Here is a 278,025-nt window from a genome sequence, read left to right as displayed (position 1 = left end):
GGAATTACCTCTCCTTCAACAGAATATTAACTTAAATGTCTCTCTTCTATCCAGCTGCTGTTTGCTCATGAAAATTGCAGGAATCCTGGGTCTGTGAGACCTCTCCTTTTCCATCAGGTTGGGTTGAATCAGGTCAGCTGGTTCAGGAGTTACTGCAGCAGGGGAAAGCAGGGGACCAGCTGCACACAGAAGAACACAAGGAGGCTCATTGCTGCATAAACCTGGCTCTAAAATGAGGCAGTTTTGGGGTACCTGTGGGTCCCTGAGCTCAGGTGAGTGGTGGCTGTACCAGAAATCAGCCTTTGGAGAGGCTGCCAGGCTCCAGGACTGTCTCTAGTGCACTCACCACTTTTTGCTGTGCAAAGCCTGTAACCTGGAAATGGGGCTCCACTGTACAGAGAGTGTTCTGGAGCCCAGACAGCCCATAACCTGAGTTATTTACACCTGGATGGACAGGCTGAAAGGGAAAAATCATTATTCCACATATAGGAAAACAAAAGCCAAGAGCAGCAACTTACTGCAGAATCCTGAGGAGGAGTCAGGAGGAGGCTCAGATGTCCCATGTCCCATCTGGGGCCCCAAGCAAAGCCCACCTCAGCTCCATTGCCCAGAAATTCCTTTTTCCCGGGCATTTCACCGATTCACTGCTCTCAGGAGCTGAGTCAGTCTCACCACACTCCTCCTCCGTTGGCAGCTGGGTCCACATGGCACGCTGATGAGGAAACACTGTTTGTTGTTTTGTTTGGGTTAATTATTCATGGGCACCATGCTGGAAACACTTGGAGCTGCTTTCTGAACGGTCCTTGAGCTGGCTTGCAGGAGGGACTTACCAACACTGGTGGCCAGGCTGCCTTTCCACGGGCCAGCTCTCTTCCATCTGCTTCCTTCAGCCCTTGTCACACTCCCTCATGGCTTGGGCTCTGCTCTTTGGCATTATCTGAGTAAAGAAAGAGGCAAATACTTGGAGATGCAATCAAAAATGGCATTTCACCAAGCAGGCACTGACCCTGACGTGTGGAGGATGTAAAGCTCATCCTCTGGCTGGTTTTGCTCTTCAATCACACTAAATAACTCAGAATAAGCCACTTGCAGGGTTTCCAACCTGTTTATCCTTCCACAGAAGATGCCTTCACCCTCCTTCAGATAATCCACAACTGTCTGGAAGCCTTTTTCTCACAAGCAAGGCTCTCCCTCTTTAGTGCCTGCCCCTGGAAATCCATTTTTCATCTTAGAACAAGGGTGGTCTGTAGCTTTAGGAGCACTTTGAGAATGTTTGCAGCAAGACAGAGCTTGAACTGCTCTCAACACATTCACCCTCAGGCATTAGCACTGAAGGCAGCTTTCAGGGGCTGTGGGTCTATCAACATCTTCTGACAGGGGTCCAGACCCTCCACAGAAGGCCTAAACTTAGCAAAGTAGAATTATTTTCTGTTATTCTTCTGAAAACCCTTAGAAATCACCCAGTGCTATCCCCTGGGGTCTCCAGAACAGAACCTAAAGCTCTTCCAAGTTTGTTGGGGCTGGGATTTGCTTGGAGAGCTCATTATCTCACCTTGGACTGCAACTAAGAGCAGGGCTGAGTCTTTTGACTCCTGTGAATTGCTGTTTGCAATTATGTTTTCATTTTATGACCAGAAACTGAGCCGGTGCTGCAAATATTTCATCAGATCTTAGAGAATTTCAAAGTCTGTGGGGTGGGAGTTTTTGGCTGTGTTCTAGCAAAGGATCAGTCTAGTGAGGCTGAGATCAATCTCTGGTTGGGTTTTCTGTAAAACACAGAGCAGGATTCATATTTCAGCACTTTCTTTTTCACTTGAAATTTCAGGGGGTTTTGACAGCCAAGGGTTTGCTGTGAGCCCACCCTGTAGCATATCAGTCCCATAAAACACCATGACAGAGGAGGGGGGATTTATCCTAACTGGGCAAAACCCTCACCTGAAATAAATCAGCACAACCACAGAGCAGTCCAGTGAGCTGGGCCATATCACACCAGAAAGAAACCCACGTCAGGATGTGCTTCCCATTCATTAACTCTTTGCCTAGAACCCCCTGGGGATGTGTTAGCTCAGCTTCATCTGCTGCAACCCCATGCAACCGCACAGGGAGGAATCCAAACCCTGTGCACCACGTTCTCTATCACTGCAACCCTGTGTTTTTGTCAAATGAGCTTCTTGGGCTGAACAACGAGTAAATGAGCTAAACACAGGTGTGACTGTCTGACCTGGGTGCTGTGAGGTGTCAGCAGAGGTAACTGCACTAATGCTGTCAGAACTTAAAAATCACTTAACTGAGGAACACCAGGAGAGAGCTTGGCCCGTGAATAACACACATAAATACTAGAGATGCAGCCAGCCCCCCACCTGGCTGTTGCCTCAGTAACACATCTCTGGGAGGATATTTTTAAGCCAGTATTATTTATCTGGTAGGTGGAAGCAGGCCTGTTAAGGCCACACCAGGTCAGCATATGTCTAAGCATGTACTGAAGAACTTAATTAGTTCTCCCTGAGTAGAGAGACTCCCAGCGCTATTTAGAGGATCGTTATCCCACCGTGAGGTGCCTCAGAGCCTGCTGCCAGGCCTCAGCTTAACAGGGCAAGGCTGGAAGAGCTGGATGGGGGTGAAAAGTCTCCCCCTCCATGCTGAGGAGTAATTGCTGAGCAGCCACGGGAGCGGGAGGGTCAGTGCAAAGAGCAGGCATCACAAAAGCACTCTGAAACTCGGAGTAAAAAACTTACTTCAGGGTCAAATTGTGTAGATCCCATTACTTTTTTTGCTGTTTCTAGAGGTCCAACGTCACTTGCTGTGCTTGGTGACTGTGTCCCAGGCAATTCCAGTGACAGGACAGTGATGTAGGTGTGCAGTGAGCCACTGCTGAGTGCTGTCATTATGTCCTTATGTCACCACAGAGCCAAACATAGGCAGGAGTTCAGCATCAGCTAAACTGGACCCCGTGCAAGTGGCTCAGTCACAGTTTTCATTTACAGTTCCAAAAAATCAGATAGTCTAAACAATGCCAAGAAGGGAATGCAATGGGCTCCCTGAGGATGGATGGGTTTGTTATTCTGGCAGGAGGTAAAATATCCATCCTGGAGTGAATGGACCTTTGGAAAACCACACTGAGCAGCCTCTGAAGGATAAAACAGCTTCCCAAGCATGTCAAAGCCTCTGTAAGGACTGGCACTCACAGGGGACACTGAGGCTGGATTGCAGGAGAAGGAGGAACCTGGACATGCTTATTTTGACCTGAGAGTGGCTGCAATACACAACGTGGGACCTTGGTGTGCTCTTGGAGCTGTCAGGAGTTTTTCCTGGATGAGTTGTTATGGTAACTGAGCTAATGCCCTGAGATAGATGCTTTCAGGTGGCTCCAGGCCAGAAAATCAACACCAATAGATTCCAGATAATAGACTTCTGCTGCACTCAGTGCTGGCGTCTACTTTATTTAACCTGTTCACCAACAACTTCCTGAACTCCATTCTCCAGGCAGGCCATGGATGATGAGAAAAGCTGCCTGGCCTCAATGAACCCCAGCTTCCAAAAGGCTGAGGGGACCCATGTCCTGCATGGCTGAGTCTGTGCCAGTAAATCAAATGTGCCTGGGACGTTCTCCTGCATTTAGAGCACAGCTGGCACAGAATGGCCAAGGATTTCCTATTAAATTCTCACTCTCCAAATCTGAGTGGACACATCCAGGCATCCCATAAGGAGCAGTCCCTGGCCCATGCTGGCTACTGAAATGCACCTGGACTGAGCCAAAAATTGCATTGTAACAGAGAGAAGTCCAGGCACTGCTTAATTTATCAGCACAGACCTTGCCTGCGTGACTGCAGGAGAAGAGCCTGGAACCAAGAGCAAAGGCTCTGTCAATGTGCTTGTGCTTACACCACACACAGACCCAGCTGGAACTGCACATCCCCAGGAACAGGCAGTGAGAGGCACAGTGGGCATGTCTGGGGATTGCTCTGGATCAGCCACTGACATCCTCTGCTTGAAACAGCTCATGGGTTACACAGAGGATTCACCAGTTCAAGGGAGTATTCCTCCACCTCCCACTGAACACCCAAACACAGCCAAGAAACAATCAGCAAGGAGCAGCTGATTCCCTGTGCCCACTACCCAGCCCAGGTCAGGCTGTGCCACTAATCACACACTCTGGGCCAGAAGGCTGAGAGGCCAAAAGCCTCAACTTTACTGAAACTGCTTCTTTTGTACCCTGATCCCATACAGGTGGACCTGACTGGTCACTTAATCAATACATTTCACATGACTGGCGACAAGACACGTGACAATTAACAAGACACCATTTGTAAACAGCCTTATGGGCAAAACAGCTTATTACAAAGCACCAGATTTTCTAGAATTCTTTCTCTCCAGCTCCCTGAAGTCTCCCAGGTTGATTCATGGGAAAACTTATCTGGCTTTGACTCTCTCTCTGACCAGACTATTGCATCCACCTCCAGAGGTGCCCTGTTCAGTGGTGCTCCAACACCAGCAAGGAGCCAGCAAGGAGCCAGAAAGGAGTTCCAAGGAGTTCCAAGGAGCTCCAAGGAGTTCCAAGGAGCTTGCTGCACCTGACAAAATTGAGGAAGAGTCATGCCAGCCTCAGAACTCCCACGTCACCACCAGACCAGCTGAGCAGCTCCTGGCCCTGACTCCAGAGCCAGCCAAACGGGTTCTGCCGTGGTGTGGCCCACAGTGCCAGCACTGAGCACGCCTTGGGCGTTAGGGACAGCCCATTGCATGCCCAGGGATGCTTTTGTACCATGCTGGGTGGTTCTGCTCATGCCAAGACACACTGCTGGTCTCCTGTTGGGCACTGATGGCTTCAACACCACATGCTGGCCCATGGCCACTGAGCTGGGGCATTTCTCTGCTTGTTCATTCCCATTTCAACTGTTGCTTTGCTTGTTTCACCCACTGGCAAACCATGTTATTGTAATGTGTCACTCTGTAGGGCAGAAACTGGTTTTGAGTGAGTTCTTTTCTCAGGCTCCACTGCAACAGGATTGCAATTTCAGTCAGCACAGCAGTAATGTGATTAACAGGCTCTGCACAAAGGGGAATTGCATCCTAGGTGGATGTGGTATTTGCAGCTCTGGCCAGCCCATGTGTTTTCCCAGGGCGAGAGGTCATGTTGACTGATCTCCAAAACGGCTTGCTCCAACTTTTAAACATTAAGGTCTAAATAAATTTTCAGCATTAGCTGGTATGCTGATCCCTTTCCTGCCAAGCTGCCGCCTTAAGTGAATTTTTATGACTAAGTTACAAACCCCAGAAAGTAGGAGCAAGAAGTGGAATTGCTGACTTGGCCTTTGCTAAATGCCAATTATCTACAAAGGCATTAGGCAGGGAGGGGAGGATGAAAAACAGGGTCATTTTCATGTTTTCTCTGGTTCAAAGCAAACTGTCCCGTGAGCCCACTGCAGGAACACACAGCATGCAGAGTGACCATTAATATTTATAGGCACGACACTGAGCTGCAGACCTTGGCAATCACAGCAGCTCCACTTCTGGAATGAATAGTGCTCTGTTGGGCTGGTACCTCGGTGCACAAGAGCAAGGAGGAGACATCAAGATTTTCAGGGAGAACTGAAGAAGTAGCTGGGCAGGGATCCATACTTCACTGAGTTGGTGAAACACTACAAACAACTCTTAAATCCTCAGGAGTGCTGGCCAAATGCAGCACCATGTTTTCACTATCCTCTCTGCTCCTAGACAATCCCAACAGAACAGAGCTACTCTTGTAATAGTCCCCATGGTTATTCACTGGTTATTGCCCAGCTGATACAGACCACTGTATTTCCAAAGCCACTATTGGTGCAACATGGATTTATAATACCTAAAGATCTGCCTGAGTGATCTTGAGACTCAAACTGGTACTGTAATCTCAGTTACAATGCAGCCTTCTCCCACTCCATATTTCCTAAGTCCCAGTGGCAGCGAGAGACAGGCATCTAAAATCCTCTAAACCTCTCTGTGCTGAGCACCTGGCAAGGTGCTGAGTCACAGCCTGTCCTCAGCCACACATCTCAGAAAAATCTCAGGGAATTATCCTCCCATAGCTCAGCCACCCCATGAAAAATCTCAGGGAACTATCCTCCCATAGCTCAGCCACCCCATGAACCTTTAGAGAAACTTGTCCCCAGTATCTGGGCATTTACAAAAATGCCTTTGGGAGTGGGCGAGGTTGGCACAACCCAATAATCCTTTATGTCAAAAAAAAAAATCAAGGGGATATAACTTCAGGTAGACACTGGGCACTCCCCACATTGCAGCCAGGCCTGGAAAAAGCAATAGGAGATTTGCCAAGGGTGCCAGTTTAGGAACCAGGTAAGTTAGCAGGAAATCCATGGAGAAAAATATTAGAAATACCACTTTGTTTTTAATGTACTCACAAAAATTGAGCTGGAACTTGGAGCAACAGGCTCTAGATTTTCAAAAATGGCCAGTGACTGCAGCTGGGCCCTCTGGACTTGGCACACCAGGGCAGGATCTCCTGGTGAGTTTTGCATTGCTGCAGCATGTGGGAAGGTGCACAGCACCTTATGGAAAGGTTTCCTTTTTATGGAAACCAGGCATCTACCAAACAAGCATGACTATGTGCACTCCATCAACTCAGACCCTCCAAATCCTTTTTTACTTTCAAAAGTTCAGACTGTAAAAAGTAGGAAAATAAATACTGGAAACAACAACAAATAGAAGTGCTTCTGCCATTAAAAACCAGGTGAAAAGGAGGAGCTGAGCCAAGTTAATCAGAGAACTGAAATGAGATGTTGGAGAAAAGGGCCGTGGGTGACTTGGGGCTTGCAGTTAGCTGAGTGATGTGAAATCTCCTGTGTCTGGCTGAGCTCTGAAAGGAAATGCTTTATTAAATCTTCTTTGTGTGAGATTTCAAGCTGCCTCTAGACTGGAAAATAGGACCATTGCAGTGTGTGGGATATAATCAGGACCTCAAGTCTTTAGTGCAGAGTTTTCTGCAGAGGAAACTCTGATCAGCATAGACACATAACTCAGAGGGCTCAGGATTTAGAAAGATGAATTAGACACCACATGCCCACAACATACCTCTTCAGCCCAGTATCCCCAAAATGCTCCACAGAATTAATCATGCTGGCAGCAACAACCCAGCATTAGGAAAGACAGTGCAGGTGGGCATAAATTCACCACACTGAATCAAAACTGTCCTGTGGGCCCGTGAGTCCAAGGTCCATTATCTCAGCTTTCATCCCCACTAGAACACAGTGCTTGGTGTGATTGATCTGCCATGCCCTGGCTCTCCTGGGAGTCTCCAGGCTCACTGTACTTTCTGCTGTGATTCAGACACATTTTGGGCAGCTGCAGCCCTTGCCATCCCTGTCCACACTGCTCGTGCTCTGCTGTAAGCTGGCAGCACCTCTCCTGTCGCAAGGACCGTGCCACCCCCAAAAACCTGCAGAAAGCATTTCCTACAGAGAAGCAGGGAGACACAGGCACAACAGGACAAGAAAGAGGTTCCCAGAACACTCTCCCACATCTCACAACCTCCCCTGCTTTTTTCTTGTCATGTTTCTCTCTCTGTGCTTGGCTGCATATCCAGGAAAACGAGACCTGACCAGAGACAGGACAGGCAGCAGCAACCTCCCATGAGCTGCTTATTTCACAGCACATGTCTGGATTTGAAGAGCCTGGGGCCTCAATCCTGCTGGAAATGGCAGGATCTGAGTTCCTGGTCTGCTTTCTACAAACCCTGACAATAAACTGTCCCAAGGGGCTGAGACACGGCGCCGAGCATTCCCCTTCCTCTGCACCACCCCCAGGGCAGACGAGCTCCTTGCCTACCTTTTATTGCTGACAAGGAGCAGGACAGAACCATTCTGGATATTGGCTTCCTTGAGGGTCTCATGCTCCTCGAGCTGCCTGGAGTTGTAATAAAACGTCTTCTTCCAGGAGGTGATGCCCTCCCGGACCAGGAGAGCCCGCAAGTCCATCACGGTGTCCCTGGGCCGCACCGTCAGGGGCATCATCAGGTCCTCATCAGCCAGGTGCACCTTGATGTGGTACCTCTTCCACCGGGACAGGCTCCTGCGCAGCGTGTCCATCCTCCCCAGCTCAGCAGGGCCTCTGTGGCAGAGCAGAGCATCGGAGGACGTGGCTCTGAGGAGGACTGGCTGCTGCAAACAGCTTAAAAACGTCCTGCCAAACCTGTTCCTCCCAGTTGCCACGCTGCATGCTTCACATTCCAGGGAAGAGCTCACCTGGCTCCATGAGCCTGCTGGCTGGGAAACGTCTCCATGAATCATTTCCACACACCCCTAAATCCCAGGATAATTACAGTGTCTTCACCAAGTGCTCTTCATTCCAATGGCTGGCAGAGGACTTCTAAAGGCAGAACCCCACAGACATTAGAAACGTGGGTGCATGTGAGAAATGAATGGGTTTAGCAACCTCGTGTCTCCTGCTCTAAAAAGCTGCCAGCTGGGGAGAAGATCAGTTAGCAAAGCAGGCATTTAGCAACCTCACAGCTATTTAACATGGCCACTTTAATGAAGAGAAGTACAGCTGCATAGTGACAAATTCCTCACAGAGGAGAGCCACAGCAACCTGATGAGCCAGAGCCTGGCTGTGTGCACAACTCTCATGTTGCAGGGCAGAATCCCCCAGGAGATTTGCACTGTTACTGCTCCCCAACAACCTGGGACCCTCCAGAAGGGGCAGGACTCATTCACTCCTCATCATACATCTGATATTGGCTCACATGAGCTCCTCTGATGGTTCATTGTCTTGATTTCCTTTCAGACCGCTGTCTAATTGCAGGGCTGGGTATCCTGTGCAGCAGTGGGGCAGCACATGGGGCTGCAGGCACAACCAGGTGGCACAGAGGCCTCGAAGTGCCAAGAGGAACCAGCCACACTTTGGGAAATCCAATGGCACCTCTGAGAGGAAGGAGTTGATGTCAGCCACAGGCTGTAATTGAGTGATACTGCAAGGCAGACTCTGGCAGTCACAAGATGATACTTCAGAGCAAACACTATGAAGATAAGGAAGCCTTTCTTGCTCTTTTTCTCAAAAAGATCAAGTCACCCTCTTATCTTGTAGGTAACTTTTCTGCAGCCCATATTACAGGCTTTAATTCCCTCATCCATTCTTCTCAACACAGACCAGTATTTTCAGACCAAAGTACTGCAAGACTGTTGAGTTCAGGGTCTGCTCTTCACTAAAAATGAGCTGCTCTTGCCCAGCAGATAACAAAACAGTCTGATTTTCAGATACAGCAGCAGTCAGCTCCCATTGAGAATGAGAGAAGTGCCCACTCTCCCATGGGGGAACAAGGAGGTTTCCACCTTTCCTCCTCACCTCCCTTTTCCCTCCCCAGCACAAGAACAGCAGCAAATATCTTCACTAGCACCACAACCACGGGCAGTGGAGATTTCCCTGTGCAGCTGAGAAGAACTGAAGCTTCCATTGCAGCATTCCTTTTCAGCTTGGGTCATTCCAAAGGTATGATTGCTTTGGTGGGGTCTGGGATTCTTGGGTCCTTGCTCTGCCACTGAGTCGCTGCAAAGGCGTGAGATGAGTCATGTCGTGCCTTGGTGTTTGTGTTTGCTCACCTCATGACTGCAGGATGCTGTAACACATGTTCATTAAGCACCTTGTGAGAAACAGGAACTGCGTTTAGCGCTGTCATGGTTTGGGAGCATTTAAGGATGCCTGGATTTACAAATATGCCAGTAACCTTGAAGACAGAACATCACTACCCCTGTTGGAGATGGAAAAACTGAGGGATAAAGCTGTTAAAGCCAAGAAAAGGCAAAAGGTCAGGCTCTGGTCCCCATATCCAGGTACCTCCGTGAGGGGTCTCATTTTCAGACACCTGCAGAACCCCTCAAGCCCAGGGCTGGATAATTCCTTCCCCATCGGGGTGACATTCACTCAGGGAGCCAAACTCATCCCTGGTGTAAAGCCAGAGTCTCGGGGGTAAAGCAAGGGTCTGATCCAGCTCCCAGAGCCATCCAAGGGCAGCCTCTCATTGACAGCAGCCAGACCTGGCACAGGCCCCAGCCTCGCCGTGCTCTGATGGCTCTGGCCAACAGAATGTGCCCAGCGAGTGCCAAGGGGAGCATAAGGCATTCTCACTTCAGCAGAGCCTGTCTGGTGTCAGCGAGTCCATCAGCTCCATCCTTCAGCATACGTGACAGCCTGACAGTTGCCAAATACCTCCCTCAGACACCTTTCAGACAGATCCTGTTTATTTTTAGGACAGCTCTTTCCCATCAAGGCTCAGATGCAAATCGTTATAGAAAAAGGGGGGATGGTGGCAGGAAGAAAGCAGCTATTATTTTTATTTCTTTGCCTATGATGTGGTTGCAAACTTGCCTCATGTCCCCCCCATCTGCCCACACTGGGACCCTTCATTTTATGAAAAGGGATGATATGCTGGCCTATGAAAGCAGCATAAGGAGAAGCACAGCAGTGAAGTCAGCTTATGAAATATTGAAGCAATGAAATCCTCACGGAACACGTGAATGCCTAATGCCAGTTTCAATTAATTCTGGATTTTTCATTAAACCACTATTAAAAGCAAAAGGACAGCAGAAATAAGGGAAATTGACTTGAGCAGTATATTAAATACCTTAGTTTTGCTTGAGGATGTTTTATTATCTGTCCAAAGCAATTATTTCTCCAGCTCCTGATGGTTTGTAGGCTAAACAGAGGTACAGGATAAAGTTCTAGATGGTCTTTCCTTAAAATTATTTTAATTTCTGTCCCCTACCATGCACCTGGCAGCCTGTCTCTGGTGATGTCTCTGGTATGTCATGTCTGCAGGATAAGACATGGAGTTCTGGGAATCTGTAATAAAGTGTCACTCTGGCATTATTTACAAATCAAATAAAAACTTGTTGACTTAAGCTTTTCCCTATATTGAGGGCAAACAAAAGACATGCAAATATTCCGAGACATTCATTAGGAAAGCCTGAAAAGCAATTTAAAACCCAGGTGGGCTGTGATTTTTTTTATGGACAGAAGAAATAAAGCAACAGCATTTATAAAATGTCACTTCTTCTGTTCTCAGAGCTTCCTTACTCCATTGACTAGAGCAAAAGAGAAACACCTGCCTGAATTAGGTGCTTTGTTAAGATGTCTCAAGATGGTTGAGATGATCCTGGGCCTTATAACTTCTTCTCATCATGACAGAATAGAGACATTCATTCCAAGGCAGGTGGATTTTGGTGGGGTTGGTGGTTTGACAGTGGCTGTTTTACTGCTTGCTGTGCTGCTCTCCTTGAAAAGGGCAATAGAGAAGTGGGATGCTGCTCAATAAGAAAATAAAGGTTTTGATAAGGAAATAAAGGTTTCAATATAGAAATAAAAGTTTCTTTATTTTCTGGTAGCAATCACAGGGAAACTGAAACATCGGGGAGAAATCTGATTGCCCTGGAAGAACCTGTAAGTCTGAGGAAATCAAAGTGCTGTCATTGTGCCAATGCAGACCCTTTGCTGTTCCCTGAAGCCCTGTGATCCCAGGACCTGTGGTCAGCAGTGCTGAACACTCAGGACTCTCCTCTGATGTCTCTTTGGGGATATTTTGTGTTTGGAAGCAGAGAGAGAGCAAGGGATGAAGCACGAGAGGCTGCTCAGGCTGACCAGACTCTACCCACACTTCTATAACACTAAAGAGGTACTAAAGGGGCTTTTTGTCAGATTCCCAAAAGACTCACATTCTCAACCCAAACACTGCTCTCCTGCTCCATCAACCAAAGGTGCAGAGTGAGCACTGTGAGCTCTGACACCCAAACTCTGGGGAGCAGGAGGTTGGGAAAGGTTCATTCATAGAGTGAATGGCTGTGCAGGCTTAACAGTGCTAAAACAAGGTTATAATCCAGTCCAACATGCAGCTGTCACCTGATTATTCAGTGCCTCAGATATCTCAGGTGATGGGGCACTTAAGGCAGTGGTATTTATATTTTTGTAGTACCAGAGGCCCCAGCTAGAGCTGTACCACCACGTGCCAAGATGAGTAAGGCCCTTCCTATCACTCAGTGCTTCTCCCCTCCTGAGATGTGCTTGGTTATGAAATGGCTGGGCTCACTCTACATGTCAAGTTACATCTCCAGCAAATGAACAAAGAGATAATAAATGATTAATAAAAGCTTTGAGAAATGAGTAATTAAATGCAACAGCTTTTTAAAGAGTCCAACGGATAAGGACAAAATATGTAAGCCCAAGTGATAAGGCTTTCTCCTGATCCAACTTATCTGCAGCACACTGCAAGAGGGCTTAGGAACACTGGTAACTTCTTGTGCACCAGGAAAAAAAGAGCCTTTCTGTGATAGAGGAGCACTTCTCCTGGGGATTAAGACAAAATCCTCTTTGTTTAGACATTTTAAATCCAGACAAGCTGGAAGGTGCTTACTTTAACGTGTGGGGTATGACTGTCAAGCAGAGCCCCAACCTCCCATCCTTGCCTGGCATGGAGGAAAGTGTCAACATCTTCCTGCCCTGTTCTAAGCCACGGTCAGGAGCTCTCCATCTGCTCCACCAGTAAAATAGATTATTTTTTTAAAGATGGGACTGTCATTCTTTCTGCTACAAATGAGGATTTCTTCCAGTAACACAACTGAAGTCACCAAGTAAAGCAGATCCTGCTGCAAGTACCCAAATCAGATTCCAAAAGGCCCCACAACTGCTCTGGCCAGCTGCCCAGCAAAAAAAATTGCACTACTGGGAGTTGGTGGACTGTTTGGCATGGAATTGAACTTCAAACAGGCTCCAGGAAAAAAAAAAAAAAGGTATTTTTATTTAGTTTTGAAGGAGAAAACCTGCCTGGGTTTGGAACACAAATGAACCTGCAAGTTTTCTGAGCAAAAGTTGGATGTGAGTTGGTGACATTTTCTGGTGGAAAAGGCAATGTGAAGGGAAAAAAAAAAAAAAAACCCTGGTAATGCACATGTTAAATGAACCAGTCAAGTGCAGACAATGGAAAAGCTGAAAAATTGATATGGAGGAAAACATTTTGTGGTGGTAGCTATTTCTCACTTCTTTATAACTTCCCAGATGGGAGATTCATGACCCTCAGAAGAAGTCTGTATCCTTGGGCTTTGGCCTGAGGCAGCCCATGACTCACTCACCCCAGAGGGTTGGCTATAAGCTGAGAAACAAGCAAGACAACAAAATGGTGGTGGAAACAGCAAAACAAAAGACAAATGAGTTAACTGATGGAAGAGCAAAAAAACCCCGAACGCCTGCACACAAAGGAGGGCCTGGATGGAGAGAGAGAGGTTTGTGCCACTGAGGACTCAGAGGCAGCCAGCTCCTTTTCTTTTAGGCAAAACAAATTCAGGTGCCTCAGTCTCCCAAAGTGAGATGGGCAGAAATAGAAGATCTGAGGCTCTGTGAGCCATTCCAGCTGCAGCACCATCATTTTCCGGAGGCTCAGGGGAGCAGAGGGAGGATCTGTGGATCTGCATTGCCATCTAACGGCAAGGCAGAGCTTGAAGCATTGGCTGGGGCCCAGCAATGGGCTGGAACACTAAAAACAAGGAGGAGATGGCCCTCAGGGATAGTCCCGTGCTCTAAATGCAAATCCTGCCTCTGCAGCTGAAAGGTCTCACCGGTGGACACCAGTCCAGAGAAAAGCAGGGCAGCCAAAATCTTCTGGTAGAGGCTGCTGATTCCTTCTTTTCTAGGATCCTCTCCATTCTGTATTAGCCAGAAATATTAGCATGGGTTCAGGGTGGCATTTGCTTTCTTCTGCTGTACCCTGTTCTCCTAATGCTGGCAGTGAGGCTTCCCAAGCAGGTGTGTATTTCAGGTATCGAGTGTATTCTACCATCCTGTTCAAAACAGTGCAAAATTCATTATCTCAGGTGTTCCAAGATCCTGCTGGGAAATGCAGGTGACTGGGATTATTAAAGAAAAGAGGTAGATTTCGCTTGGATCGAGGCACAGGAAAAGCAGATTTACTATTTTCATCACACTCAGCCCAGTGTTCATCCATGGTCAGTAATGGATATTTAATAGGAACGTATTTCAGGCTGGTACTGGCACACACACCGAGAGGGGTGGAGGGAGAACCCACAGAGGAAAAAGAATTCACTGAGATGTGAGGGTTTACACATTGTGTCATTTAAGAGGAAATGTCAGGAAAAGACAAGTTTGACATTCAGTCTAGTACCACCTTTTCTACTGATGCACCATATTATATAGTTCCTACAACAGAAAATTTACAAGAGTAGATTGTTAGGAGATACTCATGGTAGTAAAATTTGGTAAAGGGTTGACAACAGCTTCTTTCTTCTGCTTTGAATTGCTTCTACCCTTGAAACATGCAGCTCTGTATATGAGGAGTTGGAGCTCAATCAGTGGGAAAGAGAGGAAGATCTTCTATGACCAAAGTTTGGAGCAGAGAAGGAGCTGCAGGAGAAACTGAGGGATATAAAGTGTCTGGTTTTCCCAGCTAGTGAAATGGGCCATGTTATGGGTCTCAGCAAACTGCTGGGCCACAAAAAAGGAGTAGGGATTGACAGCAGAGAAAATGTTGAGACCTGCCAGACTTCAGGCCACTGGTCTGACCACCCCCAGTCTGCTCAGATGCCTGCTGTGACAAGCTTCCCATGCAGCCTGCTGCCAAAGGAATGAGCACACTTTCCAACAATCCAACTTCATTTCCTTCTGGTATCCTCTCATATTTACACATCGACCTTGCCAAGCTTTGCTCAGCCCAAACAATCCCTCAGAAAGAAAAGGAAAAACAAAGGAACTCTTACAGCCTGCAAAGCACCTTCCGGCCTGCCTGAAACAAATAATTAAAAAAAAGAAATGGTTCAGAGTGCTCTTCTTTCTCTCTTGGTTGCTCACTGTTTCCCAAGCTAATGAAAACCAGAGGCTGTGGGACTGACAGGATTATCATCACTGAATTCTCCAGGTGTTTCTCTCCAGTTCGTGAAGCAGGGAAGGGAAGAAGGGCATGTACCTGGTTGAAGGGCTGCAGAGGGTGACATGTTTCTTGATGTTCCTTTCTAAATGTGGCTCTGAGTCATGCAACAGTGTTGATTAGAAAAATTATCTTCCTGCAGTTGAAGTAGAAAGGAAAAAGAATCTTGTTTGGTGTTTGCTTCCCTAGCTCTGAATCCAAGCCTGCCTGAGCCTGTGGCAGGAAGGGGGCTGGTGAGCTGACTGGAAAACCACTTGTGCTTTTCTCAATCATAGAAATTATGAAGAGTCTGAGAGAGCCACCACAGGAACAGTTCAAAATGCACACCTAAGGGTACAAGCAGCTGTTGTCCCAAGGAGCAGCACGCACAGCCTTATATCAGCCTCCATTCCACAAGTTCCTACATGTGCTGGGTCAAACAGGGCTAACACAGTCCTTCCCACTGCATTGCCCTCTCTTGTATCTTCAAACTACACCCCAAAACTTGTTCCTGTGAGTCAGAGATGCTGTGGCACATCCAGCCTCGTGGCTTGCAGGACCATGAGGTGAAACAGCTCTGAAGGCAGGATGGCATGACTGAGGGAAAGGAGCCCTGAAGGAGCCATAAAAACACAAACAGCAGAGTGTGAGCTGGACCATGGGGCTGCAGCCAGCTGAGGAAAGTTATTAAAGGTGTATCTTGTCCCCAAGAAATCTGGTAGGGGTCCCAAAGATGCATCTTTTCCCCAGGAAATCTGGTGGGCGTCCCAAAGATGCATCTTGTCCCAAAGAAATCTGGTAGGGGTCCCAAAGATGCATCTTGTCCCGGAGAAATCTGGTAGGGGTCCCAAAGATGCATCTTGTCCCAGAGAAATCTGGTGGGCGTCCCAAAGATGCATCTTGTCCCCAGGAAATCTAGTGGGGGTCCCAAAGATGCATCTAGTCCCAAAGAAACCTGGTGGGGGTCCCAAAGATGCATTTTGTCCCCAAGAAATCTTGTGGGGGTCCCAAAGAAGTATCTTGTCCTCAGGAAATCTGGTGGGGCTCCTGCACTCCCCCTGTGCCCAGCCTTGCTCAGCTCTCAGGGTTTTCACCCCAGCCCCCTGAGGAGCCTCTGCTGCCCTCCACTAGCAAACTCCCACACAAGAGAGCGAGGAGAAGGGCACATGCCTGTGACTAACATGGTTTATGGGGCTGCCATGTCATTTCTCAAGGTTTGGAAACACTGATAACACAGCGCTTCACCCCTACGCCTTAAACCCGCTCCGGACTGAGGTCCTATGTGATTTCACCTTCCACTGCTCAAATCACAGAATAGCTTAAAAATCAGTAGAATTAAACTTAAAAAAAACATGCCCGGAGACCACCTTGCTGCAGAGGTACCTGGAAAAAACACATTTAATTTTGTGAGGTGTTCAGAGGGATACAGGCACATACCAAGTGCCAGCACTGGTTTCCAAGCAAACACTGAACCTAGAGCTGTTAAAAAATCCGATTTTTATTTTTAATATTCAAACAAAAACAAACAAACAAAGAAGAAGACAAAGAAAGGGTAAAACAAGCACACAAAAGGAGCAGATCCTTCGCTGGCGGTGCCGGGCCGGGAGGGGCAGGCCCATCCCCACAGCCCGCCGGGAGCCGCAGTCCCGGCCGCCGCCATCTTGGCGCCGCCTCAGCACCGCCCCTGAGGGCTCCCGGCAGCCATCTTGGGGCGCGGGGCGGGCTGGGTTTTCGTAAAATTAATTCGTTTTGATTTAAACAACCACAAGTCGTTGTCGTGTTTTAACCCCAGCTGGCTGCCGAGGACCACGTAGCCACTCATTTGCTCGCCCACGAGCGGAATCAGAGAGAATCAGAAGGGTAAAAGCTGGAGAACTCCTGGGTTGAAAGAAAGTTTAATAGGGAAAACAAAGGAGAAAAGGGCCCCATCTCATGGAATGGTGACATGGGAAGACAAATGCCATCACTCCAAAAGTCCCCCATTTGTGCCTCCTTCTCCCCGTTTATGTCCTGAGTGATGTCAGATGGTTTGGAATATCCTGGCTGTGACTCCTCCAATCTCTCAGGCACCCCCAGGCCCCTCCCCAGCCTGGTCCTGTAAGAGGCAGGAAAGGCCTTGGCTCTGTGCAAGCTCAGCAATAACAAAAGCATCACTATATTCTCAACCCTTTGTTCACAACAAATCCAAAACACAGCCCCGTACCAGCCACTGGGAAGGAAATTAACTCTATCACAGCCACAAGCATTGTGCTGGTGTCAGCTTTGTGTCCACTGTAGCATCATATTTAGCTCAATAAAGGGCAGATTTTCCCTTAAAAGTCTCTCCCAAAGGCCTTTCAGTGCTGTGCCAGCTGAGCCCCAGAGGATGGGGAAGCTCTGGGTCTTGTGCCATGTCCTGGTGCCCTCATGGCTGGGATGCTTGGGCAGAGGGGCTGTGAGTGAGCGGCTGCCGAGAGCACAGCACGGCAGAACTGGGCAGGGAAGGGACACCGTGGGGTCAGCGGGACCTGGATGGGGAAAAAACCAGAGTGGACATCAGGAAAAGGTTCTTCTTTCCCCAGAGGGTGGTTGGGCACTGGACATATTCCTCAGGGAACGGGCCCAAGGCTGCCAGAGCTCCAGGAGTGTTTGGGCAACGCTCTCAGGCACAGGGTGGGATTGTTGGGCTATCTGTGCACAGCCAGGAGTTGGAGTCTGTGACCCATCTCAGTATATTCCATGGCTCTGTGCAGGTGCCAGGGCAGCAAAGTCAGAAAGTGCTGCCAGGCTGCCCTGGAAGGTGCCGTACATCAGAAGATCAGAACATAAGAGCAGTCAGGACAAGGCTGTGTGCGTCTCTGAGGCTCAGCAAGAGCTGGTGAAGGGATGGAATGGTTTTGGGGACGTGTTTAATCAAGCTGCAAAAGGAAGCAGAGCTCATTCTGGGACTGTTGGATGCTCTCTCTGTCACTGGAAATACTCCTGCTCACCCCAGAGCCTGCTCTTCCCTTCACACAGCAGAAGGAATAATTTACAGTGCTCATCAGACCACAACTTCAGGTGTTGTTCAGTTCCCCAAGTGAGGGAAATTTCAAGGACAGGCACTCAAACTCACTGAGTTTGCCTTGAGCCTGAACTTGACATCTAAATTTGAGTTCTGTTATGCGTTGTACTATCACACATTATAGCTAGTTCCTTAACACCAGCGCTTATTTTTACAGCAAAAAACTCTGCTGTCTCATATCCTGCATCTTTTTATAACTTAAATTTAGCCACCTCTTAGGCATAGATTTGTTAAAAAATATTTATTTATTTTATGTCTGGATTTATTTTGGAGTAACGTAAAGAGATCCTTCCCTCGATCAGCCTCATGCCTTTTTTCCAGGAAGGCAGGCCATCCCCAAGATCTGCTGGGTTGGTTAATTGCTCTGCACACACAAAGGGGAGCTAATCAGCTTCTCTTCAAGCATGTGTTCATATGTCAACACTTGTGCTTCTGTCAGAAGCTTAAAAATGGAAACAGTTTTCTCTTTAAGAAAACAGGACCCAAATAAGGAGATGGAGTGGTGAAGATTCCTCTAGTGAGTCTGTTCCAGCTCATTCCTTAGAAAGGCTGTGGATGGAGCACCGGAGAAGGGGCCAATAGATCTGGGTTTTGTCCAGGGGGCTCTGGGTTTAAAGCTCTCTAAAACCACTTGTAGCTCATTTTCCCTGTGACTTGCCTGGGTACAACTTCTTTCTCTGTCCAAGCTGTTAAAAATCTAAAATTTTAATCATAAGATTCTTTTAGTTGCGTGACAGATCCAGCCTGTCCTTGAGCAAAAATGGAAGCTATCAAGAAAAAGATGCAGATGTTGAAGTTGGACAAGGAGAATGCCATTGACAGAGCAGAGCAGGCTGAGACGGATAAGAAGGCAGCTGAGGACAAATGCAAGCAGGTAAGAGGAAACAAAATCACTGGCTTCGTGTGTGCTGTGGAAATAAGTGTAACAAAATAGCGTGTGGCAATGTTCTGATTCAGAAAGCAAAATAATTTGAAGTTGGTTTTCTGTTAATCTTCTTTTGAAGTTTTTTGCCTTTTTGTTATGCTTATACAGCCAGGACTAGGATGTAACTTCTCAGCCATCTCAGTCTTTCCAAAATTAACATCATCCACAGATTATTAACAGTACTTTGTCTAAGTTTTCTTGAATCTTACATAATTCTCCTAAATTTCTCATGCTTTGATTCCATGCAAAAGGCCTTTACATATTTAAAATCAAAGCTGTAAACCCTGACACCTGTAGGACTAGTGCTAATAGAGTCGGCTGTGTCTAAACATTAATTAAGCCTCTCCTTGAAATGAATTAATAAAGTTCACTTCAAGTTTTTGGTGCAGAGAGTGCCCCTTAGAGGTACCAGCTGAGACTCAACAGGAGATAGGTTCTCTTATTTTTTGTGTCAAGAATAATGGAAAATATCTTAATTTGAATGCTGTTCTTTTAACTGAATTCTAACAATAACATTTTCATATTCTTTTGCTTTTCAATGTCTTTATTCTGGTGTCTGTCTCCTATTTGAGCTTTAGTATTTTCAGAATGATCTTGAAATGTTAGCTGAGTGCATTCAAGTTTTTACAGCACTTCTTGTAAAAGTACCACATATTTCCCTTTTATGTTCCCTCAATCTGCTGCATCTTCCACGCTGCTCTATGTTATAAGCATTTATCTGGCCTAATATTTCTTCTTCTTTAGAAAAACAAATCTTTGATCTTATTCCTCTTTTCTGAATTGTCTCAAAATTTCCAGCTTCTTTTTTAATGTGGGCACAATACTCAAATAGTTACTTTATTATTCATGCACAGAGTCAGCATCTGCTTCATGCTGCTCAGTGTCCCTCTGTCAGAACACCCGAGCAAGGTTTGCAGCTCTCTCACACTCTCTGGTTATTCTCTGCAACACACCAACATTCCAGAATAGCACACTCCCAAAAATGTCTTTAAAACTATCAGTGGAACTAAAATGAAGGAACTACACCAAAACACAAACTGTTTTCATAGAGTAAACTTCTGTGAAGGTGGAGCTAAATGGATAAATCACTGTCTGAACAGACTGAGCTGATTTGTGTTGCAAATGAAAGGATGGAGCAGATGGGTTTGCAGGCCCACCCTTATCAGCAGCAGGCCTCTGATAACGTGAATTCTTCGGGGAGCATGAGACAGTTTATCACTAACCAGCCTCCCAGCAGGTTATAAATAGCACAATTCTAGTGAACAATATGGATTTATATGGTATGGAGGAGTCTGAGCCTCATATCGTGTCGGGGAATAATTCCTCACAGTTGGGGAATAATCCAGGCTGGAAGGGACCTCCCGAGGTCAGCGAGTCCCACCCCGAGCAGGGCCAGCCCTGGTCCCTCCCACACCCAGAGTGCCTCATCTGGGCTGAAGTGTCCTGAAGCACACACAAAGATCATTAATTCTTTTCAGCTGTACAGAAATGGAATAGTTTCCTGAAAAATCACCAGGTAATAGTGTTACAACGAACACTAAAATGACACAATTTAAAAACATCTATAATCATGCTGCAAAACTGCTGCATGGTGTCAAAAAAAAAAAAAAGTGAGATGAGAAAGGGCTTATAAATTCTGAATTAAACCAGATGCTGTGTGTGTGGTGCAGGCAGTGTTGTTCAAGGATGACAGGTTTTTAATGACTCTTCCCTGGCAATTGCTCCCAGTCATTCTCAGACTACTGTCACCAGCAGAACTTTGATCTGGTCTTTTGTGGCTTTTTGTATGCTATAATGGGTTAAAACTAATAGTAAAGAGTAGTTTTATCATATTAAACTGTAACTGATACTACATCAGTATGCTCACTTTGGGGTTTTTTTCTCTTGAAAGGTAGAGGATGAGCTGGTAGCTCTGCAGAAGAAGCTGAAAGGAACTGAAGATGAACTGGATAAATACTCAGAGGCTCTTAAAGATGCCCAGGAAAAACTGGAGCAGGCTGAGAAGAAGGCCACTGATGTACGTACCCATGCCAGTAACTCTGCTCGCTGTATTTTCTACGCACTTCACTGGTTGTTTGCATTTCTGCCGGGGGATAGAAAGGCGGGATTACAGTTTTAGAGGGTGCAGCGTTTCAGTCTCCTCTCCCCTCTGCTAAAGGGAGCGCGGCTGTTCTGCACCGAGCCTACTTGAGCCTCCAGGGGTACCCGGAGGGGACTCCGGGGTCCTGCTGGCAATTCTTAGGGAAAGGAGAAATCTCCTTTGACAGAACTAAACAAAATGGTGCCTTTTGAGGGGAAACGGGACAGCAGCAGGATTATGCCGTGGCATAAAGATGCCCTTTGCCTTCATCCCGGCACCAGGGCTAAAGGCCAGTCCAGGCTCCGCGCCACACCCGCGCCGTCGTGGCAGCGGCGTGAAAACCTCGCCTTTGGGGGGCCGGGGAGCGCGGCTGCGGGGCGGCATCCCGCGGGCCGAACCGGGCCGGGCCGAGCGGGGCAGCATCCCCCGGGGCCGGGCCGGGCCGAGCGGGGCGGGGCTGCATCCCCCAACCCAGGCCGAACCAGGCCGAGCGGGGCGGGGCGGGGCGGGGCGGCATCCCCCGGAGCGGAACGAGCCGGGCAGAATCCCCCGAGCCCGAACCGGGTCGATCCGAGCGGGGCGGCCCCGGACGCGCCCGTCCCGTCCCGGCCGAGCCCGCGCCGCTCCTCAGGCTACGTCACCACCTCCACCTCCAGGCGCGTGACGTCAGCGGGCCATTGAAAGGCGCGGGCCCGCCACGTGCAGCACCTCCGCGCCCAGCCCGCCGCCCGCGCCCATGGCCGCGCCGAGCTCCCTGGAAGCCGTCAAGAGGAAGATCCAGTGCCTGCAGCAACAGGCGGATGAGGCGGAGGACCGCGCGCAGGTCCTCCAGCGGGAGCTGGACCTGGAACGGGACCTGCGGGAGAAAGTGAGACCGCCCGGGCTGCCCGCTCGCCTCTCTCGGTCGCTCTCTCCCGGGCTGCTCCTTCCTTCCTGTCTCTCTCTCGCTGGGGCGCGCCCGGCTCTTCCCCGCTGCGGGAGGACGGCTTGGCCGCCGGCTGCCTCCATCCCCGGGCTGTCCCCGCTCCGCTCCGCACTCACCGCCCGCGCTGCCGCAGCGCCGCGCCCGCCCCGGCCCGGCCCGAGCCGCGCGGAACCGGGCGCGGCGGCCGCGGCTCCTCGCCCGCCGCTTATCGCGCTTTGGGGCCCATTCCTGCGGAAAAGGCGCTCGAGCACCGCTCGGCACTGGGGAGCGGTTGAGCGTTTAGTAGGAAATGGCTGTTTAATTAGGCAAAAGCGCTGCATGACACGGAGCGGGGAGTTCCCGCCTCTCGGCGCCGCACCGCTGGCTTCAGCACAGCTGGGAAATGTCCGAACTGCTGAAAAATAACTTTCCGTCCTGGTTTTCACAGAGAAATGCGAAAATCTCCGCTAGCGTGCGGCTCTCCCGGGGTTGGACAGCTGGTTTCACTTAGATTTGTGTGCGATCAGCCTTCCCGGCATCTTCCTGCTATTTTATCACATGTCAGCGAGTTAGTTTTACCGTATAAGGACTGCGGGCTGCTGCTGGGAGAGGTGGAGCCAGGCTCACCCCAGATTCCCAGTGGCCCCGGCTCCATAACTTTGGAATCTTGCTGAATTAAAAAGTGACTTAAAAGCGCCCTGTCTAGTGGAAGGAGTTGCTGCCGCAGAACAGATGCCAGTTTTGTACATGATCGATGCCTTGTGTATAAATCGGGAAGTTAAACACTGCACTGGGTAAAAACAGATGAAACGTTGGATAATTTATGACTAGAGGAATCCTGGGTCAGCTTCCATTTGGATCAGCCACTGAACTCCTTTCCAAGATGGCTCAGAAGTGAATGGAAACCACTTCCTCCAGCTTAGGAGTGGTCAGTGACCAAATTTCCTAAGCTGCAGAAAAACGCTTTTTTTTTTTTTTTTCCAAAGTGTTTTAACATAAAGCATAAAACAGTCGCCCCTCCAGGATCTATATTCTGTAAAAGTGAGGGGAAAAAAAGTTAATTTTGTATATGGCAATCCTCCTCAGAATGGGGGACAAAACAGTGCACAATTCTGGCAGTTACTAAGCAGGGTTCCATTTTCCTTCAAAAACAAGCAATTAAAGGAGCTGAATCTTAATAAACACATATTTATGGACAGCAGTTTGTCCATGTTATCTGTATCGAGCATTTCTCCCATCAATCTCTTCCATTTATTAACTAGTCCATTTTTATACACTAACGGTGTTCCAATTACTGTGCAGTTTGTTCAATAATACACAAACAGATCTTATTACTGAGAAATGCATCCTGCCTAATTCCTTCAGTACTGCAGGAAGCAAAATTAACTTATTTTAAGAATCTATCTTAATTTTGTCCCAAAAAAAGCCTGACTGCCATGCTGAGGCCACTGTCTGTGCCCAGCTGAGCCTGTAGATTCTCCAGCATCCAGGATGGATCAGGACCTGGCTCCAGGGTGTCACTGAAACCAAGGGCACAGAAACCCACGGTGAAGGTTTTGGAACTAAGCCATCATGGAAACGGTTCATTTTTAAAATTTGGATAGATGCAGCCCTGTGAAGTGCTCCAAAAATACCCCGATCCAGCAGTCCTGTAGAGTTCCTTTTTGTGTGGCAGGAATGATAAGTGCCATTAAAAAAAAAGCAAGAACAAGCACACACTCCATACCTTGACATTCCTGAGATGCCAGAGTTGAAGCAAACAAAAAGCAGCGGCAGAAGGGCCCCTGAGCTGCCCTGCAGCCCCAGGGAGATGCTGCTGTGGCTTTAGGGACACTGAGTGCTGTGTAACCCTGCTCTGGGCATTGTTCACACAGGCTGAGGGTGAGGTGGCAGCTCTGAACAGACGCATCCAGCTCGTGGAAGAGGAGTTGGACCGTGCCCAGGAGCGACTGGCCACAGCCCTGCAGAAACTGGAGGAGGCTGAGAAAGCAGCAGATGAGAGCGAGAGGTACGCTCCTTTTTTATTTTCTGGTGTTAAACAAAATGAATGTATATCAATAAAATACTCCTGTGTAATTTAGTATCTGCATGTGCTGCTGCAGGTCAGAGACTTGAAACTTTCTTACAAGCCTGATTGGGTAATTCCATTACCCTTGATAACCACTGTGGTCATAAGGGGCCTTTTTTAGGTTACAAATATCAAATTCCACTTTGTGAAGTTGGGATACAAGTGCCAAAATGCTTCTACATTAAACATGCTTTGACTTCTGCAGAGGAATGAAGGTTATTGAGAACAGAGCAATGAAAGATGAAGAGAAAATGGAAATTCAGGAAATGCAGTTGAAGGAGGCCAAGCACATTGCTGAAGAAGCCGACCGCAAGTATGAGGAGGTAAAAGGGAGAAGGAAATGGTGAAATGTACAGGAGAGCCATGAGCAATAACAACACTGCTCTTCCGTTTAGTCCCTCTGTTCAGCTGGCACTGGCTGATGCTTCAGCCTTGGAACATTGCCAGCAAGGAGGAATTTTAATGGTGATCTCAGCATCCTCAGTACCCAATGCTAAAAATACTGCGAAGTCCAACTGGGGAGGGCTGTTACATCTGTGGCTGTATGCTTCAGCCTAATTTCCTCACTCCAGAGCAAGCAGGAGCAGAGTACTTCTGATTGCCTGTTGAAATCTGTAAAGAGTGTCCCAGCCTGTGGCAGGGGATGGAAATGGATGATTTTTGAGGTCCCTCCCAGCCTCCCCAGCCCTGTGCTGTGATTCTGTGAGCTGCACACTGACTGATAACTGGCTGTTATCTTTTTACAGGTTGCCCGTAAACTGGTTATTCTGGAGGGTGAACTGGAAAGAGCTGAGGAGCGTGCAGAGGTGTCTGAAGTGTGAGTAACTGTTCAGAATATAGGAAATATCAACACTACATTGCATTAAAAATAATCTCCTGATAGGCAGGCATGTAGTTAGTACTCATAGAAAAGTTTATTTGCACACTATATACCTGGTTTTCTTCTTTCAGACTTAATTACTTCCTCCCTTCCTCCCTCCTCCAAATCATAACAGGAACACTAATAATTCATACTTCTATTTTCCCTTTCTAGTAAGTGTAGTGACCTTGAAGAGGAGTTAAAGAACGTCACAAACAACCTGAAATCTTTGGAAGCTCAATCTGAAAAGGTTGGTTCTTTCAGTAAACTAAAGGGTATGGGCAAAGCCAAAACTTGTAAATAGAATTCATAGAAATAAACCAGAAATACAAAGCAAATGAGAGGTTTGACCTGCCTGCCTGTGGATACCACTCCATCAGTTCTGCCCAAACAATGCTGAAGCTCTGCAGGAGAGTATGGAAATGGTTTTTGCAGCTGTTTTAAAAGGAAGAGTGCTTGTAAATAGGTCACAGTTTTATAAACATTTATTATTGTTGCTACAACTTCCCTTCAAGAGCGTTTATTGTTTTCACAGTACTCGGAAAAAGAAGATAAATATGAAGAAGAAATCAAGATTCTCTCTGACAAGCTGAAAGAAGTAAGTTTGGCCATCCCCAAGCTGGATGCATCTTTGGGCATAATCTTTCTAGGAGCACCCAGTGATGCTATTTCACCTTTTTTAGGCTGAAACTCGTGCAGAATTTGCAGAGAGAACTGTTGCCAAACTGGAAAAGTCTATCGATGACCTGGAAGGTATGGAATGAGTCAAATTTCTTTAAAAGTGATCAGTTTCAAATCAGATGACAAATTCTATGAGTGGGTGCTGGATTTAGTGGGAAAGAACAGCAGCATATTGGTAGATGGGTGTGATGTGTCTACTGGTGGAAATTCTCCTGAAAAAGGTTTTCTTCCATAAAGTTGGTAACAATTCCCTGATTTTGGCCAACTAACAGATGGAGGGACTCAAGGGCTCACCATACTTAATCTGCTTGCTTGAAAACAGTTATGGGATTACAAAAAGTTCACATAGGTGGAACTTCTGACCAGGCAGCTTTGTGGGTGTTTTTGCTTTCCTTCTGATACTCAACTACTCTGTTTTTCTTCTTTTGTTTTCCTCCCAACTGCTTTGGCTGCTGTTGCCTTTTGCCTCTCCGCTCTCCTCCTGTGGCCTGTCCTCCTCCCTGCATTTCTTGCTGCCCTGGTGCCTGACAGATGAGCTCTACGCTCAGAAGCTCAAGTACAAAGCCATCAGCGAGGAGCTCGACCATGCCCTCAACGACATGACCTCTTTGTGACGTGCCCCGTGTGGGGACACGGGGAACTGCCTCTCACTGTGTTCTCTCAAGCTTTTCTTGCCTGTAATCCCTGCTGTCACTCCTGTGCCGCCTCCACCTCTGTGGGAAATGAGCTCAATAAAACGTGATACCTCTACCTGTCACCTTGCAGGGTTTAATTCTGGATAGATCAGCTCAAAGTCGCTGGTGATGGCACCAGAAACACATTCAGCTCCTCAGGTGGGGTTGGGCCAGACACGGTCAGCATGGGGCTGCACCTGACAATTGAACAATTGAATTTTGGTGTTCCTTTAGTCAGTGAAAAGCTTTGAGTGTACTCAGTGTCTACTGGTTAAAAACCTCCCAGTCCAAGGAGAACCCAGCAGGATGTGGCCCATAAATGACACATTAAAACAAAGCCCTTTCACACTCCATGAGAAGTGTCCAAAAACCTCTCTTAAGCACAGCAATTACAAAAAATTGGCCCAGTTTTGATGATAAAGGTGTCTTAAATATGAAGGTAAGTTACCCCAGGTTTTATTTAAAGAGAAAAGGCTATGAAATAATGTGATTTCAATCTTGTGGTTTTCTTCTTTCTCACCAGAAAAACTCGCTCAAGCCAAAGAGGAGAACCTGGGCTTGCACCAGACACTGGACCAGACACTAAATGAACTGAACTGTATATGAGGGGCTCAGAGCTGCCAGCAGCCACGGGAGCCAGCCCAGGCCCTGCCCCGCTCCTCTCCTTTCTCTCTCTGTATCCTGGAAAAGCCAATTAAGTTATGACCGGCACGGCCACCCCGTGGCTCCGGGGAGCCGGGCCGGGCCGGGCGTGGCCGTGCCCTGGCTGTTCTCACGGTTCCCTGCTCCCGCCCTGTACCCCCGGTAGAAGCTGCACCCGAGCGGCGGCGCCGCCTCCGCTGCCGTTTCTTATTAAAGGATTTCTCACAGTACCGAGGCCTCTTGGGGTTTTTGTGCCGCTCGGGGGTGTGACGTCACGGTGCGGGCAGGTACGGGAGTGACGTCACTATGTCACAGCCCGGCCCCGGAAATTACGAAGAACCGGCGGTGGGGCCGACAGCCAATCGCAGCGCTGTTTGCGCCCGTGTCAGAGCGGCCCACCAATGGCGTGCCGGCTCCGTGCGCTCTCCGCCGGGCTGGACCAATGAGCGTGTGGTGGGCGGGGCCGGTGCCCACCAACATGGCGAAGACCTACGACTATCTGTTCAAGCTGCTGCTGATCGGCGACTCGGGCGTGGGCAAGACCTGCGCGCTCTTCCGCTTCTCCGAGGACGCCTTCAACGCCACCTTCATCTCCACCATCGGTGAGCGCCGCCCGCACCGCGCCGCGCCGCGCTGTGCTGTGCTGTGCTGTGCTGTGTACCGCGGGGGGATCGCCCGCGGCACCGGCACCGGCGCGGGTTCGCTGCCGTGGCGGGCCCGGTTCGCTGCCATGCGGGGTCACTTCACTGCCATGCGGGGTCACTTCACTGCCATGCGGGGTCACTTCACTGCCATGCGGGGCCGGGCTCGCTGCCGTTCCCTGGCGGGATCTCCGCACGGGCTCCGTGCGGGGCCGCTCCGGGCAGCGGCGGGCAGCGAGCGCTGAGGACGGGACACTGAGCAGCCGAACTGAGGGCAAAGCCGCTGGGTCTGGCCTTCGGCGGGAGCTGTGGGTAAAGGAATTGGTTCTCCTTTCAGGAATCGACTTTAAAATCAGAACGATAGAACTCGATGGCAAGAGAATCAAGCTGCAGATCTGGTAAGGCTCCTCTGCCGCTCCGTGCTGGGCGTGTGGATGTGGTCGGTTCTCATCCGCTTGTGCTGCTCGGTGGTTCACGGTATTTAGAACCCAAAAGGCAGTTTTGAAGGCTGGTTTATTTATTTATTTCTGTTTGGCTCGTGGTGGTGCTAGCGGGAGCTGAGGCGGTGTTGTGTGTGTTGCAGGGACACGGCCGGGCAGGAGCGGTTCCGGACCATCACCACCGCCTACTACAGGGGAGCCATGGTAGGGGCACAGCCGGGATCCTGTGCCGGGGCCGGGTAAACGCAGCTGCCTCTGGAGCCCTCCCAGCGTGGGGCTCTGCCAGGCTGCAGCTCACAGCTCTGCTGCTGCTCCGGGGGCTGCTGGAGCTGTGCTGGGATGCTGGGTAACACCCTTTGCTTGGCTTAGAGTTGGGGTAACTGAGAGGTGTTTTAAAAACTTCAGTTTTCAGTCTCATGAGAAGGGCGAGACAATACAGATGTTACAATTCATGCCATCAGAATCAGAAGCCAACTATTTCCTAATTACAATACACTATAAGTGTTTCTTGGTTTATCAACTTTTTACCACACTATGTTGTAGATACCTTACTAAAACTACCCCCATAGGTCCCACTACAATATACCTTTCATAATTCTATTCCTCCAAAGTATCTAGTCTTATTTACAAGACCATCTGTTCAAACTTTTTTCTAGTTCCATTTCTCTCTCCACAATATCTGTTCTATTCTATAGTATTTCTAAGTCAGCATTTCTTGTCTCAGAGTTTACACAGGGATGCACACTGTGTGTGACTCCTGTCAGGTCCTGAGAACTCTCTATAAATCCCTTTCCCACATTGGGACGATCTGGGACTTTGCAAAGGCAGCTTCCCTGTGTTTCACTCTATAAATACATGTCCTGCACACCTTATCTCACTGCCATTAGCTGGGAACCAGTTGTTAAAAATAGCCACTGTTAAACTGCTCCTCTCTGCTATAAACTTTTAACTAATAAACAATTTTTCTTTACCTTTAGGGCATCATGCTAGTGTATGACATCACCAATGAAAAATCTTTTGAAAATATTCGGAACTGGGTGAGGAATATTGAAGAGGTAATTTCTCTTTTTACTCATTACTGACTGTTAAGGTGTAATTTCTTCCTCTGAAAGGAATTAAAGCTGAACTGCTTCAGGAGAGTTACATTTTGTCGTGTGCTGCAGGATACTTGGAAGATAAGTGGGATGGAAGTCAGTAACAGTTCTGGAATGCCTTGGCTGATGGGGATTTGTTGTTTGGCTGTAGCTCCTGTATTTTTGGGGGCACCAAATGTGCTAATTTCCTGCCACAACAATTGATCCAAGAACTGCCATGGTGCAGGTGACATGCTGGGAAAAAGGGTTGGAGGGGGCTGGAAATCTGTGGAAGATGCTCGGGACTGGCATCTCTGTGTTGGGTACTCAGTGGTGCCTCTCCTGCCTGACAATGTGTGTCTGCAAAAGCCAAGCCCAAGTTTCTGCTCTGTGTTTGTCTCAGCACGCCTCTCCTGATGTTGAAAAAATGATCCTGGGGAACAAATGTGATGCAAATGACAAAAGACAGGTGTCTAGAGAGCAAGGGGAGAAGGTGAGTGCTGTGGTCTCCATGTGTTTTGATTTGGGCTTTTCAGAGTGTAAAACCTGCCCTGCTGGGTGTGTGCACGTGGTGCCCCAGGGGTGTCCCTGAGTGACTGAACTGTCCCCAAGCTGCCATGGCAAAGCTTCCCCCACTGGGACCAACAGCACAACCTCTGTTAAGGACTGCTGTCAATTTTCTGACATGCATGGGACTTCTCTAAAAGGATCTAGAGTTGGACATGGAGAAAACATGTTTTGGCTGAAAGCCCCTGGGACAAGGTGGATGGGGTTGTCTTTTCTCATCTCAGATGTTACTGAGTCTAGGCAGAGTTTTTCTCTGCACTGTGGTTGTTATGAGACTGACAAGGTATCTGTACAAGAAACAAATAAAAAAGAGCAAGTTAAAATGTGTGCAGAGTGTAAAAGAGCAGAGCAAAGCCAGTGAGAACAGATGCCAGTGGCAGTGGGATTTAGTTCCTCATTTTTGCAGATTGTTCTGTCTGTAAATGCCCAGCTCCACTGGCTGGTGGCAGCAGGGACAGATGCAGTGCCCAGGGCTGTGTTTTGGAGTTGTTCCTGCAATTGTTCCACTAATGTGCAATCTGCTTTTGTTCAGCTTGCTGCAAGTTTCGGGATTAAATTCATGGAGACCAGTGCAAAAGCAAATATAAACATAGAGAATGTGAGTACTGATGCCTTTCTCCTGTATTTATTTATTCTCTCTGTGCAGAGCAGCAGTGTGGGCAGCTGTCCATGCTGGTGGGGTGCAGAACCCACAGATGGGTTGTTCTGCATTTCCTGCAGCACAGACCCTGCCTGGGAGTGCCACTGTGGCTTTGGGGCTCACAAAGAAGGTTGTGGAGCTAGAGAAGGAGCATTAAAACCTGGAGCAGAGGGAAAAATACTGAAAAGTTAATGTTCTTGTATAGCATGTTAAAACTTGGGAGGGCAGCTTATTGCTATACAAAACTGTTAGAAAGTATTTTATACCCTGTAACACTGAAATGTTTGACTTGTCACAGGCATTTTTCACTCTTGCAAGAGATATCAAAGCAAAAATGGACAAGAAGTTGGTGAGTAACTTTGATTTCATCCATGGTGGATTTAAATAGGAAAAAAAAAGCAAACCAAAAGCCACATTGCAAGAACTGTTTCACACTGTATAAAAAATGTGTCATAGTCTCTTTTGTGAAGGATCCCTGAAAGTTCTAGAAATTTATTTTTAGTTTGTCAAGCTGGGCTTTGATGTTGGCCATCTCTGCATTTCAGGAATTAGCTGTAATGGTTGGGGTTTTCTAAATAAAATTATCTGTTATTTGTTTTATCAAAAGTCCGGGGTAGAGCAGTTTAATGATACTTCTCACTCTTGCAGTCTGAAAATCATATAAATTAGAGATAGAGGAGGCAGACATCATACTTCAGGGTAGAAACTTCAAACTGTTTAAGGATAGGTAAAGAATGAATGGTTTTGGATAATCTTTGCATGAATATCCTGGGTTGTGTTTTTACAACAAATAAATGCACAGTGATGTTGGATTGTTCCTTAAGAAATATGAAATTAAACTAATGAAGGCTCTTCCTCTCTTACTGATATTTCCACCTTCATGTGACCAGACATGAACTGATGCCATGGGATATTTTCGGTCTTGCTGATGATTCCCAAGCCTTCCAACAAGAGCCTGACATGCCCTGTGATTTGTTGGGTTTTAGTCTCAGCTGTCTTTGGGTTAATGGAAGCTGAGGCCTAGGCACAGTGTGAGCTGGTTGAAGCCACAAGCTGCAGATGCAGTTTTCCAGTTTTTTATCATGGCTGGTGTAAGACTGAGATAAATGAGTGAAGCCTCTTACTGATGGTGGGAAAGGTTCTTGTGTATGTCAGGCTTGGTTAAGAGTGACCAGATAAGTGTGGATGGAAGAATCTGTTAAGGATAAATCAGTAACTGGATATTCTTTCCACCTTCAGGAAGGCAATAGCCCTCAAGGCAGCAACCAGGGAGTCAAAATCACACAAGAGCAGCAAAAGAAAAGCAGCTTTTTCCGATGTGTTCTTCTGTGAGGGACGCGGCCTTAATCCGAGCTGGACTGTGCCTGTGCTAAGTGAGGTCTCCTCTTTCTGTGGACTTAGTGCTCCCAACATACCTTGTCACTCTGTGACCATCTGAATAAGAAATGGCTTATTTTGGTAATTGTCTGACTCTTCAGTTATGGAGATGAAACAAGTTTATTTTTGTCAGATTGCCACTGGGCATGTGTATTGTCTAGCAGAGGAAGAGCAGATCACATGTGACCTGGGATGCAGCACCATTGCTTCAGTCTTCATTCCTATCTGTCATATATGCAGTTTAGAAAGATGAGGTTGTGATCAAAATAAGAAACTTAAATGCCACTGTTAACAAAGTACAGGTGTGCATTGATGGTACATGAGCTGCACACTGAGCAGTGGCATGAGACCATCCCAGAAATGCACCCAGGTGAGCAGTGCAGGCTGATGCCTTCCCAGGAGGTACCAGGGAGCTTTCTGCAGCTCCACCTCTTTACTGCTACAGAGAAACTCCTTTATCTGCCTGTCTCTGACTCAGCTGTGTTACTCTAGACAATCCACAAGTACAATTGATGTTTTAAAAAAATTCTCCTCAAAGGAATCTATTTTTTTAAGAAAAGAATGTGTGCTGTACATAGAAAGGGTCCTTACCATTGGTAATTCATCCATGTTAGACTTGACTGTGCTTAATTAAGTACTCCAGACATTCAGACATGTTTAACAGGAGCTGATGGCTACACTGAGTCCTGTCCAGATGATCTGTCATCTGTCCTTGGAGAAGCAGAGTCAGGCAGGGACACTTACACAAAACCTGTCACCTTACAATGGGTGGCTTTACCACTCTGCAGCTGGGAATGACTCCGGACCTATCCTGACAGAGTTGGCAGTTTTAAATCACGACACAGAAACGTGCTGCACTGCTGCCAGTCACGTGTTCCCATGCACACCTGCTCACATATGCAGATCAGTGTTGCACACCAGAACACTTGTGAGTGAGGCTCTCTTGTGCTGGCTGTTGGTCACTGCAGCATCAGGCTGCTCACAGCTTGTGCCAGAGCACACCCAGCCCTCCCAGAACAGGCTGTGTCTGTCCCACAAAGCCAGGCCAGGACATTGCCACGTGTGCAAGGCCAGAGCCAAGCACAGCTCCTGCAGGGGCTGCAGGGCTGGCTCTGGGTTACACCGACAGGAGGAGACAGCAGGAGCATCACTGTCCCAGGGACTGCAGGGATGGTGTGCCTGACCAGAGAACACACCAGCTGTGTCCTGCAGCTCCCTGGAACTGAAACAGCCTTTGTTTACATTGACAACTGCACTTAAGGGTAAAATCCAAGTTGATTTTGAAGTTGTGGAATTTACTCACCAGTTTGGTTTTCTTTGAGTTTGTGGTATTGAACTCTGGGCCTCAGAGTAGTGCTAATAAGTGTTGCTGTGGTTAAATATCTGTTGAATTCACAATTAAAACTATAAATCTGCAGCATGCAATTGGGCCCAACAGGAATACTGCCTGTTCCAAAATGGAAAAAGATTTCACTCTGTAAGTTGCTGGTTTATAGAAATGCATTTTAGATGCATTTAGATGATCTCTGTCCTGATTAAAGCTTTCCTCTAACCGAAACCTTATGATGGTTTGGTTCTTTGTTTACTTGTGGCTTTTTAGCATGAGGACTTGATGAACATGCCCTGTAGGGGATTTATACATAGATGTAATTGTAGGATAAAACCATGTTAAGTTACTGAGGAGGCTTCTAGACAGAGTGTAGTTAACACAGACCTGTAGACTGGACAAGCAGCACCTCTGTCTTGAGCTAAGGATGTTTTTTAAAGATTTTTTGTGTGCTTCAAGTAATGATTGAGGCACAGCTGGGGTGGTGATAAGACAGGCTGAATTTCCTACATAACTCTGTAACAATTTGCTTCTGGCTTAGTCATAACTGTGGATTGTCTTGCATCTGTATTGTGCTTTATACAGCCAGATGCTGAGCCTGATTTATTTTTCAGAGTGACTGGAAAAATTGGTGTTTATCTGACTTGATACCATGGCTCTGCCATGATGCTGGTTCTTGCCTGTGGACTGTATCAATAACTCATCCCAAGATGGGAAAACAAACCATATTCATTTACAAGTGGGTAAAACCTGAAGGATGGTATTGTGATTTTTCACTCATTTTCTAAACCTGAAGTTACTCTTGCATTTGTATGTGAATACCTTCTGTTTAAACTTATGCTGGTTGTTGCATGTGTTTATGCACCTAATTATGACATTATTTCTTCTTAAATGGTTGGGTTTATGAACAACAGCATTATTGCTTGATCTCAGGAAGTCTCATGCAGTTACTGTGACTACAGTCATCACTGTACTTCTCTACACAGACATTAAATCTGTGTAAGCAACAGGAAACCTAAAATGCAAGTGTGAGAGAGGAAAAGGTTAAAGACACTGCACTGCACATGGGCTTAGCTGTGTGTCACTAAACACAGGCATCAAATCTAGAAGTACAGTGTGTTTCCATCACATCATTCAATTACTGTGCTTATTAAGTATGAATGTACTGGAAAATGCAATTGTCAGAGAGGTACTCTGTAAATACATACTTAATCTACTTGTGTCTAAGCTTTCTTTAACTAAGGAGGAAAAAACCAGAAATTTGGTACAAAACCTGTAAAACTGAGGAACTGAAGTAGGTCTGCAAAACTAACTGTGCTTACTACACATTCTTAGTGTCTGAATACCACTAAAATGTCAAGTAATTGCTTAACATTTGTTTTGTAGAGAAACAAACCCATTTTTGAGCATGTCCTCAAATTCCCTTATTTCAGTGAGTATCATGGAATTCTGTGGTTGACCTTATTTTTGAGGCTGGTTGCAGTACATTGCATAGTTGTCAGAGACCTGTCAGTCAGTCTGTCAATTAATGGTGGAGCTGCTTTTAACACTTATTTAACACCTGTGTTATCTTTGTCCTGTGCTGACAGGCACAGCTCATGTTTCCTGCCATCAGAACCTTCTGCCAGCTTCAGACTTCCAGCCTCAGATTTATAAATCCTATGGATTATTGTAAGTCTCTTTACTGCTGCTGAAAATTCTTTGGTTTCTCCTTTCCTGTGAGATGCTGATCATCTCCCTGATGATTGCTGAGGGGTTTTTGTGGTGGTGTGTTTGGCTGATGATCATGCTCAAAACTGCCATGATTTCTTCTTCTCTTGGACTTGCCAGGGGATTGCACAAACAGCTGTGTGAGGATGGGCTCCTTTGTGCTTGGGGAAGAATGATGACTAACATGTGTCTTCATTTCTAGCTTAACTAAAGATCTGTTCAAAGGAATGTGAGTGGTAGCTGCAGTCTGAGTGTACCAGGCTGCCTTATTCCCATCCTTACTGATCCTGAGTTTCTGTGGTTAATAAAGGTAATTAACTGGCTGGTTAACTGGTTAACTCCAGCCTTTCTGCAGGAATCATCTGCTCTACATTGAGTGTGAGTTGGGACTTAAAACTTTGTTTGAAGGGAATTTAACACATCCCAAAATTTGTAAAAATAACTGTAAATTGTATTTTTCCAATGATCACTTTTGGCTGCCACCCTTCCCACATTACAACTGCTTTCTTAAACACTTCTCATTGATTTTCATGTTTGTATTAAAAAAAACTGTTTATTACAGTATGTCTGTTTTTACTCTCTTGTACAGGACCCTAAGCACTGCATAAATAAACTTCTTATGAGAAGAGAATTTTACAAACTCAGGTTTTCAGTCCTGTTCATCATTTGTGCACAGGGACCCTGGTGGGTGTGGAAAAAAGGGGATTTCTGAAAATGGAGAAGAGGGACAGGACCTGGGGTAGACTTTTGTCTAAACTGCTGAGGTTTTCACTGTAAATCCTGAACTATGGGAGAATACTTCAGGAACTGATTTATTGGACCGTTTATTAAGACCATAAATTATCAAGAGTTACTTATGTCTTTGAAACTAAAGGGATTTTTTCACTGGTTAAGGCATTTTTGGGTGAATTTTTAGAGGTTATAGTTTGATACAAGTTTCTTTACTTCCTGGTGGTATCTGAACTTTAAGAAAAATACTTCCCTTCTGACTGTCCAGGCCAGGTTTGCTCTAGCTGAGGGTGGGTAGACATTTTGCTAAATTACTGGGAAATTCTGCTGGAGAGCTTAATGAATTGTTCCTTTTAAAGAGAAAAATTAAAGATAGTGGTTCAGTGAACCTCTGAGTGGTTCAGTTACCAGAAGTTGTCCTCTCTGCCTCTCTCATCTTGTGCTCTCATGGTAATCTCAGGTGAAGTAATGGTTGTTGTAAATCCCAGAAGCTCTCCCATCCCCGAGGTTGATGAGATTCAGATTCGAATATGAAAGGTGCTGTTAAAAAAAGGAAATCATGAGCACTTATGCATCACTGTTTAAAGGGTTTACTACAGTTAATTGTAGGGCTCTGTGATAAACTGGGAACTTTATTTTTTAAAGATGTGGTACATTAAATAAATGCAAGATTTGAGTGCTGGTTTGTGTAAGAAACCACATTAACACTATGTTAAACACTGAGTCAGCAAATCTCATGTATTTATCAATGCAGCCTAAGTGCTAATACTAACTTTTTAAGTTACAAGGACATTCTATCATGCAAAAAGTACTTTGGAAGTTCAAAAGCAAGTCAAGAAGCCTCCAGGCTTTTTCAAGCATCTCTTTTTGCAGTGTTTGCAGTGGGCAGCTCTACTAGAACCTGCCACAGAAGAGTGGTGATCTGCAAACACTGAGGAGATATAAACACACACTTCAGAGGCTTCTGACAAGGAAACAGAGAGAATTTTGTGCTAGAAATTCAAAGCAAATATTACCTGAGGAAATCTGGAGCTCGTACAATCATATGCTGAAAGTCTGCCAAGGACAGTTTGCCATCATTGTCCACATCAGCCTCATAAATCACCTTCTCACACACGAGGCTGACTTCTTCTGGGGTCAGTTCATTTCGGGTTAATTTGTTAACAGTTTTCTCTAGGTCTGATTTGCATATGTAATCATCGTTGTTGAAGTCTGACAAAGGAGGAAAAGTTAATTTAAAGTGACAAAAGTCAGCATTTTACATGGTGGTTTGCCAAGACCCAATAGAAGGGCTTGGTTCCCAGGCTGTGATGGATTTTTATCAGTAGAACTCTCAAATCAGAAATGAAGTTACCTCCATCTATTTGTAAAAGAAATGTGTTACAAAATAAAAATCTCTTAATTTCTCCTTTTCATACATCAGGGTAACAACTGTAAGTAGTTTAATGGCTGAACATAGCCTAGCCATCATTAAATCAATCCAGCAAGATTGTGTTGGTCTGATACATTGTTTGTCTTTAGCTGATCATAAAGTAACTGTAAATACACTTTAAAAAAAATCTTTATATTTGTATTTGGAGGAAAAAAGCCTGCAGTGTGCTTCCCTACCTCCTCCTCCTCCCAAATCCACCCTACAGATTCATGGGGACCCAAATCCCCTGTGCTGTACTTTTCCAAGCAGCCCCTCAGACAGAAATATTTCTTCATGTTTATCAGCTCTTGAAAACTGCAGATAATTTCAAGTTGTAAATTTGATAGTAAATCTTAATACCAAATAAATTAGAGACAAAAGGATAAAGAAAACCAGAAGTTTTTAGAGGAGGGAGAACAAACATTCAAGTGCAGTTAAATGGAACCTAGAAGTCATCATGCTGACAAAGCAAGGATTTTGCACCCCTCCACGAAGCTGCAGGATTTCCCCACTTACTTTTTATGCATGTCTCACTCACCATAAATTTTAAAAGCATAATAAGCTTTCAAGTCTCGGGGAGCCATTTCACTTAGCACAGAAAACATGTCCAGAAAATCATCCAAAGTCATGTTGCCGTCGCCGCGCTCTGAGAACACCTCAGCTATCCGCTGCCGGAACGGGTTGTCCTGGGAAACAGCACAGGAGCAGGGCAAGGTCATCCTTACCAGCATTGATTTCACTGCAGGCAAGGCAAGTGGAGCCAGATTATTTTTGTTGAAACACCTTTTTGGCAATTCCTCCCCTTTCTGCCTCTAAGTTCTTGTCTAATGCTGTGTCAGAAGCAGACACAGCCACACCCGGTTTAACCTTTGTGCTGTGTTTTCTGGGAATTACTAGAAGCTTCCAGAAAGGCTTTTCACTTTGATAGCCCAAATTTATTTCCGTGGCAGCCTCCCAGCAATTAGTCCTGGATGAATTATTCAGAAAGGGTAGATGAAGCTGGAATGAGTCACTCGAGTCGTGTGTGGGTACCTTGAGCTCTGGCATGCTGCTGATGAGCTCGTAGGGGAGTGTCACGGCTGGTTTGTCCGAGTAGTCAAGGGGAACGAGCTGCGGGGCCAGGTCTCGGTACCTGTGAAACAGCCTGAGACAGAGAGAAAGCCTTGTTGGCTCTTGAGACTTCTGAGAACAAGCTGGTTTGCTTTTCCACCTCATTTTTCACACTTTGCGTCCATTACCACATGGAGATCAGACACTAAGTAACTGTATGTTTTTATTGGAACAACCATTATTAAAACAAGCGACGTAGTGAAAAATACAAAGCTTCATTACAGAACTAAAATGCTTACACAGGACATGCAGCCAAACATTTAGGAGAGGAAAACAAATTCATGTTTTCAGTGAGGACTCTCAGTCCCACCTGATCCTGCCTTTATCAGATCCTCTGGCCAGAAATTAAATAGGGAGTTCAATGAGAAAAACGCATCTTGGAGCAGCAGTGTAATCGTTTCCAAGAAAACATGAAGAAAACTCGGCACAATCAGCAAAGTATTCCAGAGGATAACAGTACACTTTGAAGCATCTGTCTGAAAACCCTGTGAGAGAACCGTGGATGTCACTGCCACTAAGACATAACTCATTACATTTATTTCTAATAAATAAAGAGGGACTAGTTCATTAATATAAAATTTAGAATTCTGACTCAGTTTATGAAAACGAAAAAAGCCACAAAAAATGGTCCGATGCCCCCAAAGTATCACTTTAAATTTTAGTAAATCCATTTAAAAATTATTTTAAAAATACATTACCCCATATGTAACCCGCCTTTACAGCAATCTCTGCCCTTTATCCACAACATGCATACAGAAGACTGACCTCAGAATTTCTTTCCTTGTGAAAAATGTGCAGTCCTATGAAATAAGAAAAAGTATAACACAAAATGACAGTTTTTAGCATGCATTGGCCCAAACTTTTCGCATGCAGTGACTTAAATAAAGTTATACTGTAGTTTATGTGTAAGCATTAAAGATTTCTTTTTGGCATACAATTAGGCATATCTTATAACCCTTCCTTTTGCTGTAAAAAAATCAAACTATGTTCCTAAAATCTTTGCTGCAATTCAGTACGTCTGCTTACTAATTTTTAAAAGATGTTGTTTTAAAAACCCAACAATACCTTTGCCATTATTCAATGTCCTGCCCAAACAGCCATTTAGTTTGCTTTATACCTGGTATGCATCCAGTTGCTCTTGAGTGAAAATGGTTTGCTTGTTGCCCATTTTGAGCTGGGAATACTGACTCTTGTCAGTTCTTTCCTCAAAGGCACCTTTAAAGGTCGTCTGGATATTCAGTTATTAAAAGCTGCAACAATGAGGCTCAGGTACAGCAGAGGATCAGGTAACCAACTTCTACAGGCTGCAAAGTATCATAATAGGAGCATTTCATCAAATCTTTAGTCTGGCTGCTTGAGGCTCTTATCCAGCAGCATTCACCCGTCTCCTGTGTGCACCACGAAGACTCGGGTTACAGGATTTAGCCAAATAAGTAATAGCTGCTCATTAGTGCCCTTTAGCTGCAGGTAGACCCAGTGGACACTGCTTTTTCATGCCTTCAGATACGGGGAATTAACTGAAAAGTGTTAGTAGTGTTTTCCTTCTTTAAAATTTAACATCAAATGATGGAAATTTGGTCGCCTCTCCTCCTTTCCTTCTCACGTTTTATAGGGTCAGAATTAGAAAGGTTGGAAAAGCCCTTTTAGATCATTAATGCAGCACTGCCAAAGTCACCACTATACCATGTCCCCAAGTGCCACATCCACATGTTTTTTGAACACTTCCAGAGATGGTGACTTCACCAGTGTCCTAGGCAGCCTGTGCCACTATTTTCCTTTAATGCACACGGTTAAAAACATCCACATTTTGCAAGTCCTGCTTCGGTTCCCCTCACGGAGATAATTTTGGACTGGGCTCACTGCCGGATCCCCTCACGGATGGGCCGGGCGGGGCTCGTTCCCGGTTCCCCTCATGGAGGGGCCGATCCGCTTCACGGAGGTGCAAGGCGGCTTATGGCTGTCTCTGTTCCCCTCATGGAGGTGCAAGGCGGCTCATGCCAGCCCCGGTCCTCCTCACGGAGGGACGGAGGGGCCGGTTTTCCTCACGGAGGTGCAAGGCGGCTCACGGGAGCCCTGGTTCCCCTCACAAAGGTGGCAAGGCGGCTCACGGCAGCCCCGGTTCCCCTCACGGAGGTGCAAGGCGGCTCACGGCAGCCCCGGTTCCCCTCACAGAGGTGGCAAGGCGGCTCACGGCAGCCCCGGTTCCCCTCACGGAGGTGCAAGGCGGCTCACGGCAGCCCCGGTTCCCCTCACAGAGGTGGCAAGGCGGCTCACGGCAGCCCCGGTTCCCCTCACGGAGGTGGCAAGGCGGCTCACGGCAGCCCCGGTTCCCCTCACGGAGGTGGCAAGGCGGCTCACGGCAGCCCCGGTTCCCCTCACGGAGGTGGCAAGGCGGCTCACGGCAGCCCCGGTTCCCCTCACGGCAGCCCCGGTTCCCCTCACGGAGCGGCCGGGCGGGACTCGAGCGCGGCTCCCGGCCCCGGCCGCGCCGTTGCGGCGGTGCCGGCAGGGGGCGCGGGCGCGGCCGTTCCGCCATGGCGGATTACGAGGCGGTGCAGCGCGGCCCGCTGCGGCTGAAGGGCAGCGGCGGGGCTCTGGGGGCCGGCAAACGGTGAGGGGCGACGGAGGGAACCGGGGGAGAACGGGGGGCGGTGAGGAGGGGCCGGGAGAACGGGGGGCGAGGAGGGGACACACGGCCCCGGGGCTGAGCGCTGACCGGGCGCTCCCCGCAGGAAGAAGAAGAAGGCGAAAGACAAGGCCCAGATCCTGGAGCAGATCGTGAGCAGCAAGAAGCAGGAGGAGGAGAAGAAGCGCGGGCTGGACAAGCGGACCCCGGCGCAGGTGGCCTACGAGAAGATGCAGGAGAAGCGGGTAAGGCTTTAAAAACCCCCGTGAGCCCCGGGGTGAGGCCGCTGAGGGGGCTGCGAGTGCCTGGAGTAACCGACCCTTCTGTGTCTCCTACAGCAAATGGAGCGGATCCTGAAGAAAGCATCGAAAACCCACAAGCAGCGAGTGGAGGTGAGCAAAACCATCCCGAGTTCCTCAGGCCAGCGTGTTTATTGTTGGGCTGAAGGAGCTGTTCCTCCTTGTCGAACACAAGCCGGGACGCAGGGTAGGTTGTGGTTCAGTTTGGTAATGTCAGCACCCGTTTTCTGTCTCTTTTCCTCCCGCAGGACTTCAACAGGCACTTGGATACTCTGACTGAGCATTACGACATTCCCAAAGTCAGCTGGACTAAATGACCGGGCTGCTTTTCACGGCTCTGGAGCTGGAGTTGTGTTTTGTTTGTATCAAGCAGGGTTGCCATGTAAACCTGTCTTTTCTCCATATTGTCTAATACATCTTCTGAGCTTTTATGACTTTATACTGTCTTATTTTATAGACTTGTTTTTTAAAACCAAACATGCAGCAGTGTCTCCTCTGGGCTGAGGATCTCTGGTTTATGTTGATGCAGAGGGCTGGTTTTTCTTAGTATTTATAGTGAGATTAGGGCAAAACTAATTACTGTGAGCCAGATGGAAAACATTTCTTTATTTCTTTGGTTCTAACAGTTCTCCCTCTTTGAGGTGAAGAGTCTGACAGGCTCACATTATTTAAGTTTCTCTGTTAAGTTATGTGAATTGTGTAATTACTATCTACCAAGTTCTGTCAGAGGCCCCGTTGCAAAATGTGAACTATGTAAAATTGTTTTACGAAAGCATATTCCTTGATATTTGATCTTTGTATACTTTCAAGCCTAACCAGCAAGAAGGGAGGTTTAATCCATGGAATAGAGAGCAGCCAACAAGCTCTGAGTGATATCCAAGTTTTCATAGCTGATGTGCTGGATTTCTGGGATCCCACTGAGCATCCAGGCTTGTGCAACTCTGAAATAAATAACCAGTGTCTCTCGAGTGTGTAATTACTGGCTTGCTGTGCACTGGGTGCTGAATCTGATTTTTGTGGAAAACAGTGTCATTTCTATTTCGAGTATCAACACTATCATTTCTATCTTGAGTATCAATGGTATCATCTCCATCTTGAGCTCTGAAGGGTCTGCTGCAACTTGTAAATTCTATTTAATTTATTAAAACGCTGCTTTCATCCCTTTTTTTTTGGTGCTGATATACGCATGAAACGGGGAGTGTGGAGTTTGATTTTAACCCCTCTGAGGGATGATATATGTAACGATCGAACCCGTAAGGCGCCGCTTAAATCCGAATGAGGTTCCGAGCAGGGTGTGTCCGGGCCCCAGCTCAGCCTGGGCGGGCCGGGACAGCCCCAGGCCGTGCCAGCGCTACCGGGACAGCCCCGGGGCCGTGTCAGCGCTACCGGGACAGCCCCGGGGCCGTGCCAGCGCTACCGGGACATTCCCGGGGGAAAGCCCGCGGGGACTACATAACGAGGCAGCTCTCTCGCGGTGTCCTTCCGCCGCACGGCGCGGATCGCTGCGCGCAGCCGGGCGCGGCCGTGCCGTCACTTCCCGCGGAAGGGGAAGCGGAAGGCGGGCGGGACGCGGCCCGGCCGGGGCGATGTCGGCCAGCGCCGTCTATGTGCTGGACCTGAAGGGGAAGGTGAGGCCCGGAGCCGGAGGCCCGGAGCCGAGCGGGGGTTCCGCTGCCCCGGGAGGGCTGCGGGGACTGCGGGGGTTCCGCTTCCCCTGGGCGGGCACAGGGCAGTGTGGCCTGTAGCCCTTCGCCGGTGGGGCGAGGTGAGGCGGCATCCCCGGTAATTCATCTCTGCCGCTGTTGTGGCTGCTTTGCCTCAGAGGAGTTTGTTTTCGTATCCTAAAATCGTTGTGAGAGTGCGAACAGGAATAGGGGAAGGATAAGTCTGGAAAACATGACTTTGCACTTAAATGTTGGTATTCGTTCTAATCGGCAGAGCATTTCAGCATTGTGTAAATGCAGAGAGGCTCGAGGGAAGCTGGATGATTTTACAGGGGCCTTTCAAGCATTTGTGTGTCTTGCATGAGAACGTCCTTATGGAAGAGAAAAAGGGATTTGGTTGCTTTCTGTATAGGTTCTGATCTGTCGGAATTACCGTGGAGATGTGGACATGTCAGAGGTGGAACATTTTATGCCAATCCTTATGGAAAAGGAAGAAGAGGGGACGCTTTCTCCTATCCTAGCACATGGGGGAGTTCGTTTCATGTGGATTAAACACAACAACCTGTATCGTATCCTTTGTGCTGCACATGTGCTGACCATGCCAGAGGCTGCTAATTTGGGTTTTTTAATGTCAAAATGCAAGTTGGAGAATGGGTGAAGTGGTACAAAAAGCCTATATTCAGTAAAGTTGGTTATATTGAATAAGGGCTTTTTGTGCTTTACATACAGCAGGAAAAGGTCTGGAAAAGTGTTTTAATTTTACTCTAATTAGTGACTTCCTAAATGTTTATCTTCATATCTCCTTAGATCATATCTACTGTTAAGTAGTTAATGCATAATTCCTCTAGGCAACTCTATTTGCCTAAAATTAGGTTTTTTAAAATGAACTTAGTCAACTTTTTTTGAAATGCACATTCCTGAACATCCTTCATCAGTTGTTGCAACTTCTAAGAAAAATGCTTGTGTATCACTGGTGTTTTCATTTTTATATAAAGTAGTTCAGGTGAGTATATTTCAAAAGTAACCTTTGTGTTCTGTCTAGATAGAAATGCATAGAGCTTTCACATTTTTTAAGAACTTCAATAATAGCATTTTTATTTTATATTTGATTGTTTTGTAGAACTACCTGATAAGGGCACTGATATTTTGTAGCTGTGTAGGCAGAGGATGGGGCAGGTGCTGTAATAGTTACACAAGAGCTGAGCACCTGGAGGAGGTTGTGAATCGGTGCATGATCCAAACACAGGATCTGTATTTGGTTCATCTGTACCTGTTGAGAAAAATATTTTCTCCAGAATAAATACTTTTCATAATAGTTTCTTCTGTTTGGAAAGTATGGGGTTGGGGTTGGAACTTTACAAGATTATTATTTTAGATGCAGGAATTCCTTCTGCATGTGCTGTGCTGCCTCATTTAATGTCCTTCTTCTCCCTCTCCCTCCTCTTGTTGCATTTCAGGTTTTTTCTGAATATTTCAAGGAGTTGGAAGAAGAGAGCATTAGGGATAATTTTGTTATTATTTATGAGTTGTTAGATGAGCTTATGGATTTTGGTTATCCCCAAACCACTGATAGTAAAATTTTACAAGAGTAAGTATCACTCAACAGTAACAAAGGAGTGTTTTGACCCTTTTTTCATAGGCAAACAAATGTTTCAATGTGTTCTAATGATCAAAAATACTAATTTTCTTTTCTTTGTCCATGTCAATTCTCTGGTTGTGAAGGTACATCACTCAGGAAGGCCACAAACTTGAAACTGGAGCCCCACGCCCGCCTGCCACTGTTACAAACGCTGTTTCATGGAGATCAGAAGGGATAAAATACAGGAAAAATGAGGTGTTCCTGGATGTCATAGAGTCAGTTAACCTTTTGGTGGGTACCTTGTAGTTTAACTTTGTGTGAGAATTGTAGTAGGAAGTGTTAAAAATGGCATTTTGTACAAAAACCTGCAATAGAAAGTGTGACTGTGGAGGGTGTGCTGTGACACTCAAAGCAATGGAACTATTAATTTCCCCCAAGGAAATCCAGTACAAATAATGCTTTAATTGTGTGTATTGCTGATTTTTGGATATGTCCTTTGATCTTCTGCCTGTGCTGCTTCATGTCCCTGATTTAATTCACTCTACTGGATTTATTCCTCATAAGAAACACATCCAAGAAATCCCAGGGCATGGGGATGGGGTGGGAGTGTTTCTGGATGTCACAAGGTCCCCCATCAGAGATGTCTTACCTTCTGTTCATCTTTGTTCAGGTCAGTGCCAACGGGAATGTGCTGCGGAGTGAGATAGTTGGATCCATTAAAATGAGAGTTTTCCTGTCAGGAATGCCAGAGCTGCGCCTTGGGCTGAATGACAAAGTTCTCTTTGATAACACAGGCCGTGAGTGTTATCATCACAATCATCACAGATGCTATCTGGAGTCTTGAGGTTTGGGATCACAGAATCATGGAGATTGGAAAAGCCCTCTAAAATCACAAAGTCCAACTGCTGAGCAGCACCACTGTTAGTGTTCAGCACACTAAGCCATGTCCCCAGGTGCCACATCCACAGGGATTTGAGCGCTTCCAGGGCTGGTGACCCCACCAGTGCCCTAGGCAGCCTGTGCCAATGCATGGCCATCGTTTCAGTGAAAAAATTTTCCCAAAATATAACCTAAACCTCCAGTGGCACAGCTTGAGGCCATTTCCTCTTGTGCTGTCCTGAGTTGCCTGGGAGCAGAGCCTGACCCCACCTGGCTCCATCCTCCTGTCAGGGAGTCATGGAGAGTGAGAAGTCTCCCCTTGAACCTGCTTTGCTCCAGGCTGAGTCCCCCACAGCTCCCTCAGCTGCTCCCCAGCTCAGTTTCCTTTTCTGGACACACTCCAGCCTCAATCCTGTCCTGGTTGTGAGGGGTCCAGAACTGATCACAGGGTTTGAGGAACCTCAGCAGTGCCCAGCACAGGGGGACAGTCGCTGCCCTGATATTACAGCGACCTGAGTGGGTCGCTGCTGGTGAGAGAGTGACGGTGAATCTTGTTTCTTGAATCAGAAGGCTTGATTTATTAATATATTATATATAATACATTATTACTATACTAATAGAATATAGAGAGAGATTTTGCAGAGCAGCTAGACTAGCTAGGAAGAGATAGAAAGAATCCACAACAAAGCTGTGGCCAAGGACTCAGTCCCCTGGCTTGCACTGGTGATTGGCCCTTAATTATAAACATAGAAAATGAGCCAATCAAGGTGTTCCTGTTGCATTCCCCAGCAGCTGATAATAATTGTTTACCTTCTCTTCGGGGGCCTCTGGCCTCCCGAAGATGCAGAAATCTGAAAGAAAGGATTTCTGTGGAGAAATGTCTGCGACACCCTGATCCTAGAAATTGGCTAAAAGGAAGGAATGTCAGCAGGCAGCAGCTGTGCTCTGCTGAGATTTGAGCCATGGTTTGTGTGACCTGATGTTTTCTGCTAGGTGGGAAGAGTAAATCAGTAGAACTGGAAGATGTGAAGTTCCACCAGTGCGTTCGTCTCTCTCGCTTTGAGAACGACCGGACAATCTCCTTCATCCCCCCCGACGGAGAGTTTGAGCTCATGTCCTATCGCCTCAACACCCACGTGAGTCTGCATCTCTGCCTTTTGAAATGAGAATGGTTTAGATTGTAGCCACAACAGCTTTCCCTTCTTTTTGTTTTCTCCTAAACCATGGGATTCAGAGTCATCTGTGAATAGCAAAACTTGGTGCTCACTCCTTCTGGAGGAAGAAGGAAGTTTAGATTTCACTTAGCAATAAATCTCTGTATTTTCAACTGCTGTTGAAACTGTTTTTGAGATACTATTGTTTTTAATCTAACTACATAATGGCAGTGTAACAATTAATTGTGCTTGTGAACAACAGTATTTATGTCACTTAATTTTATTGGAGTATGCCAGCCATGGTGATAAAGAAAAGTCAAAAAATTCAGTCTAGAGAAGGTCTATAGCAAAGAAATAGTTCAGTCCCCAGTGTGTAAAACTATAAAATATTTTCTGATGCAATTGTTTGTTATTAGGGATTAATCTGAGACATACATTTTTAAGCCTATAATTCTTGTACATTTGCTCATTGATGTATCAGTGCTTGCTCATGTGTATAATTATTTCCTAAAAAACCACGGTTCTGTCATTTTGAATACCCCAGGCTGCATTTTCTCTGTGGCTCACATACTGAGTGTAGCTTTAAGGGAAAGCAACATTTTGGTGCCTCTGTCAGAGTAAAACTCAGAGCTGTGCTGTGTTTTTCCACCACCAGGTAAAGCCCCTGATCTGGATTGAATCTGTGATTGAGAAACATTCCCACAGCCGCATCGAGTACATGATCAAGGTCAGACATTAAATAATTATGGCTAATTTTAGTCTTCTTTTGTTTGTTGTCAAAGATTGTACATTTTTGTACGAGTATTCAGCATTTCTGTGGGACTTAGACACCTTTGAAGACTTCATTTGTCAGTTATGATCTCGGTTCCAGTTCTGGTTGTCAGCATATGGGTTGGGGTGGAGGGGAGCTGTGTGTCTCACAGCTCTCTGAGCTCACCAGCATCATGGAAATACTTAAACTCTGCTTTTCTGCTTGATTGTTTTAGGCAAAAAGTCAATTTAAGCGTAGATCAACTGCCAACAATGTGGAGATTCACATCCCAGTTCCAAATGATGCAGACTCGCCAAAGTTTAAAACCACTGTTGGAAGTGTCAAATGGGTTCCAGAGAACAGTGAAATTGTCTGGTCCATTAAATCTTTCCCAGTAAGTGTTATTTTTTACTCTTACCACCAAAGAGTGTAATAATTACTTAACACTGATAGTCCATTCACATTTAAACTCTGCTTAAAGCAAATCCTGTTGGTATCAGACAAGTAGCAGTGGACTCTTCCTCTTTTTTCATGGATGAAAGATTGGAATTTGCTAATAGATGTTGTTTATATTTGTTTCACTTGGATATTTTTTCAGAACCCAGGCAGAGAGCAGATTTTTGAGTGATGTCTCTGGGTGGTGTAATCCTTGGCCTGGCTTTAGCAGCAGCTGTTTGAGTTTTGTCAGGCTCTGCTTCTTGGGTGGTTCCATGAGCATGAGCTCTGTCCACTGCTAATGGTGTGATAGTGCAGCTGTGTGTCACTATTTAATCTGAATTTTTGAGTATAAGGCTGGAAGAAAATGAATTATGCCTCAGGCTGGATCTGCTTCTTTTTTTCCAAAAGATTTTAAAAATAAAAATACATGTCACTTTGAAGCCCTGGAGAAGAGCTGGAATGAATAGTGGAGTTCAGCAGTTTGACATTAAGAAAACTACTTCTATCATGGCAAGTTTTTATTATTTTTTCTGTTTCAAGAAAATAAACAATTGTCTCTTTTGGATAGGGTGGAAAAGAATACCTGATGAGAGCTCACTTTGGACTTCCAAGTGTTGAAGCTGAAGACAAGGAAGGAAAACCTCCCATTAGTGTAAAGTTTGAGATTCCCTATTTCACCACTTCAGGAATCCAGGTCAGTGTTTGAAAACAGAAATGCTGATAAATTCACATGCTGGGCTCTAACACACGAGGTGTTTCTCATCTTGATGATTCCTGTTCAGTTTTATCCACAAGACAAATTTTTACCCATAAAATGGTTGGGTTTTTTTGCTTTTCTTTTTTGCTAAATGCTGCTTTGTCAGCATGGGAGGCTTTATATCTTACAGATCTTTTTTTGCAGGTTCGTTACTTAAAGATAATTGAGAAGAGTGGCTACCAGGCTCTGCCCTGGGTGAGGTACATCACCCAGAATGGAGGTGAGAGGAGGGGATATTTTGTTTCTCCAGAATACACCTACTAAATGAAACTCCTGTTTTTGAGTATAGACCTATCTAGTTTAGATACACAGTAAATAAAACCACACTGTTTCTTTTCTAATCCCTTTTACTGTATTAATAAAAGACCTACTGGGGTAGAGTGGTAATGCTGTTCAAGTAGTTTCTAATTGAGCTGGAATTTGGGAAATTTAAAAACAAGCACATCATTAGCAGTGTGCTCACACATCTCATTCTGCCAGCTTTAAAATGCATAAGACACTGTCTAGTACAAAATACTTGATTTTTAGCAAGCAAAAACGGTGGGGTTTGTTTTTGTTGGGGTTTTTATTTTACAGAATTGTTGAATCCCAGACTGGTTTGGGTGGGAAGGGACCTTAAAGCTCATCTTGTTCCAGCCCTGCCATGTCAGGGTCACCTTCCACTGTCCCAGGTGCCCCAGCCCTGCCCAGCCTGGCCTTGGGCATTTCCAGGGATCCAGGGGCAGCCCCAGCTATGAGGCAGAATTGCAGATACGAGGAAGAATTTATTCCTCATATCCCATCTAACCCCTCCCTCTTTCACTTGAAGGGTTTTAGTGTTTTATTGATATTTACATCTTCTTTTATTAATATACATTAAACAAGAAGATATTTTATCACTTTATCCCAGCTTGCTGCTCTGCTTTACTCCCTTGAATGAGACAAATTACTAAAATTGGATTTTTGTTGGTTTTTTTCCCCTTTACAGACTACCAGCTCCGAACACAGTAAAACACCTCACAGGCACCACAGACAAGAAACCTTCAGGCCTAGAATTCATGTGCAGAAACTTCTGTGGTCCTGAGAGCTGTGAATGTTGTTGCCAAGGGTCTCGTTTCTGCAATCTTGGATTGACAGAAGACAGATTGGAAATTTATTGATTTCAATAATGTGTTTGAGCTTTTGAACCATTAGTATTGATTGTGTGAATATTTATTTCATTCTTAGAACATGCTGATCTTGCTGCTAAATGCTAATTACATTAGGAGTAGCAGTTACATTGAGGAGCCAGGAATCCAGAATGAACCTTGGGAATGTCTTGTTGATGCCTTGTCAGTCACAGTTGCAGAATTTCTGGTATTTGTATTTTAGAATCCCTAAAGACATTGGCAGCATTATGCTACAAATTAGGGAGATGATTGTGCAATTAAATGACTGCTGAACACTTCATTGTATTTAGCCCAAGGTATTTATTATTTTTTTTCTGGGCATTTGGGTGCCTTAACTCATTCATAGCTCTGTTAACTTAAAAAAAAAAAATTGCAGAACATGAGTTGAAATTATCTGAAGTCAAAAAACACCGTTAATTTTTTTTTGCATGGTTTCAAAGGAATTAATCTGAGAGAACAGCTTCAAGTGAAAGGTTTGGAAACAAAAATAGGGGTTTGTTAAAGACTAAGTTAACTGAGAACAGGAGTAAATGCCTGTGGGAGCAGGATTGCTGCCTCCAGTCAGCAAAATGCAGGTGAAAGAATTCCAACCTTGTGACACCCCAGGGCCTGCAAACCCTCTGCCAACTGACCAGTATTTGCTTTTTCAAATTCCTGTTCATCAAACAAGTTCCCAATTGTCAGATGTAGGCACAAAGCCTTAGATTAGGTATTAAAATACCAAAACCCTTCTAGAGGTAATGTGATTTGGTAGGAAGATTGGGTGTTTATGATTATTTTTCCAATTAATAGTAATATACTCCAAGCTCTTCCTGGAAGTTACTGTATAAGAAGAGGCCGACAAAAATCCAGTTGCCATCTTTCTTCCAGCTTGCCTTTTGTGTTAATTTAGGGCAAATACTTCCCCTTTTTTGCTATAGTTTGCTAGAATTCTTTAACTTCATTTGCCCTAAGGAGAGATGTTTTCTTTCTCAGTCCTTTCCGTTTGTAAACAGCTATTACTGTATCTTCCTGGCAGAATGAATAACAGTTTGCAATGTTATTCTTCAAGGTATTATTTTTTTTTACATGCCATTTCATTGTTTTTTTCTCAGAAGCTACAATTGGCATGGGTGTACATAGTTATTTTGGGTTTTGGTGAGGTTTTTATTTTCAGGAAAATTGTGACGGTTATCAGTATTTTCTTTACACAACTTTTAGGCTGCTTTAGCTTGAACTTAGTACTCCTGAGAGGTGCTAAACTTACACCATCAAAATCTAAATATCTATGTCTGCAGATGTGATGTGACAATACACTATGTGCAAAATTCTCCACTGCTGGGAGAGTCCAGGAGTGTCCACAAAGAGTGAGAAGGTATTTCAGTCACTGTCCTCACTGAATCCTTGTAGACTGTACATAGCTACACCTGTGTGTAAATCAGCCAAAAATCAGCTCAACTCCCCCCAGGCTGCAGCTGCTGTGACATCACAGAAGATTTGCCTCAGGAAATCTCATGTCTGGTGGTGTTTGGCAACAACCACACCCCCAGTTTTTGGCAACCCTGGGTGTGCACAGGTGTATTCTGACTCTGTTTGTCACCCAAAAAGCTTGATGTTTAAAACAGAATCATCTTGTTTAAGATTTCAGTTCCACTACTCATTTTCATTTGAATAATTAAGCTTATGACCGGACTAAACCTTTTTATATTAAAACTGTAACTGGTTGACAAATCACTTTCTGCTGACTTTATTTTTTCCAAGTGTTTGCTCTGATAATTATGCCTGTAAAATGTGACTCTCCATCTTTGTTTTCCTCTTGGAGTTTGGATCTTGTGGACCAGAACCATGTTTTCTCCTGTTTTGTTGCAGTTTGACTGTTTTGATGATGGGGCATCAGCCATGCTTGTCCAGAAGGTAATAAAGGCAGAAAGTCCTCTTTGAATCAGTTGTATTTTGCCTGATTCTTTTTCAGTTTGATCTACACCAAGTAGTAGCCTCTGATCTCAGAGTATGCTCAGCTCTTACAATGTGAGGCCTGGAAAAGTGGAACAGAACTTTATAAAAGCGGGAAGTGCTGATATTCCTGATTAAAAAAAAAAATCACTTTTCTATTTTCAGCAAAATCCACCCATGCACCATAAAATTGGTACTCAGAAATCAAAATTCCCCTCCTCCTTTTCATTCACTCGTTGTTACAATGTGGGTGCACGGGCACAAAGACAAAACCAAGGGATGTTATTCCAGCCCTTGATCTCCTACAAGGAGGGCAGGTTTGGGTGGGACACTGAGAAGAAACTTCCCTGGAAATTTCTGGAGCAGCCTGGGACAGTGGAAGGTCCCATTGGAGAATGAGCTGTAATATCTCTTCCAACACAAGCTACCCTGTGATCCTATGAGGAATTATTTCTAAGAACAAGTTTTGTTCTTAGACTGCTAAATCTTTATCTCACTGAACTTCGTTCTCTGCTTAATGTGGTGAAATGTAAATATCTCGGTTTGCCACCGTGTTATAGGTAAGTGCCTAATACAAAAGACTTTTAAAAGACAATTTGCATGTTTGAGGTGCCTAATCTGTGTTTTCAGCCTGCTGTGGTTTCATAGCAGTGTTGGCAGCAGGCTGGAGATGAAGCAGAAACCTTCCCTGTCCCTCCCCAGACACAGTCCTGTCACTTTGCACCATTTAATTATCCTTGATTAGATAATTGTCTCTCCAGGTGCGTCAGCGGCGCTCCCTGTCCTGCAGTTTAATTTCCAGTGCTGGTGTGTGTGTGGAGCTGAATGAGCCGAATGCCATCGCTCTTTGTGCCCTGCCCCTGCCAGCAGATGGCATTCCGAGCCCGCTGCTCCCAGTGCAAACCAGTAAGAGCCGTGAGAGAGAGCGCTCTGTACCCAACGAGCCTTGATTTCGGCAGCCACGGCTATTTTAGTGACTCCGAGTGCATTAACAACCACCCAAAACATGTAATTAAATTATTTTTTTAGCCTTATGCAGTGTTTTTTTTTGTTTCTGTTTTTGTTTTTGGTTTTTTTTTTGTTTTGTTTTGTTTTTTTTGGTTTTTTTTTTTTTTTTTGGAGTTGAGCAACTTCGCCATTTAGCTGGATAGTTTTAACATTCTTATTTCTTGCTTTTTTTTCTCATGTGGCTGATACTGGTACTCGTGCAAAGTGCAGGTGCCAGGGAAGGGAGGACCACAGGAGCAGCTACTCGGGGTTGTACCCTGGTGCTGGCATTGCCAGGGCACAAATTAAACCTCAGCTCGTGGTCTGAAAGCTCCCATAGGATGTAATATTAAAAATAAGAGGACCTTTTCACCCCCACACACTTGATTTGCTCTAGAGAAAACTGGTTTTGTCTTGATAAATTAAGACAGAACCTATGTCCCAATCAAGTAAAATCCCTCAGAAAAGTTTCATTCCACCTTGGTCTTCCAGCTGAAGAGTCTTCTGTTATGTGTTTTTAAGATTTTCCTGCTCTTCCTTCTCTCCTGGCAGCTTTTTCTGCTGGAATGCTCTTTGGACTGCTTATATTTGCTTCCCAATTCTAGTCTGAGCTGGTTTTGCCTATAAAACATCCTTACACAAAAAGAGAGATCATGAGACTTTATCTGGAGTGGATTTGCCTCTGGTTAGGAGATTGCACCTGTTTATTTCTGACTTTATTCTGTGAAAATAAAAAGGCTAAACCTTGGCACCTCTGTCTTTATCTTGTGCCAAAGGCAGTGTTGCAATATGTTCAGAGCTTTTTTTTCCCCTCTGTGGTTGACACCCACTGCTGTTTGTAATTTCAGCAGCCCTGGCATGGTGAGGGTTGATGGCCTTGCAGAAAACAGCGTGAGAGAGCAAAATTAAGGGACAATATGAATAATCTTAATTGCCACGGTAATTAACTATACAACTATGCTATTTACCCTACAGGAGAAGTCAAAATGTAAGCAAACAATTGTAAAACTTTTTTTCCATGGCGTTCAATGTGATTTCTAAGTCATGCCCTCCCTACACACAGATAAAACTTGTTTCTCCTGTAGTTACAGCACGTTGTCTTGACTCAGCATTTGTTAAAGCACAGTTACAGCTCACTGCAGGCAGATGCAGGAGATTCCCTTGTGTAGCTACTCCTCATTAGGAAATTAGTGAAAATTTTGGGTCTTTGGGAGCTCCAGCACAGGGAGGACACAGACCTGCTGAAACAAGTCCAGAGGAGGCCATCAAAGATGATCAGAGGGATGAGAAAGGGTGGGAGAATCCCAATTCCAAATCTTTGGGGTGACCTAACTGTGACCTCCCAGTATCTGACAGGAGCCCACAAGAAAGGTGGAAAGAGACTTCACAAGAGCCTGGAGTGACAGGAGAAGGGGGAATGGCATCACACTGACAGAGAGAGGGTTTAGATTGGGTATTAGGAAAAAAAAAGATTGGTTTTGAGGGTGGTGAGGCCCTGGCACAGGTTGCCCAGAGAATCTGTGGCTGCCCCATCCCTGGGAATAGTCAAGACCAGGTTTGATGGGGCTTGGAGAAAGTGGTCTAGTGGAAGGTGTCCCTGCCCATGGCAGGGGACAGAACAAGATGGGTTTGAGGTCCTTTTACATTTCCTGTGTTGTGACTGTGACCTCCCAGGCTTTGGCAGTGTGGGAGCTGTGTGGGGATCAAGGTGAGGATCAGCAGTGCCATCACTGCTCTGGGCAGCCCCACATCTGGCTCTGTTCCTTCACACCAGCTCCCAAAGAGAAAGATGTAGGGATTGTTTTAGAGATAGGAGTTACAGCTAAACTCGGGTCTGTATTTGTTCTCCTGAAAATGAAGCAGTGCTGTTTTGTCAGGATGTGTTCTAGTAAGTTCCCAAGAATTGGTGCAGCCATCTGAAACTGGGACCTTCCACAGCCCTGCAACATCCAAGCAAGACTAAATCCACTTTTCCCACTCCAGCTGTTCTGCTGCTTTGCAATTGTTGACAAACTCATTAAACCAGAGGATTTGGATAATTTTGAGTTTAACACCAGAAATTATGCCCAGCTTAAAACCTTTCTCTTCTTCTCTTCTCTTCTCTTCTCTTCTCTTCTCTTCTCTTCTCTTCTCTTCTCTTCTCTTCTCTTCTCTTCTCTTCTCTTCTCTTCTCTTCTCTTCTCTTCTCTTCTCTTCTCTTCTCTTCTCTTCTCTTCTCTTCTCTTCTCTCCTCATTCCCCCTCCACACTGCATCTCTTCATGTCCATCTGCTCTTAAGTCCTGCCCTGACAGCTGCAGCATTGCATCAATGAAACTCCATTTTGCTGTAGGTGGAATCACTCTGAGCTGCTCCCAACAAACTGTGGGCTAGATCACGGAGACTCCAAGTTTGTTTGTGGGCTGATGGTCAAATAAATAAACAGAAACAGGCCTGAATCAAATGATCAGCAACGTGAGGAACAAGACGCTCCTAGAGTCAGCATGCTGGGCTCCAGCCCGTTCTGGAGAAAGTTTTGTAGGCTTAGTTCAAATCTTGGCCGTGGATTTGTACCTTGGATCAAAGTTTTGTTGCAGGCCCTTCTCCAATATAAAGCAAAGAAACATAAAACAACAAATATCCAGTGAAATCCAAACACAATCTGCTCTATGTTATGCTACAAAAATGAATGAACTCTGCCTCCCACCCACTCCCACTGTGACTTGCTGTGAATAAGCACCACTCAAAGGAAACCACTGCAAGGAGTTCTGCTTCTTTCCAGCAGGAATAACAATGGAGCAGGGAAGAATGCTGACTGTTTTACCTCTGCTATTCCAGTTGGGCAGGTGTAGGTGAAGAGCAGTGGGGTGTTTAAAAGGCCACTGAAAGGACTCACTCCCCACACTGAACTGAAGCCCAAATATTCAATATATGGGGTTTATATTAAATATTTATTTTATTCCTTTTATTTTTATATTTAAATATATTTATATGTTATTATTTATACACAATTTATTATTATACATAATTATAATTTATTATACATATAATAATTTATTATTATATGTAGTTATATATCCTCTATATTTATATATATTATATTTATATTTTTAGTATACTTTATTATATTATGATAAAGCTTTAAATATTTTTTCTATTAAAAGGATTTTTTTTTTCTATTAAGTTAGGAAAAGCCCTTTTCCATCCTTCTCAAGGAATGCCCTACACCTCATCTGAGAATTTCTTAGACCCCCTGAGGCAGCATGGCGGTCGCACCCCAGATTTTGAGGGATAGAAGAATATCTAGGGAAATCAGGCACACAGGATAAATGCATCCATTTGTTATTTATGGATCTTCAAGCCACTGGGTTACAGATCCCTGATGGATTTAGGGAAGGCTTTGCAGAGTGATTCTTCATGGGCACACTGGATTGCACTGATGAGAGCTGGGTGCTGCTCCAAATCAGAAAGAGGGCAAATCATGATCTGGTTTTTTTCATTTTAAGTAGTTAAGGAGGAGCTGCTGGATTCTCCCCAGAAAAGAAGGAAGAATTCAACTATCCCACCAAGCTCAGAAGCAAGCAGGGGCACTGGGTTTCCTGTAGTATCAAGATTTAGGGGGGTTTTACATAAACTGTGGCAAATATCTATTGGATGGCGGGTGTGGGAGATCTCAAATGTGTGTTAGAATCAGCCATTTATTGAGAGATAATACAGCACCCAAATTCAGGTGTGGTTTTATATTTTCTTAAAACTCCTGGAATGGTGCTCCAAGCTGTACCTGTCACTGCTGCTGTCTGGCCAAGGAAATGGGACAAAACTGCACAGACAGGGAGGGTTTGAAGAAATTTCAGTATAAAAGCTGAGGGGAAAAGCTTGAGGGAAAGGATAATGAAGGAGGATTGTTCAGAAATGCTGACATTATAAACAAACGAAATCTGCTTTTTCATCTTCAAACACAAAAAAGCAGCCTATAAAGTTGAAAAGGAGCACGTTTTAAATGGACAAAAAATTATTATTAGTGCAGAATTCCACCTTTGCCTCTGTATTTGTTTAGAAAAGGACTTATCAGTCAAGCACTGCCCTGCATCAGAGGTAGGAACCTGTTGCTCCTTGAGCTGGGCTCTCCTCTGTGTTTCAGCCACCTCTAATTACTCCCTGCCCAATAACGAGCTGCAGGACAAGTGTTTATTTTCTTGCTTGCTTATTTATTCAAACAAAAGCACAAGAAGAGAGGCTTCTGCGTGTGGTGGACTCTACAATTGTTCGAGTTTCCAAGAGGTCACAAGGGTGCCAGATAACATTAGCAGCTAAGTGCTGTGTTGTCCTGTTGTGTTATCAACAGGAAACATCTTTACCAGCACAGGAACTGCAGCTTTGTAATTGGCCTGGTGCAAGAACATGACAGTATTTTCTCATCCTATCAGGACTCGGATATTTTGGGAAGTGGTATATAAAGCTTGCAGCACACAGTGTCTCTTGGACATTAGGAACAGGTTCGTGGCAGAAATCAGTGTGCTTTGCTATTTTAGTAGTTGCTATAGTTGCAGCATGAATTTTCTTGCCCTGCGTGGTTCAGGATGGTATTTCGTTACAGTCCATATGTGTATTTTTATTATTTGAGTGCAGATGGACATGTTTAAAGGAATTAATGTGGTGATATAAGCCTTGTAAAGAAGCCTTTAGCATATAAACAACAAATCCATAAATCATATCAATGCAGGCCGTGTTTAGCTTTCATTAAATACTCATAGACTTCTATGGTGCAAGATTGAGCTCTATCCAAGCAAATTTCAGATTCACTGGATGATAAAATGTTATATTTGGGCTCTGAAATGAGCAGCGTTCTGCATGATCCATGTGTTGAACAGAACAGCCCTTCTGCCTCACACAGTTAATGGCAAAAAAAGTGCAATAACATCTATAACTAGTGTTAGATCAGAGCAAATAGTGCTTCAATGGAGCTGTAAAGAGCTCTTTTGGACGGGGGCCAATACTGCAATTAATATTCTGTATGGAATGACACCACTTGTTGATTATAGCAAGCCTCACTTGGCCCATTTGATAAAGCTGGAGTGGCTTTTTCCACAGCTGTTGTCACTGTTTTCATCAAAAGTAGCTGTAACCACCAAGAAGGAAAAACTACAACACAACACACGGCCTGAGGATTGACCAAATTTTTCCTAAAAAGTGCATAATGAGAAATTCTGATAACTCGAGAGTGATTTTGATCCTTCAGAATAGTCAGTGCCACACAACCTTTAATGCACTGTTGCATGTTGCCCTTTGAGAGCTCCCACATCCAGATTTTCTGACTTCCACTCTTATTAAAATTTTCCTTAAATGTCTCTTGACATCAGAAATCAAAGATATACTTTATATAGAAAAATTTTTGGTAAGTGTGGCCAAAAGGATCATTTTGTTACCACTAAAACTGGCTTCTACAACGACAAAAGTCAGGATTTTCTTTCAGTTTTATTCTATGTAGTACACACTAAAAAAAAAAAAAAAAAACAAAAAAAAAACAAACTGGAAGTGTGAGCACTTAAGTGGTCACAGAAGCTTCATTTGGCCCTCACTGATTCCTGCCCCAAAACATCCTGAAATCTCCCAGAGAACCAGAGCCAGGAGCTGCAGCCCTTGGAGCTCACTGTGGCAGTGCAGAATTATATCCCCAACCTTATCTCCCACATCTTGTGTCAAATACCCAAAATATCAGGGGCTGATGATGGCAGGCGTTATTTTAGGGGGGTGACACAGACAGAGATGGGGAGCTAAGAGCTTTTTTCCTCCCTCTTGCTCACTCTTGAAGCATGCTGGTGGAGGTGGTGGAAGGAGGGAACGTTTTGGTTTTCCTGGCTGAGGTGTTGGGGTGCCCAAACTCTCCGAGGCAGCAGCACTGGAGCAGCTTTCTCTTTTCCAAGCAGGATTTTGTGACAGCAAAGCCAGAGGGGTTCAGATTAATGAAGTGACATTTTTTTTTGTAGCAAATACAAGATGGTTTTTTTTTTTTTTTTATTGGGGTGAGAACGTGAATTCAGCAGAGAAAAGAAACAACAGCTGCAAGTTGCTGGAAGTTAAGGAAAAGTCAAGCTAGAGGAGTTTCCAGGAGAGAATTTGTTTGTGTGCAAGGATTTGCTGATAGAGTTGATGCAGGGGAGAGCTCGGAGTTCTGTGTGAAGACGGGAGGGAACCTTCACCAAAAAAAAAAAACAACTCTTGCAAAAATTGCAGCCCCAAAACTGCTGCCACAGGCCCTGCCCTTGGGCGTGGACGCTGCAGGTGATGCTCTCAAGGGCTGTGGGAGCTCCTCACCTCCAAAACATCAGCGTAATCCTTCCTGGAGGCTTCTCCCCCTGCTGAGCTCATCAAAGCTGCTGCCCTCACAGCAGCACCGCCACCTCCACAGTCAGTGCAGGTTTCCTGCAGGTGCCGTGGGACATCCCCAGCTGTGACTCCCCACACGCTGAGTCAAGAGCAGGGAGGGAGGCTGGGCTGGGTGCAGGATCATTTCTGCTCTCGGGGAACCTCTCACCCACGTTTCCTGCACGAATCCTGGGTGAGAGTGCTGCCTGTGAGGGCAGGGGAAAGCCAGTGTGTGGGAAAGTACAGTGCCACATGGTGTGTCCCATTGTACCTGGCACCAAAATTGTCCTGCTGCAGTGGCACATGCTGTGTCCCATCCTGCTTGGATTTGGATGCCATCCAAATCATCCTGGTATCCTTTTTTGGTACCAGGATGATTTGGAACAGCCTGGCACCAAAAATGTTCTCCTCCCTGCCCTCTGTCCACACCCAGAGCTGTGAATGCTGCCTCATTTTGAGCCCCAGCTATTTTCCCCTTTCCCCTCCAGGCCATTGGTTCCCCTGTCCTTTGCCATGTGGGATGGAAGCTGCTGGCTTGGTGCTTGTGTGAGGGATGTTGGCCTCACATCTCCTGGCTCCTGACCATCTCCTCTCCCCACAGCCACAGAGTGAGAGAGAAATAAATGTTACAGCTGCTCTCCCCTGCATCCACAGTGCAGCTCTCAGCCTGCTCTTTGTGGCCAGCATTTAATGGTGCCCCATGTCCCATCAGCAACAGCTTTTGGTCCAGAGCCATTGAACAGCTCCATCAACAGAGGAAAGGTTTAAATGCCACATTGTGGGTTCAGGACCATCTCAGTGCGCAGGAGCAATTAACAGGTCAGTCATGATGAATCACAATTGTCACTCACAATGAATTTCCTCTAAGATCCTATTCCTGGCAGATATATTCCAGAAGGTTATTTGGACAGCAGGGCACTGCCCTGAGCCCATGTCCTACAGAGCCCATAAAGCAGAGCTGAAAGGACTTGGGATGCACCTGCTGGAGCCTGGGAATGGGCCACAACTGAGCTGTGCCAAGCAAAGGTTTGTGCCTTGGTGGAGCCAGGCAAAAGGGGCTGCTGCTTCCTGGGGGTACCAGTGAGGTATCTGATGCCTCAGGTTTAGCTTTTATATTTTTTACATTCTGTGCTGCTTTAGTGGGTGGATCTGGGCTTCATTTTATGGGATGGTGAGCTCTGTGCACAGAGCAGGGAGACAAAACAATTCCTGCTCCAGCTGGGCACCAAGGACAAATGATCCAAATCTCAGCCCAGGAGCACAAACCCCGTGGGCTGGAGAGAGAAAAACAAGCAGGGTGGGACTGCAGGGGCTAAAGCTGGAATGGGACAATGAATGAACTTCAATATGCAAACGGAGAAGAACTGATTAAAGTGAGAAGACCCCATGAGAGATCGTGCAGTTTGTGACCATTTTGGGTTCATCTTGGGTAGATTTTGTGACCATTTTTGTTCACCTTGGGTTCATTTTGTGACCATTTGGGTTCATCTTGGGTTCATTTTGTGACCATTTTGGTTCACCTTGAGTTCATTTTGTGACCATTTTTGTTCATCTTGGGTTCATTTTGTGGCCATTTTGGGTTCATCTTGGGTTGATTTTGTGACCATTTTGGTTCATCTTGGGTTCATTTTGAGACCATTTTGGTTCATCTTGGGTTCATTTTTGAACCATTTGGGTTCACCTTGGGTTGATTTTGTGACCATTTTGGTTCATCTTGGGTTCATTTTGTGACCATTTTGGTTCATCTTGGGTTCATTTTGTGACCATTTTGGTTGACCTTGGGTAGCCCTGGCTGGGCTCTTGTACTGCCCAAGGTGGATCCATCGAGGAGATAATTTAAATAAATCCCTGCTTTATTCTTTAGCTCTGTCTAACCTCTGTTCTAGCTCAGCCTTCTCAAGGCATCAGTTCAGAGCTGGTGGTGGTGGAGGCGTGAGCACAGCTGCCCTTGGCTGAGGAGGGTGAGCATCCTCCCCAGAGTGAGCAAACCAAGCTTCTGCAGGGCTTGGAGAGGCTGCAGAGCACCGTGTGGGCAGCACCCTCGGGCTGCTGAGGTGCCTGGGGCTGCGATTCTTTGCTTCTCTGGGTTTTTTGGGTGGTTCCACCGCTGCTTTTATCTTGGTCTGCCGCAGGGGAAGGGCAGTTGTAGCTAATTCCCACGGGCCTGAAAGAGCAGCAGTGAAATAAATTGGAAAGCCTGCTCACTCAGAGGAAGGCAGAGAACTGGTGCTACCAGCGTGGCTGAAAGTGAAAGGGCTGAAGGAGCCTTTGGCCCACATAGGGAGGGAACCATCTTCTTGTTTTTTTGATGCTCTTGAAAAGAGAGAAACAGCTGCTTTTCATTTTCTGTGTGAAACAGCACCCGTCAGTGCCAGGGCTGCTGTAACAGCCCCTCCATGCTACATGAAGCTGGGCTGAACCCCTGCCCCAGGGGTGTTGGGGGCACCACTCAGCATAAACAGGCACAGTGGTGGGAAAATGGCCTGAATTTAGATTTTATTTAAAAAAAAAATCCCACCATATATTCAGTTTGTTTGGAGGCTATTGCCTTTTTAGCCATTGTTAGAATGAAAGCAATTGGGCACATAATAATTCCCACACTGGAGCATTGAACCTCTGCCCTAACAAAGAGCCACCACTGGGCATGGTGCAAAGGATAAATTAACATTTTCTATTATTCCCTTGAAAAAAATACACTCTTGCAGCGTTCTGTAAAAAATACCTTCGGGCAAAACAGATTATTTTGACTTTGGACAGCATCATTCACAAACGCTCCACCACAAGTTTGGTCTGAAGGAAACCACACATGATCTGACTCTTTTTATCTCAAATCGGCGGCGGAGAGCTCGGTGCGGTTACAGTTCTCCTCATTTCTCAGAAGAGATGATCATATTTAATCATTGTGTCAGTTGGCACAAACACCATGTTTGTAGTGAAATGCTGAAAAACAGCACATTTATCTTCCCCTCGATCAAGATTGGTGCGATAGAAGCTCTTAACGTTAAAACTCATCAGCAGTGAAATGTTTGAAGGGCTCAGCTACCCAGCTTGTTTACTGTAGCTTATTTTAAAGAATGGTCTGATCTCTCCTGCCTAATATAACAAATGCAGCATCAGTAATCTCCACCCAAGGGCATTCATTCCTTGGCAGGCTTTGCTTTGGCTCTGAGATATTATTTCTGGACTTTTTTGAGGCAATGACAACTACTAACTTGCTTCACTGAGCAGCACATTTCAGAATCCACATTTCAGAATCAGCCTGTAGGGGTTGCCTCACAGCATGTCTCTACCAGCTGCACTGGTGCAGCATCCAAAAGTCATTTGGAGGGAGAGAGAAAATTGGAAGAAGCCTGTGATTCCCCGTCAGAGGGGCCAGAGAGTCTCTCCCTCGTTTCCTGCAGTGAATCCATCAGATTTGCAGCTCTCAGTGACACAGGGCTGCTCGGGGTGCTGTTGCATCACCCCTGCCCTGATTCCTGTCACTTCATTGGCACCAGCTCCTGCTGTGGTATCGAGAGGTCCCAAGCACACAAAAACCTCCCCTGCACCACAGGGTGAGCAAGAAAATCAGTCCTCGCATAAAGAGCTCACTTGTCATTCACGTTTAATCCAGCTGGGTTTGTCTCTCTCCTGTAGGGCCAGGGCTCCACTCCCCACCCTGCCCACCACAGGCTGAGAGCTCAGGGCCACAGGCAATGCCAATGGTGAGGTGCAATGAGTTTGCTTGTGCTCAGGCTGCAGATTCAAAGACAACACTAAGTTTGAAACATTGCTTTTCTGTCAAAAAGGCTGTTTGAGCTCTCAGAACACCAACAGGAGGAGGGGACAACCCCAAGTCTCAGTGCCTGGCACGCAGAGCTGTCCTGTCCTTCTCCAGGAGCATCTTCCCTGGCCAGAGCAGCTCCAAAGGGAAAAAAGAGCATTGCCAACAGTCAGTGTAATTGATACCCTGTGAGCCCCAGCCCAGCTCAGGTGCTGCTCAGCAGCTCAGGGCTGTGGCACCATTGCTTTCGTAGAGTTTGAGTTTCGGTGGTTTCCAACGACCTGTTCGGTTGATGTGAAATTGTGGAGGAGTTGAGCACTCAGCTGTGCCCTAGGCCAAACAGACAAGTGCAAAGCCATGCAGGGCCTGCACCTTGTCCCTCAACAGGCTGTTACACGCCCAGAGCTGCCGGTTTCCCTCCTGCCACCGAAACCCCTGTGCCAGTGGCTCCTGGAAGGTGTGCACTCACGTTCTGCAGGATTATCCATTTGCAGAAGCTCCTGGGATGAAAAATGAAGCTGCTCCTCTGCTGCCACAAGCCCATTTGCTCAGGAGGTGCTGCCACACAGCCAGAGGCAGTGACAAGACGGAAAAAGCGCAGTATTGGCATCACATCCCATCACAACAACCCTTCCCAGAGCACAGCTGAGCCAGGCATCGTTGGAGGGGGATGCTGTAAGCAAAAACCAGTCAAGCACACCCACCCAGATGAGCTTTATGAGATTTATGTCCATGGGGTAGCTACATGAACCTGGCACTTTTTTCTTCCACATTTTGGGCAGGTTGTTTGGGGAGCTTTAACTGGAGTTGGTCATACACATACCTTGAATTTTTTGTGCAGGTAAAAAAGTTTTCTTTCTGTTTCGGAGCTACTCGTGTCCCTCACTAGAGCTGTCCACGGCCCCTTGAGGTTTTCAGATCAATTCTGGGGCTGCTGGAGATGAGAGCAGGGATTTCCATGGAGAAGCTGACAGAACAGACTGCAAGCCAGCCTGGGTGAATTCAATTACAGCCTTGAGGTGCAAGTGAAGCAACAGCAAAGGCAAGTCACCCCAGCCTTTGAAATGCCAGTTTACAGCGTGAGCAGGGGAAAATAGCACTTTGTTAATGTCTTGTTTAGGAAAAAAAGCAGCAGAACACTTCCCTTAGTGACACATTAGCTGACAGTGGTGCTTTTATGACTCTTTCCTACTCACTGATGAGTCACTGGATGGAAGTGCAGGGACAGACTGTTCTCAATCCAAGGGTTGCAATCCAGTGGTTCAGTGTCACCCAAAACAAGGTGCTGCTCTTGCTCCTGCTCTCCCTGGTGCCATTGCCATCTTTCTCTCCGAGTCCTTGATGAGCCCAGGCTCACATCTGGTGGCCCTGGGGGTCTCTGTGTCACCAGCAGCTCCATCCCCACACCAGGAGTGCCACCACAGCTCCTGCTGCCCACCACGACAAGCCAAGGAGTCTCCAGACTTCACCGGGCACTTTCCCCTTACACTGCCTCCTAATGCAGCTCGTATGTTTAGACATCACCCTTCACAGACATCCATTCTTTCCAAGTTCCTTACATTTTTAGATTATATATCCTCAGTTTTGATCCTTTGCATCAGAAAATAGGGTTTTTTGAAGCTTAATAGTGAGGGTTCAGTGGATCTGCCAGAGCTCCTGGCACAGCCTGCATCCTGCAGGAGCAATTACTTTCCAGTGAGTCTCTAAAATTGCTTATTTACTTCCACTTGTAGGCCAAAAATACTTTAAAATCAGGGCAGTTTTTTCCAGTTACACAATCACCCGAAATATCTTGAATACATAGACTTCCACTGTGGTTCAATAGTCAATCTGAAAATAGCCAAAGCAGTTTGTAAGGCATGTTCAAAGTGTTCTCTCCCAGAATCCAGACTTTGGAAGTGCAGCTCTATGGTCCAAGTCAACCAACGTCACGAAGCAAAATCAATTCCCCTGATTTTATAAAAACACAGGGAAAAAGAGACAGCAAAGGAGAGGGCAGCCAGTCTGTGGTGCTCCTTAGCAGCTGCCTGGGTAGAATTATCACAACCAGCCACTTCCAGAATGTCCTTTATGTCTATCCATATCAAGTTTATTTACTGCTCTTGATAAAACAAAACCAGAGTTGTGTTCTGACCAGCCATGAGATTTAGGATGTTTTTCCATTAGAGCTTTTTAATTAATTATAGTGAGTTTAGAGCATTAAGTGTGGGGCATCTGTTGCTCCTACCATTTTAATTTATCAAAAGCATTGATTTATTTTTGCTACAGTAGTTTAAGAATCAGAACCCTTCTCTGTCTTGAAGGTACAGGTGACAAAGTGTGCAGTGATCTTGTAAAGCTCTCCAGAAAATCTTGTAAAGATCTCAAGGCACTCTGCAAAGTGAGGCTCCATTTGTTTTCCTTACTCATGCATATTTTAAACTCCCTTTTAAGTCTCAACGGTTTGCATGGGTGTAATTCAGAACAGACTGGGGCCTTACATATTTTGCATACCAACAAGTTATGCGAGCCCAATTTCTGAAAAAAAGATTATACGAGCATTATGATGCAGTTGTGGAGTAACTCACTGGAAAAAAATAATTACACGACAAATCCTGAAGGATTCACTTTGTGATTTTAAGTGGATGTTCACAAATGAAAAAAAGTTTTGTGTCATCAACAATGTCCAGAAAGGAATCAGCCTTTCTCCAAACCCACTGAAGAACCATGGGCTTAATTTGTAGGTTTAAGTTAATGGCATCCATATATAGATATATATATATGTGTGTGTGTGTGTGTATATGTCATCTACAGTTTAAATGATATTGAAAAAGTAGAAAGAACATTATAAAAAAATATATATTTTTGTATATCATATAAACTTTAAATTATATTGAAAAATTAGATATAGCATGATAAACCTATATATATATATATTATATGTCATCTAGACTTTAAATGATATTGAAAAAGTAGAAATAGCATTATAAACCTATATATATATATATATATTTTAATGATACTGAAAAATTAGAAAGAGCATAATAAACATATATATTTTTTATATATGTCATCTAGATTTTAAATTATACTGAAAAAGTAGAAAGAGCATGATAAACCTATATATACACACATACATGTCATCTAAAGTTTAAATTATACAAAAATTTAGAAATAGCATGATAAACCTATATATATATACATTTTTAATGTATGTAATCTAGACTTTAAATGACATAGAAAAAGCAGGAATAGCATGATAAACCTTCAAAGCTGAAATAAAAAAGAAGCTGTGTTTTAACTTAGTGCTGAGTATTTATACAGCCGGCACCGTTTAGTCCGGCATGTTTGAGTGAGTGCGAGTCTGTGGTTGCAGTTGTGTATAAAAATACTGCAGCCTGCTCCTGCTTTAGGAACCAAACTTCAGTTCCCAATAGCTCCCTCTGTAATTCTCTTTCCAAATAAAAGGACGAACTATTCCTGGCTCCTAACGGTGTATTTCTGTGGCTTCTTGAACTATAATGAAGGCAGTCTGGAATGTTAAAAATTACACACTCAATGCCAGTTCTGAAGCCACGGTAATTTAGGCTTTAAATGTTTTGAAGTTTACATTTTGAGTCTGTTATTGTACAACTTTTTAATTAAAATGTTGCTCTAGTCCAGATCACTAATGCTTCTTGCTCAAAGATCCATTAACATCTATCTTAAAACCACTGTGTAGGGAACTTGATAATTTTGGTATCGAGGGCTAAGGCCATCTGCTTGGAAAATTATTTGGTTTTTATTTGGCTCCTTCTAATTGTAGAAATTCAAAGACATCTTTGATATCCACTGGATTCCAACAATGGAAACATCAGTTCTCTTTCTGTAAATGCTTCAGATCTGTCTCTGCTGCAGACTTAGTCTTGATGCAGTTCAAGAAATAATCTGCCAAGCTTGTCACCAAGGAATCAGGTCTGGATTTTCCTGCAGAGCCAATATGTACCATTGATGCACATTATCATCTCTGTGTTTTCCCACTGGGATGCTACTAAATAAATCAGAAAACGTGTCATGCTCGTTTCTGGATGTCCTCCTAACCCAGTAACAGCTATTCTTAGGATTAATAGCTCTGCGCACTCTTCTTGTTATCATCTGTAGCAGAGAGTTTGTAGACATTTATGCTTGAAATATGCCTTCACATTTACATCCTGTGTACAATGAAGTGGAACTTAAACCTGACCGTCACTCTCAAGTTAAAATTCCTCTCATACCCTGTGTAAAGAGTGGGAATTAATTCCAGTGTCAGTGAGAGACACAAAACTGAAAACTAATACCACAGGCTGGAGTCTTAGAGGGGCTTGGGGTGGGTTTTTTTTTGGGGGCAGATAGGGAGGTCCCTCCTAAAGCCAGAACTGGCCCAGTTTTTGAAATATATTGACTGGCTATAGGCAAAACCCAGCAGGACAGCAATGGCTTTGTGAAAATTCTGCATATTGAGGAGGAAGTCAGAGCTTTCCAGATGTTTCTTGTGCCAAATAACTCAGAAATCTATTTACATCTAATTCAGGTTTAGATAATTTTGGTGCTGAGGGCTAAGGCCATCTGCTTATAAAGCTGTCTGGTTTTTATTTGGCTCCTTCTAATTGTAATTCCTGTACAACGTAAAATCATAAGCTATTACTGTATTTGCATTTGCTAATCATTGTGCAATAATAACAATTTCTAGTGTAGAACCATGGGATTCTTGCAGGACTGCAAATGTTGCTTAAATGCTTAGAGAGAGAGAGACCTCTGGGCAGCTCAAGGAAACAAAATCCTTTCCTATCTGAAACAGCCCCTCAGCCAAAAGGTGCATTGAAAAATAGAGTGAACCTCACCAGTCTCTGTCTGTGGTGGCTGTGAAGGCTTCAGACTTTGACTTTTGTCATCCCACACCTCAATATTATATATTAAGAGAAGCAAAACCCCTCTGACATGACAATTGGCATGAGCTGTCCTCATAGCAACCACATGCTTTGGCACCCAGTGCATCTCTTGCTGTGACATGGAATCCTGCATTGCACCTGATTTTTGGCCATGAGTTTGGGTTTTCAGGTGTAAGCAAAATGAGGTGTTATTATTGCCACCTAATCAAGGCAAAAGCAGTTTCACTTTCTTTGAAGCTTTTTATCTCCCTACAACTGGATTTGAATCTCTGACTTCACCACCACAACCCCAGAGCCATAACCACAAGGCCACATGGTTGCAGAGCTGTTTTTGGAGGTGGCAGTGATGTGAGTTATTTTAGAAGCTGCTAGCTGTAAATTTCAGTTATATTTGAAGGAGGGTAAGTGAGCTTTGAAAATCCTTGGTGAGTCTGTCCCTCAGTGACTAGTAGGCAATTACTGAGGCTGCTGGCAAGAGGGGCAATGGAAGGGTCATCCTGCAGCTTCTACCAGAAACCACTGAGTACAAACAAACAGCAATTGTGAACAACAGTTAAACTAATTGTCCTTGCTGGTATTACTGTCCCAAGATGGGCTGTGACGCAGAAAGTCAATCTGCACAAAGTCACTTTTTCATTATACTGAGCTCCAAATAGCATCAAAACAAGTCGTTTTTAGACCTCTGGGCTGTGCCTGATAAACGCAGCCCAACCACCTTGGTTCTTTTTTAAAAGATTTCACCCTGACCCTTCAGTTCATGAGGCATTCTTGCACTACTGGCTTCCTGCCTGAAAATAAACGTGAATCTGCTATTCCATAAACTACAAGGGCAAACGCTGGGAGCTGTGACTGGAACCATTTCACATTTGCAAAATAAGGATCACATTGCCAAAATGATACGCAGGATTTAAAAGCCTCACTTGCCAAGATCCATTCAAAAGAGCAGCCTTGGCACAGCCAAAACTTCATTGTTGGGTATGATGTGAGATAAAAGCCCCAAAAAGCAAAAACTGAGCTGCACAACGAGTTATTAAAAGCTAAAAAAAAATGTCGAAATCAATTCTTTCACACGTAGGAGCTGTTTACACTTTTCTGTTCTCACAAGAGTAATTTTCAACTGCACAAGTCAGCCACATCTGTGTGAAATGCAGATAAATCAGGCAGTAGAGTGATTTCAATCAGAACAAGGGTCATAGCAGAGATGGTGGCTTGGAGATGGTGGGAGCTACTTACTCAAGATCATGCTTGATACACTCAGCTCCCTGTTGAGTGTTTCCTTGTGTCTGGTAGAGCAGAGCACAGCTGTCTGAGCAGAGATATTCATGGTACAGATGAGCTTTGCCACTGGAGATGCTCTCACACAACAGCCAAGCTCCAAAGGAAAGGCAGAGGGCGAAAATGCTGCTGTCACACAAAGCCCACAGAGGTGGTCAGCCTCAAAAACAGTAAATAGGCATAATCCAGTGGTTCAGGGCACAACTGAGGGAGTGAAGGTAATCCTTTAAGGAAAAAATGGAAGAGAATTCCTTGGATTTGTAGGGCTGCAATAGAATTATCTACAGCTGCCTTTAGCGGGGTGAGAAGCGGCCTTATCATCCCAGGGAGGGACGGATTCTCCACCACTTTCTCCTTAATCTGGGGATGATTAAAATTGGGAGGAGAGAACAAAATCACCTTGCTGAGGTGTTTTTGACTGCCCAGAAAATGGGCAGGTGGGGGAAATCCTCCTGCTCCAGTGAACTTGCTCCCACCAAGCACTCTGAGGCAAACACTGGGACTACAAAGGACATGGAGAAGTTACTGATGGCTCCTGCTCATGCCCAGGGCAATAAATAACATTTAAGGTGATGCTGATGCAGAAATACTGGAAATACTCCTAGAAAATCAGTAAATCCCACCAGTCTAATGATCTGGATTTATAATGTATGATTCCAGGTCATTTTTACTCACAGATATAGGCAGTCACTTAACATTAAGATTTCTTAGGATGCTGCACAATGGCAATGCAGGAATAAAACAGCATTCTCAGCCATGAAATCACATCTATTTGGATACTTGAAAGCAATTTTGGAAGTAGGAGTCCCTCTGGAACTGAAGTGAAAACCCTGCAAGAAAAAATTCAATACAATTTAGGTTACACGTAAAAGGCATGTGGGAAGTCAGGATAAAGTGCAGCTGACCTCTCCTGTTGTCTCTCAGGAAATCAGAACTCAGTCGTGCCTGTTACAACTATTATTTAATAGCTGGGGAATGGCAGCATTTGGAGACTTGTGGACAGAGGTCTTTCAGTGAAGAACTCTCAACAGCCATTTTGTCCTGGTTTCCAGGAAGAAAAGGTTACTCCTGGAGCCTAAGAAAACTGTCACGAAATTCTCGAAGGAAAAAAGAAAACATCAAAATCCAAACAAACAAAGAAAACATTTCACTACAACCCATCTTTGGAAAAATATAAAAATATTTTTCCACCCAGAGAAATCACTATAAATAATGTTTGAACTATTAAAAGAGCGAATGCAGAAAAAGGGCTATTTACATAGGAGTGTTTTGTGCTGTTTCAGTCTAATTTGTCACTGATGTAGGAGCCTCATACGTTAGCTGGAGGAAATCCAGAGTTTTCAAAGGTTTTCTGTCAGAGCTTGAAAAGCTGCCAGTTTTTTTAATGGAGCCGAGCAGTCTCAGGCCTGTTGTTCTCAAAGATTTTGTGAGCCAGGACTGAATGTTAGCAGGAAACAGAGCCAAGTGGGCTTCCTGAGCGTCTGAGAGAGGAAACTCTGTAATAAGCATGGAGGCTGTGGTTAAAAATAACTCTGGTATATAAAGGCTGCAAGGATCCCCTCTCGCTCACACTCGCCGCTGCCTCTTGGCCGCCGCTTCCCGCTGACTCCATGTGAATGAGATGCTTTGCCATCCCCTCAGAGCAGGTGGTTTTCGAGCAGAAAAAGACAGAAAACAGCCCACAGAGAAGCTGAGCACAAGGCAGCTCTTATTGAGTTTCCAGCGAGCAGGATCCAGGGTTTTATTTCTAGAGTTTTGTCGGGCCGAGCCGAGCCGTGGGCCCGGCGCGTTTCGGTGTCTAACTTTAGGCCGAAGTAAAAGTTGTGCTGAAAAAAATAAAAACCCCCTGTTGGTTTTTTTTTTTTTTTTTTCCTGTGATGTGAAACCTGAAAAGGGGAACGAGGCGAATCGTGGAAGGTTCTTGAGCAATAGGTGAAAGGGCCCCCTTAAATTGTCACCATCAGGCCCAGTGTGGCTTGGACCACTTCTGCTGGAGAGGGTTCAGGCCCAGCCCGAGCCCAGCTGCAGGGGACGCGTGTGGCAACCACAAGAGGAGCATTGGCCACCCACCATCAATCAGAGCCCTGCAGTCCCCCCTCCTCGGCTTCCCAGCCTGCTGCTCCTCACCAAATCCATTTTGCATGGGGTTAGGCCCATCTTTTCTCTCAAAGAAGTGATTTTCCTTGCAAATGTGGGCTAAAGCCCACGCTGGTTATTTGGTAAATTAAGGCACCTTTTTGCCTGCTGTAACCTGACACTAACAGCCCCATGCAGTCCATGCTGAACACTTCTTTGTAGCTCACATTATGCTGTAATTGGCAAAACACATTCTTCCCAGGCTTGTGTTTTTATTACAAACATTTATTTGGCGCTTTATGTGGCAAATGAAAAGAGAATTTCACAACTCATTCTACAAAGTTGCATTGTATCAGGCTGTCCCTTGAAAAAGCATTTTATTGCTCAAGAGTAGCTGTAACCGTTCAAGGGGTTTCAACAGCGTTGTTCTCTTCAGCTACAATTGCTTTATATACTACAGCACCAAATATTAATAATTTTGATCAGTATTAACCCTGACAAGTGGTGCTGGATTCCAACATTCCTCACAGGCATCAGCCCAACAATTTGGAGTAAAAGTTCAGGTGTGTGGAACAAAATAAGCTGAAGTTTTGTTTCTGAATAGCATTTTTTATGAAACACAAAGCACTGTTCCTAAGCTCAGACATAGCCAGGAATTTAAATATATAAATATCCTAAAATGTTGGCATTAATAGCTCAAGAAAAAAAAAATTATCACAACAAAGGACACAAGCATCTGGAAAAAAAGTCTATCCCAAAATATCCCACTGAAGCTTCAAAGCTTAACCATAATTATATAAATAATTGTGATAATGGAAAAAAAAATTATATACCGTATTGAATATTTCAGTGATGTAAGTCTGCAAGGACTTGAGAGGCCAGGAAGACAAATGAAATCAGCTGCTCTGTATGTGCAGCCTGTCCTGCAGAGCTGCCTGTCTTCCTCTCACTGGCCAATTCATGCCTCTGATTCACACTTCCATGTATTCAAACAGGGAAAGTAATTCCAGGCAGCCAGCAATACCAATTAACAGCGTCATGGTTAATGAAATGCTCGCTCCAATATTTCCCATTACTTTACTCTGGGACTTATGACTAATAAATCATACAGGTGCAGTACAAAGATGGTGTTTTATAAAGGAGAACTAAACCCCACATGGTAATCAAGGCTTCGCAACCCACACCCTCCATGAGCTCCTACTTTGTGTATTTGGTGAATAAAGCTCCACTTATCAGATCCAACCATAACCTATGACCAATGTTTTACATGCCAACAAGGGAAACAACCCCAGAGCCCTCCTCACTCCTCAGTAATTCAGTAATTCTCTCATTTTTAAGCTTTTTCCAGTCTTGTGTCCCACTCCCCCAGTTAAAACATGTAAAATTCAAAGTGGCAAAAATCTCTGCTAAGAAGGGCACCTGCACCTGCGCTGACTCAGATTGCAACAGATCTCACAAACCAAAAAGAGGAAAAAAAGCAGCTGATTAGGGCTTTGATGTCCCCTCAGATTTTTTTTTCCTCCTGAATTTATTAAACCCCAAAGAGTTCTCACTTCTAAACCCAGTCAGCTTGGCACATCTGACAACTCTTGCTGTCCTAAGTGGACATGACAGATAAGACACCCTTTCCCTTTTCCTCCTGTCATCTCTAACAATTATAGAAATTTTCTATTAAAAACGGAGGCCAGGAACAACAACACAACCAGTATGAACACTCCTGTATTCCAGCATTAAATGAGTTTCATCCTCTTGGGTTTCTGATCTTGTAGAGCCCATTAAATATTTGTTAACCACCAGAGTGATTTTTCTGAATGAAATCACATAGGTACTTCTGCCCTGTGCTTCTGTTATTCCATGCCCCAATTGCCCATTTCTTCACCAAATATTTGCTTCTGTAATCTGAAGTATTTGGCAGCAACTGAAAACTACTTGTCATGATCAGTGACTGACATTTCAAGCGGTTTTGCTAATATGATTCAACATGCTTGCCAAGTTTTGGAAACTGTGGTATCAGTTCACAGTTCTGTAAAACAAAAAAAAAAAAAAAAAAAGAAAGTTTTTTCAAATGTGTTTTAATTGACAGCTGAAAGGGACATCTGCAGTACAACATATGGGCATTCAGCACACGTCAGTAAAAGCTGGCAGAAACACAGCTACATACCTAATCAAAGCTGATCATTGAAAAAGTGGCATATGTTATTTAGGTTTGAAGAGCCCCCAGATCAAAAATTACAAAAAATCATTTACAGCTGAACACTATCGTTCTTCACACAGCAAATTCAAGTAGCAATACATAACTACCTCAATTATATTCACTAAATAGCTGGATTTTTGCATGATTTATTCAACTGTGAACATATTTTCTTGCATATTTTTATTTATATAATTTGACTTACATATTGAAATGGAATTTAAGCTGGTTTCCCTCTGTATTGATGGGACTCTGCCTTGCTAAAGCAGGTTGGAAGCATCAGAGCTTGACTTTTGCTAATCTTTTGGGAGCTAAGTTAACAACGCTTTCACTAAGATTGCCATCACAAGGAATGGAAGGGATAGAACTGCCAATAATCACGTTGAAAAAGCAGAAGTGCTAAAAAATATTTCTGTTCTCTCTTTGGGAAAAAGCCAGATGCTGTATCGAGATCAGACAATAATGATGTTGAAATACTTTCCATTACAGTAACTAAGGAGGATGTTAAAACAACTGCTACTCATCTCAAACAGTATTAAGTTGCCAGGTCTGGGTAATTTAGAAGTGAGTGTTTCCAAAGAACCAACTAAGGACATCTCCAGATGGTTAATGTTTATTATCAATTCATTTCAGAGCAGTGGGGAAGCCCCAGGTGACTTGGAGAATGTTAATATTATGTCAATATTGCAACAGGGTAAACAGAATGACCTAGATATGCCTGTCAGTGTTACATAAACCTGGGCAGAGACAGGGAGGACTTGAGACATAAAAAGAATTCTAAATAAAGATGGTTTGGTTAATGACGTTTGTGATGGTGTTGTGAATAAGTACGTGCCTTGGTGCAGGGTGATTTTCACACTAAGAAATGACAAATTAACATGGTGTGCACATGCAAACTGGTCCAACCACAGGCCAGCACATCTGGAAATGGAATTTAGATTTTAATCAAGCAGGTTTATCGGTTCTTGATTTTTTTTTTATCATTACTTACCGTTCAATGTTGTTAACAATAACCTGGAAGAAAACAGAAATTGTTTCTGGTAAAGCCCTAGATTAAAAGGATCACAGAAGTGCAACCTAATTTGAAGAGCATGTCGTTGTTAAAGGATTATTTTAAGTGTCCAGGTAGACACAAACCCCACTCGTGGCAATACAGAGAAGCTGGAGGCCACAGCTCTAGGAATGGAACATGTCCTGCTTTTTGGCATGGACAAAAACAGGTTCCTACACAGGCCAACAGAGAATTGTTCAGAAAACCAGAATTGCTCTGCTCTCAGACATCTTCTTTGATGGCATTTTTCACAGCCTCTACCTTCCTGTGCTACCCCAAACCAGCTGCATTTCTCCCAGCGGTTCCAATTCTCTCTTGATGCTTCCTGACACCAGCAGTCCCACCAGGTCTCCCAGGGCTTTGCTCCGCTCTTCTCCCATATCCCAGGTGCTCTGCTTCCACATTGCCCACATAAATCCTGCCCAATATCCCATCCCTCTGACAGTGGGAGCCATCCCCTGTGCCCTGTCCCTCCATGGCACAGAGCTGGGGGAGAGGAGGCTTTGCCAAGCAGCGACTCAGCAGATCATGACAAAGGGCACGAGTCAAATCCTTAAAGAGAAGTGACTCATATTTGTCTGCTACTCCACTTTTGCAGTGCCCAAACCTCAAGAAAGACTGTGGAAATAGCTCAGAGGGGAATCACTAAGAAAAAAAAAGTATTAAAGGAAAATACTTTTTCCTAAAATACTTAAATGAGCCACTTCAGCTCATCAAAGAGATGTCTCACCTTCATCTGTCAGTCCCTGCATGGGAATCAGCTCCAGTCATGAAAGGTCTGGTCCAAAAGGCTCCTTTCTCCAATTAATTAATGATGTTACTTTATTCAGACAAAAGACCTACAGGATTAAATCACTCTCCCCAAATTAAGATGTGTGTGTCTCTGACAGATACCTGTATATTTCATTTTATGTGGTTGTTTACATCGTTTTATCAACTTCCTTGACAGCAGATTCTAAAATGTGCCTACTCAGAAACTGCAGTTTAAAATAGAAAAAAAAAAAAAAAAAAAAAAGTATACTCAACAGAACTGTGACAATTTGAGAGGCAGGCAAGGAAATCCTCTGCCTTATTTCAACATGAAGGGGTTCGTCACGGTGTTACCTGTGCTGTGTACTCTAGGTGCTAAGAGGTGTCATTTTCAGGTTCGTTTACCCTGGTATTACTATTTTTGCTAGTTTGCTGTGGGTGCAATCAGGACTTTCTGAGAACAATCCCTGAGAAAGGAGCTTTGTGTTTGTTTGAGTTCTGTAATGACTCAGAGCTGGGGCTGCCAGGTGAGTGGGTATTGCACCAACCCATCCAGCTCTTGCTTGGGTTCTTCTGTTAACATACAAAATCTCGATTGCAACTCCTCAAAAAGTTTCTCCTTGATCTAAAAGCAACAAGAGACAGCAGCAGCAACACCTAGGAAAATGAACTTTGCCATATAAAAAATGGCTGAGTCCGTGTTTACTTTGGCTGGAAGACAAATCACACATCATTTAGCTCTCCTCTACCCACAGAAGATTAACAAATACTTTCTAATCTCACATTCTTCACATTTATACACCAGTGGCATCACTCCTGGTCTATGCTAAGTGAGATCACTGCCAGGATCTTTGCGTTTAGGTATTTAAAATAAGAGTTGTGAGCAGCAAAAAGCCAGAAAATGTCAGCACAACTGTCACAGAGCGAGTGGAAGGTCATGGCAAAGTTGTTCTCAATTTGCGCAGAACCGGTGACTCACAAGGTAAATAAATTCTCACATTTGTCTCCCCAGGTTTAGTGCAGCTCTCAATTTTTAGCCTAACTGCTTTTCTTGAAAACAAAAAAGAAACTGAAGGCGGCGAATTTATTATTTTGTGTGCTTGGCTTTCATCCTCTCTGCCCACGAAACTTTTCCTTTACACAAAGAAAATGCAGAGTTTGGTGATGGAGCCACAAACAAAAGTCCTTGCAGTGTCTCCTGCAATCCAATTGGAGCTTCTCAGTGAAACCTACACGTCCAGTTGTATATCCTAGAAACAAAATATTTTGTTATAGCTGTTGCTGAAATCACAAGCACATGAACTGACACAGACATTCAGGGTGTGTTATCAGGGGAGTATTCACATTCATTCTGAATTCATCAGAGTATATTTTCTTGGCTGACTCACAGCCCCATATATACGTATCATTCACTTACGGACGTTTTATTAGAGGAAAAGAGTTTACATTGAAAGATTACACAAGTGTGACATTACAGAGCCATGAGTCACACATCTTTGTGTACAGCGTTACCATGCATTCAGTGTATTGATTCTGCTCCAGTCACAGAAGTTTGGCTGCTCCTTCTGGCCAACCTGTGAACTTTGAGAATGAAAGCTATAGAAAGTTAAACAAGAGATATTCCTGGTTTTAAAACACGTGTGGCTATTGAAACGATCATTTACTCACCCTAGCAACTGAGTTTTCCCGAGGTGGTTAAACACAGCCACAAGCCTGGGATGGGCTCTGGTGAACAGGCTCAAAGTGCTTGGGAGAACCAGAGCCCACCAAGGGCATTGATCCTTGCCCTAAACCTGAGAGCTGCTCTCCTGCACCCTCCTGGTTTCCAGCTCACTTAGAAACCCCTCTAAAAGTTTCCTTTGCAATATAGAGGGGCAAAGGAGAAAGCACAGCTTTCTTTGAACGGGCTCACAAAGAATCAGTCTATCCCTTGACAGATCATAGATTTCCCCTTTCAGATCTGTCACTTTTGCTCCTGGATGGTGGCCAAGCAGCCACGATCCTCAGAAACAGGAGTCTGGAGCACGTTATCAGAAGTTATAGGAGAATTGCTCCTTCAGAGTCAGCATCTGAGCTAGAGGCCAAGGTAAGGGAGAAGAACAATGTTCCCTTCTGAAAAATCAACCCCAAGACCATAAATTGCTTACAACCAGCAGAGATCACGGAAGCTAGGTGCATTCTTCCTCTCATAATGTCACATTGCAACACTGATTTTGGCAATCTTTGAGCAGCAAATGGAAATCCTGCTACACATATGGACTTCCATTAAATGTAAAACTCCAGCAAAGACCCTACAAGAGTGGCATCAAACACCTTTCTGTCAGCACCAAGGTGCATCAGGGACCTTTTAGGGTGACCAGTGCCAAGAGACCCCATCATCAGCTCAGTTTACTCATGGGAGCAGGACATGTCTCCCTCCCCCACTGTTCTCCTGACACCTTCCACTCTTCCCCCACCTTCTTTCTCTCATTCTGGCTGCACCACATGCCCCAGGGATGAGGCTGGGTTGTGGGACAGCTGCTCTGAGGTGTGGGGAGATCAAACCCCTAATTCTTGGTGTCATTCTCAGTGTCCCCAGGGCAAGGACCCCTGAGTGCTCCCTTCCCACAGCAGAGCCTTGTTGAAACCCGTAGCTATCAGTGTCCTCCCATGTCACAGATGCTCCCTCGCTGTTTCCAGGGCAGGGTCCCCTTATCCCACCAAGTCCCTCACGGTGTCTCTTAGCACAGCACAGGGTCCCTGCAGCAGAGATCCCTTGGCGTTCCCTAAGCTCACTTGTGGCAGAGACCCCTCAGTGTCCCCCTGCTCTAACCGGGGGTCGCGGCTCTCTGGCCCCTGTCCCACCCGGGGGTCGCGGCTCTCCAGCCTTGCCCTGCCCTGGGGTCGCCACTCTCCTGCCCTTGCCCTGCCCGGGGGTCGCGTCTCCCTAACCCTGTCCCATCTGAGGGTGGCCGCTCTCCATCCCCTGTCCCACCCGGGGGTCGCGGCTCTCTGGTCCCTGTCCCACCCGGGGGTCGCGGCTCCACAGTCCCTGTCCCACCCGGGGGTCGCGGCTCTCTGGTCCCTGTCCCACCCGGGGGTCGCGGCTCCACAGTCCCTGTCCCACCCGGGGGTCGCGGCTCTCTGGTCCCTGTCCCACCCGGGGGTCGCGGCTCTCTGGTCCCTGTCCCACCCGGGGGTCGCGTCTCCCCAGCCCCTGCCCTAACTGGGGGTCGCGGCTCCCGGGCCGCCCCAGCCCCGCAGCGAGGGGAGGGCTGCGCAGGGGGCCCGTCCCCGCTCCGCTCCGCCCCGCTCGGGCTGGGACCGCCGCCGCCGCCGCGTCCTTTTATACCGGGGCTAAATTTAGGCTGCGCCCGAGCCGCTGCCTCCCGCCCGCCCCGTCCGGGACGCGTTTCCTCCGCTCCTCGCAATTGGCCTGAGGCCGCCCGCGCCCGCGTTATAAGGTGCGGAGGGCGGCCGGCCGCGCTCGTCCCGCACCATGGCGCTGAGCGACACCGCCCTGCCCTCCTTCGCCACCTTCGCCAGCCCGTGCCGCGAGAAAGCCCTGCACGAAGTGAGTGTCCCCGGCGGCACCGACGGCCCCGCGCCCCGAGCCCGTCCCCGCCGCGTCCCCCCGGCCGAGCGGCGCCTCTAACCCTGTCCCTTTTCTCTCTCTCCCCAGAGGTGGAAGTGTGAGCAGGAGGCCAAGACCCCCGGCGGCACCTGGGGCGGCCTCTCGCCGCGCAAAGAGGATGAGGATCTCAACAACGTGCTGGATTTTATCCTTTCCATGGGCAGCGATGGCTACGGCCAGGGCGCTGCCGGCGGGGATTATCCCCCTGCCCAAGGCGACAGCGGTGGCTTTTACCAGACAAACCCGTCCCCGGGATGCTACGATGCCCTGGAGCAGGGCAGCCCCCCGCCCTACAACGCCGGCATCGTGCCGGAGATGATGCGCTCCGAGATGGACTCCAACTATTGCCCCCCTGGCAGCGTCCACGGCCGTTTCTTCGTGACACCCACCTTCGGGGGCCCGCAGTTCGTTGAGAACATTAAGCCCGAGCCCGACATGGACAATTATGGACCGGTGCTGGGTCTGGTGCCCCAGGCTTGCCCAAAGATCAAGCAGGAGGGCAACGCGACGTGCATGATGGCCTACGAGCAGCCCCGGGTGGCCAGCTCCCCGCAGATCCCCGGGGCAGAGACGCCCCCGCTGAGCCCCGACGATCTCATGGTGAACGAGTGCCACACGCAGATGATGTGCCCCTCGTCCGTGTCCTACCAGCAGAGCTACCACCCGGCCTCCGGCTTCCACCACCCGCAGACCCACCTGCAGTACCAGAACACCTCCCAGTTTGGCCTTTTCGAGGACAGCCTGCCCTTACAGCCCTCAGCTCCCCGGGGCATGCTGACCCCTCCTTCCTCCCCTCTGGAGCTGCTGGACTCCAAACCCAAGCGGGGTCGGCGGTCCTGGCCGAGGAAGAGGACGGCCACCCACACGTGCAGCTATGCCGGCTGTGGGAAGACCTACACCAAGAGCTCACACCTGAAGGCTCACCTCAGGACGCACACAGGTAATTATTGCTGATGGCCTTGGTGTGGAGATGTGCTGTGTGCCGCTTGGGATTGTAGTCTGTTAAAGTCACAGCTCTGTGACATCCAGGTGTTTACCTATGTAGCCAAAGCTTTTCTAAGGGCTTCTAAAGCCCTTTCTCCAAAGATTTTCACTGCAGCTATAGATGAAAATCTCTGGAGAAAAAGCTTTAGAGAGGGCTTTGGAGGAAGGGCTTTATGGTAAAGGAATTTCTAGTAACTGAGCTTACAAGCAGTTGGATCTTGGTAGCGAGTACAGGTATACAGAAAGGGCTTTGGAGGAAGGGCTTTATAGTAAAGGTATTTCTATTAATTGAGGTTAAAAGCAGTTGGATCTTGGTAGCGAGTATGGGGATACAGAAAGGGCTTTGGAGGAAGGGCTTTATGGTGAAGGAATTTCTAGTAACTGAGCTTACAAGCAGTTGGATCTTGGTAGCATGCACAGGGACCCGCCACAACAAACCCCGGCAGGCTGCCCGCTGTGTGATGCCACGCTGAGTCACGCTGTCCCGTCTCCCCAAACAGGTGAGAAGCCCTACCACTGCAACTGGGAAGGCTGCGGCTGGAAATTCGCGCGCTCGGACGAGCTCACCCGGCACTACCGCAAGCACACGGGCCACCGGCCCTTCCAGTGCCACCTGTGCGACAGGGCCTTCTCCCGCTCGGACCACCTGGCCCTGCACATGAAGCGGCACATGTAGCCCACCCTGGCGCCAGCGGGACCGTGTTGAACTGCTCAGGTGCACGAGGGTGAGGAATCTGTAGCTGGTACTACACAGGGAAGGCACCGCCCGACGCGCCGGGACGGACGCGGAGGATCCCACGCGAGGATGCTCGGCCGTGCCCCAGGCAGGGACCTGCCCGTCCCGGTCAGCAAGGAGGACAGGGGTTAATTTATGCAGCTTCTGTGAAGGGTAAACTCCCTAAGACTCCGTACAGATTGTATAGAAGAAGCTGTAAATATGTTTTTTATTCCCCCCCCCCCGATTCTAACTGCCCGTTCCTAAGCTTTACAAGACAATGTTTGTATGGAAACTGCCTGAAGTTGACCCTAGAAGAGATAAAATGAATGTTTCTGTAGCTAACGATGTTAGTTTAGATCTCAGTTGAAGGCATGGCTAAGAGAACACTCCTCTTGTTAGACTGTTTGGTTCACAGGTGCAATAGTATTCTTGTTTGCCATGATCTACACTAGAAGTACAGGGCTTGATGTCTTGTAAGAAAATAACCTATTTACTGTAATTTTTTTATATATTGTAAATAATTTTATACAATGAGAAATATTGTATATGTAAATAGAAGACAAATGGGTATTTTGCCTATTTTCTGTTTTTATAAAAACGTAATTTTTCAATGGTTGAAAACATTTCATCTTTTTAATAAAATAAGTTTTTAATTGCTGTGATTTTTATTCTCCTTTGAGATATCCCTGTTACCTTTTTTCCTGATAGCTGGACCAGCAACCACCTGATTGTGTTTCAAATTATCAACAACTGTAACAAGACACTTTAAAAAATCTGAGCCATGGATTTGTTTGAAATAGATAACAGAGTAAGTAAGGTATTCTCACTGGTAAAGAAGACATAGTACAGTGCTTTATCAAAAAATAAAATAGGAAAGTAGATCATACTCAAAATACACTTCCTAAAAATGGTTAAGTAAGCAACACTGTAATTTCAGTCTCATTTCTAGTTTATGCTAGACTATTTTAATAGCATTCTTAATGTTTTCCAGATGCAGTTCTAGTTTTGCCAGCAGTGTGTGGGTTTTTACTATAAATTTAAACACTGCATTTTTGTAATTATGGGGGCTTATTTTAAGGCATTCTTGTACATAAATTATCCTTGTTCTCAAGAACTCAGTGCAGAATACCAATGGAACAGTAGTGGAATTCAAGCATGAATTCACAACACAGGTTAAAATACCTTCATAACTCATTCCCCAAAACTTAAGTTCACTTAATAATTTGTAGTGCCACCTAGATTTCTGGAGTTGAGACAGTTATTAACAATTTGGGGGGGAAATCAGCCAGGAATTGAGATTCTGAAAACTAATTGCAAGCAAACTGGATTCTGCAGCAGCTATAGCAGTAAAAACTGCTAAAAAAGTCAAATTGAGCCCCTAAAAAATTATTCAGAGCTGTAAATGAGCTCAGAAGGCCAGACAGTAAATCCAAGCAGTTGTTCTGACACTCTGATGGGCAACCTCTGTCTTTACAGCTCCTGTGTTGTGGTGAGTTCTGATGCTTGTGCATCACTGCTAATCAAATATGCAGATTCAGCTTAATATTGCTGCATTTTCCCCTTAAAATATGGATACTTGCAGCTTGGTTTTAATCAAGATTGTGACTTTTTTTCTGACTTTATGTGCTAGAATACACAAGAATGAAAGCAACAGGAATGCATTTAGTGTAACTACAAATATAGCTGTTCTTCTGTGAAAGCAGAGGCTGAAGCTGCTCATGTGGAACAGATGTATTTTGGGCTTCTAATCATTGGCATGGAAGAACGAGTTCCACATTTCACTTTTGTAGTTCTTTCAGAGTGAAATAGAAGGGAGCTCTAGTGTTTCTTCATCAAAAACAAAACTCATTTATTTGCTAGAAAAAAAAAAATTGCACAATCTAATTCCAGAAAGTGAGGATGACTTAAAGATGTTCTAAACTTGGCACATGCATTGTTGCAACAGTTCTAGGTATTTCCTTCTCTTTCCCCATAGCTGAATATTTTCATATTTCATATTTCAGCATGTCCTTTGGTGTTTATAACTTTAGGAAGACAATTTTAAAAATTCTTACCCTCATCTCTTCATGCTCACCTGTCTTTCCCTTGCTCCTTCTGAAGGAGTGGAAATGGTTGTAGTCATGTAGTTTTCAGCATTCCCAGTTTTTGTTATAACAGTGCAAGCTTAAACAATTCCCCTTTTTTTCTGATGCAATTTAAAAGGCAAAGAGCCCCATATCTGCCTTGGGAAGGGCCCAGCCAGAGCTTTCCAGTGATGGAGGAGATCTTGAAGCATCACAACATCACAGCACAGTTATCTGGCTCTGCTGGTCCCCAGCCCTCTCCTGACCTCTGGCTGGTCTGATCAGTTTTCTTCCCTTCCAAATCCTCAGCCTGGAGAAAAGAAGGCTCCAAAGAGAGCTCAAAGCCCCTTCCAGTGCCCAAAGGGGCTCCAAGAGAGCTGGAGAGGGACTTCAGACAAGGATTTAAGTGACAGGACACAGGGAATGTCTTCACATGGCCGGAGAGCAGGGTTAGGTGGGACATGGGGAAAAAATTCTTCCCTGTGAGGGTGGTGAGGGACTGGAATAGAATTCCCAGGGAAATTGTCACTGCTCCATCCCTGGAAATGTTCAAAGCCAGCTTGGACAGGGTTTGGAGCATCCTGATCCAGTGAGGGGTGTCCCTGCCCACGGCAGGGGTGGAACAGGATGGACTTGGAGCTCCCTTCCAACCCAAACCACTCTGGGGCTCTGTGATTGCAGAGCAGCTGCAGCTGTGAGTGGCACGAAGGCATTGTGTGCTGCTTTGTGCAGAAATTAAATCACCAACCCTTAAAAACCCCTCATGTGGCTGCTCTGCAGCACCCTGCACATTGTGTGCTTCTCCTCCTCCAGTGCCTCAGCATGGGAGCACCTAAATCTGCCTTTGCTGCAGGTGAGAGTCTGGCTGGGAGGGTTTTCACCTCTGCTGCCTCTGCCCCTGCTCACTAAAACCTCTTCAGATAAGACAGTTGATATCTGCTATCAGGCAGATATTTGTGTCACCAATAGTGCTCAGACCCTGATGAGAAGGGATGCTCTCTGAGTGTTCAGATTAGTGACTCAACTGAAAATAGAGCACAGGAATCCTCATACATAAATATAAAAGATCTCATATAAAAAGATATCAAGTCAGTCCTCTGAACGTTGGAAGGGATGGGGGGACAGAGCACTAATAAAAGTTCACAAGAAACTTTCTTGTCATTGTTTAAGGGAGGGCATTTGTGATAACAGCTGTGTGGTCTTTACAGGAAACTGCCTGTTCTTGAATCTTGAGATCATCTTGTAGTAGAGAAAAAGAGATGCTGATCTCATTCTTCTCACATCTATTATGAGTAATTTGCAACTCTTTTTTTTTTTTTCCTTTCTTTAATTGTTTTAAATGAGTACATCCAAAGATATGCTGTAATTCCAGTGATCTAGCCAGCCTCCCCTAGTCAGCAGGAAACCACTAATGCTCCACATCTTCTAATAATTGACCATCAGGTTGTCATCTCTTAAGTAATTTTCTTCTAATTAACCATCTGCCTCCCAGGGAGCACCCAGTGACCACAACCTGCAGCTATTGTGGATTTGATTTTAACATATCATGGAAAGGAAACAACTACAGAAGTTGTAGTTGTAGTTAAACCTAATGGAAGGAAATATAGAGTCCATTGAAAACAAGATTTTCACACATATTAATATAAGATACCACAGCTATGGGCTCCCTGTTGTTTTAAGATGGATTGTGAGGTGAGTTAGAGCAGGTTAAGTGCAGAAATGGGAAAATCCTGCGCAATGATCCCAGTGAAAAGGGAGGTAAATATTGCCAAACTCAGGAACCATCCAGAGCAGTCACTGCTCAAAGTCAGATCATTCCATGTGGAGTTTCAGAGCATTGTTTCACCCTGCTAAAAATGGTTTTTCCTCACCCACTGACTTGAGAAGAGTCAGTAAAACTCCTCTGAGATGGGACCTCACTGTCAGAACAGTGTAATTCTGAAACAGCCCAGAGCAGGGCCACGTCCAGCTGCTGCAGGGCCGCGTGGCTCGGTCCCCTTTTGGGTCTTGAAGGTGACACAGCGCCCTGTGTCCATCCAGCACCATCCCATCACCAATCCAGCACCAATCCAGCACTGATCCAGCACTGGTAACACAGACCAGCACCACCCCAGCACCATCCCAGCACCCTGTGCATATCCAGCCCCACCCCAGCACCATCCCAGCACCAATCCAGCACTGGTGAAACAGCCCAGGACCAGCCCAGCACCACCCCAGCACTGTGTGCTCACCCAGCACCATCCCAGCACCAATCCAGAACCAATCCAGCACTGGTGACACAGCCCAGCACCACACCAGCACCATCCCAACAGATTGTGCATACCCAGCACCATCCCAGCACCATCCCAGCACCATCCCAGCACCACACCAGCATCACCCCAGCACCCTGTGCATAGCCAGCACCATCCCAGCACCAATCCAGAATCAATCCAGCACTGGTGACACAGCCCAGAACCACACCAGCACCACACCAGCATCAATCCAGCACCCTGTGCATACCCAGCACCATCCCAGCACCACACCAGCATCACCCCAGCAGATTGTGCATACTCAGCACCATCCCAGCACCATCCCAGCACCCTGTGCATACCCAGGGACACCCCAGCACCATCCCAGAACCACACCAGCAGTCCCCCAGCACCCTGTGCATGCCCAGGGGCACCCCAGCACCCTGTGCATGCCCAGGGGCACCCCAGCACCCTGTGCAACAGCCCAGCAGCAGCACCCCAGCACTTTGTGCATACCCAGGGACACCCCAGCACCCTTTGAAAGAGCCCAGCAGCAGCAGCCCAGCACTCTGTGCATACCCACCACCACCAGCTCAGCAGATTTTGCATATCCAGCAGCCCCCCAGCACCCTGTGCATGCCCAGGGACACCCCAGCACCCTGTGGAACAGCCCAGCAGCAGCACCCCAGCACCCTGTGCATGCCCAACACCACCAGCTCAGCAGATTTTGCATATCCAGCAGCCCCCCAGCACCCTGTGCATGCCCAGGGACACCCCAGCACCCTGTGGAACAGCCCAGCAGCAGCACCCCAGCACTCAGAGCACAACCAGCCCCATCGTGGCGCGGCAGCAGCGCTGTGAAACAGCCCAGCACCTCTCCAGCACGCTGTGCACAGCCAGCACCCAGCAAACCAGCAGGCAGGACACTTTCAAATGGCTTTTTTTTTTTAACCCTAAAGTGGAAGGCTGGACTAGAAACCCCGTGGCCTTTCTGGAAGTTTATTTTAGATTCAGTATTGCAGCTAATCACATCCGGAAGAGCTGAAGCTTTGGTGCTGGGCATGGCTCACCTCGTGCATTTCAACCTGTGCGAGCCCTTGGTTACTCACAGCCGTTTACAAACTGCCTGAAAACATTGACTGGCTCTAAACTTTGGTCTTCCATCCACAAGAATGCCAAAATAAGTTTGTCCACTCTTCAAATTATAGGATTGTGTGGTTCTGTGGTTTTCTGTGGTAGAAGCTCTGTGGTTTCTTAAGCTATTTTGTGCACCTCTAACACAGAGTAGCTGTTAGGCTTTGCTTAAATTGAATTTTTGAAGCCAGAACCCCAAGCTCTAGCAATTTCTTTTGCTATATTTAGAAAAAAACAACTACAACAAAGTCATGTAGCCATCACTATGGTGACCAGCAAAAAATTCATCCCAAACCTCATGTAATTTAGCAGGGAGAAAGCCATCCCCATTGCTAGCATCCAAAACCTACTTGGTGGCATCTACAAACTTTAAAATTCCTGAGTGTCCTCGAAGCAGCTGCTCTCAGCTGGGTCTGTCCCAGGTCCTGCCTGTGCAGGACAATGCTCTGAATTTATGTCCTAAATGCTGTGAGTGAAGCATTCAGAGCTTTGAACTCTGCAGCAGCTCCCCTGCCACAGCCCAGGAGTTCTGACTCCTTGTGTCACAAAGAAATATCTGGAATATCATTTTGGATATGATCTCCTGTGACATTTAATATATTAGGTGAATAACTACTGAGCCTGAGGCTTAACCACCAAAGAAAAAACACACAAAAATATCCTCAGATCCCAACAACCACTGATTTACAGCCTGTGCACAATGGCAGCATAAGTTTTGTTATCTTAATGATTTTATATATATATATTATATTGCAAAATATGGGATACAGAATGCCTGGATGTCCTTTCTGTGGAAGCAAGGAATTTTTCATTCTGAAAATTGTGATCAAGGGCCTTAATGGGAATTTGAACAGCAGAAATATATCGTGTATGCTGCAGGCAGGGCCCTGTGAGATTTCACCAATTAGGCTACAGCAATTTTACGAGACGCTGCATCAGCACCAATAAAAAGTTTTAATTGTGGTGATAACAAAAAAAGCAACCAGACAGGAGGGAAAAGGTACTCAGAGTGACTACACTGATAGTCATGTACAGCAGACAGGAGATTCAGCAATTTAGAGATAAACCTGACAGAATTCCAAGGGGAGAGCTGGGCCTGGGAATTTACATATTTACAATAAATGCTATGTTTGAGCTGTGTTTGAGGTTTCACAGTTGGGCTCAGACCTTGGGCAGCCTTCAGGGTGAAATTTCCACATCCTGAACAGAATGGTGATGCTTTTCTGCCCCTCCCAGGGAAGGGGCTCTGAGGCCATGCTGGTGTCCTTTCAGATGAAGCCCAGACAAGGAAAGAATTTGGCAAAGCACAGGGATGAGAGTGCTGTGTGTGTCAGACACCAGAAACTCGAGTGGGAGCAGCACATGGAGAGCTGGATCGCGGTTTTATGAGAGATGAGAAGCATGAAATGATGAGAATTGGGTAGGGATTGTGCCCATCTGTGACACACTGCACTCAAACCCTCCAAAATGTGAATGTACTAAAAATATTGCAGGGAAACCTGCCCTGGCAACCTGCTGCTGACTTTGAGCAGGTGAGAACAGCAGAGCAGCGGGGAGAAGAATGAGTCAAAGTGAGTAAATGGAATAGCCCAGGGGTGGGGTGTGCTTTTCCAGCCAGCCAAAGGTTGTCTCCTGTCATCTCCCCAGCCACTCCCAGTGCAAACTGCCAGGACAATCCAGAACTGCTGCACACAGACTGCTTGGGAAGGTGTGGTGTTGTGTTTGGGACTGGTTTGCTGAGCCTAAATCTGGCTGGGACAAGAAAGAAAGGGAAAGACAAGGAGGGAAAACAGTGCAGAGGGCACCAGACAACAGTAAAAAACATTTCAGTGCAGAGAACAGAGCTGTTCCTCAAAGCAAGATTCACAAATTTAACAGAAAAGCTTGTGAAACTAGACAAAAAAAAAAAAAAAAGTAAAGAAAGAGTGCTGAAATCTCAGAGCTCCAAAAAGTAACTTTCATTTATTATATTAAACAATAACATTTCTCTTATTATATTAAACAATATAACACATGAGATGGGTTAAAATTAAAATACCTTACAATTTGTTATAACATTTGAAAGATAAATATAACCACAATAATGTACATATTTGGAGATATTAGTCAGATTTAGGTCAACACTGCAGTTTCCACTTTGTGTTTCCACCTTTTCAGATCAGGCTGAAGAATGATATATTAAAAGGGACACCAGAAAAGCACTCTGCACTTGCAACAGCAGAAGGAACCACAGTCACTAGGAGCTTTCCTTTGAAATTTAAAGGGAGAGGCAGAAGTTGGAAAAATGAAAATTCCATTTTATAACAAATTAGCCTTTATTTAAAAAACTTTCAAGTAAAAAGAGCAGTATATCAACTGAGCAAACAGGTGTGTCAATGAATTATAATTAACATATTTATTCTAAAAATAAATCTTCTATGATTCCATCATACTCCAAGCAAATTCCTCTCTAAGAAAAGATGGTTGTTGTGAAGTCTACATAGATGCAATATAAAACCAAATACATAACCAAAAACCTGGCTGTTCCACTAGTATGGGAAGATAATTGAATTAGAGCATTAACAGCAGAGATCAATTCACATCAACAGAGTTCCAGCTCTACATGAGGATTAAGCAGAAATGAAATTCCTGAGAGGGAGGAAAAAAATACAGAAGAAAGGAGAAATCAAACTCTTACACAGGGGAAAGCAACAATTCTACTTGGACCAAAACTCCTTGGGCCACGGTTCTACAGAACAAATATTCTTCTCAATGGAGAAACACTAAAGAAGAAATAGTAACCCCAAAAGGATTATAAGAAGAATTCAAGAAAAGCGTGCTATCCTTGAGCATAAGATGACAAAATGATTTCTACAATAGTGCCAACAGATTTCACAGGTGGGAATTAAAAATAAAAAGGCTTGCACAGACACAGCTTGGAACTTCCTACACTTTGAGAGCACAGAACATGGAACAAGACACAGGAAGGACTGATGACCCTCACAGGGCAGAGGTGCCATGAAGAAAAAGTTGCCCATATAAAAATATTTCTTACAGCATTATTGTGGAAGTTTGACTTTTACGAGCATCTGTTTTTATTGCAGGGTGACTGGGAGGTTTGAAGGTAACTCAGGGAAAGCACTGCAGGCAAATGTGAACACAGAGTTCTGTGAGGGGCAATGTGGTAATTCAATATCTGTGCCCTATGTACACTGTCTGCATGGGCAGGTCCAATGTGAATAATTGTCTGTCTGTCCTGTTCAACTGCTGTGCAATCCAGGGATTTCCATGAGTCCATCCCGTAGCATGTATTCCATATAAAACACGTGTGCCACCATCAAACCCTGCCAAACTCTGACCACTGAAGGTACCACAAGGGCCAATAATTCACCTGAGTAAAAGAAGACTCACCCCCACTCTTTCCTCTCTGTGCAATGGATATTTGTTCCTCCTGATATAAAAACTTAGGTGGAAATGGAGGAAGCGCAGAACTGGAATCCAGATGACAAATTACGTGCAACCAATCTAACAGGAATGAAGCAAGAAAAACATGTTTTCCACCTTTGCCTGTGACTGTTTGGGGTGTGGGTATGGGAACAGCTCCCCACAAATGATTTTTTCAAAAGGAAAAGAAAGGAAAGAGGGAAGAGGGGAACTATGAGCAAGAATAGAAAAAAACTCCCTGCCTCCACCCAGAGAAGAAAGATGACATGCAAGATCAGCAGCTGAACCTACATTCCAAACAGATACTTTAAAAACTACAAAGAATGTGAAATTACATCCAGTGCAGATAATTACTACTTTCTGCCAAGGTTCTCTTACACCTGGCACAGCTAATGAACAGAGTTTTTCATGTCAATGAAAGAAATCTTGATACAAATTGATTAGAAATAATTTCTCCTCTTTTCTTTAACCAGGACTTTGAAACTCTCAGAGCCATGAGCTAATCTGAATTTCTGTAAAGATTCAATTCTGTATCCATCTGTGGTTACAGAATTCATACATCCACACAAGCTTTAATATATAGAATATATATGCATATTCTACATATTCACTGTATATACATATTTTATGTACAGCACCAGGAACTATATACTGGACATAGCATGTGGACATGTATATACACACACTATGATTACATTATACAATATATATATATATATATATATGTATGTATATATACACATAGACACAAATAATATGGATCTCACTGTACACTGTATATGCACTGGGGGTTATTCACATTTTCCATATCTTACATTGTGTGTATTCTCTCTGCCCAAATAGCAACAGGCCTGTTTGTGCTTTAATTTTCACTGGTCTGGAGGAAGAAGAGCAATGTCTTGCAATAAAGTTTTGCTCCAAAGAGCAAGTGCAGGTATTGTACAAACACTGAGTTACAGCATAGGGAAAGAATGTGGGGAATCTTCCTTTTTTTATATGGAAAACTATTAAATACAAAGTGAGAAATCACAGCTAGGTTTTCTTCTACTGCAGTGACAACATTTGGAATCAAGAGTGTTTCAGTAAATGTAAGGTTCCTACATCTAATACTGTGCATAGACAACATATTGGGTTCTGTCCCTGTTCATTGGTTGATCTGCAGTTACTGTCCAAGCAAATATGAGAAAAGGAAATACAAAAACGAGCCCTAACACTATACAGAATGCTGGATTAATTCACATTTCTGTCTCCCTGCTGGACATCTTGAAAACATCATTTCATTGGCCTAGAAGAATTATAAAATCAGTGTTTTAGGGCCCTGACAAAGCAGCAGAAAGTCTTGTTATGGTACAGAACTTCAAAAATGCATCAAGTTTTTTAGTGCTCCACCTGTCCCACTGGAGTGACATCATCCCATCCAGAACTGGTATTGCTTTCTAAATTTTATTGTAGCAGAAGAGACACCACAAAAACTCAAGTCCTAGGAGGATCTTACACATGGGTACAGTTCTGTAGAACTGCACCGAGAACCTTGCAGCCAATCTTGCTTTTGAAAATTGCTCTTTCACAGCAAAAGTTTTATCACGTTACCTAAAGACAGACACAGGTTAGCTCTCAGAGATTTCAAGTTCTATACACCAACAGAAGGGAGAATTTTTTGTGTTTTAGTGTGTTTGATCAAACATATATTAAGAGAAAAATTATTGCAATGGGAGGGGATCTCAAATCAGGATCTTCAAAATTAGAAATAGCTTCTATTGCATCCCAAAGGGCTCATTAAAGGACAGTACTAAAGACCCATTATATGGTTGGTTTTGGTATTAGAAATAAATCTTCCTCTGAGGAGAATAAAAGGTTTACATTACTTGTAGTACCATTATCACAGGAGACACACAGCAAAGGAGGAGTTGTGACTCCTAAAAGTAACATCCTAAACAGGAATAGATGTGTGTGTCTGCACACCCACCCATCCACCTCCCTCCCCACCAAAGCCTGACACTGCAAATGCCACAAATGTCCTGGCTGCATTTCAGAGCTGAAAGCTCCCAAGATGCTAAAAAAGATCCAGTCTGACCCCTCTGTGTAAGGAAAGCATCCAGGATAAGGCAATCCCAGCTGAACAGGGAAAGACTGATTTCATTCACTGAGCAGGCACTATCATTGTAGTATGAAAATAAAAGTAAGGAAGCAAGGACATAAAAAATAGAAATGCATTGAAGATGATGAAGGAATATAATATCACATTTAAAAAAAAGAGAAAATGTTGTAAGACAAGGGCAACATCAGTAAGAATGTAAAGCTTTTGTATTCCCAGAGAACAAAGGGCAGGAAAGAAGACTGAGGACATTTAAAAATGCTGTGCTAGATCCCTACTCTACCAGACAGAAAATTCCAAGGCAAACACAACTGAAATTTTAGAATTCCTGTAATCAGAAAAGGCATTTCTAGTAAGCAAATTAAATTCACAGACTTATTTTTTCTATGACATGTCAAACACATTCTGTGTTGTGTTTTCCAGGTGGAAGCATTCAGTGCATGTAAAACCTGTTCCTACCTGGTCTGAGTCCTGCAAACTGGATTTTAGAGCCAACCCAGGCAGTGCTGCCAGAATTGATGCGTGAATGTGTATTTGGCAACTCAAATCTGATTCAACTTGGCTTCATTTCAGCTAAAGCTGCTTGATCTGTAACCCCAAAGAGGTGGAATTGAAGAAGCAGAGGTAGAGACTGTCCCAGAGGGTCACCTGGCTAACAAAACCTACTCTGTGTGCTGGGAGCTGGAGTAAATGAGGGTACAATGAGGAGTAAATGAGGGTACAGTGAGGAGTAAATGAGGGTACAGTGAGTGCTCCTCAAACATGGCAACTTTTCCACCACTTCATTTCTTGATGTCACATTAAAGCAGCACCCAAATGTGTGTCACCACCCTGCAATCCTGTTTGCTTACACTAAAGCAAATTTTTACTTCATAATTTAACTGCTAAATTATTTCTCCCATTTCCTGAATAAATTCCCACTTTTAGTCGTATATAATTATTAAAACTCAATGCAAACAAAAGTTTAAATTAGAAGAACTACTAATTTCTAGAGTCTTCAAATTTGTACTGTTTTACAGAGTTCACTGTATCCATCGTATATCAATTGTCAGATTCTTTTGCTAAAGACACAACTTCTGGATAAAAATACCAATGAATTTATGCTTTGACATAGATGATGGAGAAGAAGTACTGATTAGCCTACCATGAATTATTAAATAAATGTGACAAGTGAAAGCTAATTCTATAAATATTCTCTTTTTTATGACATTTTCTTTTAAATCCATACTGCAGCCTCAAAGATCTAGTGGAATTCAGGTTATTAAAAAAAAAAAAAAAAAAAAAAACAGATTGACAAGCTGCAGTTTACTCTATGCAACATTTGTGTTTCAGATAAAGAAACTTTCAGTACCTTAGGATTACACATTAAATTTCTTACAAGCAATAAATTTGATCTAGAACATATAATACAGCTTATACAGTGATTCCTGCAGGTTATGCACTTGGAGAAGCCACACAGTCAGACACAACCAGCCCAGTCCTGTTTAGATCCGAAGGTGACTTAAATCATTCTCACAAATATAAACCAAGGATTTAGTATTTTTATAAAAGCTTTGTTCCAAGGTTTCTCTCTTGAACAGGGTGGAGGCCAAGACCCTCTTTAAGAGTTTGGCATGTCAGCCTTACTGAGTGCAATGGCCAACTCAAGGTCTTCTTGCTCTTGTCTCCTCAACCGAGCCAGTCTTTCCTGCTCTGCTTTTTCACTCTCTCTCTTCGCCCAGGCCAGCTGCTGTTCCTCATTTCCAAACTACAAAACGAAAATGGAAAATGAATTAATAAAGTCACCAACCAGCTCGAAGAAATTATGCAAAAAAAAAAAAAAAAAACCCACAAAGAATCAGACTTATTGAATATGCAGCTCAACTACACCAGGCTGTCTCAGGGCAGTTCTAAATTGACATAGGAATTCACTCACTGGTGTCCTCAATTCATCCTTTATTTCCTTAATTTCTTCCTCCTTTGATTTATTTCCTTAATTCCTCTCTCCTTTCCTTCTTTAGTTTATTTCCTTAGTTATCTCCTCCTCCCACCTGGAAATTAACCCCCATGGGATGCAAGTCCCTGCAACTGTGGCTCAGCTGGCTATGAAAACTAACAAAAAAAACCTCCAGAAGCACAAAAAAAGGAAGTTAATGGTTTGGAAGCACAGCAACTACAGCCATTTCTAAGAATAAATAGCTGGTAAAGCTAATAGTTATTTATTCTTGTGCAACTGCACAACAGAGTTTTATTGTGGAGGTTCCTGCTGCTGACATGTGGGAAGTTTCATCACCAAATCAAAAGTTACCCAAAGTACTTCTGCTGCTGTTCATAAAGAGTTTCACCAGTAAGAAATAATGTGAGAGAATCCAATTTACTCCAGCAGAGAACACTAAGAAAATATCACATTTTATAACATTCAGCTCCTAAACCTGTTTGGGCTCCCCCAAACACAAGTGCAATGCAGCAGAACTTGTCCAAACTGATATTTCCAAGCTGATATTCTAGTATTTACCACTGAAGGATGCAAAAGTTTGCTTGTTTGAACAAAATCTGAAATTTTTTAATTGAAATCATAGCAATTTCTAACTCAAACATAATCTGTTCCCAGCTAATTTTAGCATTTGCTGAGGAGGAGGAGGATGGGAACAGCTGCATGCAAATGTTTGCATTAAAGCCACTTCTAAAATCTGTTTTTTGGGTTGTTTTGGGGATTTTTTTTCTCTCTGTGTGTGCAGGAAAACATATTATTTGAGGGGTTTTTGAGGAGAAAAATTCCAGCTGGATGAATACTGCAGAAATTCCTTGTGGGCCAGGACACCGTGACTGAGCACAGCCTGCTGCAGCTACACCTGCCTAGACCAACCTGAAATATTGAAAATTTGTGTTAAAATGCAAACTTCAGTGCTAAACCCTGCCTAGCTGCACAAACACTGTAATGGTCCCAACCCAGCCTCCTCCTCCACTCTGCAGTGTATCTGTAATTTCTATTTTTTATATATTTTGAAATAAATCCGCCTATTTGAGTTTCTTTTAACCCAAACCCAATTCTCATTTACTCAGAATTTAATTATGCATCTGGATGCCCATCATTCTTCATTTTTTTTCTCCCATTATGACTTTAGAGATGATTTGATGCAAAAATACCCCACTTTTCTTCATGCAATATCTCTGCTTCCATTGCTATAAAAATTTAGATGAGAATCTTTGCATTTGATGTTACTGAAATACAATAGAAGTGTAACACCTTTTGAGATTTTAATTTTAAAATGGAGAGATCTTTCTACACTCCTCATTTAAATAATGTCAGCTGATAGCTAAGATTAAAAAGCTCATTAAGATTTTAAATAGATTATTTTTTTCAAGGTAAAGACAGATATAAATGGAAGCAGGAATCCTCTGCTTAGTCCAGGAATTGAGGCAGATCCAGCAGCTGGGATGGAAAATGAGTGGTTACTATTTTCAGAAATATAAGACACTTTAGTCAAACTATTTGGGATATTTTTTTAATGTTGAGAAACCAGTTTTACTTCTACGGCTTCCATTCTAGGATAAGGCTTCCAAAGTTTATGAGAGTCCCAATTATAACTTGTTTATTGGACACAAGTTGTATTTTTGCAGTTAAAAGTGCTGAGTGGAAAAAGAAAAAGGAAAAAATAGGCAAGTGATTCATTGGAAACAAATCTGGATGTGCCTTATTACAAGTGGTTGGCACAAAGTACAATTTTCAGGAGATAACTCTCACCATTGAGTAGTGAAATAAATACAGAACAGTTCATTAATGCTACAGATTCTTGCACAGATTGTCTGTAAAAAGGTAATTTACAGGTAATTTAATACAATAACAATCTTTTGCATATGTCCAGGTTTCAACAAGTCTATAAATAGATGTCACATGTGTAATTACATTAAATCTTTCCTTTTCTTTTTCAGATGTACAATCAGACCCAAGGCATAGATGAAACCAACTGCAGCAAGAATAATCAAATCACAAAAACTCCACTGATTTGTGTGTACTGGATTTCCAGCTTAGTGCTAAGTGTTCTGTTTCTTGGCAAAAAGAAAAAAAGGTTTTTCTTGCTCTGTAAACTGCAGCTGGAACCCAGAAATACCTGAAATCTGAGCTACCAAAAGAGTGTTTTGTTCCAATGAATCATATTTAATGACAGCAACAAAGTTAAGGATGCAATGAAAATGTACATAAACTCTGGGTGCATGGATTTGCCAGTGTGTCAAAAAAGCAGCAGATTTTCCTACTAAAATTTAATGAAGCTTCTCATGTTCTTTCTTGGAACAGTCAAGGATTTCAATTAAAAATCAGGTTGTTTGGTTATTCAGTTCTACATGAATCTGTTCTCAGATCCCATGGATTCAAAGTAGGTGTCAAAAACCTTCTGTAAGAAAAACTGACTTTCATTTCCATTATGAACAAAGTTTCCCAACCATGAGGCAAAGAGAAGCTCAATATTCTCAATCATTTCAAGGTAACTGGCACATTTAAAATACTGTGCAGAAGGATTAGGAATTGTCAAGTGTAGCAGCATAATTGTGTCATAGAAAAGGAAAAAAAAACCACATGAACTGAGGAGAAAGGGGATCAAATCTGTATTTTCAGTCAAATTCAGTCAAAATTTCTTTTCTTTCTCCTAAAGGAGGAGAAATTAATTCAGAAAACTGATTTTAAATTTATTTCATTTGATGAAATGCCATTTAGCAGGAATTATTAAGTGGCTACTGCTCATTATCTCATTTTTCCTACTTGTTCCTTATCTTCTAAAGTTAATCTGAGCTGAGAACGTGATGGCACAGCAAATTTGACCCTGGAGCACCCACTAGGATTGGGATCAGAGATTTTGGTTAATCATTTGATACAATCACTCAGAGGAAACCACGTTTTAAGAAATAGAGTCTGGAAAGTAAGATGACAACTGGGTAAGAGTCATTCCATTCCATCATTTGTCTTTGATTGCAGGAAGAAATTAGATGTTGTTGAAGAAACTTCAGATAAAGCAGGTTTTGTGTCTTATTTTTATTAAGAATGTCACCAGTTTGTATACAATCAGAATTTAACTGTGCAAATCCAACTAGCTGTGGTCAAAAACATACAACAAATCTTGAACTTGGACGTTTCAAAAGTGATAAATTAAAGCCCTGAGGCCAACTAAAGTCTGCACAGATGACCTCAGCTAACAATATCAAATAGGAAAAGTGATACACATTTAATATTAAATAATAACTAGGAAAAAAAAAAAAAACTCAAAACATTAAAAAGAAACAACCTGAAAGGTTCAGCTTAAATATCTCCCCTTGCTGAACACTGCCCTGTGTCCAGCAGAGTTAAGGAACAAAGTAAGTTCAATTTTACTGCGTGGCAACATGAGAAAACAAAAATGTGAAAGGACGAGGAAGGCTGAGGCTGTGGATGGAACAGATTCTATCCACTTTTGGAAGCAATAAGAACCACACCAGCACTGCATTCACAATGGTTCCCAATTCCAGCACTAAAACCAAAGGCAGGCTTTGGAAGCCCCGGTATTTTTAATTGAATGGGGACCTGGCTTGGTTTTCAAACCTTCTGGGACTGTCTTCTGGAGTGCAGTGTGGACCTTTCTACCTTGGTTCTACAAAACCATTTTGTTTTCTCTGTCTTTTCTACAACATCAGTAACAGGAACAAAATTCAACAGCTAAATTTTCAATTTCTGTCTCAATTTCTGTGTCTCTCTATTGACCACATTCCATCATATACAGCAAATGTCAGAATTTTCTCCACAAACAGTTACAAGTACTTATCAGAAACTTTCTCTTCAAGGATTTGCTTCTCAGGATATGGTGAAATTGCTAGAGAAATGTTCAATATCAATTGGTTTTGAGTCTTTACATCAGTGGCTCCCAAAAATCCATTTACAAAATAGCCTCCATGCAACAAAAACAATACACAGATTCTGCTACAAAGAATTTGAGAGTAAAGGCACACTGTACTAAAATAATTTAAATGCAAGTAAACCCTTGAAAATTTAGTAGGAAAACTTCTTTTTTATTGAAATAACGCCTTTTTATTACAGAAATATTAATACAAAAACAATGAGGACAGCATGAAGGTACTGAGAGACAGAAGCCAGGGAACAGTAGGTTTGCAGGTAAGACAAAAACCCAACAGAGATTGCTGCAAGCAGAGCAGAAAGTGGTTTGCTCAGAGACAAGGAACTTAACTTACAGAGCTGAAGTCTGCAAACCCCAAGGAAGAGTCTTTAGAAGTTTTACTTGAAGAGGAGGGAGCAAATGGATCTTTTCCACTAAATGGGTCCCCAAACCCCTTTTTACTTTGAAACAGGTCACTGCTGTCAGCCCCAAATGGCTGGAATGGATCATGGGGCTTGGGAAAATCTGCAGACCCAAGGTGGCTTACAGGAGTACTTTTACCTGGAAAGTTTAGGAAAACAAAAAAACAAAAAAAAAAAAAGGAGAAAAAGAGAAGTTACTTACCATGGACAATGCAAAGCCCTGAAATAGGAAACTGTACTGATAAACTTAAGCATCATCCATCCTCCCTGGGTGGGTGAAAATTTAACCCAATTTAATGGTATTCATTTCTCAGTGCAAATCATCTAAAAGAGTTGTTTTATTTAAGTGGATTTATCTATTTATACATACCAAAATATTAATACCATCAAGATTTTAAATGATGAAACCCATCATAAAGACATTTGGTCAGAAAAAAATTGGCAAGTATGACTTTGATTTTCCAGGATTAGAGATATTTTAAATTTAAGCTTGATATTATATAGGAGATAAAATTAAAAACCATGTATCTCTAAAGATAAGTAAGGTTAAATAGGATTAAAGAGTAACTTAGCTGTCACTTTACAGAATGCCTGCATTCTGCTTTTTTTCCTGGAATTGGTTCATCCTTCTACCACCATGTACACAAAGAAAAGGAGGCAAATTCACCTCTCTCTGGGGTGTTTGCTCCACAACCCACCTTTTGTAGGTGACTGTTCTTATATTCCACCCCAACAACAAATGACATCACAGGAATTATTGTGTTTGCTCATAAATATTATGTGTATACTTAATTTGTTGCAATACTTACAACTTTCTGCATAAAAACCTGAATTTCATACATTATTTGTAGCAATAGAGCTGCTTTGAAATATCCAATTATTTGAACTATAATTCAATAGGAATCTTATCATTCATTCCCATTATGAGATACATACTAGGAAAGCACAGAGAAATGGAATCAAACCCCAAATTTCAGAGTGTTCTTGGCACATCTAAGTCATAGCCTGGGAGCTTTTCAGAAAGTACTTTGGTACGTGCTCATGAACTTCAGAATATATGCTCAGATGTGTGGAAACACTTTTATCAAAGGGAAATAAAGATCAGCAAACTTGCACTGAATAAATGATCTATCCAGTAACTTCCAGTAAATCCCAGCTCAGTCTCTCCTGCCCCAGGGCCAGCCAAAAGCCAAAATCCATCCTCCCTTGTACTCAGCTGGCCTCTATTCCCCAAAGTCAGAGGCACTGTGGGCAGAGAGCTGAGGGAATTGGGAATCCAGGGAGCTGAGGAAATCAGGTTTACATGGAACTGAGAGAATCGGGTTTACATGGAACTGAGAGAATTTGGTATCACAAGAACTGAGGGAATCAGGTTTACAAGGAGCTGAGGGAATCAGGTTTACATGGAGCTGAAGGAATTGGGTATCCAGGGAACTGAGGGCATCAGGTTTACAAGGAGCTGAGGGAATTGGGTATCCAGGGAACTGAGGGCATCAGGTTTACAAGGAGCTGAGGGAATTGGGTATCCCAGAACTGAGGGCATCAGGTATCCCAGAACTGAGGGAATCAGGTTTACAAGGAGCTGAGGGAATTGGGTAGCCCAGAACTGAGGAAATCAGGTTTACAAGGAGCTGAAGGAATTGGGTATCCAGGGAACTGAGGGAATCAGGCTTACATGGAGCTGAGGGAATCAGGTTTACATGGAACAGAGAGAATTTGGTATCCCAGAACTGAGGGAATCAAGTTTACAAGGAGCTGAGGGAATTGGGTATCCCAGAACTGAGGAAATCAGGTTTACATGGAACTGAAGGAACTGGGTATCCAGGGAACTGAGGGAATCAGGTGTACACGGAACTGAGGAAATCAGGTTTACATGGAGCAGAGGGAATCACACAGACTCTCATTAGTGCCAACATCACACTCAGGTGCAATATTTGCACCACTGGCAGGCACTGAGCTGCATGCAAAGTGGGAAGCAAGCAAGTCCCCAGCTGAACAAGCAGACAGAGAGAAACATGGAAAACAAGGCACGTGCAGTAGGAGATAGAAGTGGGTTTGTTTAGTCCTGACAGTGTTTGAGGGGAACTTGATCGTAGTCCTGCAAGTCTTCCATCAGGAAAAAGGTGAATGGATTTAGACTGGACCAAAAGAGATTCACATCAGAAAATCCACAACATTTTAAAAACTTAAGGATACTCCAGACTACACAGGGAACTTATAACATTCATAGAACACCCTGAGTTGGGAGAGACCCTCAGGGATCATCCAGTCCAACCCCTGGCCCTGCACAACCACCACAACAATCCCACCCTGTGTCTGAGAGTGTTGTCCAAATGCTCCTTGAGCCCTGGCAGCCTTGGGGCCATGCCCATTGCTCTGGGAGACATTCTATCAACACATCCACGAGGTTTGAGAAAGTTTCTAGAAATAACACTGGTTCAGCTGCCTTGAAGCTGGAAGATAAAGGAGATCTGTTAAAGCTCTGTTTTTCAAGGTTCAGTACATGGATAACATCTGACACGTGGGTCTGCAGATCCCCATGGATCCGTGTGGCTCATAAAGAGAGGCGGATCAGGGCAATGCTTTGTCCTTCATGGAAGGAAGTGACAGTCTGTACATGAAATTGTTCTCCTCACAAGCACAGACCCTCCCTCACCCCACCTGCCCTTCCACAGGGCACCTTTTGCTGTCTGGAATGGCGTGTTTCACTTCCATCCTGCCCATCCTGGTGGCCTCCAGGTCTCACCACTGCCACTGCCATCCCATGCCAGGGGACGTGCGAGCCTGGCAAGGGATGAGCAGCTCAGCATTTTGTATGTATTGCTCCACAGAAAAGAGCAACTTATTTTAACTTGTTTTAAATTTGAGTCATAGAATTCCAGAATGGTTTGGGTTGGAAGGTTCCTTAAAGTTCATCCAGTTTTAACCCCCTGCCATGGGCAGGGACATCTACTAGATTGGGCTGCTCCAAGCTCCATCCAAACTGGCCTTGGAGAACTACAAAGAGAATTAAAGTATCTGCATTTCCAACTTTTGGTCAAGGCAAAACAAGAGCCCTCTAGGTTATTTCCCCATCCTCTATTGCCATTTACCAGCAATGAAATTCCCCCTCATACCTCACCCTGTATTGCCCAAAATCAATTTGGATTGATGGAGGTAAAACTGACCCATTTTGAGCTGCTTTTTGTCTTAGGTTAAATCTTCTGCTAGCGAAACCACTTTGTGGAATTGGTGACTGTTAACACAAATGCTGGGTTTGCAACGTATTTGTTCAGCAAGACTGGTTTTTCTGGGTGGCCTGTTTAAGGTTTTTGCACAAAGCTCTGGGTGGTTTTGAACCTGCACAGAGCATCAGGGTTTCTTGTGCTTCATCTTCACAAAAGATCACAAAGAATTACTTTGTTGTAGAGGAAATGTCACCATATAATGAGAGTTACTGCTAATGATATTGAAAGCTTTCATTTTACACGCTGAGTGCCATTTTCTTCAGATTTTTAGATGTTAAAGAATAGAATAGGGTGGTAATTTTTCTATTAAAAAAAAAAGTGAGAGGGAAACCCTTATGCAATCAGGCTTATTTTTGCAGAGCAATTTTAAGGGCAGCACCTACTCTGAATACATCAACCACAAGGTTGATGATCCATGATGACCATCAAGTCCAACTCCAAGCCCAAATCTCTCTTTTAGTGCCTTTTCTATGTTGTTCACAGCTCACATTATCCTGCCACACTCTGCAAACATGGTTTTGAAGCCTGGCAGAAGTTTGGTTCAGTTAGATGTTCAAATTTACTCATTTATTAGCCACAAATTAGTAAGACCAACACCAGCATTATCTTTCTGATGTCTTTGCTGACTTACAAATATAAGTGGCCCATCTTAACTACACCAAGATTTTTGCAGTCCCATGTTTAGTGTGTCAAGAATGTGGGTATGGGCTTTCCACAACATAAAGCAAAAGTACCCAAACCACAGTTTGAGTTACCACCTCTACTGATGGACATTGGTAAAACTGCAATACTGCAAAATATAGTCATAACCTAGATTGCATTAATCTTCCATTTACTGGAAAATGTTGCATTTGTACATGACTCTGCTCATCGTTCTGAGGTATGGCAGGCAAACAGTTGTAACCCTTATTTGATTTTTCTGCTAATAGTTTCAGGGGAAAAGAAGTTCAGAAAAAAGCAAAACAGGTCCTATTCTGAAACCACAGCAGTTTCAGCAGTTACCCAAGTGGTGCACCCAAACCACACCGAGGACTCACTTCAGCAAAAAGAGATGATGAACAAAATGGTTTACCACAGCAAGTGCTGTTACTTAGAGTGAACTCCACCCATACAAAGGGCTTATCTAATTTCATACCCCACAGCAAACTTGATTTTGGAGGGCTGAGATCTATATTTCAAAGCAAATATAACCTCACTGGTAGGATACAAACACAAAATTTGTCTTGTTGAATTACAAGGTATTGACAACGAAGTGAAATATTTAGAACTGTCTCAATATTCTATGTTTCAATGCTGGGCCCGACTTTCTGCTTAGAAGAGTATCTTGCTAAATGGTGAGAAGCAGCATTTTTCCTGGCTTTGAAGCCTAGATGGATCAAGCTCATGGGCAAACAGGAGAGAGTGGAAATGACACAACTTTATACTTTCACTAAATAAGGGCTCATTTCCAGGATACTTTCTAAACTGAAAAATGGCCTTTAAGGAGTCAGAGTTGTGTTGCAGAGGATAAGGAGTGATAAGGTAAGTCCATACCTGTGATTATACCTGAGCATATAATCCCAGGACTTCCACCTCTCCTGTTTTTTCACATGGCAGAGGAAGCCTCAGGTGCCTCCCTGCACATCTTTCTCTTGGCAGTTTACCAAATTTACATCTCATTCCCAACTTACTCAGCATGATTTCCACCATCCTGTTAAGATTATCCAGCTCCTCCAGTGATGCACAGTAAAATCTTCAGAAACTGAACTCACAGAAAAAATGATTGCTAGTTTCAAACTTTGCCTGAAGGTTAATTACATTAAACTAAATTTTCTACAGAATACTTGGAGGTCTTTGTCTTCAACAGGGGCTACTGCAAACTCAACTATTTGATGATGTTCTTTGCAAAAAACCACAACATGTTTTTTGTAACAGAAGGGAGAGGTTTTCCCTTGCAAAACCCCCTCAGAACTGTTTTTGCTTGATATTTGCAAAGTCTGCACCTTGAGTTCACCGAAAACTTCTGCTTAAGGGAAACATTCTGGCAATCTACAAACTTCTTGAAAGGTGAGAAATCGTTACAATGCTCAGCCCAACAACCTGCTCTGAAACAGCTTCTGGACAACCTCTTTCAACCATCAGTACTGAAATATCTTTACTCTGAGAGGCCAGCATAAACAAGAGAATCAAAGCGTGAATGGAATTTTTAGCTTGTGGCCAGGCAGGTGCTCCACCCGTGAGTCATTTATCCTACACAACAAGGGATGCCTGTGCTCTCTAATGTAACTGTCAGGTCTTCTAGAAGTCATGAAAAACAAAAAAACTTTTCCTGTCAGTCACAACTTCGAGGCTGATTTTCTCACTCTTGGCTACAGGTGAGGGGGAAAAAATAAAGGTAAACAGGCACCAGGGTACTTGTGAATAATTCTGGGTGCTGAAAAAGTTCTAAGGGAACAGGTGTGTGGCATCATGCACAAATAAACATCCCAGCACTCCTGTCATCTCATGAGTAAAGAACAGAACTCTATACACTGCTCTAGATCAAATGGCTGATACCCACAACTTCAATAAATCCACATAATTTAGAGTTAAATCTAAATTAAATCAAGGGAATTATATTACATTATTGTTTTTTTCTGATTAACACAATCCTTTCTCTTGTTCCTAACTCCTAATTACATCCATTATACCTAACATGGCTTCTTGCTTTTAAAATTTATCTAAGTACATAGAGCAAATATCTACATGGGAACATTCAGACTTTGGCCTGCATTTACAAGGAAGACACTGAACCAATTGTAAAGTCTGAATTTTTATCTAGTTGAGACACTGAAGACACATCTTAGGCAAACAAACTACTAAAACCTATTTATATGTCCAACTCAAAAAGTAGCAAAGATCTAAGCCTTCTTTACCTCACTCAAAGTGTCAACACAAGGTCAATGTGCACTGCCAGTGCTCTTGGGCTGCCTTAAAGATGAGAAATAAGTCTAAAATTGCAAAAAAACAGTCAAACTATAAAATGCCTTTAATTTAGAGAAGTGACACATACAAAAAAGAGCTATATTTATCGTTGGCATGAAGGAGGAGGAAGCATCAAACACAAAGGAAGGGAGCAGCAGAAGCTGCACAAACACTGAGCTGGGTCAGCAGCTGGTTACACACAGAAGGAGCAAGAGGCCTCTGAAATGGTCCCAGGGGTACAAAAGACACCCCCAAAAAATCTAAAATTTTCATTTGAACAATCCTGGTCCAGGGAAACCTAGAACATGTCTGTATATATGTGATTATCTGGGTATCTAATCACTGAAGCTTTGAGGTCAAAGCGCCATCAGAACAGTTCTTTTAGATCCCTCCACAACTGTGTGCACTTGAGTGGGCAAATCCATCTGCAATTTCCCTTGCAAGCTCCCTGCACCACAGGAACAGAATTAAAGATGTTCTGTTGGTAATTTTTCTTGCACTTCTAACTTCTCTGAGTCTGACAACAACCTTCTGCACCCACACTTCAAAGGACAGGCAAAGGATGGCCACCCCAAATCAGGGAATTAGTGTTTCTGTAGGTGATGGATTACAACATTCAGCACAGCTGTAAGTTTGCAGATTGGTTCAATAAACACAATATTAACATCCTGAAGACCTGTTAAGATCTTAAACCCCTGACCCCTTTTCATTTCTTTAAGCTACCTACATGTTCAGATATCATTCATCAGCCAACTGGCAAGATGAAAAGCCAGGAGTTTATCAGCCAGATTTTGCTTGAATCAGCCTTTTCTGTCTTTTTTGGTAGGACAGCAAAATGCATCTAGCAGTCTTGTAATAAGGGATTTAGTGGAATACTGAACCCTAGCACCTTGATTGATTAAATTTATGATCAGCAACATCATTACTATTATTTTGTAGTAATTTCTAGTCACTCAAACACTCTGCAAACCTTTGTGTTTGCACCAAGGTTTGGAGCTCCACAGAACCAGGTCTCTCTGAGGGATCAGTCATGTTTCCTAACCCAAGGTAAGCTACTGTCCCCTATGTTTTTTCAGTATTTTAACATTTCAAAACCGTAACAAGTAATAAAAACACTGTGAGAACAAAACTGAAGCCCTTAACTCAAAAAGGTTGATACAGAGGTGTTAACCACTAACCTCTGAAAAGCCAATATTCAGTTACCATCATAGACCAGAGCTACAAAAAATAAATGGATCACTAAATAAAAGCTGAAGGCTTCTGACAAACTCCCCATGTGCAGCGTGGAATAGTAATTTACCAATGGAATTGATTTTAACACCTGTATTTCAAACAGCAGCTAAGGAACTCCACTAATTTATTTCTTATATAGGATGAATTCAATATGTTATTCCTTTAAATGTACTCAGAGTGGCTGTGGACTCCTCATCCCTGGAATTGGAACAACCTGGTCTAGTGGAAGGTGTTCCTGCCCAAGGCAGGGGGGTTAGAGCTGGATGATCTTTAATGTCCCTTTAATGATCTGAGATTCTATACATTTCAAGTTACACTGTATTTTTCTGCTATTTACATATTGATACCCAAAGAAAAACTCAATTTTTAAAGTTCATTAGCATTTTAAAAGTTCACTATTAATATAATATCCACTGCCTCTATTATTCACTAACATACAATAACAATATAAATGATAACATTTACACAAGCTAAAATATATTTTAATAATAAAAATTCTTAAAATAATTGTGTTTATTAAATAACCATTGTAAGGAAGCAGCACACTGAAATTGAAAAGTGTATTTTCTTCCTGTGTTTTTAGGACTTTTATTCTTTCATAGTTAAAAAGATGAAAACCACTATAAGCAAGCAATAAAAATTGAGGAAAGGTTGAAGGTTTCACACTGCTCTGTGGTGAAGGTTCTTCCACTAATATCACAGGACCCCAGAATGGTTTGAATGGGAAGGATCTTAAAGGCAAGCATGGTGCAAGTGATGGAAACATTGAGGGTGCCACTTTGGAGGTTTCTGGGTGACTTTTGCATGAGAAGCCATTCTGAACCTACTGCCAGCTCTAGGGTTTTCCATGCATCCTGAAATTTGGGTACCTCATCCATCACTCCTGGAATCAGGATGAAGGCAGAATCACATCCATCCAAACTTCTTGATGGCAAAAAATGTTATCTGTGAGCTTCTCCAGCAACCATGTGCACCTGGACCATCATTCGTTGAGCAGGGCCAGTGACACTTGTTTGGAGGATGCCAACCAGCATTGGTGACACCGACTATATCCTGTCATTTCAGTTCCATGCAGGAATACAGAGTGGTGGGTATGGAGCATGGGTCACTGAATGCACCAGCAGCCTTAAAGGCACTAAATTATCTCTCTGGCACTTGGGTGTGTGCTACCTCTCCCTACAGGGATACTCAGTGCTAAAACCCAAGACAATGCAAGGTATCATTGGGATCTGATTGTATCCTACAACTTGGTGTGCCTTGTCCCCTTGGAAGCCAGGTTACACACACTCCTGTTGTGGTGTTAACCTGATGGGGAAGGAACTCTCATGTCTGAAAGGGCACACAAAAGGCAGATTCAGCACCACACAGCTCAATGCCCGTGTCCTCTCCTCACACCCTTAATGTACAGCATCACTAAGGCAGGGCACGACCTGCTCTAACAGGAGGGGCCAAGCTTTGCTCATCCTCCCTGGATAGAGCAGCTTCCTTCAGGAACTCCAGGGCCTGACAAGGAGTCCAGAGCATAGAGAGTAATGTGTCAGATGCTTGTCAGTAGTGGTTAATCTCACTGGTTAACAGCGCTTCAATAACCGCAATGTGGAATGCATGGGGCTGCGCTGAAAGGAAGTGGTAAGGGTGGGGCATAAGCACTAGGTCCCACGATCAAAGCATTTACTTATAACCCAATCACTGACACCCACACAGCAACTTCCTGTACTTTTAAAAAAAAAAAAAATTAAAAAGAAAAAAAAAAAATCTGTTTCTCTCTTTCTGTAATCAACAACTTTTACCTAGAAACTAGTTAGCGGCGAACTCTTGACTGATTTCAATCTGCAGCTCACAGCAGAAAACATAATTTTTAATCTGTGAGAACCTACCAGAGCCATTTTAACTGACAGGTTTCAGTCTACCAGTCCTTTCATATTTTTTTATCCTTAATTACACCAAAGTCCCATAAAGCTTGAGAAGGTGCATAAGAAATATAAAGCAACCAGAAGTTCGGTAGTGCTGAACACCACAGGCAGTGCTCAGCCAGCAAGTAAAATGTCCTTATAAATCTATAAAATTCAGCAATGTTTTAAGGGCGTTTGAGAAAATAATGTGCAGTGGAATGCAGATCCTTGTCACAGGGCACCTTTATTTAAGAATGCTGATACTTTACTATTATTTGCTTTCTGTTTATCACAGCTCGTTACACAAAGCACTGGCATTTCTTCGGTGCTTTTTCAGCATTACTCAAGGTATAACATCAATAAATTTCCAAAATGTTCCACTCTTCTCCAAAGAAACCTGCAAATTCTCCAGTAGCACCTGGTGAACATCAAATTACTCCAGCCAAGTCCTAGGGGAGCCCTAGGAAACCTAATGTCCATTAGGACCTTCATGGAGATTAATACCTTACTGAAGAACATGCACACATTCTCTTGGGAATTTTCATTTGAAGAGTCTTGAGAACTTTTTCTTGGCTGATCTTCCACAACCTAAAGAGAATCTTAAACCATGTATGGGACAGAGATAGTGATGTTCCAAATCTTTTCATGAAACAGTAATTTGGATCTTTGAGGTACACTAGTTCCTAGGTTTGCTCCTTCTAGAACACCTTCCCCTTGCTATTCTCTATTGGGATTAACTGAATTATTAACCTTCCTCCAATTCTCTTTAAAGATTCTCCAAACAGTTATACTGAATAAATACTCAATGAGAGTATTTTACCATAAAACCAAATATGAGATATCTCTTGGCCCAAGCAAGGATCAGATAAGGACTCTGAAACATCTAAAAGATCTTGACAGGCAGGTCAACAATAGAGCAAGAAAAAAAGAAAATTATTTATGATGAACAAAGCTAGCATGAAGCTGAGATTCTACCCAAGATACAAACCTAATTAAATAATCTTGTGATTGTCATCTCCTCTCTTAATCTCATTATTCAAGAAGGGAAAGATATGGATCTCAGGGTGCCTAATCCATGTCACACAATAAGGGTTTTCCCTCTCACAGAGAGCTGTGAACTGAACTACCTGCTAATACACTCAGATCACAGCTGCTCCTCAATGTTCCAGCTGTGGAAAAAACCAAAGAAACCAACCCATTTTCACTTGACAAGCAGAACAGGTCAGGATGTGTAGGACCAGACCTGATGACCCACTGCAATCCTGTTACTGACACCCCCTGCAGCAGCAGAGAAGTTTCTCTACACGCTGTGTGAGGACTGTGTCCAGAACCTGGATATGAGAGCAGCTCCCCTGAACCACAAACTCCTTTTAGAGGTCATTCCAGGTACATCTGAAGGCCTTTTGCTCTGACTATCACTACATGGTAAACACAGGTTGTGTCCAAAGGGCTCCGTTTCAGGACCTGTGCTCGACAACTTCCTCATGAAGGACCTGGATGTGGGACTGGAAGGCAGACTTAAGTAAGTTTGGTGATGACACGTAGTTGGGAGGAGCTGCTGACTCCCTTAAAGGCAGAGATGTGTTGCACAGAGATCTTGACAAAGGAAAGGGCAGGGCAATCCTCAACGTAACATGTCAAGTGCCAGATCCTGCCCCTGTGCCAGGGCAGCCCTGGATGCAGGGACAGACTGGGGAATGAGAGGCTGTGGACCAGCCATGTGGAAAGGGACCAGGGAGTCCTTGGTTGGTGGCAAGTTGGATCTGAGTCACCCGTGTGCCCCAGCAGCCCAAAGTGTCACCATGGAGGGCACCAGGCCTGGCATCACCAGCTCAACAAGAGATGGGATTCTCCTGCTCTGCCCTGGGGCAGCCTCAGCTCCAGTGCTGGGGGCACTTTGGGCACCACGAGATCAGAAGGACCCAAAGCTGTTGGAGAGTGCCCAGAGGAGGCACACGGAGCTGGGGAAGGGCTGAGGAGCAGCTGAGGGCACTTGGCTCGTTCAGCTGCAGCCCAGGAGACTGAGGGGAGGCTCCTCGGGGGCTGCAGCTCCTCCCCAGGGCAGGCACAGGGGCAGGGGCTGAGCTCTGCTCTGGCACAGGGACGGGAGCCCAGCAAGGGCTGCAGCTGTGCCAGGCCTTGGCATGGAGCTCAGGGCAAGGTGCTGGGCACTGCCCAGGCTCCCCAGGGCAGGAGTCACAGCCTAAAGGCTGGCAGAGCTCAAGAAGTGCTTGGACAATGTTTTCAGCCTTTCAGAGGGTGAGGTTGTTGGGGTATCCTGTGCAGGGCCAGCACTTTGGCTCCATGATCATTATGGGTCCCTTCCAAGTCAGGACATGCCATTTTAAGTGTTTTCCTGATCCTGTGCTCAGCTGCAAGGGTTTGCTCTTTGTTTCGATGAAGGAATGAGACTTGATGTCAAACTCCTCATTCATCTGGACAAAAAAAGAGACCCATGGGCAAAGTGAGAACTGTGGCACACTTTGGACCACGACACAGTGCAATCCCTCAATGGGATATCACACAATGTTTGCATGTCACATGCAAAAGCTTCACATAAAGAAAAGCACCAAATCAGGGCTAATCAGGAACAATCACTGGTGGATCCTGTTTAGTTTCCACTATCAAAAGCCTGGGAAATCAGACAGCTTCCAACACTCTGCAAAAGTATTTATATTTTCTACTTGAGTGCAGAGGTTTGAGGACAAGTAAAGTTTCCTTTCAGAGCTTTTTGCACCTGCCTACCAAAATGCAACCAAACCACAAAAGTGTTTTTCAATATTAACCCCCCCCAACAGAAAGAACAGTTTTACTAAAAAGAGTACAAGCATGGAACAGAAAGGCGAATTACAGGTTTGTGTGATAATAATTAGTGTTTATTCATCCTTCAGCAAGATCTTTATCACTTACTTGTTTTTTAATTAAAGAGACCAATAAGAAAGGTAAGAAACAACGGAAGCTTCACGCCTGTTGTTTGTTTGCTGAGGCACTCTAACACACATTTGATGCCCATATCTCTTGCTACAATCACACTATATTACCATATAATTTCTCATGCTTTAAGTAACCACTGAAGATTGCCTTAGTTGTGGAAGGAAGGGAGGAGTAGAACTGCATAAACACACGAGGCTCATTTGCTTTAAAAAAAAAACCTGTTGTTTCCTCCTTAGCCTATTTTATCATAACATTTTTGGTAGAGCGTGGAACCTCACAAATACTGTATCTCCCTAGAAGGGGGGGAAGAGACACACTTAAACCATTTTTAACCAACTGATTAAAGGCTGAGTGCACATGTCTAAATAAAAAACATATTAATACAGCTGAATATTCCCCAAATTCCTCAGTATGCACAAAAGAGGGAATGAGGACACAGACACCCAAAAATCCTCATGTAGGTGAGTCAGTACTCACCTTTCCTGCTACTATTTCACTGCATTTGCTAAGAGTAACCATGTTTCTAACCAGAAATACAAAGAAACTACATACAGGAGATTACATGGGTATATCTAGTATTTATTGGAATCATCCAACTTTATATAGGCCCTGTTAACTCTATGATATTTTGTGTAGATATTTTTTTGAAAGATGGCCATTTGCATTCTTTCCTTGAAAACATCATTCACAATGTGAAACAAGATTCCCTCCAGCATTTCTATTTCTCCTTTTGTTCATGTCTGTCCTAGTGATGGATATTTGTCAACATGACATACTATGTGGGGTTTTTTAAATTACTGAAAACTCATTAGTAGAGTAGTAGAAAATACACAAAGCAAGCATAGAACAAACTGCTTCAAAGGCTTTTTCACAATCCTAGAGCATTTCCTGACAACTTTACATGCATACTCACCTATAAAATCCTCTCATTTGCTGCTTTCAGGGTTTTTGGGTGCACCATAATCTCTTAAGCAATAAAATCACAGCAACAGGAACAAACTAATACTGCTGCAATGGTCTGCTTGTAAGTCTATGTGTGAAATGGTATCTTTCATGTCTTGGATCAATTTATGGGACAGGTAATGACATTAAGGTAATAAGCAAGCACTTTTCAATTATCCAAGGAATTTGTTCTAGAATAACTGGTTTGCAAAACCAGCCAGATCAACAACACCTGTCACAAACAGGCTGCCTGCTCTGCTCCAAAATGCACCAGCAGAAAGGCAGAGAACCCACACACTGCAGGAGACATTAATGATGGATCTGTTCTTTTTGTTCTATGCTTCCTAATACTGTCTGTGGATATATAAATACAAGATGATCAGTGTGTTTAGTGAAAAATTCTGTGACTATCCATAAGCAGCATCTAGCTTCTGGTTTTTTTTTTTTTTTGAGCCAACTGAAAGTTCCCTCTTGACATCAACTGAACTCAACCATTGTTGTTAAAAGGAGACTTGAAACTACATGGCTTCAGTTCTTTAAACAGTTTCAGTGGTAGCTGAATATCTTGAAAACAACTGCAGGGAGAACAGAAATTGAAGCTCCACTGAGAGAGATTTTATTTTCAATTCATGAGATTTCTATATCTCCCAGATTTCCATAAATAATGGACTTGAAGCAGAACAAAGCCATATATATTCAGAAAGTGTTTTCTGTTTAATTCACACAGTAATGTGCAAATGCAAGAATGATCCTACCTGGACAGACAGATCAGGACAGGTCTGTGTACCCTGATCTTGTGGCAGATGCCTCAGGAAGAACATCAAAACCAGATAAAGATGCAGCCATAGTCATACTGCCTTGCTACTCAGCTGCAAAGGAGCTGGAGCCAGCCTTTTGGCTTTTGGTACACCCTGTTGTCTCTGTTTCTTCTGAGAATTATCTAGAGGTTTTTTTACGACTATTTAAACTTTTTGCATTCACTATATTCTCTGGCAAACATAGAAATAAATCCTGAATTTATATTACCATGTAAAACCAAACCTCTTTATTTTAAAGATGCCGTTTCCTAATCTTATATGTTGCCTACTTAGGAAATATATTTTTCCCCTGCTTTTTCCTGCACATGTGATTTTATAGATCTGTAATAGCACTCTCATCATCTGTTTTCCACTTTGAAGAGTTTCAGGCTGGTTTACTGATAATTTTGTCAATTTACCAATAACTTCACATCTTCCTCCATGGAAATATAAGACAGACAGTAGACTGTCAACTTGCTCTTATATCCAGCAATACACTGCAAATTGAAAGAAGCTGTTAAAGGAAGAAAACCTCCTTACCACTGGGTGGCTTGGGTCGTGGAGGGATATTTTTCTTGGGTGGTAATGCTGGTGTGTCTGATTTGCTTTTGAAAGGGTCATCTGTGAATCCTGCCCCTCCAAAAGAGGAGGCAAAGGGGTCTGAAGGTACTGACTATATGAGAAAAAAAGAAAAGAAAAGGGATGTAAGCACACTGGAGAATACCTGTGGTTTCATGAAGCTACAGGTTAAATCAAGTAAAAGCATTAACTTCAAAACCTGTACATTATTTTAAGTGGTGTAGGAGGGTAATGCCCAAGACAGAGGTGCTAAGATTCCATAAACATTCAAAGACTTTATGCTTTTAATCATTTAAGTACTTCTAGAACTTCTAGTCCTAGCAAAAAAGCTGATGAGGAAATAAAAGGAAGTAAAACTTTACTTTTTACTATTTGGCAATGAACAGTAATACCACAGCCTGACCTTCACTCTAATAAACAGAACCATGACAGAACCTGGAAAAACAGTGCAGAAGGGATAACTTTATTCCAAACTTTTATGAACTTACACATAGGTATTTGATTTTTTAATCAAAACTTTAGGGAATATCCAAAAGCATGTGTTTAAATCTTCCAGCTTTTCTAAAGGACTCTCCTACTGAGAGAGGCACAAAAGGATTGTGCCATGCAGGGAAATTTATCGTTGTGAAATGAAGAAAGAGGAGTTTTGTGAAAAAGGTAAAAACTGCAGTCAAACCTTTGCTACAATTTCTACCTCAACCAGCCATGTCTACTGGTGAAGGCTGCTGCCATCTAGTGGAGAACTAAAACCCTCCCCAAAACAGTAAAAATTAGAAGAGGAAAAAAACCACCAAGAAATGTAATTAGTGAAAGTGAAATGAGAACCTATTTTGTTTTTAACATTTACTCCACAGTGTTCAAGTGTTACTGCAGAACTAATGTAAGGAGTTGGACACTGAGTTAACTAAATTCAAACTCCACCTCAGGAAAGCAGACCAAGACCTTTCCAATTATCCATCTTTTTCATGTGTGTCCTGAACCTTTTTCTTCATCTGCTATTTAAAATGAACAGAAATTGCACACTTAAAACATGGGAGAGACTGACTGACTGTTAAGAGTGGAGTAAGGTTAGGTTACATTTATTTAGTAGCAAAGTATTTTGTTAAAAGTTGGACTCAATCTTAGAGGCCTTGTCCAACCTTAATGATTTTAAGGTAAGCTTAGAAACAAGTCAGGATACTTACTATGAAGTAACCAAGAAGCAAATTCCAGGACTTAGATGAAGGCTGGACACTGAAATATATTAATATATCTGCAACAACTACCTCTTCTTACAAGTTAAAACTAGAAGTTAATTAATTTTCCTGATCTGGTAATTGAAAATATTTGTGAAAATTTTATTTATCCCTACTGAATCTACCAGTCTTAGTAAGACTTTACCATATCTGACATGGCTGGAAAATTCTTTGCTATATAGCTGGTGAGGCTGACTGAAAGAAAATTAACAAAATCAGACTGTCAGCTAAAAAGTTAGAATAATATCACACTCTTTTAGAAAGTGTCTGTACATAGATTTTTAAAAAGACAGTTGCTTTCCTTTTAACCTTTACCTTTGACATCTGACTGAAGTCTGCAAATCCCTCACCACCACTGAAAGCACCACTTCCAAATGGATCCAGTGTTCCAAATGGATCTAGAACAGATGCAGAAAAAAAAAAGTTATTTTGAATAATACTTAAGAATTACAAGGAATGCTTAGTGGTGCCAATGCAGCACAAAACTAGGCAAGTGATTAAAACACACCTGCCATGAGATGTTCAAAGAGAATTCCACAAAACAAAAGGTTTTCTACCAGTTGTTTGGAGGGAAAATATGAGAAGAAAACAGTGACATAATGTCTCATAAAATATGAGAAGAAAACAATACATAGTGCCACAAAGACAGCCTTCATGAACTGTCACAAGGCCATGACAATTTTTGCCAATGGCTCACAAGACTCTTTATTCTCAACTCTTATATTTGATTCTTCTTTCATGAAAAGATACCTCATTATAAAATGTTTATTTCTTACCTGGACCTTTTGAAGAGATACTGGAAGACGTAAAAGGATCAGTGCTTTCAAAAGGGTCAGGCTAAATAAGAACAGATATATGTAATTAATTTTCTGCTGGACTGTGCACTTACCATTTCATGCCTATGAAAATCTCTTGCTTTAAGACAAATAGTTTCCAGTTTCAGATCACTCTATTCAGTGGACAGAGTAGGATAAAATCAACTCATTATATGAAATTTACATTATTAGTGCATTTGGCTAATTGCATTTAGTCTTTAAGCAACAGACAGAATATTCAGGTTATGCATTTATATTATTAATAATTCAAAGTCTGTATACTGCTTCTTTTTAAACAGATGGTTTTTACAGCTGCTCTTCAGCTTGACAAGTCAATTTGTCTTGCACTATAGGATTGTACTTAAATAAAAGCTGACTTCCCACACATTGAAACTGGTCTTAGGTAGCAACACTCAAATTGCATAAGAATGAGGAAAATACTAATAAAAACAGAACCAAAAAAAAATCATACTCCTCCCCAAACAAGCACACACATCAGGACAGGTTAGAACTGCAATTCTGGCTATAACAAGTGTGTTCTGTGCAGTCCCTCCACTGTGCTGAGGGCTCAGGAATCCTTTACCCAGAGCAGTTCCTCCATCTCATTCACTACATGACTGCAGAAATCTTTGGGATGGAGGGAATGGTGGGAATGAGTGGGTGCTGCTGCTTTGAAATTCCCAACAGAGAGGAAAAATATCCACCTAGAAATACCTTAATGGTGAATGTATCTCGTTATCATGGAACCAGAGAGAACACTGCTGATTGCCTGAACAATCCATACTTGCATTTTAAGAATATAATTAATGATATTTCATCAGTTAGGAAAAAAGTATTTTGTGTTATTTCATTCCTTTTAGCTTTCAGACAATAAGCTTGTCAATAGTAATGAAATCTATTAAGTGTAGATTTAAAAATTACTGACCTTTGAGGGTAAAGTGGGGGTTTTTGTGAATGGATCTGAGGTAAATGGGTCACTCTTCACCTGTTTCTTGAAGAAATCCTCAGGGGCAGAACTACGAAATGGGTCACTTTCCTTGAATGGATCTCCTCCAAAGGGATCTAGAATGAAAAGGTAAATACAGTGTAGCACTGGTGGGTCTATAAAGAACATTCTCTATTTGACCTCACACTCACTGATACAATTTTTCTTACACAAACACAATGTTTTGATAAATCTGATAGATTTCCAGAGACCTCTCTACAGAGGGTATTTACTAAGTTTGAACATGTTATCTGAAGCTTTCAGACTTAATAAAGAGTTACACACTTCTCATTAAACATTTTGATTCTGAATGCACACCCTGTTGGTTTCTATGCTCCCACACTTTTAAACCAAAAATCTGAAGCCAGGGAAACCTTTTTGCTTCCTTTGTGCTTGTAAATCTTTGTGTTTTGCTACAAATTGTTTATACCACACCTGTCCTGTCATTAAAAAGGGCTATTACCTGCTGGAGCAGGTGGCTGCTCTGCAAAAGGGTCATGCTGGAATGGGTCACCTATGCAGAAGAGAAAAACAATTTGTTTTATCTAGTATTTAGCAAGATAAGTTTGTGAAAATATAATTTACTCAACAATTGACCTTCAAGGTCCTTGATAAGCTTTATCACTTACTGCCTTTGAAGGGGTCTGCTCCCTTAAATGGATCAGATTTGAAAGGATCTTCTGACTGGAATGGGTCTGTATGCAATTCTTGTGTATTATTGGTAAACATCAAGGCTTTATTCTTAAATGGATCATCCTAAAAATTAAGAGGAGAAACAACACAACAGCTTGTCATGATAAAAATAAAAATGCCCAGTTACCCACTAAGCAGAAATTGCATGCTATCTTGGTTCCTGTTGAACAGTCTTTAAAATTGCTTCCTAAAGAAATTTCTGAATATGTGACTTCTAAGTAGAAGGAATTACACAGCAGAAGGAAATGTGTACCCCAAGGCTACACGGAACAACAAAAGATAACAGTACAAATGGCAATTAAATGTTAAACTGTTGCCCATATTAATATATTCAACTCTCAAATTCTTTAATAACAAAGGCAAAACAACCCCAAACATCACATTAACAAAAAATTCTTCTCTGCCATTATAGCTCAGGTAAGACACTTATTTAAAAAGGATACAAAAATAATCTGTGGACTACAAATCCAACAAATTACTATTGAGTAGTCAGACACTAGATTGCTTCTTGTTAACTCATCTTTGAGCTTAAAGCTCCAAATACTGATTTCCCATGACAAAGCACTGCATGCAGGAAGAGTCACCCCAACATTCTGATGACAAGAGCTTTCTCAGCAGAGGCCAAATCTACATTTGGCAAGTTGTAGAAAACACCCTGCATGAACAAGCAGCAAAGTGAAGTTATGAAATTTCTTCATTCATTTGAATGACACCCCTGGCTTGGGTCTTGTTGGAGGTCTCTGGTGAAACCCCAAGTGCAGACAGCACCTGCACAGCAGAATTCCAGGGACACTGGAAGCCATTCCAATATAAGGAATATCCAGAAATAACTATCCACTCACACTGCCCCCAACAGCAGAAAGAGCCAGGATTTCTTTCATCCCTATACAAATGTAAATTAAAATATTCTAATTGATACTTCTCAGAACAGCGGGAGGGAGGTGGGGAGAGAAGGAAGAGGAAGGAAGAGTTGAGAAACAGGAAAGTGGCACAATGGTTTAAAAAAATTGCTATGAACATAGACTGGTGTTTTCTGCCAGTAAGTGGCTCCTAGGTTTTGCAAGAAAACATCTGGAAGTTTTCACTGGAAATTAAATATATTTATGCAAGCCATGCAAGCACAGAAACTAAGCACTGAAGTGTTTTAAGACCTTTAGTACATTTCTCAATGTACTGTTTTTATCTACACTGTTCTTCTTTTGAGCAGTTTGCTGCCTTTATGCAGTACTTTACACTTGCTCTGTAAAAACAATGGCTAGTAAATATTTACTAACACATTATATATTCAATTTCATACTAAACCCATAGCAAATACTGTGCTTACAACAGTAAACGTGATTCCATAATGAGGAAGGGCCACATAGATGTGTAAGCAAGTATGCAACTTTTATCTTGTCACATTTAAAACAAGAAACAGGCTTAAAAAACAAAATAAAATTCTTGTGTTTTAGAGGAATGTTTAATACCCAAATCAACATTAGATACCCAAAAGAAATTTACTTGAAAAATATTTAAGAACTTGAAAGATTTTATGATTTGGGAAAAAAATATGCTGATTAAATAAAAACATAATAAATGAGAAAGATGATGCTGAAATTATTTAAGCAAAAGAGAATCATCCTTTCAGAAAGGGAATATGAGATGTGTAATAAATATAGCTCAATATAAAGCAGAAATTTATATAAATAAAGCTTCCTTTGGAAATAAGGAAGGAAACACATGATAAAGGAAAATTTACAGCAAAAAAAGGTTTCACCTTGATAAACTGGAGAAGAAAAAATGAAACACTAAACTGGAAATAAAGCCCCACCTCTGTCCTGAGATTGAGCATGTGGCAGGTTACAAATCCACAAGACCACCTGCCAAATACCAGCTAAACAATACTTCAGACAAGGTGCAAATCAGAAGCTTAATTAGTGTAAAATCTACTAAATAACAATGTTTTTTTACCACAGCTCCATAATTGCTTCTTTCTGTCTGCCCAAGGCCTTCACTCATGTCTGCTAAATTTGTCAGACTCCCACCATGAATCCCATTGAGAGCTTCATTGTATTCTTCAATGCTCTTATTCATCTCCTGATGGCTCTCTTGCAGCTGAGAGAGTTTACTTCTTGCCTGAGAGGGAAAAATGTTTTAGCATGTTACACTTTTAAGAACACAGACATTTTTAAATTAAACACTGGTGCCTGACAGTTGCATTTTATCCCCAACAGAATGGAAAGCTGCCTAACTCAAACCAGGAATTTACCTACTAAACACCAGTCAAAAAGGCTTATTTCATGAACCAGGACTTTTTCCCCCCTCTGAAAAATTTTTCAACTCATTTCAAGAAGCAAAAAATGATATAAAGCACAGTGAATACCTGGTTTATTTCTTCCTGGGTTGATTTTAAAGACTTGATTATTGTTTCAAGCTGCACTTTTCCAGCCTGGATACTCTGCTCTAGCTGAGTCTCTTCTTGCTGGAGGCGATTCAGTTCTGCTTTTGCTCTATTAAGGTCATCTTCCTGTAATTTTAAATCTGATTCCTGAGACTGAATCTGCATTTTTAGTGATGAAATCTGAAACAAAACAGTAGAAAAAAATCAGAGTGAAATTTGGAATAAATGGGAGTTATTAAATGGTGAATTTACAATAAGTAATAGAAAGTGGTACAGCAACCTATCAATGAATAAGGAAAATCTTTAGAACTTAATATGAATAAATACATGCTGCTTCTGCTGTTGCACAAAATCCTTGATAAAAGCACATTCAATAAAACCTAGAAATACTATTTTAAATCAGAGAAATACCCCACTACTTATAAAGGTAATCAAAAGCTGTTTCCTAGACGTTCACCTTCAGAACTTGGTCCCATTCAAACATTTATCAAGTAGTTTAATGCTGATTTTAAGAGTTAAAATTACAGAGTTGTTTATAACCTTCCTTAGACACTTTTTTCTGTGACTTCCTTACACAGGAAGTTTCTGCCTTAAGGTAACATTGGCAATTGCATCCACCTGAAAACTCAATCCTGATAATGTTCAGGGTGATCAAAACCAGCACCACTGCCATGGCCTGTCTCATGAGTTAGGATTACTGATTTTCAACTGCCTTATGAGGATGAATAAATGTTTAATATATTCTCAGAACAACAATTCCTGTGGAAAGGGACCCCTGGAGATCATCAGGTTCAACCTTTCTTTTATGACCTTTAAGGGAGGTATTAAGGATGGCAAAATCCTTTTTGGACCTCTATATTTGTGTAAAAATTGCTATTTATGGTAAAAAGAAAGTTTATTCATTAAATAAATAGAATTTCCCTCAACAGAAGACATTTTACTCTTGACCTGGTCCAAAATTAATATCCACTTACCACCTGTGTTTCTTCCTGGCATTTCTGCCTCACATCATTCAGCATATCTTTCAGTTTGGCTTTCTGCTGGTCCATCTCATCCAGGCGGTCTTGGGCATCTTGTTTTTGAGCCTCCAGCTCTTGCAAGTTACTTGTTTCCCTATCTAAATCATTTTGCAGCTCCTGAAGAAAATTCCACAACTTGTAACTCATATTTTGCTATTATCTTAAGGAAGCATCAGCCACAGATAAAGAACTTAACAAAATTCAGAATATTTTCTGTATCATATAGGCTACACCCTGCATTGGCCTGTTTGTTTCTGCAAGAACTTGTGTAATACACCAGGAAATAAATCTCTGCTCACAAGAAGGAAAAGGGACTGTGACACAGAGCACAGTGCATTGAGTTATCCTAATTATCAAAACCAAACTCTGCAAACATTGATTTCCTAAATTACATGTTAGTTAAACACTAATAAAAGACATTAAACTGTTCACATATACTATGCTTATATTAGCCAGCATCAGATGAAAACACTTCTGATGGAGAACAGTAAAATAAATCTTTTTCTGCCAGTCAGAGGAAAATCCCAAGAAAGAAAGAATGACAGAAAGAATGATAGAAAGACAGAAAAATGCTAAATTCCTACATATTACTTAGATTAACACGAAAACTACTGATGATAAACAGTTTTTACCTGAACTTCATTAGTTTTCTGTCTGATTGATTCCTCCTTTTCCCTAATGTCCTGCTCCAGAGAATACTTTTCTCTGTCAGACAAACAAGAACATGTACTTGTGATTAGTTAAATAACACAACACACATGCAAAAGTCAATTAAATATTATTCTGGAAACACCATGCAGGCAAAAATGCCAGCCTGTATTCTCATGTATTCTTTAAAGGAGAAAAGGTGCATAGGTATCAATTATTCTTTGAAAAATGCCATTTCTGCCCATCGTGAATCTTCTGAAGTCACCTGATAGACCTGTAGGGTACCACTAGGAAATTCACCACTAATTAAAGCAACAAATAATGACAAAATGACTAAGAGAATATAAACTGACAGATCAGTACTACAGACTTACTTAGGTGTTTGTTCTACACCAAGAAGTTGTTAACAGTCCACAACTATTACCTCTGCAGCTGTGCAATTTCTTGACTAATATCATCCAGCTCCTTCACCCCTGTAAATTCTCCTGATCCAACAGAACTTGCACTATCCTGTTAAGAATGAAACAATCTATTAAAATGTGAAGTAGGGACAGAAGCTCTTCCTTTAACAAAGGCGGGATACAAAATCCTCATTATTTGCATTTGCAAAATTCCACAAGAGACATCAAATTATTCTGTAACAAGCAAGGAACATGCCCCACAGTTCTACTCATGAGATAGGAGAATTTTTGATATGCCTGTTTAACAGTCAGGACAATTGAACACACAGCAATGAAAGGACAGGCACAACGCCAACGAGGAAATTGCAGAATTGGTACAATTAAAATTCAAAACCTAAAACTTAGTTCTGCTGTAGTCAATAGTAAGGTTTACAGTGGACTTAATGAAATCAGATTGCAAGTCCAGTCTTCTAGATGGCAATTTCTGCAATTATACCCCATTTCCTGTAGGTTGTTTCTACATTCATGCAGGCAGAGATCAGGGAAGACACAAAGGGCATTCCCTGTCTTCTAGATAAGTTAAGAAAGGATGTCAGCATTGGGTACAAAACTGGTTGTTATTGTTGTTATAAAAAGGATAAAAAGCTCACCACAACTGAGCAAAGACTGCAGCACTGAACTCACTGCTAGTCTGACAAACCAAGAGACCTACAATTTTTATACAGCATTTCACAAAGAAGAAAGCAGAGTTTGCCTGCTTCACTCACTTTGAGACTGCTGTGATAACCACAGAAAGCTTGGCTTTATTAAACATTAAAAAACAACCAAGAAGCCAAGACCAGCAAGATGTATTTACTGGTCCCAGCTGCAGAGAACTAGTCCAGGAGTCATTTCAGCAGCACTGAGCTGCCTGTCCCAGGAATTTCCTGCCAGATCAATGCATCTCCAGTTGTTGAAGGAAGGAAGGAAAATCACCAGGCTGGCAGCCAGTGCTGAGCACTTCACATTGCTGTGACATTATCACCACACCAAGAGCAAGTGGCACAGAACTCAAGAGCAAAGACAGGCAAAGGTATAGAAAGAAAAGCTTTTCTGAAGTTCCAAAAAGCATACATGAGAAATGTGCATTCCTTTGGACACTGCAATTACTCACACGCCGCATTTCTGTTAGTGCAGAGATCTCAGTTCCTACAGGGGTCAAGTAACCTGACAGAGTCTACAGGAAAAGGATATAGGAAAAACCTTAGGAGGACCATAGCAACAGCAATAATTAAAATATATTTAGAGTTCCAAAGGTTTCTGGTTGGGGAAAGCAAATAAAAGTAAAGAAAAACACAGTATAATTGATAGAAAAGGTGAATCTAGTGGCATGACAGAAGTATTTCTTTAATTCAGTTTCAGAAGAGCTGGCATGTTATCAAGGAAAGGAACAAAGCAGGGTCAGCAAAGGATCAGATGCTCCAGTGAAGTGGTATTAGCAGTGATGGATACAGGACTGTGGACTGCTACAGAGGATGAATCCCAGAAACTAGGAAGTCATCACTCCTCATTTAGCCATTAAAAAATTTTACATTTCCATGGGAGGAATATGGTGCTGATCAAAGGGACATGCTGCTCAACCAGCTTTTAATGTTTGCTGCCACAAGTTCCCTGACTCAATCTTCTGTATGACAAAGGATTATTCTTTGTGCTAGATTTTTTCCAGCATTATTACCTCTTGGTTTATGAAATATTTTACTGCATTTTTCTTTACTTACTGCCTTGGTTGTTAAAAAATTAGCTATATTTTCAAATGGTAAAAGAATTTTGTAAGAGGAGATAAGAAAAAATATTGGCAATTCTTTATCATAATACTAAAAAAAACCACGAAATTCATACTCAAAGTCCATCACTTTTAAAGCACATAAATTCAGTGTATCTACAGTAACTGCTGCCTTACCTGGATGGGTGTGTTTCTGTCTGAGGGAGGGATCATATCTGGAGTTAACACTTGTGGAGGATCAATCCCTTTGCTGACCTTCTGCTGAATGAGATACATGGCAAGTGCAAACTGGTCTTTGCTGAGCTTTCCCATCTGCCTCGTGTCTGCCAAAGACCTGATAAAAAATAAATCATACTTATAAACAAGAAAATCTTATTTCTGCCCTATATAAAAGCCTGAAATACATATATACATGTAATTTCTTTTTGGTTCATCCTTATCAAGGCTTACTTACTCTAGTCAGATTTCCATAAACCATGAGGGATTTTATTACATATATTTAACTGAACAGAGTAGTGTTAGTCTGAGAAAATATTTAGAGCACTAGAACTTCAAAAGACAACCACAATTCACAGACTGACCTATTGCCCCCCCTCCCAGAAAAGCAAAGGCAGTATTTACTTCTCCCTTAATTTTCCATATAGTCCACATATTACAGTATGTGGACAAGTAAAAGAAGTTGGGGGTTTTTGTTTGTTTCTGGTGTCTTTTTAATGTTAGGATCACATTCTGAATCGGAGTTCCCAGATCAGCAAGCTACAAAAGTACAGCTAGTACAGAATTCTTACCATATATGTGCTAGGAGATTCTGAGATAGACCTGAATGCATAAAAATGTCCTTTACTTCTTGGCCACTCACAAAGCCATCCATGTCTGTGTCTGTTTTTAAGAAAATCTCATCATATCTCACTTTTTCAGATACTGGTACCACCCAATTAACAGCTGGCTGCAAAACAAAGGTTGGCATTTCAAAAGAACAGAAATAGTCTTGATGAACACACTAAGTATAAATGACATTATCCAGAGCTGGATGTGTTGAACATCTTGCATACTCCAGTCTGACTAATAAACAAGTATTTTCACTGCATGTTTTAACTTCACACTTTTTATCTGAATAAAAACACTGATAAACAGCTATTCATCAGTTGAAAGGCATTAATTCTTTGGAAATACAGACCCAATTAGGCATATAAAGTCCTCACACTAATAGCAGGAGATTTAGAAGTAGATTAATGATTTCTTTGGCATTAAAGCAGATACACAAACAAAACCTTTCTATGGCTCTCCTTTCTACAAAAAGTGAAAATTCCCACCAAGATTTTCTACCTCATGGTCACTGATTAAAATTCACCCAATGTTCTTCCAAGTCTTACCATTCTCATTTCACCCTCTCCACCCAAACACGAGGCAAAAATCAAAAAACGGATTTATTTTTCCTACAGCTTACAAACACACAAATGTACAAAAATAAACAGGGAAGACGGGTACCTGTGCTGGTTTGATGCTGTGCTTGGGAGACAAGCTCCCAAATTAAAAAATGTATTTATTTTTCCTACAGCTTACAAACACACAAATGCACAAAAATAAACAAGGAAGACGGGTACCTGTGCTGGTTGGATGCTGTGCTTGGGAGACAAGCTCCCAAATTAAAAAATGTATTTATTTTTCCTACAGCTTACAAACACACAAATGTACAAAAATAAACAAGGAAGATGGGTACCTGTGCTGGTTGGATGCTGTGCTTGGGAGACAAGCTCCCAAATTAAAAAATGTATTTATTTTTCCTACAGCTTACAAACACACAAATGTACAAAAATAAACAAGGAAGACGGGTACCTGTGCTGGTTTGATGCTGTGCTTGGGAGACAAGCTCCCAAATTAAAAAATGTATTTATTTTTCCTACAGCTTACAAACACACAAATGTACAAAAATAAACAAGGAAGACGGGTACCTGTGCTGGTTGGATGCTGTGCTTGGGAGACAAGCTCCCAAATTAAAAAATGTATTTATTTTTCCTACAGCTTACAAACACACAAATGTACAAAAATAAACAAGGAAGACGGGTACCTGTGCTGGTTTGATGCTGTGCTTGGGAGACAAGCTCCCAAATTAAAAAATGTATTTATTTTTCCTACAGCTTACAAACACACAAATGTACAAAAATAAACAAGGAAGACGGGTACCTGTGCTGGTTTGATGCTGTGCTTGGGAGACAAGCTCCCTATGCTGTTCAGGCTGGTGCCACTGCCATGGGACGGGGTGGAACGGAGGCTGTCCTTTGGGGGAGGGCTTGCAGGGAGAACAGGGACTGCACCAGGAAAGACTGAGCTCTTCTTTCTTTTAGAAGGTGGTATGAGAGAAGGGGGCAATTGTGAAGGAACTGACTCTTTCTCAAGAGCTCTATAAACCAAATGCATTGCCTGCGAAGGCAAAAAGGTCAGATAACATTGACAATTATTAGAAAAAGCAACAAGATTTTCCTGTGTCAGTCATTTACATATTACTAAAACAAAGACAGTAAGACTAGAAATGTAAACCAGAGCAATTAATTTTGAATGTAATTCCAACAAGTTTAATCTGGACACGGGCAAGAGTCAGTAGGTGGATTTGAGGAAGGTCATTAAATAGCTCCATGTGAACAATTTAAATTAGAACAGTTGACTGTAGCACAGAAAGCTGCAAAGCTCTTGAGAAAGAAATGAGTTATTTGCTTCAACAGACCAGACAGTGAATTGAGAATTTAAAGCAACCTACCACAGCAAATTCATCCTTGTCCAGGTGACCATCTTTATCAATATCACTGAGATCCCAGACCTACAGCAATTAAGATTAAAAAATGATTTGCAGACCAAGTTACACTTTATGTATTCATTGTAATAAGTCCTCTTAGGACTCCTAACAGATTTTGGTGAAGATCATATTAGTTATACCACCTATCCAAAAATTCTCTGATGAAACAGACTGGATTAGAGTTTTCTGGCCACGTGAATCAACACTGGCTCTAACAAATTCTCGCTGCAACTCAGGCAGGTTTTTCATCATTCTATGATGCAATTACAGAGTCATCAAGCTGAGTAAAAGCATTCAGAGGTGGCTTTCAGAACTGCCCAGAGGGTGTGGGCTAGCAGATCATTCTAATTCTTCACAAGAAAATTCAACAGAAAATTCAATACATCTCTAATTCCTATTCCATTTCCAGATGATTAGGGTTTTCTACTAAAAACTAAAACTATGTGCAACTCCCTTTGGCCCCCTGAATTTCCTGTTGGAGAGAATTTAAGCATTTATCAATGCTTAATTTAGTTCATTATTAGGTGAGGCACAGTCAATGAATCTTGCAAAAACTCTGTGAACTCCAACACAGCACTGCTTAATCATCAATATGACCTGGGGACAGTGGAGTCCTCAAAAAGCCAAGACTTGAGGCTCAATTGTGAGAACTTTGCTTTATCACTGGAGCCTTGACAAATTTAAGCTCCTTGATTAGTCCTTTGTATATTTTCTCAGTGTCCTATTTTTCTGGAAGAGGCAAAAGCTTCCTGAATTTCTTTTGTGACAATAACAAGATAAAATCCGAAGCCTTTCAAGACTTCTCAATCCTCAAGTACAGAATTAAAACAAATCATACTTAGATTTTGTAGATAATACACACCAAGAGGCACTTCTTCCTGAAGAGATAGAAGTATGCAACACAGACAGAACTCTGACACAGATTGTACTCAAAAATATCAATATGCAAAGCATTAAAGAATGTGGTTTTAATGGAGGCAGAAAAATATTTTAAGGTCTGCTTCCCTTGTAAATATACAATGGATGGACAAAACTCAGACCTTGGAAGTATTTATAAATACACATGAAAGAAAAACCAACCTGACAATTTGCACTATGAATAAAGGAGGATGTTTTAAGGAATTTTACTGTACAAGCAGAGGATGGATTTAATGTATATCTAATAACTTATACTTGTAAAAATGACAAAACAGCAGAATCTAATGTCCTAACAGCTATTATGACTCAGGAAAGTTTTTTCTTGTTTTTAAACAACCAAAATCAAATTTCCACTTGTAAATGAATAGAGAGACAATGAAGCCAATCTACACTAGGGTTGAAATTAGAAATAAGAGTAAGAGTTGTAAGTGGAAGACTTCAAAGTCTAAATGTTCCTGCTTTATAGCAAGCACATGATGCAAAATCTCAGCCAAAACCTGATCTCTGTTGATAAATTACATTTTCAACATTGCAATTATGAGAAGCTAAACAGAGACTAGCTCAATCTAAACAACTTACTTACCCTTCCAAGGATATCAAGAGGTAGCTTTGAATTCATCAGTACTGGTTTTACTTTGTCTCCTGAAAGTAAACCATTTACTGGCAAAAGGCTTTCAAAAATACCATCAAACTTTGCTTTTTCTTCCACCTAGTTGGTAAGAAATAGTCTGAATAAGTAAAAAAGTGTGTGTGTGTGAGTAATGAAAATGAGATCTTGCAAGAAATTAAGACTGGTCAGTAATTCATCTTAAATTTCCAAGCTTTCTTGCAAGTGCCACTGTATTGTATTTAAATGTAAACTCATAGAGAAAGCTTTGAAATTAAGCTCCTAAATCTAAAGAAGATTTTACCATGCAGCAGACAAGGTGTGCTTCTTTTTAAAAATAACTTTGATAAACTCTATAGAACTAAAACTTATTCCTCCCACTTTAAAGTACATATAACTACAAGTTTTTTTATTCAATTTCTACCTTTTGGAAATGTTTGGAGTTGAAAATTACCTAAATATAAATATCCCCACATATACATCAAAAGCTATTTTTTCCAAATTATATCTATTGCTAGTATCATTGAATACTAATTAGAAACTAGGAACTCAAGCTTTAAATTAACAGTTCAGACTGGATGTGGTGAAACACTTTGCTGTTCCCAGTTGGGTTCCTTTATACAAACAAAGTGCCTAATTGTAGGATTCTGGAAGAAATCCAGGCAGAAGATTAAAATTCATTTTCTTAAAAACATCCCACCAGAGGTTGTCAAAGGGTTGTTTAATACTTATTGCAAATCTAAAACTACAGGTTTGCACAGAAAGGGAGGACTTCTGAAATGGGAAATACATTTGATATAAAATTCCCTCACTGGGAAAATTACACACAAGAAAAATATTTACTTCTAAAAAATGGATGGAATGTGTTCTCTTTTACACTTACCCTAACAGCCCAGTGAGTCTCTGTTGAGGGTGGTGTGATCATTAAAGGACTGCTACTGTCATGCTAAAAATGAGAAAATGGTTTATTTTTATATATATACATTTATAGAAATAGATAAATATACATACTTCTGCCTCTAGTACTTATTAATTGCACTAAATTTGAGATGGTTATAGACATGAAGCTTAACTACACTGAGGACAATAGGCTGCACATGTACCTAAATAGAAATCACACTCATTTTATAGCATTACAGTCCTTGAGTAAGGACATCCAGTAGATGCAATCAGTGTCCAAACACAGAACCAACACAAGCCAAAGAGGTTCTGCAGCAGCTAGGGCAGGGCAAAGCTGCAGCAATGCCTTGTACTACTCATTCCTGTTGAGCCAGCCCCAAAATAATAATTTTTTTGTTTCCTTTTTTTTAATGAATTAACAGTTTAGCCACAGTTTAGCCACATCAGCTTCCTGACCAAGCTGACCAGACTTAAACTCACTCTGGTTTTGCAGTCCAGGAAGGGGCTGGTTTCTTGTCACTCAGCATGACAAGCCTGTGGCTGCCCTGGCTGCTGTGCCCTGAGGAACTGTTTGACAGCAGCCTGAAGCCCAGCACCATGACATTTATGAAACATGAGATCATTCCAATGTTCCAACTGAAGCCTCAATCCTCATACAGCACATACCTGCATTCAAGTGGATATTACTTACAAATTTAGGAGGTGGCACAGTCAAATTCAGACTGCTCAGGTTCACATCGTGGCCGTTCTGTGCACATGCCACGAGGCGCAACGCGACATAGAAACCCTATAAAATACTGTGCTATTAAAAACCAGTTCCAATCACAAAAAAATAACCCACTTCCCATTTTTAATAACACCTGTATATGTGCAACTCAGGAAAAAGAAAACTCCACAAGTACAGCCCCATAATGGTAATCACCCCTTTGTTTTTAAGGATGAGTCCAGAAAAATTTTACAGTAACAGGAAACAAAGTTAGTTCTTCATAAAAACTCTTTCCTAATTAAAACACAACAGATTTTCTTAAAAATTAGTTGTGTTTTGAAACAGTTAATTTGTAACTTGCTATTTGGTATTCCAAGCCATTTTTAGTAAAAACGCTGAATTTTTTCACGCACAAAAATTTTCTAAAGTCAAATCTTAGTTTTCATTTGTGACTCAATGTCTGTGTACCTACACAGTACACACACCAACTATTTACAAAACAAAAGAGATACAAAAAATTAGAACCAAACTTCTCCTGCAGCCTCACTGAGTAATACACTTGGATATAAGCAGGGAAAAAAACTCATCTTGTAAATAAAATTCAACCCTGAAAAAGATAAAGATAACTACTAATGGTACCAGGGCTTGATAGAAACAAGGTTAATCTGGGAAAGGTAATACAGGAAGTCTACATGAACATTTTATTTACCTGTTTATCTAAGTATCCTTTACCCTCTGGGTCAGCCAAATCCCATATCTGTGGAGATACAAAATAAAAGCTGCCGTGAATTTCAAAAAAAACTTAGCTCAACAGTTCCTACTGTATGTCTTAAAGTGTTCATTCAGCTTTCAAGAAATTACAAACAATGTTACTGAATTGTCAAGTTAACAACAAAAATGTTACACAAAAACCAAATTTTCTTTTTAAATTTTTCCTTTCACTTAAAAGAAGCGTAAAGACAAGTACTGCTTTATCCAATTCCTTCAACTTACTTTTCCAAGGATGATATCAGAGAGACCAGATTTTTTAAGAAACAGAGCAGCTTCACTTGCCCCAACTCTCCCTGTGTATGTTGGATCTACCTGAAGGAGAAAAATTAACACTTAATTGAAACATGGCTGTTGTGAAAGCAGATTTAAGAAATGCAATCTTGCCTCTAGGTCAAAAGGAGTTACAGAAACTGCATCACCACTCAGAATTCACACAGTTTTAGCACTGCAATGGGGAAAAGAAAGAGAAGGAAATCTTGGGGAAGAAGAAACTGCACTTTATTTTTTACTTCTTGTAAAGAACATACCTGTTTGTAATATGTTTCATATATTGGATTCCCAGTAGAAAACTGAAACACAAGTTAGAAAACAGAATAAACAACAATCAGAATTGATAGGAAAAGAAATGTATAGCACTTTGTGTATTACTTCTATCAAGAATCTAAAACAGTGTGTTAATTTGCTGTGTTACAAACTGGACACTTGAAATTTAAGTGTGGATAACAGTGATCCACCAAGACCACAGACCACTGTCATCTCTTAGAACTTGCCATTCATCAGGATTCCTACCTCTCCTCACACTTTTACTTAGTGACCCTACATAGGGATAAGGTTTTGAAGAACAGCTTTGAATGATTTGCTGAAGTATTTCAGATCTCAGTATGAGAGGGACTGATAACAAAGATCCACCTTTCAACACAATGCCTATCTGACTACCTACTGCACCAAATACATCCTTATAGAATGTTTTCAGCAGACAATTATACACACACAGTGCCTGTGTTAACTCATTTTCAAGACTAGGATCTTAAACTGAAACAGAGTAAAGGAAAAAACCAAACCAACCAAACAAAACAACCCTCAAATATATATATATATATATATATATATATATATATATATTAAATGAATGGCAAATTAACAACTTTCACAATTCCCTGACAATGCTTTTGGAGGATTTCAACTTGGTGTAACCACTGCAGACCCAAGGACAGCCCTGCCTTTTCAGTGTCCTAAACAAGCAGATCTCAGTTCCTCTTGCTGACATTGCAAGCAAATGGCAGCTGGAATGCCAAGAAATGCAGAAAAAGCCCCAAAGCCCATTTTCTCACACACTTCCTAGAGTTGCCATGGGATTTCTAACCCTGTGCAGGTTACCCCACACTGTTCTCCTCAGCCTCAATGCCAACAGCAAAACCAATCTGGTCAAAACCAGGTCAGTCCTTAGACCACTCAGAGACTTTAAAAAGAAAGCAACAAAACAATCCAATAAAGATGTCAATGAGCAAAACACAGAGATGTCACAAAACCTGCTTGGGATAAGCACTCTGCACCTCCAGGACAGCAGTCAGACACCTGAAAAGGAGGATTTCACACTAAGTCCCATCAGTGCTATGTCCCCTCCCAAATGTCACCTTCCTCCTTGTTATCCTCATGGATTTCCAGATGTTCTGCTTACTCTGAGAGGAAGGAAGGCAGGAACATGATGAAAGAAAAGACCAATGAAGAGCGTGAAAATTTTATTTTACACCAAGAGAACCTTCTTGTGAGTTTACATGCTAAATCTTCATTTAAGGAGCTATCCAGTATAACTGAGCAGAGCACAAGCAAACACTGACTCTCTAAAGATTACAGCTCTACTGGAATAGAAAAATCCTGCATTTTCAGAACAGTTTCCTAAGCATCTTAAATGTACTTCACTTATAACCATCAACAAAATAAGCTGCTGCATTTTCCAACATTAGCAGCCTCTGGAAGCTCTTGCTCTCCCTGATGGCAGACAGGATTTCAGGAGGATGCTGCAAACATAACTCATAAATCTGACTGTTCTTTGTGCTGGCATGTAAACCATCAGCACATATAAGCATTGTGTTCCTGTCCAAGCAGGAAACACATCACTCAGAGAAAAGGTGGAAGTAGGAAATAGCCTGTTCCACTCTGAATAAAACCATGTTTTCAGCCAACTATCACCAAACTATGCACCTCATGTTTATCAGAAAGCTCAGACAAGAGTCAGCCACCAACTACAAGCTCCTCTAACTGGTGCAGTGAGTGACCTAGAGCATGCAGAGACTGGATTGGTACCAAGATACAGAGCAAACTGCTCCAGCAGCAGGACTGAATGAGCTCATCCCATCACCAGACACTCCTGTCACCCCCATTTGATATTGTCAGCCATGACATGGAGCTGACTTACCTGGCAGAGGTGGCAGGAAGCCAGGGTGATGTGCTTCAGTGCTGTGAAATTTCTTCTACAGTAAATTATTCACCCAAGCATTGCTGAAAAGCACCTCAAGATCAATTCTCTACTCGCAGAATTTTAAGAAGATTCAGTGTTTCTGACTGATTTACCTAAATGACTGCATCTCTGTGATGAAGCAGACCAGACAAAATGGGTTCAAGTGATAAAAATAGCACAGCTCCCTATCTACCCATCACTACACGTGATGACATCACCATCATTCAAGAGGATTCTGTCATTTGGTGACATCTGCTCATGAAGGGCCAACCCAGGACCATCAACAGTGGCAGAGACAAAAATTTTGAAGAGTGCACTGTTGATGATGTCAAAGCATAACCTGTTAGAGAGGTTCAGTTTGACCAAGAGTTTATCCTCCCCTGCTCTACACTCTCCAAAACATCACCTCTGACCAATGCTTTAGACCACCTCCCAAACAGACCCTTCAGAGCCCTAGCACCTTGTTGTTGAACTTCCAAATTGACTTTTTGTTCAGAAGTTGAAGTCTTGAGCCTGCACACTGTGTTTGTGGTACACAGTGCACGTGCATGGATATTGCTCCAAGTCAATGCTGTGAAATTTCTTCTACAGCCAATTATTCACCCAAGCACTGCTGAAAAGCACCTCAAGATCAATTCTCTACTTGCAGAATTTTACAAAGATTCAGCCTTTCTGACCAATTTTAGGTAAATGACTCAGTGCAGGTCTGGCAAAAAGGCACGAGCAAGCACCTGCCACCAGAACAATTAATTCTCGTTCCTGAAGTCATCTCCGGGTCACAGGGATCTCTGGATCACATTAATTACTTTAAATAAAGTATTATTATGATAATGATAAATGGGAAAATATTTTAAGCTGCTTGAATTACCCAAACTCTTTGCTGCTCTTTAAATGTTGGCATCTTATTTTATAGCTTTCTGAGTGGACATGCCTCAATGTTACAACACACATACCCTCTCCTATTCTGTCTAATTCCATTTCTGGTATTTACTCTAATTAACACACATGTCCTTAGTAATCACAAAACTGAAGCTATTAGAAGAGGAAGTTTATTACCTTAAAGGAAATTCTGTTTACAGCTAGATTACTCTTGACAGTTCGATATATGAAAACAAGTCTTAGAACTACAATGCTTCCACTGAATTAGTTGGAAAATACTATATAAAAATAATGGGTATGTTTACAGAATGTGGTCTTAGTCCCCCTAAACATAACATTGTTTATCAAAAGGAATACTATTGATGCCAGACTCAAAGATCAATGAGAATTTAAACTAGAGAAACTGGATTTCTAGAGTAAGCATTTGATAATTATTTGATTATTACCAATGTATTACAGAATTTCACAACTACAAACCCTTTCACATCCGGAGTTTATCTGACTTCCATATTTTGCACCACATTAATCACATGAATTTTTTGATAACAGTTTGTGTGTACATGGATGTTTTCAGATGTTCACTTAATCAAATCAATGTTAATCAAGACTTGCTAAACAGAAGCTAAACAGCAGTACATGTTCTTAGTAAGACACACAGCAAGTTATGTTATCCAAGCATCACACAACTCCACTGAGAGATAAATTTTTAGAGTATCACAACTCAAAGATCTTTATTAAAAGGAAATTGATACATTTAAATAGTCTGAACTACTAATAGGAGTCATTCAGAATGCCTGACTGGCCTAGGCACAGTATAGAAAGCAGGCTTGGTTTTAAGACGTTGAAGGTAGTGAGATATAAATAAGTACACTGACTCTCTTCACATGGCTATAGAAAATAATAAACAGCGATCACACTGCTTAAGCTTGAATTATTTGGGTGAGAAATAAAATTAAAAAAACTTGTAACAAGAGGAATCAACCAAGGGATCCCAAGCATCCAACCAGAGCTGGACGCAGCCTCTCCCAGGGGTCAGGATAGGCGCCCTGTCCCCTGCCCTGCAGAAGCTTCTCCTCCTCCTGACAGGCGAGCACCTCCCGCTCATCCCTCAGCCCCTTCCCGGTGTCCCCGCTCCCCACCCGGTCACGGCACCCCGCCACAACAGCTCAGCACTTCCCGGCGGCATCACCGCCGGTACCAACAGGAACACGGGCTGACGTGCGGAGCACCAGCCCTGTGCCCTCCAAAGCCCCGGCCCACGGTAGTCCCGGCGGCTCGGGGTGGGGAAGCGCCAGGAGACCCTCTGCCCCTCCCCAGGGACGCAGCTCCAGGGCCTCCATAAGGGGAGGGCGGCGGCGCAGCTTGCGGCCCCCCCAGCACCGCGCACCGCGGTCCCGGGGCACGGCGGGGGCCGCTCGCCGCCCTTGCCCCGCCCGGGTCCCGCTCCCCGCCGCGCCCCGACCCTTATTCCCCGCGGGCCGAGCCCCTCCCGGCACAGGGCCTGTACCCAGCGGCAATTCCAGCCCGGCTGCGCCCGGCTGCGATGCAGCCCCGCTGCCGCTCCCCGCGCCCGCCCGGCCGCCGGTGCGGAGGGCCGCGCGTCCCCGGCAGCCCCGGTACCTGCTGGCTGAGGGGGATGAGCGCCGCCATCTTCCTCCCGCTGGGTCGGGCCGCGGCCGGGGCGGAGCGAGGGGCGGGAGGCGGCGGCCGGGCCGGGCCGGGCGGGCCCGAGGAGGCGGTGGCGGCGGCTGAGGAGGTGCTCGAGCCCCGCCGGCAGCGGCCGCGGCTTTATCGGGGCCCGGCAGGCGCTCCTGGGCGGCAGTTGCCGCTGCCCGCAGCGCTCCACGGAGTCACCCGAGCATTTAGAACGGAAGAGACTTCTCAGGTCATTGAGTCTTTGACACATCACCCCCTTATCCAACATCACTGTCGCTCCCTAAACACCTCCAGGGACAGGGACTTCACCACCCTGCCCAGCTCCCTGGGCAGCCACATCAGCCCAAAACGAGCGAGGTTTGAATGGAGCACAGCGGGCCGCCGAGCCCCATCCCAGAGCACATGGCACAGGATTGTGTCCACACAGTTCTGGAATATCTCCAGTGAGGGATTGCAGTCTGTTCCAGTGCTCCGTCACCGCACAGCAAAGTTTTTCTCGTATTCAGGTGAAACTTCTTGTCATGTTCTGCCTGCTGCTTCTTGTCCCATTGCTGGGCCCCCTGGTCCGTGCTCTGACCCTTCCCTGCATACACTGACAGGGTTCCTCTCCATACCACACATTATAAATATAATTCCCCATTGCTCTGTCCCTTCCTGAGTCGTCTTTACTTTCTAATGTTTTTCTTAAGCTATTGCTCAAAGTACTTCTCCTCCATAGTCCTTCCTCCTGCTATTCCTCAGCCTACTTTACATTAATTTCCTTTTCAGGACTCTAATTTCATTTGTATACACCAATAGTTTCTCAGTCAGATTAGACAAGGAATCTTTAAAACGTGGAAATAAAGAATGAAAACACCCATGGGAATTTCATGTTCATTTCTCGCCAGTTTCTATCTCCAAAATCTTTTGCATAAACCTCAACATCTGTTAATTTCCCCTAGGATGAACTACATGTTTGGAATACAGTCGGGCAAAGAAAGGGGCTCAAGGTGTTCCTCTAGCTAGGAGAAGGAAATTATTTATAAACTGTATAGAGGAATCTCGACTACAGTATAATACCATTCTGCATTATTATTATTCTTCATCCCAAAATTCAGGTCCTCAGCACTAGTTCCACCATGGGTCCAGGTTCATCCCATCCTTTAAAAGACACAGGAAAATTAAGAAAGCAAAACCAGTGCACAGTTCAACTATATTAAAAAGAAATTAAATAATCCACTAACACAGAATAAGGAGAGCAATTTACCTCAGGTCTGATTTAGATCATCAATTGGTCTATTAGATCACAAATTCATATTCAGTCATCCCAGTCTGTGGGCTTCTTTGATCATTAATTTTCCTCAGTGGTAAACAGGCTAAATAATCTTCTGGGTTGCCAGATGCATTTGTTATCAATTTTTATTTCATAAGTCTGATCTGGAATTTTAAACAAAATATATAACTGGAGTATACAGCTGTGTGTATGTCAGCCAGGGTTTTAGAGATAACAAGGGAAAGTTTTTAAGAACATTAAACTCAAGTCTTAGGAACTGACTTACAGCAGAATGGTATCACTAGAAAGTACTAGAAAACTAACCTAGAAGAACAAAAAACTTGGCAAAATAAAAATGATCCATAGCATAAGCTCAATAGCTAAATAATTGTATTACAAGTATATATACAAAGGGCAGGTAATAACCTACAATATGTTGTTTTAGTGAGGAGTCTTAACGCAAATCCTGCGGAACAACTGGATTAATTCCCAACTCGCTCCAATAATTAGCAAATCGCGGGTTTGTAAAAATTCCCGTGTATTGACCGCGGTGCATGCTGGGGTTTGTAGTCGGGGCACAGCTACCGGCGGCTGTAAACCCGCTTGTGATTCGCTGGCGGCGCCGAACCGCCGGGCTGAGCCAATCAGTGGGCGGTATATTGGGGAGTCGCGGACTCCAGGAGCGGGCCGCGCACGGCCCGCCCTGGCCCGGCCCAGAGAAGCCTCGGCCGCCTCAGGCTGGGCGGGCCCCGGGACGGCGTTCTGTCCCACCCTGCTCCGTCCCGGATGGCCGCGATCTCTCGGGCACCCGCGGCCCGATGGCAGGTGAGGCACCGGTCCCTGTCTCAGTCTGTACCTGGGCAGCCTCAGCGCGGGCCGGTCTTGTGTGGGGAGGGATCTGTACAAGCCCCTTCCTATAGCTCCCTACAGGAGGGTGCAGCCAGCTCTGCTCCAGGGAACCGGCGACAGGACGAGGGGACACTCTTGAGCTGTGACAGGGGTGGTTTAGGTTGGACATCAGAAAGGATTTCTTCACTGAAAGGGTGGTCGGACACTGGAAGGAGCTGCCCGTGGAGTCGCCATCCCTGGAGATGTTTAAGGAAAGTCTGGATGTGGCACTCAGTGCTTTGGTCCGGTTAACAACAGGATCAGTCGAAAGTTGGACTCGGAGTTGTCAGGTCTTTCCTAAGGTCGGTAACTCTGTGATTCTTGGCAGGGCCACAGCCGTGTACCCCGCAGGAGCAGCACCCTTGGTGACCTAACGCTGGCGGACACAGATCTGGAGAGCGCCGGAATTACTCCGTCGCACCAGGGCAGGTTCCTGAAGGTGTGCGATGGAAACGCCGCTGGGACGCAGCGCTGCCCGGGGCCGGGGAGCGCCGTGCGGGCCTGGAGCAGCCGGGCAGCCCCGAGCGCTCCGGACAGCGCCGCCCACACGCGGCTAAACTCCGTCCTGAACAAAGTGGCACAGCTAGAAAGCAAAATCATGGCTCAAAAAAAGCACCTGGAACTGCAGAACACTGACTCGGGCCTGAAGGCTTTGGATGAGGAGTGCAGCTCATCCGCCTCTGGGCATGAAGGTGGCGCCAGGGGCAGGAGGTACTGGAAGAATTATGGTGCCACCAGTGGGATTGGGACCCGCAGAGATGCCTGTTCTGGGGAAGAGGAAAGCATGCAAAGCCCTAAAAGGAGTGTTATGGTTAAACAACAGCTTGATCTGGATAGTGATGAAGAGGAAATGAGAGAATTGATGGAGAGCTCTTTGGGGTTTTCCAGTGGAAGTGGGAATCAGAAGGTTCTGGTAAGTGATGCTCAGTAAGGTAGAAAGGTAAATACAAACTTTGCTGGATTATGTATTTTTATTAATGCTTTCATATAACTGTCTTAATTGGTTGCTTTTTATTTAAATAACACTAGCAACTAAATCCTAAATTTGCATTTGTGTCTTGCTCATGATAGGTTTCAGGTTCACATCTTAATATCTTAAAGTTACTCTATTTTACCCACAATGATTTGTTCTCCCTTTAGCAATCTACACATAACAATGAAGTAACACATAAATCTCTTTTTCATGTTCTTCAAAAAGAGTAAGACTCCAGTTCCATCAGGAAAGGCTCCTCCACCTCACAAGGAAGTTTCATCAGCAGAGTTATCTAAAGCATCTTCTTCTCACAACAAAGACTCAGAGAAAAGCGTGTTTGGTAGAGTTAATTCACCAGCACCTTCACCCACCAGCAGAAACCTGTCAGGACATACCAGGAGATCTCAACTGCTGTCATCTTCCACAAAGGACAACACTGTAAAGCGTGCTCTGCCTAAAGCAGGCTACACCAAGCACATCCAAGAATGCCTTGAAAGTGACAGAAGTGAAATAAAGTCATTAGATGAATTATTTTCTGAAGGAGCTGAAGATGCAGAAGATCCATCCAGCAGCAGTTTGAAATGTAAGTTTTTTCTCAGTATCAATTGTACTGATAATCTCCTGATAAATTCTCTAAATAAACATGGGCAAATAGGATTCACTGGTGAAATTTCACACAAACCAAGGCCTGATCAAAGTGATTATCTTGATCTGTTTATTTTTTTTCCTAGTGTAATAGGTTTGTATTTTTCTTAGCTTTTGACTTAATGGGTTCATATTAATGATGCTGCCCTGGGTGACATTATGATGTCAAAACAATTAGAACATTTAAAGTAGTTTTTCTCTATCAGTGGCACAATGTACCAATGGGTGGTCAGAGTGAGAACAGCTGGAAATGAGGGGCAGAAAAAATCTCTTGAACTTCAGGACTGTCAGCTGATCAAAGGAGGAAATTTTAGGAGTTTCTATGAAGTTAAAGAATCAGTGACTGATTGCTATTACTTTTCAGTACTGAAGAAGGATTTTTTTTCCCCCATTTTTGTCACTTACAAGAAAGTGTACTGTAATTTTCATGCAAATTCTCATGTGTAGGTGTCATTTGTTTGCAGACTTTGGACTGAATATCATGAGCCTTGATGATTTGGCACCAGATACTACCAGTAAGTCAGCAGAATTAAAGCAGAAAGTAAGTAGAAATTCCCCACTAGCACATATTCCCAGTCTGCCTTCGGTGGAGTTTGGAGGTTCTAAAATAAACACTTTTACAGGGAAAAGACATTCAGTTTACTCAAGAATCAAACAAATATGTGAAAAAAGATAAATTGCTGGTGGAAGAGGACCAGGCTGCTCTAAAAATGACCAGTGCAATAACTGGTGTGGAAGATTCTTCTGAAGAGGAAGTTGAAAAATGTGTCTCTGAAGCTGAAATCTCTGAACATTTAAGTGGAGTTTCCTCAGATTTCCCTCCACACAAACAGGATTATCCTAATCAGAACAAAAGTACTCTTAATTCAGAATATTCTGAAGATTTTGAAAAGTCTCTGTCTGCAACAGATAGGGAATCTGTAGAGGAACATGCTGAGAGCTGCAGGTCTCCTGGAGCACACCCATCCTCAGGGTCATCCCTGCTGGTCACCCCAAAACAGCACAGCCAGGGCCACCAAGTGACCGTCACAGAAACTGCAGTGCAGACAGCAGAGCCTCCCTTCACCTACTGCTGGGCAAAGGGTGAGTTCAGCCTGTTAGGCTGTGCTGTGCTTTTAGGGCAGCTGCTGTGCCTAGAAACTGCACAAGAACCAGGCAGTGGCACTAAACATTTCCCCTGTCCCCCCCCCAGTAATTCTGATCTCTCCCATGCACAGCAAACCCCACTGCAGTGCTCAGCCCACCCACTGGAACCAGCTACATCGACCCAGTGCCAATTGCCAGTCATGTCATCAGCATGGATGCAGTAGAAGGTACCAAAACCACATTTATTCTTCTTTTTCACTCTATTTTCTGCACCTGAGCCCAGCTTGGTTTGCTCAGCCCTTGCTGTCCCTTTCTCACAGCCCTGACCGCGTACAGCCCCTCGGTTCTTGTCTTACACACCATGTGCAAGCAGCACCTGATGCTGACCCAGCAGTTTGTCCAGAACGTTCACCACCTTCACACAGCCCTCGTGGAGTCATTGGAGCATGAGAAGTTCCACTACCATACCCTGGAAGAGGCTAAAGAGGTAATTATGACAAACCAGAGACCGAGCGTGAATTCCTTTACAAACGCTTGCGGTATTGACAGCAAACCTAGTTTTTCTGCATACGAATAATTAATAAGTTTAAAAGGAAAAAAAAAAGACTCAAGTCCTGCTGGAGGCCATAATTTTTAAAGATTAAGGTTTCTGCTGTAGCATTTAGCTGTCCTCAAATGAGCAGGGGTCATTCAGATGCTGCAACAGAAGGGTCACTTTTCTTTGCTAGTACAGAAACGTGCAGGTATCTTGACATGAAGATTAGTTGCTTTCTACTATTTAATAAATAATAATCTACATAATGAAGACATTAGCTTATTAACTCTTTTTTTTTTTTGCAGTACATCAAGAATCACAAATCCCCACCTCTAACAATTGAGCAAGCACTTGAAGAAATTCGGAGAGAGCCCAGGAGAAATTAAGTGCTTGGACAGTTACTGAACTTCAAGTGACATTTATATTCACAACTCCAAGGCTGAAACAAGAAACCTTTCCAAGTTGCACAGATAACAGGTTATAAACTGTATTGGAAGAATTCATACAAACTGCTAGGTTAGTATAAATTAGTTAGTACAAGTTGCTAATTATTATATATAATTTACTTTTCTATACCTCAATATTGTGTACACAATACAGGGATACACAGGAACCTTCAGCCAGACTATGTCAGCAAGAGACATCAAGATAACACTTCTGCCTAATGGGACTGTGATAAGTCATCACAGTGATAAGTCATTAATGATAAGTCATTCACATTTATCCAGTGAATTGTGAGATCTGTGATCTCATCTATGATGGTGGTAGAAGTGAAAGTCTGTTCTACAGCCCCTGAGAAATACAACCACAGCAGAAAATTACCATATCCTGACTTCAGTGCCATTATCCAAACAGCATTTCTGTATAATCAGCCTTGTCAGATTACAACAAACCCAAACACACACTTGGGTGTGTTTATTAAGATAAATTCAAAACAAGACAGGCCTATAACCAAGCTTCAGGAAATCTCAGCTGCATTTTTTATTTTAAAAAAATTGTTTATTGGAAGGCAAAACAACAACATTCACAAGTTGGTAACATACAGGTGTTGTATGCTGATTCACAGACAGGTACAGTTCCACAACTACAGTAGATCTAGAACAAACTGATATTCCACCATACTAACTGAATGGTTTTAAGAGGGATTTTGCTCTACAAACAAACAACTGGAAAAGGGGCAGACCTGGGGAGTGGAAGTGCAGTGTAAGGGCCTAACAGCTCTAGCTGGTGGTCTCTGGAAACAGTTACAAAAGATTTGTTTCTTTTTTTCATTTAGATTACAGCAACTTTCCAAGAACATCTCATTGATAGAAACGTGTAGAGCAGAGAAAATGGATTCTCTTCTATTGAACTAATTAGCTTTTATTAAAGGGTATATACAAAAATATAAAAAGCTCAAAGACTCTGTTCCATTACAAAGCATTGCCCATCCCTCAGAGTGCTGGGGAAGCTACCAGAGAAGTGACCCTTGTGTCCTGCCCCGAGTGGTGGCTGCAGCAGCTGCTGGGCAGGGCCTGGAGGTGACTGGAAGGTTCTAAAAGCTTGCACAGTGCTCAGAGGTCACCTGCACTGGAACTAGATGCTTCATTCCCCATTTAGACATTAGGATACACTGCTCAGCATCAGTCTGACTTGATCCCAAGGCAGCACCCCTCCACTTCAAATAGAATTAACCTTTTGAGAGAAATAAACATATATTATGGAACTAGAGAACATAGAACCACATCACATAATGTCTGTATTCCACAGGAATGAATGAGGCACAGTCCTGCATCAGGAACAGCTTGAGTGGGGTTTAATTCTGCTATAAAATGGGGAACTAATTAGAAAGTTTTGCAAGATAAATGGGAATTTTTAAACTTGCTAGACGTGTCATAGTGAGACCTGGCCTTTTTTAAGCACTAATTGACAAGTATTGAAGTACATGTCATAGCTTTCAATTTTTCACCATGGTTTTAAAAGTAATTAATTTGTCACTCTGTCCAGACTTTAATCGGGATTTCTAAAAGTTTAATGTTTTGCAGAAGGTGCAAGACATGTTTCTTCAGAGAGCCTTATTCAAATGGTGAAGGGTCTTGTGTTTCATGCTTCACTGAAACAACAGGGAGAAGAGCTCTTACACATTCTGCAGTTACCTAAGCTGTCTGAAGTGTTTGGTGGAATGAGGGTTCTGTTAATAAGGAATTTTTCCTTATGGGCTTTATTTGAACCCATTTGATTCCACCAATCTAGAGGCAGCAGTGACATTTCATTGAGCATGCCAGTTTTCCTTTTAGCTGTTGGCAAGTGCCAATGTTCAATGTATCACAGACTCTGCAAAAATCCATCACTTGGGTAATTGTCTTTTTCTGAACCCTTCCTGCACTACAGGGAATTTATTACAAATTCTGGCTTTGGCAGAATGTGATACTAATGGTAGAAAACTCTGACTAGGGCAGGGGTAAACAGTAAGTGTTGCCTAACTTGGTTCCAACCACAAGGACCTCCCTGCTGTTGCAGCTGTCCCTTGTGTGGCACAGCTCCCCCTCCACGAACTTTGTGACTATTTCAAGTTTTTGTGCGGGAATATTCAAAGATGCAGGTGCTCAGTATTGCAGCCAGCAAGTGACTTACACAGAACACACTTATTAATTAACATTTCAGAAATTAAAACACAACACAATGCCTAAAAAGAAAAACTTGCTGGGTTAATCAGAGTACACATCCACTTACCTGCTGTTTTACTGTATCAGTTACATTAGAAAAAATTAAGAGCTACTGCTATTTTGATTTGGGTTTACAAAAATCACTTTGAAGTCCACAGAGGTTTCTAAATTGCTGAGAAACATTCACTTACATTCATCCCTGGCTTTCATGCGTGCGATAAATGAGTAACTTTTATTTCTTCTGTAGTTTTCATAAGGGTCGTCCAATGCAACTCCCACTCCTTTGTACTGATCCCATTTGTCTCGGATATCACCTCCTTTAATTGGGTCTTGGATTCCTTGCTCCTTGGCTCCCAATCCACCAGATCCACTCCATCCTGCAGCAAGGACACAACATTGCAATCCTTTCACTGCTTTTTTTAGGACTATAATTATGAAGACAAACACATTTTGGAAACAACCAAAGACAGCATCACTTTGATAAAGCAGGATGGGAAGAGACAACCTGAAACAGCACATGAACTGTCCCATTTATCTCACAAGCATTAATATGCAGAGATTCTAGGAGCTGACAGCAGCAGTATCCCTAAAAACTGTTAGGAGGATAAGAAGAAAAGCAGTGCAAGTCCAATCTGTCCAGTCAGCCCTGCTGACCTGCACTGCAGGGAGATGAAATACTTCAGGTAGGGTCAGTTCTATCTGATGCCAAACTCACATCCCTGTCTTCTGTATTTTACATCTCTGAATATTCTTATGCTGACCTTGGAATGCCAAGGAATAATTCCTTATGAACATGCATTAATTAATTACATCTAAGACTTCGGTGTCTAATTTTGTTTCTTGGCTTGTCTAAGATTCTACAACAGCACCTTACCCATTTTCACTAGCATTTGATGGCCTTTATTTTCTTCTCCAAGTCTCGATTCTGGTATAGAAGGCCCAGAACTGGAGCCCAAACCAGCAGAAGAACTAAGAAAACAAGAACAACAAATTTAGAACCAGTGATGTTATTCTGACACAAAACACAGTCAGTTCTATTCTGTTAAGCATTAACATCCAACACAATTCTATCCACTCTACTAAGCTATTCTTTACTACAGCCATCAGATTATGCAGTTATTGAGGTGCCAGAAACACATCACCTGCTTCTCAGCACAAGGGAAATCAAACAGAATCACACACAGAATCACACAGAATTTCTAGATTGGAAGAGAAACTGTGCTCTTCCCAATGGAGCACACAGAGAATTACTCCTGCTCCCAAGGAAGGTATACACAGACTTCACAGTTTTGCAGTTTTCACTTCAGCATGCAGTTTTGTTAAAATAAAAAGCCACCACAATAGAGTAATATTCTCTCTACAAGCCCATCTAGCAGATAAATTGTTTCTAGATCTGCTCTCCATCATCTTTCCTGCTCTTTGATGAAATGCTGATTATCCCCTGGTAAGGAGGCAGAGCCCCTGCAGGCTCTGTTCCAACAGCCCAGGTGAAAGGAGACAGAACCAAAGCAGAGCTTACGGAGGAGTGGGGCTGCGAGAGCGGGACCGGCGCCGCCTCCCCGGGGAGTAGGATTTGGAGCGAGACCGGGACCGAGAGCGCGAGCGGCTGTGCGAGGAGCGGGACCTGCTGCGGCTTCTGAAAGGGAGAGCACACAAGTTACCACAGCAACCCCGTGGATCCTTGGGTCAGCCTCCAGGGTTGGGGTTTCCCCACTCCCACACTTCCCAAAGTCCAACCCCCTGTGCCCTACCTGGACTGCGAGCGAGAATAGGATCGCGACCGAGAGCAAGAGCGGGAGCGGGATCTCGAGTAGGAGCCGGATGATTTTGAAGATCGTGAGTGAGACCGAGAAGATGAACGGCCTCGGCTTTTAGAGCGACTGCGAGACCGAGAGGGCCCACTGCACAAATGAGCAGAGAAACTCCACTGAGATTCCATGGAGAAGCACCACAAACACAAATCTACTCCTGATCAAATTCAAATTACACACAAGCACTACTTCTGCAGGGAAAGTGAAAGCTTGAGTGTGAAAAACTCTTTCACAGAATCACAAAGCAGTTTGGGTTGGAAGAGACCTTAAAGCTCATCCAACCCCTGCCATTGGGCAGGGACGCCCTCCTCAAACCAGGTTGCTCCAAGCCCTTTGTGATTTTGTGATTTCACAGAATCACAAAGCAGTTTGGGTTGGAAGAGACCTTAAAGCTCATCCAACCCCTGCCATTGGGCAGGGACACCCTCCTCAAACCAGGTTGCTCCAAGCCATGTTTAACCTGGCCTTGGGAACTTCCAGGGATGGGGCACCCACAGCTGCTCTGGGCAACCTGTGCCGTGTCCATTTTCTGCAGATTAGACAGAAATTCCAGCACATTGAAACTCATTCTTCCATCAGCATGTTGCTGAATAGACTTTCCCTCTGCATTTAGCCCAAGCATCTTCCAGATGAACAGCACAGAGCAGAAGGTGGCACACAGGAACTCTCACCTATTTCTCTTCTCTTGCCCTTTCCTCCGCCTTGCTCTCATTTTAGCTCTGAAGAATTCGTACAGTCCGTTCTGCTCCCATCCTTCACTGCAACAAATCAACCACACAGAACCCACACGTGTAAATTCCATTTCAGTGGAGACCTTAAGGATTTTCACAGAATTTTGTACATAAAAAAGGGTCTGGGAAAACTGTCTCACAAATCTCAGTATAAGATCAAACAGCAAGTGCAGCTGCAATACAACAACAGCATTAAGAGAACCAAGACACAGGCAAAAGAGAGGGAGGCACTCCATGATTTGAGGCAACATCTTAGAGCATTTTCCTTACCATTTTATTGCCTACACCTACTCTTACCTGTTTCTAGGCCTGTCATGAGATGGTGGACTATAAAATGCCTCAACTGCAGCCAGAAGTCTCTCACTGGGGGGCATTGGAGGTGGAAGACGAATATCTTTAGGATCTAAAGGTTTATACTCGTGATCTTCAAGCTGCCAGAAACAAAACAAATTACATTTGTGTCATGTGTCATGGGGAGGCTACCTGAAGAGTTAAATACAGATTTAGCTGTAGAGATCTCAAATTTCAATACTGGATAAAAAATGATCTGGAAATAAGGATTCTGTAGACAAACCAGTGCTTCCTCATGCTATCACTATTGTGAGCTCTCTGAGAAAAGCCTGCACTGTACAGGTTGAAGTATTAAGTGGATCACCAGGTAGATAAAATGCAAATCTCATCCACCTTTGTGCTGGATGGAGCCTGGCACAAACTGGTGTTCATCTCAAATACAGAATACATAAATGTAACTATCCCTGGAGATGCTGATGTATGTTTCCTGTTCTCTATCTCTCTTTGTATATATAACATTGATATTGTAAAACATCTTCAAGAGAATTCTGATTATGAAGAACTAAAACAGTGGCCCCATCAGATCTGTGAGGTCTCTCTGGTCATCTGGAAATGACTGGGGATTTCCATTTCCTACAAAGAGGGTTGAACTTGCAAGGATAAATTGCTCTTTCACACTGTGGGTTCAACCAGCTTCCTCTAGCAAACAACACACAAAAATTCTCACCATTTCCACTACTTAGTCCCCCAAACTACTCCTGCTCTTATACCCTAAACTTGCTTGTGGAATGGAAGGATTTGAAATCATACACATCAATGTTGAACTGTCCCTAATAACAACAACAGGTTTTGGATCTTTCAATCCCACCAGTGCCTTGGTTTGAATCAGTCCCATAGCAAGCACTTACTTTGACCAGTGGAGCCATCAGGCCAGCAGGAAGATCAAAGTAGGGAACATTTGGCACCAGGCTGGGATCATCATGGTTCATGTGAGGGGGCCCTTGGCGCCGCATGTGAGGGGGCTGCCCGTTAAATCCATGTGGGGGAGGCCCAAAATCTGGGTGCTGTGGCCCTCCCCAGGGAGGATGCTCACTGATACCAGGATGAGGCAGTCTGTGACCAGGATGATGATGAGGAGGTCCAATTTCTGCAGAGTGGGAGGGTTAAAATGTTTTATTTAGCCATTAAAGAAAGAAGGCAGTCAGAGATGTACTTTAATTACTGCGTTTATCCTAAAACCCAATCTCAGCAGATCCAGCAAAGCACCAGAAATGAAGGACCAGAGGCTGGCTACAGGTCCCTGCAGTGCATTTACCTCCCTGGCCACACTCTCTAGACAACAGGATAGCTCAGCCCCAAGCCACTGCTTCCTTTGGGACATACTGTGGTCAAAAGGACTCAAATCCATTGGTTTTCAACCATTTTTGGACTCGGAAAATTGAGAAACCTTTAGGATTAACATAGCAACTCCTACACAGAAACTCCTATTTTCTAAATGACTTGTCACACAGAACCAGGGTGATCTTTGGCCTTCACACTGACAAGGATCATTCCAGAGTAACAGCAACTCCAGCAGGTGAAATGGAAACTACCTCTGGCCAGGCAAGCTGCACCAGGTTACACTCCTACACATTCCCATGTTCCAACAACAGAACAAGCCCAATGAGGAGGAAGAACTGGAGGTAAGGATCGTTTCACCACACACTACCAAGCCACACAACATTAAATGCAGAAAACTAGAGAGCCTGGCAGCCAAAATAAAAAGAAAGAACAAATGAGTGTATGTACAGGAATAAATCCTTTCAGCCTTCCTCTTATCTTCCTCCATCTACACAGGTCACAGCTCTCATCAGCCCTCACCTATGGGCTGATGTGCAGGTGGTTAAATTTACAAGAAAATGCTGCTTCTCACCTTTGAACTTCCTACTTTTAAAGCAAAGTAGTTGCAAAAGAGGTGCCTGTAGAGATGCTGACTTGAATTTGGACTACAATTTCTTATTCATTAGGGAAGACTCAAAAAGCAAGGAAGCATCCAACTCTGCATGTGTTTCCTACTGAGTTCTTAGCAGTAGCTTCCCAAACTCCCAAACTAAGGAAAATCACAGCAATCCACAACTGTCATCCCAAATCACTAAATAATTTTGTAATGGCAATCAGCATTACAACACAAGAAAACCTGGCCTGGTACACACTTTACCTTGAGGAAAATCCCCCTGGGGGTAATCAAAACGATGAGGATAAGGAGGCCTTTCAAAGGGATGGCGAGGTGGAAAATCATCCTGCATGAAGCGAGGTGGAAAGCGGTTGAAATTATGCGGATGCGGGGGCTGGTTGAATTGGGGATGTTGCTGATGTGGAGGAAATGGGCCTCTGAAGTGAGGTGGCCGCTGCATTCGAAATGGAGGTTCCCTCTGACCCCCACCCCATGGAGGCTGTTCATGCTGGTTGTTCCATGGTGCTTCAAACTGGTTGTTCCATGAAGGATCAGGCTGGTTGTTCCAAGGTGTTTCTCGCTGATTGTTCCAGCCTTGATCTCTCTGTTCGTTCCACATTCCTTCGTGGTTGTTATTCCAGGGAGGACAGTGAGGTGGTCCCTGGAGGTGAAGTCATGAGGTTACAAGAATGAAGAACACAATAATATACCTTCCTAAAGAAATACAGCCCATGCACAGGTGAAAAAACATTTCAAATACGAGTCTGAATGACTGCAACTTCAGAAAAAAGATGGGAAAAGACCAAACTGTTACTGAACCAAACAGCTCTTTGTCATAGGAACAGCGTGGTGGTTAATAAACTGAAATAGGATTAACTGCACTCAGAATGACAAAAGGTTACAAGAATGAAGAACACAATAATATACCTTCCTAAAGAAATACAGCCCATGCACAGGTGAAAAAACATTTCAAATACGAGTCTGAATGACTGCAACTTCAGAAAAAAGATGGGAAAAGACCAAACTGTTACTGAACCAAACAGCTCTTGTTCATAGGAATACCACCGTAGTTGTGGTGGTAAACAAACTGAAATAGGATTAACATTTTGCCTTTAACTGCACTCAGAATAACAAAACTTAGCATTGAAATCTGGATTTATAACTTTCACAGCTTCTAACTCTCTAGCTTTTCACTGCACTTCCACAACCAAGGTGGTCATTCCCAACCTCCACAACCAAGACAGTCATTCTAAACCTCCACATGGGTTTTTAGAACTGTTTCTTACCTGTTGTTGACCCCACGGCGCAACAGGGTGAGGTTGGTCAAACCAGGGTGGTTTATTTGGGGGAATCTGATCATGAGATCCAGGCCCACGTGGTCCACCTGAGGCAGGATCCTGCACTCCAGACCCAGTTGTGTCATACTCTGTAGAACCAGCCAGAGGCAGCTGAGATTTACCATCATCTGGAACAATTTAGAGACTATTGTCAGCATCAAAATCACTTGCAGTTAATAAAACATCAGCACACCAGGCTCCAGATTAATTCCTTCTGCAGAAATCTAATTACTGGGAGACAGGATTTCTGATCCATTTAACACTCATCTCTGGTTCTTTTTATATTCAAGCATCCACCTGCACCTGCTGCAAGGTTCTGAACAGATTCAAGCTGTTGCCTGAACCAAACCAGCAGTGCATTGTGGCTCATTATTTAAAAAGGAGTGTGTCGCAGACATTTCTCTACAGAAATCCTTTCTTTCAGATTTCTGCGTCTTCAAGAGGCCAGAGGGCCCCCGAAGAGAAAGTAAACAATTATTATCAGCTGCTAAAAAATGCAACAAAAACACCTTGATTGGCTCATTTTCTATGTTTATAATTAAGAGCCAATCACCAATTCAAGCCAAAAAACTGAGTCCTTAACCACAACTTTGTTGTGAGTTCTTCTCTATCTTTTCTTAACTTAGCTAGCAGCTCTGCAAACCTCTCTCTATGTATTCTATTTAGTATAACTATAATGTATTATATCATATATTAATAAATAAACCTTCTAATCAAGATACAAAATTCACCATCTCTCTCTCACCAGCAGCGACCCACTCAAGTCGCTGTAATAGGAGTGGAAAAAAAAAAAGGCATAACATTGTCAGCCAGTGAATTTTGCACAGGTCCCAGGTCAGGTCAGTACCTGCTTGTGTGACTGGAACAGATGGTGGAGCTGAGGCTGGGGCTGCTGTGGGGGCCTGAGGTGGGGGTGTTGATTTCACCTCGTTCTCTAGGGGGGGGATTTGGATCTGCTGCTGCTGCTGCTGCTGCGTTAAACTGTTCACAAACTCCTCGTGCTGAGTTTTCAGGTTCTGAATCTGCTGTTGGAAAGCCACTTGCACAGGCTGGACAACCGTTGCATATTCAGTGATCAGATTTGCCTGGTAAAAGAAATTAAGAACAAGTGAACACTGAACCTACAACACCCACCTTATCCACTTGTTCCAAATTCCCTGTATTGCCCTTCATCCTCTCTCCCAAAAAATGCCTGAGGATGCAGGATAATGGTGGCAGAACCACCCAGTGTCATTACAAAGCTTTGTGGAGATTTCCAAAACATTCTCTGCGAGCTGAAACCCACCACCTTTAGTACTGCCTTTCCAATACAGCTCAAACCAACAGCATTCATTACTAATAATAAAAAGGAAAAGTTCCTGCTGCCACTACAATTTTTATATTCAATGTATCCAATTTAAAGCCCTGTTTCCTTGTTTCCTTTTAACCAAACACTCCCTGCCATACAAGACACTGTCAAATATGTACAGGACTGTATCAGTCTGTATCCTGTATCCAGGGCCACATCAGCAGCTGGATTATTGAATGTTTGAAATAGCAAGGTTATATTTTACATTATTTTTTGTAATCCCTTGTAAGCAACTTCAAGGGAGGGGAAGGGAGACAAAAATTAACATTATACTTTGAAAAGGAAAATCATTTTCAAAATATTTGTATAAATAAGAAAACTGATATTTTTGTGGCTAACCTGGTACTGGCCAAGTCCAAGAGCTGGGCTTTGTAACTGCTGAATAATGGACTCATCAAAGTACCCATTTTTCTCCCATAGCTGAAGAAGCTGCATGAATAAGAGTGAAAAGATTTTAGAAATTATGAACAATCAAAGAAATACTGAGCCACAGCATTTTTGTGTCTTCAGCTTTTCATAAGACCTAGGATTTTTCTAATTATTTTTGAATTATTAAAGATTCAGATGCATTCATCATTGTGATAACTCTTAAATAAAGCCTAAGGACTTTGAAGTTCTATTTTAAATGTGTACTAGAGCACCTTCTATAATAAACTTTATGAAAACAATCAGACTAGAAAAATCTCACTCACCTTCTTGCACCTGCCTATTTGTGAATTTACACAGCACCAACCTAACAAAGCAAAAGTCAAAGTTAAACCAAAACCAGATACTCACTCTGGCAATTTTCTGTTGCTTATCTTCCTCCACTGCTAGAAAACTGGTACAATAAATAGGCACCACCACCTTCTGTAAAGCAGCCAGAAGATCTCGTGCTTGCTTCCTCTGGCTTCAAGAAAGGAATGGGCAGAGTTATCTTCTTCACTATAACACCAAGTGCATTGGAATATTCAATTAATCTCAACTTCTGCTATACTAAAAGTAGCGGAATCATGAAATAGAGTGTTCTCTCCCGAATGACTTTATTGTAAAATCTTGTCTGGAGGAAAAATACACAAAGTAGGTAAAATGGTTTTACCTAAATTTGATTACTAAAGCACTAGATCAAATCTATGGACATCTAAGGACAGCTGATAAAAACAATAAAATATGAAGTGACTAGTCAAACCAACACTGTATCTAGGAGAAAAACTTGATCAAAACAGCAAACTGAAGCCCAGAACTGAATTCTTACCAGTGATGCAAAACATCATTGATCAGGTAGATGAGGTGCAGGCGCAGCTCAAAGTGAGCTCCGTCCGCCGTTATCCGGTTCCGCAGGTGCCCGGCCATCAACTCACAGTGAGCAGGAGACTTGGCATTACTAAACATCCAGTTCTTGCCAGCCTTAGAAAAGCAAATTTTAAAATATTTTTAGTCAGTCTAATGTGTTCCCATGATATAGGCTTCCTATAGTTCTGAAATAACTGCAGGAAGGTTTTCAGGTAACAGCTTTCATCTAACCTGCCACACAACATGGATATAAAGCTGTTGGTAATGTACAGAGAATCTCAAAATTCAAATGGACACACAGTGCCACCAAATCCCTGTGCAGATTCAGATCACTTACTGAGATTGCATCTTTTGTGCAAGTGTCAATTATTGGCTGCAACAAGTTGTCAAATTCGTTCATATCTAACTGGGTTTCCTCCAAAACTTTTTGCATTTGTTGCTCGATTGCAAGGGCTACTGCTGATGTGACTTGTTCCTGAATAAAACAAGAACAAAATAAAGAAGGAAAAAAAAAAAAAGAGAAAGAATTACATTACAGCCAAAACTCTTTTAAAGAATGAAGCTGCTGTATCCTTATCCTCTTGGACCTAAGTGGCAATCTCAAAAACCAAAATCTTTTACAGGCACTGTGACTTCATGAAAATGTTTCAATTCTTTCGTTCTGAAAAGAAAAGACTCTTCATATTTTCCTGGAGAAATCCAGTTTACTTCTCCACTTCCAGTTTACTTTTCTACTTCTACTTCTAAAATCTATCATGTAATAAAAAATAATTACAAAAACTCTTAAGCATAAGGAACATAACCAAGGCACAATGAACTCTTCAGTTTGGTTTTCAGCAGCTTTAACAGTTAAACATCTGCAAAAATCAGCTAGCTGATAGCACACAGTTCCCCTCCAGTATAAGTCAGAATACTACAAACTGGAATATCTTGCAGTTCCCAGCAATTTGCAGCATCAAACCAAGGTTAAAGCAGTCACAATTTATTCCACTCTAAAACTAACAAGATTTTTCAAAGAGCAAATAGAAGGTTTTAATCACAGATCACTCATCCCATAATAACATAACCCATATGCAATCATAACCCAACCTACACATCAGACACATCCATTCTAGGGGAACAATGGTGTTTGCCACACAACAAAAGTAAGGAAAGCAACATCCCTTCTCCTCACCTCCAGCTCTGCTCAGCACTAAACCATCCTTTCCCCCTTCACTCCTAATCCCACTGACAGGCCGGGACACACCAGATGAGTGCTCATCTCAAACCAACCTGTCTCATGGCCAGGAGATGCTGCTCCTGCTGCTGCAGGTTCCACTGACTCTGCTGGATGAGCTCCTCCACAGACGGGGTGCCCTGAGGGGCTGGGATGGGCGCAGCCGGCGGCAGCGAGGGCTGTGGCAGGGGCTGGATCTGTGCGGAAGCCTCGATATCTTGGCTTTGCTTGCACAACACTATCAGACAGAGTAAACTTTGAAAGTAAACCTCCCAGAGAAACCTGCTACCACCAGCCCACGGGTGAAAATGGCACCAGTTCCAAAGAGACCCTCGCTCTGAGGGGGTGAGAGGGGTCTCCAGAGCTGCTCGGACAATGCTCTGACACTTGGAGGGATTCTTGGGGTGTCCTGTGCAGGGCCAGGAGTTGGACTCGATGATCCTGATGGGTCCCTTCCAACTCAGCACATTCTATGATTCTACGGTTAACGCAAAATCACAGGTGGCCGGTGCCAAAGAGGAGAGTCAGCAACTCCCTGTGCACTTCCAGAGGGACAACTCCAGGACAAGCCGAGTGAGTTCCGGCTCTCCAGGTGCCGAGCTCCGTCTCACCACGCCGCCCGTCCCTGCGGCTCCCCCTGCCCGCCTCCAAACCCACAACCGGGGCCGTGAGGAGCCGCGGGCAGCGCTGAACCATCTACCGGGAACCCCGAGCGCCGCAAACCGGTCCCGGCGGAGCAGGACGAGCCCAGAAGAGACAAAAGTGTCTCCGCCGGCCGACCCCGAGACCCCGCGGCCGGCGAGGGAGGGAGCCCCGAGCCGGCCCTGCCCGAGCCGCAGGCCCCACTCACGCTGCTGCTGCTCCAGGGCCAGCTTGTACTTGTAGTAGCCGTAGAAGTCGCCCCCGAAGAGGAAGGAGAATTTGGGGTTCTCCTTCTGCTTCTCCATCGTCATCTTCTCGAACTCGGGCCCGTTCCGCGCCACAAACTGCGCCAGCTTGTCGATGACATTCCGCAGCTCCTGGTCTGTGGGGAAGCAGCGCCGTCATCCCCCGCTCTCCCCCCATTCCCGCGGTCGCCCCCCGTTCCCCCCGCAGCCCCCGATGCCCCCTCACCGTCGGGCGGCAGCGGCATCTCCATGGCCGCGGCTCCCCGGCCCGCTGGGCCGCGCCGCACTGCCCGCCGAGCGGCTGCGACACCCGCGCGGCCGCGCTTTACGGCCCCGTCGCCGTGGAGACGGCGCGCGGCGCCGGTGACGCGGGGTCGCATGGCGCGGTCGCGGCGCCCTTAGGAGAGCGTGGAGGAGCCGCGGCTGGACTCACTCGGGGCTCGACTCTCCCTCGCACCCCGCGCCGGCCCCTGCCCGGACTCCCGGCCCTGGACCCCGCGGCCCCGCAGCCCCTCCGGCCGCCTCCCCGAGCCCCCCAACTTCGCCGTTTTCAGCGGCCCCGGCGCCGAGGGGCTCTGGGGGGACGCGGGGGCCGCGCCCCGGGCTCGCAGCCGCTCAGCCGTTTTCAGCGGCCCCGCGCCACGAGAAGCGCCCTCGCCGGACCCTTTTGGGGATCCCCCGGTGTGGGGCAGAGCCCGCAGCCCCGGCGGGGAGCAGCCCCCCCTGACGCGGCCTTCCTCCAACTCGGCCTCCTCGTCCTCCTCCTCGCCGGCCCCCCCGAGCGGGGGGGAGTCCTCCAGCCCCTCTCCCTGGGGCTGCCAAGGGCCGGGGACCAGGCTGAGCGAGGGGGGCACGGCCGGGACCCCCCCTCTGCAGTCGGAGCCGGGTGAGTGGGGGGGGAACAGCCCCATGTTACGCCTAAATGAGACTCCCACAGCCCCCAACTCTGCCTCAAGTGCCCCCAAACTCTGTCCTGAGTGCCCCCAAACTCTGCTCCCCAATTAGCCTGAACTGTGCCCCCCATGACCCCAAACGCTGCCCCAGCTGACCCTAAACTCTGTCCCCCAATTAGCCTGAACTGTTCCCCTCCATGACCCCCAACTCTGCCTCAAGTGCCCCCAAACTCTGTCCCCCCATGACCCCAAACTCTGCCCCAAGTGACCCCAAGCTCTGCCCCCCAATTAGCCTGAACTGTGCCTCCATAACCCCCAAATCTGCCTCACATTACCCTTAACCCTTCCCCCAAGACAGAGTTTGGGGGTTATGGGGGGCACACACAGTTCAGGCTAATTGGGGGGCAGAGTTTGGGGTCACTTGGGGCAGAGTTGGGGGTTGTGGGGGGCACAGTTCTGGTTAATTTGGGGCAGATTTAGAGGTAATGAGGGAGCAGGGTTAAGGATAACGGGGCAGGGGGCAGAGCTGGGGCTGTGGGAGTCACATTTAGAGAGATCTCACCGAGAGATCCCTCCGCAGCGCGTGACGCTGCACAGCCGATCCCTGATGTCTCTCCGCGTTCTCGCCTTCCCCGCTCCTAGCACCGAGTGGGACTACTTTGTGTCACGGTTCGCCCGCACAGCCACATCCACGCACACAAAGGAGGGGGAGGCTGGAATATGACAGCTGCTTTCATAAATACAGCACAGGCAGAGAATTATTTTGCCCCTTTGAACCCAACACAAAAGAATTTCGAAAAAAAATCTGTTCCCAAAATAGCTCCGGAGTCCTTCCCCCGCAGTGTTTGGGACACTAAACCCTGAAAATTCGTCAGCATTAATCCCAAAATTAGAAAGCACACAAAAATATTTTGATAATTTCCAACTAACAGACTGGGATGAAGTCAGACACCAGATTTGCAAAGAAGGAAGTCTAAATCCTTTAGCTGTGCCTGTGCTATTCAGGCAGCAAGCCGGTGGTCCTAGAACATGGGTGGCTATTGTGAAAAATGCATTTATTTTATGACTGGCTTTTTGCAAATATTGAAATGAATGTTATATGTGTTGTGTTAGAAAGTGATGCTGTATTAATTCTCTTAAGTGCTGTGTTAAATATAGTTTTAGGTTATAAAAATTGTTAAAATAGAAGCGATGCTCTGTAAGATGCTTTGTTTAACAGAAAGGGCTTGCAGCGAGACAGCAGCCACAGGACACCTCAATCTTTCAGAGAAAAAGAATTTATTGCTCTCTTATCAGAACGAACTTCTTCCTGCTTTGAAGGCGCTGTTGGGATTCGGAGGAAGAAGTTGATGATGACCAGACAGAGTCCTGTGTTTGAATGGAGTTTATGCACCATGGATGAAGTGTGTGAATATACAAAATCCTTCTCTACAGGATCCCTGCTCCAGCTGAACCACCCCTGACACTGCAGGAGGGCTGAGCCACAATTCCAATGGGACTGCTGCCAACACCCTGACCCACAGGGTGTCAGGTTGGGTTCTGACCCTGTCAGTGTTCCTCTAGTGTACTGCATTGTTTATTTTATCCTTTTATTGGTTTTTTCTTCCCTATTAAAGAACTGTTATTTCCTACTCCCATATTTTTCCTGAGAGCCCCTTAATTTAAAATTTACAGCAATTCAGAGGGGTGGGGAGGGTTTACATTCTCCATTTCAGGGGAGGCTCCTGCCTTCCTTAGCAGACTCCTGTCTTTCCAAACCAAGACACACACATCTCTCCAGGGCAGGTCTTGTTTCCTAAATTCTCCTCACACCTGTCTGTGACACTTCCCCACCATTCCAGCAGTGTCACCTGAGGGACAGTGGCCATGTCCCCTCCCTGTGTACCCTCCCTGTCCTTCCCCATGTCCCCCCACTGTGTTTCCTCCCTGTCCCCCCAAGCACAGGCTCTGTTCAGGGTCAGCAGCTCCTTTATTGCTGCCAGCACTGTGTCCCCACCCCGCTGTCCCCTACACGTCGCTCTCGGTGACAGTGCCACCCTTGGGGGGGTCACCCGGGGGTTTCTGCTCCTCTCCCGTCTCCAGCAGCGCCTGGGTCACCGTGGCTTTGTCCAGGGGCTCGTCCCCAACGCTGGTGTCACCCTTGAGGCCACCCGAGGGTGCAGCCCTGACGATGTCCCACCACAGCACACCTGGGGGACAGCGCGTCGACCCTGCCGGGAGGGGACACCGTGACAGGGAGGGGTGACAGGGACAGGGTGACAGGGAGTGACAAGAATGAGGTCACAGGGTAAGGTGATAGGGACAGGGTGGCAGGGATGGGTGACAAGGAGGGGCAACAGGGATGGGTGACAAGGAGGGGTGACAGGGGGTGACAGGGTGACAGGGACAGTGTGACCAAGAGGGGAGACAGGGATGGATGACAGGGAGGGGTGACAGGGAGTGACAAGAATGAGGTCACAGGGTAAGGTGATAGGGACAGGGTGACAGGGATGGGTGACAAGGAGGGGTGACAGGAATGGGTGACAGGGAGGGGCAACAGGGATGGATGACAGGGAGGGGTGACAGGGACAAGGTGACAGGGAGTGACAGGAATGAGGTCACAGGGAAGGGTGACAGGGACAGGGTGATGGGGAGGGTGACACAGGGGGTGACACAGGAGGTGACAGAGCCATCTCCCCCTCACCTGGCAGCAGGCTGAGCAGGGCCCCTGTCCCCACAGTCGCCAGTGTCCCCAAGGCGCCGTAGTACAGGTAGGAGATGGAGTAGAAGTCACCCAGGATGGCCGGGCTGTGACAGGGGACAGCAGGGACACACGGTGACGTCACAGGGAATGGGGACACCGTGTGATGTCACAGGGCACGGAGACAGGGTTATGACATCATAGCCAGCAGGGACTGGGATGTGATGTCACGGGGAACAGGGATGGGGATGTGGCGTCACAAGGAACGGAGACAGGGCTGTGACATCATAAGGGACAGGGACATTGTTGTGATGTCACAGGGAACGGGGACGGGGATGTGACGTCACAGGGAATGGGGTCAGGGATGTGACATCACAGCCAGCAGGGCCAGGGATGTGATGCCACAAAAACCTGGACAGGCTGTGACATCATAAGGGACAGGGACATTGTTGTGATGTCACAACAAGCAGAGGTAGTGATGTGACATCAGAGCCAGCAGGGACAGGGGTGTGACGTCACAGTGAATGGGGACAGTGATGTGACATTAGAGCCAACAGGAAAAGGGATGTGACACCACAGCCAGCAGAGACAGGGCCAGGGACGTGCCACCCAAGGGGACAGTGCCAGGGCCATGCCATTCCAGGGGACAGGGATGTGCCACCCCAGGGGACAGGGACGTGCCACCCCAGGGGACAGGGATGTGCCACCCCAGGGGACAGGAGCACGCCCGCACTGTCCCCAGCCCCGCTCACAGCAGCGGCTCCGGGGGTGGCGCGGGCAGGACGGGGCCGCTGGTGGCGCTGGTGACACTGGTGACACTGGTGACACTGGTGGCGCTGGTGACACTGGTGGCGCTGGTGGCGTTGGTGGCGTTGTGGGGCGGGCACAGCGTCCCCCAGGTGGGCAGCACCCCCATGGTGGCCGCGCTGGGCGGGTACAGGGTGGCACCCACGGCCACCCAGAGTGACAGTGCCAGGCCCACGGCCAGGCCCCCCAGCACCCCCTGTGCGACAGGGACAGGGATGGGGACAGGGATGGGACAGGGATGGGACAGGGATGGGACAGGGATGGGGACAGGGATGGGATAGGGAGATAGGGACAGGACAGGGACAGGGATGGGGCAGGGATGGGACAGGGATGGGATAGGGATAGGGAGATAGGGACAGGGATGGGACAGGGATGGGGCAGGGACAGGACAGGGATAAGGATGGGGACAGGGATGGGACAGGGATAGGGACAGGACAGGGATAGGGATGGGGCAGGGACAGGGGATCAGCAGGGCCCAGGGGAGTTGCAGAGACCCCTCCAAAAATCCCAAATATCCCCATGGCTGCACTGAATGGCAGAACCCCCAAAATTCTCCCCACCCCAAAATCCCTCTCCCCAAACCCCCCAAATCCCCAATTCCCTCAAACTCCCCAAACCTTCCCCATGCTGACCCCAAATCCTCAAACCTCAAACCCCCTAAAGCCCAAATCCCCAAACCCCAAACCTCCAATCCCCAAACCCCAGACCTTGTCCACAAATTCCCCAAACCCCAAATCCTCCAAACCCCAAACCGCTGATCCCAAACCCCAGACCCTCACACTAAACCTCCCAAACCCCAAATGCCCAAACCCCAAATCTCCCAAATGCCCAAACCCCAAATCCCACAAACCCCAATCCCCAAATCCCAAACCCCACAAAGCCCAAACCTGAAATCCCAAACCGCTGATCCCAAACCCCAGACCCTCACACTAAACCTCCCAAACCCCAAATCTCCCAAATGCCCCAACCCAAACCCCAACCCTCAAATCCCCCATCCCAAACCCCAAACTGCCCAAACTCCAATCTTCAATCCCCAAACCGAAACCCCAAACCCCAAACCCCAATCCCCAAACCCCAAATCCCACAAACCTCAAACCCTGACCCCAAATCCCCCAAACCCTGAACCCCAAACCCCAAACCCTGACCCCGCACTCACGGCGGTTCCACAGCGGGGCAGGAACATCCCCAGCACGAAGGCGCCCAGCAGGGGCCCGCTGATCACCCCCATCACCGTGAAGGAGCCCTGGTGGTTTTGGGGTTTTTTGGGGTTTTTTTTAGGGTCTGCAAGAGCTCCAGGGGGGCCTGGCACTGCCCCAACCCCTTCACCCTCGAGGGTTCTCCAGGTGCCACCAGAGCATGGCCGTGTCCCCACGGTGTCCCTGCGGTGTCACCGCTCGGATGGTCACAGCGTGGGGGAGTTTGGGGGGTTTTGGGTTTTTGGGGTTTTTTTGGGGTCTGCAAGAGCTCCAGGGGAGGCCTGGCACTGCCTCAATTCCCCCTCCTTGAAGGTTCTTGAGGTGGCACCACCAGAGCTGGGCCGTGTCCCTGTGGTGTCCCTGAGATGTCCCTGTGGTGTCCCCGCTCAGATGGGCAAAGACAGGGCAGGGGTTTGGGGGGTTCAGGGGAGGTTTTGGGGTTCTTTTGGGGTTTTTTGGGTTTTTTTTTTTGAGGTCTGGGAGAGCTCCAGGGGGGCCTGGCACTGGCCCAACCCCTTCACCCTCGAGGGCTCTCCAGGTGCCACCAGAGCGTGGCCATATCCCTGCGGTGTCCCCATGGCGTCACCATTCGGATGGGCACAGAGAGCACAGGGGGGTTGGGGGGTTTTGGGTTTTTTTTTGGCTTTTCAGGGTTTTTTTGGGGTCTGCAAGCTCTCCAGGGGGGCCTGGCACTGGCCCAACCTCTTCAGCCTCGAGGGCTCTCCAGGTGCCACCAGAGCGTGGCCGTGTCCCCGCAGTGTCACTGCTTGGATGGTCACTGACAGCACGGGGGGGTTTTGGGGGGTTTTGGGGTTTTTTGGGATGGTAGAAGCTGAGGGAGGGGATTTGGGGTCTCGGGGGGCTCTCACCTGCAGGACACCCCCCCCCAGCAGCGAGGACAGCGCGGCCACAGTGATGCAGGAGGTGCCGAAGGTGAGAGCTGCGGGAATATGGGATGGGATGGGATTGATGGGATGGATGGGATTTATGGGATTGGGATTGAGATGAGATTTATGGGATGGGATTGATGGGGTGGGATGGGATCTATGGGATGGGATTGATGGGATTGGGATGAGATTTATGGGATTGATGGGATTGGGATGGGATGGATGGGATTCATGGGACTGGGATTTATGGGATGGGTTAGGGTTGGGATTTGGGATGGATTGATGGGATGGGATTGATGGGGTGGGATGGGATCTATGGGATGGGATGGATGGGATTGATGGGATGGAATTGGGATTTATGGGATTGATGGGATGGAATTGGGATTTATGGTAAGGGATTGGGTTGGGATTTATGGAATTGGGTTGGGATTTATGGAATGGGATCCATAGGGTGGAATGGGACGGCACAGCCTAGCACAGGCGTGACCCATCTGTGTCCCCTCAGGCACAGTGACCCCTCAGGGTGTCCCATCCCTGTCCCCAGGCCGGTGGCACTCACAGAGCCCCTTGGAGATCAGCGTCAGCTTCCTTGGGGACAGCGCCGGCAGCCGCGGCCGCACCAGGTCCTCCACGGTGACAGCAGCCATGGCATTGATGGACGTGGAGGCCGTGCTGGGCGTGAGGTGGCCCCGTCAGCCCCATGGGGACACCGGGGTGGTGGCACCGCCCGCCGTGTCCCCGGGCTGGGATCCCCCTCACCTGAGCGTGCCGCTGTAGGCGCAGGCCAGGAACAGCCCCGGCACCCCCGGCGTGCTCCCGAAGATGTCCAGGACCAGGTAGGGCATGTACTGGGGGACAGGGGTGAGGGGAGGGGACAGGGGGGCCCCAAAACCCCCTGAGAGCCCCCCAGACTCCCACCCCACAGCCTCAGGGGGTGCTGGGCACCTGGGAGACCCCAAAACCCTTTGGGAGCCCCCCAGACTCCTACCCCACTGCCTGAAGGGGTGCTGGAGAGATGATGATTCTGGAGGACCCCAAAACCCTTTCTGACCCTACTGCTTGAGGGGTTCTGAAAGGGGCAGAACCCCAGGAGACCCCAAAACCCCCTCTGACCCCATTACCTTGGGGGGGTCCTGGAGAGGATCTGGATACGAAGGGACCCCCTGTGCCCCTGAGGGGTCCTGGAAGGGGCAGGACCCCGAGGGACCCCAAAACCACCTCTGACCTCACTGGTTGAGGGGTCCTGGAAGGGACACGATCCTGTGGGACCCCCTGTGATCCCGGGGGGGTCCCGGGGGGTCGGTACCTGGTCGGGGGCGGCGATGGCCCCGGCCAGCAGGGGGTCACAGTGGCCGTAGAGCGCGAACATGACGAGCCCGCAGGCCACGGCGCTGAACACGATGAAGAAGAGCCCGACCTGATTGACCAGCAGCGCCCTGCGGGGGCACGGGGGGCATGAGGGGCATAGGGGGCACGGGGGGCATGGGGGGCATGCGGGTTATGGGGGGCACAGGGGGAATGGGGGGCATGGGGAACATGGGAGGAACAGGGCGTACAGGGGACATGGGGGGAAGGGGGACACCAGGGGCACGGGGGACATGGGGGGCACGGGGGGCACAGGGGGCATGCGGGTTATGGGGGGCACGGGGGGCACAGGGGGCATGGGGGACATGGGCACGGGGGGCACAGGGGGCATGGGGGGCACGGGGGGCACAGGGGGCATGCGGGTTATGGGGGGCACGGGGGGCACAGGGGGCATGGGGGACATGGGCACGGGGGGCACAGGGGGCATGGGGGGCATGGGGGGCACAGGGGGCATGCGGGTTATGGGGGGCACGGGGGGCACAGGGGGCATGGGGGACATGGGGGGCACAGGGGGCATGCGGGTTATGGGGGGCACGGGGGGCACAGGGGGCATGCGGGTTATGGGGGGCACAGGGGGCATGCGGGTTATGGGGGGCACAGGGGGCATGGGCAGCACAGGGGGTACAGGGGGCATGAGAGTCATGGGGGACACAGGGGACACAGGGGACACGGGGGACACGGGGGCACGGGGGGCACAGACAACATGGAGGGCACAGGGGGCACAGGGGACATGGAGGGCATGGGGGACATGGGAGGAACAGGGGGCACAGGGGACACGGGGGGAAGGGGGCCATGGGGGGCACGGGGGACATGCAGGTCGTGAGGGGCACAGGGGTTCAGGGTCCTGCCAGGTCAACTGGAGAGGTCCTGGCAGGGCGGGAGGGGCCGGGCAGGGGGTTGGGGTCCTGGCAGGGGTGTCAGGAGAATTCGGGGTCCTCAAAGGGGTGCAAGGTCCTGGCAGGGGAATTGGGGTTCTTAAAGGGATGCAAGGTCCTGGCACGGGTGTCAGGGGAATTTAAGGTCCATGAAGGGGTGTGAGGTCCTGGCAGGGGTGTCAGGGGAATTCGGCCTCCATGAAAGGTCCTGGCAGGGGCCGTGCCAGGTCCTTGCAGGGCACTTCACCCACACAACCACCCGGGCAGGGGACAAATCCCCCCTCAGAGCATCCCCTCCCCTCTGCGACTTCCAGCACGGGATCCGGAGAGTTCCGGGGGATCCCGGGGATCCCGGGGGGGGTCCGGACTCACATCTTGGCCTCCCTCTCGCTCCTGCAGGCCACGTAGCGCTGCACCTGCGCCTGGTTGACGCCGTACATGGAGAGCCAGAGCAGCGTCCCGCCCAGCACGAAGGTCCACACGGTGTAGCGGCTCCGCGGGTCCGGGCTGAAACTGGGCACGGCCAGGGGGGCACGGCATGGCACGGAGCCCGGGGAGGGCGGGCAAGGGCTGGGGGTGGCCCCAGAAATCACGGGAAAGGGGGTGAGAGGGGCTGGGGGTGACCCCAGAATTCAGGGAAGGAGGTGAAGGGCTGGGGGGTGACCTCAGAATTTAGGGTAGGAAGGAGAGGGGCTGGGGGTGACCCCAGAACCCGGAGTGGGGTGAGAAGGGCTGGGAGTGACCCCAGAACTCAGGGAAGGGGGTGCAGGGCTGGGGGATGACCCCAGAACTCAGAACAGAGGGATGGGAGCTGGGAGTGACCCCAGAACCTGGAGAAGGGGGTGAAGGGCTGGGGGGTGACCCCACAGATCATGGAGAGGGGGAGAATAGGGGCTGGGGGTGACCCCAGGACCCAGAACAGGGGGATGGGAGCTGGGAGTGACCCCAGAACTCAGCACAGGGGTGAGAAGGGACTGGGAGAGACCCCAGAACGCGGGGAAGGGGGTGAAGGGCTGGGGGGTGACCCCACAGATCCCGGGCTTGGGGGTGAGGGGGGCTGGGAGTGACCCCAGAACCCAGAACAGGGGATGAAGGGGGCCGTGAGTGACCCCACAGACCCCAGGGCAGGGATAGGGGGGTCCCGCGGGGTTTCGGGGGGTTTGGGGGGTTCGGGGGCACCCACTCGGCGAAGTTGAGCCTGGAGCCGTTGCTGGCGATGCTCAGCACCTCGGCGGGACCCCCAACCAGCAGCGCCCCCCGGATGGCGATGGCGACAAAGCCCGCGAGCATCACGAACACCTGGAACACGTCGGTCCAGATGACAGCCTTCATCCCGCCCTGCGGCACAGCGAGCGGGGCTGAGCGCCCGGACAGACAGGGACAGACACAGGGACACCTCCTGGGACAGACGGGGACACCTTGGGACGTCCCATGGGACAGCCAGGGACAGGCAGGGACAGCCAGGGACACCTTGGAACACGCACAGGACACCCTGGGACACCCCCAGGACACCTCGGGACCCCCCCCCCCCAGGACCCCCCGGAACACCTTGGGGAACCCGTGGGACACCCCAGGACACCCCCCAGTACCCCTCGGGACACCCCGGGACCCTCCGGGACACCCCCAGAACACCCCCAGGACATCTCGGGACCCCCCAGAACCACGCAGGACCCTCCGGGACACCCCCAGGACAGCCCAAGACGCCCCTGGGGACACCTCGGAACCCCCCAGCCCTCCCCGCTCACGATGGTGGTGTAGAAGGTGCAGATGGCCCCCGTGGACAGCAGCGATGCCCAAATATCCAGCCCGGTGACTGAGGGAAGAGGGGACAGTGCTGAGGGTGGGAATTGTCACCTGAGGGGGGGGACACAGGGACGGGGAGAGCCCCCCCCGAGCCACAGCACACCTTGGTTTAGGATCAGGGCGGGCGCGTAGATGACGATCCCGGTGTAGAGCATCTGCGGGAAGAGGGGGGTCAGGGTCCCGAGGGGGGTCAGGGTCCCGAGGGGCGTCAGGGTCCCGAGGGGGGTCAGGGACACGAGGGGGGTCAGGGACACGAGGGGGGCTCAGGGACACGAGGGGGGCTCAGGGGTCAGGATCCCGAGAGGGGGCTCAGGATCCCAAGGGGGGCTCAGTGTTCCAAGGGGGGCTCAGTGTTCCAAGGGGGGCCCAGGTTCCCAAGAGGCGACTCAGGGCCCCGAGGGGGTACCCAATGCCCCAAGGGGGGATTCAGGGTTCCGAGGGGAGCTCAGGATCCCAAGGGGGGGCTCAGGGTCCCGAGAGGGGCTCAGTGCCCCCAAGGGGGGTTCAGGGTCCCCACGACGGGGCTCAGGATTCCAAGGGGGGCTCAGGATCCTGAGAGGGGCTCAGGATCCCGATGGGGGCTCAATGTCCCCAAGGGGGCCTCAGTGCCCCAAGGGGGGCTCAGGATCCCAAGGGGGGGGGCTCAGCGCCCCAAGGGAGGGCTCAATGTCCCCAGGGGGGGCTCAGTGCCCAAAGGGGGGCTCAGGATCCCAAGGGGGGGGCTCAGCGCCCCAAGGGAGGGCTCAATGTACCCAGGGGGGGGCTCAGTGCCCAAAGGGGGGCTCAGGATCCCAAGGGGGAGCTCAGGATCCCGAGGGGGTCTCAGTGCCCCAAGGAGGGGGTCAGTGCTCCAAGGGAGTGCTCAGTGTCCCCAAGGGGGGCTCGGTGTCCCCTCGCAGGTGCCACGGTTTTCTCTCGGCTCCGTTTTCTCTCCAAACAGCGCTCCCGCCGCGCCGCTCTCGCTCCGAGCCAGCGCAAACACCAGCGCGGGGCCGAGGGCGCTCCCCAGGGCCTCGGGGCACCGCCAGCGCTGTCCCCGCGCTGTCCCCGCGGCCAGCACCGCACACGCACCGTGGCCACCACGTACTGCACGGTCCCGCACAGCCGCACGCTCCGGCTGAAGCGCCGCTCCAGGTACTGCGACAAGGACAAGGACAAAGAGCGCGTCGGGGCCACCCCGGAGTGAGCCCTGAACGGGGGCTGGGGGGCCTCGAGGGATCCCCAGAACCCCGGCAGGGCGAGCGGGGTCCCGCAGGGTTGGGGGGATCCCCAGAACACCAAGGAAGGGGGAAGAGGGGCAGGGAGAGACCCCCAAGCACCCCAAGGCAGAGGGAGTGGGGTCCTACGGGGCTGCGAGGGGACACCCGGGACACCCTCAGGACAGCCAGGGACACCCCAGAACACCTCGGGACCCCCAGGACACACCCCGGGACACCTCCTGGTACACCTTGGGACATCTCAGGACCCCCCGGGACGCCCACCGGGACACCCCCAGGACAGCCAGGGACACCTTGTGACACCTCGAGACCCCCAGGACATCACCCGGGGACATCTTGGGACACTTCGGGACACCCCCTGGGACACCCCGAGGACAGCCAAGGACACCTTGGGACACCTCGGGACCCCTGGGACACCACCCGGGACACCTCGGGACACCCCCAGGGACACCCCAGAACACCTCGGGACCCCCGGGACCCCTCGGGACACCCTGGGACACATCAGGAGCGGGGTTCGCACCCCTCGGGGGGGGTCTCATCCGCCGAGTCGAGCCCGGACCCGTTGGCAGCGATGCTCGGCACCTCGACGGGACCCCCCCAAGCCGTGTCCCCGCCGTGTCCCCACCTCGTAGGTGCTGGTGAGCCCCAGGCGGTAGAAGACGGGCAGGAAGAGCTGCGCGGTGAGCGCGCTGTTGATGAGCTGCGCCAGGCACATCCAGAGGAATTTGGCTCCGTAGCGGAACGCCTCGGCCGGCACCCCCAGCACCTGGATGGCCGACATGAAGCTGGCCGACAGCGAGAGCCCCACGGGCAGCGCCGACATCCTCCGGCCACCCGTGAAAAAATCCTCCGAGGTTTTCTGGCCGCCCTTGGCCAGCCCGTGGAAGAGCCCGATGGCCGTGGAGATCAGCAGCATCAGCGCGAACACCCCGTAATCCCACGGGCTGAAGGTGAGCGCCCGCACGTCCTGGGGTCCCTGCATGCTGGCTTTAGGGTGTGAGGGACCCCAAATGGGGCAGCTGAGGGAGGGACTCGCAGCGGGGTTAGGCCGGGGCTCGGCGGCAGCGGCGCATCCGAGGAGGGGGGGACTGGAGGCAGAGAGAAATCCTTGGAATGGGAGCGCCCAGCGGAAAGCAGGAGAGGGGAGCGGGATTTTGTGCCGCACCCCGTGCCCTCTGTGCCCTTCCCAGGCGGGGGTTGTGCCAAGGGGTGCCAAAGGGCAGAGTCCGAGAAGGAACAGGCAGAATTTGTCCTGTGAATTGCCCCCGATCGCTCCCCGGTTCGGCTGCTCCGACCACCGGCTCCGAAGGGACACGGCCGGGAGGGAGCGGGGAGGGAGAGAGAGGGGGAGAGACCCCTCCCCAAAGCAGCACAAACAAGGAGGGGCAAAGCCCTCGGCGGAGCCAAATTTATCTCCAGCGGAGGGGAAAAAACAACAAACCCGAAGGAAACCTTTACCCCAGAAGGAACAGGTTGTTGTTTGCCGGCCGAGCGGGACGGACCGGCCGGACCGAGCCCGAGGAGCCCAGCGGGGGCTGCTCCCCGGGGAGGGGTCCCTGACGTGTCCCCAGAGGTGTCGAGGGCCCGGCCGTGCCTCGAGCAGCTCCGGCCGGTGGGAGGCACGTTCAGCAGGTCGGGGAGGGAGCCGCGGCGGGGAGGATGGAGCTGTCGGCCATAAATAAATAACCCCTTCCCTCCCGTGCGGCCGCGGCGCCGGTGCGGAGCTCCGAGCCCCGCGGAGCCCCGGCAGTGAGCGGCGGTGGCGGGGCAGGACGGTGGCTCCCGGAGGGATACGTGGCACCGGGCGTGGGGCTGGCCCCGCTTCCTCATTCCCTGCCACCAACGCCACCTTGTCCCGCCCGGACTCGGACAGGTTTGGGGATTTCCACGCTCTTGACCCGAAGCCCGCAGGTGAGGTTGGGGTTGGGGCAGGGGAGCAGCGCTGAGGTGGGGACAGAGCTGGCAGTGATTTGTCACCACCCCCTCCGAGGTGTCACCGAGGGGGAAAGGTCCACCCCAGAGTGTCACCATGGGGGCAGTGTCCCCTTCAAGGTGTGGCCACGGAGGAACTGTCCCTCCGACAGTGTCGCTGCAAGGTCGCCGTCCCCTACACAGCATCACCACGAGGTCATTGTCCTCTCCAGGCCATCACCACGAGGTCACTGTCCCCTCCAGGTCACCAGCATGAAGGCACCGTCCCCTCCGAGATGTCACCACAGAGGCATTGTCCCCTCCCAGGTGTCACCACGAAGGCTCCGTCCCCTCTGATCCGTCACCGCGGTGTCCCCGTCCCCTCCCCGGTGCCACCCTCTGAGTCCTCCCCGCCGGGCACACGAGGGTCCCTGTCCCTTCCTCCATCCCTGGTGGTGGCACTGTCCCCACCACGTGTCCCCGGCGTGGGGGGACAGGGCAGGGCAGGGCAGGACCCCCCTTCCCCTCCCCGCCGCGGCGCCTCCTCCTCGCCGAGCGGGCTTGGAGCAGCTCCAGGGGAAAAAACAACGAGTTTGGGCCACATCCGCCGGGCGGGGACGTGCGACACCGCACGGGCCCGGGGCTGGCACACGCCCAGCCCCGCGGCGGCACCAGGGCAGGACCGGGGCCAGGAGAGGCACTGGGAGTGGCAGCAATGAGGGGCTGGCAGAGCTCTGGCTGAGCTGCCCTGGCAGAGCATCCCCCGTGCCTGTGGTACCCACGGCGCCAGCCCCGGGGGGTGCCCAGAGTGTGCTCGGGGGTGCCCAAAGGGGTGGCCGGGGGTGCCCAGAGGATGCCCGGGGTGCCCAGAGCGTGCCCGGGGGTGCCCAGAGGTTCTCCGGGGGTGCCCAGAGTGCGCCCAGGGGTGCCCAGAGAGTCCCCGGGGGTGCCCAAAGGGATGGCCGGGGGTGCCCAGAGGATGCTCGAGGGTGCCCAGAGTGTGCCCGGGGGTGCTCAGAGAGTCCCCGAGAGTGCCCAGATTGTCCCCAGGGGTGCCCAGAGGTCCCTGGAGGTACCCAGAGGGTTTCCGCGGGTGCCCAGAGAGTCCCCGAGAGTGCCCAGACTGTCCCCAGGGGTGCCCAGAGGATGCTCGAGGGTGCCCAGAGTGTGCCCGGGGGTGCTCAGAGAGTCCCCGAGAGTGCCCAGACTGTCCCCAGGTTTGCCCAAAGGGACGCCCGGGGGTGTCCAGAGAGTCCAGGGGGTGCCCAGAGTGTGCCCGGGGATGCCCAGGTTTTTAGCCCTCCACCCTCCCGACACTCCCTGGCAGCGGCCCGGGGTGTCGCGTTCTGTCCCCCCTCCCCTGGCAGGAAGCCGCCCGCCCAGGAGGCCTCGGGCAGGAAGGAAGTCGCCCGGGGGATTTTTTATCTCCCCTTCGCTCGCAGCCACCTACGCACCCCCAGAACCCCGGTTTGGCGGCGCAGCCCGTCCGGGACCCCCTCCCCAGGCCCGGGGAGGTACCGGGGGGGAGCCGGGGGGGCGGTCAGGCCGGGATGGAACCGGGATGGGGCAGGGATGGAGCCGGGGATGGGGCCGAGATGGGGCCAGGATGGAGCCGGGATGGAACCGGAGATGGGGCAGGGATGGAGCCGGGGATGGGGCCGAGATGGGGCCAGGATGGAGCCGGGATGGAACCGGAGATGGGGCAGGGATGGAGCCGGGGATGGAGCCGGGGATTGAACCAGGGATGGGGACGGGATGGAGGCCGGATGGAACTGGGGATGGAATGGGGGTGGAGCCGGCATGGAACCGGGGTTGGAACCGGGGATGGAGACGGGACGGAGCTGGGATGGAACCGAGGATGAGGCCGGGATGGAACCGGGGATGGGGCGGGGATGGAGCCGGGGACTGAACCAGGGATGGGGACGGGATGGAGGCCGGATGGAACTAGGGATGGAATGGGGATGGAGCCGGCATGGAACCGGGGTTGGAACCGGGGATGGAGCCGGGTCCCCCCCGCTCACACCGAGAGCGCTGAGGCAGAGGAGGAGCGGCCGGGAGGGTGGGACAGGCTGGGAAAGTGAGGGAATATCCAACCACGTGCCTCAGTTTCCCCTCCCTCCTTCCCAGCAGCGGCCCATCCCAGCCCTGCGGGTGCTGCTGCGGGGTTTGACCGCGGGGAGGATGACGAGGGTGGGACAGAGGGGTCACTCCGAGTCTCCCTTTCCTTGCAGCGTCCGCCATGGCCCCGCTGGGCGAGGAGACGCCGCTGATCGGGGGCCGCTCCTGCAGCCTCTCGTCGGCCGAGAGCGGGACCCTGCAGGTGTTCCTGTACCACCGGGCCCCCGGCCCGCACCGGGCACCGGGCAGCGCCGCGGGCACGCTCAGCTTCACCTTCGGCGAGTACACGGCCGAGGAGCTCTGCGTGCGCGCTGCCAAAGCCTGCGGTGAGCGACGGGCACGGGGGGACCCCCGGGGTGGGGGGTCTGGGGTGTGGGAATGGGGTCATGGGTGTGGAAATGGTGTTCTGTTTGGGGATATGGGGTCCTGGGTGTGGGTACGGGGTCCTGGGTTTGGGGATGGGGTCCTGGATGAGGGAATGGGGTCCTGGATGTGCAGATGGGGTTCTGTTTGTGGGAATGGGGTCGTGGATGGGGAAATGGGGTCTGGGGTGTGGGTACGGGGCCCTGGATGAGAGAATGGGGTCCTGAATGAGAGAATGGGGTCCTGAATGGGAGAATGGAATTCTGTTTGTGGGTATGAGGTCCTGGGTTTGGGGATGGGGTCCTGGATGGGGGAATGGGGTTCTGAATGGGAGAATGGGGTCCTGGGTGTGAGTATGGGGTCCTGGGTGTGGGTACAGGGTCCTGGGTGTGCGTACGGGGTCCTGGGTGTGGGTACGGGGTCCTGGGTGTGGGTACGGGGTCCTGGGTGTGGGTACGGGGTCCTGTGCTCATCCTCAGCAGGGAATTCTGGCTGTGAACTCCAGATCCCAGCAGTGGGGTTTGGGTCCTGGCTGTGGGGTTTGAGTCCTGGCTGTGGGGTTTGGGTCCTGGCTGTGGCCTTGGGATCCAGCGATGAGCTCAGGATCCCGGTGATGGGCTCAGTGTCCCCCGCACATCCTTGCCAGGGGATCCTGGCTGTGGCTGTGGGGTCTCAGCCCCGAGCTGAGCTCCTGGCCATGGGCTCAGGTCCCAGCCCTGTGTCTGTCCCCAGGCGTGCTGCCCGTGTGCCACCCGCTCTTCGCCCTGGCCACCGAGGACCTGAGCTGCTGGTTCCCCCCCAACCACGTGTTCACCGTGGACGAATCCTGCAGCCAGGTCGTGGTGTACAGGATCAGGTGAGGCTCCCACCCTTCCCTGACATCCCTTGGGGTCGTGCTCTCTTGGGGGACGCAGCGCTGAGACCCCTCCTCTGTCCCCACCAGGTTCTTCTTCCCCAACTGGTGCGGACTGGGACAGTCCCACCGCTTCCAGCTGCTCAACGGCCGGGCCAGCCCCGTCCTGGATTATCCCGTCATTGATTACCTGTTCGCCCAGGTGAGCGCTGCCAACCTGGCTCCTTCTCCTCCTCATCCTCACCCTCCTCATTCCCTGGGCTCTCTCTGTCACCTGTGGGGACCAGGATGATGCCGGAGGTGGTTTTGGGGTGTTCTGACCCTTCTCTTCTCTTCTCTTCTCTTCTCTTCTCTTCTCTTCTCTTCTCTTCTCTTCTCTTCTCTTCTCTTCTCTTCTCTTCTCTTCTCTTCTCTTCTCCTTCTCTTCTCCTTCTCTTCTCCTTCTCTTCTCCTTCTCTTCTCCTTCTCTTCTCCTTCTCTTCTCCTTCTCTTCTCCTTCTCTTCTCCTTCTCCCTTCCCTGGCTCACCTGGAGCTGCTCATGGCCACCCCCAGATGGGGTCACTGTCCCCTGATGGGGACACACCCCGGGGGCAGGGAGGCAGAGCCTGGGCAGGATGTGACTCCTGGGCACTCTGGGACACGAGGGTGACACGGGCACGGTTTGGGGGGGTCTGGGGAGATGGGAGAGCCCCCCCTGAGCCTCGTACCCCTCCCAGTCCCGCAGTGATTTCATCGGGGGCCGCGTGGCCGTGGGGCTGAGCCTGCCCTCGCAGGAGCAGTGCCTGAGCCTGGCCGTGCTGGACATGCTGCGCATCGCCCAGGAGCAGCGGCAGAGCCCCAAGCAGGTCTGCAGCCACGTCAGGTGAGACAGGGACAGTGTGACACCCCCGGGGACAGCCCGGCATGGCTGGGGACAGCCTGAATCCCATGGGGACAGTGTGACATCCCCAGGACAGTGTGACACCCATGGGGACAGTGTGACACTCATAGGGACACCCTGCCATGGCTGGGGACGGCCTGAATCCCATCGGGACAGTGTGGCATCCCCAGGACAGTGTGACACCCATGGGGACAGTGTGACACCCATAAGGGACACCCTGGCATGGCTAGGGACGGCCTGAATCCCATAGGAACAGTGTGACACCCCCAGGACAGTGTGACACCCATGGGGACAGTGTGACACTCATAGGGACACCCTGCCATGGCTGGGGATGGCCTGAATCCCATCGGGACAGTGTGGCATCCATGGGGACAGTGTGACACCCCTCGGGACACCCTGGCATGCCTGGGGACGGCCTGAATCCCATAGGGACAGTGTGACACCCATGGGGATAGCACGGTATGGCTGGGGATGGCCTGAATCCCCTGGGGACAGTGTGACAGCCCCGGGGACACCCTAACATCCCTGGGGACTCCTGGACAACCCCAGGGACAGCCTGAATCCCATGGGGACAGTGTGACAGCCCCGGGGACAGCCTGAACACCATGAGGACAGTGTGACACCCCCGGGGACACTGTGACACCCCCGGGGACACCCCACTCCGCTCCCCACAGCTACAAGTCGTGCCTGCCGGCGCCGCTGCGCTCGCAGATCCAGCAGCACAACTTCGTGACCCGCAAGCGCCTGCGGCGCCGCTTCGGCAAATCCCTGCGGCGCCTGGGGGGCTGCGGGCCGGACGCGCCGCACCTGAAGCTCAAGTACCTGCTGGACCTGGAGCGGCTCCAGCGCCGCCGCAGCGAGGAGATTTTCCACGTGCGCTCGCCCGGATCCGCGGCTCCCGTCACCATCCACGTGTGCGGCGACAGCGGCGTGGCCTGGAGCTGCGGCGGCTCTGAGGTGCTCCGGTGTTCTGGTCTCTCTGAGTGTCACTGAGTCCTTCCGAGTGCCACTGAGGGGACCCTAGCCAGCCCTGAGACAGTGAGCAGCGTGGGGAGGGCACTGTCCCATGCCTTGGGGGTGCCAAAGGCAGCCGGGCCGATCCCTGGGGGTAAGGAAGGCAGCCGGGCTGATCCAGGGGGTATCAAAGGCAGCCAGGCTGATCCAGGGGGTACCAAAGGCAGCCAGGCTGATCCCTGGGGGTACCAAAGGCAGCCAGGCTGATCCCGGGAGTGCCAAAGGCAGCCAGGCTGATCCAGGGGGTGCCAAAGGCAGCCAGGCTGATCCTGAGGGTAACAAAGGCAGCCAGGCTGATCCCTGGGGCTACCAAAGGCAGCCAGGCTGATCCAGGGGGTGCCAAAGGCAGCCAGGCTGATCCAGGGGGTACCAAAGGCAGCCAGGCTGATCCCTGGGGGTGCCAAAGGCAGCCAGGCTGATCCCGGGGGTACCAAAGGCAGCCAGGCTGATCCCGGGGGTACCAAAGGCAGCCAGGCTGATCCAGGGGGTACCAAAGGCAGCCAGGCTGATCCCGGGGGTACCAAAGGCAGCCAGGCTGATCCAGGGGGTACCAAAGGCAGCCAGGCTGATCCCGGGGGTACCAAAGGCAGCCAGGCTGATCCAGGGGGTACCAAAGGCAGCCAGGCTGATCCAGGGGGTACCAAAGGCAGCCAGGCTGATCCCGGGGGTACCAAAGGACAGAAGGCAGCCAGGCTGATCCCCTGCAGCAAAGGAGACGCTGGAACACAACAGCAGAAGATGAAGGGGCTGACTCCTAGCAGGGGTTAACCCAAGATTTATTTCAGGAGCTCCAAGGAGCCCCCACAAAACTCAAGGGGCTCCTGTTCAGAGCCCCAGAGAGGTGCCAAGGTTACATTGAAAGGGAGGTGGAAACCTAAAGTAGATAATAACATTTTACTAACCAATAAGAAAAATTAAGGTATGGATACTGGGGAATGGACATTTAGGACAGCGTATGGGGTAATACTTGGAGGGTTGACCTCTGGCCTCTGGATAATCACTCGATGTCCTGGACATAAAGTTCTAGATGGAGGGGAGGGGATGCTGAGTGACTGACAGGGAGACAGGGTGGGGATTTGGGAATGATCTCAGGAAAGGAAAGGGATTGCACAGGCAGAGGGAGGGGGAACAATCTGGGGTAAACAATTTGGGAAAAATACGGGGATACAAAATCAAAGTATAAAAACACACTACAACCGGCATGGCCTGGAGCTATGGTGGCTCCGAGGTGCTCCGGCATGGCTGGGTGTGCTGTGGGAAGCTGCCAGGGCGGGATTGTCACCTTTGCTGTCCCTTTGTAGAGCCGCCAGCACTTCTGTGACTTCCCCGACATCGCCGACATCAGCATCAAGCAGGCGGCGAGCCGGGACGGCGGCAGCCCCGTGGAGAACCGGCTGGTCACCGTCACCAAGGCAGACAACCGGGTGCTGGTGAGCTCAGGAAGGGTTTGGGGAGCCCCAGGAGGGCTGCAAGGGGACAAGGGGGTGACACCAAGGCTGGCACAGTGTGAAAAGTGCATGTATTTTATGATTGGCTTTTGGCAAGTATTGAAGTGAATATTATATGTGTTGTGTTAGAAAGTGATGCTGTATTAATTCTCTTAAGTAGTGCATTAAATATAGTTTTAGGTTATAAAAATGTTAAAATAGAAACTATGCTATGTAGGATACTTCTTTTAAAGAAAGGACTCGCAGTGAGATAGCAGCCACAGGACACCTAAATCTTTCAGAGAAAGAGAATTTATTGCCCCATTATCAGAAGAAACGAACTTCTTCCCACCTCGAAGGTGCTGTTAGGATTGGAGGCAGAAGCTGATGATGACCAGATAGAATTCTATATTTTAATGGAATTTTTGCATCATGTATGAAGTGTATGAATATACAATGGGCTATTGCTTTTAAGAGTTAATCCTCTGTTAACTGTGTCCTTTTTCGAGCTCAGGCTGCCCAGAAAAAGGTACCCGGATATCCGTAACTCTTTGTATATATTGTCTCATATTGTCTTAATTCAAATTATCCAAATCATAATTGTATTACTATTTTTATAACCATCTTATTACTATGAAACTTTTAAAATTTTAAAACCAAGCGACCGGCGTTTTCCACACACAGGAGGTGGAGTTCTCCACGCTGCGGGAGGCTCGCTCCTTCGTGGCTCTGCTCGATGGTTACTACCGGCTGACGGCGGATGCCCAGCACTACTTCTGCAGGGAGGTGGCACCACCACGGCTGCTGGAGGACCTGGAGAACCAGTGCCACGGGCCCATCAGGTGGGCACCGGGACACCCTGGGCACTGGGTGCTGGGAAACCCTGGGAACTGGGTACCAGGAACCCCTGGGCACCAGGTACCAGGAACCTCTGGGAATTGGGTACCGGGAATCCCTGGGAATTGGGTACCAGGAATCCCTGGGAATTGGGTACCAGCAATCCCTGGGAATTGGGTACCAGGAACCTCTGGGAATTGGGTACCAGGAGCCCCTGGGAATTGGGTACCAGGAATCCCTGGGAATTGGGTACCAGCAATCCCTGGGAATTGGGTACCAGGAATCCCTGGGAATTGGGTACCAGCAATCCCTGGGAATTGGGTACCAGGAACCTCTGGGAATCGGGTACCAGGAATCCCTGGGAATTGGGTACCAGGAACCCCTGGGCACCGGGTACCAGGAACCCCTGGGAATTGGGTACCAGGAATCCCTGGGAATTGGGTACCAGGAACCCCTGGGAATTGGGTACCAGGAATCCCTGGGAATTGGGTACCAGGAATCCCTGGGAATTGGGTACCAGGAATCCCTGGGAATTGGGTACCAGGAGCCCCTGGGAATTGGGTACCAGGAATCCCTGGGCACCAGGTGCTGGGAACCTCTGGGAATTGGGTACCGGCACCCCCTGGGCACCCCTGAGCCCGAGGGAATGCAGGGATGGAGGGGACGGAACCACCCCCGGCCCAGATGGGGCTCCACGGGGATTTGCTGGGTTTGGGGAGGGGGCACAAGGGTGGGGACGGAGAGGGCACAGGGGTGGGCATGGAGGGGGACACAGAGGTGGCACAGGGAGTGGACACAGGGGGTGCCCATGATGTCCCCATGTGCCGCCACATCCGTCCCTGCCCTTGGCAGCGCCGAGTTTGCTGTGAACAAGCTGGAGGCGGCCGGGGGTGCCCCGGGGCTGTTCCTGCTGCGCCGCAGCCCCCAGGACTTTGACAGTTACCTGCTGACCGTGTGCGTGCAGGTGAGACCCCCAGGAGACCCCCGGGACACCGGGCAGGGGGGCTTGGGTGGCATCATGACCGCGGCACTGGCACCTGCGGGGCGGTGACCAAAGGACAGTGCCACTCAGCGTCCCTTTGGGGCAGGAGGGATTTGGGGATGTCCTGGGGTGTCCCCCCAGTGCTGACCCCGGTGTTCCCCCCCCAGACCCGCTCCGGCCGGGATTACAAGCGGTGCCAGATCCGCCGGGACGAGGACGGGCACTGGTGGCTCTCGGGGGTGGCGCGGAGGTTCTGCAGCCTGCGGGAGCTGCTGGGCACCTACGGGCACCGCGGGCTGCAGGCCGAGGGGGCATCCATGCGCCTGGAGGTGGTCTGTCCCCCCCGGGCCAAAGGTGACGCCTGGGGGGCATGGCAGAGCGGGGTGGGATGTCACAGAGCTGCTGTGATGTCACAGAGTGGCTGTGATGTCACAGAGCAGGCTGTGACGTCACAATTGCTGTGATGTCACAGGGTGGCTGTGATGTCATAGAGCTGCTGTGAGGTCACAGAGGGGGCTGTGATGTCACAGAGCAGCTGCAAGGTCACAGAGCAGGATGTGAGGTCACAGAGTAGCTGTGACATGACAGAGCAGTTGTGATGTCACAGAGTGGACCGTGATGTCACAGAATGACTGAGGTCACAGAGCAGGCTATGATGTCACAGGGGGCTGTGATGTCACAGAACAGGCTGTGATGTCACAGAGCATGCTGTGATGTCAGAGCGCGCTGTGACATCACCTGGTGGCTGTGTGAGGTCCCCAGGTGGGGGTCCCCTGCCCAGGCCCCCCCTCACGCCCTCTCTGCCCCCCAGAGAAGTCCAACCTGCTGATCGTGCGCAGCGGGGTCCCCTGTCCCCCCGGGTCCCCTCCCGCGCCCCGGCGCCGCAGCCTGCAGCAGATGATGTTCCACAAGATCGACCCCCAGAGCCTGACACGGGTACGGGGCAGGGCAGGGCCACGGGGGGTGGCACAGGGGGACAGGAACCCCCTGGCAATGTCCCCGTGTCCCCCAGGGCGAGAGCCTGGGCCAGGGCTCCTTCACCCAGATCTACAAAGGCGTCAAACGGGACGAGGACGAGGAGGACGGAGCCCGGCAGACCCCGGTGGTGCTCAAGGTCATGGACGGCAGCCACCGCAACTGCCTGGAGGTGAGGGGTGGCACTGCCGCCTCCATGAGGTCACCTCGGGGTCCCCGAGGCCCGCCCTGACCCCTCTGTCCTGTCCCAGTCCTTCCTGGAGGCCGCCAGCACCATGAGCCAGCTGTCCCACAAGCACCTGGTGCTGCTGCATGGCGTCAGCCTCGGCAAGGACAGTGAGTGCCCAGAGGGGTGGGTGGTGGCCACGGTGCCACCTGGGCACCCTGAGGTCAGTGTGGGCACCCCCTGACCCTCCCGGGGTGCCCCCAGGTGTGATGGTGCAGGAGCACGTCCGGCACGGGCCCCTGGACCTGTACCTGCGCAAGAACCGGGGCGCGGTGACCACGGGATGGAAGCTGACGGTGGCCAAGCAGTTGGCCTATGCCCTCAACTACCTGGTGAGCCCACAGCGGTGGGAGGGGGTCCTGGGGGCCTGGATTTGGGGTTCTGGCTTTGGGTGTGGGGTCCTGTGTTCATCCTCCATGGGGAATCCTGGTTCTGGGTTTGGGATCCTGTGCTCATCCTCCATGCGGAATCCAGGTCTGGGTTTGAGGTTCTGGTTCTGGGTTCAGGGTCCCATTTCTGGTTTTGGGGTCCTGGTTCTGGGTTTGGGGTCCTGTGTTCATCCTCCACGGGGAATCCTGGCTGTGGGCTCAGGATCCCAGGTGGATCCCACAGCCCTCATACCCCCACATCCCAGGGATCTCACGGATCCCCATCCCGCAGCCCCCAGTCCATCCACACCCCACAACTCCCACATCCAATGGATCCCATTGATCCCCATCCCACAGATCCCATGGATCCCACAGATCCCCATCCCACATCCCCCAATCCATCCCCATCCCACATCCCCCACAGCCCCATATCCAGTGGATCCCATGGATCCCCATCCCACAGCCCCCGCCCATCCCTGCTGCTCCCCCAGCCCACCCCAATGTGTGGGACCACCCTGAGTGTCCCACCCCCTCTTCCCCCCATCCAGGAGGACAAGAAGATCCCACATGGGAACGTCTCTGCCAAGAAGGTGCTGCTGGCACGGGAGGGGGACACAGCTGGGGGGAGCCCCCCCTTCATCAAACTCAACGACCCCGGGGTCAGCGTCACCATCCTGGCCCGGGACAGTGAGTCAGGGGGTCCCAGGGGGTCCTGAGGGTGCTGGTTTTGGGGTTCTGCCTTTGGGGTTGGGGTCCTGTGTTCATCCTCCATGGGGAATCCTGGCTGTGGGCTCTGGGTCCCAGGTATGGGTTTGGGGTCCTGGTTCTGGGTTCAGGGTCCCGGTTCTGGATTTGGGGTCCTGGTTCTGGGTTCAGGGTCCTGTGTTCATCCTCCACGGGGAATCGAGGTCTGGGTTCGGGGTCCTGGTTCTGGGTTTGAGATCCTGGTTCTGGGCTTAAGATCCTGGTTTTGGGTTTGGAGTCCTGTGTTCATCCTCCATGGGGAATCCTGACTGTGGGCTCAGGATCTCAGGTCTGGATTTGGGGTCCTGGTTCTGGGCTCAGGGTCCCGGTTCTGGGTTTGGGGTCCTGTGTTAATCCTCCCAGCCAGGTCCTGGCTCTGGGCTCTGGATCCCCTTCATCAAACTCACCCACCCTGGGGTCAGTCCTGGGGGGTCCTGGGGGTGCTGGGCCCCCACAGTGGGTGCTGAGCAGGGCTGGGCACCCACAGTGCTGGTGGAGAGGATCCCATGGGTGGCCCCCGAGTGTGTCAGCGACCCCGGGAGCCTGGCACTGCCAGCTGACAAGTGGGGCTTCGGAGCCACCCTCTGGGAGATCTTCAGTGGGGGGAACATGCCCCTGAGCCTGCTGGAGCCGCAGAGGGTGAGGCTGATCCCAGCATCCCGCTGGATCCCAATCTTCCTGCCCCATACTGACCTTCGTGCCCCATCCCGTTCCATCCCAACCGTCCTGCCCCATCCTGACCCTCCTATCCCATCCCAACTGATCCCAACCCATCCCACCCCTTCCTACTGTATCCAGACCTTCCTGCCCCAGTCCTCCTGTCCCTTTCTGCTACATCCCAGCCCATCCCGTTCCCTGCTACGGATCCCATCCCACCCCACAAATCCCATAAATCCTATCCCATCCTATTCCTTGCTATGGATCCCATCCCATCCCATAAATCCCATCCCGTATTCCCATCCCATCCCATCCTCATCCCCTGCTATGGATCCCATCCCATCCCACGCCATCCCATATTCCCATCCCATCCCACCCCACCTGTCCTGCCCCATCCCGCTGCACCCTGCCCCATCTCAGAGCCATTCAGGGGCTCTTTGGGGGTCCCACACCCCCTGAGCCCCGTTTCCCACAGAAGCTGGAGTTCTACCAGAGCCACCATCCCATCCCATCCCATCCCATCCCATCCCATCCTATCCCATCCCATCCCATCCCATCCCATCCCATCCCATCCCATGTTCCCATCCCCATCCCACTTTACCCTGCCCCATCTCAGAGCCGTTCAGGGGCTCTTTGGGGGTCCCACACCCCCTGACCCCCATTCCCACAGAAGCTGGAGTTCTACCAGAGCCAGCAGCAGCTCCCAGCCCCGCGGTGGCCCGAGCTGGCCGTGCTGGTGTCCCAGTGCATGGAGTACGAACCCCAGCGCCGGCCCTGCTTCCGCGCCCTCATCCGCGACCTCAACAGCCTCATCACCTCTGGTGGGCACGGGGACGGGCTGGGGGGGGCATGGGGGGACCCCACAGCGACCTCACCCTGTCCTTCCCACAGACTACGAGCTGCTCTCGGACCTGTCCCCCGCGGATGTGACGCTCCGGGATGGCTTTTGGGGACATGAGTGCCTGGCCATGAGCCAGGACCCAGAGCAGTTCCAGGAGAGGCACCTCAAGTACATCTCGCTGCTGGGCAAGGTGAGGGGAACAGGAAAGACCCCCAAAATTCAGCCCAGACGCTCTTCCCATCCTGGATTTGGGGTGTGGGGCATCCTGGCTGGATCCTGATCCTCCTGCACTGTCCTGCTGCCAACCCTTCCTGCCCCATCCCACTTGATCGCAACCCTCCTGTTCCATCCTGTTCTATCCCAGCCTTCCTGGGTTTCCCACTTGATCCCAACCCTCCTGTCCCATCCTGACCCTCCTGCCCCATCCTGACCCATCCCAACCTTCCTGGGGTTCCCACCTTGATCCCAACCCTCCTGCCCCATCCCAACCCTTCTGTACCATCCTGCCCCTCCTGCCCCATCCTGTTCTATCCCAACCCTTCTGTCCCATCCCGTTCTATCCCAACCTTCCTGAGGCTGGGATAGGATCCCAATCCCCTTCAGGCTGTCACCCATTACAGTCTCCTGGCTGTATCAGTTGGGATTAATTAATTATGCAATTAATGGGGTCATTGCCAGCAATCAGAGGAAGTTCTTTTGAACAGTAATTGTTCTTTACTAGCTGTGTGAAAAGGCAACTGGGGGGGTATTTTGGGGTGGGGGGGATGAGGCACTGGGAATGTGGGGGGCACCCCCAACATCCTACAAAATTCCCAGGGGAATTTCGGGAGCGTGGAGCTGTGTCGCTACGACCCCCTGGGTGACAGCACGGGCGAGCTGGTGGCGGTGAAGAGGCTGCAGCAGGATTCGGCCAAGGAAATTCGGGATTTCGAGCGGGAGATCCAAATCCTGCACTCGCTGCAGCACGACTTCATCGTCAGATACCGGGGTGTCTGCTACAGCCGGGGTGAGCTGGGAATGGGGCTGGGATGGGCTTGGAATGGGGCAGGAATGGGGCTGGGAATGGGGCAGGAATAGACAGAGAATGGGGCAGGGATAGACAGAGAATGGGGCAGGGATAGACAGAGAATGGGGCAGGGATAGACAGAGAATGGGGCAGGGATAGACAGAGAATGGGGCAGGGATAGACAGGGGATGGGGCGGGGAACACTGGGAATGGGGCAGGGAATGCACAGACAATGCTGGGAATGGGGCAGGAATGGGGCTCTGAATGGGGCAGGAATAGACAGGGCAGGGCAGGGAATGGAGAGGGAATGGGGCAGGAATGGGGCAGGGAATGCACAGGGAATGGGGCTGGGAATGGGCAGGAATGGACAGGGAACGGGGCAGAAATGGGGCTGTGAATGGGCAGGGAATGCACAGGGAACGGGGCAGGAATAGGGCGGGGAATGGGACAGGAATGGGGCTGGGAACACTGAGAATGGGGCAGGAATGGGGCAGGGAACGGCGCAGGGATCCCCAATCCCAGCTCCAGCCATCCCGGTGCTGGCTGTGGCCGCAGGGATGCGCGGGCTGCGGCTGGTGATGGAATTCCTGCCCAACGGCTGCCTGCGGGATTTCCTGCAGAAGAACCAGCCCCGCCTGGAGCACAGGACGCTGCTCCTCTACGCCTGGCAGATCTGCAAGGTGGGATCAGGGCAGGAATGGGGGAAAACGGGGGTGCTGCTGTCCCGGGATGGAGCTGGAGCAATGCCATGGGTCAGCCATGGATGGTGGCCAGAGCAATGCCAGGGTCACCCAAGGGTCATTGTCCAGCCCTGGGGATGCTGCAGGATCAACCCTCACCCCTGGGGCTGTGCTCCAGCCAGGATGAGCCCCCTGGGACCCTCACCCGGGGGTTCCCCAGCCCTGGGGACGCTGCTGTGTCCCGGCAGGGCATGGAGTACCTGGGGGCGCAGCGCTGCGTGCACCGGGACCTGGCGAGCAGGAACATCCTGGTGGAGAGCGACAGCCACGTCAAGATCGGCGACTTCGGGCTGGCCAAGCTGCTCCCGCAGGACAAGGATTACTACGTGGTGCGGGAGCCCGGCCAGAGCCCCGTTTTCTGGTGAGAGGGGGATGAAGGGAGGGCTGGAATTCCAGCGGGATTCAGGGCTCAGAATCTGCTTTTCTTGGGGCTCAGAACCCGCTTTTCCCAGAGTTCTGGATCCCCTTTTCCCGGAGCTCAGAACCTACTTTTCCTGGAGCTCAAAACCCGTTTTTCCCAGGGCTCTGGACCCGTTTTTCCCAGAGCTCTGGACTCATTTTTCCCAGAGCTCAGAACTCACTTTTCCCGGGGCTCTGAACCCATTTTTCCCGGGGCTCAGGATCCACTTTTCCCAGGGCTCAGAATCTCCTTTTCCCAGAGCTCAGAACTGATTTTTCCTGGAGCTCAAAACCCGTTTTCCCAGGGCTCAGGTTCCCCTTTTCCCGGGGCTCTGGACCTGTTTTTCCCAGAGCTCAGGATCCCCTTTTCCCGGGGCTCAGAACCCGTTTTTCCCAGAGCTCTGGACTCATTTTTCCCGGGGTTCTGACCCCGTTTTTCCCGGCAGGTACGCTCCGGAATCCCTGGCTGACAACATCTTCTCCTGCGCCTCCGACGCCTGGAGCTTCGGGGTGCTCCTCTACGAGCTCTTCACCTACAGCTCCAAGAGCAAGAGCCCCTCGGAGGTGACGTTTTCCCTGGAAAATGGGGGGCCCATTCCCACTGAGACCAACCCTTCACAACCCTCCTGGTGCTGCCGGTGTCCTGGTGATCCCAGATGTCCTGGAGCTCCTGGATGTCCCAGACTTTTGGGCATCCTGGTGCTCCCAGGTGTCCTGGAGCTCCTGAGTGTCCCGTTGTCCCCAGGTGTCCTGGAGCTCCTGGATGTCCCAGACTTTTGGGCATCCTGGTGCTCCCAGATGTCCCGGTGCTCCTGAGTGTCCCAGAGCTCCTGGGTGTCCTGGAGCTCATGGATGTCCTGGAGCTCCTGGATGTCCCAGAGCTTTTGGGCATCCTGGTGCTCCTGAGTGTCCCAGAGCTCCTGGGTGTCCCGGAGCTCCTGAGTGTCCCATTGTCCCCAGAGCTCCTGGAGCTCCTGGATGTCCCAGAGCTTTTGGGCATCCTGGTGCTCCCAGGTGTCCCATTGCTCCCAAGTGTCCTGGAGCTCCTGGGTGCTCCCAGGTGATCCCAGATGTCCCAGGGCTCCTGAGTGTCCCAGAGCTCCTGGGTGTCCCATTGTCCCCAGGTGTCTTGGAGCTTCTGGATGTCCCAGAGCTTTTGGGCATCCTGGTGGCTCCCAGGTGTCCCAGTGCTCCTGAGTGTCCCAGAGCTCCTGGGTGTCCTGGATCTCCTGGACGTCCCAGAGCTTTTGGGCATCCTGGTGGCTCCCAGGTGTCCCAGTGCTCCTGAGTGTCCCAGAGCTCCTGGGTGTCCTGGATCTCCTGGACGTCCCAGAGATTTTGGGCATTCTGGTGGCTCCCAGGTGTCCCAGTGTTCCCAAGTGTCCCAGTGCTCTCCCGGTTGTCCCGGAGCTCACGGTTGTCCCCCACAGGAATTCCTGCGCATGATGGGCACCGCGAGGCCACCGCAGATCATCTGCCACCTGCTGGAGCTCCTCAAGGACAACCGGCGACTCCCGGCCCCTGCTGGCTGTCCCTCGGAGGTGACACCGCTGTCCCGGGGCTGGTGGGAGGGTCCCCGGGGTGTTCCTCCTGCCCTGATGTCCCCACCGTGTCCCTTGTCCCCCCCAGGTGTACGCGCTGATGATGAGCTGCTGGGCCTTCACCCCCGGCGCCAGACCCACTTTTGGGGAGCTTTCCCCCAAAATCGAGGCGCTGCGGGATGGGCGGAGCAAAACTCGGGGTTGAGACCCCCCCCCCAGAATGGATCCTCAATCCATGGTGATTCTTCCCTGAGCTTTGAGGGGACAGTGAGGGGGGCACAGCCCCCAGCCCCCTTTCCCACATCACAACCCCCGTCCCATCCCTTTGGCTTTTCCCCCTTTTTATCTTGCCCTCCCCTTCCATGGCAGAATTGGGATTGGAATTGGGATTTATGGGAATATGGGAATATAGGATTTATGGGATTTATGGGAATATGGGATTTATGGGAATATGGGATTTGGGGGATTTTTGGGATTTATGATATTTTTGGGATTTCTGGGATTGGCGCCGTGGCAAGAAGGAGGCAGCAGCCGGCGGGGGGGAATTTATTAGAAAATAAAGTGTTTAATAAAAGAGCAGCTCCTGCTCCCTTCACAGCACAGGGGAGGGCAGCGGGAGGGGGAGCAGGAGACGAAGCGGGGACAGCGACAGGGAGGGGACAGGAGGAGGAGGAGGAGGGAAAAGAGGAGGAGGAAGAGGTGCCACCTCCCCAGCCCGCCTCCATCCAGTGTTTCCAATTCACACAACCGCGGGAAAAGCCCGGGGGGGACCCGGGAGCCTCTCAGGACCCCGCCAGGTAAATCCCTGCGGAGGAAAGGTGGGCACAGAGCAGGGAGGGCACGGCCCCGGCCGGGCACGGGCACTGCCAGTACCGGACTGGGTAACTCCAAGGAGCAGGAAAAGGACCCTAAATACCCCGTGGAAGTGACCCTGAGCACCCCAAAGAGCAGGGAAAGGACCCTAAATACTCCAGGCAAGTGACCCTGAGCACCCCAAAGAGCAGGACAATGATCCCATGAATCCCACAGAGCAGAAAAGGGTCTCCTGAGCACCCCAAGGAGTAGGGAAAGGGCCCTAAATACCCCAGGGAAGTGACCCTGAGCACCCCAAAGAGCAGGGAAAGGACACCATAAACCCCACAGAGCAGAAAAGGAACCCCATGCACCCCAAGGAGTAGGGAAAGGACCCTAAATACCCCAGGGAAGTGACCCTGAGCACCCCAAAGAGCAGGGAAAGAACCCTCAATACCCCAGGGAAAGGACCCTGAGCACCCCAAAGAGCAGAGAAAGGACCCCATGAACCCCACAGAGCAGAAAAGGGACTCCTGAGCACCCCAAAAAACAGGGAAAGGACCCTAAATACCCCAGAGAAAGGACCCTGTGCACCCCAAATAGCAGGGAAACAACCCCATGAACCCCAAAGAGCAGAAAAGGAACCACTGTGCACCCCAAAAAGCAGGAAAAGGACCCTAAATACTCCAGGGAAGGGACCCTGAGCACCCCAAAGAGCAGGGAAAGGACCCTAAATACCCCAGGGAAGGGACCCTGTGCACCTCAAGGATCAAGAAACAGATCCCAAGAACCCCAAAGAGCAGAAAAGGGACCCCTGTGCACCCCAAAAAGCAGGAAAAGGACCCTAAATACTCCAGGGAACGGACCCTGAGCACCCCAAGGAGCAGGGAAAAGACCCTAAATACTCCAGGGAAAAGACGCTGAGCACCCCAAAGAGCAGAGAAAGGACCCTAAATACCCCAAGGAAATGCCCCCCATGCACCCCAGGGAAGGGACCCCGTGTCCCCCCAGAACCCAGGGGATGGGGAGAGGACCTTGCACCCCTCAAGGCTGTGAGGAAAGGACCCCCCAGCCCCATCCCCATCCCTGTCCCCACCCCCGGCCATACCTGTAGCAAACCTCTTCTTGACCAGCGACATGCGGTACCCAGCGCCCGCCAGCTCCACCTCCACTCCCGACAGGGTGCTGCCCTCGCTGCTGAACTGGGCGGCCACGGGGCTGGGCTTACTGGGCCCCCCCAGCGGCTCCCAGCTGGCCGAGAGCCGCCCGCAGCCTGGGCAGGGGGGACAGCGCAGGGGTTGGGGGCGTCGGGACGCGGAGCCCCCGCCCTGCGACCCCCGAGCAGGGCGGGCCCGGCCTCACCTCCCTGCCCCGGGGCTCCGGGGATGTCCAGCAGCTTCCAGAGCAGCCGCTTCTCCTCCAGGTTCCTGCCGGGATAGGGAGGTGTCCTCGATCCGCCACAGCCCCAAAATTCAGCCCTTGCTGCCCATCCTGACATCCTGCCTTTCTTACCCCGTCAGCGTCCCCATTTCCCAGTTCAGGGTCCCCATTTCCCAATTCAGCGTCTCCATTTCCCAGTTCAGGGTCCCCATTTCCCAATTCAGCGTCCCCATTTCCCAGTTCAGGGTCCCCACTTCCCAGTTCAGGGTCCCCATTCCCCAATTCAGGGTCCCCATTTCCCAATTCAGTGTCCCCATTTCCCAGTTCAGTGTCCCCATTTCCCAATTCAGGGTCCCCATCTCCCAATTCAGCGTCCCCATATCCCAGTTCAGGGTCCCCATTTCCCAATTCAGGGTCCCCACTTCCCAATTCAGCATCTCCATTTCCCAGTTCAGCGTCCCCATTTCCCAGTTCAGGGTCCCCATTTCCCAGTTCAGGGTCCCCATTTCCCATTTTTCCCACCCTGCAGAGATTCAGGGCTCCACTCCTGTGCTCCCCATCTTGGGCAAGTTTGGGACCCCCAGTCTTGTGTATCCCACTCACCCTGGGGGAGTTTGGGGCTCCCAGCTCTGTGTCATCCACCCTGCGAATGTTTGGGACCCCAGACCCTTCATCCCCCACCCTGTTCAGCCTCAGGACCCCAGACCCTTAATTACCCACCCTATGAAGGTTTGGGACTCCAGACCCTTCATTCCTGACCCATTTCAGCCTCAGGACCCCAGACCCTTCTTCTCCCACCCTGGTAAGGTTTGGGACCCCAGACCCTTCATCCACCACCACATTCAGCCTCAGGACCCCAGACTCTCCACTTTCCCCCTGCTCATGCTCAGGACCCCAGATCCTTAATTCCCCACCCTATGAAGGTTTGGGACCCCAGACCCTTAATCCCCCACCCCATTCAGTCTCAGGACCCCAGACTCTCCACCTCCCCCGTGTTCAGCCTCAGGACCCCAGACCCTTCATCCACCACCCTGTTCAAGCTCAGGACCCCAGATCCTTCATCCCCCACCCCTTTCAGGCTCAGGATCCCAGACCCTTCACCCTTAACCCCATTCAGCCTCAGGACCCCAGACCCTTCATCGCCAACCCCATACAGGCTCAGGACCCCAAACCCTTCATCTCCCACCTTGTTCAGCCTCAGGACCCCAGACCCTTTATCATCCACCCCTTTCAGTTAAGGACCCCAGACCCTTCATTCCCCACCCTGTGAAGGTTTGGGACCCCAGATGCTCCATCCCCCACCCCTTTCAGCCTCAGGACCCCAGACCTTTCTTCTCCCACCCTGTTCATGCTCAAGACCCCAAACCCTTCATCCCCCACTTTGTTCAGCCTCAGGACCCCAGACCCTTTATCCCCCATCCTCTGAAAGTTTGGAACCCCAGACCCATAATCCCCCACTTTGTTCAGCCTCAGGGCCCCAGACCCTTCATCCCCGACCCTGTTCATGCTCAGGACCCCAAACCCTTCTTCTCCCACCCCTTTCAGGCTCAGGACCCCAGACTCTCCACCTCCTCCTTATTCGGCCTCAGGACCCCAGACCCTTCATCCCCCACCCTGTGAAGGTTTGGGACTCCAGACCCTTCATTTCCCACCCCGTTCAGCCTCAGGACCCCAGACTCTCCACCTTCATCCCCCTGTTCATGCTCAGGACCCCAGACCCTTCACCCCCCACCCCACCACAGCCCATCCCCGCTCCCTCCCCATTCCCCCTCTCCCCATTCCCGTTACCAGCTTGCCGCGGGCTGCAGCCGCAGGTTGGTCAGGGGCTCCTCCACGGGCAGCAGGACGTGCACGTTGCCCAGGGGCACGGGCAGTGCCAGGGCGGCCGCGTTGTAGCCGTACTCCACGCTGACCCGCGTGGCGCCGGGCGCGCAGTCCCAGCGCACGCAGAGCCGCAGCGGCGCCGAGCCGGGGCCCAGCCGCGAGAACTGCGCCACATCGGGGGGTTCAGGGGGGCGCCCAGACCCTGCCGTGCCCGGGGGGGTGCCCCGAGGGGCTCACCTGGTACTTGAGCAGCGCCACGTTGTAGTAGGAGGCGGCCGGGCTCTGCTCCGCCTGCTTCTGCAGGTGCCCGGTCAGCGCTGCCATGTTCAGCCAGAAGTCCTTGGTGCTGGGGTCGCTCTGGGAGGGGTCGCTGGGGGCGTGGGGGGAGAGGGGCAGCAGGGTCTGGGTACCCCCAAACGATGCCCAGAGAGCTGGGATCCTCAAAAATCAGCCCCCCATTGCTGCATTCTCAGCATGCCCAGACCCCCAAGAATCCCAAAATCTCAATCCCAAACTCCTCATTGCTGCAATCCCAGCATGCTCAGACCCCCAAAAATCCCAAAATCTCAATACCCAGCTCCCCATTGCTGCATTCTCAGCATGCCCAGACCCCCAAAAACCCCAAAATCTCAATACCCAGCTCCCCCATTGCTGCATTCCCAGGATACTCAGAGCCCTGGAACCCCCAAAACTCTGCTCCCCATTGCTGCATTCTCAGCATGCCCAAACCCCCAAGAATCCCAAAATCTCAATCCCAAACTCCTCATTGCTGCATTCTCAGCATGCCCACACCCCCAAAAATCCCAAAATCTCAATCCCAAGCTCCTCATTGCTGCATTCCCAGCATGCCCAGACCCCTGGAACCCCCAAAACTCAGCTCCCCATTGCTGCATTCCCAGCATGCCCAAACCCCCAAAAATCCCAAAATCTCAATACCCAGCTCCCCATTGCTGCATTCTCAGCATGCCCAGACCCCCCAAAACCCCAAAATCTCAACACCCAGCTCCCCATTGCTGCATTCCCAGGACACTCAGAGCCCTGGAACCCCCAAAACTCTGCTCCCCATCCCTCAGCTCCTGAGGGTATCCCCAGGAAAACAGGGACAGTCCGTACCCCAAAACCCACCCCTATTGCTGCATCCATCACCTCCCAAGGCCCCTGAATCCCCCAGACACCTCTTGTACCTCCAAATCCCACCCCCATCTCTGCATCCATCACCTCCCAAGGTCCTTATGCCCCTCCTGTACCCCAAAACCTGCCCCTATTGCTGCATCCATCACCTCCCAAGGCCCCTGTGTCCCCCCAGACACCCCCTGTACCCCAAAATCCGCCCCCCATCACTACACCCACACTTCCCAAGCTCCCCTTGTCTCTCCTGTACCCCAAAACCCGCCCCTACTGCTACATCCATCACCTCCCAAGGTCCTTATGCCCCTCCTGTACCCCAAAACCTTCCCCCATCCCTGCATACATCACTTCCCAAGATCCCTGTGTCCCCTAGACACCTCCTGTACCCCAAAACCTGCCCCCATTGCTGCAACCATCACCTCCCAAGGTCCATATACCCCTCCTGTACCCCAAAACCCACCCCAATCCCTGCATCCATCACCTCCCAAGCTCCCCATGTCCCTCCTATCCCCCAAAACCTGCCCCTATTGCTACATCCATCACCTCCCAAGATCCCTAAATCCCCCAGACACCCCCCGTACCCCAAAACCCGCCCCCATCCCTGCATCTACCATCTCCTCAAGACCCCTGTATCCCCCAGACATCCCCTGTACCCCAAAACCTGCCCCCATCACTGCATCCACACTTCCCAAGCTCCCCATTTCTCCCCTGTACCCCCAAAACCCACCCCAATCCCCGCATCCATCACCTCCCAAGCCCCCTAACTCCCCCAGACATCCCCTGTACCCCAACTCCAGCCCCTCACCACTGCCCCCCGCCCCTCGCAGGCTGTCCCCCCGTGCCCCCCATGCCCCCCGTGGCCACACCTGTAGAGCAGCTCGGCGTTGGGCAGGAACTGCTCGATGGCTCCGGCGTTGAGCAGGCGGAAGCTGAGCACGGGCGGCGCCGCGGGGCCGCCGAACACGCGCACGATGCCGGCGGGGAAGGACATGGTCAGCTCCCCTGTCACCTTCACCAGGCAGCTGCGGGGACACGCCGGGGCTCAGGGGACATCCCACGGGCAGGACACGGCGGCCGGAGGGACCCCCACATTTCCAGCTCCCCCTCAGTTTTGGGGTTTTCATGTTCCAGGATCCTCCCCCATGTTCCACGATCCCCCTGCGGTTTTGGAGTCTCCCCCATTTTTGGGGTCTCTCCCATGTTTTGGGGTCCATGTTCCAGTTTCGGGGTCCCCCTGCAGTTTTGGGGTCGCATACAGCCCAGAGCCATGACCATGGCCATGGTGATCTCCATGTTTTGGGGTCCCCCCTTCCATGTTCCAGGATCCTCCCTCATGTTCCACGATCCCCCTGCGGTTTTGGAGTCTCCCCCATTTTTGGGGTCTCTCCCATGTTTTGGGGTCCATGTTCCAGTTTTGGGTCCCCCTGCAGTTTTGGGGTCCCATACAGCCCAGAGCCATGACCATGGCCATGATGATCTCCATGTTTTGGGGTCCCCCCCACCATGTTCCAGGATCCTCCCCCCATGTTCCATGACCCCCCTGTGGTTTTGGAGTCTCTTCCATTTTTGGGGTGCCCATTTGGGTTTGGATATAGCCCAGAGCTGTGGCCATGGCCATGGTGACCCCCATGTTTTGGGGTCTCCCCCCATATTTCCAGCTCCCCCCCCAGTTTTGGGATCCCCCTGCAGTTTTGGGGGTCCTCCCCCCACCATGTTCCAGCATCCTTCATGTTCCAGGATCCCCCTGCGGTTTTGGGGTCTCCCCCCATTTTTGGGGTCTCCCCCCATATTTCCAGCTCCCCCCCCAGGTTTTGGGGTCCACGTTACAGGATCCCACCCCCTTCCCCAGTTTTAGGGTCCCCCTGCAGTTTTGGGATCGGATACAGCCCAGGGATGTGGCTGTGGCCATGGTGACCCCCAGGTTTTTGGGGTCCCCTCCATGTTCCAGGATCCCCCTGCGGTTTTGGGGTCTCCCCCCATTTTTGGGGTGTCGCCCCATATTTCCAGCTCCCCCCTCAGGTTTTGGGGTCCCCCCACGGTTTTGGGGTGCTGCACCCCTACAGCACCCCTGGGGACCCCAAAATCAGACTGAACCCTAAAATCCTCGCCACAGCACCCCTGGGGACCCCAAAATCAGACTGAACCCCAAAATCCCCGCACAGCACCCCTGGGACACCCCCAAATCCTGTGAACCCCCGTACCTGTCGGCGTCGCGCCCCTTGAAGTAGGCGTGCACGTACTCGGTGAAGGCGGTGGCCACGGGCAGCGCGTCCTGCGAGCCCAGCACCACGGGGCTGGGGCCGCGGGACAGCCCTGGGGAGGGGGCAGCGGGGTCAGCGCGGGGCTGGGACCCCCAGCCCAAACCCCCCCGGGATCCCCCCGGGACGCACCGAGCGCCGGCGGGGCCACGGTGAAGAAGCCGCGCTCGCCCAGGCTGGCGGGGGCCGAGTGCGAGGGGCCGCAGCTCCAGGAGGGCGAGGGGCTCAGCGAGCGCGACTGCGGGGGCGAGGCGGGCGGGGGTGGGTGTGTGCACACCTGCACCCCGAATTCCGCATCCCCGCACCCCGAATTCCGCATTCCTGCATCCCCGAATTCCACATCCCTGCACCCCAAATTCCACATCCCTGCATCCCTGCATCCCCGAATTCCACATCCCTGCACCCCTGCATCCCTAAATTCCACATCTCTGCGTCCCTGCATCCCCAAATTCCACATCCCTGCACCCCTGCATCCCCAAATTCCACATCCCTGCACACCTGCACCCCGAATTCCGCATCCCCGCACCCCGAATTCCACATCCCTGCACCCCTGCATCCCCAAATTCCACATCCCTGCATCCCCGAATTCCACATCCCTGCACCCCAAATTCCACATCCCTGCATCCCCGAATTCCACATCTCTGCATCCCTGCATCCCCAAATTCCACGTCCCTGCACCCCTGCAGCCCCGAATTCTGCATCTCTGCGTCCCTGCATCCCCAAATTCCACATCACTGCATCCCTGCACCCCGAATTCTGCATCCCTGTACCCCGAATTCCACATCCCTGCATCCCCGAATTCCCGAATTCCACATCCCTGCATCCCCAAATCCCACATCCCTGTATCCCTGTATCCCCAAATTCCACATCTCTGCACCCCCGAATTCCCGAATTCCACATCCCCCCATCTCCGTGCATCCCCGCATTCCCAAAATCCTCTATCCCCAAATTTCCAAATCCTTCATCCCCCACCCCTGAACTCCAAAACTCAATATCCCTGCACCCCGCACCCCTGAATCCTTGTATCCCCAAATTCCCACACCCCCAAATTCCCCCACTCCGAATTCCCACATCCCCGAACTCTTGCACCCCCAAATTCCCACATCCACAAATCCCCACATCCCCAAATCCCCACATATCAAATTCCCACACCCCAAATTCCCATACCCCTGAATTCCCACATCCTCAAACCCCCACATCCCCAAATCCCCCCACTCTGAATTCCCACATCCCCGAACTCTCGCATCCCCAAATTCCCACATCCCCAAATCCCCACATCCCCAAATCCCCACATCCTCAAATTCCCACATATTAAATTCCCACACATCAAATCCCCACACCCCCGAACCCCCAAATTCCCACCCCTCCATCCCACCCTTCTCCTCCATCACCTCTCCCTTCCCATTCCCCAGGCAATCTCCTCTCAGTTCCCCCTTCCCCTCGCTGCCATTCCCATACTGGGAGCACTGGCAAGCCGGGCCGTGTCCGACCGCCCCTCCCGGGGGTCCCCTCGCCCCTCCCCAGCCCGGGGGTCCCCACGCCCCCCCAACCCCGCACCAGGTCGCTGTTGCTGCCCGGCCCGGCCGGCGGTCGCTTGGTGCGGGAGCGGCGCGGGGGGGCCACGAGAGGAACGTCCCGAGGGGCAGCGCTGGGCCAGGAGGGCACCGAATCTGGGGGGGCACGAATAAGGGGGGGTGAGGAGAGAGCCCCGACACGCCAGGACCCCCCCCCCCCCCCGAAATCCAGGACCACCCCCCGGGAGTTGGGCAGGAATTGGGAACGGGGGAATTGGGCAGGGCTCGGTTTTGGGGTGGGGTGTGGAGTTGGGGGTTTGGGGGAGCAGAGTTGGGGGTTTTGGGGGGCACTGTTCAGGCTAACTGGGGGGCAGAATTTGGGGTCATGGAGGGGGCAGAATTTTGGGCCACTTGGGGCAGAGTTGGGGGTTATGGGGGAAACAGTTTGAGGTCATGGGGGAGAGCAGAGTTTGGAGCATGGGAGGGTCAGAGTTTGGGGTTACTGGGGACAGAATTGGGGCTTATGGGAGGCACAGGTCAGGCTAATTGGGGGGCAGAGTTTGGGGTCACTTCGGGCAGATTTGGGGTCATGGGGGGCACAGTTCAGGCTAATTGGGGGGCAGAGTTTGGAGTCACTCGGGACAGAGTTTGGGGTTATGGGGGCACAGTTCAGGCTAACTGAGGGACAGAGTTTGGGGTCACTTGGGGCAGAGTTGGGGGTTAGGGGGGTCACAGCTCAGGTTAATTTAGGGCAGTTTGGTGTCACTCAGGACAAAGTTTGGGGATTATGGGGGGCACAGTTCAGCCTAATTGGGTGGCAGAGTATGGGGTCACTCAGGACAGAATTTGGGGCCATGGGAGGCACAGTTCAGGGTCATGAGGGCTGATTTAGAGGTAATGGGGGAGCAGGGTTAAGGATAACGGGGCAGGGGGCAGAGTTGGGGCTGTGGGAGTCACATTTAGGGGTACCGTGGGGCAGCTCCCCCCCACTCACCCGGCTCCGACTGCAGAGGGGGGGTCCCGGCCGTGCCCCCCTCGCTCAGCCTGGTCCCCGGCCCTTGGCAGCCCCAGGGAGAGGGGCTGGAGGACTCCCCCCCGCTCGGGGGGGCCGGCGAGGAGGAGGACGAGGAGGCCGAGTTGGAGGAAGGCCGCGTCAGGGGGGGCTGCTCCCCGCCGGGGCTGCGGGCTCTGCCCCACACCGGGGGATCCCCAAAAGGGTCCGGCGAGGGCGCTTCTCGTGGCGCGGGGCCGCTGAGGCAGCGGCTGCGAGCCCGGGGCGCGGCCCCCGCGTCCCCCCAGAGCCCCTCGGCGCCGGGGCCGCTGAAAACAGCGAAGTTGGGGGGCTCGGGGAGGCGGCCGGAGGGGCTGCGGGGCCGCGGGGCCCAGGCGCTGCTGCTGCTGCTCAAGCCGGGGGGCGGCTCCGCTTTGGGCTCGGGGCTCTGCGGCGTCCCCGGCTGCGGGGTCCAGGGCCGGGAGTCCGGGGAGGGACCGGGAGCGGGGTGAGAGGGCGAGTCCAGCCCCGAGTCCTCCACGTTCTCCGGGGACGACGAGGAGAAGGGCGACGAGGACGAGGTGAGGACGTAGGAGCGGGGGGCTGCGGGACAGCCCCGGTCAGAGCGTGGCCCCTGCCCTGCCGGGGGTTCCCATCCTCACCCAGGAATTCCCGTTCCCATCCTGCCCCCCAAATCCTCACCCGGGAATTCCTCTGCCTCCAACGCCGACTCCAGGGGGGGACCGAAGAGCGCGGCTGAGGGTGGGGGGTCCTGGGGGGGCTTCCCGGGGCCGCTGGGACAGGGACAGAGTGGGAGGGCTCAGAGCCTGCCCAGAACCCCCCAGGAAGGGGGGGTGGCCACCCCATTGCACCCCAATCCCTCACTGTTCCCTACCTGTTCATCTGTGCCACCGGGAGAGCCCTCCCTGTGCTGTCACCTGCTGAGAGAGGTGACACTGCATTGCACCCCACAAGGACCCCTCGTGTGCCCCCCAAATCCTCAGGACACACCTCCCAGTCTCACCTGCTGCCAGCGTCCCCTCGGGGTCTGTGTCACTGCAGGCCGGGGTCAGGGATGCCGTGTGCCCTGCAAGGGGATGTCACCGTGAGGGGACACGGAGCCACGGGGACTCCGGGATGGCTCAGGAAGGGTGAGGTGTCCCCATTGGTCGGCAAGTGGACAGGGAATGGGGCTCAGGAAAGGTGGCATTGTCCCCAAGGATTGGGTTTAAGGAAGGGTGTGATGTCCCCAAGGAAGGGGGCTCAGGAATGATGGGATATCCCCAAGGATGGGTTTAAGGAGAGTGGCATTGTCCCCAAGGAAGGGGGCTCAGGAATGATGTGATGTCCCCAAGAAGGGGCTCAGGAAGGGTGTGATGTCCCCAATAAAGGGGTCAGGAAGGATGAGATGTCCCCAAGCAGTGGCTCTCAGCCTCAGTGCCACCCCCCAGGCCACTTACGTGCCGCCTGCCTCCTGACGGTGCCCTGCAAGAGAAGGGGACAGGGCTGAGGTGACCCCACGAACTCCGGGGATCCCCGCAGCCCCCCAGGCTCACCCCAACGCCGGGGGCCAGGATGAGATTGCCCACGGTGGCCTTGAGCTGCTCCACGGCGGCCTCGGCGCTGCCGGGCGCCTCCCGCGGCTGCACCGGCTTGATGTGCACGAAAAACTTGCGCGGCTCGTCCTCGTCGTAGTCCGAGTCGCTGGAGGAGCAGCCGGGGTTCTCCACCTCGCCTGAGCCCATGTCAAGGCAATGCCTGGCTGGAATTCTGCTTGGATCCCCCCAAAATCCCTGCTTGGGGTTCCCCTTGGATCCCTCAAAAATCTCTGCTTGGAATTCCCCTTGGATCCCCCAAAAATGCCTGGTTGTAATTCCCCTCGGATACCTCAAAAATCCCTGCTTGGTGTTCCCCTTGGATCCCCCAAAATCCCGGCTTGGAATCCCCATTGGATCCCCCACAAATGCCCAGATTTCCCCTTGGACCCCCCAAAAATGCCCAGTTGGAATTCTCCTTGGATCCCTCAAAAATCCCTGCTCGGAATTCCCCTTGGATCTTCAAAAAATGCTCAGCTGGATTCCATTTGGATCCCCCAAAAAACCCTGCTTGGAATTCCCTTTGGATCCCCCAAAAATCCCTGGTTGGAATTCTCCTTGGATACCCCAAAAATGCATGGCTGGAATTCCCATGGATCCCCCAGATATAACCAGTTGGAATTTCCTTGGATCCCCCAAGTATCCCTGCTTGGAATTCCCCTTGGATCCCTCAAAAATCCCTGCTCGGAATTCCCCTTGGATCCCCCAAAATGCCCAGTCGGAATTCCCTTTGGATCCTCAAAAATGCCCTGTTGGAATTCTCCTTGGATCCCCCAAAAATGCCTAGCTGGAATTCTCCTTGGATCCACAAAAATTCCCAGTTGGAATTCCCCTTGGATCCTCCAAAAGGCCTGGTCAGAATTCCCTTTGGATCCCCCCAAAAATCCCCGCTTGGAATTCCCCCTGGATCCCCAAAAACTACCCAGCTGGAATTGCCCTTGGATCCCCAAAAATCCCCGCTTGGAATTCCCCTGGATCCCCCAAATTCCCCCCTTTCCCAAGGATACTGCGGGCGCTCTCCGGGCGCACGGTGAATCCGTCCTCGTCCACCTCGGGGCAGCCCTGCGGGGACACCCCTGACATTCCCAGTGCTCCCAGTTTGGGAACGGCAGCGCCGGGGCGGGGCACTGGGACACTCACCAGGTCGTTATCCGGAGATTCCCTGGGGAATGATGGGGAGAGTCAGGGGATGTGAGAATTCAGGGATGTGGGAATTTGGGGATGTGGGAATTCAGGGATGCAAGAATTCAGGGATGTAAGGATGTTGGAATTCAGGGATGCGGGGATGTGGGAATTCAGGGATGTGGGGATTCAGGGATGAAGGGATGTGGGAATTCAGGGATGCTGGAATTCAGGGATGCACAGATGTGGGAATTCAGGGATGCACAGATGTGGGAATTCAGGGATATAGGGATTCAGGGATGTAAGGATGTTGGAATTCCAGGATGCAGGGATGTGGGAATTCAGGGATGTAGGGATGTGGGAAATCAGGGATGCAGAAATTTAGGGATGTGGGAATTCAGGGATTCAGGGATGTGGGAATTCAGGCAAGTGGGAAATCAGGGATGCAGAAAATTAGGGATGTGGGAATTCAGGGATGCAGGGATGTGGGAATTCAAGGATGCGGGAATTCAGGCATGTGGGAATTCAGGGATGAAACAATGTGGGAATTCAGGCATGTGGAAATGCAGGGCTGCAGGGATGTGGAATGTGGGAATGCAGGGATGCAGGAACTCTGGGATGCAGGGATTGAGGCTCTTACACAGCGTCACGCTCCCGCTCCTTACGGCTCAAGCCCGGGATCCGGAACGCTTTGCTCCGGCTCCTCTTGGGTCCTGGGGAAAGCGGGAGCGGGGTGAGGAAGGGCCTCCGCAGCCCCTGGCACTCCCAGCTGGATGCAGACGTACTTGCCTTCCTGCGCTGGAGCCAGCCGGTACTCGTCGAAATCCAATGCTCCTGCCATGGAGAACGAGATCAGCTGGGATCAGCCAGGATCAGCCCAAGATGCACCCAGGAACAGCTGGGATAAGCCCGGGATCAGCTGGGATAAGCCCGGGATCAACCCAGGATCAGCTGGGATCAACCCAGGATCAGCTGGGATCAGCCCGGGATCAGCCCAGGATCAGTCCGGGATTAACCAGGACCAGCTGGGATCCACCCAGAATGAGCTGGGATCAACCTGGGATGAGCTGGGATCAGCCTGGGATCAGCCTGGGACTAGCTGGAATCAACCCGGGATGAGCTGGGATTAACCAGGATCAGCCCGGGATCAGCCTGGCATCAACCCAGGATTAGCCTGGGATCAATCCAGGATCAAGCCAGGATAAGCCTGGGATCAACCCAGGATCAGCTGGAATCAACCAGGATCAGCCCAGGATCAGCCTGGGATGAGCCAGGATGAGCTAGGATCAGGTTGGGATCAGCCTGGGATGAGCCAGGACCAGCTGGGATCAACCCACAATGAGCCAGGATTAGCCAGAATCAGCCCAGGATCAGCCTGGGATCAACCCGGGACCAGCCCAGGATTAGCTGGGATCAGGGATCAACCCAGGATCAGCCCGGGATCAAACTGGGACCAGCCAGGATCAACCCGGATCAGACCAGGATTAGCCCGGGATCAACCCAGGATCAATCCGGGATCAATCCGGGATCAGCCCGGGATCATCAGGGGCCCGTCCCCGCCCAGGTGGGACCCCCATCTCACCTGGCCGCTCCCTCCCCGTGCCCTTGCTCTCGGCAAACCTCCGCAGCAGCATCTCCGTGCCGATGTTCTCCACGTTCTGCTTGAACTCCTCGTGCACCTGGGGGGGCAAAAAGAGAAGGGGACATGGAATAAAGAGGGGGAATGGGAATGGGGAGGGGGTCCACACTCACCTGGGGACTCACCTGGCCGATCTGGACGTGGGTGTCCTCCACAGAGTGCGAGTAGGAGCCGATGAGCCCCTTCATGTGCCGCAGGTGGGCTTCTTCCACCTCCTGGAAGCGCTGGAGCGGGGAAAAACGGGGGTCAGGAATGGGGGGGACATGCCCAGGGATCGGCAGGTGGGCAGGGAAGGGGGTCGGCATGGGTGGGATGTCTCCAGGTTGGCAGGGAAGGGTTTGGGATGGGTGGGATGTCCCCAGGGATCCCATCTCTCCCCAAATCCCACCAATGCCCATCCACACCCAAATCCCATCAGTTCCCATCCCTTGCCAAGTCCCAGTAGTGCCCATCCCTGCCCACGTGCCCCCAATGCCCCATCCCTTTCCAATTTTCCAGTCATACCCATCCTTTTCCAAGCTCCCATCAATGCCCATCCCTTTCCCAGTTCCCACGAGTTCCCATCCCTTTCCCAGATCCCATCAATGCCCATCCTTTTCCCAAATCCCATCAATGCCCATCCCTTTCCCAGTTCCCATCCCTCTCCCAGAGGTGCCACCCATGCCCAGCCCTCTCCCCCGTGCCCACCATGGCCGAGTCCAGCATGCGCTGCTCGAAGTCGGCGCGGGCAGCGTTGTATTTCTCCACCGCCCTCCGCAGCGCCTCGCCCGCCTTCCGCGACTTCAGCTCCGCCTGCACCACCGCCGGGCACAGGCACAGCCGGGGACAAGGACAGGGACAGCCAGGGATCGTCAGGAATGGGACAGAGACCACCAGGGGGGACAGGGGACAACCAGAGGACAGCCAGGGGACAGCTGGGACAAGGACAGGGATCATCAGGAATGGGACAGGGGACAGCCAGGGGCAGCCAGGGACAGCCAGGGACAGCCAGGACAAGGACAGGGATCGTCAGAAATGGGACAAGGACTGTCAGGGAGGGGACAGGGGACGGCCAGGGGAATGACAGGGATCATCAGGAACAGGACATGGGACAGCCAGGGGACAAGGGACAGTCAGGGGACAGCCGGGACAAGGACAGGGATGGTCAGGAAAAGGACAGAGATCACGCAGGGGGGACAGGGGACAACCAGGACAGGGACAAGGATCCTCAGGGAGGGGACAGGGGACAGCCAGGGGAATGACAGGGATCATCAGGAACAGGACAGAGACCACCTAGGGGGACAGGGGACAGCTGGGACAAGGTCAGGGACCATCAGGGAGGGGACAGGAACCTTCTGGAGGGGACAGGGATCACTGTGACACAAAAAGACCATCGAGGGAGGGTCAAGAATCGCCAGGGAAGGGACACGGACACCGAGGGAAGCGACGGGAACCACAGGGAGGAGGAAGAAGAACCACCACGAGAGGACAGGAACCACCAAGGACAGGACAAAAACCACCAAGAGGAGCCAGAGATCACCCAGGGGGACACGGGGACACTGAGGGGAAGGGGACACTGGGGCTGGCACCTTGTCGATCTCCTTCTGGCTGGTGCCCTCCTTGCGCAGCCGCTCGTACTCCTGGCACTTGCTGTGGTAGCTCTCCTTGGACTTGGGCAGCAGCTGGGCCACCCCGTGCAGCAGCTGCACGGCCTCCAGCGTCCCTGCCACCTCCTCCTTGGACTGTGGGCACACGGCAGCGTGGGCAGGGCTGGCAGGGGACACCGGGCAGGGGACAATGCCAGGGAGGGGACGGCAGTACCTTCTTGTGCACCCGGCCTTGCTCCTCGCCGTAGCGCGAGATCTCCTTGATGAGGTCGTGCAGCTTCTTCATCAGCTCCAGGTGGCACAGCGCCAGCTTGTCCGAGGAGATGCGGAAAACCTCCCACAGAGGCGCGAAGGTCCTGCCCGGGGGGCCACCACAACGGTCACCAAAGTGTCTCCAAAGCCACCTCGAGGTGTCCCAGACCCCCCCGTACCCCAGCTGGGTCCCGTTCGTGGCCATCTTCGACAGCTTCACCATGGCCTTGGCGTAGTTCTCCTCGATGGCGGCCCTGGGGATGGCGAGGAGGGGGATTTGGGTTTTGGGGACCGCTGAAAGGGTTCTGGGGAGCCCCCAAAGGTGTCCCCAACCCTGGGTACCTCTCCCGGACAAAGTCGGCGAGCTCCTTGGTGGAGATCTGCCCGTGCTTCATGTTGTGGTAGAGGACATCGAAGCCGTGGTTCTTCTCACCCTGCCAGGGGAGCCCCCTCACTCAGATCCCAAATCCCAAGGGACCCCACACCCCCTTTTCCCCTGGGAGCAGCGTCTGGAGAGGCCCAAACCCCCCCAAACTGGGGTGCTGAGCTCCCCCCCATCCTCACCACAAACCAGCTCCCCAGGACAGGCAGGGCTGAACCCCAAAAATCCCCGGGGTTATTTTGGGTGCTGCCCCACACCCACAAAGTGGCTTCACTTCAGCTCCCACCGCCCCCACAGCCACGCTGGAGGTGCAGGTGAACCCCCAGGGGAAACTGAGGCAGGAGGAAGAGGAAGGTGACGAACCAGGAAGCGCCGGCCACGCGACTTCCCCCGCCCCCCCCCGGGCTGGGGACACCCAAGGAGGGGGGGACAGCGATGTCAACACGGCGGGGAGACCCCCAGACCACCCCCCCACACCGCCCACCCCCCAATTAATTAATTAACAGCATTAATGATGGTGCCAAATTAATGAAAATTCACCTCCCCCAAGGGCTCTGAGAGTGGGGGGCACCCAAGGGTGGGGGGCACCCAAGGGTGTGGAGGGGGGGTCCCGGCTTACCCAGAAGTGCTCGGTGAAATAGGACATCTTGGAGGGGGGGGGGGCAGCGGCGCGGGGACCCCGCAGCTCAACTCCCGGCGCCCTGGGGGGGGCGGGGGGACACCGGGATTTTACCGGGGGGGGCTCCGCGGGGTCGCACCCCCCCCCGTTTTTATCGGTTTTGCCGGGAAAACGCAGCCCCGTGGCCATGGAAACCGCAGGATTCCCCCCCCCAGCTCCACACAGCGACCCCTCCCCAAGGTGTGCGGTACCGGGGGTAACCGGGGGGGCACCGGGGAGGGCACCGGGGGGGCCCCGGGGCGGCGCTGGGCCCGACACCAGATACGCACATCAATAATAAATGAGCGGCTGCTGCGTGCGGCGGCGGCTGCTCCCACACCCGGCCCTGCCCGTGCCCCCCAGGCCCCCCCAAAAACTCCCCTAAAACACCCCCAGGAACCCCCACAGAAAAAAGGATCCAAGCATCCCGACACCCCCCCCCCCTAAATTCGCGGGGCTGGGGATCCTCGAGCCCCCCAGCACCCAGTGGGGGACCCCCAGATGTGCCCACACCCCAGATGTGCCCCCCACCCCGCTCTGTGCCCCCCGCCCTTGGCTGTGCCCCCCCGAACCCGCTCCCCATCATGCACCGGAGAAAAACAGGAAACCCCAAAAATTCGCGCCTGCTTGGCGCCACCGGGGGAGGCCCCCCCGACTCACGCTGCGCTCTTGGGGGGTTCGCGGGGCCCCCTCGAGCATCCTCGGCGTGCCGGGGGTCTGCAGGGGTTCAAGGGAGGGCTCAGGGCCCCCAAACCCGCTGGGAGCCCCCGCCGCTGCCCGGTCCCTCCGCACCGGTTCCGCCACCTGTGTCACGAGCGGGGCGGGCTCAGCGCGGCCCCCCCGGTAAACGGGGGAGGGGGAAAAGCTGGGAGGGGTTTCGGAGGGGTCTCGGGGCCCGCTGGACCCCCCCTATCACCCCCCCAGCCCCGCCGGTCCCGGGCGGCCGCAAACGCCACGAACGCTCCGCCGGCCAAAGTCCCCGCGGGCACCGAGTCCCCGAGCGGGACGGGGGGTGCGGGATGGGGGGGATGCGGCACCGGGACCCCCCCCCCCATCCGCGCCCCAAAACCAAAACCGGGCGGGTCGGGACACACCCGCAGCCGTGACCTTGAGCGGGGGGCGCGGGGGACCCCCCGGAGGACGCGGGGGGACGGGAAGGGGACGGTCCGGTTCGGGAATGCGGGGGGGCTGCGCACCCCAAAACCCCTCCGGGAACGGGAGGCACCGCGGGGGTTTTTATTTTTGGGGCGTGCACCCCCAAAATGAAAAAGGAGGGAAAGCGACGAACCGAGCACTGCACCTGCAGCGCGGGGAGGCGGCGGGGGGGCCGCCCGCAGCACCGGGAGCGGGCTCGTGGCCAGCGGGGGCTGCGCCGGTGAACCGGGGCGTTAGTAACGGTGGGCGCCGGTGCAGTGCAGCGGGGCGCGGTGCACAGCGAGGGATGGGGGGGATCCCCGGTACGGCGGGGGCGGCGCGGGGATGCACCGCGCATCCCGGTGAGGGCGATGCTGCGGGGGCGGCGCGGGGGAACCCGCGCGGGAACGGCGGGGCCGGGAGGCAGCGCGGCGGGGCCGCGGCGGGAGCACTCCGGGACGGGACGGGACCCCCGTGCGGGGCGCGGGGTCGGGGCGCGGTGCCCGCTCCGGGGAGGACGCGGGACTCACCTGCGGGGCCGCCGCCCCCGCCCCGCTCCGCCGCCGCCGCCGCCCCGGGACCGCGCCGGGACCGCGCCGGAGGCGGCGCTGGCCACGCCCCCTCCCGCCAAGCCGCGCCGCCATTGGCCGGCGCGCCCGGCAGCGGTGACCGCAGCCAGCGGCCGCCGCTTCCCATTGGTGGAGGCGCCGCCGCGCCGCGCGCGGGGAGGGGGCTCATTTGCATTTTTAAAGCGGCCGCCGCCCCAAAGCGCGGCGGGAGCGGCGCGGGGGGAGATGCGCGAGCGGAGCCGCCGGTACCGGGGAGCGGCGCTGGAGCTGGAGCTGCCGCCGTCCCTCGGCTGTCACCCAGCCCGAGCTGTCACCCCCACCCTCCCTCCCGGCACTGCCGCCGCCGCGCGCGCTCCGCCCCCCGAGCTCCCGGTGCTGCTCCCGGTGCTGCTCCCGGTGCGGCGGCTCCCCCGCGACCCCGGCGGTGTCACCGCACCCGCGGCGCCCGGCTGTCCCCCCCGCTTACACCCGCCGCCGGTGCCAGCCGGTGCCTCGCACCCCGCTGAGCTCATGGCCCGGCTGTCACCGGCTGTCACCGGCGCAGCTGCGGGAGCGTCCCCGCGGGGCGGGGGGGGACATTCCCGACGGGGGTGCGACATTCCCGTATTCCCGTCGGGAACGCGCCGAACATCCCGCCGTGACCGGGGACGCGCCGGCCCCGCGGTGCCACCGGAGCCGGGACGGCGGGGACGTCACGCGGCGGTTTCGGTTACGCCGCCTTTTGTCCCGGCGACACCTGGCAGGTGCCACCGCGCCCGGGTGGCGGTGCCAGGCCCAGCCGGGGGCACCGCGGCAGCGCCGCTGGGCTCGGGGGGCTCAGAGCCCTCTCCAGCTCCACGCACCGTCCCCACGCGTCCCCACGCGTCCCCCGGAGAAGCCCCCTCTGAGACCCCTCCCCAGAACCCAAAGTCACTGAGGGCAGTAACAGCAGAGTGGGGGGCTCAGAAGGGGATTGGGGGCACAGGGACAGCCCCGGAGTTGACACCTGAACCCCCCCTGAGCCCCCTCCCCAAAACAGCCCCGCTGGAGCAAAGGGCTGGGAACGAGGGGATTTTGGGGAAGGGGAGGTTTGGGATTGGCTGGAAGGGGTGGGAAGGGGAATTTGGGGTGGGCACGGGGGTTTTGTTGTCCCCTGGTCCTGCCAGCCCCGTGCTGCCCACAGGGCTGAGCACAGGGATCTCCCCACAGCACCGAGGAGGCTCCAAACCCCCCCAAAATCCCCCCAAAACCCGCGGGGGCTGAAGGCAGCGTGTGCAGCCTCCTCCTCCTCCTCCTGCTGCTGCTGCTGCTGCTGGTGGGGCCGGGGGCGGCGGGGCTGGGATGCAGGGATGGGGATGGGGATGGCGTTGTCATGGCAACCCCGCATCCAGCCTCAGCCTCGGTGCTGCCGCACCGCAGCGCATCCACCCCCCCCCCCCCCGACCCCTCTGAACCCCCCCACCCGACACCCCGGACCCCCCCAAATCCCCCAACACCAGCTGCACCCCCCCACCCCAAAAAAAAAAAACCCCAAAATCCCTTTCCCACCCCAAAAACCTCACAAAGACCGAGCCCAACCCATCCTTTTCCACCCCTTCCCCAAATCCATGGGGACCCCCCCCCCCCCAAAAAAATAAAAATAAAACCCAAAACACAAAGACCCACTGGGAATGATCCTCTTTAATGCTCTTTTTCCACACAATTGCCAAATGGGAAGGTGGCGTGCAAGACAGGGAGTGTGTGCCGGTGGCCACGGGCAGGGGTTGGGATTTGGGGGGATTGTGGGGGGCTTAAAACCACCCCAGCCACCCCAAAAAACCCCTCCCAGCATCCTCCAACCCTTCCAGCTGAGAAAATAATGATATAAAGCACTAAAGGTGAAACATTCAGTGCCCCCTCCCCGAACACGTTGTAGGACGATACAATCAAAGGTAAAAGCCCCCAAGGGCATTTATTGGGGGGGGGGGTGGGGGGAGAAAAGATAAATAAACCCCCCCTGAAAAAAAAAACAACAACAACAACAAAAAAAAGGTTTGGTTTCTTGAGTTTTCACGATTTTTGTCTTTTTTTTCTGTTTTGTTTTATCTTAAAAAGTCATTACAAAAAGAGCCATCGAGGAGCCTCCTACAAAAACAGGTTAGTGTTTGTCCCGGGGGGGGGGAATTTTGGGGTGGGGGGGTTGTCACATTCTGTCCCCCCCTTACCCCAAACCCCACCATGACCCCCCCTTTGGTGCTCTCAGCTCATAAAACCCCTTAAAAATTGCACGTGACGTTTGGTTCTGAACAGCTTTCTGCAGCTCCCGGGGGTGGGGGTGGATGTGGGGGGGCTGCTTTTCACTCCCCCCCACAAAATGAGGGGCTGGGGGGTGCCTTTGTCTATCCCCCACCCCAAAATTTTCGGGGGGGAAGGGTTGGGGAGGGAAGGGCCATCAGTGCAGCGAGCTGGGCAGGTCTCAGCCCATGGAGGGGATGCTGCATGTGAGGAGGGGTTACAATCAATTTAGGGGTGTGGGGAGGGGGTCACAGAAGTTTTTTTTTGGGGGGGCACAATGTTTTGGGGTGGGGCAAAACAGCAGGGACAACCCCATAACCCCAACCCCATCGGGGATGGGAACCCCGAGGTTGTCCCAGCTTTGTGCCCCCCAAAAAAAAAGGGAGACCCAACCCCTCCCCCAACACTTTGAGGGTATTTTGGGGAGGGGGGGGATTGTGGCTCATCCAGGAAAAGGGGAAAAAAACCCCAACAAAACACCAAAATTTACCCTGTTCCATCGAGCTGCCCGTGGGGGACGGCTCAGCCCCGCTGCTGGGAGGGAGGGGAGGGGGACACATCCTGCCACCCCCTCGTGTCCCCAGCTGGTCCCTTGTCCCCTCCCCGGGCTGGGTGCAGAGCGTGGGCATGCGGGGATGTCACCCTGGTGTCCCCATCCCTGGTGTCCCCATCCCTCCCCTCTGGGGGGCTCACAGAGGGCTGGGGGGCTCGGGGAGGAGGGACAGGAGGGACAGGGGGTGGCACCCGGGCCGTGCCCCCTCAGAACTCCACCTTGCAGGCGGGGAAGGTCTCGTCCTGCATGGCCACGGTGCTGTTGCTGCCCAGCACGGTGATGCCCAGCTCCTGCTGCCGCTCGTGCGTCTCCTGGTACCACTCGTGCATCACCAGAGAGTCGAAGGTGGGGATCAAGGTCACCTGTAGGGACGGCCAGGCCACCTCGTCACCACCCCCAGGGCTGGGAAGGGGCACCCAGGACACTTTGTCACACGCCAAGCATCAGAAGGGGCACCCAGGGCATTTTGTCACCTCCTCAGGCACTGGGAAGGGGCATCCAGGTCACTTTGTCACCACCTCCAGGGCCGGGAAGGGGCACCCAGGACACTTTGTCACACCCCAAGCATCAGGAGGAGCACCCAGGACACTTTGTCATGCCCCAAATATCAGGAAGGGACCCCCAGGACACCTTGTGCCCCCCTAGTAGTGGAAAATGAACCCCAGGACACTTTGTCAGCCCCCCAAATATTGGAAGGGACCCCAAGGACACTTTGTCACCCCCCAGCAATGGAAAGGTGCACCCAGGACACTTTGTCACCCCCAAGATTTTGGGAAGGAACCCCCAGGACACTTTGGCACCCCCAAGCACTGGGAAAGGACCCCGACGACATTTTGTCATCCCCCAAATATTGGGAAGGGATCCCCAGGACACTTTGCCCCCCCCAAATATCAGGAAGGAGCACCCAGGACACTTTGTCACCCCCTGGCAATGGAAAGGGACCCCCAGGACACCTTGTCACCCCCCAAATATCAGGAAGGGACCCCCAGGACACCTTGTCAACCCCCAAATATCAGGAAGGAGCACACAGGACACTTTGTCACCCCCAAGATTTTCGGAAGGAACCCCCAGGACACTTTGCCACCCCCCAGTATCAGGAGGAGCACCCAGGACACTTTGTCACCCCCTGGCAATGGAAAGGGACCCCCAGAACACTTTGTCACCCCCAAATATCAGGAAGGAGCACACAGGACACTTTGTCACACCCAAGATTTTCGGAAGGAACCCCCAGGACACTTTGCCACCCCCCAGTATTAGGAGGAGCACCCAGGACACTTTGTCACCCCCTGGCAATGGAAAGGGACCCCCAGAACACTTTGCCCCCCCCAAATATCAGGAAGGAGCACCCAGGACACTTTGTCACCCCCTGGCAATGGAAAGGGACCCCCAGGACACCTTGTCACCCCCCAAATATCAGGAAGGGACCCCCAGGACACCTTGTCAACCCCCAAATATCAGGAAGGGACCCCCAGGACACTTTGTCACCCCCAATTATCAGGAAGGGACCCCCAGGACACTTTATCTCCCCCCAGCACCCTGAGGGAGCCAATCCCAGCCCTCCCCTCACCCCAGGCTGGGCACCCACCTGGATGTCGATGCCCCACTGGTGCTTGCCCGCCAGGAGGGCATCGAGCAGCGGGCGCAGCACGCCCTCCTTCAGGTGGTCATCGCCGCTGACCACGTAGCAGAGCGCGCGGATCCGCCGGAAGAACTCCTCGTCCACCGTGCGGGCGCTCCACGAGCCGGGCAGGTACGCCAGGTCCACGTACACCGGGGGTCCCTGGGGGGCTGCAGCCCTGGTGCCTGCCAGGACAGGGGGACAGCGTCACAAAGGTCCCCAAAGCGCCACCCTGCAGCGCCACCCTGCAGTGCCACCCGCCTGTACCTGCTGGCGATGCCCGCCCAGCCGCGGATGCCGGCCGGGCCGCGGCGCCGCGGGCGTTGCTGGAGGCGCTGCTGGACGGTCCCTTCTTGTCCCCAAGGGGTGGCCTGGCCTTGTCACCTACAGCGCTGGCCGCAGGCCTGGCCTTGTTGGCCGAGGGGACGCGGGGGGGCTCGGCTTTGGGGGCCGAGCCCACGCGGGACGGGGTCCTCTTCACCTTGGTGGGCTCCTTGCGGCCGGGGGGCAGCGCCTCGGGGTCCACCATGCAGATTCCGGGCTGGGCAGGGAGGGGACACGGGTCCTTCAGGGGGGCTGGCAGAGGGTCACACGCTCTGGCCACGCCGCGGGGCGGCCGCTCCGAGTCCTCGTCCGACTCCAGCCCGTCGGCCAGGATGGACGGGCAGTCCTCGGTGGCCGCAGGGACGTCGGAGTCGGACAGGGTGGGCAGCGACTCGCTGACCGACGTGGGGGGGGTCTCGCCCGGCCGGCCCCGGGGCGGCGCCAGCTCCTGCGAGGGGTCGCTGTCCGACAGCTCCCGCGGGCTGGCGGCGGCCGAGGGCGACCGCTCGGATTTGGGGTGCTCGAACTCGCAGGGGGACACCAGGCACAGGTCCACGTCGTGGGGCGAGTCCGAGCGGCGGCCGGGCCGCGGAGCCGCATCCCCGTCGGCCCAGGGCGGGTGGTGGCACGGGCGCAGCGGCAGGGACAGCCCTCCTTTGGTGGCTTCAGGCTCCTGCGTGTCCCCGGAGGCGCGGGATCGCCGCCCGTCCTCCGGGGGGGACTCGCTGACCGGCGGCAGCACCTGCTCGAAGGACACCGAGAGCGACTCGTCCACCTCGGTGGAGTGAGGGGAGCCCACCTCGGCCGGCAGTGAGGGCGTGGTGATGGTGGGGGACACGTCGGGGACATCATCCTTGAAGGGGCTGAGGGACAGGCAGCCCGCCTGCTTGTCCGGCACCGAGCCCTCCTTGCCCTCCTTGCCCGCCGGCCACGCGCTCTGCTGCCGGGCGGCGCCGGTGCCCGGCTCCTCGGCGCCATCCTCCACCGGGGACTGGTGGAAGGGCGTGTGGCCGGCGCTGGCCGGCCCCGAGCTGGCCGGGGACATCATCTCCAGGGTCTTCTCCTCGGAGCTGCCGCAGGGATCCTCGGCGCCCTCGGGGCCGTGGTTGAGCAGCCCGGTGGGCGTCAGGTCGAAGTTGACGCTGCGGTCGCTCTTGGGGGTCTTGGCCATGGGTGACGGGGGGCACACGGCTCGCAGGGGGCTGCTCTCCAGGTAGCGCAGGCGCTGGGGGCTCTCGGGGTCTTCCAGGCCGTTCTCCAGGCAGGATGGATCCCCTGGGCGTCGGTTCCCCCTGTTCTCCAGGGATAACGGCTCCAGCTCGCTGTCGGCCGTGGCAATGCCTTCATCTGTGGATTCCTCCTTCCTCCTCCTCCCGCCATCCCGCTCTGCCTCCGGCAGCATCTCCTCAGGGGAGGAGGATTTGGAGCCGTCCGACGTCCCCGGCTCCTTCCGGGCGGTTTTAGCCTTGGGTTTCTCTGGTTCTTTCTTCAGCGTGGATTTCTTGATGCTGCCGGCCTTGGCCAGGGGTTTGCGGCTCTCCGGGACCGGCGTCTTCCGGGCTGGAGCCTTGGCCGGAGCCTTGGCCTCAGCCTTGCTGTCCTTCGAGTCCTTCTTCAGCGTCTCGGCCTTCACCTCCTTCTTCACCACCTTCACCTCCTTCTTGGCCTCCACCTTGGCCTCGGCCCCCTCATCCTTCTTTGGTGGCTTCTTCTCCTCCTTCTTGGCCACCAGCTCCTTCTTGGGTGCCGCTTTCTCCTTGTTTGGCTTCTGCTTTGCCTTCTCGGCCGCCGAGTCCAGTTTGGCTCGGGCATCCTTGGCTTTCTCCTCTTCTGACCCCATTTTGGCCGTGTCCCCCAGGGATTTTGGCTTCTCCTTGGTCCCAGCTTTCACCTCCTTCCTCTCCACCTTCAGAGCCTTCTCCTTGGGCGCCGGCGCCGCGGCCTCCACCAAGCTCAGCTTGGAGCCCGACTTGAGGCTCTCCTTGCTCTCCGCCCTCCGCTGCTTCAGCGGCTTCTCCGCCTGCGCCGTCCCCTTCAGGTCATTCTTGGTGACCACGGGGTGCTTGAGGAACTCCAGGTGCTTCACCTTCTCCAGCCCTTCCAGGATCCGCGCCTGGGGCGTGCAGCCGGGGAACAGCACCCGGATGATCTTCTCGGAGTGGCTGACGGGGTGCCACACCAGCAGCACGCACACCGACGTCAGGCACTGCAGGGGCAGCTCCTGCTCCTTGGGGAAGCCGTTCCCCGACCAGTGCTGCAGGAGGATCTCCAGCTCCTTGGTGCCCTTCACGGGGTTCAGCACGTACATGTCCAACCGGCCCACCCCCATCTTCTGGAAGAGCACGGTGGGCTCGGCGCGGGGGCCGCTGTCTCGGGCCAGCAGGTTGGGCCTGATGCCCAACTTGTCCAGGTAGTGCAGGGTCAGAGCAGCCTCATCACAGCTCTTCAGCACCTTTGAGTCGCCCTGGATGTCCTTCAGCTTCTCGGAGGCGTTGAGGAAGACGACGCCCAGCTCGGGCGAGATGAGGTTCTTGGCCCAGTCGCCGTTGCCCTGGGAGCTCTGGGATGGGTCCTCCTCCAGCTCTGCCAGCTTCCTCTGGAGCAGGCTGTTGATGCCAGGCAGGCTGTCGGTGCCCACGTGGGTCACCAGGATGGAGTCGATGCGGTCCAGGTGCCTCACCAGCTTCCAGAAGGAGGACTTGGGGTTGGAGCCGCCGTTGACCAAGACGTTGAAGCCGTTGACGGCGAAAAAAGCCGAGTCCCCTCTCCCGCCCGGGAAGATGTAGCAGCAGGGCTTGGAGAGCTTCAGGAATCCCACCATGGTGGGGGGTTCCAGCAGGTCAAAAGGGGATTGGGGCTCCAGAGACTCGGACAGGTACTCCATGAACTCCTCCAGCCCCTCCATCTCCGGCAGGACGCAGCCGGGGTTGTAGCGCAGCTCGATGAAGTCCTGCAGGTTGTGGTGCTCCAAGCCCGAGTCCCTCCACTCCCCGAAATCGGGGCAGCTGATGGTCAGCCTGGCCTTGGCCGAGGGGTCTGCAGAGCTCAGGATCTCGCCCACCTGCACAGAGGGGCAGCTTCAGGTGGGAGGGGACACCGGGGTCACCCCCATCGCCCACCAGGATGGACCCATGGGGGTGGGACACCTTAAACCACTGGATCCACACCTGCTGCCTGCTTTTTGGGGGGATTTTGGGGTGCCAGCCCCCCCTGCTGCTTTTATGGGGGCTCCCAAGGAGAGGCTTTCCCTGACCCCCACCCTCGCTGAGACTGTGGCCCCCCAGGGCTGGCAGCTGAGGATCTGCCCCACTAAATTACCAGGAACTGCACCCCTAAATTACAAGAGCCTCCACCCCTAAATCCCCAGGATCTGCCCCTCAACCCCCCAGAATCTTCCCCCCAAGACCCCCAGGATTTGCTCCCCAAACTCCCAGCATCTGCCCCCGAGATTTACATTCCCAGATTCCCAGTATCTACCTGACTAAATCCCCAGGATCTGTACCTCCTAAATCCTCAGGATCTGTATCCCCTAAATCCCCAAGACCTGCCCCACAAAACTCCCAGCATCTATCCCCTGAATCCCCAGGGTCTGCCCCACAAAACTCCCCTGAATCCCCAGGATTTGCCCATTTTCCTGCCACAAACCCCACAGCTTTGCCCCACACCTTGCAGGGACCCCCCTGTGAGGAGTGGGGAGGATGTGTCAGCATTCCCAGGAGCTGCTCTATGCTCAGACAGCAGCTCCAGCCCCAAAACCCCCCTGTCACCTTCCCTGTCCCCTTCCCTGACCTCCTTATCAGTGAAGATCTGGATGAAATCCCGCAGGGAGAAGCAGCCGGTCTGCAGCATCAGCTCCCCAGTGTCCTCCACACAGGGCCCAGCAAACACCAGCAGCTTGTGCTGGGACACATCTGTGATGAGGTTCCTCAGCTGGGGACAGAGAGGGGACATCAGCACAGAGGGGACACTGAGGGGACAGCCCCAAGGCTCATCTCGCCCCAGCTCACCTCGTCACACAGGGATTTGTCGGAAGGGTTGAGCAGCACCAGGGTCTCCAGCACATCCCCACGGTGGTGGAGGGTCCTCTGACCTGTGGGGTGACAGCCATGCCCCCCCAGTTTGTCCCCATGGCGGTGGCACTGCCCGGTTTTCCCGTGGAAGAAGGACCAGGGACACATTTCCCGTGTCCTTCCTGCCCAGGGAGGGGAGGGAACCGGACAGGGAGACTCCCCGAAACTCTCTGGGTGCTCCCATGGCAGTTTTGGGGTTCATTTCCCCCTCTCAACAAGGAAAAACTCACCAGGATCCAGCTGAGGGTGGGGAAAAGGCACTGGAGCAGCCCCAGCTCCGTTTTCCCCTTTCCACCCCTCTGTGGAAAATCCAATTTTTCCACGCTGGAAAAGGAAGAAGCTCCTCACATGGGGATCACGGGGTTTGGATGGGGGAGGCACAAAGCCAGCCCTGTTCCCACAAAATCTGGAGGGAGGGAGCGTCCCTGATCCCAACCCCCATTACCACCCCTCCCTGGCAGCTTTTCCCCCCCTTTTTCCCAGTTTCTACCCCATTTTTTACCCCATTTTTTTACCTTTAACAATGCTGGAGAAGGTGGCCGAGTGCCGGGACACGAAGAGCTTCAGCTGCTCGTCCAGGTTGCAGCAGGTGAGGTCAATGTCCCACGAGCGAATCCCTGAGGAGAAAAACAATAAAAATTTGGGATTTGGGGGGCTCAAACCCCACCAGCACCACCCCAAAACCCCCACACAATGCCAATTTAATGACCCCATTAAATATCCTGTAAAATCCCCTCCTCAAATCCCCTCTGAGGTGTTTTTGGGGTGTCTCCAAGCCCACCTGTGCCAACACCTGCCTGGCAGGTGAGCTCCTTGTGCTGTGATTCACACCCTGGCTCTGCCAAATCCCAAATCCCAAATCCCAACCCCCCAGGGCACGGAACAGCTCTGCCAACGCCTCCTCAAAGGTGCCAATTAAGGAATTAAAAGATTTGGTGCTACCTGTCAGCACCGGGACAGGTGCAGCACCCGAAAAAAAAAAAAAAAAAAAACCTTCAGGATTTCCCAGGAGGGATTTTTGAGATTTTATTCCCAAAAAAAATTTGGGGTGGCGCCGGGTGCTGCCGGTAACGGCCAGAGAATGGGTGGGGGATGGTGTAACCGGGGTTGCACAAGGGTTTGGGGCCGTTTTTGGGGTGGTTTCGGTGAGGTTTGGGACAGGGAAGGGACAATGGAGTGGGGAATGTGGGTTTGGGATCTGCTCCCGTTGGGATGTCACGGCCTGAGACCCCCCCCAAAATCCGGGCAGGGCTCAGGGAGGGGTGTGGGGGTTGGAGGGGGGTCCTTAAAAAATGTGGGGTCAATCTTGGGGATTTAGGGGCAGATCCCGGGGATTTAGGGGCGCAGGGAAAGGGGAAGATCCTGGAGGGGGAAAATCCAGGAGGAGCAAATCCCGGAGATCTTGAGAGAATAAAGAGATGGAGGATTCAGACCGTCGAGGGTTTGGGGGCAGGAAAAAGGGGCAGATCTGGGATTTTTGAGGGGCAATCGCGGGGGCTGAGGGGGAGGAGAGGGCGCAGATCCCGGGGGGGGGGGGGGCAGGAAATGGGGCAAATCCTGGGAATTTCGGGATTTCGGGGCGCAAACCCTGGGAAGGCGCAGGGGCGGATCCCGGCGGGCTGGGGCGGAACGGGGCATCCCCATAGGGGCGATCACACCCCGGGACCGAACGGGACCGAGCGCGGCATCCCCGGGGGGGGCTCCTCCGGTGCCGGCGGGGCGGGTCCCGGAGGATCCCGCGGAGCATCACGCGGGTCTCACCTCGCTCCAGCTGCTGCAGGGCGGCGGCCCTGAGGCCGGGCCGGTGGCAGCCGCCGCCCACGATGGCGAGCAGCGAGAAGCGGCGCGGCCCCGCGGCCGGAGCCGCCGGAGCCGCGGGAGCCACCGGAGCCGCCGCCATCTTCGGCGCCCCCCGCCCGCCCCGCTGGCCACGCCCCCTGCGTCACCACCGCCCAGACCACACCCACTGATGTCACCGCCAGCCAATGGGAGGGGCAGAATGGGAGGCGGGTGGGCGGAGCGGAGGTGGGAGAGAGGGGTCTTAAAGGGGCAACGCTCGGGGTGGGGCAGCGGGTGGGGCCCGCGCGGGCGGTGCGGGGCCGTGGATGGAGATTCGGGATCGTGGATGGGGATTTGGGATCGTGGATGGGGATGCGGAATTCTAAATGAGGAGCCAAGATTCTGGATGGGGATGCTGAATTCTGGGTGGGGATCCGAGATTCTGGATGCGGATTTGGAATCTGGATGCGGGATTCGGGATGCGGCCGGGCCGGGCCGTATGAGCTCCCCGCATCCCGCGGATCCTCCATCCATCCTCCTCCATCAGCTCGGGAATCCAGGACTCAGATCCAGGACTCACCTCCCTGCCCGTCCCCGCAGCGCTCCCATCCCCGCTCCCCCTCTCCCGCAGCGGGATGAGATTCCCACTCCCTGTCCCCCATTCCCGCCCCGACCTCAAATTCCCGACAGGGAAGGGGGACAGGATGGGACCCCCACCCCCTCAGGAGGCAAAGGGAGCTGGGAACCTCAAAATCCCCGAAAAAAAAGCAGGCGGCAGGCTGGGATCCAATGGTTTAATGTGTCCCTGGACACGGCCAGCCCCACGGGCCGGGGCTCGGGCGGTGCCGTGCGGATCCATCCCGGTGCGGGGACGGGGCTGGGACCCGCGGCTTCCCCTCTGCGCCCCTCCCGGGTGGCAGCCGGTGTCCCCCGTTGTCCCCCGGTGTCCCCGCTCGCTCAGGAGCACTTGAGGATGAAGAGGTTGCAGGAGGTGCCGCGGGGGCAGCTGCAGAGTTTCCCGATGCGCGCTCCGCGCCGCACCGCGCACGGCTCCCGGGGCTCGCACTGCGGGGCGGCACCGTCAGCCCCGGGGCCGGATCCCCGCCAAAGGGGGGTTTGGGGTCCCCCAGAGCCGCCCCCAGCCCCGCCGTACCCAGGGCACCCAGCTCAGCCTCTTCTCCAGCGCCGGCGGCTCCCGCGTCCCCAGCTCGGCCAGAACCTCCCGGAGCGCCTCCGCCTGCCGCGGAGAGCAGAGGGGCACCCCGAAATGCCGGGACATCAGGGGCTCCGAGGGGCACCCCGAAATGCCGGGATATCAGGGGCTCCGAGGGGCACCCCGAAATGCCGGGATATCAGGGGCTCCAGAGGGGCACCCCCAATCCCGGGACACCCAGGGACTCCAGAGGGTCATTCCCGGGACGCCCAAGGAAAAGGAACCTCCCGAAACGCCCCAAACCCTCATTGGGGGAACAGGAACACCCCGAAACGCCCCAAACCCTCATTGGGGGAACAGGAACACCCCGAAACGCCTCAAACCCTCACTGGGGGAACAGAAACACCCCGAAACCCCCCAAACCCTCACGGAGGGAACAGGAACACCCCGAAACCCCCCAAACCCTCACGGAGGGAACAGGAACACCCCGAAACCCCCCAAACCCTCACGGAGGGAACAGGAACGCCCCGAAATGCCCCAGACCCTCCCGGGGGGTGCTGGGGACCCCCCGCCCCGCTCCCCCAGCCCCTCACCAGCTCCGGCTCCTCCCGGCCGTGCCCGGGCGGGCTCAGTCCGGGCCGGAGCTCCGGTACCGGTTCGGGGGTGCCGAGCAGGACGAGGCCGGAGCCCAGCAGGCAGAGCAGGCACAGCAGAGCGTTCTCCATGTTCTGCATGCCCTGGATGCTCCGGGATGTGCCAGGCTCGGCTTTATAGCCCACCCTGGACACCCCCAAACACGCAGTGACGCACACGGGGCGCCTGTGTCCCCCCAAAACCCCGCACTGTCACCGTCACCGGGCTGCGGGGGGGACACAGCGGCCACCGGGCAGCGGGCAGGGACGGACGTCAGAGCCGGGCCCAGGCGGGGACCCCCCGGTGACCCCCCCGGGCCGCAGCCGCTGCCAATTCCGTGAGCAAACAAACACCGGGAGCGGCTCCGGACACCGCTCAGACGGGGGGGCACGGACGGGGAGGTGGGGACAGACAGGGGGACAGACGGGGGATGGAAAGGAGGACAGAGAGGGGGACAGATGGGATGGAAAAGGGACAGACAAGGGAACAGACAGGAGACGGACGGGGGGACGGAAAGGGGAACAGACGGGGGGGACAGAGAGGAAACACAAACAGAAGGACAGACAGGCAATACAGACAGGGGGACAGCCATGGGGACAGACAGGGGACGGACAGCGGACAGAAAGGGGGACAGACAGGGGAGGGAAAGGAGGACAAACAGGGGACGTAGGTGGGGACAGACAGGGGACACACAGGGGATGGAAAGTGGACAGACAGAGGGGAACAGACAGGGGACAGAGAGGACATACAGACAGACGGACAGACAGGGAATACAGAGAGGGGGACAGCCTTGGGGACAGAGAGGGGGACAGCCGAGAGGACAGACAAGGGAATACAACAGGGGGACACACAGGGGATCGACAGGGAACACAGACAGAGGGATGGACAAGGGGACAGAGGAGCGCTGCCGCTCTGTAGTCCCACAGCCCTTCCGGGCTCTCCAGCATCCCCAGCGGGGCTCTCCGGTCCCGTTCCATCCCTGTCCGGTCCCTCTATGTCCCTCCGGTCCCCAGGGATCCCCAAAACCCACAGGATCCCCGCAGACACCCGGGACGGGGGGGCACCGGCGGACACCGGCAGGACTGCAGCGTGGGGAACCCCGACCCGGCCACCGCCGATCCTGCTCCCCCCGGTCCGGTCTAGCGCAACCCCCGCAGTCCCGGTCCGGCCGCCCCCAGCCCAGTCCGGTCCCGGTCCGGTGGCCCCCCTCAGTTTCGGCTCCCCCCACTAGGTCCGGTCCCGGTTCGGTCGCCCCCAGCCCAGTTCGGTGCCGGTTTGGTGCCCCCCAACTCTCGGCCCCATTCCAGCCCAGGTCCCGGTCCCGGTTTGGCGGCACCGCGCCGCGCCCACACCCCGAGGCCCCGCCCACTCGTGCTCACAAAGCCTTCTGGGTAATGTAGTATTCGTTTAATCGCGGGGAAAGGGGGCGCTGCCGGACTACACTTCCCAGAAGGCTTTGCGGCGGCGGCCATAGAGAGGCGATGACAGCGCCGCCTGGCGGCTCGGAGGAGTCGAAACAGGAGCGCGGCCATGGCTGTGGTGGGACGCGGGGGACACCGAGGGGACACGGGGGGCACCGGGGGGACACCGACAGGGGACAGCGGGGACACGCACGGAGCGCCAGCACCGCCGTGGGCAGAGGGATGCTTGGGAAATACGGCTCAGGACGCGGCCGAGGGAAACTGAGGCACGGCGTGGCGCCTCCCGCGACCCCCGGGGGTTCACGGACGGGTCCGGCCCTGCAGCTGCAGGACTCGGGGCCAAAGTGAGGCGACCCCGGTGTGCCCAAGCCCCGGGACAGCGGGAGCGCTGTGGCCCCGGCGGGCCCGGTGTGTCCCCGGTGTGTCCCCGGTGTGTCCCCGGTGTGTCCCCGGTGTGTCCCCGGCAGGTGGCGGCCGTCGCCCGCGCAGCGCGGAGCTCCCCGCGTGTCCCCGTTTCCCCCGGCTCTGAGCGCACCGACCCCTCCCGCCCCCTCCTGCGGGTCGCGGTGCACGGACCGACCGCCCCCGCGGCCCGGTGCGTGAATTGCCGCCCCCCGGTGCAGCCCCCGCTCCACCGACAGACCCCCGGTGCGGCCGCCGGTGCACGGACCGTTCCGCGGCCCACGGACCGACCCCCGCTGCAGACCCCTGTGCACGGACCGGCCCCTGCAAAAGCCGCCCGTGTCAGGGGCCGACCCCCGTGCACCGATCGACCCCTGGAGAGACCCCCGGAGCAAGAACCGACCCTCGGAGCAGTCCCCGGTCCCAGGGACCGACCCTTCTGTGCAGCCCCCTGTCCCACCGACCGATCCCCGGTGCACGGAGCGACCCCCGGTGCACCCCCGGTCCCACAGATCACCCTCCGGCGCACTGACCGACCCCCGGTGCAACTCCCGGTGAAAGAAACGACCCCTGAAGCGACCCCCGGTGCACGGGGCGACCCCGCTGTGCAGCCCCCTGTCCCACTGACCCACTCCCGGTGCACCGGCTGACCCTCGGAGCGACCCCCGGTGCATGGAGCGACCCCCGGAGCGGGTCCCGGTGCAAGAAACCACCCCCCTGTGCAGCCTCCGGTCCCACAGATTAAGCCCCGGTGCACCGAGCGAAACCCGGAGCGACCCCCGGTGCAACCCTCGGTGCAGGGAGCGACCCCCGGTGCAGCCCCCGGTCCCACAGATCAGTCCCCGGTGCACGGAGCGACCCCGGGAGCGGGTCCCGGTCCCCCGGACCGACCCCAGCCCGGTTTCCCCCCCGGTTTCCCCCCGGTCCCGCCGGTCCCACGCCCGTGCCCGCGGGGGGGGCGCAGTTTCAGGGCGGGGGTTTCCCCCGCGCTTTCCCCCCCCCCGCGTTTCACCCCCACGTGGGTCCCGCCGGCGGCGCCCAATCAGCGCCGCGCCCGTGGGCGGTTCCGCGCGGCGCCAGCCAATGGGCGAGGCGGGGGCGCCGCGCGAGGCCACGCCCCTCGAGGAAGGATATAAAATGAGGCGCCGGCCGCGCTTGGGGCTCAGAGCGATCGCGCTGGAGCGGCGGCGGGAGCGGAGCGGGACCGGGGATCGCGACCGGGGATCGCGATAGCGCCGCGGTATCCCCGCGATATCCCCGCCGTAGCCGCGCTCGGGATTATTACTCTTGGAATTTGCCTTCTTCTCCTGCGGATTACAATTGCACCATGACCCTGGAGGAGCTGGTGCCTTGCGATAGCAGCAAGTAAGTGGCGGGCGGCTCGGGGCGCTCGGCGGGAGGGGATCTGTGTTTGTCGCCGTCGCCGCTCACCGGCTGTGCCGTTCCTCCCGACAGGATGCAGGCGGTGAGCGAGGCGGTGGAGCGGGTGCTGGTGGCGGCGCAGCGGCAGGACCGCCTCACCGTGGGGGTCTACGAGTCGGCCAAGCTGATGAATGTGTGAGTATCGCGATATGGCTCTGTCGGGGGGTTTGTCGGGGGGGGGTCTGGCTCGTGTGGCGGGGTTCATCCCGACCCGCTTAGCGCAGGGCTGGAGCGTTTTACGGGGTGATGGTGACCAGACAGAATTTGGGGTGTCTGTCGCGACAGGGGGGTGACACAGAGGAGTGACAGGTCCGCGGGAAGGGGTTCCATTATCCCGAGCTGTCCCGGTCGCCCCTAACCCGCCTGGCCCCCGCAGGGACCCGGACAGCGTGGTGCTGTGCGTGCTGGCCACGGACGAGGAGGACGAGGGTGACATCGCCCTGCAGATCCACTTCACGCTCATCCAGGCGTTCTGCTGCGACAACGACATCCACATCCTGCGCGTGTCGGGCATGCAGCGCCTGGCCGCCATCCTGGGCGAGCCGCAGGCGGACTCCGAGCCCCGCGACCTGCACTGCCTGCTTGTCACGGTGAGCACGGGGGTGACGCGCTGCTGGCCCCGTGACACGGCCGGGGAGGGTGACGGGGCGGCTCGGGGACACGTGTCGGGGCGCTGGTGGCATTAATCTCGTCCTCCTGATCCCTCAGAACCCGCACACGGACGCCTGGAAGGGCCAGGGCTTGGCGGAGGTGGCGAATTACTGCGCCGAGAGTCGCGACAGGAACCAGTGGGTGCCGTTCGTGTGTCTGCAGGAGCGCTGAGCCCTTCCCGGCCTGGACTTGAAAGGATTAAAACCCTTTAAAAAAAAAAAAAACAACCTACACAGCAGGAAAAAAAAAAAACCAAAAAAAGAAGGGAGAAACAGCCAGTTCCAACCCACAACGCCCCACAAAACCCACCGATTTTATTTTTCTTTTGAACCGGAGAGGAGGAAGGGGGAGCGCGGCGGCTGCGGTGGGAATGGAGGGAGCCGGGCCGAGCCCGGCGGGGGACGCTGGCCGGAGCCCGGAGCCCGGTGGACAGTGGCCGGAGCCCGGTGGACAGTGGCCGGAGCCCGGTGGACAGTGGCCGGAGCCGCCGGCCGAGGAGTCGTGCAGGAGCTGGGGAGCCCCGGGCGGGCGCTGCGGAGCGCGGGGGTGACCCCCGAGCTGGAAACTGTCGCGATTTTGGGACCCGATGGAGGCGAGGACTGCAGAGAGAGCTGGAGTTTTAATTTTTTTTTTTTTTTGGTGCACAAACTGCTTTTTCCAAGGAATTACGGACATCTGCACGGATGGACTTGCACCCTCCGGGTGCTGCTTTTGCACTTGGACACCCTGAGCTGAATCGTTTCCAGAGTTTATTCTTCTACCGAGCGAGGAACTAAATCTATTTGCAATAAAATGTCTGACGTTAGTGGTGTTTGCTCTTCCCTGTGTGCTCTGCTGGAGCCGTTCCCAAGGGAGCGGGATCGGCGCTTCCTGGGTGGGTTTTGGGGTGGGCTCTGGGGTGGGCTCCACCTTTTATAGGGCCGGGGGGTTCCCACCCGTGTGTGGCCTCGCTGCTGCTGCTGGAGGAGAAATTCCCACCCCACCCTTCTCTGAATAAGGGTTTTTCCAAGAAAAACACCCACGGGCTCTGTGGGAAACTGAGGCACTGCCCCCACCCCCCCCACCCCCCCCCCAGGCTCGGGGCTGGAGCTTCCCCCACCCGCGCAGAAACCGCGGCCGCCGTGGGAACCGGGCCGGGGGCTGCAGCGGGGGTGGGGGGAGCCCCCACGCCCCCATCCCGGGTGGGGAATTCCCTCTGTCCTCCGGGGGTGGGGACAAGGAGAACCCCGAGGGCTGAGGGAAAGTGAGGGTGGTGGGCTCAGGGGTGGGGTCCCCCCTTTGTGGGCAATGGGGGCTCCCCGGACCCCGCCCCGGTGCATGCGGGGCTCACCTGAGCTCGCGCTGTCCCCGTCACGCGCGCGGTGTCACCCGCGGTGGCCCCGGTGACAGCCCCGGGAGCGGCGCCAGCCCCGGCCCGGAGCCAGGCGGATCCTGAGCCCGGGACACGGCGTCCGCCAGGGCAGGGACACAGCGACCGGCCAGCCCCGGCTGGGGACACGGTGGCCGTCCCGGAGTGTCGCGTGCCTTGGGGACCGTGCCCTGTGCCCTCCTTTGGGGGTTGATTGCGGGGAAACTGAGGCACGGTATGACAGCCACTCCGCCGTGTCCTGGCGGGGACAAAGCGGTGACAACACCCCAAACTGCGACCCCCCCAGGTCCCCCAGCTGCGGGGGTCTCAGCTCGGGGTGGGGTCGCGCTGTTCCTGGGGAAATCCCAAAGGGAAAGGGCCCGAGGGCGGCTGGGGCCGCCCAAACTCGTTTCACTGATGAGGCAGCAGCGGGGTCACGCGGCCATTCCTGTCGCCGCTGTCACCGCGGCCGTGCCACTCGTGTGACCGCTGTGTCAGGCCGGGACCGTGTCACGGGGCTGGGAAGGGTGAGACCCCCCCCCAGACCCCTCAAAATCCTCAGGACCCCCCCGGAGCCCACCCAGCCACCGGGACCACCCGCATCGATACGCGCGGTAATTAAACCCTGAGCGATAATTAGCTGATTAATAATTAATTAGGAGGTCGCAGCCAGCCCTGGGGGTGCAGGGTGGGTGGTGGGCACCCCCCTAAAAGGTATCACGGTTTTTTTTGGTTTTTGGGAGATGGCGGTGACACGGGGGGCGCAGATGTCGCTCAGAGTGTGACGCCAGGGGGGCGGGGGGTGACACGGGGGGTGGCACGGGGGGGGTTCGGTTCGGGTGGGGACACCGAGCCCCTTCCTGGCTCTGGGGCGGCCGCAGCCAGACAGGGCAGGGCCGGAGCCGCGCCGGAGCCGCTGATTTATGAGTCTGGCCTGGGCGGCTCCGGCGGCTCCGGCTCCACCCTGGCAGCGACATCGGGGACACGAAACCAGGGGGGCACCGCCCACCCCAAACCCCCCCCGGGGGGCAGCTCAGCCCACCCCGATAGCCCAAACCCGCTGCAACCCGGGGGAAACTGAGGCACGGAGCCGCCTCCCCTCCCCCGCCGGTGACGCCCGGAGCGGGAAATCCGCCCGTGATGTCACCGTGGTGGCACCATTGCGTCACGGGTGTCCCCGTGCCACCCGCGTGGGGACACGGGGGGATCCTCCACGGCCGGGGGGTGACCTCGGCGCTGTCGCCGCTCCGGTGGCACCGGGGGGACCCGCGGTTGTCCCTGCGCCGCCCGCGCTGTCCCGGTGGCCGCGGCTCCGGGGGTAAGGAGTTAATTAGGGCGGCCGGGAGTTAATTAGAGCGGCAGCCAGGCTAAAAATAGCCCGGCGGAGGAGGGAGGGTTATTTTTAGCCGCTCCCAGCCCGGTGCCACCCGGCCGGTGTCGCTTTGGCACCGCCACCCGCTGCCACCTCCGGGTATAGAACTGAACTGGGGGGGGATTTGGGATTCTGGCTTGGGGACAATGACACAGGACCTGCTGTTTGTCCCCCTGTCCATCCCGCCCTTCTCAGCGGCGTTTTTGGGAGCAGACGCTGAAAAATCCCAACAATTCCCGGCCCGCGGCTGCAGCGGGAGCGGCGCATTCCAAGGACTCGCTCCCGGCCTTGGATCCCGCTGCGTTTCCAGCCGGGCCGGGATCGCTTTTAACGGGAAATAAAAGGGAAGGAATGCAGGGCTGGGTTTGGATTTCCCCGTGGGATGGCTCAGGAGATTCCAGGGAAAAGGAGATTCCCAAAAGGTCCCAGGAGGAGCCACCAGGGATGGGGAGAACAGGGGTGGGAAAAGGGAATCCCTGAGAATTGGGGGATTCCCAAGGTGGATTTTTTAGGAGCTGAAATCCTCGAGGAGTTGCAATTCCTGGGAATTGGCATTCCTAATCCCGTTTGAGCATCCAGGGGGTGGGAAAGGGGAATCCCGAAAAGTGGAGGGATTCCCAAGGATTTGGGATTTCTGAGCTGAGATCATTGAAGGGCTGCGATTCCCGGGAATCATCATTCCCAATCCCACCTGAGCATCCAAGGGGATGAGAAAAGGGAATCCCTGAGAGCTGGAGGATTCCCAACGTGGATTTCCAAGGAGTTGAGATCCTCGAGGAGCTGCAATTCCTGGGAATCATCATTCCCAATCCCACTTGAGCATCCAGGGGGTGGGAAAGGGGAATCCCTGAGAGTGGAGGGATTCCCAATTTTTGAGGAGCTGAGACCCTTGAGGGGCTGCAATCCCTGGGAATTGGCATTCCTGATCCCACCTGAGCATCCAGGGGGTGAGAAAGGGGAATCCCTGAGAGTTGGGGATTCCCAAGGGGGGATTTTGGAGGAGCTGAGATCCTCGAGGGGCTGCCATTCGTGGGAATCGATGTTCCTGATCCCACCTGAGCATCCAGGAGGTGGGAAAAGAGAATCCCTGAGAGCTGCAAGATTCCCATGGATTTGGGATTTCTGAGGAGCTAAAATCCTCCAGGAGCTGCAATTCCTGGGAATTGGCATTCCCAATCCCACCTGAGCATCCAGGACAAGATGAGAAAAGGGAATCCCTGAGAGTTGGAGGATTCCCAAGGATTTGGGATTTCTGAGGAGCTAAAATCCTCCAGGAGCTGCAATTCCTGGGAATTGGCATTCCCAATCCCACCTGAGCATCCAGGACAAGATGAGAAAAGGGAATCCCTGAGAGTTGGAGGATTCCCAAGGATTTGGGATTTCTGAGGAGCTGAGATCCTTGAAGGGCTTCCATTCCTGGGAATCGGAATTCCTAATCCCGATGGGAGCTGCAGGGAATGGGAAAGGGGAATCCAGGGGAGAGGAGGGATTCCCAATGTGGATTTCTGAGCTGAGACCCTTGAGAAGTTGCAATTCCTGGGAACTGGCATTCCTAATCCCATTTGAGCATCCAGGGGGTGAGAAAGGTGAATCCCTGAGAGTTGGGGATTCCCAAGAGTGGATTTTTGAGGAGCTGAGACCCTTGAGGGGCTGCAATCCCTGGGAATTGGCATTCCTGATCCCACCTGAGCATCCAGGGGTGAGAAAGGTGAATCCCTGAGAGCTGGGGATTCCCAAGAGTGGATTTTTGAGGAGCTGAGATCCTTGAGGGGCTGCAGTTCCTGGGAATGGGCATTCCCAATCCCAATGGGAGCTCCAAGGGGTGGGAAAGGGGAATCCCAAGGGTGGAAAAGGGGACAGGGAAATCCCGAGGGAGGATCCGGAATTCCCACACGGAATTCTCAGCACAGGCAGGCAGAGCAAATTGGCAAAATGCAAAGTGAGCCTTTTTTATTGTGTTATCCATTCACTTGGGAACAACGATTCCACAAAATATTAAACACGGTGCAAGGAGGGGTTTTGGGGCTATGGCACACAAGAAAGGGCAAAATCAACAAAACAACCCCCAAAAAAATCAGGAATTGCAGACAGATGAGGAGCCTACGGCACAGACACCGACCACTTCCTAAGGACAGTCAGGAAAAAAACCTGGACTGGTGTTTGGCAACGAGATCAGAGTTTGGCAAATAATAATAATAATAATAAATGATTATTTGAACGATAGACCAGAGAGGAGAAAACGAGGAGAGCCAAGGATCCCACGTGGGTTCAGAGTAAAGGAATTATTGGGATTTTGTTAAATAAAGGTGGATTTTTTAAGGAGTTTCAGGGGGGAAATAAAAAGGGGCATTTGGGAGATGCAGAGGCTCCGGGGTGTCCCGGCTCCATCCCCCGAGACAGGGAGGGGAGGAAAACTGGAATAGGAGCAATGTTTGGTTTCCCTGGCCCTTTTATTCCCAGATTTCTATTTTTGGCACTGGCTTCACCACATCCCATAAAGAAAGGCCGGGCAGATCTGGGCATGTGGTTAAATCCCAAAAAAAAAGGCTTTTGTGGAGCTGGGCTCCAGCTCCTCCTGCTCCCCCTTCCAGCACTTAAAAAGTTCTGAAAAGTCTTTTTTTGTGTGTGTTTTTTCCCCCTCTTTTTTTTTTTTTTTTTTTTTTTTTTGTGTTTTTTTCCTCCTTTTTCCTTTTTTTTTTTTTCTTTTTTTCTTTTAAATTTTTTTTTTTTTTAATAAATTGATTTGGCAAATGCACTGAACAAAGTACAAGCAACTACTGGGAATCTGCACTTCTATTTCTGCCATACAAAAACACCCACGGCATGAGCACAGATTTACTCGGACAAGGAGAAAATTCTGGAAAAAAAAAAAAAAGGGAAAAAAAAGGTGGGGGAAAAAAAGAAAAAAAAAAGAAAATAAAACTTAAGGATTTTTTTTCCCAACAAAAATGAGTCATCCATGGAGACACCAGCACCTGCCAGCAGCTCCCACCCCCAGCTCCTGGTGGGACCCTTGGCATTCAGGGATCCCATGGGAGATGCTCCATGGCCTTTCTCCTGGCTCCCTGCCCCTTTTCCTGGCTCCTTTTCCCTTTTTCCAACCCCTTTTCCCCTCTCCCTGCCCATGTTCCTTCTCCTGGTTTCTTTTCACTTTTCCCAGTTATTTTCCCTTCTCCTGACCCCTTCTCCCAAACCTTTTTCCCTTCTCCCAACCCCTTTTTCCCTTTTCCAAACCCCTTTTCCTGGCTCCTTTTCCCTTTTCCCACCCCTTTTCCCTTCTCCTATCCCTTTCCCCAACCCCTTTTTCCTGCTCCTTGTTCCTTTTTCCCCCAGCTCCTTGCTCCTTTTCCTGGCTTCCTTTACCTTCTCCCAACCGCTTTTCCCCTTTTCCAAACTTCTCCCATCCCTTTTCCCATCTCCCAACCCCTCCTCCCTTCTCCCAACTTCTTTTCCCTTTTTCCAACCCCTTTTTCCTGGCCCCTTTTCCCTTCTCCCATTTCCCTTTTCCCTTCTCCCAACCCCTTTTTCCCATTTCCAAACCTCTTCTCTCATCCCTTTTCCCATCTCCCAACCCCATTTCCCTTCTCCCAACCTCTTTTCCCTTTCCCCAACCCCTTTTCCCTGCTCCTTGTCCCTATTTCCCCCAGCTCCTGGTCCCTTTTCCTGGCTCCTTTTCCCATCTCCCATTTCCCTTCTCCCAATCTATTTTCCTTTCTCCCAACCCCTTTTTCCCTTTTCCAAACCTCTTCTCCCACCCCTTTTCCCTTCTCCCATCCCTTTTCCCTTCTCCTATCTCTTTTCCCTGCTCCTTACCCCTCTTCCTGGCTCCTTTTCCCATTTCCCTTTTCTCTTTTCCCATTTCCCTTTTCCCTTTTCCCTTTTCCCATTTCCCGTTTCCCATTTCCCATTTCCCTTTTCCCATTTCCCTTTTCCCTTTTCCCTTTTCCCATGTCCCTTTTCCCTTTTCCCATTTCCCATTTCCCTTTTCCCATTTCCCATTTCCCTTTTCCCTTTTCCCATGTCCCTTTTCCCTTTTCCCATTTCCCATTTCCCATTTCCCTTTTCCCTTTTCCCTTTTCCCATTTCCCGGCTCCAGCGTGGCTTTGGCTCGGGCAGGACCCCGGCATGGGGGAGGCAGAGCGACCCCCAAAGCACCCAGACCCCAAAATATCTGACCCAGCATCCCTTGGGATTCCCATCCCTCGGGATCCTCCCAGGATGGAGGGGTTGGAGCCCCTGAGGAGGAGGAGAAGGAAGAGAAGGAGGAGGAGGAGGAGGAGGAGGAGGAGGAGGAAGAATTCCCGGCTCCAGCCCCGGCTCCAAGGATAGCACCAAGCTCTGGTCTCGAACACAGAGGAAGAATCAGATCTGGAGTAGAAAAATAAGGCTGGAACTGTCCGAGAGATTAAGGACAAGAGGGAATTCCCTCCTGGAGGAGGAATCCCGGGCTGGGCTCGGGAGTGGCCGCGTGAATCCTGGCGGGCGGAGCTTGGAGCGGGGTTTGGGATTCGGGATTTGGGATTTGGGATTCGGGATCAAACCCTCCAATAAAGGCTTTGCTGGGGCTGAGGGACAGGGAGGGAAATTACTGGGAAAATATCCCGTTTTCCCTGCTCTGCTCCCCCCCAATGGATGGGGGGACATTCCCGAGCTCTGGAATTCGGGGAGCATTCCCAGGAAAAGCCGCACAGCTTTAGGGTTAAACGTGGCATTTCCCCGGCTTTGTGGCAAAGGCAAATGACAGAAAACAAGGAACAGCGACATTCCTGCAGCCGGGGAGGGGACAGGAGCCCCCTGGGAATTCCATCAGCCTCTGGAAAAGGGCTGGAGCAGCTCCAGCACCAGTGACCCCTCCCAGCAGCACCAGTTTGGGCCACGGGGCTTCAGCGGGAATCCAGGGAATTGCAAATTCCTCTCCCATGGGAATTGCTCCCTGGCATTGCCAACCCCATCCCTGGAATTCCTAACCCCAATCCCTGGCATTGCTAACCCTGGCATTGCTAACCCCATCCCTGGAATTCCTAACCCCAATCCCTGGCATTGCTAACCCTGGCATTGCTAACCCCATCCCTGGAATTCCTAACCCCATCCCTGGCATTGCTAACCCTGGCATTCCCAACCCCAATCCCTGGCACTCCCAACCCCATCCCTGGCATTCCTAACCCCAATCCCTGGCATTCCTAACCCTGGCATTCCCAACCCCATCCCTGGCATTGCTAACCCTGGCATTGCTAACCCCAATCCCTGGCATTCCTAACCCCATCCCTGGCATTGCTAACCCTGGCATTGCTAACCCCATCCCTGGAACTCCTAACCCCAATCCCTGGCATTGCTAACCCTGGCATTCCTAACCCCATCCTGGCATTCCCAACCCCATCCCTGGCATTCCTAACCCCAATCCCTGGCATTGCTAACCCTGGCATTGCTAACCCCATCCCTGGAATTCCTAACCCCAATCCCTGGCATTCCTAACCCCAATTCCTGGCATTCCTAACCCTGGCATTCCTAACCCCATCCCTGGCATTGCTAACCCTGGCATCCCTAACCCCATCCTGGCATTCCCAACCCCATCCCTGGCATTCCTAACCCTGGCATCCTTAACCCCATCCCTGGCATTCCCAACCCCATCCCTGGCATTCCTAACCCTGGCATTCCATCCCTGGCATTCCCAACCCCATCCCTGGCATTCCCAATCCGATCCAAAGCTTTGTGGGGAATGGGGAAACTCCCAGGATTTCGCATCAGCTCTGGCTGGGTTGTTTTTATCCCTTCTCTCCCCAAAAATCCTGTGCTCAGGATAACCAGGAATGGCCTCTGCCTACGGTGGTTTTGGGAAATCTTTTCCAGCCTCATGGATTCTGGGATTCTGGGATTCTGGGAATGTCTCCCAGGAGCTGCTGAGCCCCACGATGGGCCCTGGGACAGGGATTGGACACTGCACCCAAATCCTGGGATTTGTCCTTTCCCCACTTTGTGGAATTCCTGGAGCTCTCCCAAGCATCCACCCAAGGGCTCCATGGAAGCTTCTCCTGCTCCCCCTTTTCCTGTTCCCCTTTTCCAGATCCCTTTTCCCTGCTCCCCTTTTTCTATCTCCCCCTTTTCCTGCTCCCCTTTTCCTGTTCCCTTTTCCCTGCTCCCTTTTCCTGCTCCCTTTTCCTGCTCCCTTTTCCTCCTCCCCTTTTCCTGTTCCCTTTTCCTGCTCCCCTTTTCCTGCTCCCTTTTCCCTGCTCCTTTTTCCTGTTCCCCTTTCCCTGCTCCCCTTTTCCTGCTCCCCTTTTCCTGCTCCCTTTTCCCTGCTCCCTTTTCCTGCTCCCCTTTTCCTGTTCCCTTTTCCTGTTCCCCTTTCCCTGCTCCCTTTTCCCTGCTCCCCTTTTCCTGTTCCCTTTTCCTGTTCCCTTTTCCCTGCTCCCCTTTTTCCTGCTCTCCCCTCCACGCCAGCTCATCCCCATGAGATCCAAGCGCTCCCAGTTCAATCCCAGTCCCAGATTCCCAAGGGATGGGAACAGAACTGATCCTTCCATTCCCCTTCCCCACCTGCCCTAAACCTCCCTGGACAATTCCCAGGCCCTGGATTTAGTGGGAAGAATTCCAGTGTTGGAAAAGGGAGATGGGAAACGCTGGGAATTTGCTGATTGGGGTTGAAACTCCCCCAAAATTTGATTTTTCCAAGATTCTGGATGCACCAGGAAGCTCCTTCCCTCCCTCCCTGAATTTGGGGACAGCACAGAGACCCCCAAAGATCCCGACCTTCCCCCATCCCTGGGGATCCCTAAAATTCCTCCTGGGGTCTCTCCCAGCTGGGAATTGCCCTGCAGGGCCATCCCTGGATTCCAGCAGAGCTGTGGGATGCAGGGAAAAGCCTCCCCAGCCTCCTTTTGGCCATTCCCAACTGGGATTTTTCCAGCTGGATTTGGGATTTTTTGGTTTTTTTTTTTTTTTCTTTTTGTACTGATTTTTTACAAAATGGTTCCCACCTCACCCCTTCTCCAGAGGAAATTCCTGCTGATTTGGCTCTGATTGGATCCAGGTCCAGCTCTCACATCCCACTGGGAATGACCCCACAACCACCCCTTTCCCAAATCCAAATATCCCAATTCAAAAATCCCCTCCCCACCTTCCTTTCCTCCCCCAACCCTGGGTAAATTTTAAAATCCTGATTCCAATTCTTAATTCCACTTTCCTCCCCAGGAAGCAGCCATCCTTTCCCTAAAAACCCCCACTTCCAAATTTACTTTTTTGGGTTTTTTTTTTTTTTGTTTTGTTTTTCTCTGTTTTTTTTTTTTTTTTTCTTGGAATTTTGTTTTTGTTTTTGTTTTTCTCAGGAAATTTTTAAGTTCTGTGTGAAGCCAGCGTTGAGTTTTTACCCCTGGGTGCAGGTGGAGCTGTGGAGGAGCCTGGATCCAGAGGCTGGATGGGGATTTCCTTCCAGAAGGATCCACAGCTATAGGATGATACAGGGCTTTTTGTCCTTAAAGGGATTCTCAGAAGCAGGAACTCCCACCAGGAGAGGATCATTCCGAGCATGCTGCTCACAGTAATTCATCAGCTCCGAGGATGCTTTGGAGACCTGGATTTTTGGGGATAAAAAAAAGCAGGAATTTGAGGGATAATCACAGGAATTTGGGGGATAATCCCATCTCAAAGTCAGCAGCACTTCCAGGATTTTTGGGGTTTGACATTCAGCTTTTCCCAATAGAAATTCTGGGGAGATGAGGAGAAAAATGGGAATTTTGGAGGTGGAAAATCAGAGTTTACAGTGAGGAGTGTGGGGAAATGCCCCAGCAAGGAGATTTAAAAGGAATATTGTATCTGTGTTATTCAGGGATTTGGGATGAGCTTTAAAGACCTGGATATTGGAGGAAAAATCAAGAATTTATGGGAATATTCCCAGCTCAGAGTCACCAGAGCTTGCAGGATTTTTGGAGATTTACATCCAGCCTTTCCCTATAGGATTTAAAAGTATTATTATTGTAGCTGTGTTATTCAGGGATTTGGGATGAGCTTTAAAGACCTGGATTATTGGAGGAAAAAAATCAGGAATTTATGGGAATATTCCCAGGATTTTTGGGGATTTACATCCAGTTTTTCTCTATAGGATTTCAAAGGGATATTATTGTAGCTGTGTTTTTCATGGATTTGGGATGAAAAAGTGAAGGAAAAGATTCCCTGAGTGCAGCCTCTTGTTAAGGTTTGGAAAACCTTAGGATCCATTGTTTAAGGCAGTGCTTGGTTTAGTTCCAAGCTGGTTTTTTTTGGGAAGGGAGAGCTTGGAGGGATCAGAGGAGGCTCCAGGGAGATTTCCTGATCTTGTTTTTATTAATTTCAATTTCCTTAATGACACAGGGCAGAGATGGAGCCACATCTGGAGGTTCCTCTTTCCCTCCAAGCTCATCCAGTCTGGCCTTGGGCACTTCCAGGGGCAGCCAGAGTTGTTCTGTGCCATGGAGAGAATTCCTGCTGTCCACCAACCCTAAAATTCCCCTCTTTCCATCCAAACCCATTTGTCCTTGTCACCAAATCCTGATGGAGAGACCCTCTCTGGCTTCCTTGGAGGGAATCCTGGAATGCTGGGGGGAAACCCAGGATCTCTTCCCACTCCCACCTGAATTAGGAGTCTTTTGGAGCCAGGTCTCATAAACTCTTGGAGATTTTACACCTAAGATAGCTCAGCTACTTCAGAAGGCATAAAATGAGTGAGATGGCTTTTGTGGCAGTGTTGGAAACAAAAAGGTTTTAATAAAACTCAAAATAACAAATTTTTTTTATAGAGAAAAACTAATCTAAGTGCATCTCTTGTCCCCTAGTAAAACACCTCACAAAAGCCATTAGATTTTTTTGTTCTCTTCTTTTTTCTAGTAAATTGTCCAAGCCAGACTTTTTAACTCCTGTCCAATTAGCTATCCTTAATGAAGTGAAGTCTCCCAAGTCCTATGAGATGCCTTTTCACCTCATTAAGGAGAGAAACTTTTAGCTTATTTCCTTTTCAAGGGGACAAAGGAGAGTTTTGTCACTCTGTCAACAAAGAGCACATTCCAATAACAAAGAGCACATTCCTATAACAAAGAGCACAATCCTATAACAAAGAGCACATTCCTATAACAAAGAGCACATTCCTATAACAAAGAGCACAATCCTATAACAAAGAGCACATTCCTATAACAAAGAGCACAATCCTATAACAAAGAGCACAATCCTATAACAGTTCCTATAACAAAGAGCACAATCCTATAACAAAGAGCACAATCTTATAACAGTTCCTATAACAAAGAGCACAATCCAATAACAAAGAGCAGGTTCCTATAACAAAGAGCACATTCCTATAACAAAAAGCACAATCCTATAACAGTTCCTATAACAAAGAGCACATTCCTATAACAAAGAGCACAATCCTATAACAGTTCCTATAACAAAGAGAGCACACTCCCACTCCCATCCTCACCTTGATCCTCTCGATCCCGGCCTCGATGCGGAGCTGCTCCACGAGCTTCCTGGCCTGAGCTATGTTGTTAGTCGTGGACATTCTCTGCCATCGGCTCCAGGCCCCAGCACAGCAGAATCCTGCAGGGAACACGGGCACAGAGGGGCTGGAGCAGGGCTGGAGCTGCCCTGGCTTTGTGCTCCATCCCAGGATCATGGATGGATGGGATGGGAGGTTAAAATTCATCCCCCACACCCACAGCCACCAAAAAGAGCTTTGGTGGCCCCACTGATGCTTCCTGAGGTTGTTTCAAGTTGCCCTTTCTGTGAAGGAGCCTCAGGATCTCCTTTCCAGGGAGTTCTGTTGAAAGCTCTGCTGAGCAGATGGAAAAATCTGCCCGGTTCTGTGGGAGGGAAGCTCTGCCCCAGCACAGCCTGGGCTGGGCACCAAGGGGGCATCTGGGGGCTCCTGGAACAGCCCTGGGGGCTTTGGGGTCCCTGGGCAGGTGACACCTGCATGTGGGTCATGTCCAACCTGCACATGGGGCTGTGTCCATGGGACCACATCTGAATTTCCCATGGGATTTATGTCCAACTTTTCCATGGGATTTATGTCCAACCTTTCCATAGGATTCATGTCCAACCTTCCTATGGGATTTGTGTCCAACCTTCCCATGGGATTTATATCTAACCTTCCAATGGGATTTATATCCAATCTTCCCACAGCATTTATGTCCAACCTCCCCATTGGGATTTCTGCCCAACCTTCCCATGGGATTTATATCCAAATTTCCCATAGAATTCATGTCCAATCTTCCCATGGGATTTATATCCAACCTGCCCATGGGATTTGTGTCCCACCTTCCCACAGGATTCATGTCCAACCTTCCCATGGGACTTGTATCCAACCTTCCCATAGGATTCATGTCCAACCTTCCTATGGGATTTATGTCCAACCTTCCCATAGAATTTATGTCCAATCTTCCCACAGGATTTGTGTCCAACCTTTCCATAGGATTTGTGTCCCACCTGCCCATGGGATTTATGTCCAACCTTCCTATGGGATTTATTCCAACCTTACCATAGGATTTGTGTCCCACCTGCCCATGGGATTTATGTCCAACCTTCCTATGGGATTTATTCCAACCTTACCATAGGATTTGTGTCCCACCTGCCTACAGGATTTATGTCCAACCTGCCCATGGGATTTACATCCCACCTGCCCACGGGGCTGTGTCCCTGCACCCCCACAATGCCCTGACAGGCCCTGAACCCCCTTCCTCTCGGTTTCACAGCAGGAACTGATGGATTTTTTTCCACGACACCCAAACAATCCCCCCTGTCCCAGGGGCACCTCCAGCCACACCGAATCCCTTGCCCAGACGCCACCCTTGGCCTGTCCCCTTTGTGCCACCCCCATGGAGGTGTCCCAGCCGCTGACTCAGCCCCCAGGGCACGGGGGGCAGCTCCCACCTCCCACCAGAGCCAGACACGATTCCAGGAGGGGAAGGAGCCAGAGCAAACCCGCCAGCCGCCCACTGCAGCCCTTCCATGCCTTAATTAGAGGCTCCTCCAAGCTTCTGCCCGGGCCTGGCAGCTTCAAAGCCGAGCGTTCCCGGCGGGACCGGGGGTGGGAGCGCCCGGCCCAGCCCAAATCCTCGCTGTCTCGCCTATGTTTAGACGTTTGGGGAGTTCATTCCAGACCGCAAGGGCACTCTCAGGGATTATTTTGCTTGGCAGCGCTCTCAGCTCCTCAATCCCTGAGCAGCACTCGGGAATGGGGCAGGGAAGGAGGAAAGTGCAGCCGCGCATTCCCGGCTCCCCGAGGGAGGGAGGATTCCCTGAATTATCGGCGCTGTTTGGGAATCTCCGCCTCTCTCCCGTCCTGGAAGTTAAGTCAGGCCAGCACGGGGAAGCTGCCAGGGTGAAATCAGGTCCGGTTCTGTGGAAAACGGGAGGAGGAAGGAGGCTGTTCCCTGGGGAAGGAGCTGCTGCTCTGCTTTGAGGCGCTCCAAAACAGCCCAGCTGCAGCTGCCCAGTGAATCCCAGTGAATCCCAGTGAATCCCAGCTTCCCTCTTCCCATCTGAGGTGCTCCAAAACAGCCCAGCTGCAGCTGCCCAGTGAATCCCAGTGAATCCCAGTTTCCCTGTTCCCATCTGAGGTGCTCCAAAACAGCCCAGCTGCAGCTGCCCAGTGAATCCCAGTGAATCCCAGTTTCCCCCTTCCCAGCAGGGCATTTTCCCCTCCCAAGAGAGAAGCAGCAGTCGGTGCTGTCCCACAGGGGGATGTGGATCCCTCCCAATCCCAAATTCTGCAAGGGGATTAGGAGCAGGGAAAAGCTCTGTGCCAAAGCCCAGCTCCTTCCAAACCCGTGCCATGACCTCCAGAGCCCTTCCTGCTGCACAACTGCCAGAACAACACTTCACCTGGACAAGAGTTAGCAGGCAGCTGGGGGGGAAAAATGCCAGGAATTTGTGTTCCCAAGTGTTTGCAGCAGCACAGGATCACCTGCCTGGACTTTCTCAGCTTCCTGTTTACGGAGCGAGGCCGATGAATCAGCCCAGGGAGAGTTCAGAGAACTTCTGGGAGCTGCTCCCACCTCCATCCCTGTCCCTGCAGCAGCCTGAGGATCCAAAGCACGGCAGTGCTGGATCCAAAACAAGAGCACTGTTGGATCCAAATCAGGTCAGCGCTGGGTCCACAGCCAGGGCAGTGCTGGATCTACACCAGGGCACTGCTGGATCCAAAATCAGGGCAGTGCTGTAGATCCAGCAGTGGATTAAATCCAGGTCAGTGCTGGATCCAAACCAAAAGCACTGCTGGATCCAAACCAGGGCAGCGCTGTGGATCCAGCAGTGCCCTGGTTTGGGATCCAGCACTGCCCAGGCTGTGGATCCAGCACTGACCTGGTTTTGGATCCACTGCTGGATCCAGCAGTGCCCATGTGCAGATCCAGCAGTGTCCAGATGTGGATCCAGCAGTGCCCAGGTTTTGGATCCAGCACTGTCCAAGTTTTGGATCCAGCACTGCCCTGGTTTGGATCCAGCACTGCCCTGGGTTGGATCCAGCAGAGCTCCGATTTTGGATCCATCTCCATCATCCCTTTGCCCATTTTTTAACGCAATCAGCGTTTGGGAAAGGGCTGGGATGTGACGCCTGCAGCCTGGGCAAGGAGCACAGGACAGCAGGGACACCCAGGTCTCCTGCACACCCCTCAAAAGTGAAGCAGTGACCCCCACAGAGGCAGAACTCCTTCTGCCAGGGGGGCAAACCTCTGGAGCCCGGCCTGGTCCCACCTCCTGCTGCTGCTGGAGCAGGGCCAGCGCTGACTCCTGCCTCGCCTGGCTCTGCTCCGTGACTCAGCACCGGGCCTGAGTCACCGCAGCCCTCCTGAGCACAAACAAAAATCCTCCTGAATTCTGCAGCAGCGCTTCCCGCCTGCTCCCGGCAGTTCGGGACAGGGAGGGCGATTTTCGGGAATGGCTCTGGTGGCGCTGCTCCTCACGCTGTGCCCTGGAGCTCTTCCAGCAGGGATGGAGTCACTGGGCTGCTCCCCCTGGGTCTGGCACATCCCAGTGCAGGAACACTGACAGAAAGGTTTCCCAGCAGCACTGAAACCACGGGAAATCGATGCAAATACAGGGTGTCGATTATAGGGAATAGGAAATCGATACAAATATAGGGAACACAAGAGCAAGGGCGGGGAGGGATCATCGGGGTGGCACAGCTGGGAGGGAGGTTGGGAAATCCGGGATCCCACAGTGCAGGTGAGGTTTGGGAATGATGCAAACACAGCTCAGGAGGGTCTGGCTGGGGCACAACCACTCCTGCCTGGTTTAGGGAAAGCACTGAAGTCAGGATAAACCCTGGAATTATCAGGATTTGGTGTTTTAAACTCCAGCAGGGATGGAGTCACTGGGCTGCTCCTCCTGGGTCTGGCAGATCCCAGCACAGGGAAATCTGACAGAAAGTTTTCCCAGCAGCACTGAAAGCACGGGAAATCAATACAAATATAGGGTATGGATTATAAGAAATAGGAAATCGATACAAATATAGGGAACACAAGAGCAAGGGCAGGGAGGGATCACTGGGATGGCTCCAGGGCAAGGACACAGATGGGAGGGATGTTGGGAAATCCGGGATCCCACAGTGCAGGTGAGGTTTGGGAATGATGCAAACACAGCTCAGGAGGGTCTGGCTGGGGCACAACCGCTCCTGCCTGGTTTAGGGAAAGCACTGAAGTCAGGATAAACCCTGGAATTATCAGGATTTGGTGTTTTAAACCGGTTTGGATATTCTGGACTAAAACCAGGATGCTCAGAGCCACGTCTGACTCACGAACAGCCCCAAATGTCTCCTGGGTTCCATCCCTGCATTTCCAAGCTCAAATCCCGAGTTTTGCGCTCGCATTCCCCCCAGTGGAGGCTGTGCCACCCTCCCGGTGTCGCGTCACGGCAGCACCGAGCGACGGCCGGGGCGGCCCCTCCGCGTCCCACGGCGCCGCTTTGTTCCCGAGCTCCCTCTCCCTGTGTGTGCCCGGCAGGCTGAGCAAGTCCCGATTTGGGGCTGTTTTTCTTGGGAAAAAGCAGCGCAAACCCGCGCAGCTCCTGAGTCAGCGGCGCGCAGCAGCGGCGGGTGACAGCGCGGTGACAGCGCGGTGACAGCGCGGTGACAGAGCGGTGACAGCAGCGCTGGCTCTGCCGAGCCGTGACTCAGCAGCGGCTCCGTGCTGCAGGAGACGCCTCCTCCTCCTCTCCCATCACGGAGCTGGGCTGGCTCCGAGCAGCCTCTGCCCTTTCGTCCATTTATTTATTTATTGGTTTATTCACGGATTTATTATTACACGGAGGAGGCGCGGATCCCCCAAAACCCATCCCCAAACCCATCCCCAAACCCATCGCTGCCTTTCCCCGGGCTCAGCCCAGCCTTTCCCAACCGAAACGCGGCGCGGGGATCGCGGTCACGAGGGTGAAACCGTTCGGGAAGCCGGGCCTGTCCCGGCCTGACGGGCACCGGGGCTGGCACGGCTCCCGGGCGGCTCCGGCCCACGGTGCCACCTGCCCGGGCTGACGGCAGCGCGGAAAAATGCGCTGATCCCGACAGCGCCGGGAATTCCTGCATTCCTCTCATAGCTGCGAGTGCCACTCCTCCGACAGCCACGGCCTGAGTGGCACTCACCCTTCCAGGACCCCCTAAACCCCACAGGACGGCTTTTACCCTTCCAGGACCCCAGAAACCTCTCAGGACCGCGTTTACCCTTACAGGACCCCATAAAACTCTCAGGGATGCATTCACTCTTCCAGGACCCCATAAACCCCTCAGGGCCCTCTCAATCGTCCAGGACCCTATAAACCCCCTCAGGGCATCATTTACCCTTCCAGGACCCCAGAAACCTCTCAGGACCGCGTTTACCCTTCAGGACCCCATAAAACTCTCAGGGCCCTCTCTACCCTTCCAGGACCCAATAAACCCCTTAGGACCGCGTTTACATTTCCAGGACCCCATAAACACCTCAGGGCCCTCTCTATCGTCCAGGACCCTATAAACCCCCTCAGGGCATCATTTACCCTTCCAGGACCCCATAAACACCTCAGGGCCCTCTCTATCGTCCAGGACCCTATAAACCCCTCAGGGTCTCATTTACCCTTCCAGGACCCTATGTAGCTCTCAGGGCCGCATTTACCCTTCCAGGACCCTATAAACCCCTCAGGGTGCATTCACTCTTCCAGGACCCCATAAACCTCTCAGGACCACATTTACCCATCCAGGACCCCATTTACCTCTCAGGACCCTCTCTACCCTTCCAGGACCCCATAAACCCCTCAGGGCTGCACTCACCCTTCCAGGATCCTATTTACCTCTCAGGACCACATTTACCCTTCCAGGACCCCATTTACCTCTCAGGACTGCATTTACACTTCCAGGACCCTATAAACCCCTCAGGACCCCATTTACCTCTCAGGACCTTCTCTACCCTTCCAGAACCTCATTTACCTCTCAGGACTGCATTTACACTTCCAAACCCACCAGGATTGGGAATTCGGGGATGGAGCAGCCCCAGGGTCTTCAAACCCACCTTGTTTTGGGATTTAGGGATGCAGCAGCTCCGTGGTTTGGGAATTCAGCAGCCTGAGGGCCCCCAAACCCACCAGGACTGGGATTTGGGGATGGAGCAGCCTTAGGGTCTCCAAACCCATCTTATTTTGGGATTTAGGAATGGAGAAGCCTGAGGGTCTCCAAACTCTCCATGTTTTGGGATTTAGGGAGGTCTCCAAACCCTCTGTGGTTTGGGATTTAAGGATGGAGCAGTCTGAGGGTCTCCAAACCCTCTGTGTTTTGGGATTCAGAGATGCAGCAGCTCCGTGTTTTGGCATTTCAGGATGAAGAGATCTGAGAGTCTCCAAACCCTCCATTTTTTGGGATTTAGGGATTGGGCAGCCTGAGGGTTTTGGGATTTCAGGATAGAGCAGCTCGAGGGTCTCCAAACCCACCCGGATTGGGAATGCAGGGACGGAGCAGCCCAAGGGTTTTGGGATCCGAGGACGCAGCAGCTCCACCCTTGGGGACGCAGCAGCTCCATGTTTTGGGATTTAGGGACGGAGCAGCCCCAGGGTTTTGGGATCCCGGCATGCAGCAGTTCCATGTTTTGGGATTTAGGGATGGAGCAGCCCCAGGGTTTTGGGATCTGGGGATGCAGCAGCTCCATGTTTTGGGATTTAAGGATGGAGCCGCCTCAGAGTCTCCAAACCCACCCGGATTGGGAATGCAGGGATGGAGCAGCCCAAGGGTTTTGGGGATCTGGGGATGCAGCAGCTCCATGTTTTGGGATTTAAGGATGGAGCCGCCTTAGAGTCTCCAAACCCTCCATGTTTTGGGATTTAGGGACGGAGCAGCCCCAGGGTTTTGGGATCCGGGGACGCAGCAGCTCCACGTTTTGGGATTTAAGGATGGAGCCGCCTTAGAGTCTCCAAACCCTCCACGTTTTGGGATTTAGGGACGGAGCAGCCCCAGGATTTTGGGATCCGGGGACGCAGCAGCTCCATGTTTTGGGATTTAGGGATGGAGCAGCCCCAGGGTTTTGGGATCCGGGGACGCAGCCAGCAGCTCCATGTTTTGGGATTTAGGGACGGAGCAGCCCCAGGGTTTTGGGATCCGGGCACGCAGCAGCTCCATGTTTTGGGATTTAAGGATGGAGCCGCCTTAGAGTCTCCAAACCCTTCATGTTTTGGGATTTAGGGATGGAGCAGCCCCAGGGTTTTGGGATCCGGGGACGCAGCAGCTCCCCCTGGCTGGAGCCGGCCCAGGAGCCGCCGCCACCTCCTTGGAGCCAGGAAAAGCGGGGGGAGCCGGGCGGGGGAGCCGGGCCGGCGATCCCAGAGCCCGTCGCTGCTTTTCGGGATGACCTCATGGCTTTGGGGAACAGAGCGCGGCTGTTGGGGCCGCGGCGCTCGCTCCTTGTCTGGGCAAGAACAAAGCCGGCTCCATTTTCCCTTCACACTTCCTGCAGCAGCCTCAATGAGCCATTGAATTTTTCCCTGACTGCAGCAAATTTTTATTCCCTTTTTTTCCCCCCTCCCTTCACGTCCTTTCAGACCTCAAGATTTCTGTGGCGTGGGACCAGGAGCCATCGCAGGGTGGGAAAACTCCCCTGAAAACTTCCTAAAAACTCCCTAAAAACTCCTTAAAAACTCCTGGGCTCTCTCAGGAATGGATTTTCAGCCACACCATGTCCCAGCATGCATGGAACCTTTGGAACTGCTGCATCCCACTTCAATCCATTCAAACCTTAAAATCCAGGGAAACCTGAAGCACCCAGGAATTCACCTTTTTTTCCTTCTCTCCCATTCCAGGGAGCTCAGGCCTGGCTGGAATCTCCTTCTCCCCAATTTCCCAGGAGCAGCCCCATAATTAACAGCCCTTTGCTAATGGAACCTCAGAAGCCCAAGGGAGAATCTTTTCCCTAAGGCAGGAATTCACCTGGAATGGGAGAACTCAGCCCTGCTGGGGAGCAAAACCCCAAAACCTGAACCCCAAAACTTTGGGATGAACACCCAGCTCCAGCTCCGGGCTGGAATGGGGACATGGAGCCACTCTGGGATCCCCATTCCCTACAAAAGGGTCATGCTGGCATCAGGGATTTGGGCTCATTCCTGTTCTGGAATGGACACAGAGCTGCTCCACGATCCCCATTCCCTACAAAAGGAAATGTAGGGAATGGGGATCCTGCTGGCTGTGGGACTCATTCCTGTGCTGGAATGGGGGGACAGAGCCACTCTGGAATTCCTACAAAAGGGCCCTGCTGGCACTGGGGATTTGGGCTCATTCCTGTGCTGGAATAGGGACATGGAACCACTCTGGGATCCCCATTCCCTACAAAAGGACCCTACTGACACTGGGGCTCATTCCCATTCTCAAACAGGGACACAGAGCTGCTCCACGATCCCCATTCCCTACAAAAGGGCCCTGCTGGCACTGGGGATTTGGGCTCATTCCTGTTTCGGAATAGACACAGAGACACTCTGGGATCTTCATTCCCTACAAAAGGGCCCTGTTGGCATCAGGGATTTGGGCTCATTCCCATTCTGGAATGGGGACACAGAGCTGCTCCAGGATCCCCAATCCCCTGCTGGATTGGGGCTTATTCCCATTCTGGAATGGGGACATGAAACCACTCTGGGATCCCCATTCCCTATAATAGGCCCTGCTGCCACTGGGGCTCGTTCCCATTCTGAAATGGGGACACAGAGCTGCTCCAGGGCCCTGCTGGCATTGGGGTTCATTCCTATTCTCAAACAGGGACACAGAGCTGCTCCAGGATCCCCATTCCCTACAAACAGGCCCTGCTGGCACTGGGGATTTGGGCTCATTCCCATTTTGGAATGGGAACACAGAGCTGCTCCAGGATCCCATTTCCTACAAAAGGGCCCTGCTGGCATCAGGGATTTGGGCTCGTTCCCATTCTGGAATGGGGACACAGAGCTGCTCCAGGGCCCTGCTGGCATTGGGGTTCATTCCTATTCTCAAACAGGGACACAGAGCTGCTCCAGGATCCCCATTCCCTACAAACAGGCCCTGCTGGCATCGAGGATTTGGGCTCATTCCCATTCTGGAATGGGGACACAGAGCTGCTCCAGGATCCCATTTCCTACAAAAGGGCCCTGCTGGCATCAGGGATTTGGGCTCATTCCCATTCTGGAACGGGGACACAGAGCTGCTCCAGGGCCCTGCTGGCATTGGGGTTCATTCCTATTCTCAAACAGGGACACAGAGCTGCTCCAGGATCCCCATTCCCTACAAAAGGGCCCTGCTGGCATCGAGGATTTGGGCTCATTCCCATTCTGGAACGGGGACACAGAGCTGCTCCAGGGCCCTGCTGGCATTGGGGTTCATTCCTAGTCTCAAACAGGGACACAGAGCTGCTCCAGGATCCCCATTCCCTACAAAAGGGCCCTGCTGGCATCGAGGATTTGGGCTCATTCCCATTCTGGAATGGGGACACAGAGCTGCTCCAGGATCCCCATTCCCTACAAAAGGGCCCTGCTGGCACTGGGGATTTGGGCTCATTCCCATTCTGGAACGGGGACACAGAGCTGCTCCAGGGCCCTGCTGGCATCAGGGCCCAGCTCATTCCCGGCCCTTTCCCGCTCCCTGGCCACGTGAGTGCCCTTTGGGGCACGGCCATCACATGAGTGCCACCCCCTGCTCTTTCCTCCTCCACCCATCCCCGCAGTCCTGTGACTTTCCCTCCCCAGCTTTGTTTTCATTCCTGCCAGAGCTCCAGAGGGTGACAGCGATGACAAAGCCACCCTAAATCATCCCCAAACCCCACGAGGGGTTCAGAGCCCGATGACTCCTCTGTGCTTGCTGGAGCCCAGCAGCTTTTTGCGTTTTCCCGCAAAACCGCGGCTTTTTGGGAAAAGGCCGATGACTGCAGCGTCATGTGAGGGTCTGCCCTCCCTGCTGGGGCTGGGAGGAAGCTGAAGGTTCTTTTCTCTCAGTCACGCTGGCCTGGCACAGCTCCAGGGCTGAGCTCAGGGCTGGGGTTGCTGCCAGTGGCCGGCCCAGGCTAAAAAAGGGAATTTTCCCCACTGTGTCAAAGGGCTGAGGCACGTGAGGGAGCTGCCCCGGGGTCACGGGCAGCTTTGGGATGGATGGGGTTTAAATTTAGAAAATTATCTGCTGCAGGTTGGGGAAAAACAGGGAGAGGGGAAGAGGGAAAATTCTGCAGCTTTGGAGAGAGCTGATTGCAGCCCTGCAGGAGCTGGCAGGGAGGTGGAGGGGTTATTTACAGAGAGCCAGGATGCAGGGAATGGATTCCAGAGTGGAAAAGGGGGATTTGGGCGGGATCTGGGAGGGAATTCCTGCCTGTGAGGGGCTGGGATGGGAGAAGCTGCAGCCTTTGCTGGGGTTTGATGGTGAAACAAGGAAATGATCAAGCCAAGAAAAGGATCAGGAGGGAATGGCTTCCAAACTGGAAAAAGGGAGATTTGGGTGGGATTTGGGAAGGAATTCCTGCCTTTGAGGGGCTGGAATGGGATTCCTGGAGAAGCTGCAGCTTTTGCTGAGTTTGATGGTGAAACAAGTGCAGAGCAGTGATCAGGAGGGAATGGCCTGATCAGGAAATAATCAAGCCAAGAAAATGATCAGGGAATGGCTTCCAAACTGGAAAAGGGGAGATTTGGGAAGGAATTCCTGCCGGTGAGGGGCTGGGATGGGATTCCTGGAGAAGCTGAAGCCTTTGCTGGGGTTTGATGGTGAAACAAGGAAACGATCAAGCCAAGAAAAGGATCAGGAGGGAATGGCTTCCAAACTGGACAAGGGGAGATTTGGGAAGGAATTCCTGCCTTTGAGGGGCTGGGATGGATTCCTGGAGAAGCTGCAGCTTTTGCTGGGTTTGATGGTGAAACAAATGCAGAGGAGTGATCAGGAATGATCAGGAAATGATCAAGCCAAGAAAATTATCAGGAGGGAATGGCTTCCAAACTGAAAAAGAGGAAATTTGGGTGGGATTTGGGAGGCAATTCCTGCCTCTGAGGGTGGGGAAGGGTTGAGATGGGATTCCTGGAGAAGCTGCAGCCTTTGCTGGGGTTTGCTGGTGAAACAAGTGCAGAAGAGTCATCAGGCTCTGAACTCAGCTTTGGCTGAGGCCTCGTGGTGTTTGGGGATGATTTAGGGTGGCTTTGTCACCCTGTCACCCTCTGGAGCTCCAGCAGGAACAAAAACAAAGCTGGGGAGGGAAAGTCACAGGACTGTGGGGATGGGTGGAGGAGGAAAAGCAGCAGCTGGGCCTGGATCCCTGGAAATTCCAGGGATGGAGCAACCTGGGACAGTGGAAAGTGTCCCCTGTTCGTTGGCTTGGAGGTCCCAGCTGCAAATCCCAATTTGCATCTCTAATTGGATAAAAGAAATGGATAAACAACATTTCTGTGCTGCTGGGAGAAGCTGTGCCCACACTTTGGCACTGCCTTGGAGTGGCCAGACTGGGATAAACTGGGATAAACTGGGATAAGGATGAAGGAGAGGCTCACCTGAGCTGGCCCTGTGCAATCCCTGCCTAATTAGCACCTTCATTTAGCAGGTGAAATTAGGAGGAGCTCAGTGCCAGGACACTGAGGTGACACAGCTGATCCCGTTCCCCTCCTCCTCACCCATTCCAGCTACTTTTAATCCATTTATTTTTGCTTGTGAACTGTTAATTTCCATGTATTTTTATCTCAAATTTCACTATTTTAAAGCCAACACCCACCCACCCAAACTGCTGCAAAACCATCTGCATTTAAGAGCTGAATTTAAAACTCAGGGTCAAAAATCCAACTCCCCCAACCACCTAAATTCAGGTTTTATTTGCCCAAAATTCACTTTTGAGTGCTTTTTACAGCACCGAAGGAACTCAACTTAACCTCCAGTCCCTCAGTTGAGATTAATTTGTGCTGCTCCTACCTGGAGTCTCCCAGGGGTAAAAATAGAGGGAGGAGAGGGAGAATTTAGCATGGTGTGAAAAAAAACTGGGAATTTGGAATTCCAGTTTGGGAATTCAGCTGCTACTAAGGGCTAAAAAAAGGAGGCAGCAGGAGGAGTGAAGTCCTTGGCACAGAGTGGCTCCTCCTCCTCCTCCTCTTCCCAATCCTTCCCTGGCACATGAGTCACGTTCCCTGAGGAACCCACTCAGCCCAGTTTTCCTCTCTGGGTGTGAAAAGAGCAGGGAAAATATCCTGGAATTGCCAGCAAGGTGGGGCTGAGCCCGTGGCAGGTGCTGGGGGATGCCACAGCACCCCCAGCCCCAAACCTGGGCACAAACAGGGCTGAGTCAGCTGGGACACAATCCCAAATCCCCAAATTCCCAAATCCTCAAATTCTCAAATCACCAAATCCCCAAATGCCCAAATCACCATATCACCAAATCCCCAAATCCCCAAATTCCCAAATCCTCAAATTCCCAAATCACCAAATCCCCAAATCACCAAATCCCCAAATCACCAAATTCCCAAATCCCCAAATTCCGAAATCCTCAAATCCCCAAATTCCCAAATCCCCAAATGTCCAAATCACCATATCACCAAATCACCATATCACCAAATCCCCAAATCACCAAATTCTCAAATTCCCAAATCACCAAATCCCCAAATTCCCAAATCCCCAAATTCCCAAATCCTCAAATCCCCAAATCCCCAAATTCTCAAATTCCCAAATCCTCAAATCCCCAAATCACCAAATTCCCAAATCCCCAAATCACCAAATCCCCAAATCCCCAAATTCCCCAAATTCCCAAACTCCCAAATCACCAAATCCCCAAATGCCCAAATCACCATATCACCAAATCCCCAAATCCCCAAATTCCCAAATCACCAAATCCCCAAATTTCCAAATCCCCAAATCCCCAATTCCCAAATCCCCAAATCCCCAAATTCCCAAATCCCCAAATCACCAAATCCCCAAATCACCAAATTCCCAAATCCCCAAATTCCCAAATTCCACTGTGGGAGGCTGCAGGGTGGGAATGTGCAGGATGAAATAAGGACAGAATTTGGGCATGCAAAGAGCCTTAAATGCAGATTTTTGGTTAAAAATGAGGATTTTTGGATGAGTGCAGGCACGTGGCACAGCTCTGGTGCCATGTGAGGAAACTCTGCTGGCTGGGATTGCCAAAAACAGGAGAGAGGGAGAGGGATCAGAGCTCCAGGAGTGCTGGTGTGTGATAACTGCAGAGTCCTGATGGCTGATATTGGATAATATTGATAATTGATAATTGGATAATATTGATAACTGGATAACAATGATACTTGGTAATTGTATAATCCTGATATTTGATAACTGGATACTATTGATATTGAATAACTTGGTAATGTTTATATTTGATAATTGGATAATGCTGATGTTTTATATTGGATAATGGGATAATGATGGTACTTGATTATTGCACAATCCTGATATTTGATAATTGGATAATATTGATATTGGATCATTGGTAATGTTTATATTTGAGAATTGGATAATGCTGATGTTTGATATTGGATAATCCTGATATTTAATAATTGGATAATATTGATATTGGATAATTGATAATGATCATATTTGATAATTGGATAATGCTGATATTTTATATTGGGTAATTGGATAATGATATTTGATATCTGATATTTGAGAATTGGATATTGATATTTGATAATTGGATAATATTGATATTTGATAATTTGGTAATGTTTATTTTTGATAATTAGATAATGCTGATGCTTGATAACTGGATAATATTGATATTTGATAATACTGATATTCGATAATTTGATAATATTGATATTTGATAATACTGATATTCAATAATTTGATAATATTGACATTTGATAATTTGGTAACCTTTATATTTGAGAACTGGATAATGCTGATGTTTGATATTGGATAATATTGATATTTGATAATTGGTAATGTTTATATTTGATAATTGGATAATGCTCGTATTTGATAATTGGATAATATCGATATTTGATAGTTTGGTAATGTTTCCCTTTGATAACTGGATAATGTTGAGATTTGAGAACTGGATAATCCTGATATTTGATAATTGGACAATATTGATATTTGATGATTTTGATATTTCATAATTGTGTAATAGTAATATTTGATAAATGGATAATGTTTATATTTGATCACTTGATAATATTGATATTTGATAATTGCATAATATTGATATTTGATTATTTGATAATGCTGACATTTGATAATTATACAACTCTGCTATTTTATTACTGGATAATGCTGATATTTGATAACTGGATAATGCAGATATTTGATAATTTGTCCACCGGTCCTGACTCCTGGGACAGGACAGGAGGCTCCTGGCCTGGCACCCTGCTCACCTGTCCCTCCCTGTCACCTCCTGCAGCAGCTCCAGCCCAAAGCTCCCCCACATTCCCAACCCCAGGTGGCTCCTTGGACACTCCCAGGGAGCCACAGCTGCTCTGGGAATCTCCAAAATCCTGAATTTGGGGCTGGGAACTGCGGCTGGAGCCGTTCCCAGCCTGTGATGCCTTTCCCAGATGTGCACCCAGATAAAAACTGAGCTTTCCCAGGGGCTGGGATGCCCCTCTGTGGGAAAACTGAGCTCAAATTCCCCCAAAACCTGGGAAAACAAAGAGGTGTCAACTCTCTGAGGGAGGAAAATCAACATTCAGGAGGGAAGGAGCAAAGGATCAGCAAGTCCAGCTTGTTCCCTGTGTTTGCAGACTGAGGGTAAAACCTGAGGGTTTCAAAAATATTTAAACCGATTAAAAATCAGTTTTCAAGTTTCAAGTTTCAGTTTTAAGTTTAAAAAAAAAAAAAAAAAAGTTTAAAAATCAGTTTTGTGCTGGTGAGCTCAAGTGCAGGAGCTCAGGAGGAATGAAAAGGTTTCTTACAAACCACAAAACCCTTCCCAGTTTGTTGGGTTTTCCCTGAAAACTTGGTGTTTTCACCCAAATCTTTCATCAGTGATTTCACTTCCAAGAGCTGCAATTTCCTCAGCTTTTCCCAGCTTTTCTGTGGGTTCAGCACCTCTTCCAGGCAGCGTTTCCTATTTCCCCCAAAAAGGTTCAGCTGAGCCATCCCCAAACGAGCATTTTGTGCTTTGACAGCTCTGAACTTCTCAGAATTCTGACAAATCACCCTGAGCTCAGAGAGCACGTGAGCCTTGCTGGGAAACAATCCCCAAACCAACCCCAAACCCAGGGATTTGGGTTTTTTTTTTTTAAAGGATGGGGGATGTTTTGCGGGGAGGATTTTATGGATTTGTGTGGATTTATGAGGATTTGCTCCTCGGTTTGGGGTGCAGACAAGGCAAACCTTCCTACAGCTGGAATGGGATGTCTGGGGGTGTTTATTGGGATGATCCTGGTGTTTATTGGGATGGTCCTGGTGTTTATTGGGATGGTCCTGGTGTTTATTTCTCAGCATTCCCAGGGAAAGGTTGGGTGACTCAGGCTGGAAAAGGCAGCATTGAGCAAACCCCGGTGATCCCTTCGTCCTGCCCACATCTCCCCAAAACAAACCCCAGGGGTTTCCTCAGCTGGTGGAGCAGCAGAAAAGGGAAATTTTGGGGTTGGAAAAGCCGTGTGGGGGCAGTGGGGTGAAGGTTTCTGGGTGTGCAGGTGCAGTGTGGGAGGGCAGGAAGGACAAACCCCAGAGTGAGTCAGCAGCGCTCCGGCTGCTTCCTTATCTCCCATCTCTGAGCAGAAAGGGCAAAGCAGCAAAACTGAGCTGAGCTGAGCTGGAAAAGGGCTCCAGAACTGCTGGGAGCTGCAGGCAGGGCTTGTATTTAGGATTTTCCTGCTGCCAGAGAGGAAAATCTGGCAGAGATGAGGGGAAATTGGGATGCGGCTGCGATCAAAGGCGGCGCCGTGAGCGTGGATGGAAATGGGGGATGCAGGTGACCCCAAAAAGAGAATTCCCAGCAGGAAAACACAGATCACAGTGGGAAGGAGGGTCCCACCCAGGAAAAGACAGAATCACAGTTCCCATGGTGGGAAATGAGGGTGCCACCCTGCTCAGAGTCTCCCTTCTGGCTCTGTTTGGGGGAATTCCTCCTCTTCTTCATATTCCCCCCAAAAATGGGGAAAACACCTCTCCCTTTTCTCATTCCACCCTAAAAATGAGACAAACCCCTCTGCTTCTCTTCATTCCCCCCTAAAACGGGGGAAACATCTCTCCTTCTCCTCATTCCCCCCCAAAAATGAGGGAAGCACTTCCTATCCTTCATATTCCCCTCAAAAAATGAGACAAGCACCTCTCCCTTTCCTCATTTCCTCCCAAAAATGAGACAAGCACCTCTCCTTCTACTCATTCCCCCCAAAAATGGGGCAAACCCCTCTCCCTCTCCTCATTTCCCCCTAAAACCAGGGTGAACATCCCAACTTTTCCCTTCCCTTTAATCCTTAAAGGATTAACTGTGCCCCTAAACAAACAAAAAACACTCAGGAAAACAGGAGGGATGATGCAATTTAAATAAGAAAAACAACACAACAGATTATTTTTGCCTTTTTTTTAAGGCAAGGAATAGAAGAGCAAAGCTGGTACTGACAGGCTGAGAGGCCACCACAAAGAAACCAGAACAAACTCCTCACCCTGAGCCAGCACCACCCCATGCAGGGATTTCTGAGCCAGCCTTCCAAGTGAATTCCCAGAAAATCACGTGGATTCAGGAGCAGAAAGGTTTCCAATGTTTTCCTGGCAGGGCTGAGAGCAAATTCCCAACTCCTGGAGCAGCTCAGGAGCTCAGCCCTGATCTTTTTGTGTGCTCTGAAGGGGCTGCAGCAGCTCCAAGGAGAGATTTGGGGGACAGGTTTTACAGAAGGATTTTAGGGATGGATTTTAGGGACTGGAAGATCACGTGGATTCAGGAGCAGGAGGGTTTCCAATGTTTTCCTGGCAGGGCTGAGGGCCAATTCCCAACTCCTGGAGCAGCTCAGTCTGAGCTCTTTGTGAGCTCCAAGGAGAGATTTGGAGGATAGATTTTACAGAAGGATTTTAGGGATGGATTTTAAGGATGGGTTTTAGGGATGGATTTTAGGGACTGGAAGATCACGTGGATTCAGGAGCAGAAAGGTTTCCAATGTTTTCCTGGCAGGGCTGAGAGCAAATTCCCAACTCCTGGAGCAGCTCAGGAGCTCAGCCCTGATCTTTTTGTGTGCTCTGAAGGGGCTGCAGCAGCTCCAAGGAGAGATTTGGGGGACAGGTTTTAGGGATGGATTTTAGGGACAGATTTTAGGGACTGGAAGATCACGTGGATTCAGGAGCAGAAAGGTTTCCAATGTTTTCCTGGCAGGGCCAAGAGCCAATTCCCAGCTCCTGGAGCAGCTCAGTTTGAGCTCTTTGTGAGCTCCAGGTTGGGGCAGGAGAGATTTTGGGGAGATATTTTACAGAGAGATTTTAGGGACGGATTTTAGGGACTGGAAGATCATGTGGATTCGGGAGCAGGAGGGTTTCCAATGTTCTCCTGGCAGGGCTGAGGGCCAATTCCCAGCTCCTGGAGCAGCTCAATCTGAGCTCTTTGTGAGCTCCAAGGAGAGATTTAGGGGACAGATTTTACAGAAGGATTTTAGGGATGGATTTTAAGGATGGATTTTAGGGACTGGAAGATCACGTGGACTCAGGAGCAGGAGGGTTTCCAGTGTTTTCCTGGCAGGGCTGAGGGCCAATTCCCAGCTCAGTCTGAGCTCTTTGTGAGCTCCAAGGAGAGATTTAGGGGACAGATTTTACAGAAGGATTTTAGGGATGGATTTTAAGGATGGATTTTAGGGATGGATTTTAAGGATGGATTTTAGGGATGGATTTTAGGGATGGATTTTAGGGACTGGAAGATCACGTGGATTCAGGAGCAGGAGGGTTTCCAATGTTTTCCTGGCAGGGCCAAGAGCCAATTCCCAACTCCTGGAGCAGCTCAGTCTGAGCTCTTTGTGAGCTCCAAGGAGAGATTTGCAGGATAGATTTTACAGAAGGATTTTAGGGACAGAAGCAGCATGGAAGGAAAATTCCTGGGAATTTCAGGATGGTGGAAGAGCCAGAGCAGCACAAACAACTCTGCAGCCACAGGGCTTGAAAGGCTCTTTGAATTTCTGTGTGTAAAAAGGACCGAGTGCAAATGGCACAGAGTGCTGCAAAGGCTCTGGATCATCCCTGATGATCCATCCCCACCTCCTCCAGCCCCAGCAATGAGTCAGGCAGGCCCTGAGCAGGGCAACACCTCCGCGCAAGGCTGGGTCACTGCACCTTCCCCACTCACAGCTGATTGCAAAAAACGCCATGAATTCTGTGCAAAAAATAAATATAAAACACATTTAACAGCACCCAGCAGCAAGAGGCACAACAAGAGCCTAAAAGTTTTTTTATCTGCCCAATTTTCTCTCCTCCCTGCACATCTGGGCAGTTTTTGAGGCCAAAATTCAGGCTGTGCTGATCAGAAGAAGAAAAGAATTATAAAAAAAAAAATCCCACCTCCAGCTGGAAGGCACCCAAAAGCCTGGCTGCAGTTTGGGTCTGAAACAACACCTTATTTAGACAATCTGAGGAATGTTTGGGAGGCTGCTCAGGCTGGGGATTTGCATAATGGGTGTCTGTCCGTGCTTACCTAAGAGCACAGGAATCCTGTCTGTCAGTCGGTCTAGACTGTGGGGTTGGATCCAGGGAATCTCCCAGCCAGGAATAACACAGGCAGCAGGGCAGGCTGCTGCCACCTGCCGATGGCACCCAGAGCTTTGGCAGCAAATTTGATTTTTGGGGTGATTTTCTGGGCGTTGGGGTTGTGGTGAAGACCTCGGCTCAGGGTGAAAATCCATCCTCATCATCATCATCCTCATCCAAAAAACCCCACTGCTCCTGGTGGCCCTGCAGAGCCTCACCCCGCTCTGCTGGTGGTTCCATTTTTAATTAAAGCATTGGGAGCGTTTTGATGAAGGAATTTCCATAGAAATAATGAGATTAAAGCTTAATTGATAAATAATAAAAGCAAAGCCCCACAAGCGCGGCCCACGCGCGCCCTCTGCGGGCCGCACTGAGGAACTGCAGGCAAGGAAATCCTGGGAGATTTTTTCCCCTAAAGAATGGGATTTTAAGGGATTTTTCACAAAAAAATGCACAAAATCAGCCCGTTTCCATCTCCCAAAGCCGGGGAAACGCAGAGCTCTGGATCCACCTGGATCTCAGCTCTTCGAATGAGCCAGGAGCAGCAACCACTCATCATCATCATCATCCTCATCACCTCAATGTCCTCTTGTCCCAAAGTTTCATCTCCTGTGGGGAGATCAAACGTCTCTCAAATCCAGAGAGGGCTCAGCCTCCTGCCCTTTGAATTCCCAAAGTTATTCCAATAAAAACCCTGAGGATGATCCAGCCCTGGGACAACACGGCCACAATTCCCAGCTCTGGGTTTGTCACCTCCAAACAGCCCCAAAGCAGCCCCAAACAACCCCAAAAACCCCCCAAAAAAACCCAAATAACCCCAAACAACCCCTTCACAGAGCTTCCCATGGAACAGCAGCTCCCACACAGCTCCAGGTCCCCTCTGGAATGCAGAGATTTCTCTCCCTAATTAATGAGGTAATTGTAGCACATAATGAGGCCCCATAACCAGCAGCACCCACAGAACCCAAATCCACATCCTAACCCATTCCAAACCCCTCATCCAGAAAGTTTTCTGGATAAAATGAACCAATTAATGGGAAATTAATCAATAATGAGACAAATCTGCTCACCTTCCTACTGCAGAGCAGCCTCGTTCTCTGTGTGGATTCCTTGATTTTTCTGGATTCCTGGATTGCTTCTGCCAAGAAAAATGGGAATTCAGATCCATCAGCCTGAGCAGATGGAGCTGTGTTATTAATAAAGTTATAATTTGGGATATTTACCCCATCATGGCATTAATTATAATTGGTGAGGAACATCCCTGGTTTGATCAATATCCAATTATTCACTGGAAAATCTTCATTGATCAATAATCAGAATAATGACAGAGAAGTTGTGGAATTTTCCTTTGTTTTTATAAATCACAGCTTGAGTGAGGGCTCAGGGAAATATTTGGGTCTAAATTGTATTTTTTTGGGGAAAAGCAGAGAGGGAAAGGGGTTTGTATAATTTTGGGGGAATGAGGAGAGGGAGAGGTGTTTGCCTCATTTTTGGGGGGAAATGAAGGAAAAGAGTTTGCATCATTTTTGAGGGGAATGAGGAATTGGAAAAGTGTTTGCTTGCCTCATTTTTTCGAGGAAATATTAAAAATAGGAAGTGCTTCCCCATTTTAGGGGGCAATGGGGAGAGGGAGAAATGTTTGCACCATTTTTGGGGGCGAATGTGAAAAAGAAGAGGAATTTCCCCCATTTTTGGGGGGAATATGAAGAAGAGGAGCAGTCTGCCCCATTTTTGAGAGGGAATGATGGGAGGGAGAAGTGTTTCCCCCATTTTTAGGGGGAATATGAAGAAGAGAAGGAGTTTTTGTCCCATTTCAGAGAAGAATAATAAGAGGAGAAGTTTGCTTTTTTTTTTTTTGTGGGGAATATGAAGAAGGGGAGGAGTTTGCCCCATTTCAGAGGAAAATATGAAGTAATTAGCATCATTTTTTTGGGGAGAATATGAAAAACAGGAGGAATTTTCCCCATTTTAGAAGAGAATATGAAGAAGAGGAGTTTGCATCATTTTGGGGGAGAATATGAAGAAGAGAAGGAGTTTGCCCCATTTCAGAAAAGAATATGAAGAAGAGAACTTTGCATAATTTTTCTGGGGGGAATATGAAGAAGAGGAGGAGTTTTTGCCCCATTTCAGAGGAGAAGATGAGGAAGAAAAATCTGCATCATTTTTAAGGGGGGATATGAAGAAAGAAGAAGCATTTACATCACTCCAGGGACGGTTACAGAGCATTTCACCACAGAAAAAAAAAGAGGTTTCAGCACAGAAAAAAAGTTCCTGAGCATTTCAGCACTGAAAAAAAAAGTTTTCTGCCGTGGCTGAGCACATCCTGGAAGGTTGAATTTCCAAGAAAAGCTCAGTCCCAGGCTGCAGGAACGAGCTGCCCTTGGGAGAGCTCCCAAAAGCCTCCCCAAGAACCCCTCGTGCCTCACGTCCCCTCTTCCCAGCACAACATTGCTCAACCCAGCTGGAGTCAGGGCAGGATGAATTCCAAGAATCCATCAGAGCTGAAATCCAGCCCTGCTTGTTTTCCTCGCTCACTGCTTGAAAACAAACAGGTTTTTTTTTTTTTTTTTTTTAGTTTTGTTTTGGTTTGGTTTTTTTCTGAAGGAGTCCAACTCACGTCAGTGATTCTGGGCTGGGGTTCCTTTCACCTCCTCATTCTCTGCAGTGGGTTCAGGGGTGAGGAACAGCCAAAAAAAAAGCAAGTTTAAACTTGTTTTGGTTTTGGTTTTTAACAGAGATTTTTGACAGATTTCACATTGCAGGGCCAGCTCTGTGTGGAAATAAGAAGGTGAGGGCAGAGAAAAAAAAAAGGTGAATTTGGGGCAAGGTCAGGAGAGCAAAAAGGAGTTGGGGACAAAGGCAAAAACACCTCAAAGAGCTCCAGGTTTGGAATTGGCTTTGGAATGGGCAATCCCTGAAGCTCAGGGAATTCTGGAATGGTTTGGGCTGGAAAGAGCTCAAATCCCACCCAGTTCCACCCTTCCCACTGCTCCAAACCTCTGGAATTGGGCACTTCCAGCCATTCCCATTGCTCCAGGGAGATTTTCCACAGCACCACCCATGAATCCTTGGATGTCAATTGTGGATTTGGGCTTTTAGCTGGATTTGGGGTGGGGGGAATTGCAGAATTGGGGTTTTAGCTGGATTTGGGATGAGAGGATGGAAAAAAAGCACCTGGATCATCAGGATCACTCCTCCTCCTTCCTGCTGATTCCCTCCAGAATCCTGCAATTCACCCCAAAAGGTCTGAAACTCCAGGGAATTCATCCCCACAGTGCAGCTGATGAACAAACAGGGCCATGAGCTGACAAAATGCAGCAGCACCTGGGAGGTTCCACCAGGAATTTTGGGATAAGATCCAACTTTCAGCTGCCATCCTGACTGCAGAGGGATTTTCCAAAGCAAACAATTCCATGGAGGTGAAGCTGCTGCCAAAATCAGCTCCACACAAAGCACCCCAAACCCAAGCACCCCCAAACCCCTCAGCCAGGTAAAATGAACCCATTCATGTCAGATTAATCAATAATGAGAATTTCCTTCCCTTCAGACCGAGCTGAGCTGAAATCCTGCAGTGACAGCACAACCTGTGCATTATTTCTGTCAGTTTTCCCTGGAATTTGGGGCTGCTTTGGGTTTCTCCTTTTTGTGCTTTCCTTTCCAAAGCCACTCAGGTTTTCCAGCACTAAAAATTATTAAATTTCAGGTTTAGAGCTGCTCTCAGAGACCCCATGGGGACCAGCAGCCACACCACAACCAGAGGGAAAAAAAACAACCCTGGAGCTTTGCAGAGGGCCAGGATCCCATCTCTGGGTTGTTGTTTACAGCCCTGCAGGATCCCTGCTCTGCGAGGCAAAACAAGGCTGACCTCAGCTGGAAGAAACTCTGCAATAAACTCTGCCCCCTCCTTCCTGCCAGCCCTGTCCTGGTGCAAAGGTTTGGAACTTGATATTCCACAGGCTCCTGTTTACAGCCACTGCAGTGGAGCAGCCCTGCTCTGCTGCCAGCCCAGCTGGGGACACTCAGGGACACCGGGGGACACTGAGAATTCCCTGTGCCCCAGACTCTGCCACTCCCTCTGGGAAACACCCCCTGGGGCTGGGGGGCTTGGGAAGGCTCTGCCCCCTCCCCACAAAGGCAATTCCTGCTGGGAATGTCACACTGGGGCAAAATCCTGCCTGGATCTGGGTTTTCCTGCCTCTATCCAGGATTTCCTGGTTGTATCCAGCTTTTCCTGCCTCTTTTCCTGCCTCTATCCAAATTTCCCTGCCTCTATCCAGGTTTTCTTGCCTCTATCCAGGTTTCCCTGCCTGTATCCAGGTTTTCCTGGCTGTATCCAGGTTTTCCTGGCTGTATCCAGGTTTTCCTGGCTGTACCCAGGTTTTCCTGTTTGGATTCAGGTTTCCCTGCCTGTACCCAGGTTTCCCTGCCTCTATCCAGGATTTCCTGGTTGTATCCAGCTTTTCCTGCCTCTTTTCCTGCCTCTATCCAAATTTCCCTGCCTCTATCCAGGTTTCCCTGCCTGTACCCAGGTTTTCCTGGCTGTACCCAGGTTTTCCTGCCTCTATCCAGGTTTTCCTGTTTGGATTCAGGTTTCCCTGCCTGTACCCAGGTTTTTCCTGGCTCCATCCAAGTTTTCCTGCCTGTATCCAGGTTTTCTTGCCTGGATCCAAGTTTCCCTGCCTCTATCCAAGTTTTCCTGGCTGCATCCGTTTCCCTGGTTCCATCCAGGCTTTCCTTGTTGTATCCAGGTTTTCCTGCCTATTTTCCTGGTTGTATCCAGGTTTCCTTGGCTCTACCCAGGTTTTCCTCTCTGCACTAAGGTTTTCCTGCCTCTATCCAGGTTTCCCTGCCTCTATCCTGGTTTTCCTGACTGTTTTCCTGCCTGTATCCAAATTTCCCTGGCTGCATCCAGGTTTCTCTGAGTGTATCCAGGTTTTCCTGTTTGGATTCAGGTTTTCCTGTCTGTATCCAGTTTTCTTGCCTCTATCCTGGTTTTCCTGGTTGTATCCAGGTTTTCTTGCCTGTATCCACGTTTTCCTGACTCTATCCAGGTTTTTCTGCCTTCATCCAGATTTCCCTTCCTGTATCCAGTTTTTCCTGCCACTATCCAGGTTTTCCTGCCTGTATCCAGGTTTCCCTGGCTCTATCCAGGTTTTCCTCCCTGCATCCAGGCTTTCCTGATTATATCCAGGTTTTCCTGCCTGTTTTCCTGCCTGTATCCAAATTTCCCTGGCTGCATCCAGGTTTCCCTGCCTCTATCCAGGTTTCCCTGAGTGTATCCAGATTTCCCTGCCTGTATCCAAGTTTTCCTGTCTGTATCCAAATTTTCCTGACTCCCTCCAGGTTTCCCTGTCTGTATCCAGATTTTCCTGCCTGTATCCATCTTTCCCTGCCTCTATCCAGGTTTTCCTACCTGCATCCAGATTTTCCTGCCTCTATCCAAGTTTCCCTGGCTCTATCCAGTTTTTCCTGCCTGCATCCAGGTTTCCCTTCCTGTATTCCAGGTCTCCCTGGCTGCATTCAGATTTTCCTGCCTCCATCCAGCTTTTCCTGCCCTTCCTTCCTCCCCTGACCCTGCCAAGCCTGACCATCCCTTTCAGAGATGCCTGCAGCGGGTGTGGGCAGCAGGAAGGGGAATTCCTTCCCCAATTCTCTGCAAGCACCAACAGTTGGGAATGTGAAGCATCCTGGAGGGGCCAGAGAAAGGGAGGAAACTGAATCCTGCAGCTCAGCCCAGCAGAATTCCCCCCTGGAGCCAGGAATGCCGGGGGAAGGAGCAGGAGCCTTTCCAGGAGGAGCTCCCAGACCAGCAGCAGCAGGAATTTTGTGCTGCTGGAATTCTGTGTTGCTGGAATTTTGTACAGCAGGAATTCTGTGCCCCTGGAATTTCCTGCTGCAGGAATTCTGCGTCCTTGGAATTCTGTGCAGCTGGAATTTTGTACAGCAGGAATTCTGTGCCCCTGGAATTTCCTGCTGCAGGAATTCTGTGCTGCTGGAGTTTCGTGCCCCTGGAACTCTGTGCTGCAGGAATTTTGTGTCCCCAGAATTCTGTTCTGCAGGAGTTCTGTGCTGCAGGAACTCTGGGTCCCTGGAATTCTGTGTTCCTAGAATTCTGTACTGCAGGAATTCTGTGCCCCTGGAATTTTCTGCTGCTGGAATTCTGTGCTGCTGGAATTCCATGTCCCTGGAATTCTGTGCCCCTGGAATGCTGCGCTGCAGGAATTTTGTACAGCAGGAATTCTGTGTCCCTGGAATTTTCTGCTGCAGGAATTTTGTACAGCAGGAATTCTGTGTCCCTGGAATTTTCTGCTGCAGGAATTTTGTACAGCAGGAATTCTGTGTCCCTGGAATTTTCTGCTGCAGGAATTTTGTACAGCAGGAATTCCCCGCCCCTGGAATTCTCTGCTGCAGGAATTCCTCGCCCCTGGAATTCTCTGCTGCAGGAACTCTGTGCCCCTGGAATTCTCTGCTGCAGGAATTCTGTGCTATAGGAGTTCTGTGCTGCAGGAGTTCTCTGTTGCAGGAATTATGTGCTGCAGGAATTCTGTGCCCCTGGATTTTTCTGCTGCTGGAGTTCCACGTCTCTGGAATTCTGTACTGCAGGAATTTTGTGCCCCAAGAATTCTGTGCTGCAGGAGTTCTCTGCTGCAGGAATTCTCTGTCCCTGGAACTCTGTGCTGCTGGAATTCCTGTTGCTGGAATTCTGTGCTATAGGAATTCTGTGCTGCTGGAATTCTGTGCCCCTGGAATTCTGTACTGCAGGAATTTTGTGCCCCAAGAATTCCGTGCTGCAGGAATTCTCTGTCCCTGGAACTCTGTGCTGCTGGAATTCTGTGCTATAGGAATTCTGTGCTGCTGGAATTCTGTGCCCCTGGAATTTTGTACTGCTGGAATTCTGTGCCCCCTCAGGAATTCTCCATTCCTTTCCCAGCCCTGGGTGTCTCCCTGGATGCTCAGCTCACCCCCAGCATTCAATCCCCTCCATGCAGCAGCACCACAGCTTCAATTCTGCCCCTTTTGTGCACCATAAACATCCCCAAATCCACGTCCACAGCCAGACCTGTCACATCCCTAAAAATATCCCCCTATAAATAGCAAATTATCCAACAATGGCGCCAGGGCAACCACCCCAAAACATCCAGGGCAGAGCTCCAAACGTGAACTTTTTCCTGGGAGCTCCTCCAAGGGATGAGCAGATCCTTCTTTCCCTGTGCCCTTTTCCAGCTGGGATTTTTTGGGGTTTTTTTGGGTTTTTTGGGGTTTTGTTTTTTTGGGAACAGCTGCTGCAGCCAGCACTCATTTGCTGTTGGAAGTTCTGTGCTGGCATCAGGCTCTGGAATATTTTTTTGAAGTCCTAAAAAGGGAAGAATTGGAGGAGAGGGAAGCAAAAAGGGTCTGCAGGATTCACAATCCCAGCAAAGTGACCACACTTGGCATTTTAAAATATTTCCTAAAGCAAATCCTGCCCCTGGGAAGATCAGGAATTTTGGGATTTCACACACCTGTGTGGGGGAAAAGGTGAGATAACCCAAATTAATGCACAAGTGGAGTTAAAATGTAGAAAGCCTCATGGATCCAAGGAAAAGGAGCTGCACATTTCCCCACCCGGGATATTCCAAAGGATTTTTCCAACCCTCTCAGGGCATTCCTGCCCAGGAATTGCAAAAAAGGGAAAAATAATTTAAAAGAAACCCTGCAGAGAGCAGCAGGAGCTCATTCCTCACAGAAATCCATTCCTCAGGAAATGTTTGTGGATTGTGCTAAGCAGAATCTCCTCAAACCCTTCAGAGTTTCAGAGATCCTCAGGACAAGGGGCCATGGAAACAACAGGGCTCATCTCATTTCAGAGCTATTTTTAAAAGAGTTTTTTTGCTTCTGGGATGCCAATTTCCAGGAGTTGTTTGGAAAATGAGATTTTTAAAATGTCCCCATGCTAATGGAACAAACTGTGCTGGAGCAGCAGCTCCTCCTGCTCGGGGGTACTCCAGGGATGGCTTTGACTTTCCAGCTTCCTTTCATCCAAAAAATAAAAATAAAAATCATCTTTTCTTCCTCTTAGAGGGCAAAACAGCAACAAAAAAAAAAAAAAAAAAAGAAATTTGTGTTTAAATCCTCATGTTTTAATGCCTGTAGCTGTTCCAAGCAGATCAAACCAGGGATCAAACCCTTCCCTGCTCCTGAGGTTTAATGGAATTATTGAATTATTTCAGCCCAAAGCCTCTGCCAAGATCCAAAGAGATCTCTTCTGTCACTGACAACATTCCAAAAACTGCAGGAAATTTAAAATCCACACCAAGAACATCCCAAAAATGGGAGGAATTTTAAAATCCTCACCAACAACATCCAAAACCAGCAGGAATTTTAAAATCTATACCAGGAACATCTCAAAAACAGCAGGAATTTTAAAATCCACACCAAGAACATCCCAAAAACAGGAGGAATTTAAAAACCCACACCAAGAACATCCCAAAAACTGCAGGAATTTTGAAATGCACAAGAGAACATCCCAAAAAAGGCAGGAATTTAAAATCCACACCAAGAACATCTCAAAAATGGGAGGAATTTTAAAATGCACACAAAAAACATCTCAAAAATTTTAAAATCCACACCAAGAACATCCCAAAAATGAGAGGAATTTTGAAATGCACACCAACAACTGTGTGGAAGGTGAAAGAGGATCCAGCTGAGGGGAATTCCTGACACTGTAAATACCAGTTGGGATGCTGAGGTTTGGGATTCCTGGAGTGCTGCTGGAAAAACCAGCAGGAATTTTGCTTTGCAGGGTTCTCAGAGTTATCCCATAGGCTGCTCCAACAATTTGGGGATTTCTCCAGTAAAATATTAAATATCAAGCTGTTTAAAATCCCTAAAAACACCCAAAAGAATTCTGATAAACCAGCCCTGCTTCCAACTGAACCAAACCCCTTTTTCCTTCCACCTGGGAAAAGTTCACCACAAAAAAACAGGGAAAGGAGGAAAAATATCCAAAGGAAGGATCTGGAAGCCAGGTTTGGGTTTAAATGAGATTGTTTCACCTCAGAGCAATTTCTGAGGTTGTTTCAATGTGGTTTGTGTTACACAAGTGGCCTCAATCTTCCAGGATCAGCAATTTTGTCCAGGCAATTAGTGAAAAAATTAAATGTCTTAATGACCCCTGGGAAATGGGATCCATCAGTGATTGCTGAGCCAGGGCAGCTCCACTTCTGCAGGATATAAATCCCAAAAAAAAGGGGTTTGTGTCATTTCAGGAATGGTGGGAAAACTCAGAGCATGGAAAGCTGCTCCTTAAAATCAGAAATGTGTGAGAATCTTAATTGGCACCACAAAGAGATTAAAAATGGGAAAAAATCAGAAGCATGGGATCATTCTCTTCCCAAGGGAAAGAGAAAAAACCCTTTCCATGAGGGAATTCCTGCTGCTGTCCCACCTGGAGCTGCTCTCTCCTGTCCTGGTGTCCCCTGGGAGCAGAGCCACTCCTGTTGGGGACCTGGGGGCATTGGGAATGTCCCCCTGATCCTGCTTTGCTCCAGGCTGAGCCCCTTCCCATCTCCCTCAGGAATTCTGCAGCCCCTTCAGGAATTCTCCATTCCCTTCCCATTTCTCTCAGGAATTCTCCATTCCCTTCCCATTTCCCTCAGGAATTCTCCATCTCTTTGAGGAATTCTCCATTCTTTTCCTATTTCCCTCAGGAATTCTCCATTCCTTTCCCATCTCCCTCAGGAATTCTCCAGCCCCTTCAGGAATTCTCCAGCCCTTCCCATTTCCCTCAGGAATTCTCCATTCCCTTCCCATCTTCCTCAGGAATTCTCCAGCCCCTTCTCATCTTTCTCAGCAATTCTCCATTCCCTTCCCATTTCCCTCAGGAATTCTCCATTCCCTTCCCATCTCCCTCAGGAATTCTCCAGCCCATTCTCATCTCCCTCAGGAATTCTCCATCTCCCTCAGGAATTCTCCATTCCCTTCCCATTTTCCTCAGGAATTCTCCATTCCCTTCCCATTTGTCTCAGGGATTTTCCAGCCTTTTCCCATCTCCCTCAGGAATTCTCCATTCCCTTCCCATTTCCCTCAGGAATTCTCCATTCCCTTCCCATTTCTCTCATGAATTCTCCATTCCCTTCCCATTTCTCTAAGGGATTTTCCAGCCTTTTCCCATCTCCATCAGGAATCCTCCATTCCCTTCCTATCTCCCTCATGAATTCTCCATTCCCTTCCCATCTCCCTCAGGAATTCTCCAGCCCATTCCCATTTCCCTCAGGAATTCTCCATCTCCCTCAGGAATCCTCCATTCCCTTCCTATCTCCCTCAGGAATTCTCCATTCCCTTCCTATCTCACTCATGAATTCTCCATTCCCTTCCCATTTCCCTCAGGAATCCTCCATTCCCTTCCCATTTCTCTCAGGAATTCTCCATTCCTTTCTCATCTCTTTGAGGAATTCTCCATTCCCTTCCCATCTCGCTCAGGAATTCTCCATTCCTTTCCCAGCCCTGGGTGTCTCCCTGGATGCTCAGCTCACCCCCAGCATTCAATCCCCTCCATGCAGCAGCACCACAGCTTCAATTCTGCCCCTTTTGTGCACCATAAACATCCCCAAATCCACGTCCAGAGCCAGACTTGTCACATCCCTAAAAATATCAACCTATAAATAGCAAATTATCCAACAATGGCACCAGGGCAACCACCCCAAAACATCCAGGGCAGAGCTCCAAATCCTCCTCTCAGGTCCATCCTGAGCACTCAGGGCTGGAGAAATTAAATCCCCCCTTCCACACTTCCATAAAAAATTTGTGAACAAAGATTTGGAGCACCAATATTTCCTACAATAAATTACAATGAGAACCTCGCTGAGTTTTCCTTTTTTTTGTTTTTCTCTGTTTTGCTCCTGGTTTGGATGAAATTTGTGACTCCATGACCCCACATCCATCCCCTCCTGAGGACACCCCAAGTGCACAAATCAGGGCAAAAAGGGATATTTTTGGGTTATTTTTTTAGGAAAATGAGGCAAGAGGAAGCTGTGCCAAGGAGCAGCGGTCACATGAGGATGTCCAGCCCCCAAAGCAGCTGCTAATGAGTGTCTCAGTTAATTACTGGGCTCGCTGGGATGAGGAGCTCGGGGCTGGCAGCTCATCCTCGGCTCCACTGCCAGGGACACAGTGCCCTCTCTTGGAGACTCCAAATGCAGCCTGAAGCCGGGAGTGAGGACAAAAACCTCCTGGAATCCCCTAAAAAATGAGATTTCTGCACAAGAAACAACTCTGGCCTGGTTGGGAATTGTTGGAGGAACAGGGGAACAACTCTGGAGCTGCTCCTGAGGCAGGTCAGTGACTCATGACCTTGACAAACCTTTGGATCTTCTTATCAAAACTCTGATCTTTTTTAAAATTAAGAATTTTTTAAACATGGAGAATATTGAAACTCCAACTGGAGACTCCAAATCCTGCCTAAAGCCAGGACTGAGGACAAAAACCTCCTGGAATCTCCTAAAAAAAAGGAGATTTCAGCCCAAAAAAACAACTGGCCTGGCTGGGAATTCCTTGAGGAACAGGGGAACAACTCTGGAGCTATTCCTGAAGCAGGTCAGTGATTCATGACCTTGATAAACCTTTGGATCTTATTAAAACTCTGATATTTTTTAAAATTAAGGATTTTTAAACATGGAGAATATTGAAACTCCAATTGGAGACTCCAAATCCAGCTTAAAGCTGGGACTGAGGACAAAAACCTCACTGAAATCTCCTAAAAAAAGAGATTTCTGCCCAAGCTCTGGCCTGGCTGGCAATTCCTTGGAGGAACCTCTGGAGCTGCTCCTGAGGCAGGTCAGTGACTCATGACCTTGATAAACCTTTGGATCTTCTTATCAAAACTCTGATATTTTTTAAATTAAGAATTTTTAAAGTGGAGAACATTGAAACACCTCAAGAGTGGTGATGTTGTGGTGTCACAGAGGGGTTTGGGATGGATCAGCCAGTTCCAGGGAAAAGAATGGAATTGTTTCATTCCAGTCAGAGGCAGCAGTTCCACATCAGATTTCTGTGTGTCCCCAGGGCTTGGCCACCACCTCTGAGTGCCCACCTGGCACAGGTGACCATGGACAGCTCCATGCCAAGGCTGGACAGGGCTTGGAGCACCCTGGGATGGTGGAAAGGGCTTTAGGATCCTTCCCACCCAAATTCCGGGTGGGAAATCCCTGATTTGGGGCTCAGGAGGTGTTTGGGTGTCTGTGGGTGCTGCTGGCACCTACCTGGGCAGGTGTCCCCACCTCCTCTGGCACTTGCTGCAGGGAGAAAGGACAAATCTCCTAAAATAAATTAAAAAAAGAGAGAATTTTCAGCAATTGAAAGGATCCTGCAGGGAATTCCAGCTCCTCTCAACAGCAGGTTTGAGCCCACCAGCTGAAGCACCTCACACCTTTTCCCCATCTCCATCATCCCATTTTTTCCCTGTTTTTTCCCTGCTGGAATCCAGCCCATTCCTGAACTATTTAAAGCACCTCACACCTTTATCCCCATTTCCAGCAGCCCATTTTTTCCATGTGTTTTCCCCATTTTCTGCCCACTCCAAATGGATTTAAATCCACCCAGCCACACGAGGAGTGTCCCCTTTGGGGTGGTTTATTTACATTTCAATCTGTTCAGGACCTGCCTTGGAGATTTTTTTGGAAGGGGGATGAAATCCTAAAAGTCCTCACAGGAGAGGTTTAGTGAGGATGATGCAGGTGGCACTTGACGCTTTCTCCATGCTCATCCATGGAATGGGGGATAAAAAAAACCCAATTTCTAGTGGCTTAGAACTGGCTTTGAACACATTGAATCCAACAGAGAATTTTGTGGTAGGGGGGAAAGTCTTTCCCCAAGGAGCCTGGCAGCTCCCAGGCTGTCACTGTGCAATTCCAGATCTGAGTCTGGAGATGGCTCCATCGGAACGAGGGATGCCATCCGTCCATCCATCCATCCATCCATCCATCCATCCATCCATCCATCCATCCATCCATCCATCCCTGTGTCCATTCATCTCTCCATTCCTGTGTCCATACCTGTGTCCATCCATCCGTCCATCCATCCATCCATCCTGCATCCATCATCAATCCATCCATCCTTGTGTCCGTCCATCCATCCATGGATCCATCCATCCATCATCCAACCACCCACTCATCCATCCGTCCATCCATCCGTCCATCCATCCATCCCTGTGTCCATCCATCCATTATTCAATCTCTCCACCCATCCATCGTCCATCCATCCCTGTGTCCGTCCGTCCATCTGTCCATATCCATCCATCCCTCCCTCCTTCCCTCCACCCATCTATCATCCATCCCTGTCTCTGTCCGTCCATCCATCCATCCATCCATTCATCATCCATCCATCCATCCATCACCCCTCCACCCATCCACCCCTGTGTCCATCCGTCCATCCATCCATCACCTGTCCACCCATCCATCATCCATTCATCCATCCATCCATCCATCCATCCATCCATCCATCCATCCATCCATCATTCCCTCATCCATCTGTGTCCGTCCATCCATCCATCCATCCATCCCTGTATCCATCCATTCATCCACTCCTCATCCATCCATCCCCATATGTGTCCGTCCGTCCATCCATCCCTCCATCCATTCTCCATTTATTCACCCATCCCTTCATCCCTGTGTCCGTCCATCCGTCCATCCATCCATCCATCCATCCATCCATCCATCCATCCCCATATGTGTCCGTCCGTCCATCCATCCGTCCCTCCATCCCTCATCCACTCCTCCCTCCCTCCTCCCCTCCACCCATCCATCATCCATCCCTGTCTCTGTCCGTCCGTCTATCCATCCATCCATGGATCAATCCATCCATCTATCATCCATCTCTCCATCCATCCATCCATCCATCCATCCATCCATCCATCCATCCATCCCTGTGTCCATCCATCCATCCATCCATCCATGGATCCATCCATTCATTCATCCATCCATCCATCCATCCATCCATCCATCCATCCATCCATCCCTGAATCCCTCCATCCATCCATCCATCCCCATGTCCGTCCATCCATCCATCCATCATCCAATCATCCCTCCATCCATCCCTGTGTCCGTCCATCCATCCATCCATCCATCCATCCATCCATCCATCCATCCATCCCTCCATTCCCTCCCCCATTCAAGGGGATTTGTCCCCTCTGAAGGAACCAGCCACATCCATGACATCCCTGAGGCTTCAACAAAAGCAACCAGGGAAAAACAACCTGAGCACCTCATGGAAGTGAGAGACAAGGAGAGTGACAAAGATTCAAGGCACGAAAGGGGAGAGGAAGGCAGAGCTGCAGCATTTCATCTTCTGTTCCTCCCCACAACCAGCCAATTAAAAAGCCCACACACTAAATTAATTCCAGTTCCAGGGGAGCTGGAAATACAGAGCCACTATTTAGGTTAGGGAAAATTGCTGCATTCTGTTCCTTTGTCAGGTGGCAGAGAATGACATCTGCAAAAGGGAAAAAAAAAAAGAGAAAAAAAGCAAAAAAAAAAGCAGATTTGGGGCCCAGCACAGCAGAAGCAAAGGAAAAGGAGGGAATTCAGGGAAGGAGCCCCATCTCCACGGACAGGGCAGAGCTGAGCAGAGATCCCCATGCTCTCCCAACCCTCACACCTCCTCAGTTCCTGCTTTTGTTTGGAACAAGTGCCCAGGATGTGGTTACAGAGCTCTGCTTCCCTAAAACCCTTCCCAATGTTTAATTTATCCCTCTGATAAAACCCAGCCCCGCCAACGTCATCAGCTCCAGGGTAAACATCCCAGCCAGCTTTGTGGGGACTCTGGGATTTCATCCCTCTCTTCTGGCCAGAGAAACCCTCAATTCATGCTGGAATTTTAATGGAATAACCCCACAGGGAGCAGAGAATACAAATTATTATCCCAGCTTTTTTCCAAGGATGACAAAACCCAAGCAGGGTTTTGCTGGAGGCCTCGGGGCAGTGCCAGGCTCAGAGGGAACTGCTCCCCTCCCTGTGTAATCCTGAACAGCAAAAGCCAGCCCAGATAAAGGCAGGGAGCAGCACCTGGAGCTGGGATGCACTGGGAGCCAGGGATGTCCCAGGAAACTCAGGAGGTTTGTCTGCTCCTCTTGTGGCTCTGCCCTGGGGACAGCAGCAATGGCAACTGGGGAAACCCATCCATTTGTTTGGGAGCTGGAAAAACTCATAAATTTGCTTAGAAATGGAGAAAACCCATCCATTTGTCTGGAAACTGGGAAAACTCATAAATTTGTTTAGAAATGGAGAAAACCCATCCATTTGTCTGGGAATTGGGAAAACCCAAAATTTTGTTTGGGAGCTGGGAAAACTCATCTGTCCATTTGTTTAGGAATTGGGAAAACTCACCCATCCATTTATTTGGAAACTGGGAAAACCCATAAATTTGTTTAGAAATTGGGAAACCTATTGATTTGTTTGGGAATTGGGGAAACTCATAAATTTGTTTAGGAATTGGGAAAACCCATCCATTTGTTTGGGAGCTGGGAAAACTCAAATTTGTTTAGGACTTGGGAAAACCCATCCATTTGTTTGGGAGCTGGGAAAACCCATCCATTTGTTTGGGACCATCCATTTGTTTAGGAATTGGGAAAACTCATCCATTTGTTTAGGAATTGGGAAAACCCATCCATTTGTTTGGGACCATCCATTTGTTTAGGAATTGGGAAAACTCATCCAATTTGTGTTTGTTTGGGAGCTGGGAAAACCCACCCATTTATCTGGGAATTGGGAAAACTCATGAATTTGCTTAGGAATTGGGAAAACCCATCCATTTGTTTGGGAATTGGGAAAACTGATGCCAGGCCCTGGACCCAGCTGGCAGCAGGAGCTCCGTGCCAGGGATGCCCCTGCAGAGCTCCCTGGTGCCACCAGGACCTGCTGGGGACAAGGACAAAACCCCCAGGACGTGGCACAGGGAGGGGCAGAGCCGGCCCCACACACACAGAGAAATAATTCAGGAAAACGAGTTGGGATTACAAGAAACCCAGGGGGAGTTCAAGGGAGCTTTTTCCTGCTTGTTCTGAGCTCCCAAAATTTGGGATTTACACCAAAACCCCTCAGGGCTGCTCTGACAAGATCATGGATGTGTGGGATTTGGAGAAAAATTGTGTTTAGGATAACAGAATCTCAGGAAAACAAGTTGGGATTACAGGAAACCCAGGGGGAGTTCAAGGGAGCTTTTTCCTGCTTGTTCTGAGCTCTCAAAATTTGGGATTTACACCAAAACCCCTCAGGGCTGCTCTGACAGGATCACAGTGTGTGGGATTTGGAGAAAAAATGTGTTTAGGATAACAGAATCTCAGGAAAACGAGTTGGGATTACAGGAAACCCAGTGGAGTTCAAGGGAGCTTTTTCCTGCTTGTTCTGAGCTCCCAAAATTTGGGATTTACACCAAAACCCCTCAGGGCTGCTCTGACAAGATCATGGATGTGTGGGATTTGGAGAAAAATTGTGTTTAGGATAACAGAATCTCAGGAAAACGAGTTGGGATTACAGGAAACCCAGTGGAGTTTAAGGGAGCCTTTTCCTGTCTGCTCTGAGCTCTCAAAATTTGGGATTTACACCAAAACCCCTCAGGGCTGCTCTGACAGGATCACAGTGTGTGGGATTTGGAGAAAAACTGTGTTTAGGATAACAGAATCTCAGGAAAACAAATTGGGATTACAGGAAACCCAGTGGAGTTTAAGGGAGCCTTTTCCTGTCTGCTCTGAGCTCCCAAAATTTGGGATTTCCACCAAAACCAGAGCACTGAGTAGAAAAAAAAAATTCCTGCTTGGCTAAAACCTAAGAGAACATTCAGGAAAATATAGATGTGGACAAAAAGCTTTTTCCAATCTGTTCTAGAATGAAATGGAAGGTGGCCAGGCCCACCCCTTTTCCCACCCAGCCATTCTGTTTTATTTGAAATCAGCAGCCCCAAACCTCATCCATGGGCACCAGAATTTGGATCAGCTCCACACAATCAGTCCCAGCAGGAATCCAAACCCACAATTACAGCAGCCTGCACATGGAAAACACCAGGCAGGGAGGGATTATTTATGCAGGACAGGAGTTTTGAGGATGAGAGGAATAAATCAGGGGAAAAAAATGGATTGGGGGAGTTGGGGGAAAAAAACAGCTGCAGCAGAGGCTCTGTGGGTGCTGAAATTGCAGGAAAAATGGAGGATTTTGTACCTGGAATGCCTCAGGAATTGCAGGGGAGGATTTGCACCTGGAATGCCTCAGGAATTGCAGGAAAAATTCAGGATTTGTACCTGGAATGCCTCAGGAATTGCAAGAAAAACTGAGAATTTGTACCTGGAATGCTTCAGGAATTATGGAGGATTTGCACCTGGAATGCCTCAGGAATTGCAGGAAAAATGAAGAATTTTACCTGGAATGCCTCAGGAATTGCAGGGGAGAATTTGCACCTGGAATGCCTCAGGAATTGCAGGAAAAATTCAGGATTTGTACCTGGAATGCCTCAGGAATTGCAAGAAAAACTGAGAATTTGTACCTGGAATGCTTCAGGAATTATGGAGGATTTGCACCTGGAATGCCTCAGGAATTGCAGGAAAAATGAAGAATTTTACCTGGAATGCCTCAGGAATTGCAGGGGAGAATTTGCACCTGGAATGCCTCAGGAATTGCAGGAAAAATTCAGGATTTGTACCTGGAATGCCTCAGGAATTGCAGGGGAGGATTTGCAACTGGAATGCCTCAGGAATTGCAGGAAAAATTCAGGATTTGTACCTGAAATGCCTCAGGAATTGCAGGAAAAATTCAGGATTTGTACCTGGAATGCCTCAGGAATTGCAGGAAAAATTCAGGATTTGTACCTGAAATGCCTCAGGAATTGCAAGAAAAACTGAGAATTTGTACCTGGAATGCTTCAGGAATTATGGAGGATTTGCATCTGGAATGCCTCAGGAATTGCAGGGGAGAATTTGCATCTGGAATGCCTCAGGAATTGCAGGAAAAAATGAAGAATTTGCACCTGGAATGCCTCAGGAATTGCAGGAAAAAATGAAGAATTTGCACCTGGAATGCCTGCAAACCACCAAATTTTAGCCAAAAGCACCTTGGGACTCTCCCAACTTTTCCAAACCGTGGCTCTGCTTGATTTTTTTTCTTTTTTTCCCCTCACCAGGGATGCACACAATGCATCTCCTCTGGTGGTTGACAACCCCTCTTCTATTTCAGGAATGCTCATCTGCAGGTGGAATTGGATTTCTGTTCCCATGACTGACAACACAACTCCATCCTGGCCTATGGCAGCTGCTGCTATTTTCAGCAGCTCTGCCTCTCTCTCTCCAGTATTATTCCAAAGGTGAGAATTATTTCCAGAGAACAGCATTTTTCACACCTTAATAGAAAAAAAAAAATTGAAAAAAAATCACAGATTTTTCAAAGTTTTGCCACAGGGTAAAAGTCTCTGCAGCAAAGAGCATTAATGAGCTCGTGGAGTGTTAAAATGGAATTAAAGTCCCTGTTGGGATGGGGAAAAGAGACTTAAATTGGGTTGTCACAAAGATATTCCTCACCAAGCAGGCAGGGAAATGCTGATTCCTCCATCCTGGCAATGCAGGAATGGGAATTGTCCCCATAAATCAAAAACAGCAAAATGGGATGGAATTCAGAGTTGGTTTTGTGGGTATCCCTAAAAATGATGAATGTGGGGTGTGGGATTTGGGTTTGCTGCTTAATCCAGTGTGAGAGTTTGGAGCCTCTGGGAAGGTTCAGACGCTCAGGGAGAAAAGCTGAGGGTGGGATAATGAGGCAGGGAATGTTAATTAATTAGCAATCAGAGAGAGAGGGAGGAGAGCTGGGATCAGGGGCTGACCTGCTCTGGGTGGCTCATCCTGGCACTCCAAGGTGTGGGAATTGTGGCAGCTCCATCCCACCCCTCTGCAATTCCCAAAAATCCATTCCCAGCACCCAACAAAATCAGGATAAATTCCCTGGAGCCCTTCCTTGTCCTCCACCCCTCTGCAATTCCCAAAAATCCATTCCCAACAACACTGCACCCAGCAACACCAGGAGAAATTCCCAAAATTCCATTCCCAACAACACCATCAGGATAAATTCCCAAAAATCCATTCCCAACAACACCAGGAGAAATTCCCAAAATTCCATTCCCAGCTCAATCACTGCACCAACACCATCAGGAGAAATACCCAAAAATCCATTCCCAGTTCAGCCACTGCACCCTCCCAACAACACCAGGATGAATTCCAAAAAATCCATTCCCAGCACCCAACAACACCAAGAAAAATTCTCAAAAATCCATTCCCAGCTCAACCACCAGGATAAATTCCCTGGAGCCAGACCTTGTCCTCCACCCTCTGCAATTCCCAAAAATCCATTCCTAGTTCAGCCACTCTGCCCTCCTAACAACACCAGGAAAAATTCCCAAAAATCCATTCTCAGCACTCAGCACCACCAGGATAAATTCCTTGGAGCCAGACCTTGTTATCCACCCCTGTGAAATTCCCAAAATTCCATTCCCAGCTCAGCCACTGCACCCAATGCCATCAGGAAAAATTCCCAAAAGTCCATTCCCAGCTCAACCACCAGGATAAATTCCCTGGAGCCAACACTTCCTTGTCCTCCACCCCACTGCAATTCCCAAAAATCCATTCCCAGCACCACCAGGATAAATTCCCCAAAATCCATTCCCAGCTCAGCCACTGCACCCAATACCACCAGGATAAATTCCTTGGAGCCACACCTTGTCCTCCACCCTTCTGCAATTCCCAAAAATCCATTCCCAGCACCCAACACCACCAGGAAAAAATCCCAAAAATCCATTCCCAGCTCAGCCACTGTGCCCAACACCACCAGGATACATCCCCAAAAATCTCTCTCAGCAATTCTCCATTCCCTTCCCATTTCCCTCAGGAATTCTCCAGCCCTTTCCCATTTTCCTCAGGAATTCTCCATTCCCTTCCCATCTCCCTCAGGAATTCTCCAGCCCTTTCCCATCTCTGTCAGAAATTCTCCATCCCTTTCCCATTTTCCTCAGGAATTCTCCATTCCTTTCCCATCTTTCTCAGGAATTCTCCATTCCCTTCCCATTTCCCTCAGGAATTCTCCATCCCTTTCCCATCTCCCTCAGGAATTCTCCATCCCTTTCCCATCTCCCTCAGGAATTCTCCATCCCTTTCCCATTTCCCTCAGGAATTCTCCATCCCTTTCCCATCTCCCTCAGGAATTCTCCATCCCTTTCCCATCTCCCTCAGGAATTCTCCATTCCCTTCCCATCTCCCTCAGGAATTCTCCATCCCTTTCCCATCTCCCTCAGGAATTCTCCATCCCTTTCCCATCTCCCTCAGGAATTCTCCATTCCCTTCCCATCTCTGTCAGAAATTCTCCATCCCTTTCCCATCTCCCTCAGGAATTCTCCATCCCTTTCCCATCTCCCTCAGGAATTCTCCATCCCTTTCCCATTTCCCTCAGGAATTCTCCATCCCCTTCCCATCTCTGTCAGAAATTCTCCATCCCCTTCCCACCTCAGGAATTCTCCAGCCCATTCCCAGCTCTGTTTTTCCAGGAAAGAGGGATTCACCCAGCTCAGGGATGCTGGAGCACCAGGAGCCAGCTGAGCTCAGTGGAACAGGACAAACTTGGGAGAGATAAAACCTTATCTGTGATCACGCTGCTGCCAGTGGGAATGTCTGCTGGGAATGTCAGCATCGTGGATTTGTTTCCCAAAAAAAAAACCCCAGAGTGCTGCAAAGCTCCACACACAGCCCTGGTGTGGAAAATCTGGAATGGTTTGGGTTGGGAATCCCAGGAAATCCCAGGAAATCCCAGTGCCATGCAGGGACACCTCCTCCTTATCCTGGGGGACAATTCCAGGGAATATCTGGCATTTGTAGGGAAAGAGCAATGGGATTAAATTGGAATGAAAAGCCCTTTAAAAACCAGATTATCCTAAAAAAGCCAATGGATCAGGATTCCATATCCCAAACAATGAGAATGAAAGTTTTAATTGGGATTAGTGCAATTAAATCTGCCTGAAACCTGCAGAATTCCATGGATTCTCCCACAGAACTCATGGATTAGAGGAAAAATTATTCCCAATTTCACCCAGGAGTGAGGAGCTCACTGGAAATGCTGCCAGACCCTGTGGATCCACACACAGCCCTGGTGTGGAAAAGCTGGAATGGTTTGGGTTGGGAATCCCAATAAATCCCAATAAATCCCAGGAAATCCCAGTGCCATGCAGGGACACCTCCTCCTTATCCTGGGGGACAATTCCAGGGAATATCTGGCATTTGTGGGGAAAGCAGCAATGGGATTAAACTGGAATGAAAAGCCCTTAAAAAACCAGATTATCCTAAAAAAGCCAATGGATCAGGATTCCATAATTCCTGGCATTACGGAATGGGAATGTCGAGGTTTAATTTGGATTAGTGCAATTAAATCTGCCTGAAACCTGCAAAATTCCATGGATTCTCCCACAGAACTCATGGATTACAAGAAAAATTATTCCAAATTTCACCCAGGAGTGAGGAGCTCACTGGAAATGCTGCCAGGCCCTGTGGATCCCTGGAAATGCAGCTCCCTGCTCACCCACCTGGATCCACAATTCCCAGGATGGAAACACAACCAGCAGCTCTCAGCCTTACCAAAAACTCTCGTTTTAATTAAAAAAAAAAAATAAAAAAGGAAATAAAGAGCTCCTGAAGCCTTTAGACAGAAAAGTTTGATGAGATTCCCAATCTTGGTTTGGGAATTGCACCACAAGTGCTCGGAGGAGCAGCCAGGCCACGTCAGGATTTATGGAGCATAAACACCAAAGCCTTGCCAGCAAAAAGAGAAATAACTCAGAGTGGAGGAAATGAAAGAAAAAAAAACACAAAAAAAGCCTCCCAAAAGCAGCTCCAGAGAAATCCTGCAGTTCCTGAGCTCACAGGAGATTTGGAGGGGTTAAACCACGCCAGAAATGTTGAAATTTTGTGCGTTTTTCTACCAGCAGATGAGGCAGAAATGGACAAAATGCCTCCAGGGCTGAAAAAAAAAAAAAAAAAAAAAAAACCACCACATTTCCAAATGATTCTGTAGATTTAAAAATAGATTTGTTTTGTATTTCCAGAGGGGACAAGTTGGGAATAAAACAAAGAATATTTTTAGGGGGTGTCAGCAGAGTGTCCAGCCCTGGTTGTCACCTGAGAGGGACCTGAAGTGCCAAGAGGGGAAATTTCCTTCCCCATTTTCCTGCTTCCCCCATTCCCATCAGCACCAAGATTATTTTTCAAACAACTCTGTTTTCTAAATATGAAAATAAATCAGGAGCTGCTGAGGTTTCTTGGCTTTCGCAGCTTCTGAAAAGTCACCAAAAATCCATTTTGAAGTGGAAATTGGGGAATGTTTTCAGCTGTACAGACCCAACCCAGGCTGAATTACTTTAAACCACAGGATAAATGAGGGAAAAGCACAACCCTTAACTAAATTTCCTGTTTTGTGTCTCAGTGTTAACAGCGTGCCTGAATTTCCTCCTTTTTTTTATTTTTTTAATCTTTTTTTTTTGGTCCTGAACGTCACATCCAATCCCAACCCACCCATTCCACACAAACCCAACCCTGAACTGCTGGGAATTCCAACCCTGCTGGGATGGGAACCATCCAGAGCTCATTCCCAAGGAAAAATCCAACTTAAAATAAAGATTAATCCTCCCTCCGAGCCCCCAGCAGCGAAAATTCACCAAATTAAACCCAATTATTAAACACAAAAATTAAACACATTTATCCTTGTGACCACATTTGGTTAGGGTTTTTTTTTTTTAACTAATTAGTGGCTGCTCAGGTATTTTAAAGGAGGAAAAAAGATATTTTGGAGCAGGATTGTGCAAGCCACAACATTTCAGATTGAAACTGGAGCGAGTTTCACTTTCAGAAACCCCAAATGTCACCGAGCTTTGGGGCACAATGGCTCCTTTGTCCCCTTTGTGCCATCCAGGCCCTTTTTGGCACCAGATGATAACAGGGGGCACCAAAAGCAAGGCCTGGGCTCTGCCAGTTCTCTGAGTCCCAGCAATTTATTGGCAAGTACCAAGTAAGTGGGTAAAGCTTGGATTAATTAATGTTTAAGACAAAGCTCTCTCTCCCAGCTTTGCTTTCTTTATTTTTTTTTTTTTTTTTTTTTTTTTTTTTGGTCTGAATGTGACAATGGGCAGGATGGGGAACTGGATTTGTGTTTTTAGTTCTGTGCCTGAAAGACTTGAGGGATTCCAGGATAGTGGAATTTAGAGGTTTCAGGAGTTCCAGGATATTGGAATCAAAGGTTTTCACAATTCAGGAATTCCAGAAAATTGGAATTAGAGGTTTTTATCACTTCAGGAATTCCAGGATATTGGAATTAGAGGTTTCAGGAATTCCAGGATATTGGAATTAAAGGTTTCCACAATTCAGGGATCCCAGGATATTGGAATTAGAGGTTTCTACCACTTTAAGAATTCCAGGATATTGGAATCAGAGGTTTTCACCACTTCAGGAATTCTTAGAGGTTTCCACAATTCAGGAATTCCAGAAAATTGGAATTAGAGGTTTTTATCACTTCAGGAATTCCAGGATATTGGAATCAGAGGTTTTCACAATTCAGGAATTCCAGAAAATTGGAATTAGAGGTTTTTATCACTTCAGGAATTCCAGGATATTGGAATCAGAGGTTTCCACAATTCAGGGATTCCAGGATATTGGAATCAGAGGTTTTTCAGCACTTCAGGAATTCCAGAAAATTGGAATTAGAGGTTTTTATCACTTCAGGAATTCCAGGATATTGGAATCAGAGGTTTCCACCACCTCAGGAATTTCAGGATATTGGAATTAGAGGTTTTTATCACTTCAGGAATTCCAGGATATTGGAATCAGTGGTTTTCACAATTCAGGAATTCCAGGATATTGGAATTAGAGGTTTTTATCACTTCAGGAATTCCAGGATATTGGAATTAGAGGTTTCAGGAATTCCAGGATATTGGAATTAAAGGTTTCCACAATTCAGGGATCCCAGGATATTGGAATTAGAGGTTTCTACCACTTTAAGAATTCCAGGATATTGGAATCAGAGGTTTTCACCACTTCAGGAATTCTTAGAGGTTTCCACAATTCAGGAATTCCAGAAAATTGGAATTAGAGGTTTTTATCACTTCAGGAATTCCAGGATATTGGAATCAGAGGTTTCCACCACCTCAGGAATTTCAGGATATTGGAATTAGAGGTTTTTATCACTTCAGGAATTCCAGGATATTGGAATCAGAGGTTTCCACAATTCAGGGATTCCAGGATATTGGAATCAGAGGTTTTTCAGCACTTCAGGAATTCCAGAAAATTGGAATTAGAAGTTTCAGGAGTTCCAGGATATTGGAATTAGAGGTTTCCACCACTTCAAGAATTCCAGGATATTGGAATCAAAGGTTTCAGGAATTCCAGGATATTGGAATTAAAGGTTTTCACTACTTCAGGAATTCCAGGATACTGGATTTAGAGGTTTCCACCACTTCGGGAATTCTCAGAGGTTTCCACAATTCAGGAATTCCAGGACATTGGAATCAGAGGTTTCCACCACCTCAGGAATTTCAGGATATTGGAATTAAAGGTTTCCACAATTTAGGAATTCCAGGATACTGGATTTAGAGGTTTCAGGAATTCCAGGATATTGGAATCAGAGGTTTCAGGAATTCCAGGATATTGGAATCAGAGGTTTCCACAATTCAGGAATTCCAGGACATTGGAATCAGAGGTTTCCACAATTCAGGAATTCCAGGATATTGCAGCAATCAGAGTTTTCCACCTCAAAGCTCCACCGTGAGATCTTTACATCGAGGCCAGCTTGGAATTCTGGGGCTCTCCCAACTCTGCTGCTCCTCAAATCCTCTGGAAATTCTTCCAGAGCTTCACTGGGGGTACAAACCCAACCAAACCACCCCGAATTTCCACCCTGAGCTCATTTTTAGGGCAGCAGAGAGTTCCCAGGGTGAATATTGCAGAGCTGGAGCTCGTCCAGCCCTGGCAGGGACAGCCAGGGTCCCTCCCAGGGAGGAAACTGCCCCAAAAATCAGGAAAGTGTCACTAAAAATCAGGAAAGTGCCACCAAAAATCAGGAAAGTGCCACCAAAATCAGGAAAGTGCCACCAAAAATCAGGAAAGTGCCACCAAAAATCAAGAAAGTGCCACCAAAAATCAGGAAAGTGCCACCAAAAATCAGGAAAGTGCCACCAAAATCAGGAAAGTGCCACCAAAATCAGCTTTTCCCAAGGGACAGAATGTCCAGCTCTAATGGGACAGGGACAGGCATGATTCCCAGTGAGAAAACTGCCACAAAAATCAGGAAAGTGCCACCAAAATCAGGAAAGTGCCACCAAAATCAGGAAACTGCCACCAAATCAAATCAGGAAATTGCTACAAAAATCAGCTTTTCCCAAGGGACAGAATGTCTCTAACAGGGCAGGGACAGCCACAATCCCCTACCAACCATCAAATCAAGAAAGTGCCACCAAATCAAATCAGGAAAGTGCCACCAAAATCAGCTTTTCCCAAGGGTCAGAGTGTCCAGCTCTAACAGGGCAGGGACAGCCACGATTCCCTCCCAGTGAGGAAACTGCCACCAAATCAGGAAAGTGCCACCAAAAATCAGGAAAGTGCCACCAAAATCAGGAAAGTGCCACCAAAATCAGGAAAGTGCCACCAAAAATCAGGAAAGTGCCACCAAAATCAGGAAAGTGCCATAAATTTGTTTTATGGGGTGGTTTTCCCATTTTCCCCCCAAAAACAACGGGATAAATGGTGGGTACAGAACCACAAATTCCCATGAACTTGTTGGGTATTTTTGGTTTTGGGGGGTATTTTTCCCCCCAAAAGAACTGGATAAATGGTAGCTACAGAATCATAAATTCCCACGAATTTGTTTTATGGAGGGTTTTTGGGGTGTTTTTCCCCACAAGAGAAGGGGATAAATGGTGGCTACAGAATCACAAAATCCCATTAATTTGTTTTATGGGGTATTTTTGGTTTTTAGGGGTTTTTCCCCAAAAAGAACAGGATAAATGGTGGGTACAGAGTCACAAATTCCCATGAATTTGTTTTATGGGGTATTTTCGGGGGTATTTTTTCCATTTTCCCCTACAAAAAACAGGATAAATGGTGGGTACAGAGCCACAAATTCCCATAAATTTGTTTTATGGCCATGGAGCTGAAAGCCTCGAGGATCTGCTCACCTGCCTGTGGACATCCCACATGGCAGGGACACAAAGACCTGTGGAACCTCCCGGGGATGGAGGCCCGAAGGAAAACCAAGCAATCACCTAAAAGGCCTCGACTTTGCCAGGATTAATTGAGCTGATGACTCCTGTGCTCTGTCACACACCAGATTTCCTCTGGACACATCCACAAGAAGCTCACAGAGCTGGAAGGTGCTAATTTTCCCTAAAAAAAAAACCAATTTAGCCACAATAACTTCCCCCAAGCAGCAGCAGAGGTGTCTCAGAGCAGACACAGCCCCAGCCCAGCTTGTTTGGCTTTGGTTTAATGTCACAGGACAGAGGCAAAGCTCAGGTTTGTGCCCACAGCTCCAATCCCTGCTTCCTGCACTTGCCCAACTCCTAAAGCTTCCCATTGCACACCTCCAAGTGGAAGTGAGGAGCAGGAGACAGATTTCTCTCTCTCTCTCACTGCCTTTGTCTGCGGCACCCACTTACCTCCTCTACACCTCAAGAACACAAAACCCAGATCCTGCAGCCACCCCTCCTTTATGTAACCCACACAATTCCCCAAATCCTGCCCGGATCAGGCGGGATGCCACCACTCCAAGCCACCCTCAACTCGCCGGCGGGAAACAAACAAGTAAATTATGTGATGTTCGATGTTCTGCCCAGCTCCCCCGATCTCCTTTTTCACCCCCAAAACCTGGGGCTGGTTCGCCATGAAGTCACCCAACTTCCCAAGCAGCTGGCACCGAGCCATGCCCCTCATGGACTGCCACTGTCCCTTGTCACCTCGCCCACCCAAAGATGCCCCTCACCATCCTCACCCCCATCCCCTCATCCGAAACCTCCCAAAAATCCACCAGGGCCCCCAAACCCCTCCACGTTATCTCCTCGCCCTGATCCTTGTGCCAAAATCCCACCCAGCGCTGTGACCCCCATGGGGACCCTCTGAGGGTCCCTCCGAGCCTCTCATGCCAACCCCCCCCGCCCTGTGCCAGGCTCCAGCGCCCCCAAACCCCCCCAGGACCCCCAAACTCCCCTCAGCCTCCCCCCGGAGCTGCCCCGGGGGTTCTCCCGTCCCACCCCGAGCCCCCCGGTACCCGGAGCCCCCTCCTCATCCCCAGGGTCCCTCCACCTCCCCAGGGATTCCCAACACCCCCAGCCCGCCCTGAGCCCCCCGTCCAGCCCTGCCCGGGCCCTCCACACCCTTCCCGGAGCCTCCCCGCCCTCCCCGGTCCCGCCGCCTGCCTTTACCCGCCCAGACCCCCCGAAGCCTCCCCGGCCCAGCCCCGCCGCCCCCCCCGGGCGGAGAGGGGCCCCGGGCAGGGCCGCGCCGAGGTGGAGGCTCGGCCAAGCCGCGGCCTGAAGCAGCCGGGCGTCCCCCCGCGCTGTCCCCGGCAGTTCCGCCCCGTTCCCGACGGCTCCTCACCGGTACCGGCGGGAGCGGGCGCGGCGGGCGCGGAGCGGAGCCGCCGCCTCAGACACCGCGCGGCGCAACGCACCCTGCTGGCCCGCGGGCGGCGCCGGCCCCGCCCCGCGCGCCTGACGGACAGCGCCGCCGGCCAATGGGAACCCGCGGAGAGCGGCGCGCGGGGGGAGGGCCAGCCGGGAGGCGGGGCTTGGCGCGGCCGCCAAGTTCGGTTGCGGCGGCGGCGGCGCGGAGGGAGGCCGGGAGGGGGCGGGGCCGGCGGAGGAGCGGCGGGAGGAACGGCCAATCAGCGTGCGGGGCTGGGAAATGGGCGTGGCTTCATAAGTAGCTCATTAATATTAATAAGGTGGGAGGGGGCACGTGGCGGCCGGGGCGCGAAGCACCGTGAGGGGACGTCCCGGGCACCCCGGGATCCCCCGGTCTGTGCTCCTCCGCAGCCCTCGGTGCAGCCCCACCGGACCCCGTCCGTGACCCCGCTGCGGTGCTTGGAGCCCCCCAAATCCCCCAAACCTTCCCCGGGCTCTGCCCAGCTCTGCGTACCGAGGGTCGCGGCCTCGCTCTGCCCCCACCTCGGGGAGCGGCTGCCCCCGGGGACCGAGGGGAAAATCCGCGGCGATGAATCAGCGGCGGGCGGGAGTCACGCTGGCGGCGCGGAGGGAGCGGAAATCACGCCTTGAACCGGGGCTTTGATTCCCCCCGGGCTGCCTCAGGTACCGGGCGAGCGGGTCCCGGTGGTGCCTGGTCCTCGGGAGTCACCGTGGGGGGACACAGCCACGTCCCCATGGCTTCCCAGCGCATCCCAGTCTGCACGGCCGCACCAGTACGCACCAGTACGCACCAGTTGCAGCTGCGATCCCAGCAGGAATTGAGGTGGGGAAATGCCGAGCCCGGGGCTGTCCCCACCTCGGCGGCGGCAGCGCTGGAATCGGGCTGAAAACTCCATAATCCTGTTAGTGGGAAGAAGGCTGATTTTCCCCCTAATCCAGTTTGCTCCCGTATGTCCCGGCCCGCCGAGCCCTAATCCGCTTTCCCTGCAGATGGGCAGCCCCGGGAGCCGCGGTGTCCCCTCGGTGAGGGACACAAGGGACAATATTCCAGTGCGAGACGCGATGCCAGGAGCTGGTTTGGATCCCAAAATCTGCATTTGCGAAATTGATGGCCGCGGGATGCAGCCAGGGCTGCTCGTGGACGGGAGCGGCTCATCCCGGGGCTCATCCCGTTAATTAACGCTCAGGAGCTGCTTTGTTTAACGCCTGGACCCGGGGGAGGCTCCGGGCGCCCGGCGAGGATCATCCCTGCCGGTGCTGCGCTGATTTCTGGAGGCTCAGGATGGGTTTGGGGGGACTGCAGGGACCCAGCGCTTCCCTGGCAGCATCCCGAGGGACACCGGAGCTGCAGCAGGACCGGGACCGAGCGGGCACAGGTCCCCATTAGGTGAGGGGAAATGGGAGAGGGAGACCCGGGAAATGGGGGAAGAGGAGATTGTCTGACCCCAAGGTGTTGTGGAGCCTCTGGAAGCGCTCTGAGTTTTGATGTGATGGTGCCACCCCAAATACCTGAGAGTCCTAAGGGGTCCCAGCAGGTGGGGACTGGCACCAAGTGTCCCCATGTCCGTGTGTGCCTGTCCCACTGTCCTGCCCTGGCACCCACAGAGGGCCCCGGCTCCTCCCAGGCCACAGAAGGGACACGGGGACAGGAGCAGGGGCCATGGGCAGTGCCAGGGGGCTGTGACATCCCTGCAGAGCTGGTGCTGTCCCTATGGAGCTCAGAGCATCTCCATGGGTCCGTGACCATCCCACAGAGCTGTGGCTATTGCCACAAATCCACAACCACCCACAGGGATCCACAATCATCCCTGTGGATCCATCGCCATTCCTGTGGATACATCACCATCCATTCCTATGGATCCACGACCATCCACATGGATCCACCACCACCCCTATGGATCCATCACCATCCCTATGGATCCATCACCATCCATCCCTATGGATCCATCACCATCCATCCCTATGGATCCATGACCATCTGCATGGATCCATGACCATCCCTATGGCTCCTTCACCACCCCTATGGATCCACAGCCATCCTTATGGATCCATAACCATCCCTATGGATCCATCACCATCTCTATGGATCCATGACCATCTGAATGGATTCACAACCATCCCTATGGATCCATGACCATCCCTATGGAACCATCACTGTCCCCACTGATCCGTGCCCATCCCCACGGACCCGTACCCATCCCCACCGATCCGTGCCCATCCCACAGATCCATGCCCACCCCACAGGTCCATGCTCACCCCACAGATCCGCTCCATCCCCACAGATCAGTGCCATCCCCGCAGATCCGTACCCATCCCCACGGATCCCTGCCCATCCCCACGGATCCGTGCCCTTGCCCGTTCCCCGGTGCCCGCGGCAGCCCCGTTCCCCCCCGTTCCCCCCTCCCCGTTCCCGCTCCCGGAGCCCACGCGGCTCCCGCGCCCGGGGAGCAGCGCTGGTTTCCATGGCGACGGGCGTGATGACGCACGCGCCGCGCTCCCGCCCCCCCCCCCCCCTTCCCGCGGGCACGGGCGGGGACAGCGACACGCGGGAGCGCGCGCGCGTCACACGTGTCGCACGCACGTCACAGGCGGGCACGCGCGGCACGAGCGGGGCACGGGGCACGCGCGTGTCACACGCACGGAACACGTGCCGCATTCGTGTCACACATAGAGGTGTGCACAAACGTCACATTCGCGTCACACGCACACACCTGTGCCCACTGTCACATTCGTGTCACACACACAGAGCTGTGCCCACATGTCACATTTATGTCACACTCAGAGGTGTGCCCACTGTCACATTTGTGCCCCATACACACCTGTGCTTACTGTCACATTTGTGTCACACACAGAGCTGTGCCCACATGTCACATTTATGTCACACTCAGAGGTGTGCCCACTGTCACATTTGTGCCCCATACACACCTGTGCTTACTGCCACATTTGTGTCACACACAGACCTGTGCACACATGTCACATT

At 49.6% G+C, this 278,025-nt stretch overlaps 17 protein-coding genes and 1 long non-coding RNA gene across 27 annotated transcripts; 8 read left to right on the top strand and 10 right to left on the bottom strand.

Moving 5' to 3' along the window:
• Positions 1–1,600: 1,600 nt before the first annotated feature.
• On the bottom strand, positions 1,601–8,078 carry TINCR (TINCR ubiquitin domain containing). Its single transcript, XM_059489829.1, has 2 exons — positions 7,819–8,078; positions 1,601–1,766 (listed from the first exon to the last, which is right to left on the bottom strand). The coding sequence occupies exons 1-2, from the start codon at positions 8,076–8,078 to the stop codon at positions 1,727–1,729; spliced, it is 300 nt and encodes a 99-aa protein (XP_059345812.1). The 3' UTR covers positions 1,601–1,726.
• A 10,410-nt stretch (positions 8,079–18,488) lies between these two features.
• On the top strand, positions 18,489–26,996 carry TPM4 (tropomyosin 4). Of its 4 annotated transcripts, none has more exons than XM_059489868.1 (9): positions 18,489–18,807; positions 20,750–20,875; positions 23,717–23,850; positions 24,116–24,233; positions 24,657–24,727; positions 24,944–25,019; positions 25,305–25,367; positions 25,453–25,522; positions 26,648–26,996. In XM_059489868.1, exons 1-9 carry the CDS (start codon positions 18,694–18,696, stop codon positions 26,728–26,730), a joined length of 855 nt encoding a protein of 284 aa, XP_059345851.1. In that variant the 5' UTR covers positions 18,489–18,693; the 3' UTR covers positions 26,731–26,996. The 4 variants fall into 4 exon arrangements, with proteins under 4 accessions (XP_059345851.1, XP_059345850.1, XP_059345853.1 ...); XM_059489867.1 differs by lacking the exon at positions 26,648–26,996 and adding an exon at positions 25,982–26,200 and having other exon boundaries at positions 18,492–18,807; XM_059489870.1 differs by lacking the exons at positions 18,489–18,807; positions 20,750–20,875 and adding an exon at positions 21,569–21,806.
• Positions 26,997–27,184: 188 nt separating this feature from the next.
• RAB8A (RAB8A, member RAS oncogene family) lies at positions 27,185–35,185 on the top strand. Of its 2 annotated transcripts, none has more exons than XM_059489871.1 (8): positions 27,185–27,368; positions 27,745–27,805; positions 27,991–28,051; positions 28,825–28,902; positions 29,324–29,413; positions 30,020–30,085; positions 30,426–30,476; positions 34,421–35,185. In XM_059489871.1, the coding sequence occupies exons 1-8, from the start codon at positions 27,209–27,211 to the stop codon at positions 34,523–34,525; spliced, it is 672 nt and encodes a 223-aa protein (XP_059345854.1). In that variant the 5' UTR covers positions 27,185–27,208; the 3' UTR covers positions 34,526–35,185. The 2 variants fall into 2 exon arrangements, with proteins under 2 accessions (XP_059345854.1, XP_059345855.1); XM_059489872.1 differs by having other exon boundaries at positions 31,367–35,185.
• A 175-nt stretch (positions 35,186–35,360) lies between these two features.
• Positions 35,361–38,959, bottom strand: CIB3 (calcium and integrin binding family member 3). 2 transcript variants are annotated; one of them, XM_059489873.1, is made up of 6 exons: positions 38,909–38,959; positions 38,557–38,591; positions 37,714–37,825; positions 37,220–37,367; positions 36,287–36,482; positions 35,361–35,810 (listed from the first exon to the last, which is right to left on the bottom strand). In XM_059489873.1, the coding sequence occupies exons 1-6, from the start codon at positions 38,957–38,959 to the stop codon at positions 35,789–35,791; spliced, it is 564 nt and encodes a 187-aa protein (XP_059345856.1). In that variant the 3' UTR covers positions 35,361–35,788. The 2 variants fall into 2 exon arrangements, with proteins under 2 accessions (XP_059345856.1, XP_059345857.1); XM_059489874.1 differs by lacking the exons at positions 37,714–37,825; positions 38,557–38,591.
• Positions 38,960–40,301: 1,342 nt separating this feature from the next.
• Positions 40,302–41,881, top strand: FAM32A (family with sequence similarity 32 member A). Its single transcript, XM_059489840.1, has 4 exons — positions 40,302–40,402; positions 40,524–40,662; positions 40,756–40,809; positions 40,965–41,881. Exons 1-4 carry the CDS (start codon positions 40,326–40,328, stop codon positions 41,031–41,033), a joined length of 339 nt encoding a protein of 112 aa, XP_059345823.1. The 5' UTR covers positions 40,302–40,325; the 3' UTR covers positions 41,034–41,881.
• A 387-nt stretch (positions 41,882–42,268) lies between these two features.
• AP1M1 (adaptor related protein complex 1 subunit mu 1) lies at positions 42,269–51,007 on the top strand. Its single transcript, XM_059489622.1, has 12 exons — positions 42,269–42,344; positions 42,793–42,949; positions 43,316–43,383; positions 43,838–43,968; positions 44,103–44,250; positions 44,630–44,756; positions 45,832–45,974; positions 46,648–46,719; positions 46,979–47,137; positions 47,750–47,875; positions 48,083–48,158; positions 48,906–51,007. The coding sequence occupies exons 1-12, from the start codon at positions 42,303–42,305 to the stop codon at positions 48,926–48,928; spliced, it is 1,272 nt and encodes a 423-aa protein (XP_059345605.1). The 5' UTR covers positions 42,269–42,302; the 3' UTR covers positions 48,929–51,007.
• Positions 51,008–77,807: 26,800 nt separating this feature from the next.
• Positions 77,808–80,312, top strand: KLF2 (KLF transcription factor 2). Its single transcript, XM_059489858.1, has 3 exons — positions 77,808–77,893; positions 78,002–78,893; positions 79,438–80,312. Exons 1-3 carry the CDS (start codon positions 77,819–77,821, stop codon positions 79,611–79,613), a joined length of 1,143 nt encoding a protein of 380 aa, XP_059345841.1. The 5' UTR covers positions 77,808–77,818; the 3' UTR covers positions 79,614–80,312.
• An 11,606-nt stretch (positions 80,313–91,918) lies between these two features.
• EPS15L1 (epidermal growth factor receptor pathway substrate 15 like 1) lies at positions 91,919–133,112 on the bottom strand. 2 transcript variants are annotated; one of them, XM_059489618.1, is made up of 25 exons: positions 132,996–133,112; positions 128,566–128,607; positions 128,261–128,350; positions 127,977–128,024; positions 127,253–127,348; positions 126,545–126,607; positions 125,638–125,763; positions 124,101–124,160; positions 123,530–123,766; positions 122,134–122,291; positions 121,523–121,679; positions 120,737–120,799; positions 119,607–119,692; positions 119,167–119,239; positions 118,490–118,651; positions 117,498–117,695; positions 117,086–117,250; positions 115,072–115,198; positions 114,906–114,956; positions 114,383–114,519; positions 113,419–113,479; positions 112,958–113,040; positions 111,369–111,501; positions 96,794–96,999; positions 91,919–92,345 (listed from the first exon to the last, which is right to left on the bottom strand). In XM_059489618.1, the coding sequence occupies exons 1-25, from the start codon at positions 133,023–133,025 to the stop codon at positions 92,199–92,201; spliced, it is 2,799 nt and encodes a 932-aa protein (XP_059345601.1). In that variant the 5' UTR covers positions 133,026–133,112; the 3' UTR covers positions 91,919–92,198. The 2 variants fall into 2 exon arrangements, with proteins under 2 accessions (XP_059345601.1, XP_059345602.1); XM_059489619.1 differs by lacking the exon at positions 120,737–120,799.
• An 850-nt stretch (positions 133,113–133,962) lies between these two features.
• Positions 133,963–134,911, bottom strand: LOC132084578 (uncharacterized). The gene is made up of 3 exons (XR_009420080.1): positions 134,714–134,911; positions 134,278–134,447; positions 133,963–134,171 (listed from the first exon to the last, which is right to left on the bottom strand). It is a non-coding gene; the product is annotated as an uncharacterized LOC132084578 (long non-coding RNA).
• Positions 134,912–135,180: 269 nt separating this feature from the next.
• C27H19orf44 (chromosome 27 C19orf44 homolog) lies at positions 135,181–139,803 on the top strand. Its single transcript, XM_059489772.1, has 7 exons — positions 135,181–136,084; positions 136,370–136,727; positions 137,254–137,330; positions 137,413–137,872; positions 138,007–138,102; positions 138,196–138,362; positions 138,716–139,803. Exons 1-7 carry the CDS (start codon positions 135,770–135,772, stop codon positions 138,794–138,796), a joined length of 1,554 nt encoding a protein of 517 aa, XP_059345755.1. The 5' UTR covers positions 135,181–135,769; the 3' UTR covers positions 138,797–139,803.
• CHERP (calcium homeostasis endoplasmic reticulum protein) lies at positions 139,388–152,165 on the bottom strand. Of its 3 annotated transcripts, XM_059489770.1 has the most exons (18): positions 152,108–152,165; positions 151,845–152,018; positions 151,051–151,232; positions 150,116–150,253; positions 149,741–149,892; positions 149,284–149,395; positions 148,846–148,935; positions 148,006–148,243; positions 147,108–147,286; positions 146,086–146,482; positions 144,797–145,035; positions 143,895–144,028; positions 143,538–143,624; positions 142,807–142,956; positions 142,575–142,691; positions 141,930–142,024; positions 141,247–141,432; positions 139,388–140,084 (listed from the first exon to the last, which is right to left on the bottom strand). In XM_059489770.1, the coding sequence occupies exons 1-18, from the start codon at positions 152,130–152,132 to the stop codon at positions 140,080–140,082; spliced, it is 2,700 nt and encodes an 899-aa protein (XP_059345753.1). In that variant the 5' UTR covers positions 152,133–152,165; the 3' UTR covers positions 139,388–140,079. The 3 variants fall into 3 exon arrangements, with proteins under 3 accessions (XP_059345753.1, XP_059345752.1, XP_059345754.1); XM_059489769.1 differs by lacking the exon at positions 139,388–140,084 and having other exon boundaries at positions 141,239–141,432; XM_059489771.1 differs by lacking the exons at positions 139,388–140,084; positions 152,108–152,165 and having other exon boundaries at positions 141,239–141,432; positions 151,051–151,191; positions 151,845–151,936.
• Positions 152,166–154,781: 2,616 nt separating this feature from the next.
• Positions 154,782–165,434, bottom strand: SLC5A5 (solute carrier family 5 member 5). Its single transcript, XM_059490011.1, has 15 exons — positions 165,046–165,434; positions 164,230–164,692; positions 163,459–163,524; positions 162,491–162,542; positions 162,330–162,397; positions 161,768–161,922; positions 160,957–161,097; positions 159,651–159,780; positions 159,104–159,192; positions 158,904–159,016; positions 158,327–158,397; positions 157,418–157,504; positions 156,207–156,457; positions 155,458–155,561; positions 154,782–154,984 (listed from the first exon to the last, which is right to left on the bottom strand). Exons 1-15 carry the CDS (start codon positions 165,432–165,434, stop codon positions 154,782–154,784), a joined length of 2,382 nt encoding a protein of 793 aa, XP_059345994.1.
• Positions 165,435–167,754: 2,320 nt separating this feature from the next.
• Positions 167,755–181,982, top strand: JAK3 (Janus kinase 3). Its single transcript, XM_059489657.1, has 23 exons — positions 167,755–167,959; positions 168,729–168,852; positions 168,940–169,051; positions 169,567–169,712; positions 170,405–170,687; positions 172,046–172,174; positions 172,856–173,013; positions 173,861–173,972; positions 174,158–174,344; positions 174,802–174,926; positions 175,003–175,137; positions 175,217–175,301; positions 175,396–175,523; positions 176,108–176,246; positions 176,791–176,942; positions 177,631–177,781; positions 177,852–177,991; positions 178,618–178,807; positions 179,363–179,487; positions 179,736–179,908; positions 180,393–180,510; positions 181,377–181,487; positions 181,576–181,982. The coding sequence occupies exons 1-23, from the start codon at positions 167,755–167,757 to the stop codon at positions 181,690–181,692; spliced, it is 3,345 nt and encodes a 1,114-aa protein (XP_059345640.1). The 3' UTR covers positions 181,693–181,982.
• A 111-nt stretch (positions 181,983–182,093) lies between these two features.
• FCHO1 (FCH and mu domain containing endocytic adaptor 1) lies at positions 182,094–197,997 on the bottom strand. Its single transcript, XM_059489725.1, has 26 exons — positions 197,911–197,997; positions 197,748–197,822; positions 197,531–197,672; positions 197,299–197,451; positions 196,418–196,522; positions 195,856–195,954; positions 195,674–195,770; positions 194,881–194,925; positions 194,732–194,804; positions 194,110–194,131; positions 193,977–194,031; positions 192,931–193,109; positions 192,835–192,859; positions 192,384–192,461; positions 192,270–192,330; positions 192,077–192,168; positions 191,378–191,977; positions 190,427–190,539; positions 189,002–189,107; positions 188,813–188,924; positions 187,478–187,633; positions 185,721–185,853; positions 185,448–185,647; positions 183,642–183,706; positions 183,388–183,552; positions 182,094–182,292 (listed from the first exon to the last, which is right to left on the bottom strand). Exons 1-26 carry the CDS (start codon positions 197,961–197,963, stop codon positions 182,270–182,272), a joined length of 3,027 nt encoding a protein of 1,008 aa, XP_059345708.1. The 5' UTR covers positions 197,964–197,997; the 3' UTR covers positions 182,094–182,269.
• A 4,347-nt stretch (positions 197,998–202,344) lies between these two features.
• MAP1S (microtubule associated protein 1S) lies at positions 202,345–211,029 on the bottom strand. The gene is made up of 7 exons (XM_059489793.1): positions 210,891–211,029; positions 209,645–209,746; positions 209,067–209,149; positions 208,849–208,989; positions 205,003–208,120; positions 204,703–204,920; positions 202,345–203,479 (listed from the first exon to the last, which is right to left on the bottom strand). The coding sequence occupies exons 1-7, from the start codon at positions 211,027–211,029 to the stop codon at positions 203,324–203,326; spliced, it is 3,957 nt and encodes a 1,318-aa protein (XP_059345776.1). The 3' UTR covers positions 202,345–203,323.
• Positions 211,030–211,737: 708 nt separating this feature from the next.
• LOC132084717 (cocaine- and amphetamine-regulated transcript protein-like) lies at positions 211,738–212,858 on the bottom strand. The gene is made up of 3 exons (XM_059489965.1): positions 212,655–212,858; positions 212,062–212,145; positions 211,738–211,973 (listed from the first exon to the last, which is right to left on the bottom strand). The coding sequence occupies exons 1-3, from the start codon at positions 212,793–212,795 to the stop codon at positions 211,866–211,868; spliced, it is 333 nt and encodes a 110-aa protein (XP_059345948.1). The 5' UTR covers positions 212,796–212,858; the 3' UTR covers positions 211,738–211,865.
• Positions 212,859–215,698: 2,840 nt separating this feature from the next.
• On the top strand, positions 215,699–216,854 carry GADD45B (growth arrest and DNA damage inducible beta). Its single transcript, XM_059489854.1, has 4 exons — positions 215,699–215,882; positions 215,973–216,074; positions 216,316–216,529; positions 216,648–216,854. Exons 1-4 carry the CDS (start codon positions 215,845–215,847, stop codon positions 216,759–216,761), a joined length of 468 nt encoding a protein of 155 aa, XP_059345837.1. The 5' UTR covers positions 215,699–215,844; the 3' UTR covers positions 216,762–216,854.
• A 9,683-nt stretch (positions 216,855–226,537) lies between these two features.
• GNG7 (G protein subunit gamma 7) lies at positions 226,538–275,100 on the bottom strand. 2 transcript variants are annotated; one of them, XM_059489591.1, is made up of 5 exons: positions 274,999–275,100; positions 259,613–259,669; positions 248,444–248,511; positions 228,750–228,868; positions 226,538–226,877 (listed from the first exon to the last, which is right to left on the bottom strand). In XM_059489591.1, exons 4-5 carry the CDS (start codon positions 228,828–228,830, stop codon positions 226,752–226,754), a joined length of 207 nt encoding a protein of 68 aa, XP_059345574.1. In that variant the 5' UTR covers positions 228,831–228,868; positions 248,444–248,511; positions 259,613–259,669; positions 274,999–275,100; the 3' UTR covers positions 226,538–226,751. The 2 variants fall into 2 exon arrangements, with proteins under 2 accessions (XP_059345574.1, XP_059345575.1); XM_059489592.1 differs by lacking the exon at positions 274,999–275,100 and adding an exon at positions 273,669–273,696.
• Between the last annotated feature and the right edge of the window lie 2,925 nt (positions 275,101–278,025).

Source organism: Ammospiza nelsoni, chromosome 27 (genome assembly GCF_027579445.1).
Source record: "Ammospiza nelsoni isolate bAmmNel1 chromosome 27, bAmmNel1.pri, whole genome shotgun sequence".
Classification (NCBI taxonomy): Eukaryota; Metazoa; Chordata; class Aves; order Passeriformes; family Passerellidae; genus Ammospiza; species Ammospiza nelsoni.
Note: the sequence above shows the minus strand (reverse complement) of the source record. Positions and strands in the feature narration are given on the sequence as shown.

Excerpts from the sequence above, each read along its gene's own strand:
- TINCR (XM_059489829.1), bottom strand. The coding sequence starts at position 8,078 with ATGGACACGCTGCGCAGGAGCCTGTCCCGGTGGAAGAGGTACCACATC. Across the intron at positions 1,767-7,818 it reads CTCCTTGTCAGCAATAAAAG|AAAACCCAACCAGAGATTGA; the intron begins GTAGGCAAGGAG and ends TGTGTTTTACAG.
- TPM4 (XM_059489868.1), top strand. The coding sequence starts at position 18,694 with ATGGAAGCTATCAAGAAAAAGATGCAGATGTTGAAGTTGGACAAGGAG. Across the intron at positions 23,851-24,115 it reads GCAGCAGATGAGAGCGAGAG|AGGAATGAAGGTTATTGAGA; the intron begins GTACGCTCCTTT and ends TGACTTCTGCAG. Across the intron at positions 25,020-25,304 it reads TGGAAGCTCAATCTGAAAAG|TACTCGGAAAAAGAAGATAA; the intron begins GTTGGTTCTTTC and ends TTGTTTTCACAG.
- RAB8A (XM_059489871.1), top strand. The coding sequence starts at position 27,209 with ATGAGCGTGTGGTGGGCGGGGCCGGTGCCCACCAACATGGCGAAGACC. Across the intron at positions 27,369-27,744 it reads CACCTTCATCTCCACCATCG|GAATCGACTTTAAAATCAGA; the intron begins GTGAGCGCCGCC and ends TTCTCCTTTCAG. Across the intron at positions 28,052-28,824 it reads CCTACTACAGGGGAGCCATG|GGCATCATGCTAGTGTATGA; the intron begins GTAGGGGCACAG and ends CTTTACCTTTAG.
- CIB3 (XM_059489873.1), bottom strand. The coding sequence starts at position 38,959 with ATGGGCAACAAGCAAACCATTTTCACTCAAGAGCAACTGGATGCATAC. Across the intron at positions 37,368-37,713 it reads GCAGCATGCCAGAGCTCAAG|GACAACCCGTTCCGGCAGCG; the intron begins GTACCCACACAC and ends GCTGTTTCCCAG. Across the intron at positions 36,483-37,219 it reads TTATGCTTTTAAAATTTATG|ACTTCAACAACGATGATTAC; the intron begins GTGAGTGAGACA and ends CTCCTTTGTCAG.
- FAM32A (XM_059489840.1), top strand. The coding sequence starts at position 40,326 with ATGGCGGATTACGAGGCGGTGCAGCGCGGCCCGCTGCGGCTGAAGGGC. Across the intron at positions 40,403-40,523 it reads GCTCTGGGGGCCGGCAAACG|GAAGAAGAAGAAGGCGAAAG; the intron begins GTGAGGGGCGAC and ends CGCTCCCCGCAG. Across the intron at positions 40,810-40,964 it reads CCCACAAGCAGCGAGTGGAG|GACTTCAACAGGCACTTGGA; the intron begins GTGAGCAAAACC and ends TTCCTCCCGCAG.
- AP1M1 (XM_059489622.1), top strand. The coding sequence starts at position 42,303 with ATGTCGGCCAGCGCCGTCTATGTGCTGGACCTGAAGGGGAAG. Across the intron at positions 42,345-42,792 it reads TGCTGGACCTGAAGGGGAAG|GTTCTGATCTGTCGGAATTA; the intron begins GTGAGGCCCGGA and ends CTTTCTGTATAG. Across the intron at positions 47,876-48,082 it reads TCACCACTTCAGGAATCCAG|GTTCGTTACTTAAAGATAAT; the intron begins GTCAGTGTTTGA and ends CTTTTTTTGCAG.
- KLF2 (XM_059489858.1), top strand. The coding sequence starts at position 77,819 with ATGGCGCTGAGCGACACCGCCCTGCCCTCCTTCGCCACCTTCGCCAGC. Across the intron at positions 77,894-78,001 it reads GCGAGAAAGCCCTGCACGAA|AGGTGGAAGTGTGAGCAGGA; the intron begins GTGAGTGTCCCC and ends CTCTCTCCCCAG. Across the intron at positions 78,894-79,437 it reads TCACCTCAGGACGCACACAG|GTGAGAAGCCCTACCACTGC; the intron begins GTAATTATTGCT and ends CTCCCCAAACAG.
- EPS15L1 (XM_059489618.1), bottom strand. The coding sequence starts at position 133,025 with ATGGCGGCGCTCATCCCCCTCAGCCAGCAG. Across the intron at positions 113,480-114,382 it reads CCCCCACTTTACCCTCAAAG|CCTGACCCTTTTGAAAGCAC; the intron begins GTCAGTAATTTT and ends GTTCTTATTTAG. Across the intron at positions 92,346-96,793 it reads GGTTTGCAGACTTCAGCTCT|TTTGGAAATGAGGAACAGCA; the intron begins GTAAGTTAAGTT and ends TTCGTTTTGTAG.
- C27H19orf44 (XM_059489772.1), top strand. The coding sequence starts at position 135,770 with ATGGCTCAAAAAAAGCACCTGGAACTGCAGAACACTGACTCGGGCCTG. Across the intron at positions 137,873-138,006 it reads CACCTACTGCTGGGCAAAGG|CAAACCCCACTGCAGTGCTC; the intron begins GTGAGTTCAGCC and ends TCCCATGCACAG. Across the intron at positions 138,363-138,715 it reads CCCTGGAAGAGGCTAAAGAG|TACATCAAGAATCACAAATC; the intron begins GTAATTATGACA and ends TTTTTTTTGCAG.
- CHERP (XM_059489769.1), bottom strand. The coding sequence starts at position 152,132 with ATGGAGATGCCGCTGCCGCCCGACG. Across the intron at positions 147,287-148,005 it reads TGTTCCAGTCACACAAGCAG|ATGATGGTAAATCTCAGCTG; the intron begins GTACTGACCTGA and ends AAATTGTTCCAG. Across the intron at positions 142,025-142,574 it reads TCTCGCAGCCCCACTCCTCC|TTCTTCTGCTGGTTTGGGCT; the intron begins GTAAGCTCTGCT and ends TTGTTTTCTTAG.
- SLC5A5 (XM_059490011.1), bottom strand. The coding sequence starts at position 165,434 with ATGAGGAAGCGGGGCCAGCCCCACGCCCGGTGCCACGTATCCCTCCGG. Across the intron at positions 161,923-162,329 it reads GCACCTTCTACACCACCATC|GGCGGGATGAAGGCTGTCAT; the intron begins GTGAGCGGGGAG and ends GCTGTGCCGCAG. Across the intron at positions 156,458-157,417 it reads TGCCCCGCTGTGGAACCGCC|GGGGTGCTGGGGGGCCTGGC; the intron begins GTGAGTGCGGGG and ends CCTGTCGCACAG.
- JAK3 (XM_059489657.1), top strand. The coding sequence starts at position 167,755 with ATGGCCCCGCTGGGCGAGGAGACGCCGCTGATCGGGGGCCGCTCCTGC. Across the intron at positions 170,688-172,045 it reads GGAGCTGCGGCGGCTCTGAG|AGCCGCCAGCACTTCTGTGA; the intron begins GTGCTCCGGTGT and ends GTCCCTTTGTAG. Across the intron at positions 172,175-172,855 it reads AGGCAGACAACCGGGTGCTG|GAGGTGGAGTTCTCCACGCT; the intron begins GTGAGCTCAGGA and ends TTCCACACACAG.
- FCHO1 (XM_059489725.1), bottom strand. The coding sequence starts at position 197,963 with ATGAAGCACGGGCAGATCTCCACCAAGGAGCTCGCCGACTTTGTCCGG. Across the intron at positions 194,805-194,880 it reads GCTGGCTCCAGCGCAGGAAG|GACCCAAGAGGAGCCGGAGC; the intron begins GCAAGTACGTCT and ends CGCTTTCCCCAG. Across the intron at positions 191,978-192,076 it reads GGAGGCAGAGGAATTCCCGG|CCCCCCGCTCCTACGTCCTC; the intron begins GTGAGGATTTGG and ends GCTGTCCCGCAG.
- MAP1S (XM_059489793.1), bottom strand. The coding sequence starts at position 211,029 with ATGGCGGCGGCTCCGGTGGCTCCCGCGGCTCCGGCGGCTCCGGCCGCG. Across the intron at positions 209,150-209,644 it reads CTTCTCCAGCATTGTTAAAG|GTCAGAGGACCCTCCACCAC; the intron begins GTAAAAAAATGG and ends GTCACCCCACAG. Across the intron at positions 204,921-205,002 it reads TGGGCGGGCATCGCCAGCAG|GCACCAGGGCTGCAGCCCCC; the intron begins GTACAGGCGGGT and ends CTGTCCTGGCAG.
- LOC132084717 (XM_059489965.1), bottom strand. The coding sequence starts at position 212,795 with ATGCAGAACATGGAGAACGCTCTGCTGTGCCTGCTCTGCCTGCTGGGC. Across the intron at positions 212,146-212,654 it reads GCCGGGAGGAGCCGGAGCTG|GCGGAGGCGCTCCGGGAGGT; the intron begins GTGAGGGGCTGG and ends TCTCCGCGGCAG. Across the intron at positions 211,974-212,061 it reads GGCTGAGCTGGGTGCCCTGG|TGCGAGCCCCGGGAGCCGTG; the intron begins GTACGGCGGGGC and ends GCCGCCCCGCAG.
- GADD45B (XM_059489854.1), top strand. The coding sequence starts at position 215,845 with ATGACCCTGGAGGAGCTGGTGCCTTGCGATAGCAGCAA. Across the intron at positions 216,075-216,315 it reads TCGGCCAAGCTGATGAATGT|GGACCCGGACAGCGTGGTGC; the intron begins GTGAGTATCGCG and ends TGGCCCCCGCAG. Across the intron at positions 216,530-216,647 it reads TGCACTGCCTGCTTGTCACG|AACCCGCACACGGACGCCTG; the intron begins GTGAGCACGGGG and ends CTGATCCCTCAG.
- GNG7 (XM_059489591.1), bottom strand. The coding sequence starts at position 228,830 with ATGTCCACGACTAACAACATAGCTCAGGCCAGGAAGCTCGTGGAGCAG. Across the intron at positions 226,878-228,749 it reads CCGGGATCGAGAGGATCAAG|GTCTCCAAAGCATCCTCGGA; the intron begins GTGAGGATGGGA and ends CCAAAAATCCAG.